Source organism: Zeugodacus cucurbitae, chromosome 3 (genome assembly GCF_028554725.1).
Source record: "Zeugodacus cucurbitae isolate PBARC_wt_2022May chromosome 3, idZeuCucr1.2, whole genome shotgun sequence".
In the NCBI taxonomy this organism is placed as follows: Eukaryota; Metazoa; Arthropoda; class Insecta; order Diptera; family Tephritidae; genus Zeugodacus; species Zeugodacus cucurbitae.
In genome coordinates, this window is record NC_071668.1 from 38431831 (window position 1) to 38720188 (window position 288358).

Genomic DNA, 288358 nt, shown 5'->3' on the forward strand with positions numbered 1-288358 from the left:
CTGCAGTTTGGTTACTTGCTCCTTCACTTACCATTGTTTTGTGCAGCTGCTCTTCTTGATTGATTTAAAGTTGATTGACTGTCCGCTACGTGTATTTCGTATTTCGTGGTTAAAATGCGATAATTTCGTAAGTTCATCTACCACTGGTGAATTTACACAAATGTATTGCTTTGTATTTGTTTATTTTTTTAACAGCTGTTGGAAAGAAAAATGCTTTCCTCCTCACGTGACTTTTTTCAGATTTTTTCTTATGAGGTTCGAGCCTGAATAGCTTCACAAAATATGCCTCACAAGAAATTTCTCAAAAATTTTCTCTCACCTGAGTTATGAGTTTTTTTCAGAATAGGGCTGTAAGTCTTCCATACAAAATAAGCTAATGGGCCTCATGCATAAAAAGTGAGCTTGAGCTAGGACTCGATTTTTTGAGTAAAAGGTGCTTGTCGTATGCATAATAAAATTTAATATGTTTGATTTTACTCGCTGCTTCCGTTTGATCTCAACTTGCTCTGTTTGAACGAAATTAGATGAGCTAGTGCTCATTTTCATTGCATTATTTTGTGAGCTCTTGCTTAAATTTTGTTGAACCTGCCTTATAGTTGACTCGCGTACACTAAAAAGTAATCAGGGCTGAATATTTTGTACCACAAAGAAATACAAAATGTTATCAACAGTGAAAAATAATTTTAACAAGTGAGGATTAAATTAGGTTTGTGTTCTTAATTATTAATTTTTTATATGTAATTAATAATAAAATGATAAATATATAGGTATGATGATCATGATGAGTCAGAAGAAACACGTGGTGGTGCCTACAGCTAAATTCATAAAATTCGACTGTATTTAATTTGCAAAACTTGTATCTACCAAAGCAAGCGAGTGGATAAAATTCCCGAAAAATGCAGATGAAATAAAAGATGCTCAAATGAAATTGTAATGAAATTATAACTTTCGATTTGCAATGAGTCAGAAGAAAAACGTGGAAGTGCCACCAGCAACATTCATAAAATTCGACTGTATTTAATTTGCAAAACTTGTATCTACCAAAGCAAGCGAGTGGATAAAATTCCCGAAAAATGCAGATGAAATAAAAGATGCTCAAATTAAATGGAATCAAATTATAACTTTCGATTTGCATTTTGCGATAATATATATATATATATTAATATATAACACGGTAATTTATTTTATGTTTAATTTTTTCACAAAGTCCAAAGACGAAAACCGAGAACCGAAAATCGAAAGTAATTAAACACAGGTAATTGGTTACGAAATGGTGAGTTAATGCACTATTAATTTTTTTCACTAAATCTTAAAGTAATGGTATATTACAAAAAAAAGGTAAGTTAGCGCTAAATGAAGTAATAGATTAAGGTAATATACATGTATTTTAGAATAAGTATATGCATGTATGTAATGTTTTATAATTCAATATTCATAAACTCCTTTTCTAATATTTCTTATCCAATTCATTTTGTTATTTATTTAGTTTTAGGTTTAAAAATATACATGAAATACATGCAACAACTTCAACTAAGAATTAGTTGTTTGATCTCCTTTTGCTCAAGTAATTGCAATTGGTTTGAACTCATTTTATGCATACCAAATTGAGCAAAAACTGTTGCTGTTTGAGCGAACTCGACTTACGAGCAATTGCTCACATGCCTTAACTAAGCGCTTTTACTCGTATTTATGCATGAGGCCCAATAGCTTAATTTGCTGTTCAAATAAAACACGCCTATTATTGTATATCTACCAATAATATGGTCGTCTGTAGTAACAGATTCCAGCAAAAGAAAATTCACTAAGCAACATGGCTGTCTCCTGATCGAAACACGCGTAAACAAATCGATGGTGTGATAGACGGAAGACATGTCTCCTATGTTTTAGACGTGCGTACATTCCGAGGACCAAATATAGACTCGGACCATTATCTGGTTGCAGCGAAGATACGCACCCGCCTCTGTGCAGCAAGGAACGCCCGTCAACAAACACAAGGAAGGTTCGACGTCGAAAAGCTGCAATCGCAACAGACAGCCAGGAAATACTCTACTCGACTTGCACTCTTGCTCTCTGAAAGCACTCAGCAGCATCTCGGTAAAAGGGAACTGTGGAACGGGATTACAAACTCACTGCGTACCGCTGCAGACGAAACAATTGAATTTCGGCAACGACAAAAAACGAACTGGTACGATGAGGATTGCCGTCTCGCAGCGGAGACGAAAACAGGCTGCCTACCTCGCAACGTTGCAAACGGCCGAGAGCTGAAGAGGGAAGCGAGACGCATTTGCAGACAAAAAAGAAAGAGGCCGAAATGCGTGAGTATGAAGAGCTTGAGAAACTGGCAGACAGAGGAAGGTTAGGTTAGGTTATGTGGTTGTCAAAACGACGACCATTGTGACACCACTGGGACACAGTCCCTCACACTATATAGTCATCTTTGAACCACCCTGTGGTCTTAATAAAGTGAGAAAGTTCACACAATTTGATATGAGCAACTTCACCCACATCCTTGAGAAAACCGCGTCCAATAGTTGCAATTCTTTTCCTATACAGAGCCTTACATCCACATAGAAGGTGTGTAATCGTTTCTTCCTCTTCTTCTTCCTGGCAGCTTCTGCAGTAATCGTTAGAAGGTAACCCCAGTCTGCTGGCGTGTCTACCAATCAGACAGTGTCCCGTTAACACCCCTACAAGGGTTCTTTCACTATCTTCGATGATATTCTATGCGACTTTTGTGATTTTAAAGCCGCTTGACTATCCGAGAATATGAATATGTGCTTAGTCATTAGCACTTTTTTTGACAAAACGAGAAGGCTTTCTTTAATTGCAGTGATCTCTGCTTGGAAAACACTGCAGTGATCCGGTAACCGGAAAGATAGTTCAGTTTTGAACCGTCTGTATAGATACTTATCTCTGAATCTTTGTCCACTTCTCCCATTTCCCACTCCTCTCTAGAGGGGAAGGATATGTGTAGGTCCGAGTTTAGATTCATTTCTATAGGATTGCGAAAGTCCGTAATATTCGGTAGAAATGGGAACTTGCCGAATATACTGGAATGTCCCCTATTGTAGTTTTGCATTTCGATTTCGCCGCCTGTTGTTTGCAGAATAGATCTATAGGCAGTAAATACAGAATCGCATCTAATGCCTGGCTCGGCGTTGTTCTGAAAGCTCCCCTGATACATATACATGTCGCTCTTTGTAAACTTACCATACGCTTTACTGCGTACTTTTTGTCAATTATTGGCCACCAGAGCAATATCCCATATGTCATAATCGGTCTTATCACAGCTGTGTAGAGCCAATGTGATACGCGGGGAGTTAGTCCCCATTTTGGTCCAACCATTCTTTTGCAAGTGTATAGTGCCAAAGCTGCCTTCTTTACCCTGGATTCCAAGTTTGGTTTCCATAACAGCTTCCTGTCTAAAATAAGTCCGAGGTAGCTTGATTTTTCACTTATTTGTTGCGAGGTGCCGTTGATTGAAGGTGGTGTGAACTCTGGAATCTTGTGTTTCCTTGTACACATCACTAACTCAGTTTTGCTTGCATTTAGGCTTAACCCACATGATTTATCTCATTTATCCTTGTTTGCATAAGGTCCGAGAGTATATGTGGGAACTTTCCCCTAATTGATACCGCCACATCATCAGCGTAGGCCACAACATGTACTCCCCCTTTCTCTAGATCTAACAACATACTATTAATTGTTAGGATCCACAGAAGTGAGGATAGCACGCCTCCTTGAGGTGTACCCCTATGGACAGCTCTGCACATCGTCGAAACCCCCAGCGTTGAAGTTATGAACCTGCCTAGAAGCATCTGTTCTATAAGTTTCATGAGTGATTCCGAGACATTCAGATCTTTAAGCGCGTTGATAATGGCCTTCGGCTGGATGTTGTTAAACGCGCCTTCTATGTCTAAGAAGGCTATGAAAGCGTATTCCTTTACTACCAGAGCCCTTTCAATCTCTGTCACCACCGAGTTTAAGGCTGTTTCCGTGAATTTTCCTTTGGAGTACGTGTGCTGTGAAACTGCTAACTTTTCCGGAGCTATCTTGCTTCTTATATTAATTTCTATTAATCTTTCCAGTGTTTTTAGCAGAAATTAGGAAAGACTGATTGGTCTAAAATCTTATGGACTGGTTTGAGAGCTTTTGCCCGTTTTTGGTATGTATATTACTTTCACTTTTCTCCATAATGAAGGAAAGTAATTTAACCGAAGGGTCCCTTCGAGATTGGTTATTAACCAGCCCGTTACGTAACTGAACGATTTCTGCAATTGAGCCGGGAATATACCGTCAGGTCCCGGAGATTTAAAAGGCTTGAAGCTGTTAATTGCCCACCTTATTTTGTCTATTGATAATAAGTCTCCAATATTAGGATATGTGTCCACTACACTGTCTAGAGTATACTCAGCGGTGAATCTCTCTGAGTTGCCCGGGAAGTGAGTATCCATCAGCAATTTTAAGGTTTCTTCACAGGATTCCGTCCAACTCTGATCTGGCTTCTGTAGGTACCCAACGTACAGTCCCAACTTGTAGCCTTTGCTATTACCTTTCTTAACCGAGACGCTTCTGTCGTCGTCTTGATTTCTTCACAGAAGGATTTCCACGATTTACGTTTTGATTTCCTGATTTCCTTTTTGTATGACTTTAGAAGGCTATAGTATCGTAAGCAGTCCCGCTCTACTTGGGATTGTTTCGCTACATTTCTTAAGCTCGGGGGACCACCATTGGGGTCTAATTCTTCCCTTACTGCGAGTAAGTGGGCATGCCACTTGTAATGCCTGTTGATAAGATTCTGTGAACCTTTCAACTAAGGAATCGATGTCCTCCCTGTTCTTAGGTTGGAATGGAGGAGTCATAGGGATATTCCTCTTTAGCTCTTGCATATGCACTATCCAGTTTGTTTTCCTATAGTTTCTATATTTGTTATCTCGACCTACTTTTTCACTCAGTACACATTAAATATACCGATGATCGGAAAGGGAGTGTTCTTCTAAAACCCTCCATCGTATTACTCTGTCTACCAGTTCTTCCGACACAAGTGTTATATCTAATACTTCTTGTCGATTTCTGGTAATAAAAGTTGGCGTCCTCTATTACACAGCAATAGATTAGTATGTGTTATTGGCGTTCAACCGTTATAACACATTGGCCGGTTATAGCCGAATCGATGAGAGCGTGCCTCTCTTCTCTTTCCTTCGCAGTTCGGCGCCAGTTGGAGATTCCAACTGTAACCAGGTCGCTCTCCACTTGGTCCCTCCAACGGAGTGGAGGCCTTCCCCTTCCTAGGCTTCCTCCGGCGGGTACTGCATCGAACACTTTCAGGGCTGGCGTGTTTTCATCCATTCGGACAACATGACCTAGCCAGCGTAGCCGCTGTTTTTTTATTCGTTGAACTATGTCAATGTCGTCGTATAACTCGTACAGCTCATTGTTCCATCGTCTGCGGTATTCGCCCTTGCCAATGTTCTGAGGACCATAAATCTTGCGCAAAATTTTCCTCTCGAAAACTCCTAGTGTCGTCTCATCTGATGTTGACATCGTTCAAGCTTCTGCACCATAACGCAGGACGGGAATGCTAAGCGACTTGTAGAGTTTGATTTTGGTTCGTCGAGAGAGGACTTTGCTGTTCAATTGCCTACTCAGTCCAAAGTAGCACCTGTTGGCAAGAGTGATTCTGCGTTGGATTTCGAGGCTGACATTGTTGGTGTTGTTGATACTGGTTCCCAGGTATACGAAATTATCTACAACTTCAAAGTTATGACGGTCAACAGTGACGTGGGAGCCAAGACGCGAGTGTGCTGACTGTTCGCTTGATGACAGAAGATATTTCGTCTTGTCTTTCCATGCGGGAAAACGCAGAACAAACGGCGCGGTTGTTGCTTCCGATGATATCAATATCATCGGCATACGCCAGGAGCTGTACACTCTTGTAGAAGATTGTACCTTCTCTATTTAGCTCTGCAGCTCGTATTATTTTTTCCAACATCAAATTAAAGAAGTCGCACGATAGTGAATCACCTTGTCTGAAACCTCGTTTGGTATCGAACGGCTCGGAGAGGTCCTTCCCAAATATGGCGGAGCTTTTGGTGTTGCTCAACGTCAACTTACACAGCCGTATTAGTTTTGCGGGGATACCAAATTCAGACATCGCGGCGTAAAGGCAGCTCCTTTTCGTGCTGTCGAAAGCAGCTTTAAAATCGAAAAAAGGTGGTGTGTGTCGATACTCTTTTCACGGGTCTTCTCCAAGATTTGGCGCATGGTGAATATCTGGTCCATGGTGGACTTTCCAGGTCTAAAGCCACACTGATAAGGTCCAATCAGCTTGTTGACGGTGGGCTTAAGTCTTTCACATAGTACGCTCGATAGAACCTCATATGCGATATTTAGGAGGCTTATCCCACGGTAATTGGCACAGTTTCAACTCCTGGTGTTGTACTTTCACTGTCATTCAGCAGGTCGGAGAAGTGTTCCCTCCATAATCCCAGTATGCCCTGGACATCGGTTACCAGATTACCATCTTGGTCTCTACATGAGGATGCTCCGGTCTCGAAACCTTCGTTAAGTCGCTTAATTCCCTTTGTCTCGAGCATTACCTCTGTCTGCCAGCTTCTCAAGCTCTTCGTACTCACGCATTTCGGCCTCTTTCTTTTTTTGTCTGCGCATGCGTTTCGCTTCCCTCTTCAGCTCTCGATATCTATCCAATCCCGAACGTGTTGTGATCATTTGTGACGTTGCGAGGTAGGCAGTCTGTTTTCTCTCCGCTGCGAGGCGGCATACCTCATCGTACCAGCTGTTTTTTTTACTTTTCCGAAAGCCAATGGTTTCGGTTGCAGCGGGACGCAGTGAGTTTGAGATGCCGTCCCACAGTTCCCTTGTACCGAGATGCTGATTAGTGCTCTCAGAGAGCAGTAGTGCAAGTCGAGTACAGTTTTTCGTGACTGTCTGTTGCGTTTGCAGCTTTTCGACGGCGAACCTTCCTTGTGTTTGTTGACGGGCGTTCTTTGCTGCACAGAGGCGGGTGCGTATCTTCGCTGCAACCAGATAATGGTCCGAGTCTATATTTGGTCCTCGGAGCGTACGTACGTCTAAAACACTGGAGACATGGAAGCGCTCATAGGTGTGTTCTAGGCTCTCATAGAAAGCGTCTTTGTTCACATCGTCCTTCTCTTCCGTAGGGGCGTGGGCGCAAATAAGCGATATGTTGAAGAACCTCGCTTTTATGCGGATTGTGGCTAGACGTTCATCCACCGGGGTGAATGCCAAGACTCGGTGACGGAGTCTCTCTCCCACCACAAATCCAACACCAAATTTGCGCTATATGGCCGCTATAGTAGATGTTCTTGGATGGCGGTGATGTCAGCCTTTAGTCGTATGAGGACATCAACCAGCTGGGCAGAGGCACCTTCTCAATTAAGGGTCCGGACATTCCAAGTGCATGCCCTTAAATCATTATCCTTAAAACGTTTGCATGGGTCGTCATCAAAAAGGGGTGTCTCATCCGAGGCTTTCTTTTTCGATTTTTCATTGGTACTTCGTTTTTATGTGGTGGGTCCCAAGCCCTACGCACAACCGCCTTAGCTCGCCTTCAAACGGATGTTTGTTAGCTACCCAGAGGATACTTGGTCTAAAACCGGAAGTCGTGAGCTGTTTGAATCATGTGGAGAAGAATCGTTTCTGGCCACTCTCAAGTGAATGACAATCAAAAACTTTCCTCACTTACGTGAACTTCTACACATGATCCCATCCTCCATATACAATAAAGATACTATATAATTACAGTGCTGTGAAAAAAAAAAAAATAATAATAAAAATAAAGCAAATAAAATAAAGTAAAATAAAATAATAATAATCTACATCTTGTACACAAAAAAAAAATTGAAACCCGCGCGAAATTAAAATTAAAAACACAAATCGGGTGCGAACTAATTATAAAAATAGAAATTAAGGCGTACCGGAACAACCTCCAAAGGAGGAAACGGGATATAAGGTCCTCGTGTTCGATATATTTGGCCTTAAAAACCTATGGTCCGATTTTGGCGATTTTTAGAATGGGGCTGCCATACTATTAACATAGTATTTGTGCAAAGTTCTGCACCGATATCTTCACTAGTGCTTACTTTATATATTGTAAAGTAAACAATTCAGATCGTCTTCAAAGTTCTGGTATATAGGAAGTAGGCGTGGTTGTAAAGCGATTTGGCCAATTTTCACAACATATTATTGGAAGATAAGAAAACTATTACAAACCAAGTTTCATTGAAATCGGTCGAGTAGTTACTGAGATATGGTTTTTGACCCATAAGAGGGCGACGCCACGCCCATTTTCCATTTTGTAAAAAAATCTGAGTGCAGCTTCCGTCTGCCATTTCTTATGTGAAATTTAGTGTTTCTGACGTTTTTCGCTAGTGAGTTAACCCACTTTTAGTAATTCTCGACCTAACTTTTATATGGGAGGTGGGCGTGGTTATGATCCGATTTCTTTCATTTTTGGACTGTATTAGGAAGTGGCTAAAAAAAACGACTGCATAAAGTTTGGTTTATATAGCTCTATTGGTTTGTGAGATATGTACAAAAAACTTCCCCAAAAAAATTACATCCAAATATGCCCCTTCAGAGTGCGATCCTTCATACCAAATTTTATTTCCATAGCTTTATTTATGGCCTAGTTATGGCACTTTATGTGTTTTCGGTTTTCGCCATTTTGTGGGCGTGGCAGTGGTCCGATTTTGCCCATTTTCGAAAGCAACCTTCCTATGGTGCCAATAAATAAGTATGCCAAGTTTCATCAAGATATCTTAATTTTTACTCAAGTTACAGCTTGCACAGACGGACGGACGGACAGACAGACATTCGGATTTGAACTCCACTCTTCACCCTGATCACTTTGGTATATATAACCCAATATCTAACTCGTTTAGTTTTGGGTGTTACAAACAACCGTTATGTGAACAAAACTATAATACTCTCTTTAGCAACATTTGTTAAGAGAGTATAAAAACACATTCTTTCTCCCAAAATCCCCTTGAGGCGAGACAAAGTAAGTCGTTTGCATTTTTTATTCATATATGTAAATATGTATGATATCATACGGTTGTAACAAATATAAAACCTATACAATCCGTTTGAATAATACCTAAACGGGAACTGAAAACAGTTTAAACAAGTAAGGAAGGACTAAGTTCGGGTGTAACCGAACCTTTTATACTCTCGCAATTTATTTATTTAACTTTATTAATATTATATAATACACAATTTGACCCACATATTCGTCATATATATTGTATAAAGTCCATTGAAAGTAGGAAACCTTAATATTAGGTTAGAAGCACCGAGGTCCTTATGTTCGATATATGGGGCCTTGAAAACCTATGGTCAGATTTCATCGATTTTTAGAATGGGGCTGCCACACTATAAACATAGTATTTGTGCAAAGTCCTGCACCGATATCTTCACTAGTGCTTACTTTATATATTGTAAAGTAAACGTTTCAGATCGTCTTCAAAATTCTGGAATATAGGAAGTAGGCGTGGTTGTAAGTGATTTGGCCTATTTTCACAACATATCATTGGGATGTAAGGAAACTATTACAAACCAAGATTAATTGAAATCGGTCGAGTAGTTCCTGAGATATGGTTTTTACCCATAAGTTGGCGACGCCACGCCCATTTTCCATTTTGTAAAAAATCTGAGTGCAGCTTCCATCTAACACTTCTTTTGTGAAATTTAGTGTTTCTGACGTTTTTCTTTAGTGAGTTAACCCACTTTTAGTAATTTTCAACCTAACCTTTGTATGGGAGGTGGGTGTGGTTATCATCTGATTTCTTTCATTTTTGGACTGTAATAAGAAGTAGCTAAAAAAAACGACTGAAGAATGTTTGGTTTATATAGCTCCATTGGTTTGCGAGATATGTACAAAAAACCTATTTGGGGGCTGGGCCACGCCCACTTAACCAAAAAAATTACATCAAATATGCCCCTTCATAGTGCGATCCTTAGTATCAAATTTTATTTTAATTTAGTCACATTTAAAAAAAAAAACAGAAATTTGGTTTAAATACAAAATACACGTATAAATTGGTAATAGTATTATAATATATTGGTACATGTATAAACAATTTAAGCCCGTATAGGCAAATATTATTACAGCAGGATTATATACCAACCAATTAAGTACATCATATGCACATAAATAGGCACATAGCGTGCACATATATGTACAAAGGTTACTGACCTCCTTTACCTCTTTTACGAGCGCTCGTATACAAGGACATACGGATAACTCCGTAAATATATAAATATAAAATCGCAAGTAAATACAAACGTGTAGTCAACACAATCGATTAACGCGTATTTTAGTAAATTTACGGGAATAATAACTCTTATTTACTTAAAAGAGTTTCGGTTTTTGACATTTATCAGTTAACACTGAAAAAATTTATCTTATAAAATTTTCACTTCTAAATGAGCACAGACTCAAAAGAATCTAAATCAAGTAAATTTTTACAAATTCTGAAAATGGCTGATGAAGATAAACCACAAAGCACACCTGCAGAAGCTACACGCTCAAAGCATGGTACAAAGCAAAGAAGATCAAAAGACATTTCAATATTAAGATTCATCACTGAAAGTGATACTTTTATAAACTATTGCACAAAATTTAATGCTTTCCCTATTGCTGACTTCACGAAATCGGTTTTAAAGGTAAAACTCGAAAGTGTTCACGAATTATGGGCACGCCTTCTGGTAGCGTACGATACAGTAATTGATGCTGACGACGCTGAACTCCCAGAAAACATAAATGCTTCGGTGACAGCCAAATTAAATAGTTAACGTGATCAGAACGAACTAATAAAAGGAATGATAATCGAACAATTAAATGTATTAAGGCCAAATAGCGCCACTACTCCTGTTTAGTCCAAAAAATACTCCTCTGCATTACTCTCCAAAAAGTAATAGATAGGTAATGCAAAGGATATAAACCGCCCCCACTTCGCTTATCACACATTACGAGAACCACAACATATAGAGAAAAAGAAGAAGGTGAACAACACAACAAAGACAGCATACGAAACCCAAAACCGCTTTATAATTTAAAGTCTAATAACACATACAAAACCCGCGCTTTAAGTGAAGTGAAATAAGAACACAAAAACACATAACATAAAGTGAAACAATAAACCCACAAAACACAAACCCGCACAAAGTATAAATAAAGAAGGAAGAGGAATCCACACAACACGAAGGAACAATACATCACACACCACATAAAAAGGAATAAAAACACCACAGGTCAATATAATAAATACACACTAACACTGAATTAAAACTAATTACACATAGAACAATTAACAATATTGTAAACATACACACCCATATAAATAAACCCAATTTATTACGTTCACTCTAAAACACTAATCTTTTCTTCAACGGAATCGGCCTCATCGTCGATCTAACTCGACATATTTTGGACCTATCGAGCCGCGATAGTTTGGAGGAGAGGAGAGGAGAAAAGTTACCCAACAACTATTACATCTAGCAGTAACAACATCGTTGGAATAAACCAACACTCAACAACAACAATATCATCGTTGGATTTATACCCAAATATAATGCACCAACAAGAACAGTAAAAATTATTAAAATACCCCACAATTATCGAACAGTGTGCGACTGTTTGTGAGACCCATTATTTATGTGGGTTCTTATGAATGAATAAATTCACTTTATTGCAACTTTAAACGGAAACTTTCAACTTTATTAAATTAAAATTATTAAATTACATTCAACTTAAACTTTATTAAATTAAAAGGAAGAGGACCTGGCTCGGTGACGACTCGTATTGTAATGCCTCGCTGCAGTTCAGTTAAGTTTTACGAAAAGCTATTCGATCAAGTGGTCGTTCGTTAAAACGGTTGGTAGTATTGTTTATGGTGTGTAGAGATATTTTGTAATAGATTATGAAATAGATTTCGGTATTTAGTGCTGCTACTGTAGCCCAATCCCACATTAGGTCTTCCTGATGTATCGTTCGTCTCGAACGATGGCTCCCATCTTTTCATGTTCTCTGCGATAGTGGTAGTGCGCCCCGGACCTTCGTGATCACCCACTTTATCCACCACATATCGACCGTGTCTCTTAATTTGAATTATTTTGTATGGACCGACAAATTTTCCTTTCAACTTGAGCCCTGTACCATACTGAGTTCGTTTACCCGCTACCAGTTCATCTAACTATCCTCTTTCTTCCTAGTCTTGTTAAATGATTTCCTATTTTCTTCGCGAATCTTTAAAATGTTTTGTTACGCTTCTTTGCGCAATGCTTCTCGTTCTACGTCTAGCTCTTCAATGTGCATATCGTTTAGTAGTTCTTTTAATTCCATTACAGTGTTGACCCTCATTTCGACGCCCGTAAGCAAACGGAATGGTGATAATTTCGTGCTTCTCGGTGGGGTGTTGTTTATTGCTTGCTGTACACATTCTGTGTACTTATACCAAGATGTCGGACTATTAGCGCACAGTTTTGCCAGCATTGGCACGATAATTTTGTGCATCCTTTCTACCTGCCCGTTACCCCTTGGAACCCCAGTGGCGATCATAAGGTATTGAATTCCTTGTTTCTCGCAATATTCTTTGAAAGTTTGCGATGTGAACGCAGTCCCCCTATCGGTTATAAATAATTCGCTTTGGGTTCCCGAAAATAGCTGATTGTTTTTTTAGACTAGTAATTACGCTTTCGGCACATGTAACTAGTTCGAGTGGGATACAACCACACGAATTTCGTAAAAGCATCTACCACCACCAAAATATGATTATAAGCTTTGTTAGTTGTTTGCATCGGAAGTACGTGGTCTATATGATATGTGCTGAGAGTTTCGTTGTCTTTTGGTATTGGGGTTAGCAACCCTTCCTTCCAGCCTGCTTTTCTGTCTGTAATTATACATTCTGCACAGCTCCTAACCACTTTCTCTACTTTGGGTGTGAGCCTAGGAATATAAAATGTTTTTTCGATTGTGTCCTGAGTCTTCTTGGTTAAAAAATTACCTGTCTATGAGCTATTCGAATAGTTTCATCCTCCATCTGTGCTGGAGTTTCATCCTCCATCTGTTGTTTGTCGTGAGTAAAAGATATTATATTTATTTTCTTGTTGCCTGTTTTATTCATAATTTCTGACTGACTACATTTTATAATCTTAGTGCTATTTATACTAATGGAATGCGGCTGCTGTTATCTGCATGCAACTTCTTTGTTGTAATTCGAGATCCGTTATCTTGCTAGAACAAATATAGTTTTGTTATGCTTATCAGTTTTTCGTTATGGAATTCTGTCTGTTGTGTTTATAATGCAGGAATTTTTATTGTTTGTTTAGGTTAAGTGTGAAATTTACTTAAAACGGAGCGTCCTCACTATGCTGCTACAAATTGTTGTTGTTGATGATTGTAATATGTCATGTTATCGATGTTCGTGGATTCATTGAAGTGTATCAATTTAGGGCCTGATATATACATGTTGTTCCAAGTATGCTGGTAATCTGTCAAAATGTATCCATTCTCTAGGATGATAATTGGAGCATTATTTTCATGGTTTGTTTCGCATTGGGCTGGTTTGTCTTCTAATATTTTTATAGTACAATTGTCAACGGGTTCTGTTTTACAAATAAAGTTACCCATATAATTTCTACATTATGATATTCTTTGATAATCGTTACACTTTGCGATCTTAGGGTCTAAATTAATTTTACCATGCTTATATGCCAAAGGATACACATTAAATAAGCGACATTTAGTTTCAAGGATAGTATGTTTGTTTATTGTTATAATTGTTTGTTGTAGGTAACATATGTATATGAATCTCGGCATATTCTAATATATTAATTATTGGAAGATCTAAGTTTTCATGGTTTATTAAATCATGCACATCATTCAAAATATAACAATGTTTTCGGTTATTGCTTTGGGGTCAAGGCTTTCGAGTATTCTTTCGAACTGTGAATAAATTATTTTTTGCTTATTATTATTTCCTGTTAGAAAATTAAGTGAAATTTGGATTTCCACAAGGTCATCGTGGTCTGGTGGGCCAGTGATGAATTTTAACATGGAACCAAGAAAGTTAATTGATCTTTTGGGTCTATAAATATTGGGATCTCTGAGTTGAGTTTTCAGAGTTTCGATTTTGTTCACTAAATTTGAGTTTGGGGTTGGTCTTTTAGATTGAATGATGATTTCATTATACTTTCGTATGGCGACAATATTTGTCTTGTACTTCTTTTTTACAAGCGTTACGTAATACGTAATACGGCCAGTAATATTTTAGGGAAATTTCCTGTGCATTATTTTTGTAGTTTCTGTGTGCACGTTTATGTGTGTCATTTATGATTTGTTTTTGTTGTTCGGTTTCGGTAATATCGTCCACCAACTTTTGCGCTAGTACAATCGATACAGTTGGGAATACGTCGATAATGTCATTTTCGACGAAAAATAACATTTCCTCGTCTATTTGCAGAGCATTAGTTATCTTTGGTCTAATTACATTTTTTAGTCTATCTAGTAATTCAGTTTTCGTATTAAAAAAGACCGGGTGTCGGCTGTTAGAAAATATGTTTTGTGAGAATATTTCGACGGGGTTCTGATCTGACCGTCTTACAATAATTTGGTTTCTAGAGGAGTTTACAGGTTTTTTTTTACTCGTTTGAGTCTTTGTGTTGGTGAGCTTTGTGCTGAATGTTCTCTCCTCTGAGGAATGTAGTGAGTGATTTGACGATGGCTGCAAAATTCTTTATAAATTTTCTATAGTAACTTGCGTGACCTAGGAAGAATCTGAGTTCCTTCAGTGTTGTTGGAATAGGGAAATGTTTAATAGTCTGTATTTTTGTTGGGTCAACTGTAATCTTGTTGTATTTAATTATATGCCCTAAGTATTCCACAGAGTCTTTGAAAAGGTGAGATTTCTCGTTAGAGATTTTCATATTGGCCTAAATTCTGTATCGTCATAGCCACATCAGGTATGGGATATCTATCTGTAACAGTTTATGTGTTTAGTTTCTGAAAGTCTACGACCATTCAGCGCTTAGGTTTCCCTTGTTCATCGTTACCTTTATTTGCGACTGTCCAAATGGGAGAGTTATACGGACTTTTGCTGGGTTGATTTATTTCATTTTCGGAAAGTTTGTTAATTTCTTTGTTAATGAAATCGCTATCCGACATAGGGTCCAAATAGGATCTTCGGATTTCGTTCTAATGGTAGCTTGTGCCGTGGTAGAATATGGTAGCACTACATTTGTGTCTTCATTTCTTTGCATTATTTCTTCGATTTCTGCTCTATATTTTTCACTATTAACCGTATAATATATTTTTTGCACAGATTCACTTTCTTTCTTGGCCCTATATTTATAATTGAGCGTGTACTCGAAAATGTTGGTCTCTGCTTTAATTTTCCTAAGACCCTGTTCACCCAGAAGCATATCAAATTATTCTAATGCATCTGTTTCAAAAAATGTGAGATTATGTTCTAACAATGTAATTATTTCTTTCTGATTTGGGTATTGAGTAACCATAAAGAGTATTCACTTTTACAGGTTTAATTTGAATATACTAATTAATTAATTTGAAATTACTTACTAAGTTACATTTTGTACTTATATAATTGTTTGTTGCTCCAGTGTTAATCAGGATGTTAATAAGTTTGCCTGTATCCCTGCAGTGGCGTTGCAGACACGGCAAATCGTTCATGCGCCTAAAAAAGCGCTGCCTGTTTCGTAATCATCGTTGTCGTATTCTGGTGTAAGCGATTGTAGTTCTTCGTCGCGTGTCTGGTTTACACGTTGAAATTTCTGCTGTACTTTGGAATTATGAGATGAATGATTTCGTTCTCTTTTTTGAAGGTTTCCGCGAAATTGATTATTTGGAGGTAGTCCTTGTAATTGACGGTTGTAGCTGTTTTGTTGTGGTTTGGAATGATTCCTATTGGGATTTGCGAATCTCGTGTATTGATGTTGTGATGAATCTACGTCCATTGGTTGGTGCTGTTGCCTGGGTGCAGTCTGTATTATACCTGTACGTTAGGTCTATACAATTGTGGTTTCTCGTAATGTCTTCTGCTTGAGTTTTGGTACTGTGATGTAATGTATTGTCTCTGCTGATTGTATTGCGGAACGTCGAATTGCAATTTCTCGTTGTCATGGTATATCGTACTTGCGATGGCGTAGGCGGTTTCTAAGTCCTTTGGATTGTGGCTGTAGAGGGTGCCGCTAGTATATTTGCTGTTCAGACCGAGAATGAATGTCCTTATAGCTTCCCGGTTCGCATATTCTATCATAGCTGATGGATTTCCTGATCCATGATTATCCATCTCAACTTTAGTGAGTGCAAGATTTAGTGACTTGCTCACTTCGGAATGGAACTCTGCCAGAGTCCTTTTTCCTTGCTTTATTCTTTTTATTCCTTCGAGCAAAACATACAGAGGTCTCTGGTCCGCATAAGTATAATCGAGACGATTTATCATTGAGTAGAAGTTAAACTTGGTGTTGTGGTTGATTAAATATCGGCTGCCTCTCCTTGAATTTTGGAATGTACAATCGAGAGTGCCGTGTAGTACATGGGAGTAGAAGTTAAACTTAGTGTTGTGGTTGATTAAAATATCGGCTGCCTCTCCTTGAATTTTGGAATGTACAATCGAGAGTGCCGTGTAGTACATGTGTGTAGTTGAGTAATTTTTGATGTTCTCCATGTGCGTCCAGGCACGTTTTCTCCATGACATGTAAGGTTTTGAAGATTTCTAAGTTAATTTGTGATTCATCTGTGATGTTTGGTGTACAATCCTGACATTGATTTGTGACTGTGACGTTAGGTGTTGCGTAGATTTCGAACGAATTCAATCTTTGCGATTTGTGCTCTCAAGCTTACGATTTCTTGTGTTGTCATCTTGACGTCGGTGTTCAATAAGGTACGACGCAATTTGAACGGCTGTTGATGTCCGTTGGTATAACGTTGCTTGACTGCTTTATCTATATATTAAGACTTATCCGTTATTCTTTTCCAGATTTTGCAGGAATATTAATTTTATCTTTGTTAAATTTTAAGCATCTTTTTCAAGGATCTAGTGCTGGAAGTCCTACTTCCCGTGGAATTTCTTCTATCCTTTTCCTCAATGGATAGAGATGGCTTAAAGACCGGTTTGAGCCCCCAGTTAACAAACTGTTGTTTGTCGTGAGTAAAAGAGATTATATTTATTTGGGCAGTACACTTATTTTCGTGTTCCCTTTTTTATTCATAATTTCTTACTGACTACATTCTATAACCTTAGTGCTATTTATACTAATGAAATGCGGCTGCTGTTATCTGCATGCAACTTCTTTGTTGTAATTCGATATCCGATATCTTGCTAGAACAAATATAGTTTTGTTATGCTTATCAGTTTTTCGTTATGGAATTCTGTCTGTTGTACTTATAATGTAGGCATTTTTATACTCTCGCAACATGTTGCACAGAGTATCATAGTTTTGTTCACATAACGGTTGTTTGTGTCACCAAGAAATAAAAGAGTTAGATATGGGGTTATATATGTATAAAAGATCAGGATGACGAGTGGATTTGAAATCCGGATGTCTGTCCGTCCGTCTGTCCGTGCAAGCGATAACTTGAATAAAAATTAAGATATCTTAATGAAACTTGGAACACATATTCCTTGGCACCCTGAGGAGGTTGCTTTCGAAAATGAGCAAAATCGGTCCACTGCCACGCCCACAAAACGGCGGAAACTGAAAACCTATACAGTGTCATAACTAAGCCATAAATAAAGTTATTAAAATAAAATTTGGAACACAGGATTGCATTAGGGAGGGGCACATTTGGATGTAATTTTTTTGAAGAAGTGGGCGTGGCCCCGCTCTCAAATAGGTTTTTTGTATTTATCTCGCAAATCAATAAAGCTATATAAACAAAACTTTCTGCAGTCGTTTTTTTAGCCACTTCCTAATGCAGTCCAAAAATGAAATAAATTTCACATAAGCAATGGCAGATAGAAGCTGCACTCAGATTTTTTTACAAAATGGAAAATGGGCGTGGCATCGCCCACTTATGGGTCAAAAACCATATCTCAGAAAATACTTGATCGATTTCAATAAAACTTGGTTTGTAATAGTTTCCTTACATCCCAATGATATGTTGTGAAAATAGGCCAAAGCGGTTCACAACCACGCCTATTTCCTATATACCAGAACTTTGAAGACGATCTGAATCGTTTACTTTACAATATATAAAGTAAGGACTAGTGAAGATATCGGTGCAGAACTTTGCACAAATACTACGTTTATAGTGTGGCAGCCCCATTCTAAAAATCGCCTAAATCGGACCATAGGTTTTCAAGGCCCCATATATCGAACATGAGGACCTCGGTGCTTCTAACTTAATATTAGGGTTTCCAACTTATAATGGACTTTATACAATATATATGACGAATATGTGGGTCAAATTGTGTATTATATAATATTAATAAAGTTAAATAAATTTCGAGAGTATAAAATGTTCGGTTAAACCCGAACTTAGCCCTTCCTTACTTGTTATTGTTTGTTTAGGTTAAGTGTGAAATTTACTTAGGCTATCTTCCGCGTCCCTAACTCGGGCACCCAATCGTCTCCTAGTTGAGCTTGCTGAAGGCGATAAAACAATGTATCTTCCAAAAGAAGGCAAGATATCCTACTGAGCGCATCGACGTGTTTTTATTTACTACCACTTCTATGTTCGATTTGATAATCGAAATCCTGTAGGAAAAGTGCCCAACGCGAAACCCTAAGTGGAACGACCGTTTTCCTCATTGTCATTGTAATTGCGTTGCAGTCGGTAATGATTTTAAATTGAATGCCTAACAGGTATACGCGCCATTTTTTCAGAGTCTCTACACGAAAACTTTGATTACGAAAAGTTAAGGGGGTGCGCGATTAATATAAAAAAAATTAATATTTAATTTATTCAATTTATTATTTTTCATTTTAGGTTTTAAAAATATATACATATGTATATGTCGCTTGACGCAACACCGGCTACCTTGACAGGATCAGGTTCCTTCAACATTCATTGGAAGCAAGGCCAATTTGTGGATGGGGCGCTTAATTGTGCCCGTCTTGGTTGCACTCGCACTTTGCCGTCTTGCCCTTCGACGGTTGCGACGACGCGTCCTATTACCCACTGCTGCGGTGGCATGTTGTCCTCGTGGACGAGAACGAGGTCGCTGGCCTGCAAATTCCGTGCGGGGTGCAGCCACTTGTTGCGCTCCTGAAGGCCCGTCAGGTATGTTTTGGACCACTGACGCCAAAACTGCTGCTTGAGAGAGCAAACAAGTTGCCATCTCTCGGAGCAACGAATTGGGCCTACTGGTACCTGTTCTGGGGGTAGTGCTCGCAGGGAGCACCCTATCAGAAGATGCGCTGGTGTTAACGCCTCGCCGTCGTTGGGATCTTGGCTCAGAGGTACTAAAGGGCGAGAGTTGAGGATGGCCTCCACTTCGGCCAGTAGTGTTGACAGCTCCTCTGTTGTAAGTAGCGCGTTGCCGATTACGCGCATGATGTGGTGTTTCGCGGACTTCACCGCGGCTTCCCATAATCCTCAGAAGTGCGGCGCCCTCGGTGGTATAAAGGTGAAGCTGAATCCTTCTTCTGCGGCGAATCCCTTCACTTCTGCTGACTGGGCTAGGAATGCCTCTTTCAGCTCGCGCAGCTTGCGGTCGGCGCTGACGAAGTTGGTGGCGTTTTCGCTGAATATTTTCTGCGGCAGTCCTCGGCGTCCAATGAACCTTTTTAGGGCGAAATAAATGAATTAGAAGAAAGGTCCGAAATTAATTCTAAATGTACTGCTTTTGAAGTGAAGCAAACGAAAACTGCAATATATGTTTTGAAAGGTGGTCGACCGCGTATTTTCATATAAGAAAGGGTCGTAGTGCGCGAAGTCTTTCGGCTGACAAATTTCTCATAATTTGGTTTTGCAACTTCGGCTTGTAATGAAAACAATGTATACAGTTTCTTACGGTTCTACTGCAAGCTTCTCGGGCATTAATTAGCCATATGCGTTCTCGAAGAAGCGCAACCAACGCTTTAGCCCGCGGCGTGGTGATTTCGAATGTGCAGGTACCGTAAATATGTTATAACGAAGTGCGAATTTTTATTTAGTAAAGTGCCCTGGAGACGATAATTGCGTCAAACAGTGCATATGTGTTAGTGATGTTCAATCGTGTGTTGCCCGCAAACGTTCAAATTAACACGTCAAACATCAGTTTTGTTTTGAGCTCGTAACGAACGGTCATCATGTCATCGTCGGATGATGATGATGATCTATTATTGGCATGTGCTGCAATTCTTATGAAAAAAAAATTCTTCATTTTTGTATTATTTTTTATTATTTAGTTTATTTTATTATATTTGATTTTACTTTATTTTATTTTATTATTTTAATTTATTTTATTATTTTATTTCATTTCATTTTATTTATTTTATTTTTTTATTATTTTTATTTAATTTACTTTAATTTAATTTATTTTATTTTATTTTATTTTATTTTATTTTAATTTATTTTATTTAATTTAATTTAATTTAATTTAATATAATTTAATTTAATTTAATTTAATTTAATTTAATTTAACTTATTTTATTTTATTTTTTTATTTTATTTTATTTTATTTTTTTAATTTAATTTAATTTAATTTATTTATTTTATTTTATTTTATTTATTTATTTTATTTTATTTGATTTTATTTTAATTTAATTTATTTATTTTATATTATTTTTTCCGCTTCGCTTTACTTCACTTTTCTATGTCCTCTCAGCTTGAAATCTTCCATGCAAATGAGCTCATGCTTGTCAAACATGAGTGGAGACGATCAAATTATCGTCCGTCAAATAAAAATATCAAAAATTTTTGATTTTCATCAAACAGAGCCGACAACAGGTCGGTGTAGCGTACGTGTAGCCGACGAGAGCCGACGACACCAACACACTTAAAGGGTTTGACGCAATTATTTGATCGTCTTCAAGGCACTTAATAGCGGAAATTTGGCATCGTATGGGAGAGGTACATTTAATAGGCGACCTCCTACTCGGATTAATTTAAATGAAAGCGATATATTCGAGTATTCATGCAAAAACGGATTGAGTTTTTGCAAGTTTGCGGGTAGGGTGGTACCTTTATGCAATTTTTGAATAACATCCGAAAACTCTGAATGTTGGACCACCTGTGCAATTTTTAAAAACTCAAGTTTAACTCATCTGAAGTCAGATCCTGACCCATGGAGGGTTTTGATGGTCGTCTGATCCATCGTAATATATATGCGACCACACGAAGCAATTTTTTATGAGAAGAGACTTTTTCAATAAGATCCAATATTGAATTTTTCTCAGTGGTCGAAATTAGTGCGAGTGTATTTTTCTTCTTCTCTAATGCTTCGTCTTCTGTTCGTCTTCGTCCAAAATGTAATATTTTCGAAATGTCGACTCAACATAGGCGCTACTCTTGACCATAATTTCGAAAGAAGATGTGCTGCCGAGAGCTCGAGACGCGGAAGAGACTAGGTCTTCAGCGGACCCACTCTAGACTTTGCAGTAAGCAGCATACATTTAATACCACTCGCAGATTGGCTTCGTATATATATGCAGCATCCATACGCCCTTATTGAAGCATCGGCGAAGCCATGTACAGGGATAAAGGGATGTCCAACTTATTCCAGTGTGAGAGCGCCTCAAAATAAGCGTTTTTTATAACAATTTGCATTATTGCCAGACCAGACAAAATACAAATTTTTGGGCATTTAAATTAAAATACCCAACATTTATTACGGTTAAAAAAAATTTTATACTGAATTTTTAATATAAAAATTACATATTTAAATTTCTTTTAGCGATATTAAGGTACGTTAAAATTGCTTGTTTTCGAACTTTCAGTAATAAATAAGGAAAATTATCACTTGTCAACTGACAATTGATAATTTTTTTACAATTTTCCATGAAAAATTAATTTCCCTATGCTGCATATCATAAAAAATTTCTTTACCCTCTTTTAAATTTCGCGTTTATATTTATATTTATTGTTTTAAGCTCTTATAAGTAATCTTGCACGGCGTTCAAAAATGTCTCTGTCGTATAATTTTTTTAGCAACATTTCAATATGGCCGTTCCAGTTTCCCAATTGCGAAACGTCAAAACCTACTGATTCCAGTCAACTGTCAAAGATTGGTAGGTTTTGACGTTTGTCCGTGCGCCCTCACTTCCAATGAAAATAGAGTTGGACGTCTCTTTATCTCTGCCATGTATTTGGCATATGGCACTCGACTCTACGTTTACATAACGAGGAATGCTGATTTATGAGAGCTGCAGTAGGTTGGCTTTGAAGTTCTGCCAGCTAGTGTCAAGGCGCAATGGACTCGACTCATCCCAATCTAGTTTTTGGATCCAATGCTCTTGCAATAAGATTTTTGCTTTGGTAACTAGAGGGGCTAGTAATCCAAGAGGATCAAAAAGGCGAGCAGAAACTGATAATATGTTTCGTTTAGTGGCTCGCAGATCATAAAAATTGTCATCTAAGACAAATCGAAACTGGCCTTCTTTCGGCAACCAATGGATTCCTAACGTTTTAGTGGAATTGTTGTCATTGAAGCTTAATGACTTTTCAGTGTAGTCACTGTCGAAAAATTTAGGGTGGTTCGAAAACCATTTCGCTAGGGTGAATCCAGCCCAGTGTAATATTTTAATTACCTCACTTCTTAAAAGATCTAGAGACTCAAAGGCCTGAATCCGCCGAACTGCGGTTTCATATGAGTGACCGAGTAACTTAGGGTCAGCTTTAAAGAGCATTCTGACTTGAAGCCGTCCCGAAGGTAATACATGAGTTGTATTAACGAAATAATTTTCACACTCTTGTTGCTCTAGTGTGAATCTGTTGTCATTTGATTCTGAAGGTAATTCTTCGAAAGCCCAAAATTTTTGAACTACTGAATCTATTGACGTTAAGTCTTCTTCAGCTTGGCATAATGTGATATGTATTTTGGGAGGAGAACTTAAATTGCTGGCGTATTTGCCAGATGCAATCCACCCTAATAGAGTCTTTTGTAATATTGGTTGATTAGGACCATTTTTAATTTGGACAACAGCTAAAAGCTCGAAAAACGTTTCTGCACCCAATAGGATGTCAACTTTTTATACTCTCGCAATATGTTGCACAGAGTATCATAGTTTTGTTCACATAACGGTTGTTTGTGTCACCAAGAAATAAAAGAGTTAGATATGGGGTTATATATATATAAATGATCAGGATGACGAGTGGATTTGAAATCCTGATGTCTGTCCGTCCGTCTGTCCGTGCAAGCGATAACTTGAGTAAAAATAAAGATATCTTAATGAAATTTGGAACACATATTCCTTGGCACCCTGAGTTAATTTTAAAAATTATATGAAATAAACAAAATAATATTGTTTTTTATTTAACAATACTTAATTTTAATTATTTTACTTCCGATTGAACTTAGTCTAGGTTTAGCACCATAAAAAATATACGTACAGTATAAACTCGGTAACCGCAACCCTCGATACACGCAACTCCTCGATTCATGAAACACTATAAAACATAGCATTGTAACCTTTATAAGTGCAACTACTCAAAAATATTGTCCTCAATAACTGCAACTTTACATCTAAATATGTTTTGCTTCAGTTCTTTTTTTGTCGGTTTCTTCTTATGGCATTTTTTTGTTATGTATTCACAAACTGATCGTTATTTTACCGTTGCTCTGTCGACTTTACTGTTTTTGTGTGTGTGTTAAGAGCAATTGTCAACAAATGATTTTCATTATCAGTTTATTTTGCAACGCGCCAGTATTGTTTTATGTGTAAAAGTCATGGTGGTCACAAAAAAATTAATAAAACTAACAATTAAAGAAAAAACTGAAATTTTGGATAAACTAGAAAGTGGTGTATCGACAAAAGCTCTTTGTATTGATTATAAAGTTCACAAGTCGACAATAACGAGAATAAAGAAGAAAAAAGCTTGTATACTTAAATATGCCACAAATATGGAAGCTGGGCCAGGAAAACGGCAAACCTTAAAATCTTGTGAATACCCAAGAATGGAAAAGGCTCTCTACAAGTGGTTTTTGAAACAAAGGAGTGAAAATGTGCCTATATCCGTCGGTATCGTCAAAGCAAAAGCTCGCAACCTTCATCAGAAAATAAAAGAAAAGACAGGATGTTTTCATGCAAGTAATGGTTGGGTATCTAATTTCAAAAAGCGATATGGCCTCCGCCACATAAAAAAGAAGCTTTCCGCTTTTCAATAAGACAGCGTTCGTCGACCCATTTGTAATACGTTTTAGAATTAAAATCAAGAAGCTTGATCTTTCTGCAGAACAAATTTATAATGCCGACGAGTCCGGATTGTTTTTCAGGCAGATACCAGATAAAACGTTGGTGAGCTTCAAGGAATCTGCTCCTGGTCGGAAAGTTAGTAAGGAAAGAATAACATTTCTCACAAGTTAAGCTCTTTATAGTTATTCGGGAAATTTCACTAATTTTCGTTTCTGCTTCACTAAAAACGTTGTTATAGTAAAGCAGAAGAGACAATTGTTTGTCTCAACTCTTACCTTATATATAAGACCTCTCAACTCTTACCTTATATATAAGAGTTGAGACAAACAATTGGCTTTTCTGCTTTAATATAACAACGTTTTTATAATCTAAACTAATTGTTAAAGTCCTCTCTCGACGAACCAAAATCAAGCTCTACAACCCTCAAGTTGCGTGTATCGAGGGTTGCGGTTACCGAGTTTATACTGTACGTATATTTTTTATGGTGCTAAACCTAGACTAAGTTCAATCGGAAGTAAAATAATTAAAATTAAGTATTGTTAAATAAAAAACAATATTATTTTGTTTATTTCATATAATTTTTAAAATTAACTCAGGGTGCCAAGGAATATGTGTTCCAAATTTCATTAAGATATCTTTATTTTTACTCAAGTTATCGCTTGCACGGACAGACGGACGGACAGACATCAGGATTTCAAATCCACTCGTCATCCTGATCATTTATATATATATAACCCCATATCTAACTCTTTTATTTCTTGGTGACACAAACAACCGTTATGTGAACAAAACTATGATACTCTGTGCAACATATTGCGAGAGTATAAAAAGTTGACATCCTATTGGGTGCAGAAACGTTTTTCGAGCTTTTAGCTGTTGTCCAAATTAAAAATGGTCCTAATCAACCAATATTACAAAAGACTCTATTAGGGTGGATTGCATCTGGCAAATACGCCAGCAATTTAAGTTCTCCTCCCAAAATACATATCACATTATGCCAAGCTGAAGAAGACTTAACGTCAATAGATTCAGTAGTTCAAAAATTTTGGGCTTTCGAAGAATTACCTTCAGAATCAAATGACAACAGATTCACACTAGAGCAACAAGAGTGTGAAAATTATTTCGTTAATACAACTCATGTATTACCTTCGGGACGGCTTCAAGTCAGAATGCTCTTTAAAGCTGACCCTAAGTTACTCGGTCACTCATATGAAACCGCAGTTCGGCGGATTCAGGCCTTTGAGTCTCTAGATCTTTTAAGAAGTGAGGTAATTAAAATATTACACTGGGCTGGATTCACCCTAGCGAAATGGTTTTCGAACCACCCTAAATTTTTCGACAGTGACTACACTGAAAAGTCATTAAGCTTCAATGACAACAATTCCACTAAAACGTTAGGAATCCATTGGTTGCCGAAAGAAGACCAGTTTCGATTTGTCTTAGATGACAATTTTTATGATCTGCGAGCCACTAAACGAAACATATTATCAGTTTCTGCTCGCCTTTTTGATCCTCTTGGATTACTAGCCCCTCTAGTTACCAAAGCAAAAATCTTATTGCAAGAGCATTGGATCCAAAAACTAGATTGGGATGAGTCGAGTCCATTGCGCCTTGACACTAGCTGGCAGAACTTCAAAGCCAACCTACTGCAGCTCTCATAAATCAGCATTCCTCGTTATGTAAACGTAGAGTCGAGTGCCATATGCCAAATACATGGCAGAGATAAAGAGACGTCCAACTCTATTTTCATTGGAAGTGAGAGCGCACGGACAAACGTCAAAACCTACCAATCTTTGACAGTTGACTGGAATCAGTAGGTTTTGACGTTTCGCAATTGGGAAACTGGAACGGCCATATTGAAATGTTGCTAAAAAAATTATACGACAGAGACATTTTTGAACGCCGTGCAAGATTACTTATAAGAGCTTAAAACAATAAATATAAATATAAACGCGAAATTTAAAAGAGGGTAAAGAAATTTTTTATGATATGCAGCATAGGGAAATTAATTTTTCATGGAAAATTGTAAAAAAATTATCAATTGTCAGTTGACAAGTGATAATTTTCCTTATTTATTACTGAAAGTTCGAAAACAAGCAATTTTAACGTACCTTAATATCGCTAAAAGAAATTTAAATATGTAATTTTTATATTAAAAATTCAGTATACAATTTTTTTTAACCGTAATAAATGCTTATTTTGAGGCGCTCTCACACTGGAATAAGTTGGACATCCCTTTATCCCTGTACATGGCTTCGCCGATGCTTCAATAAGGGCGTATGGATGCTGCATATATATACGAAGCCAATCTGCGAGTGGTATTAAATGTATGCTGCTTACTGCAAAGTCTAGAGTGGGTCCGCTGAAGACCTAGTCTCTTCCGCGTCTCGAGCTCTCGGCAGCACATCTTCTTTCGAAATTATGGTCAAGAGTAGCGCCTATGTTGAGTCGACATTTCGAAAATATTACATTTTGGACAAAGACGAACAGAAGACGAAGCATTAGAGAAGAAGAAAAATACACTCGCACTAATTTCGACCACTGAAAAAAATTCAATATTGGATCTTATTGAAAAAGTCTCTTCTCATAAAAAATTGCTTCGTGTGGTCGCATATATATTACGATGGATCAGACGACCATCAAAACCCTCCATGGGTCAGGATCTGACTTCAGATGAGTTAAACTTGAGTTTTTTAAAAATTGCACAGGTGGTCCAACATTCAGAGTTTTCGGATGTTATTCAAAAATTGCATAAAGGTACCACCCTACCCGCAAACTTGCAAAAACTCAATCCGTTTTTGCATGAATACTCGAATATATCGCTTTCATTTAAATTAATCCGAGTAGGAGGTCGCCTATTAAATGTACCTCTCCCATACGATGCCAAATTTCCGCTATTAAGTGCCTTGAAGACGATCAAATAATTGCGTCAAACCCTTTAAGTGTGTTGGTGTCGTCGGCTCTCGTCGGCTACACGTACGCTACACCGACCTGTTGTCGGCTCTGTTTGATGAAAATCAAAAATTTTTGATATTTTTATTTGACGGACGATAATTTGATCGTCTCCACTCATGTTTGACAAGCATGAGCTCATTTGCATGGAAGATTTCAAGCTGAGAGGACATAGAAAAGTGAAGTAAAGCGAAGCGGAAAAAATAATATAAAATAAATAAATTAAATTAAAATAAAATCAAATAAAATAAAATAAATAAATAAAATAAAATAAAATAAATAAATTAAATTAAATTAAATTAAAAAAATAAAATAAAATAAAATAAAAAAAATAAAATAAAATAAGTTAAATTAAATTAAATTAAATTAAATTAAATTAAATTAAATTATATTAAATTAAATTAAATTAAATTAAATAAAATAAATTAAAATAAAATAAAATAAAATAAAATAAAATAAATTAAATTAAAGTAAATTAAATAAAAATAATAAAAAAATAAAATAAATAAAATGAAATGAAATAAAATAATAAAATAAATTAAAATAATAAAATAAAATAAAGTAAAATCAAATATAATAAAATAAACTAAATAATAAAAAATAATACAAAAATGAAGAATTTTTTTTCATAAGAATTGCAGCACATGCCAATAATAGATCATCATCATCATCCGACGATGACATGATGACCGTTCGTTACGAGCTCAAAACAAAACTGATGTTTGACGTGTTAATTTGAACGTTTGCGGGCAACACACGATTGAACATCACTAACACATATGCACTGTTTGACGCAATTATCGTCTCCAGGGCACTTTACTAAATAAAAATTCGCACTTCGTTATAACATATTTACGGTACCTGCACATTCGAAATCACCACGCCGCGGGCTAAAGCGTTGGTTGCGCTTCTTCGAGAACGCATATGGCTAATTAATGCCCGAGAAGCTTGCAGTAGAACCGTAAGAAACTGTATACATTGTTTTCATTACAAGCCGAAGTTGCAAAACCAAATTATGAGAAATTTGTCAGCCGAAAGACTTCGCGCACTACGACCCTTTCTTATATGAAAATACGCGGTCGACCACCTTTCAAAACATATATTGCAGTTTTCGTTTGCTTCACTTCAAAAGCAGTACATTTAGAATTAATTTCGGACCTTTCTTCTAATTCATTTATTTCGCCCTAAAAAGGTTCATTGGACGCCGAGGACTGCCGCAGAAAATATTCAGCGAAAACGCCACCAACTTCGTCAGCGCCGACCGCAAGCTGCGCGAGCTGAAAGAGGCATTCCTAGCCCAGTCAGCAGAAGTGAAGGGATTCGCCGCAGAAGAAGGATTCAGCTTCACCTTTATACCACCGAGGGCGCCGCACTTCTGAGGATTATGGGAAGCCGCGGTGAAGTCCGCGAAACACCACATCATGCGCGTAATCGGCAACGCGCTACTTACAACAGAGGAGCTGTCAACACTACTGGCCGAAGTGGAGGCCATCCTCAACTCTCGCCCTTTAGTACCTCTGAGCCAAGATCCCAACGACGGCGAGGCGTTAACACCAGCGCATCTTCTGATAGGGTGCTCCCTGCGAGCACTACCCCCAGAACAGGTACCAGTAGGCCCAATTCGTTGCTCCGAGAGATGGCAACTTGTTTGCTCTCTCAAGCAGCAGTTTTGGCGTCAGTGGTCCAAAACATACCTGACGGGCCTTCAGGAGCGCAACAAGTGGCTGCACCCCGCACGGAATTTGCAGGCCAGCGACCTCGTTCTCGTCCACGAGGACAACATGCCACCGCAGCAGTGGGTAATAGGACGCGTCGTCGCAACCGTCGAAGGGCAAGACGGCAAAGTGCGAGTGCAACCAAGACGGGCACAATTAAGCGCCCCATCCACAAATTGGCCTTGCTTCCAATGAATGTTGAAGGAACCTGATCCTGTCAAGGTAGCCGGTGTTGCGTCAAGCGACATATACATATGTATATATTTTTAAAACCTAAAATGAAAAATAATAAATTGAATAAATTAAATATTAATTTTTTTTATATTAATCGCGCACCCCCTTAACTTTTCGTAATCAAAGTTTTCGTGTAGAGACTCTGAAAAAATGGCGCGTATACCTGTTAGGCATTCAATTTAAAATCATTACCGACTGCAACGCAATTACAATGACAATGAGGAAAACGGTCGTTCCACTTAGGGTTTCGCGTTGGGCACTTTTCCTACAGGATTTCGATTATCAAATCGAACATAGAAGTGGTAGTAAATAAAAACACGTCGATGCGCTCAGTAGGATATCTTGCCTTCTTTTGGAAGATACATTGTTTTATCGCCTTCAGCAAGCTCAACTAGGAGACGATTGGGTGCCCGAGTTAGGGACGCGGAAGATAGCCTAAGTAAATTTCACACTTAACCTAAACAAACAATAACAAGTAAGGAAGGGCTAAGTTCGGGTTTAACCGAACATTTTATACTCTCGAAATTTATTTAACTTTATTAATATTATATAATACACAATTTGACCCACATATTCGTCATATATATTGTATAAAGTCCATTATAAGTTGGAAACCCTAATATTAAGTTAGAAGCACCGAGGTCCTCATGTTCGATATATGGGGCCTTGAAAACCTATGGTCCGATTTAGGCGATTTTTAGAATGGGGCTGCCACACTATAAACGTAGTATTTGTGCAAAGTTCTGCACCGATATCTTCACTAGTCCTTACTTTATATATTGTAAAGTAAACGATTCAGATCGTCTTCAAAGTTCTGGTATATAGGAAATAGGCGTGGTTGTGAACCGCTTTGGCCTATTTTCACAACATATCATTGGGATGTAAGGAAACTATTACAAACCAAGTTTTATTGAAATCGATCAAGTATTTCCTGAGATATGGTTTTTGACCCATAAGTGGGCGATGCCACGCCCATTTTCCATTTTGTAAAAAAATCTGAGTGCAGCTTCTATCTGCCATTGCTTATGTGAAATTTAGTGTTTCTGACGTTTTCCCTTAGCGAATTAACCCATTTTTAGTAATTTTCAACCTAATCTTTGGATGGGAGGTGGGCGTGGTTATTATCCAATTTCTTTCATTTTTGGACTGCATTAGGAAGTGGCTAAAAAAACGACTGCAGAAAGTTTTGTTTATATAGCTTTATTGATTTGCGAGGGGCCACGCCCACTTCTTCAAAAAAATTACATCCAAATGTGCCCCTCCCTAATGCAATCCTGTGTTCCAAATTTTATTTTAATAACTTTATTTATGGCTTAGTTATGACACTGTATAGGTTTTCAGTTTCCGCCGTTTTGTGGGCGTGGCAGTGGACCGATTTTGCTCATTTTCGAAAGCAACCTCCTCAGGGTGCCAAGGAATATGTGTTCCAAGTTTCATTAAGATATCTTAATTTTTATTCAAGTTATCGCTTGCACGGACAGACGGACGGACAGACATCCGGATTTCAAATCCACTCGTCATCCTGATCTTTTATACATATATAACCCCATATCTAACTCTTTTATTTCTTGGTGACACAAACAACCGTTATGTGAACAAAACTATGATACTCTGTGCAACATGTTGCGAGAGTATAAAAATGCCTACATTATAAGTACAACAGACAGAATTCCATAACGAAAAACTGATAAGCATAACAAAACTATATTTGTTCTAGCAAGATATCGGATATCGAATTACAACAAAGAAGTTGCATGCAGATAACAGCAGCCGCATTTCATTAGTATAAATAGCACTAAGGTTATAGAATGTAGTCAGTAAGAAATTATGAATAAAAAAGGGAACACGAAAATAAGTGTACTGCCCAAATAAATATAATCTCTTTTACTCACGACAAACAACAGTTTGTTAACTGGGGGCTCAAACCGGTCTTTAAGCCATCTCTATCCATTGAGGAAAAGGATAGAAGAAATTCCACGGGAAGTAGGACTTCCAGCACTAGATCCTTGAAAAAGATGCTTAAAATTTAACAAAGATAAAATTAATATTCCTGCAAAATCTGGAAAAGAATAACGGATAAGTCTTAATATATAGATAAAGCAGTCAAGCAACGTTATACCAACGGACATCAACAGCCGTTCAAATTGCGTCGTACCTTATTGAACACCGACGTCAAGATGACAACACAAGAAATCGTAAGCTTGAGAGCACAAATCGCAAAGATTGAATTCGTTCGAAATCTACGCAACACCTAACGTCACAGTCACAAATCAATGTCAGGATTGTACACCAAACATCACAGATGAATCACAAATTAACTTAGAAATCTTCAAAACCTTACATGTCATGGAGAAAACGTGCCTGGACGCACATGGAGAACATCAAAAATTACTCAACTACACACATGTACTACACGGCACTCTCGATTGTACATTCCAAAATTCAAGGAGAGGCAGCCGATATTTTAATCAACCACAACACTAAGTTTAACTTCTACTCCCATGTACTACACGGCACTCTCGATTGTACATTCCAAAATTCAAGGAGAGGCAGCCGATATTTAATCAACCACAACACCAAGTTTAACTTCTACTCAATGATAAATCGTCTCGATTATACTTATGCGGACCAGAGACCTCTGTATGTTTTGCTCGAAGGAATAAAAAGAATAAAGCAAGGAAAAAGGACTCTGGCAGAGTTCCATTCCGAAGTGAGCAAGTCACTAAATCTTGCACTCACTAAAGTTGAGATGGATAATCATGGATCAGGAAATCCATCAGCTATGATAGAATATGCGAACCGGGAAGCTATAAGGACATTCATTCTCGGTCTGAACAGCAAATATACTAGCGGCACCCTCTACAGCCACAATCCAAAGGACTTAGAAACCGCCTACGCCATCGCAAGTACGATATACCATGACAACGAGAAATTGCAATTCGACGTTCCGCAATACAATCAGCAGAGACAATACATTACATCACAGTACCAAAACTCAAGCAGAAGACATTACGAGAAACCACAATTGTATAGACCTAACGTACAGGTATAATACAGACTGCACCCAGGCAACAGCACCAACCAATGGACGTAGATTCATCACAACATCAATACACGAGATTCGCAAATCCCAAAAACAGCTACAACCGTCAATTACAAGGACTACCTCCAAATAATCAATTTCGCGGAAACCCTCAAAAAAGAGAACGAAATCATTCATCTCATAATTCCAAAGTACAGCAGAAATTTCAACGTGTAAACCAGACACGCGACGAAGAACTACAATCGCTTACACCAGAATACGACAACGATGATTACGAAACAGGCAGCGCTTTTTTAGGCGCATGAACGATTTGCCGTGTCTGCAACGCCACTGCAGGGATACAGGCAAACTTATTAACATCCTGATTAACACTGGAGCAACAAACAATTATATAAGTACAAAATGTAACTTAGTAAGTAATTTCAAATTAATTAATTAGTATATTCAAATTAAACCTGTAAAAGTGAAAACTCTTTATGGTTACTCAATACCCAAATCAAAAAGAAATAATTACATTGTTAGAACATAATCTCACATTTTTTGAAACAGATGCATTAGAAGAATTTGATATGCTTCTGGGTGAACAGGGTCTTAGGAAAATTAAAGCAGAGACCAACATTTTCGAGTACACGCTCAATTATAAATATAGGGCCAAGAAAGAAAGTGAATCTGTGCAAAAAATATATTATACGGTTAATAGTGAAAAATATAGAACAGAAATCGAAGAAATAATGCAAAGAAATGAAGACACAAATGTAGTGCTACCATATTCTACCACGGCACAAGCTACCATTAGAACGAAATCCGTAGATCCTATTTGAACCCTATGTCGGATAGCGATTTCATTAACAAAGAAATTAACAAAATTTCCGAAAATGAAATAAATCAACCCAGCAAAAGTCCGTATAACTCTCCCATTTGGACAGTCGCAAATAAAGGTAACGATGAACAAGGGAAACCTAAGCGCTGAATGGTCGTAGACTTTCAGAAACTAAACACATAAACTGTTACAGATAGATATCCCATACCTGATGTGGCTATGACGATACAGAATTTAGGCCAATATGAAAATCTCTAACGAGAAATCTCACCTTTTCAAAGACTCTGTGGAATACTTAGGGCATATAATTAAATACAACAAGATTACAGTTGACCCAACAAAAATACAGACTATTAAACATTTCCCTATTCCAACAACACTGAAGGAACTCAGATTCTTCCTAGGTCACGCAAGTTACTATAGAAAATTTATAAAGAATTTTGCAGCCATCGTCAAATCACTCACTACATTCCTCAGAGGAGAGAACATTCAGCACAAAGCTCACCAACACAAAGACTCAAACGAGTAAAAAAACCAGTAAACTCCTCTAGAAACCAAATTATTGTAAGACGGTCAGATCAGAACCCCGTCGAAATATTCTCACAAAACATATTTTCTAACAGCCGACACCCGGTCTTTTTTAATACGAAAACTGAATTACTAGATAGACTAAAAAATGTAATTAGACCAAAGATAACTAATGCTCTGCAAATAGACGAGGAAATGTTATTTTTCGTCGAAAATGACATTATCGACGCATTCCCAACTGTATCGATTGTACTAGCGCAAAAGTTGGTGGACGATATTACCGAAACCGAACAACAAAAACAAATCATAAATGACACACATAAACGTGCACACAGAAACTACAAAAATAATGCACAGGAAATTTCCCTAAAATATTACTGGCCGTATTACGTATTACGTAACGCTTGTAAAAAAGAAGTACAAGACAAATATTGTCGCCATACGAAAGTATAATGAAATCATCATTCAATCTAAAAGACCAACCCCAAACTCAAATTTAGTGAACAAAATCGAAACACTGAAAACTCAACTCAGAGATCCCAATATTTATAGACCCAAAAGATCAATTAACTTTCTTGGTTCCATGTTAAAATTCATCACTGGCCCACCAGACCACGATGACCTTGTGGAAATCCAAATTTCACTTAATTTTCTAACAGGAAATAATAATAAGCAAAAAATAATTTATTCACAGTTCGAAAGAATACTCGAAAGCCTTGACCCCAAAGCAATAACCGAAAACATTGTTATATTTTGAATGATGTGCATGATTTAATAAACCATGAAAACTTAGATCTTCCAATAATTAATATATTAGAATATGCCGAGATTCATATACATATGTTACCTACAACAAACAATTATAACAATAAACAAACATACTATCCTTGAAACTAAATGTCGCTTATTTAATGTGTATCCTTTGGCATATAAGCATGGTAAAATTAATTTAGACCCTAAGATCGCAAAGTGTAACGATTATCAAAGAATATCATAATGTAGAAATTATATGGGTAACTTTATTTGTAAAACAGAACCCGTTGACAATTGTACTATAAAAATATTAGAAGACAAACCAGCCCAATGCGAAACAAACCATGAAAATAATGCTCCAATTATCATCCTAGAGAATGGATACATTTTGACAGATTACCAGCATACTTGGAACAACATGTATATATCAGGCCCTAAATTGATACACTTCAATGAATCCACGAACATCGATAACATGACATATTACAATCATCAACAACAACAATTTGTAGCAGCATAGTGAGGACGCTCCGTTTTAAGTAAATTTCACACTTAACCTAAACAAACAATAAAAATTCCTGCATTATAAACACAACAGACAGAATTCCATAACGAAAAACTGATAAGCATAACAAAACTATATTTGTTCTAGCAAGATAACGGATCTCGAATTACAACAAAGAAGTTGCATGCAGATAACAGCAGCCGCATTCCATTAGTATAAATAGCACTAAGATTATAAAATGTAGTCAGTCAGAAATTATGAATAAAACAGGCAACAAGAAAATAAATATAATATCTTTTACTCACGACAAACAACAGATGGAGGATGAAACTCCAGCACAGATGGAGGATGAAACTATTCGAATAGCTCATAGACAGGTAATTTTTTAACCAAGAAGACTCAGGACACAATCGAAAAAACATTTTATATTCCTAGGCTCACACCCAAAGTAGAGAAAGTGGTTAGGAGCTGTGCAGAATGTATAATTACAGACAGAAAAGCAGGCTGGAAGGAAGGGTTGCTAACCCCAATACCAAAAGACAACGAAACTCTCAGCACATATCATATAGACCACGTACTTCCGATGCAAACAACTAACAAAGCTTATAATCATATTTTGGTGGTGGTAGATGCTTTTACGAAATTCGTGTGGTTGTATCCCACTCGAACTACATGTGCCGAAAGCGTAATTACTAGTCTAAAAAAACAATCAGCTATTTTCGGGAACCCAAAGCGAATTATAACCGATAGGGGGACTGCGTTCACATCGCAAACTTTCAAAGAATATTGCGAGAAACAAGGAATTCAATACCTTATGATCGCCACTGGGGTTCCAAGGGGTAACGGGCAGGTAGAAAGGATGCACAAAATTATCGTGCCAATGCTGGCAAAACTGTGCGCTAATAGTCCGACATCTTGGTATAAGTACACAGAATGTGTACAGCAAGCAATAAACAACACCCCACCGAGAAGCACGAAATTATCACCATTCCGTTTGCTTACGGGCGTCGAAATGAGGGTCAACACTGTAATGGAATTAAAAGAACTACTAAACGATATGCACATTGAAGAGCTAGACGTAGAACGAGAAGCATTGCGCAAAGAAGCGTAACAAAACATTTTAAAGATTCGCGAAGAAAATAGGAAATCATTTAACAAGACTAGGAAGAAAGAGGATAGTTAGATGAACTGGTAGCGGGTAAACGAACTCAGTATGGTACAGGGCTCAAGTTGAAAGGAAAATTTGTCGGTCCATACAAAATAATTCAAATTAAGAGACACGGTCGATATGTGGTGGATAAAGTGGGTGATCACGAAGGTCCGGGGCGCACTACCACTATCGCAGAGAACATGAAAAGATGGGAGCCATCGTTCGAGACGAACGATACATCAGGAAGACCTAATGTGGGATTGGGCTACAGTAGCAGCACTAAATACCGAAATCTATTTCATAATCTATTACAAAATATCTCTACACACCATAAACAATACTACCAACCGTTTTAACGAACGACCACTTGATCGAATAGCTTTTCGTAAAACTTAACTGAACTGCAGCGAGGCATTACAATACGAGTCGTCACCGAGCCAGGTCCTCTTCCTTTTAATTTAATAAAGTTTAAGTTGAATTTAATTTAATAATTTTAATTTAATAAAGTTGAAAGTTTCCGTTTAAAGTTGCAATAAAGTGAATTTATTCATTCATAAGAACCCACATAAATAATGGGACTCACAAACAGTCGCACACTGTTCGATAATTGTGGGGTATTTTAATAATTTTTACTGTTCTTGTTGGTGCATTATATTTGGGTATAAATCCAACGATAATATTGTTGTTGTTGAGTGTTGGTTTATTCCAACGATGTTGTTACTGCTAGATGTAATAGTTGTTGGGTAACTTTTCTCCTCTCCTCTCCTCCAAACTATCGCGGCTCGATAGGACCAAAATATGTCGAGTTAGATCGACGATGAGGCCGATTCCGTTGAAGAAAAGATTAGTGTTTTAGAGTGAACGTAATAAATTGGGTTTATTTATATGGGTGTGTATGTTTACAATATTGTTAATTGTTCTATGTGTAATTAGTTTTAATTCAGTGTTAGTGTGTATTTATTATATTGACCTGTGGTGTTTTTATTCCTTTTTATGTGGTGTGTGATGTATTGTTCCTTCGTGTTGTGTGGATTCCTCTTCCTTCTTTATTTATACTTTGTGCGGGTTTGTGTTTTGTGGGTTTATTGTTTCACTTTATGTTATGTGTTTTTGTGTTCTTATTTCACTTCACTTAAAGCGCGGGTTTTGTATGTGTTATTAGACTTTAAATTATAAAGCGGTTTTGGGTTTCGTATGCTGTCTTTGTTGTGTTGTTCACCTTCTTCTTTTTCTCTATATGTTGTGGTTCTCGTAATGTGTGATAAGCGAAGTGGGGGCGGTTTATATCCTTTGCATTACCTATCTATTACTTTTTGGAGAGTAATGCAGAGGAGTATTTTTTGGACTAAACAGGAGTAGTGGCGCTATTTGGCCTTAATACATTTAATTGTTCGATTATCATTCCTTTTATTAGTTCGTTCTGATCACGTTAACTATTTAATTTGGCTGTCACCGAAGCATTTATGTTTTCTGGGAGTTCAGCGTCGTCAGCATCAATTACTGTATCGTACGCTACCAGAAGGCGTGCCCATAATTCGTGAACACTTTCGAGTTTTACCTTTAAAACCGATTTCGTGAAGTCAGCAATAGGGAAAGCATTAAATTTTGTGCAATAGTTTATAAAAGTATCACTTTCAGTGATGAATCTTAATATTGAAATGTCTTTTGATCTTCTTTGCTTTGTACCATGCTTTGAGCGTGTAGCTTCTGCAGGTGTGCTTTGTGGTTTATCTTCATCAGCCATTTTCAGAATTTGTAAAAATTTACTTGATTTAGATTCTTTTGAGTCTGTGCTCATTTAGAAGTGAAAATTTTATAAGATAAATTTTTTCAGTGTTAACTGATAAATGTCAAAAACCGAAACTCTTTTAAGTAAATAAGAGTTATTATTCCCGTAAATTTACTAAAATACGCGTTAATCGATTGTGTTGACTACACGTTTGTATTTACTTGCGATTTTATATTTATATATTTACGGAGTTATCCGTATGTCCTTGTATACGAGCGCTCGTAAAAGAGGTAAAGGAGGTCAGTAACCTTTGTACATATATGTGCACGCTATGTGCCTATTTATGTGCATATGATGTACTTAATTGGTTGGTATATAATCCTGCTGTAATAATATTTGCCTATACGGGCTTAAATTGTTTATACATGTACCAATATATTATAATACTATTACCAATTTATACGTGTATTTTGTATTTAAACCAAATTTCTGTTTTTTTTTTTAAATGTGACTAAATTAAAATAAAATTTGATACTAAGGATCGCACTATGAAGGGGCATATTTGATGTAATTTTTTTGGTTAAGTGGGCGTGGCCCAGCCCCCAAATAGGTTTTTTGTACATATCTCGCAAACCAATGGAGCTATATAAACCAAACATTCTTCAGTCGTTTTTTTTAGCTACTTCTTATTACAGTCCAAAAATGAAAGAAATCAGATGATAACCACACCCACCTCCCATACAAAGGTTAGGTTGAAAATTACTAAAAGTGGGTTAACTCACTAAAGAAAAACGTCAGAAACACTAAATTTCACAAAAGAAGTGTTAGATGGAAGCTGCACTCAGATTTTTTACAAAATGGAAAATGGGCGTGGCGTCGCCAACTTATGGGTAAAAACCATATCTCAGGAACTACTCGACCGATTTCAATTAATCTTGGTTTGTAATAGTTTCCTTACATCCCAATGATATGTTGTGAAAATAGGCCAAATCACTTACAACCACGCCTACTTCCTATATTCCAGAATTTTGAAGACGATCTGAAACGTTTACTTTACAATATATAAAGTAAGCACTAGTGAAGATATCGGTGCAGGACTTTGCACAAATACTATGTTTATAGTGTGGCAGCCCCATTCTAAAAATCGATGAAATCTGACCATAGGTTTTCAAGGCCCCATATATCGAACATAAGGACCTCGGTGCTTCTAACCTAATATTAAGGTTTCCTACTTTCAATGGACTTTATACAATATATATGACGAATATGTGGGTCAAATTGTGTATTATATAATATTAATAAAGTTAAATAAATAAATTGCGAGAGTATAAAAGGTTCGGTTACACCCGAACTTAGTCCTTCCTTACTTGTTTAAACTGTTTTCAGTTCCCGTTTAGGTATTATTCAAACGGATTGTATAGGTTTTATATTTGTTACAACCGTATGATATTGTAACGGATTTCCAAAATCTGCCGTTTACTCTAAAACTCTACCCTGAGTTCGATCACTGGATTGTCAAATAAAAGTCACACTTTAATGGCTATACACTAATCTTTATTTCTAATTCCTTATAACTTAACACTTTAGTACTCCATACTCTACTTTACAACTCTAACTTATAACTTGTTTACACTTTGCTCGACAACTCTCTCCTTAGAATTGTCCTCACTCGACAACTCTCTTATCAGAACTGTGTCTTGCTGCCAGCCCGGCAGCCCTTATATAGTCGATTGCTAACATGTTATCGTCACTCGAACATTCTGGCAACTACGAATATCGATGTCTAGATACATCTGGCAAGTTATCGCCTTCGATTGTCTATTCTAGTTTGTTCTGGTGCCATTTTCGTTACACTGCCCTCCACTTAAGTCTGATCGTCCCGATTAGACATACTTCCAGAACTAAACCCTTAGCATTTCTTCCTTTCATCTCGTCTTCTAGGACACTGTTGTCCTCCTTAGCGTTTCTTTCTCCATTGGCATTAATCCTAAACTTTAAATCAATCAGTAACCAAAAATTATCCTCGCAGTGGTCTACGCCGTTGATTCCAGGAACATGGATATATGGACGTCCTCTGTATCTGTGACGATACCTGTCCACCAGCTTTCTAAAATGCTCTTCCAAATTTCGGATGAATCTTTCCACCATGATATCGAATCGTGGATGTGATGCAGCTTCACATATTTTCCGGACACATAGCTTCTGGCACATCTCCCAACTTTTGATATCCACGTCCGTCATCTCGTCAGTCTCTTTACTACGAATTGGGGTTTTCTCCGTCCTAGCCATCAAACCACTCCTGTTTCCCGATGTGCTGGTAGGTAATGGACCAGCTACAACCATGGCAAATTGCTCAAATGGCGTTCCCGAACTGTACTGCTTCATCTGACCATGACTCTTGGAACTCGTCACCTCATTTGCAATGCAATCTCCCATTATTTTACGACAACCAACCAAAAAAAACTGATTCTTCAACCTTCCCAAGGTTTCCGTGATTCTTATGTCCACTTCACTTGGACCTTTGTGCATCTCGTAGTGAACTTTTGGTAATCTCTCATTCCGACCAACCATGAAAGATCGGGAGATTTGTCCTTCTTTACTTTTCCATACCCGATATAAGCAACCAGCCACTAACTTGAAGCTTTTGCACTGTGCCTTTGCGACTAGAGATTCTGCAGCCTTTTCTTCTTTCTCTGGACTTTCTTTGGACGTTTGAGAGTCTTCTTCCTTCAGATCATAATCTTTTATCCATGACACGTCTGTCTTCTCTGGGATCACCTGCGTCGATATATGTACCTTCTGTTCCTTCAACTGTGTCGACACCTGTGCCGAAACCTGCGATGGTATACCCTCTCCATGCACTTCCAGCTGTGCTGACACCTCTTCTCTTTTTAAGGTCACCTCCATCGACTCCTCCTCTTTCAACTGTGAGGATATCCCATTCACTTCCAATTGTGTTAACAAAATCTCTCCATGCGATTCTAAAGGTCTGATTCGCTTCCAACAGTGTGGACATATTCTCCCCATGCACTACGAGTTGTGTTGACACCTCTGTTCTATTTGAGGCCACATCCATTGACTCATCCTCCTCCTCTTTTTCCAACTGTGAGGACACCCTATTCGCTTCCGACTGTGTTGACAAAATCTGCCCATGCGCTTCCAAAGTCCTTGACATACATGCATCATTCGCTTCGGTCTGTGTTAACAAATTCTCGTCTTGCGTTTCCAGCTGTATTGACACATCCGCTGTATTTGAAGTCTCATCCATTGATTCTTCCTTCTGCTTCCCTAACTCTGAAGATATCCCATTCGCTTCCAACTTCCGCTCTTTTAACTGTACCGATATTTGAGCTGATATCTGCGTTGATAGCTCTGTTATTTGCTCTTTTATCTGTTGGGACAACTTTGTTGTTAAACGTGTGTCCTGCGCCTGGAACTGTGACGATATTGCAGACAAAAGTTTGTTCATGTCCAGTACCCCTGATGAACATGGAATCTCTTCCTTTTCCTCAATTTTCGTTGTTGATTCCTCTAACAGCGATTCAAAAACAAATTCGTCCACGTTGATGTTTTCTTCTTCCATCGCCTCTCGCAAACGAGCATGTAACTCAGCTTTCAACCCATTCGTAGCTAGGCCTCGTTGTTCCAACTCCTTTTTGAGTTGTGGTATCTTTAAATCGTTGAACTTAACCATTATCTGCTATGGAATTTTATTTGTCAATCCCACTTCTGACACCAGTTGTAACGGATTTCCAAAATCTGCCGTTTACTCTAAAACTCTACCCTGAGTTCGATCACTGGATTGTCAAATAAAAGTCACACTTTAATGGCTATACACTAATCTTTATTTCTAATTCCTTATAACTTAACACTTTAGTACTCAATACTCTACTTTACAACTCTAACTTATAACTTGTTTACACTTTGCTCGACAACTCTCTCCTTAGAATTGTCCTCACTCGACAACTCTCTTATCAGAACTGTGTCTTGCTGCCAGCCCGGCAGCCCTTATATAGTCGATTGCTAACATGTTATCGTCACTCGAACATTCTGGCAACTACGAATATCGATGTCTAGATACATCTGGCAAGTTATCGCCTTCGATTGTCTATTCTAGTTTGTTCTGGTGCCATTTTCGTTACAATATCATACATATTTACATATATGAATAAAAAATGCAAACGACTTACTTTGTCTCGCCTCAAGGGGATTTTGGGAGAAAGAATGTGTTTTTATACTCTCGTAACAAATATTGCTAAAGAGAGTATTATAGTTTTGTTCACATAACGGTTGTTTGTAACACCCAAAACTAAACGAGTTAGATATAGGGTTATATATACCAAAGTGATCAGGGTGAAATCGGATCATAACCACGCCCACCTCCCATATAAAAGTTAGGTCGAAAATTACTAAAAGTGGGTTAACTCACTAGCGAAAAACGTCAGAAACACTAAATTTCACATAAGAAATGGCAGACGGAAGCTGCACTCAGATTTTTTTACAAAATGGAAAATGGGCGTGGCGTCGCCCACTTATGGGTCAAAAACCATATCTCAGGAACTACTCGACCGATTTCAATGAAACTTGGTTTGTAATAGTTTCCTTACCTCCCAATAATATGTTGTGAAAATTGGCCAAATCGCTTCACAACCACGCCTACTTCCTATATACCAGAACTTTGAAGACGATCTGAATTGTTTACTTTACAATATATAAAGTAAGCACTAGTGAAGATATCGGTGCAGAACTTTGCACAAATACTATGTTAATAGTATGGCAGCCCCATTCTAAAAATCGCCAAAATCGGACCATAGGTTTTTAAGGCCCCATATATCGAACACGAGGACCTTATATCCCGTTTCCTCCTTTGTAGGTTGTTCCGGTACGCCTTAATATCTATTTTTATAATTAGTTCGCACCCGATTTGTGTTTTTAATTTTAATTTCGCGCGGGTTTCAATTTTTTTTTTTGTGTACAAGATGTAGATTATTATTATTTTATTTTACTTTATTTTATTTGCTTTATTTTTATTATTATTTATTTTTTTTTTCACAGCACTGTAATTATATAGTATCTTTATTGTATATGGAGGTTGGGATCATGTGTAGAAGTTCACGTAAGTGAGGAAAGTTTTTTATTGTCATTCACTTGAGAGTGGCCAAATGTAGCGAAACAATCCCAAGTAGAGCGGGACTGGGTACGATACTATAGCCTTCTAAAGTCATACAAAAAGGAAAATCAGGAAATCAAAACGTAAATCGTGGAAATCCTTCTGTGAAGAAATCAAGACGACGACAGAAGCGTCTCGGTTAAGAAAGGTAATAGCAAAGGCTACAAGTTGGGACTGTACGTTGGGTACCTACAGAAGCCAGATCAGAGTTGGACGGAATCCTGTGAAGAAACCTTAAAATTGCTGATGGATACTCACTTCCCGGGCAACTCAGAGAGATTCACCGCTGAGTATACTCTAGACAGTGTAGTGTATCAATAGACAAAATAAGGTGGGCAATTAACAGCTTCAAGCCTTTTAAATCTCCGGGACCTGACGGTATATTCCCGGCTCAATTGCAGAAATCGTTCAGTTACGTAACGGGCTGGTTAATAACCAATCTCGAAGGGACCCTTCGGTTAAATTACTTTCCTTCATTATGGAGAAAAGTGAAAGTAATATACATACCAAAAACGGGCAAAAGCTCTCAAACCAGTCCATAAGATTTTAGACCAATCAGTCTTTCCTAATTTCTGCTAAAAACACTGGAAAGATTAATAGAAATTAACATAAGAAGCAAGATAGCTCCGGAAAAGTTAGCAGTTTCACAGCACACGTACTCTCACATATACTCTCGGACCTTATGCAAACAAGGATAAATGAGATAAATCATGTGGGTTAAGCCTAAATGCAAGCAAAACTGAGTTAGTGATGTTTACAAGGAAACACAAGATTCCAGAGTTCACACCACCTTCAATCAACGGCACCTCGCAACAAATAAGTGAAAAAGCAAGCTACCTGGGACTTATTTTAGACAGGAAGCTGTTATGGAAACCAAACTTGGAATCCAGGGTAAAGAAGGCAGCTTTGGCACTATACACTTGCAAAAGAATGGTTGGACCAAAATGGGGACTAACTCCCCGCGTATCACATTGGCTCTACACAGCTGTGATAAGACCGATTATGACATATGGGATATTGCTCTGGTGGCCAATAATTGACAAAAAGTACGCAGTAAAGCGTATGGTAAGTTTACAAAGAGCGACATGTATATGTATCAGGGGAGCTTTCAGAACAACGCCGAGCCAGGCATTAGATGCGATTCTGTATTTACTGCCTATAGATCTATTCTGCAAACAACAGGCGGCGAAATCGAAATGCAAAACTACAATAGGAGACATTCCAGTATATTCGGCAAGTTCCCATTTCTACCGAATATTACGGACTTTCGCAATCCTATAGAAATGAATCTAAACTCGGACCTACACATATCCTTCCCCTCTAGAGAGGAGTGGAAAATGGGAGAAGTGGACAAAGATTCAGATATAAGTATCTATACAGACGGTTCAAAACTGAACTATCTTTCCGGTTACCGGATCACTGCAGTGTTTTCCAAGCAGAGATCACTGCAATTAAAGAAAGCCTTCTCGTTTTGTCAAAAAGAGTGCTAATGACTAAGCACATATTCATATTCTCCGATAGTCAAGCGGCTTTAAAATCACAAAAGTCGCATAGAATATCATCGAAGATAGTGAAAGAACCCTTGTAGGGGTGTTAACGGGACACTGTCTGATTGGTAGACACGCCAGCAGACTGGGATTACCTTCTAACGATTACTGCAGAAGCTGCCAGGAAGAAGAAGAGGAAGAAACGATTACACACCTTCTATGTGGATGTAAGGCTCTGTATAGGAAAAGAATTGCAACTATTGGACGCGGTTTTCTCGAGGATGTGGGTGAAGTTGCTCATATCAAATTGTGTGAACTTTCTCACTTTAATAAGACCACAGGGTGGTTCAAAGATGACTATATAGTATGAGGGACTGTGTCCCAGTGGTGTCACAATGGTCGTCGTTTTGACAACCACATAACCTAACCTAACCTTCCTCTGTCTGCCAGTTTCTCAAGCTCTTCATACTCACGCATTTCGGCCTCTTTCTTTTTTGTCTGCAAATGCGTCTCGCTTCCCTCTTCAGCTCTCGGCCGTTTGCAACGTTGCGAGGTAGGCAGCCTGTTTTCGTCTCCGCTGCGAGACGGCAATCCTCATCGTACCAGTTCGTTTTTTGTCGTTGCCGAAATTCAATTGTTTCGTCTGCAGCGGTACGCAGTGAGTTTGTAATCCCGTTCCACAGTTCCCTTTTACCGAGATGCTGCTGAGTGCTTTCAGAGAGCAAGAGTGCAAGTCGAGTAGAGTATTTCCTGGCTGTCTGTTGCGATTGCAGCTTTTCGACGTCGAACCTTCCTTGTGTTTGTTGACGGGCGTTCCTTGCTGCACAGAGGCAGGTGCGTATCTTCGCTGCAACCAGATAATGCTCCGAGTCTATATTTGGTCCTCGGAATGTACGCACGTCTAAAACACAGGAGACATGTCTTCCGTCTATCACACCATCGATTTGTTTACGCGTGTTTCGATCAGGAGACAGCCATGTTGCTTAGTGAATTTTCTTTTGCTGGAATCTGTTACTACAGACGACCATATTATTGGTAGATATACAATAATAGGCGTGTTTTATTTGAACAGCAAATTAAGCTATTGGGCCTCATGCAAAAATACGAGTAAAAGCGCTTAGTTAAGGCATGTGAGCAATTGCTCGTAAGTCGAGTTCGCTCAAACAGCAACAGTTTTTGCTCAATTTGGTATGCATAAAAATGAGTTCAAACCAATTGCAATTACTTGAGCAAAAGGAGATCAAACAACTAATTCTTAGTTGAAGTTGTTGCATGTATTTCATGTATATTTTTAAACCTAAAACTAAATAAATAACAAAATGAATTGGATAAGAAATATTAGAAAAGGAGTTTATGAACATTGAATTATAAAACATTACATACATGCATATACTTATTCTAAAATACATGTATATTACCTTAATATATTACTTCATTTAGCGCTAACTTACCTTTTTTTTTTTGTAATATACCATTACTTTAAGATTTAGTGAAAAAAATTAATAGTGCATTAACTCACCATTTCGTAACCAATTACCTGTGTTTAATTACTTTCGATTTTCGGTTCTCGGTTTTCGGCTTTGGACTTTGTGAAAAAATTAAACATAAAATAAATTACCGTGTTATATATTAATATATATATATATTTTATCGCAAATTGCAAATCGAAAGTTATAATTTGATTCCATTTAATTTGAGCATCTTTTATTTCATCTGCATTTTTCGGGAATTTTATCCACTCGCTTGCTTTGGTAGATACAAGTTTTGCAAATTAAATACAGTCGAATTTTATGAATGTTGCTGGTGGCACTTCCACGTTTTTCTTCTGACTCATTGCAAATCGAAAGTTATAATTTCATTACAATTTCATTTGAGCATCTTTTATTTCATCTGCATTTTTCGGGAATTTTATCCACTCGCTTGCTTTGGTAGATACAAGTTTTGCAAATTAAATACAGTCGAGTTTTATGAATTTAGCTGTAGGCACCACCACGTGTTTCTTCTGACTCATCATGATCATCATACCTATATATTTATCATTTTATTATTAATTACATATAAAAAATTAATAATTAAGAACACAAACCTAATTTAATCCTCACTTGTTAAAATTATTTTTCACTGTTGATAACATTTTGTATTTCTTTGTGGTACAAAATATTCAGCCCTGATTACTTTTTAGTGTACGCGAGTCAACTATAAGGCAGGTTCAACAAAATTTAAGCAAGAGCTCACAAAATAATGCAATGAAAATGAGCACTAGCTCATCTAATTTCGTTCAAACAGAGCAAGTTGAGATCAAACGGAAGCAGCGAGTAAAATCAAACATATTAAATTTTATTATGCATACGACAAGCACCTTTTACTCAAAAAATCGAGTCCTAGCTCAAGCTCACTTTTTATGCATGAGGCCCATTAGCTTATTTTGTATGGAAGACTTACAGCCCTATTCTGAAAAAAACTCATAACTCAGGTGAGAGAAAATTTTTGAGAAATTTCTTGTGAGGCATATTTTGTGAAGCTATTCAGGCTCGAACCTTATAAGAAAAAATCTGAAAAAAGTCACGTGAGGAGGAAAGCATTTTTCTTTCCAACAGCTGTTAAAAAAATAAACAAATACAAAGCAATACATTTGTGTAAATTCACCAGTGGTAGATGAACTTACGAAATTATCGCATTTTAACCACGAAATACGAAATACACGTAGCGGACAGTCAATCAACTTTAAATTAATTAAGAAGAGCAGCTGCACAAAACAATGACAAGTGAAGGAGCAAGTAACCAAACTGCAGTTTGCACAGTGTGTGACAAGATCTGACTTAATCCATTGACCAAGCAAAACGTATTTTACTATTACATTCCATTGCATGGCGTTGTAGCATAATCAGATTTAGCCATAAAAGTAATGAATCCGGGAATAATTTCAAAGGATTTGACTAATGTGCCATTGCTGAGCTCTTTAGCCGGCGCTGCCTTTTACATATACGGACGACCACATCTACGTACTTAACCGCATCTACGTACCAAATAACCGGCGCGGTCTATATGCTCTGTTAGTTGGTTCACTCTTTAGCATGGTTTCGGTGCTAGGTTGGGCTTTAATGAGTTAGGTCGAAAATTACTAAAAGTGGGTTAACTAATTAACGAAAAACGTCAGAAACACTAAATTTCACATAAGAAATGGCAGATGGAAGCTGCACTCAGATTTTTTTACAAAATGGAAAATGGGCGTGGCGTCGCCCACTTATGGGTCAAAAACCATATCTCAGGAACTACTCAACCGATTTCAATGAATCTTGGTTTGTAATAGTTTTCTTACATCCCAATGATATGTTGTGAAAATAGGCCAAATCGCTTCACAACCACGCCAACTTCCTATATACCAGAACTTTGAAGTCGATCCGAATCGTTTACTTTACAATATATAAAGTAAGCACTAGTGAAGATATCGGTGCAGAACTTTGAACAAATACTATGTTAATAGTGTGGAAACCCCATTCTAAAAACCGCCGAAATCGGACCATAGGTTTTTAAGGCCCCATATATCGAACACGAGGACCTCGGTGCTTCTAACCTAATATTAGGGTTTCCAACTTTCAATGAACTTTACACAATATATATGATGAATATGTGGGTCAAATTGTGTATTATATAATATAAATAAAGTTAAATATATAAATTGCGAGAGTATAAAATGTTCGTTTACACCCGAACTTAGCCCTTCCTTACTTGTTTTTATGTAGTAATTAAAAGTTCAATACACCGACCGGAATTTTCGATTGCAGTGGAATATGTAAAATGCAGTGCCGCGCCCCTATGGCTCGTTTTTATATTTGGACAAGCCTTTGGTCGTGGATATTGTTAATGTAGTATATTAAATATATTTGTATTTCGAACAAGGTAAAACAAAGTTTAATAAATGAAGCATCTATTTCTAGGCGTACCAGAATAGAAAGGACAACTCAGAAGCAGATGCAACATTATATAATGTTTTGCAAGCAGCATCCTGAGTTGCAACGGGGTAAGCTAACTACGACCACCTTTAAGGCTGTTATGGTCGGAGTTAGCAGACACTTTCAATACCTTAACGCCACGTCCAGAGTAGACACGGGTGAGGTTTGTGCGGACCCGCAAAATCATGCGTGGAATACGAGATTGAATTAGATTTGTGATCTGCTTGCATTTAACGCATCGCACGTGGCGTAAGAATGCTGGACGTGGCGTCAACGCGTACAGCAGCCATGTGGAAGAATGTTGATTAATTAATAAGTATTTTAGTTAAATAATTAATAAGTATATTATGAGTTATTCGGCCCTATTCCCGTTGTCGTTGTCGTTTTAATAGTCGTTTCTAAGTCGTTGTCGTTTTTATCGTCGCTTCGTTCCTAAATTGGTATTCTTGAAGTATATCGTAACGCCTAAGAAAAGTTATCGAAATTTGTCTACATATTTTATATAGTATACTTTAAGGAGCTCTTTTCCCATATAAAAATTTCTTTCTTATGCAACGAGACACATTTTTAAAGCAGTCCTTAATGGATTTTATGCTATTCTGTATTGACTCTAAACAACGTTATCACTGTAATTATTGTACTTACGTACAACAATGTTCGTCTTCCATCTTTATTTGATTTTTTAAAAGAAGTAGTGGTGACATCTGCGTCCTCCAAACTTTTTTCTAAAATATGTTATACTTCCAGCGTCTCATGCTCCTTGTTTCTGGCTAATCCGACTACTCTAACTAGTGGTCCAGCCAAAGGAGACATGGGTATCTGTTTATTAACTCCTCCTCTTGTTGGAGTACTATTTTTTTCTTCGTTTTGAATTTTAAGATCTTTCATATCTTAAATATATTCTTAGATATAAAAATGCAATTTTCTTAATGCCAACAATTTCCGACGAGAGATGGCGGTGGAATGGATTTATTTTTTTTTTTAGAAAAAAATATCCCTCCCAAAAAATCGAAATTTAAAGGATTTATACCTTTTCTAAAGTCTTTGACATATGCAGGATAATTTTCCATTTCAGAAATTAAAATTTCAAACTGTTTCCGATTTGGAATTTTCATCTTCACTTCAAATATTCCTTCAAACAACCGCGTCGTTTCTATGACGCTCACAATTATAGCAACGACAAAAAACGACTGTTTCTATGTCGTTTCTATAGTCGTTTCAAATTGGGGAATCTCAATTTATTTTCGATAAATGTCGTTAACGCCAACAGGAATACCAAATATGCGTTCTTAAGTCGTTTTAAAACGATAACTACAACGGGAATAGGGGCGATTGTTATAAAAGTTATTAATAATAAAACACTCAATTATTTAAAAACAAATGTTTTTATTCATACTTAGAAGGAAGTAAAATCTACAAGTAAAAGTATAAGCACGCCAGGAATTGCAGAGTAAAAGGAATATTCGACATCTGAACATCATGCGACACTAATTCATCTATAAGAACTTTACATAGCGATTTGGGAAATCGAAATGTATTTGTAAATTCAGTGTCTTGCATGGTAAAATGATCGCTTTTGTCTCGCAAACCCTTCAGAAGTCTCCTCCTACTCCCCGATTCCTCCTGCTCCTTAACAATAGCCGCACACACAAAGAACAGTTCCTCCATGTTAGTCATAACACTAAAATACTTACATATTTGTTTTCAAATATTGATGTAAAACAAAACAAACACAGATTTTTTTGTATTGTTATTGCTGCTTTCATATGTCACAGCTGTTTGAGAAAATTGTGAGCAAGTAAAATTTAATTTTTTACAAACGTTTTTGCGGCAATCATTTATACATTGACAAAATTTACATATTTTACATATAAAGTTAGTATTAATTATTAAATTTATATAATTTACAATTTCTCAAAAGTTGTAAGCATTGATTTTTTTGTGTTGTTATACAATACAAATTAAATTTCACTATTATAACGATTGTTACAAATATTCGTACACTCATTTGTATATAGATGCTAATTTAACAATATTTTAAATTTAAAGTAATAAATATAGTGATATTGCGAACGTTCCAAATTTATAAATTAACAATCATAATATTGCAAAAGATAAATTGTACGTTCAGCTTAATAATTCCTGCATAGTCAAATCAGAAGCAAAATGAACAACTTCTGCGCCTCAATACTGTTTTTTCGAGCTCTGTTACTATATTAACTATCCATTGTGTAGATCCAAGGGCAGCATAGGAGACACTGTTTAGCACGTCGAAAATAAGTAGTGAAACTGCTACTCCAAAGTCCGATGTAATTTGTTGTACATCATGCGATGCCTGAAAAATATTTATAATTGGTTAGAAACAATTAAAATGTCTATATTCTGAGAACAAACCAAATTTTAACAATAGACGCCGTGCAATACATAAAATTACTTTATACTTTGCTATCAAAAAGTGTTGCAAGTTTCCCAATTTATTTTGGGTTTATATTAAAAAGAACAAGTAAGGAAGTGCTAAGTTCGGGTGTAACCGAACATTTTATACTCTCGCAATTTATTGATGTAATTTTATAAAGATAACACAATTCGACCCATATATTCGGTATAAAGTTCAATAGAATAACGAAAATCATCATAAATAGTATATGGAGACTGAGGTAATTCCTAAACCGATTTCACTCGTTTTCACCACCAAGATACAATGTATCGAAGACTATACGCTCCCTTAATTTAATATTACTTATAATTAGATAAAAAAAGTATGATTAGATTATAGTTCATAAATATTGAAGTTTATTTATGTATTAAAGTTAATAATATTATTAAAATTCATATTAATGATATATGGCTTATGCCGGTATTCTGCGAGCAGTCTCAAGTCTCTAATAGAGACGAATCTGTGGTGTAATCTCTATAGTGACTTTTTGGTATTCTGACGCGTTTGTCTGATCTCTAGTTGAGAAATATCAGTCTCTAATTTATTATCTGCTTTAAACCAGGTCACAGAAAAACAAGAGCGCAATAATGGATGTTGAAATTGGCATAATTTATGTTATAATGAAAAAACGACATGCATTAAAACATTAAATAATTAAAATTCTGCCAATATTTACTTCAATTCAATTAAACTTCATTTATTTCATTTATAAACTAAAAATAAACATTACATTTTAAAAAGAAAACAAATAAATATTTCGTCTAATTATTAAAAAAAAACATAACATTTTAAAAAGAAAACAAACATCTAATTATTAAAAAACATAACATTTAAAAAAGTAAAAGTAAGAAATATTTACAAAGACACATTTTTAATTTTCAGTTTTTTGTATTTATAATATTTTGGGTAAGCTAAATTATTTAGCGATTCGGAGTATTTATTTTTGGCCTCTAAAGTTTCAGTCCGGAAAGCTATCTCCTCCTCACCCTTTTATTTTCAAACATATCGTCCGTCGTTATTCGTTTTATTCGGAACGAGGATGGAGTGCGGTCAATTGTGCGCCTTTGCCTTGCTGGCCCGTGACCGAATCTGGTTCCTCCAATGGCTCAGATTCTATAAAACATAGTACATAAATACATACATATCTTAATATCTATGATTAAAAATACCTCCCTCCATTTGGTGGGGGTCCGAGTTGGGCCTTTAAGGGCATTTAGGAGGACAGAAAGCTCCGACCAAAGCTCTTCATTCCTTTTCGGCCGCGATGGGTCGTCCTTGTTCACTTTTATTTCGGGGTGAACCCGCACATAATTTAAGTAACAATCAATTTGCTCCCTCGACGTGCGCAACGTTTTATTCTGATCTGTAAAAACACACACATTGTACATATAAAACAATACAATTTATATTGCATAATAGAGTTTCCTTCTCCATTATGCTCAAATTTAAGGATGAGCACATGTATTTAGAGACATGAGACAATTGTGACAAGCAGAATACCGGCATTAATCTCTACTTGCTCATTGGTATATATATATTTATTTGTAAATACATACAAATGTGTAATTGTTTTAAACCTCTAATATAATAAAAATAACGCTATTTACAGTAAGTACATAAAAAGGACTATTAGACTTGAATGCCACTGAAATAAACTCGTTATTATTACACCATATAAAAGGATAATTAAAATGTAATACTTCTATTGGTCACACCGTGCAATATATAGGGTGGAGTAGGCAAATATGGACCACGTGGTAATATGGGCCACCCAGTTATCTTGAATTCCAGTTCTTAAATCCACCGTTATTGTCGTTTGATTTCTTCGTCTATTCGCACAAACTTCCTCGGTATGAATTTAGCGTTCAGCAAGTGCGGATACTCAAGCAATAGTAATTTTTATACTCTCGCAACAAATGTTGCTAAAGAGAGTATTATAGTTTTGTTCACATAACGGTTGTTTGTAACACCCAAAACTAAACGAGTTAGATATAGGGTTATATATACCAAAGTGATCAGGGTGAAGAGTGGAGTTCAAATCCGAATGTCTGTCTGTCCGTCCGTCCGTCCGTCCGCCCGTCTGTGCAAGCTGTAACTTGAGTAAAAATTAAGATATCTTGATGAAACTTGGCACACTTATTTCTTGGCACCATAGGAAGGTTGCTTTCGAAAATGAGCAAAATCGGACCACTGCCACGCCCACAAAATGGCGAAAACTGAAAACACATAAAGTGCCATAACTAAGCCATAAATAAAGCTATGGAAATAAAATTTGGTATGAATGATCGCACTATGAAGGGGCATATTTGGATGTAATTTTTTTGGGGAAGTAGGCGTGGCCCCGCGCCCTACTAAGTTTTTTGTACATATCTCGCAAATCAATAGAGCTATATAAACCAAACTTTCTGCAGTCGTTTTTTTTAGCCACTTCCTAATACAGTCCAAAAATTAAAGAAATCGGATAATAACCACGCCCACCTCCCATACAAAAGTTAGGTTGAAAATTACTAAAAGTGGGTTAACTCACTAACGAAAAACGTCAAAAAAATTAAATTTCACATAAGAAATGGCAGATGAAAGCTGCACTCAGATTTTTTTACAAAATGGAAAACGGGCGTGGCGTCGCCCACTTATGGGTCAAAAACCATATCTCAGGAACTACTCGACCGATTTCCATGAAACTTGGTTTGTAATAATTTCCTTACATCCCAATGATATGTTGTGAAAATAGGCCAAATCGCTTCACAACCACGCCTACTTCCTATATACCAGAACTTTGAAGTGGATCTGAATCGTTTACATTACAATATATAAAGTAAGCACTAGTGAAGATATCGGTGCAGAACTTTGCACAAATATTACGTTTATAGTGTGCCAGCCCCATTCTAAAAATCGCCGAAATCGGACCATAGGTTTTCAAGGGCCCATATATCGAACACGAGGACTTCGGTGCTTCTAACCTAATATTATGGTTTCCAACTTTCAACGGACTTTATACAATATATATGACGAATAAGTGGGTCAAATTGTGTATTATATAATATAAATAAAGTTAAAAAAATAAATTGCGAGAGTATAAAATGTTTGGTTACACCCGAACTTAGCCCTTCCTTACTTGTTTATTCAATCATTTGTGCGTAAGTGAATTTTGCGTTTTTATTTTAAATTTAGTATACAATGAATAAATTGACAAATAACGTGTGTTTAATAAATACTTTTATGGACTAAGTACTTAGCCTATCAAGTGGCTGAAAAAAATTTCAGTTTTTTTACTTTCCTATAACTTCATAACATTTGCTTTTTAGCTCCAATGGTCAATTTTTATTTTCTTTTTTGCACCTTATATTTCTTATTTTTGGAATGTTCCCTATTAAAGACATTATTATAGTAAATAAAACTACAAATATACTTTATTAACTTACATTATATGTTCATTGCGTTTGCCAGTTTGTTATCGAATGAAAAACTCGCAATCGCAATACAGAGTAATAGAAAAGACCCGTGATTTCTTTTTTTTCATTTCTTTGTCGATTTTTGCTGCATTCGACAGCCTCTATGCCGCGACGTCTGAATTTGGTATCCCTACAAAATTCAAAAATTCAAATGATCACAATTACCTCAAATGTCTGTGACGTGTGAAAGCGAGCCTCATAATGCTAAAACTGTTGTGTTTGTTTTGCTTTTTATCACTATTTGAAAACATATTTGTAAATATTTTATTGGCGTATGAAAGCGAGCATCATAATTCAAAAACAGTTGTGTTTGTTTTGCTTTATATGTATCAATATTTGAAAACAAATGTGTAAATATTTTGTTTGTGCGGCTATTGTTGAGTAGCAGGAGGAATCGGGGATTAGGAGGAAAATTCTGAAGGGTCTGCGACCAAGGAAACCAAGGATATCCATTGGAGCCATGGCTGTTAACGTCAGTCGCAGAACCTTCAAAGGGAAGGGAACTACGTTACAATAAGTTGCACGTCAAAGCACGCAATACCATTGAGAGAGCCTTTGGTGATTTGAAGTCACAATTCCGGTGCCTCTCAAAACACCGCATTATTCATTACATCTCTGAAGAATCGGCTATTATTATTTACGAGTGTACAATTCTTCACAACATTTTATTGAAGCATAGTGTGGCTGCAGATCTTGGCTTCGAAGAAGTTTTAGAAGAATCACAAGACACCGAAATTGTTATCGACAACCCTAATTTAAGGGAGCGTGTAAGAGTTAGAAAATGCAACATCAAGTCTATGTAATATACATATTTCCAGTGGCGTTATGTATTATAAATATACGTTTTTTTATTACAATAAACATGTTACTTACGGTCTTTGTACATTTGACTGTCTTATAAGTAGAAATAAAAAATAATTCAGTGTTTTATTATTAATAAATTTTTTGTCTTTTGAATTTCGCGGCTATGTATAAAGCGATACAGAGCTCGTATCTGGCAATACTATGCATCTTTGAAAGGTCTTGACATAATCTACAAAACGACGCTATACATGATTAGTTTAGACTTGTAAACATGGAGTTCACTAACGCCGAAATTCGCGCTATTTTAAAGTATTCCTTTGTTAAAAGCAAGTCGGCTGGAGAAACATTCCGTGAGATTAATGATGTTTTGGGGAATGGTACTCTATCACTTCAAACTGCGTAGGAATGGTTTCGACGATTCAGAGCAGGTAAATACGACATCATGGATAAGACAGCCGGCGGAAGAGCTCTGACGACGAATACCGATCAAATCATGGAAAACATCGAGTTAGACCGGCATGTGGCATCGCCCAGGAGATGGGAGTTAGTCACCAAACCCTTTTAAACCATCTGTTTGGGTGCTGCATGATTTGACGCAAAAAAAACTTCTGGACCGAATCAACGTATGGTGAAGAACTGGAGAGCTTTAAGCAAGCGATCGACCAGAAGCGTTTATAATTGGCCGACAGGAAGGGTGTAGTGTTCCATCAAGACAACGCCAGACCACACACTTCGTTGATGACTCGACAGAAGCTACGGGAGCTCGGATGGGAGGTTATATCGCATCCACCATATAGCCCGGACATAGCGCCAAGTGATTATCTGTCCATGGCGAACGCACTTGGTGGTGTGAAGTTGAACTCAAAAGAGGCTTGTGAAAAGTGGCTGTCCGAGTTGTTCGCAAATAAGGAGGGGGCTTCTACGAGGAGGGTATTATGAATGAGATATTTCCCAACGTAATATATTTACTCTCAAAAATGCCACTTACAGACTGCTCATTGTGTGGCCATTTCAATAGCATTTCATATGTTTTAATCTGCCGCTCACCGCTTAACCGCTCATTGCGTTGTCGAGGCATTAAGGCATTTTACTTGCCGGCTAACTCCGGCATAACATTTGCAACCCTTGAGGGTTGAGGCTGCTTGTAAAACATTATATAATGCTGCAATTTGGTACGACTAGAAATAGATGAAATTATTTATATACATAAAAACTACTAAATTTGCAAATTACTTACTTCTCTTAGCTATACATTTCTAATTTTTATTTATTTTTACAGCTGTTTGAGCAAGAATAACCCCAAAAAATATGCCTCACAATAAATCTCTCAAATTGTTCCTCTCATATCAGTTGAGAGGTTTTTTCAGAATAGATCTCTCCCATCGCTACGCATGAGCGACCATCAAAACTGGAACCAAAACAGACCTTACCAGCTTAACGTATAAATAAAACTTCTAAAATATTTCCTATTTTATATAAGTTTTGGTCGATTTATTGATCGCGGAAAAACAATCTACCTATGGAGTAAAGAAACGTGTACAATAATATAATAAGCATTTTTTTTATTTCTAACTTTAATTTATTTGACATTAAAAGATAGCTAGACATAATGTAGATATATGTATCTTTAGTTATTATTAGTGGTACTCATTTAACGTCGTAAACGTATAGCAACATCGCAAAATTGCAATATTGTAAAACAGCTGCATGTATTTTATTTTACGACCATCTTGCAAATATGCGAGACCATTTTCAGTGGCATTCATGGCATGCTTACAATTAATTCACAATCAGCTAATATTGCCACAATATTTCCAAAGAGCGCTCATTTAACTTGTGTTGCCAAATTGCAAATTTACCATTTTTATATAATTCCAACGTTAAATGAGTACCACTAATTTAAATCAATACACTCAAAACAGAATATAATAAACGATATACATGTTTAAGGCTATATCGCACCTTTTGTACGAGTTAGTAATAAATGTACATGCATGTGATTGTGATTATTTTTCATTCAAATTTTTTCTTCGTGTTCAATATTATTCGCATCTTTAAATTTTTTCTCATCTAAACTATGCGCGCTTTCCGTTGGTTGATTTTCATTTACACTTGGAGCGCCAGAAAGAGGTTCATTTGTTATTAACTTTGAAAAAGTTTTGACATTTTCGTTAAGGGAAGTATCACTTGACAGATGTTGTCTTAAAATAGGTTCAGTAGGAAACCTTGGTGTTGTACATATTTTGCTGCTAAAGGGTTCATTTTTAATAGACTCTTTCGTCAAATCGCAATGAGATTGTGTCAGAGGTGATAAGCTGTCGAAATTATGTCCAAGAGCATTTAATTGTACAATTTTTGCTGCATGTAATGTAGCTGCTGTTGTCTGTTCATGTGAAATTCCCATACCTGCAAATAAAAGTACATATATATATATATGAATATAGAATTAATAGAAAACATACATTGCTGGTTTTGCCTAACTTTTTATACTCTCGCAACAGAAGTTGCTAAGAGAGTATTATAGTTTTGTTAACATAAGGGTTGTTTGTAAGTCGTAAAACTAAACGAGTTAGATATAGGGTTATATATGTATATCAAAATGATCAGGGTGACGAGACGAGTCAAAATCGAGTCAAAATCCAAATGTCTGTCTGTCCGTCGGTCCGTCCGTCCATGCAACGGATAACTTGAGCAAAAAATTGAGATATCTTGACGAAATGGGCAAAATCAGGCCAATGCCACGCCCACAAAATGGCGAGAACCGAAAACACATAAAGTGTCATAACTAAGCCATAAATAAAGTTATAAAAGTAAAATTCGGTACAAAGGATCGTCCTAGTAAGGGCCATATTTGGAGTTAATTTTTTTTAGAAGTGGCCGTGGCCCCGCCCCCAAATAGCTTTTTGTATATATCTCGCAAACCAAAAAAGCTATATAAACCAACTTTCTGCAGTCGGTTCCTTTATGTACCCCACCATACACCATGAAAATAGTTGGAATTGGATAATAACCACGCCCACCTCCCATACAAATGTTAGGTTGAGAATTACTAAAAGTGCGTTAACTCACGAAAAACTTCACGTTTACATAAGAAATGGCAGATGGAACCTGCACTCAGATTTTTTTTTACAAAATGGGAAATTGGGGTGGCGTCGCCCACTTATGGGTCAAAAACCATATCTCAGGAACTGAAATTCGGTATGTAACACTTCCTTGACACCCTGATGACACATGTGGAATATGGATGAAATCTGTTCACAACCACGACAACTTCCCATATGACTCAATTTTGAATTCCATCTTATTCCTTCACTTTATAATATATACATAAGGAACCAATGAAGATATCGAAATAAAATTTTATACAAATACTGTATATGATCTGTGGCATCAATTGTGAAAAAATGTTCGAAATCGAACTATAACTTTTCAATGCCCCGGATATCGAATATGGTAATTATGGTAATGTTTCACCGAAAATCGGTAAATCTCTCAGACATCTCAATTTAATTCAGACGAAATCGTTTTCTTCTAATAGTATGTCTCTGTACCAGAAATGGTTAAAATCGGGTCATAACTTCACCTAGCTCTCATATAGCTAATTATAGGATTTTCAAAAATATGGTAGGCTTAATAGCTTAATATGTGAAATATCTTAGCCAAATTAAGTGAGCATATAATCTTATACCTGAGACAGACATGTAGTACATATTGTAGTATGCTTCAGAAACCATATGTGTATCACCGGTTTTCCGAATTTTGTTTGAAAGCAAATGTTGTTCCGTACTACAATAGAGTTCTAGAAACCATTGAAATTTTGTGGTGTTGTGAAATGTACTACAATGGATTGCATTGAACACACCGAAAGCTTTAAGCTCTTCTGCCACAATCATATGTTTTCTGACATTTTGACATACAGAAAATAAATTAAATTAAAAATAAATTGAAATCAAAAAACAAAATTTGAAAAAAAAATGATGTGAAAAATATGTAATACGAGGATGTATGCAATAATAAGTAATATGTAATAATTATAATGGACAATGATTTTTTAAGATTGCTTGGGGATGTAACTAAGTCAGGATCAATTTCCTGCCTGTTATTCATAATAATACTTTGCTTGAATTTATTTGCAGCAGCTGATAGATGTAAACATAGTACAATACTACATGTGTGTCACTATGCTGGTATATGGTTTCTTGAGCTTTTATTGTAGTACATATCGTAGTACAGAAACCATATGTCTGTCTTAGGCATTAGATATTGTGGAGGTCTGTACCTGTAAGAGAGAGTGACAATACACTCTCATAATTCAGCAATAATGAATATTTTATGTAACGTGCCTGAATTCAGATGAGATGTGTAGTTGACGCCGACCGTGGCTAACGGGGAATTGAATAATTATTAATATTTAATAAACAATTATATTAGTTTAACATTTGTATGGATATATCTGTGAATTATACGAACTATAATAAATTTGGAAATTGAAGGATATTACATTGGCGACGAGGATAATCGGGAAGTATTTTAAAAATTATAAAAACTAATATCGGCATCATCATAAAATTTTTGAATTCAAACGGCACACACACTTGCACAAATTCATACAGGTATTTTGGTTGAGTATGTGTGTAGGGAATCGTAAGCAAAATAAAAATTTATTCAGCGTTGACTGAATGACGGAATTCATTCCAAATGGAATGAGATTGAAATAAATTGAAATTTCAATGGAAAATTTGAAAATGAATTGAGAAATGAGAAAAATGGAAAATTTGAAAAGCGAATTGAGAATCAGTTTAAAAATTGAAAATTTGAAGGTTTGAAAATGAATCAAAAATTTCAAAAAAAAAAAAAAAAAAAAAAATGATAAGAAATAAATTGGATTGGGATATTAAAAAAAACGGAAAATTTGAAACGTTGAAAATGTATCGAGAAATATAAAAATTGGAAAACGAAGAGTCTATTCCAAATGGAATGGAAAAATTGAAAAACAAAGAGTCTATTCCAAATGGAATGAGATAAATGTGAGAGCGAAACGCCTGGTTGCGATTTCTTATATACAGAATATGCGTAAATATGTATGTATATATATTTCAAATGAAATAAAGAAGGCGACGAAATGTAATTAGGTATCGTATTGAGAGACTATATTCCAAATGGAATAACGTTGGAAACTAGGGTAAAGTGATTCATTTGTTTCCATTTATGTATCAGAATAAGGTTATTAGAATCATTCAAGCAGTTGGGTTTTTCTCGCTGCATGAAAGATAGGGGAACGTATGTATAATTTTTCAAATGTACTCGAAAATAAATTATATGATTTTTGAAATATGAAATATGAAAAATGTTGTTTTATGGTACTCATTTCAGCGAGAAATAAATATGACGGAACTAAAACCATTTCTATGTCAGGGAATGGACAAAGCGTTATGGCGTACGGAGTGGGAGGCGTGGTTGCGTTCGTTTTATATATATATTGATGCCGAGGAAATAACGTCTATATATAAGAAAAGAAATAAACTCCTTCATCTGGGAGGAACTCAGCTTCAGGCAGTGGTATATAGCATTCCTGGTGCTTTGGTGCCATACGACGAACAAGTGAAGAACGACGTGTTTACACCTTTGATAACCAAACTCAATGAGTATTTTTCGCCACAACGGAATTCTGCTTTTGAAAGGCACTTGTTTCGTTCTATAACACCGCTGGAAGGAGAATGTTTTACGGAGTTTTGATGAGATTACGTCGTCAGATAGCTAGATGTTCATTTGGCGAGACCAAAGAACAGATTGAAGAAATCTGTTTAAAAGATAAAATCATCGATGTCTGGGCTCCGTTAGGTTTAAAAAAAAGGTTACTTGAAAACGAACTAACTTTGGATGAGGTCATAAAAACTTGTAGTATTGATGAACAAGTCAACAAACAAACACAGTCTATGACCGCCCAAGGTAATCCAAGCGGCATCAACAAAATTGTACAACAAAGTATAGATAGCGAGTGTGGAAGATGTGGTAAAAGGGGACATCGTGAAAATAGTATGGAGTGTCCCGCCAAAAATATGAGATGCAGGAAATGCGATAGAGTTGGCCATTTTTATCGGAAATGTCGCACAAGGATGCGGAAGTCCAACTTCAAGCTAGATGGACCGGATAAGACACGCTGGCGGCGAAGTGATACAGTAGTACAGTCCATAAGTAGCGAAATTAAAAATGTACTCGACAGTACGAAGGAAACTGCGTTATTCAGAGTGGAAGATAAGTCGTCACAAGAGGGAGAGGTTCCGTGTAAAATAGGAGGTTATAGAATTTCTATGATCATCGATTCGGGCTCTAAATTAAACCTAATCAGTCAAGCAGATTGGCAACAACTATGTGAGAGAAAGGCTGTTATGTTTAACTCACGTACTGAATCAGAGAACCAATTTCGGGCATATGCTCCAGATCGTCTCCTCAAGGTATTGCAAGTTTTTGAAGCTCCAATTTCAATACAAAACGGTCCAGAACAGATTACTACATTTTATGTAATCGGAAATGGTAAACAATCTCTGTTAGGACGTGACACCGCTATCGAACTCAACGTTCTAAGAGTAGGTTTAAACGTGCATTGAGTTGAAAAGGCAGAACCATTTGCCAAATGGCGGGATGTTTCTGTTAAGCTGTCTATTGACGAATCTGTAGTTCCAGTGCAGCAACCCATGAGACATGTGCCGACGGCGTTGGAGGGCAAAATAACTGAGAAACTGGAGGAGGCTTTAAAGTTGGATATTATCGAACCAGTAACTGGCCCGAGTGCCTGGATATCACCGGTGGTGATTGCCTTTAAAGATGATGGTGATATTCGGGTATGTATAGATATGCGCCGTGCAAATAAAGCAATACGGAGAGAAAACTATCCGTTACCAATTTTTGACAACTTTATGACCAAACTAAAGGGAGCCAAGTATTTATCTCGTCTTGATTTAAAAAACGCCTACCATCAGTTAGAGTTGGCTGAGTCCAGTAGAGAAATTACCACATTTATTACGCACCAGGGTTTATTTCGTTATAAACGTTTAATGTTTGGGGTTAATTCGGCCCCAGAGATATTTCAGAGGTTAATGGAAGAACTAATATCTCCTTGCCAAAATGCATTGAACTATATTGATGACGTAATAATTTTTGGGAGATACCTTGAAGAACATGACAAAGCACTGGAAATGGTTAAGACAATTTTTAAGACGAATAATGTTTTGCTGAACGAAAAGAAATGCATAATAAGAACTCAAAGGCTGAAATTTTTGGGGCACATTCTATCGGATGAAGGGATTGAAGTTGATCCCGAAAAAGTAAAAGTAATCGCAGCATTCAGAGCGCCAAAGAATAAGGAAGAAGTACGTAGTTTTCTTGGTTTAGCTACTTATGTGGGTAAGTTTGTAGTTGACTTGGCAGACAGCACCGAACCCTTAAGGAAACTAATGAAGAGCAATGAGAAATTTGTTTGGGGCAAAGAGCAGGACGAAGCATTCCAAAGATTAAAGGCGAAAATTTCCGTTGTACCGAAACTCTCATACTTTAACCCACAGGATAAAACGTGTTTAATTGCAGATGCTAGTCCGGTGGCCCTGGGTGCCGTATTAGTGCAATTTGATAAGGCAAATATTTCTCGAATCATTTCATTTGCCAGTAAGAGTCTCTCACCGGTGGAAAAGAGATATTCACAAACTGAAAAGGAAAGTCTGGCCTTGGTGTGGGCTGTGGAAAAATTTTATTATTATTTGGCTGGACTACACTTTGATTTGATAACCGATCACAAGCCACTAGAAACCATGTTTAAACCAACCTCACGACCCCCGGCGAGGATCGAAAGATGGTTGTTAAGGTTACAATCATATCGTTTCCGAGTGATATATAAAGCAGGAAAAGAAAATATTGCAGATTCACTATCAAGACTTTCCCAAGAAAACAACGCAGATCCATATGACTGGGCCGGGGAGGAACATATTTTCCGAGTTGTGTCTACTTTGATACCGAAATCGCTCTCCATATTACAGATTAGCGAGATGTCTATTTTAGACGAAGAGATACAAGACGCAATGACGTGTTTGAGTCAGGACACGTGGAAAGTGAACATGGCAAGTCCATATTATCCATTTCGTTTGGAGCTCTCTATAGTTGGTGATATTCTATTACGGGGCACTAAACTAGTAATCCCACGAAAGTTACGAGAAATAATTCTAGGTCTCGCACATTAGGGTCATCCAGGAATAGGTGCAATGAAACGGAGGTTACGCTCCAAAGTTTGGTGGCCTTGTGTTGATAAAGATGCTGAAAATTACGTCAAGACTTGTCAAGATTGCCTTATAGTGTCAATGCCTCCAAAACCAGCCCCGATGGAGAGGCACCCTTTCCCGAATGGACCCTGGAAATGCTTAGCAACAGATATTTTGGGTCCTTTACCTAATGGGGATAATATATTGGTACTAATTGATTACTACTCCAGATATATGGAGTTCAAAGTGATCAAATCAATAACATCCAAAACCATTATAGATGAAATGGAAGAGATATTTTCCAGATTGGGATTTCCAGAGACACTAACGTCTGATAATGGAAGGCAATTCATAAGCGTTGAGTTTAAAAGTTTTTGCAATACCAATGGTATACGTCTAATGACTACGCCCCCATACTGGCCCCAGGCTAACGGTGAAGTAGAAAACATGAACAAGTCCCTAGTGAAACGCTTAAAGATAGCTCACGCAAACAACGAAAGCTACAAGAAAGAAATTAAGAAGTTCGTTTTAATGTACAATGTTACTCCACATGGTACCACCGGCGCTCCACCGACAGAACTAATGTTTAACAGAGTAATAAGAGACAAAATTCCCTGCATTCAGGACCTTGTAGGGGAAATGGCAGACTCAGAAGAGAAAGATAAGGACATGCGGGAAAAAGAAAAAGGGAAACAGTTGACTGACAAGGCCAGGAGTGCGGGAGATAATAGCATCCAAGTTGGAGATACAGTACTCGTAAAGAACGTGATATTTCCGCATAAATTGACACCCACATTTGATACTACAACATATAATGTAGTAAAGCGAGAAGGAAACGTTGTGCAGATTTCAGCTGGCGGTAAAACATACACTAGGAATGTTGGTCATTTAAAAAAAAATTGTGACCACAAACCCATTGAGTCCTGCAGCTCCAGTTTGTCTCGACGCCGATTCTTTTTCTCGACCTACGTCTTTGCAAACTCTGATACCACAGGAAACTTCAACATCTGGGGAACAGCAAAACCCAAGCGAGAACCTTAAACTACGTCTGGAGAAAAAGGAAGGAGTGTGGAGGTCTGTACCTGTAAGAGAGAGTGACAATACACTCTCATAATTCAGCAATAATGAATATTGTATGTAACGTGCATGAATTCAGATGAGATGTGTAGTTGACGCCGACCGTGGCGAACGGGGAATTGAATAATTATTAATATTTAATAAACAATTATATTAGTTTAACATTTGTATGGATATATCTGTGAATTATACGACCTATAATAAATTTAGAAATTGAAGGATATTACAGATATAATATATGTTGGTGGTGAAAATCAGTGAAATCGGTTCAGGAATTACCTCAGCCTATATTATATATATGATGATTTTCGTTTTTCTATTGGACTTTATGCCGAATATATGGGTCAAATTGTGTGTTATCTTAATAAAAATATAGTACATAACACAGTTATTGTAATTAGGGATTTCACAAGCTGTACTATTGGTTTATTTATATAGTGTCTCAAAAATTTAATTAACTAGTTATAAGACGAAACGTACTATTATCCTTTCTATTACATGTACTATTTCTGCAATTAGTCCACTAGTGCGACACAGAAAGAAATATTTAGGGAGTTTACAAGTCGTTCTATTGGATTATATAAATAGTGCTCTATTTAATTAGCATAGTTATATGCAGGTATGGGCACCACTACAATCAAACGAAATGAGATTTTGTTAGTGCGCTTATTGTGGGACCAAGCGAATCAGCGATCAAAAATATTTAGTCTGCTTGCAGAAGTTGGGTGAGTAGGTCTAGTCCGCACAATTGCACAATACAAATATGTGCACGTGCTAATAAATGTAAAAATTGATAATCTTTTATATTTAATATAATTTATAGTAAATATGGGTAATATAAAATTTAAGTAATTTTTTGCTATTTTACAGTGAAATATTTGTCTTCATTTCATATGTAAAATATATAACTCCATCAGCATAAACTTGCTCAGCCAACTGCTGATTGCAGACTGATTTTATCGTCGTTTATTTATCTTATTGTTCCATGTTTTACGGTTTTCGCTTGTGCGTGCTAGTGACAATCGGTGTGTGTACGTAGACGATCACTTACGTTTTTTTAGCACATGCTAAGGCTTTGCCCACGCCTGCTCATGGCTTTCAACTTATGTCACTTTTGACAATTAATTCGTGTGATCAACTTCAAAGCAAGTTCTTTCCCGTGTAACGGCGGCGTAATATGTATAATGTTGGTGAAGGAACTCTGTTCTTCGAAGGGGAAACCCTCATTACATTTGGCCGGCAAAGGATTCTTTTTTTAATTTTTTGAAATAAAATGTAAAAAAAGTGAACGTACCCGTATCACAACTCGAAAAGTCGATTTTCAGGAGAGCGATTTAAAAGTTTCTTTAAAAAAACATGACTAATTCTGGCACAACTGAGCTGCGTCGTTATTGTGGTTAAAAATAATGCGGCATAACAAGTGGAATAACGACACATTCTTATCTCGACTGTTTCTTTTTCTACGCATCAGAATGCTTTTTTTACACAATATGGAGAATGATATTACGCACATTTCTGCATACTCAACTTAAAAATCGGGTTTTTGAGTTATGACACTATTCATGTAAATGAGCGATATTTATTTCATTTTATTTTTTTTTTTCTTACACCCTCCCCCGCACTGTTCGGTTTCGAATTAGGTTTGGTCAATTTTCAAAATAATGAAGAATATACAATATAAAATGTGAACAAAAACAAATGGATTGACACGACTTGTGAACTCCCTAAATATTATTAATTGCTTATTGTTACACAATTTTCATTAATTTAATTTAAGTTAATGATATCAGATTTTTACATATAAAGCATTAAGGACCCGTATTTTTATACTCTCGCAACATGTTGCAGAGAGTATTATAGTTTTTGGATCTTGTTTAACTCTTTATTATTCAACATTAAGCCATAATACCACTACGATACACGTGAGATATTTAAATAGAACTCATATCTATTCCTTGACGGTTTGGGGAAATCAGTACTACACTTGGGCAAAATTAGAAATTGCCTCTTCGATAAATTTAATTCAGGGCTGGGGTAATTTATTTCGCTGTTACACTTGTATATATTATTGGAAATCTAACAAAAAAATATATGTGGAAAAAAAAATAAAGAAAATAAGCTTTGTACCGCCTTATTTTGTTACACGATTCGGAGATATAATTTAAATACTTCTGTGTTTTGTGGAGAAAATACGTGTTTTTGTCTTATTTTGCAATATTAAATCTTACCAAATAAGATTAAATGGAGACAATTTCATAAAAGTAAATATTTATTGATTATAATTTTTTGAAATATCGAATGTCTATGAAACAAATACTAGTATTTGGGTTTACTACAAACCGATCAGGATGACGAGTGGAGTTGAAATCCGGATGTCTGTCCATGCGAACGTCTGTCCGTGCAAGCGATAACTTGAGTGAAAATTGAATTAATATGTGAAACATCTGAGCCAAATTAAGTGAGCATTAATCTTGGATGTAATGTATGTTGGTGGTGAAATCGGTGCGGCAATTACCTCAGCCCTCATAAACCATGTATGATGATTTTCGTTATTATATTGGAATTTATGCCGAATATATGGGCCAGACTGCCTACCTCGCAACGTTGCAAACGACCACAACATGTGCGGGATGGGATAGATACCGAGAGCTGAAGAGGGAAGCGAGACGCATCTGCAGACAAAAAAAGAAAGAGGCCGAAATGCGTGAGTACGAAGAGCTTGATAAGCTGGCAGACAGAGGTAATGCTCGAAAATTTTATGAAAAAATGAAGCGACTTAACGAAGGTTTCAAGACCGGAGCATCCTCATGTAGAGACCAAGGTGGTAATCTGGTAACCGATGTCCAGGGCATACTGGGATTATGGAGGGAACACTTCTCCGACCTGCTGAATGGCAGTGAGAGTACAACACCAGAAGATGGCGAACACGATCCCCCAATCGATGACGATGGAACAGATGTTCCATTACCCGACCATGAAGAAATTCGAATAGCAATTACCCGCTTGAAGAACAACAAAGCAGCGGGGGCCGATAGATTACCGGCAGAACTATTCAAATACGGCGGCGAAGAACTGATAAGGTGCATGCATCAGCTTCTTTGCAGAATATGGTCGGAAGAAAGCATGCCTGACGATTGGAATCTCAGTGTGCTCTGCCCAATCCATAAAAAAGGAGATCCCACAATCTGCTACAATTACCGTGGGATCAGCCTCCTAAATATCGCATACAAGGTTCTATCGAGCGTACTGTGTGAAAGACTAAAGCCCACCGTCAACAAACTGATTGGACCTTATCAGTGTGGCTTTAGACCTGGAAAATCGACAACTGACCAGATATTCACCATGCGCCAAATTTTGGAGAAGACCCGTGAAAAGAGGATCGACACACACCACCTTTTTTCGATTTTAAAGCTGCTTTCGACAGCACGAAAAGGAGCTGCCTTTACGCCGCGATGTCTGAATTTGGTATCCCCGCAAAACTAATACGGCTGTGTAAATTGACGCTGAGCAACACCAAAAGCTCCGTCATGATTGGGAAGGACCTCTCCGAGCCGTTCGATACCAAACGAGGTTTCAGACAAGGTGACTCACTATCGTGCGACTTCTTTAACCTGGTGCTGGAAAAAATTATAAGAGCTGCAGAGCTAAACCGAGAAGGTACAATCTTCTACAAGCATGTACAGCTCCTGGCGTACGCCGATGATATTGATATCATCGGAAGCAACAACCGCGCCGTTTGTTCTGCTTTTTCCCGCATGGATAAGGAGGCGAAGCGAATGGGTCTGGAGGTGAATGAGGACAAGACGAAATATCTCCTGTCATCAAGCACCCAGTCGGCGCATTCGCGTCTTGGCTCCCACGTCACTGTTGACAGTCATAACTTCGAGGTCGTAGATAATTTCGTATACCTGGGAACCAGCATCAACAACACGAACAATGTCAGCCTCGAAATCCAGCGCAGAATAACTCTTGCCAACAGGTGCTACTTTGGACTGAGTAGGCAATTGAACAGTAAAGTCCTCTCTCGACGAACCAAAATCAAGCTCTACAAGTCGCTTATCATTCCCGTCCTGCTTTACGGTGCAGAAGCTTGGACGAAGTCAACATCAGATGAGACGACACTAAGAGTTTTCGAGAGGAAAATTTTGCGCAAGATTTATGGTCCTCAGAACATTGGCAACGGCGAATACCGCAGACGATGGAACGATGAGCTGTACGAGTTATACGACGACATTGACATAGTTCAGCGAATAAAAAGACAGCGGCTACGCTGACTAGGTCATGTTGTCCGAATGGACGAAAACACTCCAGCTCTGAAAGTGTTCGATGCAGTACCCGCCGGAGGAAGCCGAGGAAGGGGAAGGCCTCCACTCCGTTGGAGGGACCAGGTGGAGAGCGACCTGGTTAAACTTGGGATCTCCAACTGGCGCCGAACTGCGAAGGAGAGAGAGAGGTGGCGCACTATCGTCGATTCGGCTATAACCGGCTAAACGGTTGCAACGCCAATCACATACATACATACATATGGGCCAAATTGTGTAATATCTTAATGAATCTATAGCAATAAATTGTGAGAGTATAAAATGTTCGGTTGCACCCGAACTTAGCCTTTCCTTATTTGTTTAGAAATTGATTATGCTTGTATTAAAACTGTATGACGAATATGTCTACACGATTTCTACTAATTTGACCATATATACATTAATGAACGATTACGTTTATCTCTCATTGAATCGTTTAAATAAATCTTTAGTATTATTACCTTATACGTGTACTTAACCAAAAAAAAACTGTTACAGGAAAATGTTTTGACTTTGAAGTTACTTATGTATCTCTTAAACTAATTAAGATATTATTATAACACAAATCCAAAAATGATTTGGTAACCGATGTCCAGGGCATACTGGGATTATGGAGGGAATACTTCTCCGAGCTGCTGAATGGCAGTGAAAGTACAATACCAGGTGATGGCGAACCCGATTCCCCAATCGATGTCGATGGAACAGATGTTCCATTACCCGACCATGAAAAAATTCTAATAGCAATCACCCGCCTGAAGAACAACAAAGCGGCGGGAGCCAATAGATTACCGGCCGAGCTACTCAAATACGGCGGCGAAGAACTGATAAGGTGCATGCATCAGCTTCTTTGCAAAATATGGTCGGAAGAAAGCATGCCCGACGATTGGAATCTCAGTGTGCTCTGCCCAATCCATAAAAAGGGAGATCCCACAAATTATGCCAATTACCGTGGGATAAGCCTCCTAAATATCGCCTATAAGGTTCTATCCAGCGTACTGTGTTAAAGACTAAAGCCCACCGTCAACAAACTGATTGGACCTTATCAGAGTGGCTTTAGACCTGGAAAATCCACAACTGACCAGATATTCACCTTGTGCCAAATCTTGGAGAAAACCCGTGAAAAGAGGATCGACACTTACCACCTTTTTGTCAATTTTAAAGCTAAGCGCGATGTCTGAGTTTGGTATCCCCGCAAAACTAATACGGCTGTGTAAGTTGACGTTGAGCAACACCAAAAGCTCCGTCATGTTTGGGAAGGACCTCTCCGAGTCGTTCGATACCAATCGAGGTTTCAGACAAGGTGACTCACTATCGTGCGACTTCTTTAACTTAATGTTGGAAAACATAATACGAGCTGCAGAGCTAAATAGAGAAGGTACATTCTTCTACAAGAGTGTACAGCTCCAGGCGTACGCCGATGATATTGATATAGTATAGTCCTCTCTCGACGAACCGAAATCAAACTCTACAAGTCGCTTATCATTCCCGTCCTGCTTTATGGTGCAGAAGCTTGGACGATGTCAACATCAGATGAGACGACAATATGAGTTTTCGAGAAGAAAATTTTGCGCAAAATTTATGGTCCTCAGAACATTGGCAACGGCGAATAGCGCAGACGATGGAACGATGAGCTGTACGAGTTATACGACGACATTGACATAGTTCAACGAATAAAAAGACAGCGGCTACGCTGACTAGGTCATGTTGTCCGAATGGACGAAAACACTCCAGCTCTGAAAGTGTTCGATGCAGTACTCGCCGGAGGAAGCTGAGGAAGGGGAAGGCCTCCACTCCGTTGGAGGGACTAGGTGGAGAGCGACCGGATTACACTTGGAATCTCCAACTGGCGCCGAACAGCGAAGGAAAGAGAGGAGTGGCGCGCTCTCATCGATTCGGCTATAACCGGCTAAACGGTTCAACGCCAATTACATACATACATAATTAGGTGTATGGGGGCTAGGGGAAGTTATTACCTGATTTTAACCGTTTCTGGTACAGAGACATACTTTCAGAAGAAAAAGGTTTCCTCTGAATTAAATTAAGATATACAGTATTTGTGTAACTTTTTATTCTGCTATCTTCATTGGTTCCTTATGTATATATTATAAAGTGAAGGAATAAGATGAAATTCAAAATTGAGTTATATCGGAAATTGTCGTGGTTGTGAACCGATTTCATTCATTTTCCACACGTGTCATCACGGTGTCAAGAAAATATTATATACCAAATTTCATTGAAATCAGTCGATATACCCGCAGATATTTGGCTATATTTTGTGGTTTTGAGGGCTAAACTCTGTTGTTCTTTTTTAATGTTGAACAATAGCCATTCCATAACCATTAAAGCGGAATGCCTCGGGTCGTTATCCTAAACGAGCCGGTAACCACTATTTCAGGTGAGTCTATATGCTTACATATATTTTTTTTTTAATATCGTAAAGTTGGCCATTTTTTCACTATTCCTTCGATGAAGAGAAGATAGCCGACGCTATTTGCGTACATTACATTTCAACCATAAGGTAATTTCCTCCATGCTTAACAGTATTATTTAAAGTTTTATTTTACAGCGCTTCTCTCTTCTTTTACACATACAAATCGACGATTATGAGATCAAATTAAATTAAATATGTACTCATCTGAAAAATTTACTGAATTCTAAAGTTTGCTATCACGTTGGATATACACTTTGGTGTAGTATACGTTTCGCAGTATTTCGCTTCGATAAGTGCGGCTTATTTCGTGATGTCTACAGTCTAAAACCAAGTGAGTGCAAGAAGTTCCGCACAGTTTCACGGTGAACTTATTCTATATCAGCTTCCTCCATCTGCTTAGAGGCAGCCACAGCGGATATTTTGAGACCTCTCTTGATCCTTCGTGCAACATTCCTTTCAGCTTGAGGCTTGAGTGTTCTTACGAAAGAGTTCTAGGAATAGTGCGACATTCAGATTTCTCATGAAACTGCGCGCAAAAACAAATTAAACCCTTTGCACGGCATATTAAAAAGACAATATTGGGTATTTTAGATATGAAAAAAGGAAAAAATCAATCACCAACTAAAATACAAATTCATTGTAAATGTCTTTACGAAAAATAGGTAACGGTAAAGTACGGTTAACTGTGTAACACGTGTTAAACAAGTAAAAAAAAAACGAAGTGTGTAAAGTGTTTCTTGACACTAACAAAATTTAATGATTTTTGTTTTTTCTAGTTCTTGGTTTGTTTTTGCATCAATTCTCTTTAAATACTATATGTAACCATCCCTGAATAAAAAAAATGTTGAACTGATTTAAAAAGTAATAAATTTGCTGCGGAAAGCGAAAAAGTGTATTAATTTTCAACGTGTAAACTGTTTCTTGACAAACTGTATGTACATAAGTAACTTCAAAGTCAAAACATTTCTCTGTACAAGTTTTTTTTGGTTCACTGTATATAAAAATTTGCATTTTAAAATGCATTTTCTGTATTGTTAAACAACATAATTGTTAAATACGATGTAGTATTACGTTCAAAGCAGATATATTTTGCAAAAAATATGATTCGTACATACATATCTCTCATACAGATATCATGGTTTGAAACCAAGTCATAAATAAGTAAAGTATGCTCACCAAAAGTATTTTCGGTTAAAAACTGCAAGAGATGAAGGTCAAGAAGAGGTTGGTTCGTTGTTGACTGTCCGCTGGGCAATTCCTTTTGCGCGCTTAATGCGGCAGCTGCTGCAGCGATGGCAGCTTCATTTCTAATATGTGAGAGAGATCTATTCGTATGTGCAATGTCCAAAGCATTTTCTTGTTTATCTCCTTCAGAAGTACTATTTAAATTCATTCTAGACGCAGTTAAATCTTCCGGATCATCATCAGACTCGATGTTCGTTTCATAAGTTTCTGTATTATGTTGAGTATTAAAGCTGTAATCTATACCGGTAATACTAATTGTATTGGCAGGAGATGCATGGTCACGCAAGTCATCTGGTGATATTTTTACCCCAGCTTTAGCTAATAAACGCGAAGCCAAAATAGGGTCAAACGCACAAGGCATTGGTAGCACCGGAAGATCCTTCGTAGATATGCCACGATGTTGACGAGACATATGTGAATGCAATGAATTACGAGATTTCGCAACAGTACCACATAAAACGCACCTATATCCAGGACAAACGGTATGTTTATCCTCAAGATGAGTACGAAGCGTGTGTGCCGACCTGTAAATTTTCCCACATTTTGGACATGGACGTGGATCTGTGGCTCTTACTCTCATTTCCACTGATCGCTGAGCTCCTGTACATGAAAAACAAATAAAGTTATTTTATTGCTCTTGCAATGAATTAAGTTACATATATGCGTAATTATTTTAATAATTATTTTCACTAAGTGACGAGTGACGAGACGAATTAAGTTACATATATGCGTAATTATTTTATTAATTATTTTCACTAATCAAAATGAACAAGAAATGACTCCCCTAAACGTTTAGATTGTAAGTGGTTCCGAACATAACACAATATATTTTCCTTAAAGTTGGATTATTAGATTGTAAATCATGCTAGTGAAAATCTAAAATACATACATATATATTACACATGTGTGTTCCAACTGTACAAAGGGTGTGTTCGTATTAACTGCAGCAGTACCGCAACTCTGTTGCATATTTGCCACTACTTTGCCGATACTCTGCTTTTGCCAAACAATTTTGATTGTATGGATCAAAATGGAAATTGTTTTTTACTGAATAATAAAAAAAACAAGCAAACCCCGAACTTTTAATTAGAAGCAATTTTGAAAAAATGCGAGTATTAACTAAAACAATTATTTTGATTTGCCGATTACACTGATCGACAAAAAGTAACTTTTTCTCTGCATCAAAGATCAGACAATGATATTCTTATGAGATTTTCATCGCTGAACACGAATATGACCTCCAAAAGTGCCCATCACGTCGAGGTTTTGAGCAAAATGGACTCAAAGTCTCAAAAACACCTGTTTTTGGCCTTTTTTGATCACGTGTAGGGAATTATGCTGACGTGCTAGACAACTTTTCATTAATATGTAAGAGTGCCCTAGTGTACCGCTCTATCAGTGCAAGTAGAGCGCGCGCGCACATGAAAAAGTTGTGCTATATAAAAATTTTGACTGATTCAGAACTTTTTCGACTTGATTCTTATAGTTGACAGTTAAAGCTTCAATTTAAGCCTAATTACAGACTTCTAGCACGTCAGCATAATTCTCTACACGTGATCAAAAAAGGCTAAAAACAGGGTTTTTTGAGACTTTGAGTCTATTTTGCTCAAAACCTCGACGTGATGGGCACTTTTGGAGGTAATATTCGTGTTCAGCGATGAAAATCCTATAAGAATATCATTGTCTGATCTTTAGGAAGGTTCGACGTGGAAACGTCGCATCGACAGCCAAGAAATTTTATACTCAACAATGTTAGTTAAACAACACCAACAATGTTAGTCTCGAAATCCAACGCAGGATCACTCTGGCCAACAGGTGCTTCTTTCGACTGAGTAGGCAATTGAAAAGTAAAGTCATCTTTCGACGAATCAAAATCAAACTCTACAAGTCGCTTATCATTCCCGTCCTGCTTTATGGTGCAATATCCGATGATGCGACACTAGGGTGTTTTCGAGTGAAAAATTTTGCGCATGATTTATGGCCTCTGAACATTGGTAACGGTGAATACCGCAGACGATGGAACGATGAACTGTACGACTAATTCCACGACATTGACATAGTTCAGCGAAAGAAAGACAACGGCTTCGCTGGGTAGGTAATATTGTCACAATGGACGAAAACACTCCAGCTGTGAAAGTGTTCTACGCAGTGCCCGCCGGAGGAAGTAGAGGAAGAGAAAGGCCTCCACTCCGTCGGCTGAATTATTTCTACGCCAATTACACACATTACAATTACCCGTTTGAAGAATAACAAAGCGGCGATTGGAACTTAAGTGTGCTCTGTTCAATTCAAAAGAGGAGTCCTTATATAAGCTTCTATCGAGGATATTGAAAATGAAATAAAATAAATAATCTTAAGCAAGTGAAAAAAGGATATATCCGGAAGTAACCCAACGTTTTCTACTCTTCCAATTCGAAAGGCCCAAAAAAATTAAAACACTTTTAGGAATTTTTGCAAATGTTATAATAGTTAAATGGGATATCACTATACTCGACATCCTGTTACCAGCAAATTCTATTAACAGAACTCACAATTTGACCGATATATTCAGTACGATGACGGAAGGCACATTATGGGTGGTGACTTTAATGCAAAACACACTCATTGGGGATCACGTTTAACTACAACCAAGGGTCGAGAACTTCTGAAAGCTATACAAGTTATTGGATGCAATGTTATTTCGACAGGGAGACCCACTTATTGGTCTGCAGATAGTAGGAAATTACCAGATATTCTTAACTTTTCTGACAAAGTATCGAAAATCAATTTACGTATTGAAGATAGCTCAGATTTATGCTCTGACCATTCACTAGTGTTACTAACTTTATGTGAAAAACCAGTAATTTCGTACGGCACGTGTTATTTATCTAATAAACATACTGATTGGTATAAATTTAAGACTATACTGAATAAAGTCGATTCAAAGCTAAAGCGCATATCGACAGATGTTGACTTAGACTGTGAAGTTGAATCTTTCACAAAAGTAATTAAAAATGCTGAAAGCTCCTGGGTTTGATTTAATAACCGGAGAAATATTACACAATCTACCAAAGAATTGTATAAAAAAAATTGTAAACATTGTAAACAGTGCATTATACTTAAGATACGTTCCATCGCTTTGGAAAGTATCTGAAGTTAGTATGATACCTGAGCCACTGAGGGTAAACCACTACATGATGTCGCTTTTTACAAGTGATAACCCCATTGACTCAAGTTATGTGACAGCGACATTTGTGGATGACACAGCCCTGTTAGCAGCAAGAGAGTCAACCTCAATATGTACCCTTCGAGTGCAAAGAGCAGTCAATGCAATTACTGAATAGACTTCCAAGTGGCGCATTAAATTAAACGATTCCAAATCAATGCACGTAGACTTTACTTAAAAAAAAAAAACATCATATCATCCCATTATGTGATATAGGAGTACCCATTAAATGGTACTCCTATAACACATCACAATATTGCTAAGTACCTAGGAATCACCCGAGATGCTAAGCTTCGCTGTTTAGTTTTACCATCTAGTCGGTAGGCGATCCACGCTTTCAATCGAAAACAAGCTGTTTCTATATAATAAAGTACTAAAGCCAATTTGGGCCTATGGAGCTCAACTATGGGGTTGCTCAAGTCAAAGCTGTATTGCCTGCATTCAGCGCTTCCAAAATAAGGTACTTAGAAGTATAGTTAATGCTCCTTGGTATGTTAGATCTGCAAACTTGCAAAGACTCACGAAAAGAGGCTTATACAGCATGTAAATGAAGAGGCATCCAAATTCATCGGTACTGCTGAACGAGAAAACCTACTGAAACGTAAGAGGCCTTCAGACTTGGCAAGGCAACTGTAGCAGCAAATGAATTTCTGTAATATTTAACTTTTAATTATTATTTTTAAGTTATTAGAATTGAATTGTTGTTAGTATTTAACCATCGATCCATTGTATATTAGGTACAATTCTAATATAAACAAAAAAATATTCAGCACGAAGGTAGAATAATTCTCAGACCGATTATCCGTTCACTTTATTTATCTCAAGATATCTCACATACAAACCAATGTCCCCCTGGAAAATTTGCAAATTTTAATACTAGGTATATTGGAACTAGGTGATTAATGACTCGACTTCAGCTATTTATTAAAATTTTTGACGGGTTTATTTTCCGATAACTAGGTTCTATTGTTCGGTATCTGGGCCTTGAAAAGTTATAGTCCGATTTCGAAAGAGCGATGCTACGTCTCCAGTGCGGTATTTATGCATTCAGATATACTTTGGAATTATGTATGTATGTCATATGAGAAGTTAGCGTGGTTGTTAACCGACTTGGCCCATTTCGAGCCGTAACGTCAGCTATTAAGGACATGATACGTACCAGATCTGGTATTGGTCGAGTGGATGGTACCAGGCCTTTTTTCAATTTCAATATCAATTAAACTACAGCCATCTTTACTGTAGAATTTGTGTACTTGTGTATGTGAATAAAGCATTCCCATGAATTTTTATTTCCACATGAAACAAAACTTCGTATTATAAATTTCCTGTGAATGAAAACTTATACTCGAATTTCGGCATTCTGTCGTAAATATTTTTGTTTTGGGGTTTTTGATGATTCGTATTGGGGCAAAACATTAAGATTCTGTTTATTAAGGCAATTACGCAACTGTTTTCTTTACATATGGAAGTGTCGAGATGTTTGCACCTCGTCTTCTTCCAGGCAACTTTTGCAGTTGGCACCCGGTTCCAATTTTTAATAGTACAATAACCCGTTCAAATCAGAAAATAAAAAATTACTGAAGGCAAAGAGTTCCCAAGATATCGGGAACTCGTAAAATGTCGAGTTTTTCCTTGGGTCAGAAGGACTACTGACTAGCGCAGTGCAGCTCAGCTGAAGCCTAACTGTGCAGTAGAAAATTCCAATGGGATAGGTAGTGCTCCTACTTGTTTCCATTCTCCTGTCGATAAGACTGACATGTGTATGAATTGTCATTAACTTGAAGGACTTCGCTTCGAAGCAATAGATCCGCTGCTAGCTTTAACGGAGCCACTTACACTTTAAAAACGCTAAAATAGTATTGAAGACTTTTGAAGCGCCCTCCACCACACAAGTATCATACCGAATATTAATATAACTATGGTTTCACATAGCCCAAGAACTAGCATACCATTGTTCACAAAAAAATTGTTGGGAAAAAGTATCAATATTAACATTTTAATTGATTTTAAAAACTTTTTTAATATGAACAATGGTCCACGCATATTAAGTAGTTCTTTGGCTATTTGAACCCAAAGTTAAATTAATATTCTGGTAAAAAATGTCTACCCTCACTTTCAGTCGATACCAGTTATATCGTCACGATTAGACTAGTTTGGATGCCTGGTCACGGAGGAATACACATAAGTCTTAACTACAGTAGAAAGCGAATAAGTACGAGCACCACCTACGCCCTTGTGATATACTGGACAGTTAGGCTTCAGATGAACTGGGTATAAGCTTGTCAGTCAGAAGATCCTTCAGACTCAAGGAAAATCGTAAGATTACGCTCTTCGCCCTCAGTAATACTTCCATAGTTATAGGGTTCATTGACCCATTAAAAATTTTTATTTTCAAAAAGTGACGTTTTGAGTTTTGAGAATAACTTGAGTATCTTAACGAAACTTGGTACAAATATTCCTTGGGACCGTGAAAGGGCGAAAACCAAAAACACATAAAGTGTCATAACTAAGCCATAAATGAAGTTATAAAAGTAAAATTTGGAATAAAGGATCGCACTAGGAAGGGGCATATTTGGGTGTAATTTTTTTTTGGGGAAGTGGGCGTAGCCCCGCCCACAAATCTGTTATTTGTATTTAACTCGCAAACCAATAAAGCTATATAAACCAAACTTTCTGCAGTCGGTTCTCTTACGTACATCCACACACACCATGAAAATAGTTGAAACCGGATAATAACCACGCCCACCTCCCATACAAATTTTATGTTGAAAATGACTAAAAGTGGGTTAACTCACTAACGAAAAACGTCAAAAACATTAAATTTTACAGAAGAAATAGCAGAAGGAAGCTGCACTCAGATTTTCTTACAAAATGGAAAATGGGCGATGCCACGCAAAATATGGGTCAAAAACCATATCTCAGGAACTACTTCAAAGATTTCAATAAAATTCGACACCCTGATAACACGGATAAAAAATGGGCGAAATCGGTTCACAACCACGACTACATTCCTTATAACTCAATTTTGAATTCCATCTTATTCCTTCACTTTATAGTATAAACATAAGGAACCAATGAAGATAGCGGAATAAAACCTTACACAAATAGTGCATATCAGCTCTGGCATCAATTGTCGAAAACGGACTATAACTTTTCAAACCCCCAGATATCGAACATGTTGAACTCAGCGCCTAAGGGTAAATTTTAACCGAAAATATGGGTAAATCTCTCAGATAATTTAATGTAATTCAGAGGAAATTGTTTTCTTCTAATAGTGTGTCTCTGTTTTAAAAATGATTAAAGTCGGGTCATAACTTATCCTAGCTCCCAAATACCTAATTATAGGTTTTTCAAAAATACGGTGGGCTTTATTCCGCATATATGTATTGGTTAACATGTGAGATATCTTAGCAAAATTAAGTGAGCGTATTGTATATATCCAATATAGTGTACATTGCTTTGAAAATGAATGAAATCGGTTCAGGAATTACCTCAGCCCTCATATCTATATATGACAATTTTCGTTATTCTATTAAATTTTATGCCGAATTTATGGGTAAATTTGTGTGTTATCTTAATAAAATTCAATAAATTGCGAGAGTATAACATGTTCGGTTGCACCCGAACTTAGCCTTTCCTTACTTGTTATTATTACCTAAAAGATGCATATGAAAATGTAGCATCGAACAAAACTTTACACAAATAATGAATTCAAGCTGCACCTAAAAATAGTGGTATCTTTTCAAAGCCCCATATCCCGAAAGATCAGTAAATACCTCAAATGCAGTAAAGAAATTCGGAGGATATCTCGCTCTTATAATAATATGTCTCTGTGCAAAAATGGGTAAAATCGGGACAGAACATCTACTAACCCCATATACCTAAAGATATTCTAATATCAGAAGGCTTTATAACGCATATATCAGTTTTTATTTGGGTTAAATTTCGTGCAGACAAGTTCTTGAATATAGGCCCTTATCAACCACAATTATTGTAACGATTTTCGCTAATGTGATTGACTTTTCCTTTACTTACCCCATATAATGTTTCGCTCCTTTGAATTTATACATATAGTATAGATGAGAATATTTTGACTAAGGTTTTATAATTTTTTAGAAACGATACACTATTCCGTATGTACAGTGGAACTTCTATAAGTCAAACTTCTATAACTCGAAGATCTTCATAACTCGAACACTTGAATTGGCAATAGCGTTTAGAAGCCAAATTTCATACAAATTTCCTTCCCTAACTCGAATTTCTATAACTCGAAGTTCTCCATAACTCGAACACTTGAAGTAGCAATAGAAGGCAACTTTCATAAGAATTTCCTTCCATAAATCGAACTTTTTGATCAGGGCATAATACAAAATTTAAAATTTTACTGCCGAGGCAGAATTTTAAAAGAGTCCTTCATAAAACTTTAAGCAAAGTAAATAAATAAAATTGGGTATAAATCTACAGCTTTTTGAAAAATTTGATGTTATAATGAAAATTCTATAACTCGAAGTCTCTCTAACTCGAAGATTTTGTGGCTTATGGTAATTCGAGTTAGAGAAGTTCCACTGTATTTTCTCACAGCAACATGACATAAAGCCAAATGTAGTAATGAAACAATGTAAGTGACTGAGTATGATCGCAATCAATTCATGAATTCATTTGTAATATACATACGTGTATGTATGCATGTATGTATATATTTGATATTTAGCGAGAGTATAAAATGTTCGGTTACATAAGAACTTAGCCCTACCTTATTTATTTTTTCGCAATTTACACTATTTTATGGTATACCGATACTGTTTGTTGCTGCAGATTAATCTTAATTAAATTACTGTTATTAAGAAAAACTTCTTTATTTAAATACTATAATTGTTTTCATGTATTTTGTTTCTAGATAAGTAAGTGTTTCAACTTGATGATGTGTGTAATGTTTTTACACGTATCCAAACTCTATTGCCTCATCATATCAAGCCAATCATATAAGTCTAAGTCTTATTCTACCATAGCCTATATCTATCATATTTAAGGCTTTTTTTGTATAAAAACGGTTACAAAAATATTATTCAAAATATTGGCCGTCGCTAGCTACTACTTTTGACTATCTTTCTGGGAGCATGCGTATTCCGTGCAAATGTCGAGAATTCGGCACCAAAAGTGACATTTTCAGTTGAGAATAAGTTTGGGATGCAAACAGATCTCTACAAATATTTCGTTGGGTTAATGTTGACACAAATGTCCAAGATTTAATCGATTTAATTGACAAGTGCTTGAGCCTAGAGACATCTATTGGAAAACGGCGGAAGCAAAGTTATAGATCGAATATTTCAAAATTATTTCAGAGATCACTTCATGGTTATTACGTACGGTACGGTAGGACCCGACATAACGCTGTTTCAGTTTAGCGCGGTAGAAAACATAAACTACTGGAAATGACATAACAGAAACATTTTTAAAAGTAGTATCGAAGAATATTGTACCATATTAAGATAGGGATTAAATAGTATAATTAGTTAAGCAAACCAATTTAAATGAGGTAAATGTGGAAGACTCAAACTATACAAGTCGCTTATCATTCCCGTCCTGCTTTATGGTGCAGAATCTTGGACGATGTCAACATCAGATGAGACGACACTAGGAGTTTTCGAGAGGAAAATTTTGCGCAAGATTTATGGTCCTCAGAACATTGGCAACGGCGAATACCGCAGACGATGGAACGATGAGCTGTACGAGTTATACGACGACATTGACATAGTTCAGCGAATAAAAAGACAGCGGCTACGCTGACTAGGTCATGTTGTCCGAATGGGCGAAAACACTCCAGCTCTGAAAGTGTTCGATGCAGTACCCGTCGGAGGAAGGGGAAGGCCTCCACTCCGTTGGAGGGACCAGGTTTCGAGCGACCTGATTACACTTGGAATCTCCAACTGGCGCCGAACAGCGAAGGAAATAGAGGGGTGGCGCGCTCTCATCGATTCGGCTATAACCGGCTAAACGGTTCAACGCCAATTACATACATACATACAAATGTGGAAGACGTCGAAGAAAGAATTCAAGAAATAGCAACTAGTATTTCTAAAGAAGAGCTCAAGTAATTAAAGGAAACAAAAATATTATTTTAGTATCAAAAAAAGATGGAGTTAGCAAAATGGAGTTTGACCACCCTAACTGAAATGTGGACCACTTTTTTTTTAATTTACTCAAATTTTGACAGGAGTACCAAAGCAACACGACGTGTTATAAATGCTTTATCAACTTATCAACAACATTGACAGAATGCAAATGGAAAACGCAAAGTACATTATAAAACTACTTCTTGACAAAACAAAAACAGAAAATTTAAATCGCAGAAGCTTCTTGTAAAACAAAACACTATTTAATTGTTTTTTTATGCTTTATATCATACTCACCTTCTATTCCCCCTTGATCGCTTTGATTTACATGCGAAAAAGTGTTCGGATAACTGATATTCAATAATCGAATAACATCTTATAGCGTTTTCACACAGCCGAATTAATTGATCAATCAAAATTTTTTCACTGTCGGCTACTCGATAACCGATCAGCTGTTACACATTTTTGTTTTTGCCTTTAATAAGAAATTGTAAGCTTCATCAGCTGATTGCTATTTTTTATTTATTTACAGCAGCGAAAATCGCAGACAAAGAACTTACAGTGCCCCCCGTTTAAGTGCATTTCCCGCTTAAGTGCCAATATTTTGCGGCATCGTTGTTTTTTCTCTAAATTTACATATAAGATTCCCCGTTTAAGAGCCTCCGCTTAAGTGATTTTCCCGCTTAAATGCCTGTAATATTTAAGACACAAATTTTAGGCCACAAAAACAAAATTGTTTGCAATTTTTCTCTTTTATGTGCCTTTTAATATTTTTGACATTGAATATGATAATTATTGTCAAAAGGAAATCATCTACATAGTTTTGTAAGTTTTTTTTTCATATTTAAGAATTTTTGTTATTAAAAGAAATAAATGTGAATTTCATTCGAAAAAAAAAATATTAGATCGAAGTATTTGAGAAAAAGCTTGGTAAGTACCACGAGGCACTTAAGCGTGATTCATTTAAGTGCCTTTCCCGCTTAAGTGTCTCAAAAGACTTGCATGTTAAGAAGGGGCACTTAAGCGTTTATTACTGTATATATAATTACTAATACGGTTTTTGTCGCAGAGCTGCATTTCATTTTCAAGTCGATTAATATTCAATAAAAAATTAATGTACATTTTGTATGGTAAATCGATTGAGCAGAGGACGATTTATTAATATATTTTCTGTTCCATGTTTTGCTAATACTATTAATTACATAATTTTCAATTACTATTATTAACCATCATCTCGTCATTTTTCTTGCAGTATTGTTAGGCGCTTCTTTTTTGTAAAAAATTACATGTTTCAGCATAAACAAAGTTAGTGAGTTGCATTCGATAAAAGATAGTAGTGAATGCCACGTTATTCAATACCATTAAGTTTCCTTCCAAAGATTTGGATTTATTTGCTTTCGATAAACAAAATGTCCTTAGTTATATAAAACTACATTTGTAATACTTTTTTTGCTTCAGTCATTTATGTATGCCAACTACAATTGATGATAATCGTTATAAAATTCTAATCAAATGAGTTGAAGAAAATTTAGAATTTGAGATATATTTTCAAAAAATTTAAATAATCAAAGTCTCTAATGCATATAGACGAGTCGATGATAGTTATCTGTTTATGTTAAAATCAACAAGCGTAACTGAATACAATAATTATGTTCAAAAAAAATCTACTACGCACCGATATGTTAGCTCTAAGAACATTCGTGCACACATGTTAACGTTGTTGATGGCATTTTAAAGATCAAAATCTTATCACAAACCACTTTTAAAAGATTTGGAGGTTGAAAGTGATGTTTTTATTAATACTTGGAAGATCATAATTATCACGACCATTATTAAAAGTGAAAATTAGAAAGGTAATTCGTATTTTATTTATCATATTAGCAATATTCGATTGGTCACCTCTCTGCTCGCTATCTTTGGACGCTGCCCGCTTGTCAAAAATTTAATATGCAAAATCGACAACGTAGTTGTCCAGTTGAATACGTACAAGATAGCATACCTCATTCAAATTTTAAGATTATCTGCACAACTCTTTTGCGCATGATTAAACGAGCATTTTAGCTCCGGGCTGCTCCATAAGTGCTGCCTGTTCATTTAAATTACTGCATAGTGTGTTCTATTAGCTTCTCTATATCGCTTAGCACATCGATGACTGCTATTATGTGGCTAGAACCAATACAAACCTTTCTTGTTCAATTTGCCTTATGTTCTTTCAACGATATTATCAGTATAAAGAAGAGTTGTGCCACACCTAAACGACACTAAGTTCACTTCCTATATCTGCATTAACGCTTAATTTATATACCATAAGGTGAATTAGTTTTCTATCTTAAGCTGTAATATAGGGTTATAACAGTGACAGATGAGCAAAATGAATGCGCCTTAAGAAATGCTAATGCGCATTGAAATTTTATGGTGACAGATGACAAATTTTGTGTATTTAGACAGCTGATTGAGAAATTTGCCATTCATTAAACAAATGTATCAGCACATTTTCGTTGATGGTTGTTGTTGTTGTTTTTGAAACTGCTCGCTGTTTGCTTTCAACAACCTTAAAAAAATTAAAATTAGTTTTTGTTAATATATTTGTCAATAATTTAATTGGCAAAATAGAAAAAAGCGCTACCGTCTGTCTAAGCTATTATGTACCAATTTATGATCCACGTTAACTAATTGTTGAGAAGGGAAATTTCGTTGAAAATTGGGAGATGTCATGCTTATTATCGTATTTAGTGCTTCAGTGTTTTTCGTTAAATATAACTTTTTCATAATTTTGATAAATATAAATATTAATATATAAAATTGTTAGGTGAACAAAATTATTTTAATCTGTTAAACATGCTACTGTAATGCAATTAGATTACTTAGCATGCCAAAATTATCCACTGAAAAAGAGCGAAAATTACACAAGAACATCGCCACATTAGTATTGAGAAGTAGCTAGTGAAATGAGTGAACCAACCACTGATTTTTACATTGTGGCATGAAATGGCAAAATTAAAAGTTCGCTATAAGTTTGATTATAGGAGTATGTATGTATAATAAACATTAAAGATTGATTGTCTTTGTATAATAAATTAGTGTAGACTTAAACATTGTTAATAGCCTTTTCGCACATCCAAATAAATGTAGTGTATTAAGATTATAATTGAGAAACCAGTTTTTGCCCTTCTACCATTGAGTAGTATTGCTGATATTTTACCAAATTCAACCAACTCGCAGACAAAAAAAGTCTACTTTTTTTATTCAATTAAAAAATAATGTAGAAAAATTAGATTTTTATTTCGTATGGTAAATCGATATAATTCAGCGCTTTAATCGAGCAAAGTCCGTTTAATTGATCAATTAGCTTCTGTGCGAAAACGCTATAATAATAATAATACAATCGACAGATGGTTTTAAAGCAAATGAAACCAGTTATCCTTAAAAAAGTATCAAGTTTAATTTTTGTTTTTAGTTTAAGAATTTTTATTATTCACAGTAGTTTATGTACGATCATTTACTGTCTTTTATACTGATTAAAATTTGATAGTATCACCGAAAATGTAGATATGAAGCAGCAGAACTCCAAAGAGAATAGTCATAGCATGTTTCGCACAATTAACCGACCTTTGCGCCTTTGATTAAAGCGCTGATTTCGATCTATTTACGGCGGTACTGTATGCAAAATGCTCAATAAAAGCTGATAGCATACTCGAGTTGCTAGAAAGAAGACATACATATCACTTGGGAATAGGCAGAAGCGAATGGCCTGGCCAATGAATTAATTAATTTGTTGCACTAGTGTTTTGGGAAAATGTGATATTTTCTGATGAAAGTAAAGTTTGCTGTAATGAATGTTGATTGAGAAATGCAGATACAGGCTTAAATTAAATTAAGAAAACCTAGTTCCTACAGTGAAGCACGGCAGGAGTTTATGGCGGGTACAAGCGTAGTTAATCCCGAAATTATTGCTACTAATATGGATTATATCTTGATAATATCTTACATGAATGAATTAAAAAATGCCTGAAATTAAGCGTAAATCATTTTTAATGAACGTGGTTTAAAATATTATATTTCTGGCCATTTCATCACTTCCGGTAACCAAAATTGATCACTTATAGCGTTTTTAAAAACCAAATTAATTGGCCAATCAAAATTTTTATTGAGAAACCCTTTTTTGCCTTTTACACTGCCGGCTACTCTAGTAATAACGGGTGATTTTTTTGAGGTTAGGATTTTCATGCATTAGTATTTGACAGATCACGTGGGATTTCAGACATGGTGTCAAAGAGAAAGATGCTCAGTATGCTTTGACATTTCATCATGAATAGACTTACTAACGAGCAACGCTTGCAAATCATTGAATTTTATTACCAAAATCAGTGTTCGGTTCGAAATGTGTTTATCGACAAATTTTGTTCAGCGATGAGGCTCATTTCTGGTTGAATGGCTACGTAAATAAGCAAAATTGCCGCATTTGGGGTGAAGAGCAACCAGAAGCCGTTCAAGAACTGCCCATGCATCCCGAAAAATGCACTGTTTGGTGTGGTTTGTACGCTGGTGGAATCATTGGACCGTATTTTTTCAAAGATGCTGTTGGACGCAACGTTACGGTGAATGGCGATCGCTATCGTTCGATGCTAACAAACTTTTTGTTGCCAAAAATGGAAGAACTGAACTTGGTTGACATGTGGTTTCAACAAGATGGCGCTACATGCCACACAGCTCGCGATTCTATGGCCATTTTGAGGGAAAACTTCGGAGAACAATTCATCTCAAGAAATGGACCCGTAAGTTGGCCACCAAGATCATGCGATTTAACGCCTTTAGACTATTTTTTGTGGGGCTACGTCAAGTCTAAAGTCTACAGAAATAAGCCAGCAACTATTCCAGCTTTGGAAGACAACATTTCCGAAGAAATTCGGGCTATTCCGGCCGAAATGCTCGAAAAAGTTGCCCAAAATTGGACTTTCCGAATGGACCACCTAAGACGCAGCCGCGGTCAACATTTAAATGAAATTATCTTCAAAAAGTAAATGTCATGAACCAATCTAACGTTTCAAATAAAGAACCGATGATTTTGCAAATTTTATGCGTTTTTTTTTTTAAAAAAGTTATCAAGCTCTTAAAAAATCACCCTTTATTAATGTTACTTTATCAAAAAAATCAGCCAATCGCAGACAAAGAACATATATCGTACGTCTTTGTCGCAGAGTTGCATTTGACTTTCACGTCGATTTAAATTCAATTTAAAATAAATGGAGATTTTATTTTGTATGGTAAATCTGTATTAATAAGCGTTTAAATCGAGCAGAGGCCGGTAAATTGATCAATTTGCTTCTGTCTAAAAACGCTATAAGAAAGACTAAAAGTAAAACATTTTTAATATCGTTCTCAAGGACGAGCGGAGACTCAGCAGCTGCTAAAAGAGCGTAATAGCGTTTTTAGACAGAAGCAAATTGATCAGTTTAATAATAAAAACGCTATTAGACAGCCAAATAAATTGATCAATTTAAATTTAAATCGAGAAACCCATTTTTGCCGATTATACTGCCGGTTACTCGATTTACGATCAGCTGTTATACATTTTTATACTCTCGCAACAAAGTTGCTACGAGAGTATTATAGTTTTGTCCACATAACGGTTTGTTGTAAGTCCCAAAACCAAACGAGTTAGCTATAGGGTTATATATATCAAAATGATCAGGGTGACGAGAAAAGTTCAAATCCGGATGTCTGTCTGTCCGTCCGTCCGTCCGTCTGTGCAAGCTGTAACTTGAGTAAAAATTGAGATATCTTGATGAAACTTGGAAGACGTATTTCTTGGCACCATAAGAAGGTTAAGTTCGAAAATGGGCGTAATCGGACCACTGCCACGCCCACAAAATGGCGAAAACCGAAAACACTTAAAGTGCCATAACTAAGCTATAAATAAAGCTATGGAAGTAAAATTTGGTATGAAAGATCGCACTATGAAGGGGCATATCTGGCTGTAATTTTTTTGGGGAGGTGGGCGTGACCCCGCCCCCAAATAGATTTTTTGTACATATCTCGGAAACCAATAGAGCTATATAAACCAAACTTTCTGCAGTCGTGTTATTTAGTCACTTCTTAATACAGCCCAAAAATTAAAGAAATCGGGTAATAACTACGCCCACATCCCATACAAAGGTTAGGTTGAAAATTACTAAAAGTGGGTTAACTCACTAACAAAAAACGTCAGAAACACTAAATTTCGCATAAGGAATGGCAGATGGAAGCTGCATTCAGATTTTTTTACAAAATGGAAAATGGGCGTGGCATCGCCTACTTATGGGTCAAAAACCATATCACACGAACTACTCGACCGATTTCAATGAAACTTGGTTTGTAACAGTTTCCTTACATCCCAATGATATGTTGTGAAAATAGGTCAAATCGCTTCACAACCACGAATACTTCCTATATACCAGAACTTTGAAGACGATCTGAATCGTTTACTTTACAATAAATAAAGTAAGCACTAGTGAAGATATCGATACAGAACTTTGCACAAATACTATGTTTATAGTGTGGCAGCCCCATTATAAATATCGCCGAAATCGGACTATAGGTCCAAGGCCCCATATATCGAACATGAGGACCTCGGTGCTTCTAACCTAATATTATGGTTTCCAACTTTCAATGGACTTTATACAATATATATGACGAATATGTGGGTCAAATAGTGTATTTATAATATCAATAAAGATAAATAAATAAATTGCGAAAGTATAAAATGTTCGGTTACACCCGAACTTAGCCCTTCCTTACTTGTTGTTTTTGCTTTTCATAAGAAGTTGGTAATTTCATCAGTTGATTATTATATTTCAGCAGCGCCATCTACCGTCTAGTAGTATTAATGCTATTTTATCAAAAAATTCCGCCAATCACAGAGAAAGGACGTATATCGTACGTCTTTGTCGCAGAGTTGCATTTGATTTTCAATTCGATTTAAATTCAATTTAAAATAAATGGAGATTTTATTTTGTATGGTAAATCGATATCAATAAGCGTTTAAATCGAGCATAGGCCGGTAAATTGATCAATTTGCTTCTGTCTAAAAACGCTATAACAATAACAAGCATAATAAAATAATCGAAATCGTAATATATATGTATTCTATTCATCTATATTGTATACTTCTTATAGAAAATAATTAAGAATTTCGTAGCTTCTGACAGTTTCTTTATAAAATATGTTTTTAGTTTATACATTAAGCAATGTGTAACTGAATTATATACAAGAGTAGTAATTGGCAAGATATACGAACAGAAAATGTTTGTGGTAATTGTCGTTAAAGCCAAAATTGAATTTCAGTGGATTACATTAAATATAGTATTTTAATAAAAATATATAAATTCTTTAGGCAAAAATATATTTCTTTAACCATTTTATTTAAATGATGAGTTTTATTAATAGTGTACTTCTTTCTCAATTAAAAAAATATTGCTCCGTATTATAGTAAGATATTTTTGAAGTAAATAGTAATAATAATATGTATTTGCTAATTATTGTACCTGGACAAAACAGGTTCCTTTCATGGTCATATTTTTCTGTGAATCTTCGCATTATTATTCGTGTACGAATACTCACCCATACGTTTTAAACATAACTTCAATATGATTTAATTTTGGATTATTAACGAACTGAGATTTGTTTTTGACAACTACATATTAATATATCGAATTTCGAGTTATAGACTTATATGTTTATTCTAGTTTACTCATAAACGGTTGATTTGAAAAAAAATTTGGAAAGTGTCGACAAAATGCAGATTTTGGAGTAGTTTAAATTGCAGTTCAAACTATGTACATATTTGTAAAAGGCTTGTAAATAGTTTATACGTTCAATTTTAAACTCAAATTAAAAGCTCTTAAAGAGGATAAACTCTTATGGTAATTTATAAGTCTCACTTTTCTTATTTAAATCCAGTCCACTAGGCATATGTCCAGATGAAGAGCGCATTACTTTCATTTTAGCCCACTGATGGGTATGCTTAATACGCATGTGATTCCTAACGGAATTCGGATGGGCAAACCGGCGACCGCATTCAATTACCGGACAAATTGGACTATCTCGCGGATAGTGCCCGTCTAAATGTTGACGAAAAAATCTTTGCTCTAGTGGAGTTTCGCAGAGAGGGCAGGGCAGGACATGATCGCGCTTAGTATGTGCATATTCATAAACATCGGAGGTATTGAAAGAAGTCAGTGTTACCTCCGGTAAATTTGTGTCTTCACTAATATCAGAAGTTCCTGCCATGAAATTAGTATCAAATGTCTTTTGTTGATTAATCGTTGATTTCTGTAGTTCATATAGATAGGCTAAAGGCTGTTGTATTTCAAATTGTTGTAGAATTTTAAACTGCTGTTGTTTTTGCTGTTGAATTCGTGGGATATTCGACTGCATGTCTTCTTTAATAATCATCTCTTGAAAAGATTTTGGTTGTTTATTTATGCATGCAGTTTTTACCATAAGCGATAAAGCTGCCGATTTCGATACAAAACTATCTATAGGCAATTTGTTACTCGTATCAAATTTATTCTTAAATCCGATTTCCTTTTTATCCACATAATTTGTATTCCAAAAACGGTTGCGAAAAATTGTTGAGAAGGGTTGTGAAGAAATTTGAGGGTTATACCCATTTTCTCTTAAGATGCTGGATATTTCACCGGGATGCTCTGTTGTATGAGAGTTATTTACTCTTGCATTAATATTTTTTTATTTAAGAATTTATTTTTGTACATTTAAATATGTTTGGAAATAAAAAAGTATTTCAAAGTGTGAGATTTAGAACATCTTAATATGAATTGAAAGTGAATAGTAAAATGGGTAGTTTAAAAATAACATATATACTATAAATATTCAGCATACATTAATTTTTAGGCCCCATATAGACGGATATATTTGACAAATGAGGGAACTTTGGATGTCCACAGAGGAATAGAACAAATCGCATTACTAATAATTTCATTCATAAATCGTGTAGATGTTAAGAATTCACGAGTTTTGGTTTTTAAACTAATAGTTTTGATTTTTAACTCAAATGCATTTAACATGCCAAATCAAACTTAATCAAACTAAATAATTGTTTATAGTTTGCACATACACTGTATAAATAAGTAAGGAAAGTTTAAGTTCGGATGTAACCGAACATTTTATACTCTCGTAATTTATTCATTTAATTTTTTTAATATAGCAAACATTTTGAGTCACATATTCGGAATATATATGGTATAAAGTTCATTGAAAGTTTGAAAACCCTAATATTAAGCATATGGGAGATAGGGGAAGTTATCACCCGATTTATTAGAAGTAACATATTCTCCTCTGAATTTCTTCTAAATATCTGAGGGACTTACCCATATTTTCGGTAATATATTTGTTAGAAGCACTGAGGTCCTCATATTCGATATATAGGGTCTTGAAAACTTATGGACCGATTTCAACAATTTTAGAAGGGCGATCCCACTCTTTAAATGCAGTATGTTTGCAAAGTTCTATTCCGATATCTTCATTAGTGCTAATTTTATATATTGTAAAGTTTACGATTCGGATCGACTTCAAAGTTCTGGTATATGGGAAGTAGGCATGTTTGTGATACGATTTGGAACACAACATACCATTGGTATATAAGGTAGTACCTAAAAGAAACGACTCTAGAAGTTTCCTTGATATAGCTTCAATAGTTTACGAGATATGTACAAAAAACTTTGTAGCAGGCGGTACAACGTCCACTTCTCCAAAAAAATTACATTCACATATGCCCCTTCATAGTGCGATCCTTCATACCACTTCAATAGCTTAATTTATGGCTTAGTTATAGCTCTTTATATGTTTTCGGTTTTAGCCATTTTGTGTGTGTGGCAATGGTCCGATTTCGCCCATCTTCGAAAACAACCTTCCAATGGTGCCAAGTAACACGTGCACACAATTTATCAAGATATCTCAATTTTTACTCAAGTTGCAGCTTGCACAGATGGACAGACGGACATACATTCGGGTTTATAATAAGCACAATGCAGGTGTATCCAAACTTTTTCATAAAAAATGTTGCATAGTTTTCAACATTTCTTATTAAAATGGAGAATCGATAACAATCATTCTTGTACATTATTAACTTATTATAGTATATGCAGATCATAGTCTCACATCACTTTATTGATAAACTTTGCTTTATATCTGAGATGTTTATACTAAAACTAACTTAAATCAGATATTATGTATGTATGTACAAATTTTTGTTATGGGAATTTATGAATGGAATATACTGGTTATATAAGGATATCTTGCGGTAATAAAAATGTTGTCGCAATTCCAATAATTTTTCTTTAAGTTACAAAAAAGTTACTTTTTGAACATACTTCTTATATACATATGTATGTATTTATGTATGTAAGTACCTAAAATATTTTGTTATAACTCAAAATTTTCATGCCTAAAGACATTCTTATGAATTCGCTCATTTTTAGTTTACAAGCAGAAACCAGTCTTAAACTCAACATATTGTACAATTTATAAAATCAATTACAATTGCAGTTTATTTTATTTCATAGCCACGTCGCATATAACCAAGATATGCGATATATACTTAATCAAATAGAATATAAACCAGAATGATATAAAGTTGTATGGATTCATAAATTTTTATCAACAAACCACATTTTATGACATATCCACTTAATATAACAGTGTTTTTAGCGCTAAACCACATTATGGTCAAGAAATTTCATTGAAATATCTTACATATTGATTGATAAAGCATTATACAATGAGGAACAAAACTGAGTGTACCCCAGTCAAATAAATATATGTGCATTTCGGCTTTTGTTTATATTTCTTATTCATTGTTATTTTTTAGATTTCGGTAAATGTGGAATAAAAGGTCGATATGTTACCGTTACTATGCAACGAAAATTGTTTCATACTTTTCTCGTTCGTTGTACAGTTACATTAAGAATGTGCTTGTGAATTGGGTATTGCATATAAAATATTTATATGTATGTGCAAAATCAGTTTAGCGGATCTTTCTTACTGATAGTGTCGCATCAAAAACTTTTTTTGCTAAAATTTGTTTTCAAAATTATTGTAGGTGCATTAACTTAATGAATTATTAAAAATTTGATTACATTTATTTAACTTTAAGCCTAAAATGCCTCGTGGAATGCATGAAAGCGGTTCCAAAATGACTCTAGATCAAAGCGACATCGGAACTGTATCTCAAAATTTCTTAAAAGCCCCACTAATTATGGTATAGTGTGACGCAGCGGATGAAATGCAACATTGAAAGGATGATTCGACGGCTAGTAGTTGCGGACTTGATAAGAAGCGAACAAATATGGACCAAGTTAAGACAGAAAATCACAATAAATATAATTTTTCCAATTATACATAAAAATCAGTTTCTGAAACACATCTCCATGGCACCTAAACCAACGCTAAAGAAAGACACAATAAAGCACATTTGAGGTTTGCAAATAAATACCAATTCTGTGCCGATGAGTGATAGAATACAGTCTTTAGTGACGAAAAAAAATTAAATTTGGTCGGCCCAGGTCATTGCAAGAAATATTGGAGAGATTCGCACCAGGAACGACGGTCCTACTACAAGCGATGTTTTGGAAGCGGTACCTTAATTTCATGGGCTGTATTTTGCTGCTGTGGAAAGCTAACTACATGTTTTATATTCACTCAAATGAATGCTAATATCAATGCGAGTTAATAAATTTTGCAATATTTATGGTATATAACTGGACATATCGAAAGGATAACGCTTTAATCCACACGAAGAACATCTTTAACGACCGGAAAATTCCGGTATTACAATGTGCAGCATTGAGTTCGAGCCTAAATCCTATTGAGGATGTCTGGGGGAACCTCTCTGCTTCTGTTTTTCAAAACGGAAAGCAGTTTGAGACAGTACGTCACCTTAAATTAGCCATAAAGCAAGAATTTGCCAATATTTACATAACTATTCTACAGTCAGTAGTTAATTCTCTGATTAAGCGGCTTAATTTAGTTTTAAAATATAAGGACAATTCTACTGACTATTAAAATAAACATTTCTTTCAGTTAAACTCAAATGTATAGGCTTTACTGGTAAAAATAGTAAAATGCACATATAAATATTTACCATTAGCCTAATTTCAATTTTGTTTTATAGTTTAAAAAATATTTTGAAATTTGTTAATTTTTTGTTTTTTTATATCGTATACATACATTAATAATAACAAACCTGCATACTCAGAAATATTTTGCAATTTTGTAATCTTTAATTTTTTTCCAAAAAGTTCATGCACATATAATTATTTGACTGAGGTATGTTGGATACTATTACTTATTACATATCTAAGAAGGCGTAAAGGTAGAGAAAGAAATAGAAGGAAACTTAAAAATATATGGTGACTCACAACCAAACCCTGACAGTGTAAGATTTACCTTATTACCTTTTCGATTAATTTAAAAACAAAATATTGAAACAGTAGACCCACCTATTAAACGAGTATGTACAAATTATTTCTATTAAAAGTTTAAATTTTTTTGTATATACCGGTCACCAACTTAATGAACTTTTGTTCATTAGAGAAAAATTAACAATTTAGTAGCTTGTATTTTTTCCTTTTGCATCCCCAACTTAATGAACTTCTGTTCATTAGAGAAAAATTAACAATTTAGTAGCGTGTATTTTTTCCTTCCCTATTTTGATTAAAGGCGGTTTCTACAGTATTCTGGATCGGATTTTTCATTTTTTAATGTGCAAGCGATAACTTTAGTAAAAATTCAGATATGTTGATAAAACTTTGTACACATATTCCCTGGCACCATGGTTGCTATTGAAAATGGGCATAATCGGACCATTGCCACGCCCACAAAATGAGCAAAATCATGTAAAGTGTCCCTTGCGTACACACCATGAAAGTACTGGATAACAACCACGCGCGTTATTTTGAAAATTACTAAAATTCCGTTAACTCACTAACGAAAAACGTCAGAAGCATTTAATTTTGCAGAAGAAATTGTAGAAAGAAGCTGCAAATATAACGGTGGGCTTATAAATGGGTTAATATGTGAAATATCTTCGTCAAATTAACCCTCTAACAGGTAAGACCGCACTGAGGCGGCTTTTAATAAATTGTCCCAAATTCCTAAGAAATTTCTTTGTTTTCTACAACTGTTATAAGAACCGTTAGATAATAGATCAGTTCATATTTTCTTAGAATCAACAAATGTATTGTGACGTTTCGTTTTGTTGTTATCGTCAGTTGAATGCAGAAATTTAGTGTTACAGGTCAATTAAATGCAGCTCCGATTTTAAAATTTTCAAAATTAAAATAAAAAGTGTTTTATCAAAATATTCATACAAAAGATTTTTTTTGAGTAAGTCAGTTAATTCATTTTAAGTTAATATACTTTCTTATAAAAAATAAAAAGTAGTTCAAGTTTTAAGAACACAAACACGAAGACCGCCTCAGGGCAGCCTTGCCTGTTTACGCTTAGATATTTCTTTGATTGCTAGTATTTTTATTTTTTTAAGACATGGAGCACAGAAATGCAGGAAATTTAATTTAACACATTGAGTGCCATGGCTACACGTTTTTGTTCGACACCAAATACTTATTGGGGTGCTATGGCTACACGTTTTCGTGCGACAGGCATTGTCTGGCCTTAAGTATTGTCATGTGTTTTTGGTTGACGCGTTGACGGAACGTTCGTATATTAATGTTTCTAGTCGTAGCTGCTTTATACACAGTATAGTCATTTACCACGCAAAGTCCAAGTAAAAGTTCAATTCCCAGCTTTCGGTACCATTTTAACCCTTTGCGAAGGGTATTTGCGTATGAAGCCATTTGGTCGGAAAGATCAATGCCTGATTTCCCCTTATTATATTCTACCACAGCCAGTGGCTTTTCTGTTGCTCGACTTTTACGTCTCGCTCCTTGACCAGTTGAAGGCTCTGCAGGATTACGTGCTCCATCTGTTATGGATACCATTATCGGGGCATGTTTCGTGGATAGCATTCTGACGTCGCGTTTATCTTTCCACTTTAGAACAACTATACCATAGGGATCTTCTCTAGCCACTACTTTCTTTATAGGAGCAACTAGGATTGAACGAGCCAATTCATAGCTTGTGTAAAAGTTGTCTACATAGTCTACATACAGTTTTAGAAAGTTTTAGTTTAGAAAATGCGTAAAAAGAAAAAAATAAGAAATAGCAAAAAATCGCGTCGCCCATTTTCGTACGACATCGATTTTTACAATTGCAATTCCGTCGTGCAGTGCCATGTCGTAAGGAAACGTGCGACAAAAAAAACTGTTATAAAATCCAAAATAAACCACAAAATCATCCAGGATTGGCGCAGAACTGAATTTTCTATTTTCTACTTTTACATTAGTTTATAGCAAAAAATGTGCTTGGCACCCGGAGAATGTTTTCGTCAAAACCCCTTGGCACACCCTAGTGTCGTCTCATCTGATGTTGACATCGTCCAAGCTTCTGCACCGTAAAGCAGGACGGGTTTGATAAGCGACTTGTAGTGCTTGATTTTGGTTCGTCGAGAGAGGACTTTACTGTTCAATTGCCTACTCAGTCCAAAGTAGCACCTGTTGGCAAGAGTTATTCTGCGCTGGATTTCGAGGCTGACATTGTTCGTGTTGTTGATGCTGGTTCCCAGGTATACGAAATTATCTACGACCTCGAAGTTATGACGGTCAACAGTGAAATGGGAGCCAAGACGCGAGTGCGCTGACTGTTTGTTTGATGACAGGAGATATTTCGTCTTGTCCTCATTCACCACCAGACCCATACGCTTCGCTTCTTTATCTAGTCTGGAAAACGCAGAACAAACGGCGCGGTTGTTGCTTCCGATGATATCGATATCATCGGCGTACGCCAGTAGCTGTACACTCTTGTAGAAGATTGTACCTTATCTATTTAGCTCTGCAGCTCGTATAATTTTTTCAGCATCAAGTTAAAAAAGTCGCACGATAGTGAGTCACCTTGTCTGAAACCTCGTTTGGTATCGAACGGCTCGGAGAGGTCCTTCCCAATCATGACGGAGCTTTTGGTGTTGCTCAACGTCAACTTACACAGCCGTATTAGTTTTGCGGGGATACCAAATTCAGACATCGCGGCATAAAGGCAGCTCCTATTCGTGCTATCGAAAGCAGCTTTAAAATTATAAAGGTGGTGTGTGTCGATTCTCTTTACACGGGTCTTCTCCAAGATTTGGCGCATGGTGGACTTTCCAGGTCTAAAGCCGCACTGATAAGGTCCAATCAGTTGTTTGACGGTGGGCTTAAGTCTTTCACAAAGTACGCTCGATAGAACCTTATAGGCGATATTTAGGAGGCTTATCCCACGGTAATTGGCACAGTTTGTGGGATCTCCCTTTTTATGGATTGGGCAGAGCACAATGAGATTCAAATCGTCAGGCATGCTTTCTTCCGACCATATTCTGCAAAGAAGCTGATGCATGCACCTTATCAGTTATTCTCCGCCGTATTTGAATAGCTCTGCCGGTAATCTATCGACCCCCGCTGCTTTGTAGTTCTTCAGGCGGGTAATTGCTATTCGAATTTCTTCATGGTCGGGTAATGGAATATCTATTCCATCGTCATCGATTGGGGAATCGGGTTCGCTTTCACAGTTGTTGTACTTTCACAGCCATTCAGCAAGTCGGAGAAGTGTTCCCTCCATAATCCCAGTATGCCCTGACATCGGTTATCAGATTACCATCTTGGTCTCTACATGAGGGTGCTCCGGTCTTGAAACCTTCGTTAAGTTGCTTAATTTTTTCGTAAAATTTTCGAGCATTACCTCTGTCTGCCAGCTTCTCAAGCTCTTCGTACTCACGTATTTCGGCCTCTTTCTTTTTTTGTCTGCAGATGCGTCTCGCTTCCCTCTTCAGCTCTCGGTATCTATCCCATCCCGCACGTGTTGTGGTTGTTTGCAACGTTGCGAGGTAGGCGGTCTGTTTTCTCTCCGCTGCGAGACGGCATTCCTCATCGTACCAGCTTGTTTTTTGTCATTGCCAAAATCCAATTGTTTCGGCTGCAGCGGTACGCAGTGAGTTTGAGATGCCGTTCCACAGTTCCCAGCTTTTCGACGTCGAACCTTCCTTGTGTTTGTTGACGAGCGTTCTTTGCTGCACAGAGGCGGTGCGTATCTTCGTTGCAACCTGATAATGGTCCGAGTCTATATTTGGTCCTCGGAGCGTACGCACGTCTAAAACACTGGAGACATGTCTTCCGTGTATCACAACGTGATCGATTTGGTTACGCGTGTTTCGATCAGGAGACAGGGTGTATTTTCTTATGCTGGAATCTGGTACTACAGACGACCATATTTCGGGCCCCAGCCAAGTCGATCAGCCTCAGACCGTTTGGCGATGTTTCGTCATGGAGGCTGAATTTTCCGACTGTTGTGCCAAAGACACCTTCTTTACCCACCCTGGCGTTAAAATCGCTAAGCACGATTTTGACATCGTGGCGGGGCAGCGCTCGTAGGTACGTTCTAGGCGCTCATAGAAAGAATCTTTGGTCACATCGTCCTTCTCTTCCGTTGGGGCGTGGGCGCAAATAAGCGATATGTTGAAGAACCTCGCTTTTGTGCGGATTGTGGCTAGACGTTCATCCACCGGGGTGAATGCCAGGACTCGGTGACGGAGTCTCTCTCCCACCACAAATCCAACACCAAATTTGCGCTATATGGCCGCTATAGTAGATGTTCTTGGATGACGGTGATGTCAGCCTTTAGTCGTATGAGGACATCAACCAGCTGGGCAGAGGCACCTTCCCAATTAAGGGTCCGAACATTCCAGGTGCATGCCCTTAAATCATTATCCTTAAAACGTTTGTAGGGGTCGTCATCAAAAGGGGGTGTCTCATCCGATTATATGCCTAATGAAATCTCTCCGGAAGATGAACATGCTATTTCAGCGTGTATTCGGGAAATGAATGAAGCAACTGATTCATTTATACAAATCACCGATATGTCCTTGAATATAAGTTCAATTGATGATATACCTGTAAGATCATCAACCCTCACTGAAATACCTGAAGAATCTTCTTCTACTGCAGCAAGGTCATTGACAGCAATACATTTCCAAAAAACCCAAAAAAGTCTGTTCTGTTCCAAAGCCTGCTCGTCTTTGCGTCGATGAGCAAATGTGTAGCACAAAATTAAAATATCATCTTCCAATATATGCCAAATAAGCCACACAAGTGGGAAATAAAATTGTTCGTTTTGTGTTACTCCACTGGATTTGCGTATCGCTTCGAAGTCTATAACTTCGCTGGCGATAACAACATTTTACCAGGTCAGCCGGATCTTGGATGTACTGCAAATGTAGTTGTACGACTATCACAAACTCTACATTCTCTACATCGTTACCTTTGTTGGTATATGTACGCGCAAGGGGCATCTACAGTTTGGACACGATACGAGCAAACCGAACACCAAAATGCAAGCTTCCCTTGGATAAGGATGTAAAGAACGAAGAAAGAGGATATACAATTGAGTACGTATGTAAGTACAAATTATTTTTATTAAAAGTTTAAATTTTTTTATATACACCGATCACCAACTTAATAAACTTTTGTTCATTAGAGAAAAATTAACAATTTAGTAGCTTGTATTTTTTCCTTTCCTATTTTGATTAAAGGCGGTTTCTACAGTATTCTGGATCGGATTTTTCATTTTTTAATGTGCAAGCGATAACTTTAGTAAAAATTCAGATATGTTGATAAAACTTTGTACACATATTCCCTGGCACCATGGTTGCTTTTGAAAATGGGCATAATCGGACCATTGCCACGCCCACAAAATGAGCAAAAACATGTAAAGTGTCTCTTGCGTACACACCATGAAAGTATTGGATAACAACCACGCGCGTTATTTCGAAAATTACTAAAATTCCGTTAACTCACTAACGAAAAACGTCAGAAGCATTTAATTTTGCAGAAGAAATTGCAGAAAGAAGCTGCAAATATAACGGTGGGCTTATAAATGGGTTAATATGTGAAATATCTTCGTCAAATTAACCCTCTAACAGGTAAGACCGCCCTGAGGCGGCTTTTAATAAATTGTCCCAAATTCCTAAGAAATTTCTTTGTTTTCTACAACTGTTATAAGAACCGTTAGATAATAGATCAGTTCGTATTTTCTTAGAATCAACAAATGTATTGTGACGTTCCGTTTTGTTGTTATCGTCAGTTGAATGCAGAAATTTAGTGTTACAGGTCAATTAAATGCAGCTCCGATTTTAAAATTTTCAAAATTAAAATAAGAAGTGTTTTATCAAAATATTCATACAGAAGAATTTTTTTTGATTAAGTCAGTTAATTCATTTTAAGTTAATATAATTTCTTATAAAAAATAAAAAGTAGTCAAGAACACAAACACGAAGACCGCCTCAGGGCGGCCTTTCCTGTTTACGCTTAGATATTTCTTTGATTGCTAGTATTTTTATTTTTTTAAGACATGGAGCACAGAAATTGCAGGAAATTAAATTTAACACATTGAGTGCCATGGCTACACGTTTTCGTGCGACAGGCATTGTCTGGCCTTAGGTATTGTCATGTGTTTTTGGTTGACGCTACAGGGTAGTAGTAGCCTAATGTTTGCCCTAAATTTTGGTCCAAGTTCATCATTCATTTTTGCAGTTTTTATGTTAAAAACTCGGAGATTCTTTTTAATTTTGAAAATTTGTTGGAATTCATTCGATATTTCGGAAAAAAGTATAAAAAAATATATTGAAAAATTAAAATTAGGATAAGATAACTTCAATTACATTGATTTTTTACATTAATTTTTTAGATGTGTATATTTTGGAAAGCAATCAATGCACAATTAGGGAGTGTTGGGGCATTGCGGACAGTACGTAGTTGTTCTTTTGATATTCTTTCTTGCTTCCTTTAGACTAAATTTTCTTTTTGCTTCAGCGTAGCATAAAACACAAGCACGTCGGATGGTTTTATTATTCTCATCAACTCTTTTTGTGATAATATGTTTTGATTGCGATACAGGCTGCGGGGATGTGAGATCTAGTAGGCCCTTAGCAACGCGTTGACGGAATGTTCGTATATTAATGTTTCTAGTCGTAGCTGCTTTATACACAGTATAGGCATTTACCACGCAAAGTCCAAGTAAAAGTTCAATTCCCAGCTTTCGGTACCATTTTAACCCTTTGCAAAAGGTATTTGCGTATGAAGCCATTTGGTCGGAAAGATCAATGCCTGATTTCCCCTTATTATATTCTACCACAGCCAGTGGCTTTTCTGTTGCTCGACTTTTACGTCTCGCTCCTTGACCAGTTGAAGACTCTGCCGGATTACGTGCTCCATCTGTTATGGATACCATTATCGGCGCATGTTTCGTGGATAGCATTCTGACGTCGCGTTTATCTTTCCACTTTAGAACAACTATACCATAGGGATCTTCTCTAGCCACTACTTTCTTTATAGGAGCAACCATAACTTCTTTTGAGAAATGTTTCTTGTTGGCACGGAGTGTACCGACCACATGTGTTTTTTGATCTAGGATTGAACGAGCCAATTCATAGCTTGTGTAAAAGTTGTCTACATATGAAGTTCGACCCTGACCTTTCAAATCAATGATCAGATCTTCGCAAACAGTTTTAGAAGGTTTTAGAAAGTTTCACATTTTCGTACCACATCGATTTTTACGATTGCAATTCCGTCGTGCAGTGCCATGTCGTAAGGGAACATGCGACAAAAAGAAACCGTTATAAAATCCAAAATAAACCACAAAATCATCAGGGATTGGCGCAGAACAGAATATTTTCTACTTTTACACAAGTTTATAGCAAACAAGTAAGGAAGGGCTAAGTTCGGGTGTAACCGAACATTTTATACTCTCGCAATTTATTTATTTAACTTAATTAATATTATATAATACACAGTTTTACCCACATATTCGTCATATATATTGTATAAAGTCCATTGAAAGTTGGAAACCATAATATTAGGTTAGAAGCACCGAGGTCCTCGTGTTCGATTAATGGGGCCTTGAAAACCTATGGACCGATTTCGGCGATATTTAGATTGGGGCTGCCACACTATAAAGGTAGTATTTGTGCAAAGTTCTGCATCGATATCTTCACTAGTGCTTACTTTATATATACAAGTAAACGATTCAGATCGTCTTCAAAGTTCTGGTATATAGGAAGTAGGCGCGGTTGTGAAGCGATTTGGCCTATTTTCACAACATATCAGTGGGATGGAAGGAAACTATTACAAACCAAGTTTCATTGAAATCGGTCGAGTAGTTCCTGAGATATGGTTTTTTACCCATAAGTGGACGATGCCACGTCCATTTTCCAAAAAAGAAAAAGAAGAAAGAAAAGAAAAAGTCTGTTCTGTTCCAAAGCCTGCTCGTCTTTGCGTCGATGAGCAAATGTGTAGCACAAAAATAAAATATCATCTTCCAATATATGCCAAATAAGCCACACAAGTGGGAAATAAAATTGTTCGTTTTGTGTTACTCCACTGGATTTGCGTATCGCTTCGAAGTCTATAACTTCGCTGGCGATAACAACATTTTACCAGGTCAGCCGGATCTTGGATGTACTGCAAATGTAGTTGTACGACTATCACAAACTCTACATTCTCTACATCGTTACCTTTGTTGGTATATGTACGCGCAAGGGGCATCTACAGTTTGGACACGATACGAGCAAACCGAGCACCAAAATGCAAGCTTCCCTTGGATAAGGATGTAAAGAACGAAGAAAGAGGATACACAATTGAGTACGTTAGGGATGCATATGGTGTCGATATTAACACGGTTTTGTGGAAAGACAACAAGACAGTCCGATTGGCATCAACTTACGTTGACATCCAGCCATTGAAAAGAGTAAATGAAAACCATCAATCGGCCAAAGTTGCACGCTACGATCGAAAACAAAAGCAGCATATAGAAGTAGATTGCCCCCAAATTATACGGGAATATAATAGCCATATGGGAGGAATAGACTTAATGGATGGACTTATGGGTCGTTATCATATCCACGCAAAGACTCAAAATCCAATAACACGCCTTTTTTGCCATTTCGTAGATATGTATGGCTGCGACAAATTAATATATTTTGTATCGACTTCTGCATTTAGAAAATTGCAACAACAATCTATCTGCACAAGATGACAAGCTGTTAAAGTTACTTGAGTTCCGTGAAGAAATTGCTGCTGGTCTTGTCGCTGGTCGGTCAAATTTCACACCATCAACACCCGTAGGAAAGAAATTTAATGTAGGGAAATGAGCAGAACATCGTAGCCGCTGTCTTCTTATTCGCTGGACTATGTATATGTCCTCGTATAAATCGTAAAGCTCATCGTTCCATCTGCGGTCAATGTTTAAGGGACCATAAATCTTCCGCAAAACCTTTCTCTCGAAACTCCTGATGTCGCCTCGTCCACGCTTCTGCATCATAAAGTAGGACGGGAATGATGAGAGACTTGTGGAGTTTAGTTTTTGTTCGTCGAGAGAGGACTTTACTTTTCAATTTCCTACTCAGTCCAAAGTAGCACCTGTTGGTAAGAGTGATTCTGCGTTGGATTTCCAGGCTGACATTGTTATTGCTGTTAACTCTGGTTCCCAGATAAACGAAATTATCTACAACTTCAAAGTTATGACTGTCAACAGTGACGTGGGTGCCAAGACGCGAATGCGCCGATTGTTTGTTTGGTGACAGGAGATATTTCGTCTTGTGCTCGTTCACCACCAGACCCATTCGCTACGCTTCCTTATCCAGGCGGCAAAAAGCAGAACTAACGCGGGTATTCAACCGGGTAATTGCTACTCAAATGTCTTCACGGTCGGGCAATGGAACATCTGTTCCATCGTCGTCAATTGGCGAATCGGGTTCGCCACCTCCTGGTGTTGTACTTTCACTGCCACAAACTCAGTGTTCACTAGGTATCAACCACTAGATCTTGAAACCTTCTGTTAGTCGCCGGATTTTTTCGTAGAATTTTCGAGCATTGCCCCTATCGGCCAGCTTGTCAAGCTCTTCATACTCAAACATTTCGGCCTCTTTCTTTTTCTGTCTATAAATGCGTCTCGCTTCCCTCTTCAGCTCTCGATATCTTTCCCATCCCGCTCGTGTTACGGTCGAGCAAGTAGCTTGATGTATTTCTTATTCTGGAATCTAGTAGTCGATCAGCCTCAGGCTTTTTGGCGATGTTTCGTCATGGAGGCTGAATTTTCCGACTGTTGTTCCAAAGACACCTTCTTTAGCCACCCTAGCGTTAAAATCGCCAAGCACGATTGTTATTTTATATGTTATATTATATGTTTTTCGAAATATATCGGTTAATATGTGATATATCTTATCAAAATTAAGTGAAAATTAGTGAAATCGGTTTCGGAATAACCTCAGCACCCTATATTATTTATGATGATTTGTGTTATGTTCGTGGACGTTATGCGAATATATGGGTAAAATTGTGTTATCTTCATGAAATTTCATCAGTAAATTGCGAAAGAATTAAATGTTCGATTGCAGCTTTTCCTTACTTGTTTTAATTTAAGAAAAATATTAGTTAACATTATGGAATTTTTTCGAAAAAGTTTCAAGAACGACGGTTGAAGTTACGTCAATTAACAAAAACAGAGCTAACATAAAATTGCCGACACATCCATAAGTGAACTCTTATCGTCATGCTGTCCCTTCATACATACATACCTACATATATATGTACAGTTTGTCAATTAAATGTTTTATTTTTCTACATATTACAGTAAAGATTTCAAACCAATTAAAGAAAGTCTAAGTTCGTGTTTAACCGAACATTTATACTCTCGCAATTTGACTCATACATAAGTATATTCGAACTAAAATGCACCGGAATAAAAAAATCCTTATTTGTTTAGGATATTCACAAGTTGTCATTAAGTTATTAGACATAAATGTATGTATGTGATTGGCGTTGCAACCGTTTAGCCGGTTATAGCCGAATCGACGATAGTGCGCCACCTCTCTCTCTCCTTCGCAGTTCGGCGCCAGTTGGAGATCCCAAGTGTAACCAGGTCGCTCTCCACCTGGTCCCACCAACGGAGTGGAGGCCTTCCCCTTCCTCGGCTTCCTCCGGCGGGTACTGCATCGAACACTTTCAGGGCTGGAGTGTTTTCGTCCATTCGGACAACATGACCTAGCCAGCGTAGCCGCTGTCTTTTTATTCGTTGAACTATGTCAATGTCGTCGTATAACTCGTACAGCTCATCGTTCCATCGTCTGCGGTATTCGCCGTTGCCAATGTTCTGAGGACCATAAATCTTGCGCAAAATCTTCCTCTCGAAAACTCCTAGTGTCGTCTCATCTGATGTTGACATCGTCCAAGCTTCTGCACCGTAAAGCAGGACGGGAATGATAAGCGACTTGTAGAGCTTGATTTTGGTTCGTCGAGAGAGGACTTTACTGTTCAATTGCCTACTCAGTCCAAAGTAGCACCTGTTGGCAAGAGTTATTCTGCGCTGGATTTCGAGGCTGACATTGTTCGTGTTGTTGATGCTGGTTCCCAGATATACGAAATTATCTACGACCTCGAAGTTATGACGGTCAACAGTGACGTGGGAGCCAAGACGCGAATGCGCCGACTGTTTGTTTGATGACAGGAGATATTTCGTCTTGTCCTCATTCACCTCCAGACCCATTCGCTTCGCCTCCTTATCCATGCGGGAAAAAGCAGAACAAACGGCGCGGTTGTTGCTTCCGATGATATCAATATCATCGGCGTACGCCAGGAGCTGTACACTCTTGTAGATGAATGTACCTTCTCGGTTTAGCTCTGCAGCTCTTATAATTTTTTCCAGCATCAGGTTAAAGAAGTCGCACGATAGTGAGTCACCTTGTCTGAAACCTCGTTTGGTATCGAACGGCTCGGAGAGGTCCTTCCCAAATGTTAAAAAAATGGAATGGTTGTGAACACCTCGTTATAATTTTGTTGTTGATCAGCTAAAACTTGGGAATCGGTCGGACACTAATAATTTGTATCTTGGGTTGTATAAGTGCGATCGGTATTATTGATGAAGAAGCTTGTGTATGGCTGTCAATAAATAATGGCAACAAAATAGATACATTTCTTAAGTGGATGGTTACTGCTGATGAAAAGTTTTCAGTAATGCCTAAGACAGACATATGGCTCCTGATCTACGATGTGTACGACAATAATAGCTCAAGAAACTATGTACCAGCATAGTTAAAGTCATGTAGTATTGTAGTATGTTTACATCCATCAGCTGATATATACAAATAAATTGAAACAAAATATAATTATGAATAACAGGCAGGAAAATTGATCCTGACTTAGTTATAACTTCAAGCAATCTTAAAATATTATTGTCCATTATAATCATTACTTCTCAACATATTTTTCACATTATTTTTTAAAATTTTGTTTTTTGAGTTCAGTTTATTTTGAATTTAATTTATTTTCTGTATGCCAAAATGTCAGAAAACATATGATTGTGACAGAAGAGCTTAAAGCTTTCGGACACCACAACTTTCACAACACCACAAAATTTAAATGGTTTCTAGAACCGTATTGTAACATGGAACACCATTTGCTTTCAAACAAAATTCGGTACACCGGTGATGCACATATGGTGTCCGAAGCATACTACAATATGTACTACATGTCTGTCTCAGGTTTAACGAAAACGAAAGCGAAAGCGGTCATAGTGATTTTGACTAGTTATCGATCATGTTGTGATAGACGGTAGACATGTGCCCAGTGTTTCAGACGTGCGTACGCACCGAGGACGAAATATATACTCAGAACACTATCTGGTAGCAGCGAAGATACGTCTCTTTGTATCAAACAACGCTCTTCAACAAACACAAGAAAGGTTTGACGTCGAAAAGATGCAATCGCAACAGACAGCCAAGCATTTTCTACTCGACTTGCACTCCTACTCCCTGAAAGCACTCATCAGCATCTCAGTGTAAGGAAACATACGAAATAATGGGGCGGAAAGCAGACTGCCGAAATGCGTGAGTATGAAGTGCTTGTTAAGCTGGTCGACATGGGTAATGCTCTAATATTCTACGAAAATATTCGGCGACTAACAGAAGGTTTCAAGACCTGTCTTCTATGAACTCCAACCCCCTCCCCCTAGCTGTTTATGCCTAGAGTATACTGAATTTGTGGAGGGAACACTTCTCGAGCCTGCTGAACGGCAGTAAACGTGCCGAGCTATTCAAAAGCAGCGGCGAACAGCTGATAAGGTGTATGCATCAGCTTCTTTGCAGAATATGGTCGGACAAAAGCCTTCCCGACGATTGGAATCTCAGTGTGCTCTGCCCAATCCATAAAAAGGGAAACCCCACAATCTGCTCCAATTACCGTGAGATAAGTCTCCTCCGTATCGCATATAAGCCCATGTCGAGCAAAATGCCATGTACTATGCAAAAGCCCACCATCAACGAATTGATTGGAAATTATCAGTGTGGCTTTCGACTTTGAAAATATACAACAGACCAGATACTGACCAGGCGCCAAATTTTGGAGAAAACCCGTGAAAAGAGGATATACACATACCACCTTTTCGTCGATTTTAAGGCTGCTTTGGACAGCACGATAAGGGGAGCATTTATGCTGCCAAGTCTAAAAACACTCCACCTTTGAAAGTGTTCGATGCAGTACCCACCGGTGGAAGACCTTAGTCTATATTAAAAAAGTTGTCAAAATTAATTCATTTGTTAATTTTATGGTTTTTCAAGAACAAAATTAACATGAATTCGACATTGATTATTCGATCAAATTGTGAATAGATTGCAAGCACTCATGATCATGGAACATATGAACTAAGTTCATAAATTCTTAGTAAAAACACTTTAATTTTAATAAGAAAATTCATATAATTTCAGATGATTCGTCAACTTTATACTAGAATAACGAAAATAATTTTACTTCATCGATTGCAACCATTTTTGGTGCCGAACTATAGAAGGTCCAAGAAAATTCTCTAACTTTTGTTAATTATATTATATAGTAAATGTGGTTAAATTGGTTAAACACTTGTTGAGGTAACAGATTTCACATTGTCCATTTTAAGTTTTTTTAAACACAGATGTCACTCAATACTGTGGTCCACTGCACAAAGTTTTTTAGGTTATTTTGTATCATATTTAAGGCACTTTATATTAATTCTATTTCCGTATTGATAGCTAGTGATGTTTTCCTGTCTATTTTGGACTAATACAATTTCGTTTCGTTGTTGCCATACTAAAACCTTCATTTCAACGAAATTTAAATATTTTCTTCAAAGTGAATTTTTCAATTAGTAAATAGGTAAATTCATTTGTTTTCTATTATGAATTGTTATTACAAATTACATATATACATATATATTGGAACTCTTTTACACTTCTGCTGGTAAAATAACGTTAGACTTGTTAGAGCTTTGAATAATTTTACATTTCACGTATTAGTGGCAGCTCTATAGTTACCCATTATCGTCGGCAAATTTAGAAATATTTTTAATTTGGCGACAGCGACAATGCAAGCTACTGTTGCCGTGAAGTCGTGCTGATGTCTAAAGAACTATGTATGTCCATTAGAACGTGTGTATTTTAATATTTGACAGATGCTGGCTGTTGTGGTTACATCAAAAGTAGTTTTAGGTATCGAATAAACTTTATATTACACAATATAGTGTTTTATTTGACGACTGGCCCGCTCACATTCATTTCATTGGTATAAATCCCAAGAAAGTTTCAAAATCCTAATGTTAGGTATATGGGAGCTATAGAAAGTTATGACCCGATATTACCCATTTTTGTCGCAGAGACACATAATTAAAACACAAAAACGAAGCCGGATAATAGCTGGACGGTATCCATTGAAGAGTTACTGATGGATACGCACTTCCCAGATGTCGCAGATAATTATACTGCTGAGTATGCATAAGATACAGAAGTGGTGATAGATCCATTATTGCAATACAGTTTCAAGCCTTTTAAAACTCCGTGACCTGACGGTATATTACCGGCTCAATTGCAGAATTTCTTTAGCCACACAACGGGTTGATTAGAAATAATGATCAACAATACACTGCAACAATATCTACATATCTTCATAATGAAGGAAAGTGAAGATAATATAAATACATATCAAAAGCTGGCAAAAGCTCTCACATTAGTCGAAAGATTGTATATTAATTAGCCAATTCTAATAAAAACACTGGAAAGATTAATAGAAATTCACATAAGAAGCAAGTTAACTCCAGAAACATTGGCAGTTTCACAACATGTTTACTCCGAAGGAGTGAACAATACGCTCTTATAACATTTATTGATATAGAAGACACTTTCAATAACATTCAGCCTAAGGCCATACTCAGGGCGCTTAAAACTCTGAACGTCTCAGAATCAAACGTGAAATAGAAGAGATGCTTATCGGCAAGTTCATAATTTCAACGATGTTCAGACCTGTCCAAAGATGCACACCTAAAGGAGGCGCATTATAAAAAATTGTTAGGACTAGATACTGCCCATTTTGTGGCCTAGGCTGATGATGTGAAAGTTTCAGTGAGATGTAAATTTCCAAATTTATAATCAAGGTTAAATGAGATAAATCGGAGTCCATAGCACTTTCAATAATTAATAAGGGAGAAAGCAAGCTATCTAGGACTAATATAAGATAAGAAGCTATCATGCAAGCCATACTGGGATGCTAGAGTAAAGAAAACTGCTTTAGCACTGTATACCTACAAAATGATTACACCAAAATTGTAACTAACACCTCGTGTATCTGTTGGCTCTACATGGCTGTGGTAAGGCCGATTATGTCATATGGTAATTGGTCTCGTGGCCAGTAATGGAAAATAAATATGCAGTGAAGTACGGAAAGTTTACAAAAAGCAGCAATCATAGGGATTAGCAGCGGGAGCTGGGGTAATTCCTGGACATATTTCAGTCTATTTCACCACCAAGTTACACCATTTCCAACGTTATACACTCACTTAATTAAAGTAAAAAATTATATAAAGTCACTGAGGATCTCACCTTCGAATCTGGGGACTTTAAGAGTTATAGTAAATTTTTGAAATGGATTATGTCACATATACATGCTGCATTTGTGAAAATCTTTTTTCCAAAAACTTCAAAAAAGTTTTGATGTACCAATTTTCGTTAAAGTTACGGAGATATTTTTTTATTTACAAGTGGACGATACGCCTAATCCATGAGTGCAACTTTTTCCACCTTTTCCATGCAATTTCAACATAACTTTTTAATGGAGGTAGGCGATTTAGATGTTTTAATTCCTAAGGAGATATGTATATCCAAAAAACATATTAGTGGCGGGGCCACAACCACTTAAAAAATAAATGTCAGACAAATAAAAAATTCCACTTTCATAGCTTATAGTTGTAGCTCTTAATTGCCTTTCGGTTAACGCCATTTTGTGGGCAATAGTCCTATTTCACCCATCTGCAAGACCGACCTTTTTATGGTGCTAATATGCCAATTTTTACTCAAGTTACCACTCGTACAGACAGACAGCAAAAACTATTATACTATTTCCGAAAATGTTGTGAGAGTATAAAAACATATTGCTCATTTGACTGAAAATATGAATTAGCTTTAGTCAAATGGAATTCTACTGCCTTAGGTAGTTTTATTATGAATATTTAGATTGTTAAATTATGACATAAGTTAAACAATTAACTTCAGGTTTTGATTAATAACATAATTAGATAACATAATAACATAAAGAAAGCCACTCAGTTCAGATAAAGTCTGCTCTTTAATTAAAAATGGGTTTCCCTATTGATTCGAAAAAATGTGTAAGGAAAACATTGCGCTTTTGTTGGATTTTCTGTTGGCGTTATGTTATAGACAATGTCGACTGAGATATTTGACCATATTACAATGTGTAACATTTATACTATCGACAAAGTAATAATGTGAATAGATTTAAAACTTTATTTTATTTATCTATTTTGTCTATTTGAAATCTAGATAAATAAAAAAATAATAGAAGATTCATATTATTTGAATTTAGTTCTATAAAAAAAATTAAATTGCACCTGAAGATAACAGGCGTGTTTTATATGACCAGCATATTAAGCTATTAGCTTATTTTGTATGGAAGACTTAGCCAACATAATTATGTTGGCTTGTCATAAGCTATCATAACTTGTATATTGAACTAGAGGCATTGCCAGTTCAACGCTTTTTTTCATTCACAATAGTTATCCATATTTATTTTGACCATCCCGAATCTAATTGTGATTCCTTAAAAGGTCAGAATACGAGTATTATAGAAAAGCGGTAAACAAAAGGAAAGTCTGATTTATAAATTCAACCGTTATTTTTCAAATAAATTACATATCAGCTGAGAGATCTGGGCCGCATAGCCAACAAAATTCATTTTTAAGCGAATATATGTATGAAATAAGCTAAAGGCGTTTTATTTGTCCATGAATTAGGTATTAGCTTGTGGTGGTCAAATAAAACACGCCTAATATCGTTTGTAATATTTTGCCTAATAGGCAATACTGAATGCTATGTATATATTATAAGTTATAACAAGTAACATACCGAAATCATTCTTATTTAAAAGAGATTTTTGTTCCAAAGATTTTGGAATTCCTAAAAACATGTTTGGCATCGTAGGTCGTATATTATCTACTGAGTCATTAACTTCTTGGTGGGTAGCTAGGCGATCAAGAGGATATTCACTGCTACAGTTAGACTCTTCGTCTGCACTTTCATCATGTGTGGATTGTGTATCTGTGCGCTGAGAAAAATGTGTCAAAGATGATGATTAAAGTGAAAATATTACTTTTACCTGTAATTTTGAAGTTTTTTTTTCTTCTATAGATGATCCCGTATTTGTTTCACTGGCTTCTACGGCTCTATCGCAATCACTAAATAAATGTCTTCGTTCCCGAGATATTTGATGCTGTAAAATCGCTGGAAATTCTCCTTCTGAGAGAGCTCTTTCGGAATTAATGCCGTGTTGGGCACGGAATAAGTCCGCACTTTTAATACGTTTTTGAGGTGGTGGCGTTAGAATGTTTTTTCGATTACGATATGGATCGGCATTTTCCCTTTGGAGACAAGACTGATTTTCATAATTATATTAGATAATTTTCTAATGCTATATTTTTTTAATTTTGCATTTATATATGTTTTAATATATTTCAATGACAAAGTACACCAAATCTTGGATATCAAATTAAGAGACCTAATAATAATTATACATGGCAAATAAATACTAATGCATGTCAAATTTTGATAACGCTGGTAGGAAAATCATCATTGATAGAAATAATTACCCGATTAACGAAGAAATGTATTTCATCCAAATAGTCTTTTTTTCTTAGTGATCTCACAACATGTTGCGTAGTAGTAATCTGTAACTGTTGTTTGTGACACATAATACTAATCGAGATATGTACATAGCATAGAGTTATACATAACATAAGTTAACAATTTTAATTGTTTTGCATTTAAAAAAGTTGTTTCTAGCGTGTACAGGAAGTTAGCCCTTGGAATAAAGAACTGTCAATTGAAAATACGATCTGGCTTTTAACAAATGGACGGCGACAGGCGACATCTGTCAAATATTAAAATACATGCGTTTTTATGGGCATAGTTATTTAGATAACAGCACTTCACGGTAGCAGGCCACTAATATGTGAGATGTAAATTTATCCAAAGTTCTAACAAGTCAGTTATTTTACCACCGGAAGCGAAGCGTTTGCTACGACGCTGCCGTCTTTAAAATGTGTACGAAGCTCGCTTCAAGACTGCAAGGAAATTTCGCTGTCACTACGTCGTGAAGTTCAGTTGTACATGTGTTCAAAGCACTACATTATTCAAGACCTACATTTGTCTTTCTGAAGAGTGAATAGAATTTTCTGGCATTGCTTCTCACAAGTCAAATTGTTTACTTGATCGTGACTTATATCGTGTTCCAACCAAAATTTTAAGTGATTAGATTACTAGTTTTCAATGTTTCTGCTGTGATACTATAAAAATACAAATTATGAATGTTTGAACTAATTAGAATTTGATTTAAACGATAATATATAGCTGCCAGCAGCTACTATCTGTTAAAAAACACTCTTCGAGCTAGTTTTTCTATCCGGTTGAGGCTGTACATTTGTTTGACAGTTTTGGTGAATATCAGCTGTGATTAAAAAAACCAGAGTCGCACAGGGAGATTTCGTTTAAATCACCCCTGGATTAACGAGATTAACTAGTCTCATTTTTGTATGGCAAGAACTAAGCGGGAAAATCAATTAACAGGGTTCAATTATCCGAAGGAATTTAAACGTGCTTTTATATAATACGTATGCCAAGTCACAGCAAGATATTTCAATTTTAACTCAAGTTACAGCTTGCACGGACGGACGGACAGACGGACTCTACTTGTCACCTTGATTACTTTGGTATTATTAATTCTATATCCGACTCTTTTGGTTTTGGGTTTTACAAACAACCGATATGTGAACAAAACTATTATACTCTCTTAGCACCTTGTTGCGAGAGTGAATGAAATAAATAAATTGTGAGAGTATATTTGTAAGTCCTTACTTGTTTGATATAAAGATGTGACAACACTTTTCAGCTTTCAGCCTTATAAATAACGAAAGTATAAAAGTGTCGGTTACCTCCGAACTTATCTCTTCCTTAAATTATATATCGAGAAGAGTCCGGTTAATTGATCAATTAGCTTATATGTGAAAGGCTATTAAATACCTATAAAATCAATATGTACACATCTTTTTGAAAATTTTACGAATTTTTACAATTTGTAGTTTATAATACCATACTAATTTTTAGCGATCTATCATCCTTGGTCACAGCCGCCACTATGTATATACGGGATAATGTCAAAGGGCTGGATGCAGAAATTATAGAATACAAGAATACGACATTCGTTTACAGTTAGCCTTTTTGGAATTTAATTGCCTGTGACGTGACGTAATAACGACCCCACATGGTAGTACAAATCAATACAATAATATATATAATTTGAAATATGATCAATACAAATATACTAGATAACTTTGAAATAATGACTTACGCACAAAAGCTTCAGTTAGAAGCGAACATGCCTACTCTGATTAATTAATTTGTTTCGTAATTCGGAACGGATATATGCATAAATATGTTCGCAATATGTTTTAAATATTTTATCTTTTGTATTCAAAACGTTGTCAAGCATATTTGATCCGTTAGAGCATATTGATAACGAAAAAATTATAATTAAATTTAAGACAACCAAATCATTTATCATTACACTAACTTACTGCAGCAGATTTCGTTTCCTTATTAAAAGATGGGGTAAAAGAACTGATATTATAGCCGGCCACCAATGGGGATGTAATTGGTCGATCAGAAAATAGTTTGTATTTTGAAAAACCGGCAGCTTTTTCAGAAGTTTCTACGTCAGAGTCGTCTTTATCAAAATCCTTTCTATATGGCTTATTAATAATCATAGAATTATCCAAAGGTTTATTTTCCGAAAAATTAAATTCTGGAGAGCTGTAGTTATCGGAAACATCCGTCAATCCTCGTATCTGCAGCATATGTGCAGTTTTTAAGAAATCTTGTAACTGATCTTGTCTTACGTTTACTTCTCCATTGTACATGAAACTAGAACAACAAGAAAATAAGAAACAAAATATTAAATTATTAGATATTATAATATTTTTGGAACTGTAAATAATATATTGAAGAAATAGGAAATGTAGGGGATGTACGTAGGACAAATCTTAACATTTTCGTACATTTTATCTTGAGATATAATTAACTCACATATATTAAAATTAAATATATATGCTTAAATCATATATCTCATACATTTCGGAAGGTACAATATTTTTATTCTTATCTTATATATGGCCTTCGTACCTCACTTTATCGAACGCCTGGTCTATATCTAGAAATTTTGCTGAACAGTATTCTCTGTGCTCAATTGCTTTTCTTATTTCGTTATAGCGTTTTTAGACAGCCAAATAAATTGATTAATTTAAATTTTATTGAAAAACTCTTTTTGGCCTTTTATACTGCCGGTTACTCGATAAGCGATCAGCTGTTATACATTTTTTCTTGCTTTTAATAAGAAGTTAGTAAGTTTCATCAGCTAATTAATATTTTTCAGCATCGACATCTACCGTAGATATTTTTTATCAAAAAATTCAGCCAATCGCAGGCAAAGAACGTATAACGTAAGTCTTTAACGCAGAGTTGCATTTGATTTTTAAAATAAATGGTGATTTTATTTTGCATCGTATATCAATCTTAATAAGCGTTTAAATCGAGCAGAGGCGGGTAAATTGATCAATTAGCTCCTGTCTAAAAATGCTATTACTTTGCAAAGGAATTACTTTTCATTTCTAGTCAAGTTACCACTAAAGTACTTCAGTTGAAGTTGAGTAAGTGATTATAGCTTTAAATAATCCCATCTTTCAACAATCTCTCTTCCTAGATTTATTCTGCTATAAATATTAATGTGATTTTTATACTCTCGCAACAAAAGTTGCTAAAGAGAGGAGTATTATAGTTTTGTTCACATAACGGTTGTTTGTAACACCTACAACTAAACGAGTTAGATATAGGGTTATATATACCAAAGTGATCAGGGTGACGAGTAGATTTGAAATCCGGATGTCTGTCCGTCCGTCCGTCTGTGCAAGCTGTAACTTGAGTAAAAATTAAGATATCTTGACGAAACTTGGCACCATAAGAAGATCAAGTTCGAAAATGGGCGGAATCGGACCATTGCCACGCCCACAAAATGGCGAAAACCAAAAACACATAAAGTGTCATAACTAAGCCATAAATGAAGATATAAAAGTAAAATTTGGGATAAAGGATCACACTAGGAGGGGGCATATTTGGATGTAATTTTTTTGGGGAAGTGGGCGTGGCCCCACCCACAAATCGGATATTTGTATTTAACTCGCAAATCAATAAAGCTATATAAACCAAACTTTTTGCAGTCGGGTCTCTTACATACCCCACCACACACCATGAAAATAGTTGAAAGCGGATAATAACCACGCCCACCTCCCATACAAAGGTTAGGTTGAAAATTACTAAAAGTGGGTTAACTAACTAACGAAAAACGTCAGAAACACTAAATTTTGCAGAAGAAATAGCAGAAGGGAGCTGTACTCATATTTTTTTACAAAATGGAAAATGGGCGTGGCATCGCCCACTTATGGGTCAAAAACCATATCTCAGGAACTACTCGACCGATTCGAATGAAATTTGGTATATAATATTTTCTTGACACCCTGATAACACGGACAAAAAATGGACGAAATCGGTTTACAACCACTACTACTTTCCTTATAACTCAATTTTGAAATCCATCTTATTCCTTCACTTTATAATGTAAACATAAGGAACCAATGAAGATAACGGAATAAAACTTTACACAATTAGTGCATATCATCTCTGGCTTCACTTGTGAAAAAATTGTCGAAATCGTACCATAACTTTTCAGGGCCCCAGATATCGAACATGTTGAACTCAGCGCCTAAGGATAAATTTTAACCGAAAATATGGGTAAATCTCTCAGATATCTCAATTTAATTCAGAGGAAATTGTTTTCTTCTAATAGTGTGTCTCTGTTCCAAAAATTATTTAAATCGGGTCATAACATTTCCATATACCTCATTGTAGGTTTTTCAAAAATACGGTGAGCTTTATTCCGCATATATATATTGGTTAAATTTCTTCAATAAATTGCGAGAGTATAAAATGTTCGGTTGAACCCGAACTTAGCCTTTCCTTACTTGTTTATACCAATCTTAGCCTTCCTCGGTTCTTCGGGTCATATTGACCCGATTCTAAAGTTTAATCTATAATAAAAGTAGTAATATCTAATAGATTTCATAAGAGCTTCGTGACAATTATTAATTTTGCATTTATTGTAAATTAGTATTGTGAATTTATGGTGATGTCTGCTAAATTAAGGAAATACGCATTTTTTGCTCTTAGGATCCTGGGGTCATTTTGACCCGAGCATGAAAAAAATCCTCGGGTCAGAAATATCCGTCTTTGGTGAAGTACAATGCTTTGATTCAAACATACAGCTTCTAAGAACATATTTATTATTGTTGAATATCAATTATACCCAAGTCACTAAGCGATTCATTGTCGATGCTAATCTTAGAAATATTGTTTCTAAGTGGGTAGAATCATATTGCCATGTCGCCTTCTTACAAGCGTTGACAGTTTTTTGTTTCATTAGTTATTTGTACTCGTCGCGTTCGGTTGTTTTTTTTCAATGGCTCACAAATTGAGTGATTCCATGATTTCTCAATATAGTCTATAGTTGCAATCGTATGACAAGAAGGTGGCCTATAGCCATATTTCATAATATGATTGATATCTCATGTTTCAATGCTTACGTATTATTTTGTGATACCAATACTGATTGGAAACAGAAGAAGACAGTACAAAGACGTCTGTTTTTAGAAAACTGGGCCTGGAATTGGTCAATGACCACATTGAGCGTAGGAAAACTCTTCCTCGGACAAATGCATCGCTTGAATTAGTACAACGAGTGAAGACAGGTGTTACTGAGACAACAGCTACTTCCAGTGCACAGAGTTGTAATTCAAGAAAAAGGTGTAATGTATGTCCGTCATCAAAATATGTCGAAACATCGAAAATCTGTAAAAAATGTAAGAAACCCACATGTCCAAGACATTCGGAAATTATGTGCCTCTTATGTTGTCAAGAGTAACAAATGTCATAAATTGTGTATTTTTTATTTGAATAAATATATAACATAAATAATTCCAACTGTATTTAATTTATAAAAATAACACCGAGTTTTTTTAAATCGGGTCAATATGACCCGAAGACCTTAAGTATGCGTAGTATTTGAGGAACCGAGGAAGGTTAATGTAGCTATTTTTTACCATCTTTCCCATAAAATTTAGGGGTTCTGGTATTTTTCGTCAGTGGATTAACGCACGTTTTGTAGTTTTCAATATAAACCTTGTATGGAGGGTGGACGAAGTTATTATCCGATTTCACATACCATTTCCTTGTTATATGAGGTGCTCAAGTGAAATGTGTCTAGTAAGTTTGATTTATATAGCTTAAGTTATATGCGAGATATATACAAAAACCTATTTGGAGGCGGGCCATGCTTTCTTTAAAAAAAATTACATCCAAATACGTCCCCCTTTATTGTGATCCTCTGTACGGAAATTAATTGTTAAATAAAATTAATTAATTAATTTCTATAGCTTAGTTTTTACACTTTATAGTTTTTCGCTTATCGCCATTTTGTAGGCATGGTAATAGTTCAATTTCACCTATTTTGATAGGAAGGTTGCTCCTATAGTGGTGGTACAAATGTGTACCAAGTTTCATTGAGATATCTCAATTTTTACTCAAGTTCCGTTGCACGGGCAGACATCCGAATTTCAACTCGTCCCGTCATCCTAATCAATATGATATACAAAACCCTATATTTAACTCGTTTAGTTTTATGAGATACAAACAACCGTTATGTGAACAAAATTCTCTGTGTAATATGTTATGGGAGTATAACAAGTAAGGATGGATTAGTTCGAGTGGAAGTGAAGATTTGATACTTTAAAGAGTATGGGTGCTGGCAAGGTTGGTTGGTAATATTTTTATTAAAATCAATCTAACTGACACAGTCAATATTCTTAAATAATTACGAAATAAAGATTAAAATCAAAGATTGAAACAGGTACGTATGGATCCAACAATATTATGTACATTAGAAAAACCCATTTGCAGCGTAAGTTTTACTCCTTAAGTTGAGTACAAAATCTTAAAAGAAAATTGCATTCCATTTTATTATATAATTATAATAATTACAGCATGACACACTTGTGCAATTCGAGTTTGAAAATTGTATATGCTTAAAATTTACGTACATTATGGTTCTAGTATTAAACACTGATATAGGGAAAAAATATGTGAGATAGTGAGAAAACTTGTTCCCATCAAAAGAATTATAAATGTCAAGAGATACATTGATATATTAAGAAACAATTTAGTAAGCTTTAATTGTGGGGTCGATATCTGTTTCAACAAGATAATAAACGTATATTTTAAATATATACGTCACTACTAAAACTATATCACCAAAACTCTTAATATAACGAAGATAGATAAGATACAGTGCCTCAAATGTATAATTGACACTAAGTATTATATTTATAGGATTATTCAAATCCGATTTTTCGCTTCATTGGCAAAATTTCCAAACATTGTTGATGCAGAATTGTAGATTATTAAAAAAACCTTTAAAACTATTCATTGTTACTGACTATAAATTTGGTTACTTACTATTAATTTAACATTAAAAGAAAACGAAATCAACAAAATTCTAGTCAAACGCATAATTGGAACTAATGTAGATGACGAGTTATTGTTGTAAACGGCATTTGGTTACTAAGTGAATTCATGTTAATTCCAATGCAAAAGATCAAAATTGAAAGGGAGCAAAGAAAAAAAAAACAAGTAAGGTGTCACCGAACATTTTATACTCTCGCAATTTATTTAACTAACTTAGAATGACTTCTGAAACGCCATCATAATACTAAAACAGTAGTGGATTTGTTTTATATCAACATTTGTTAACATATTTGCAAATATTTGACTGTTACAAATACCATGGGAGAACTGATACATGCTTCAGGCTCAGATATTTATACCAAAGTGATCAGGGTGACGAGTAAAGTTCAAATCCGGTTGTCTGTCTGTCCGTCCGTCCATCTGTCCGACTGTTCGTCCGTGCAAGCTGTAACTTGAGTAAAAATTGAGATATCATAATGAAACTTGGACCACGCGAAATCGGACCACTGCCACGTCCACAAAATGGCGATAATCGAAAAGCTATAAAGAGCTATAACTAAGCCATAAATTAAGCTATTAAAGTGAATTTTTTTTTAGGAATTGGGCGTGGCACCGCCCCCTACTAAGTTTTTTATACATATCTCATAAACTACTAAAGCTATATCACGGAAACTTTCTAGAGTCTTTTCTTTTAGGTACTACCTTATATAGTCCAAAAATTGTTGAAATCGGATTATAACCACTCCCATCTCCCATACAAAGGTTATGTTGAAAACTACTAAAAATGCTTTAATACAGTAAGGAAAACCACAAGAAACCTTAAATTTCATTATAAAGATGGTACAGAAGAGCTGCACTCAAAATGGTATACAAAATTTTAAATTGAAATTAAACTACTTGACCAATTTCATTGGAATTCGGTTCATTATATCTTCTTGGCTTCCCAATTATATGTTATGAAAACAGTCCAAATCGGTTCAAAACCACGCCTACTTCCCATATACCAGACATTGAAGTCGATCTGAATCGTTTACTTTAATTATTTATAAAATAAGCACTAGTGCAGATATCGGAACAGAACTTTGCACAAATACTGCATTTATAGTATGGCATCGCCCTTCTAAAAATCGCTGTAAACTAACCATAAGTATTCAAGGCCCCATATATCGAATGTGGGAACCTCAGAGGTAAGTCTCTCAGATATTATATTTTTCTTCTAATAATATGTCTCCGTGTTAAAAATTAGTGAAATCGGGTCATAACTTCCCCTATCTCCCATGTACTTAATATTAGGGTTTTCAAACTTCCAATTGATTTTATACCACATATATATGCCGAATATGTGAGTCAAATGGAGAGAGGTACATTTGGCTTAAGCCTTATTTGTTTGTTTAATATCACTCGGGCTACAATCAGGCACGGTGGAGTGCAGCAGTAGGGAACATCCATTCTATAGGGTATAAAGGAATCGAATCCATTATTTGGACATTCTGAAACAAAATGTGAAGCAAAGTGCGGAGAAATTATAGATATCCGAAAATTTGATTTCTATCAGGACAACGATTCTAAGCATTATTTACACGTTGCGAAAATGTTTCTCATTCACAATTGTCCAACATACTACAAACACCGGCAGTGTCGCCAGATCTCAACATTATTGAGCTTACTTGCCCGTAAACTCTATAAATCCACTTTCATGTTCCACGATGTTTCCACGATGTTTAGAAGCACTAATTAAAGCAAAAGGTTTTGCTTCCAAGTATTAAAACTCTTATATTATACATATGTATATTAGGTCTACAACTTTGCTTCCGCCGTTTTCCAATAGATGTCTCTAGGGTCAAGCACTGGTCGATTAAATCGATTTTTTTCATATCGCTTTTGGACATTTATGACAACATTAACCCAACCAAATATTTGTAGAGTTTGCATCCCAAACTTATTATGTCACTTTTTGAGCCGAATTCTCGACATTTGCGGGAAATGTTGCTATTCTTTTTTAATTCCGGCTTAGGTTCATCGACATTTGTAACTTCGAAATTTATAACCGTTTTTATACAAAAAAAAACTTAAATTTTCAAAAAAAAAACGGCAGAGGCAAAGTTGTAGATCTAATATAAAGATAAATTATAAGTTTGAGAAGAATTTGGATGTTTTCTCTTTAATTTTACAAATATTTTTGAATAAAAGATCATAACATACATTGTTTCTACTGTTCTGCATGAAAACTATCCCATTGAAGAGAAAAATCTGCCTTTGAATAATCTTATACTTAGTTCACAATTATACCTTTGAGCCATTGTTTGTAATGATGTTCGCGGTTTCAGTTGGTTATATAAATCAATATATGAGCAATATTGATATTTCGAATTGATCTGATAAATTCGATAGAAATCAAAACCCTGCAACCCCAATATACACAGTCATTTGGACCTTTCTTTATGCCGTGGGTTTTAAGTCAATATGTCTGAAATTCGTCCAGACATTAGTTTACCCCTTTATACATATAACAACTATAATATTTAAATTTTCCGTCCTTTTGAAAATGAAGTAAAAATTAAGATATCTTGGCGAAACTTGGTACACATGTTTTTTGAGACCGTGAGAGCGTTTCTATTGAAAATGGTCGAATACAGACCACTGCCACGCCCCCCAAAATGGTGGAAAACGAAAACACATAAAGTGTCAGAACTAAGCCATAAAAAGTTAAAAAAAATTTGGTACAATTTGGTTCGCACTAGGAAGGGGCATATTTGGATGTAATTTTTTGGGGAAGTGGGCCCCAAATAGGTTTTTTGTGTATAAGTCGCAAATTAATAAAGCTATATAAATCAAATTTTCTGCAGTCGTTTCCCTTACGTACCCCATCACACACATAAAATAGTTGATATCGGATATTAACCACGCCAACCTCCCATACCTAGCTTAGGTTGAAAATTACTAAAATAACTCACTAACGAAAAACATCAGAAACACTAAAGGAAGCAGCACTCAGATTTTTTTTACAAAATTAAAAATGGGCGTGGCGTCGCCCACTTATGTTTCAAAAACTATATCTCAGAAAGTACTCGACCGATTCTAATGAACTTCCGTATATAATATTTTCCCGACACGTGTGGACAATGGGTGAAGAAGGTTCATAACCACGACTACTTTCCATATAACTCAATTTTGAATTCCATCTGATTAATTCACTTTATAATGTATACATAGGAGCCGATGAAGATAGCGGAATAAAATTTTACACAAATACTGTATGTGTGCTAAGGCATCACTTGTGAAAAAATTGTCGAAAACGGACTATAATTTTTCAAATTGCCGGATATCGTATATGAAGTACTCAGTGCCTTATGGTAATTTTACACCGAAAATATCGACAAATCTCTCAGAAATCTTAATTTATTTCAGAGGGAATCATTTTCTTCTAATAGTGTCTCTGTACCAAAAAAATGTTAAAATCGGGTCATAACTTCCCGTAGCTCCCATATACCTAATTATAGGTTTTTAAAATTCGAAATTAAATGAGCAGATAATCTTTGACATAATGTGTGTTGGTGGTGAAAATTAGTGAAATCATCATCAGCACTCATATACTATATATGATAATTTTCGTTATTCCAGTGGACTTCATGCCGAATATATGGATCAAGTTATGTGTTATCTCAATCAAATTACATCAATAAATTACGATGGTACAAAATATTGGGTTGCCCCCGAACTTAGCCTTTCCTTACTTGTTTTATTAGAAATCTTTGATAACACAGGGGAATATTTCCATGCCAAACCGTTGTTGAAAAGGAAAAAGTATGATGTTTATTTTTGGCAGTACCTATTAATAGTAGTAAGTTGAGATTAATGATTATTGATTATAATTTAAATACCTTAGTAGACATTCCATATTATCCGACTGAACATCTCGTAATATTACGATGGGGTGTTTGCAGGGGTTTGATTTTAATAATTTACGAAAATAGGGACTGCAGGCACTGAGTACAACTCGATGAGCAGAAAATGATCGCTGGTCACAAGATAGTGTTACATCCACAAAGTCTTCCTCATCTCGCAAGCGTTGAAAACAGTTAACTATAGATGATTGAAACTCGCTCCATTTCAAAGCATAGAGTTGATGATGTTGTTCATGAATAGTTAATTTTTGCGATAAAGAGATCTGCTCCTTTTTTTCAACTGGTATTATATTTTGCGTTATTGAGGACATTATTATATTTCGCTTTTTCACATTAAATTCTTTAAGTCCGAGTTTTGAAGTCCTGGTTGAATTCTAAAATTGAAAAATGTCAATATATGACATGCACTTTAGTGAGGTATATTGCATACCAAATGTATTTACATATGTAGCTTATGCTATGTAGTTATATAGTAATATATATAAATACGTATATATATATATATCTATATATACATTAAGGAAAGATGAGAAGAACAGTTCAAATTTATTTATTGTAATTAGTAGTTGTAATAATTTGATGTGATAAATTATAGTTTAGTTTTGGACTGACACCGAAGAAGCGTGTTTCATTCAAGAATATTATTGGCGACGAAAAAACCCTGTAAAGAATAATATTTTTGACCAGAGTAAAATTTAAAAATTCTTATTACATATATTAATAAATAAATAATAAAAAAATACCTAAATTTGTTTAATTTATAGATTTTTTACTTTCAAAAAAATTGAAATATATTTAGAGATTAAAAAATTGGAACAGTGATGAAAAACATTTTTACAAAAGTTTTAAAAAACTTAAAAAGAATATAAAAACTAAACATTTTCAAAGCAGTGAAATAAAATAAAACATGTAAGGAAGGGCTAAGTTCGGATGTAACTAATATTTTACTCTCGCAATTTATTTATTTAATTTTATTAATATAACACACAATTTGACTCACATATTCGGCATATATATGGTGTAAAGTTCATTGAAAACCCTAATATTAGGTATATGGGAGATAGGAGAAGTTATGACTGGATTTCACTAATTTTTAACACGGAGACATATTATTAAAAGAAAAATATTCCCCCCCGACTTTCTTCAAAATATATGGGAGACGTGCCTATATTGTCGGTAAAAAATTTATTCGAAGCTCTGAGGTCCTCATGTTCGATATATGGGGCTTTGAATACTTATGGTCCGATGTCAGCAATTTTAGAAGGTCGATGGCACACTATAAATACAGTATTTGTGCAAAGTTCTGTTCCAATATCTTCACTAGTGCTTATTTTATAAATAATTAAAGTAAACGACTCAGATCGACTTCAATGTCTGGTATATGGGAAGTAGGCGTGGTTGTGAACCGATTTGGACTGTTTTCATAACATATCATTGGGAAGCCAAGAAGATATAATGAACCGAATTCCATTTACATTGGTCTGGTAGTTTCGGAGATATGGTTTTTGACCCATAAGTGGGCGGAACCATGCCCATTTAAAATTGTGTATACCATTTTGAGTGCAGCTCTTCTGTACCATCTTTATAATGAAATTTAAGGTTTCTGGTGATTTTCCTTACTGTACTAAAGCATTTGTGGTAGTTTTCAACAAAACTTTTAAATGGGAAGAGGGCGTGGTTATAATCCGATTTCCTCAATTTTTGGACTGTATAAGGAAGTGCGTGAAGAAAACGACTCCTGAGACTTTTTTTGATATAGCTTTAGGATGTCTACAAAATACTTATGCACCTTCCTAGAGCAATCCTTTATACCAAATTATAACTTGAGTAAAAATTAAGATATCTTGATGAAACTTGGCACCATAGGAAGGTTACTTTCGAAGATGGGCAAAATCGGTCTACAGCCACGGCCACAAAATGGCGAAAACCGAAAACACATAAAGTATCATAACTAAGCCAATAAAGTGACAAGGGTCGCACTATGAAGCGGCATATTTGGATGTCATTTTTTTGGGGAAGTGGGCGTGGCCCCGCCCCCAAATAGATTTTTTGTACATATATCGCAAACCAATAAAGCTATATAAACCAAACTGCAGTCGTTTCTCTTAGCCACTTCTTAATACAGTCCAAAAATTAAAGAAACCGGTTAATAACCTCGCCCACCTCCCATACAAAGCTTAGGTTGAAAATTACTAAAAGTGCATTAACTTACCAACGAAACACGTCAGAAACACTAAATTTTACAAAATAAATACCAGAAAGAAGCTGCACTCAGATTTTTTTTTTATAAAATGGGTCAGAAACCATGTCTCAGGAACTACTCGACAGATTTCAATGGAATTCGGTATATAATAATTTCTTGACACCCTGATGACACGTGTGGAAAATGGATGAATTCGGTTCACAACTACGACAACTTCCCATATAACTTAATTTTGAATTCCATCTTATTCCTTCACTTTATAAGATATACAAAAGGAACCAATGAAGATAGCGAAATAAAAGTTTACAGAAATACTGTATATGATCAGTGGCATCACTTGAGAAAAAATTGTCAATGCCCCGGATATCGAATATGAAAAACTCAGTGCCTTATGGTATTTTTTCACCCAAAATATCGGTAAATTTCTCAGATATCTTAATTTAATTCAGAGAAAATCTTTTCTTCTAATAGTGTATCTCTGTATCAGAAATGGTTAAAATCAGGTCATAATTTCCCCTAGCTCTCATATAGCTAATTATAGGATTTTCAAAAATACGATGGGCTTAATAGCTTATAAATCGAGTAATATATGAAATATCTTAGCCAAATTAAATGAGCATATAATCTTAGATATAATGTTTGTTGGTGATGAAAATGAGTTTAATCGGGTCAGGAATAACCTCAGCCTATATACCATATATGATGATTTTCGTTTTTCTATTGGACTTTATACCGAATATATGAGTCAAATTGTGTGCTATCTTAATGAAAATATAGCATAAATTGCGAGAGTGTAAAATGTTCGGTTGCACCCGAACTTAGCCTTTCCTTACTTGTTTTAAATGAAAAACACTTATTGTGACATAACTATAATAGTTAGACATATGCTTTCGCGATATTTTTATAATCTCGCAACAATGTTGATAAAGAGGGTATTATAGATTTGTTCACATAACGGTTGGTTGTAGATCCAAAAACTAAACGAGTTAGATATAGGGTTAGGTATATCAAAATGATCAGGGTGAAGAGGAAAGTTCAAATCCGGCTGTCTCTCTGTCCGTCCGTCCGTGCAAGCTGTAACTTGAGTAAAAATTTAGATATCTTAATGAAACTTTGAACACGTATTTCTTGGCACCATAAGAAGGTTAAGTTCGTAAGGCGTAAGGCTAAGACGTAATCGGACCACTGCCACGCTCACAAAATGGCAATAACCAACCAACCAGATACCTTAAATTTCATTATAAAGATGGTACAGAAGATCTGCACTCAAAATAGTATACAAAATTTTAAATGGACGTGGTTCTGCCCACTTATGGGCCAAAAACATTTCTCCGAAACTACTTGACCAATTTCAATGAAATTTGGTTCGTAAAATCTTCCTGGCTTCCCAATGATATGTTATGAAAATTGTCCAAATCGGTAAACAAACACGCTTACTTCCCATATACAAGAGTTTTGAGGTCTATCTAAATTGTTTACTTTGCAATATATAAAGTAAGAACTATTGAAGATATTGGAACAGGTCTTTGCACAAATTTTGCAATTATAGTATAGCATCGCCCTTCCAAAAATCGCAGAAAACGGGCCATAAGTATTCCCATATATCGAACATGAGGACCTTAGATCTTCGAATCCGATAATTTAGGTAAGCCCTTCAGATATTTTGAAGAAATTCAGAGGGAATATTTTTCTTATAATAATATGCCTCCGTGCCAAAAATTTGTGAAATCGGGTCATAACTTCCCCTAGCTCCTATACCTAATATTAGAGTTTTCAAACTTTCAATGAACTTCATACCATTATGCCGAATATGTGTGTCAAATTATGTGTTATATAATATTAATAAAATTAAAAAAATAAATTGCGAGAGTATAAAATGCTCGGTGACACCCGAACTTAGCCCTTCCTTACTTGTTTTTTTTTTTTTTTTTGATATTGATATGTTATTTAATATTGTACTGTCATCAATAGTTTCCGCAGCGCATGCGACGAATGATGTTATGGGCACTTGTTTACACTTTGGATTATGTTAGCTAAGTTTTAATAAGGATCCATAATCCATTCGAGCAATAAATATAGCCTATGTTCCTCAGGGTGGATGTTGCTTTCCAATAGTGAGAGAATTTTCGGCACAGTAGTTTTTGAGTTTATTCATTACAAACATACATACTCATACAAATCTTTCATCTTTATAATAGCAGTATATCTATATCTATACTAATTATATAAAATCGCTTATATGATAAATGTTTGTAACGGCTAATCTCCTAAAGTTCTGAAGCGATTTTTATATTTTTTTTTTTAATAAAGCATTTGCTCTAGGCTCGCGCGTGGCATACTTATTTTTTTAATTTTCCGAAATCAAATCCTTTTTTTTCGGGTTGAAGTTTTTGAAAAACCAAAAATATTGCAAGGTTTTTTCGTTCACCGAACGCAGTCTACAGCGAAGCGCGCTTTGTGTGTGTGCGTGTGCCCTTTATCGTTTGCGGCACGCACTCTCTCTCTTCCATCTCTGCACATCTTTCCTGCATAACGTAATGAAGTAAAGTACATACATATGTATGCACTCTCTCTCTTCCATCTCTCGCATCTTTTACTACATAACTTATTGAAGTAAAGTACAAAGCAAAAAAGTTTGCATATATAAATGATCGCAGAACAAGTGAAATAACGCTAAACAGCACAATCAAATGCTCGCATAAATTGCCGTATGTATGCATGTATGTAGATATGTAAATACAGTGTCAACTATATTTACTCTGTTTAACAGTCACTTATTTTGCAGCAACACACCGTTTCTTGAATTGCTTTTCTTATTGTCTTTGTACTTTTTTGTAACAAAACACATTGAAAATAAAAACAGAACGCTCTCCGTAAGGAACATCCAAAAACCAATAAAATCAAATATTAAGATGTAATGTGGTTTTCATGTGTGTCTGCGAAATACTTGCTGGTTTCTTCTAACTTTATTGTATTTATGATCGTATTCTGCAAAGGGTAGAGTAAAATTGGAAATGTATTGTCTTTAATGGTTAATAATAAATAACTATATTTATAATAATATAATATAATATTAATAATAAATATATTTTATATATAATTTTTACAATAAAAGCTTTCAGAGATGCCAAAAGCAAAATCTCAATTATTTAGATCTTCATCAAATAGACGGCAAATTCAGCTAAGACGAAATGAGACGGTCGACGAGAGTGCAAATCACGTAGAGAATGTAAGGTTGCAAATGATGCAGAATAGACAAGGGGCGATTGCTTTCAAATCAGCGTTTAACTATAGACAGGATTGTAATTATTTGGACCATTCCCTTTTATTCATTGGTCGAATGAATGGCATTTGCAATTTTTGTAAGGCTAAAAAGTGGGTGAAAGAGGCACCAGGTATGTGTTGTAGCAAGAGCCATGTAAAACTAATAGATATAGGTGAGCCTCCGCAGACAATCAAAGCGCTGCTTACAGGCGAGCATCAGTCGTCCGTTCACTTTAAAAAAAAATATAAGAAAATACAATGGTTGTTTCGCTATGACTTCGTTTGGTGGTAATGAAGTTAGGGCGGGTAATTTCATGCTAACGTTTAAAATACATGGACAAGTTTACTACGTTATTGGGAGTTTATTGCCAGCGCCGAACACAACACCAAAATTTTAGGAAGGGTATACACAATTACTCAGAATGCTTCTACCTTAGACTATTGCTGCATCATGTTCGAGGACCGACATCTTTCACTGATTTACGGCGTGTAGATGGTCAACTATATTCAACATATCAGCATGCCAAGCACGACAATTGCTACAGGACGATAGCCACTGGAAGAATACATTGTTTGATGCCACCATTTCCGATAGCGCATGCAAAATGCGAGAGCTTTTTGCGATAATGCTTATTTATTGCGAAATTTCTGATCCGGAAGGATTATGGAATTTATTCTGCAAAGATTTATGTGCAGATATTTTACATAACATGCGCGAGAGTAGTAATGATCCTGAGATGGAGTTTACTGATGACATTTTTAATACTAATTTTACTTGAGAATTTAGTTTTTTCTTACGGAGAAAAACACCTAAATGATTTCGGTTTGCCTGAACCAAATCGAAGTAACTCAAACCACATTTGTTACACGCGGGAAACAACGTATAATACCCATGAGCTATAGCAATTTTTACTAGCAAATGAACCAAAGCTAACGTCAGAATACTTCAGAAAGCATCGCTAATAATATGGGACGAGTGCACAATGTCTCATAAGTGTCATATCGATGCGGTCGATATAACTCTTAAAGATTTAAAATCTGCGCATGCGGCAATGGGTGGAGTTATATTCGTATTCACAGGAGACTTTAGAATTGTGGTCTCATGTACTCAAATTAAAATTGACTGCCAATATTCGAATAAATCTTTGTGGAGCTGGACCATCCAATCGGTTTGCAGAGTTCCTACATAAAATAGGTAACGGTTGCAAATCTGTCACCAAAGATGGTTCTGTAATAATGCCAGATATTGCAGGAACCCGTGTTAGAGCAGTTGACTAACTTATTGATAACGTGTATCCAGATATTATTAATTTGCACCACAAGGACTCTAAGTGGTTATATGAGCGAGCTATAATTACTTCGACGAATTCCGCTGCAGACGAAATTAACAAAGCCGTTTGTCAAAGAATATTATCAGAATATAAAATTTACAATTCTTTTGACACAGTGACAGATGAAGGAGACGTTGTTCACAATCCAACGGAGTTTCTTAACTCTCCTAATCCCTCGGGACTACCTCCATTTCAACTAGAACTTAAAATTGGATACCAATGATACCTACAGATCTTCCATTTAGTTTCAAAAGAATACAGTTCCCCGTTAAGACGTGTTTTGCGATTACCATTAATAAGTCCCAAGGGCAAACATTTAATACTGTTGGCATAGATCTTCGAAACGAAGTATTTTCTCACGGTCAATTATATATGGTTCTGTCACGAATTGGTTCCCCGCAAAACCAAACTGTTCTCATTTCTGGCAATGGAAATAAAACAAAAAATGTTGTATTGACTGAAGTTTATAATAATTAAAATATATCCTTTTTGGTTATTGTTCCAAAATACATCAATTATAGTATACCTTATTTCATATCTTGAATTAATATTTACTCTATACAATCCTATTTCTTTTATGTAAGAGTTTTGAATTGTTACCTTTTTGTTATCTATTTTAAATTTTTCTGTAAAAAAGAATTTAATAAACAATTTATTTATAACGTTAATGAATTTAAAAGTGTTTGCAATTAATTCAAATATGGGTAGTAAATATTTGTAAGATACACATTATACTCATGTATGTGTGTTTACATGTACGAATAAAGGAATTCTTTTATTTGAATTTTAAACTACATTAAATGCTTTCCAATACCCTCATCGTTTCAGTTTTTGCGGCGTAACAAAGTACGCCGGGTATTTGCTAGTATTATATACATATATTCGTTTAGACATTACATATATAAGCATGAAGTTAATTACATTTTAAGAATTTTCAATTATATTAATACTTACTTATTAAAAGTCGATGCGAATACCTTGAAAATAAGCAGATTTAATCTGGTGTTAACTTGTATAAAACATAAAAATTTTTGATGGCAACGATCCAAATCAATTGCCAGATTTTATAGAATATATAAAGTAAGCACTATTGTTGGGAAGCTATACTACCTGTGATGAACATAGGCTATATTAAATTCAAAAAAAGTTAGGGATCCATACCAAAACTCCAATAATGTAACCCAAGGTGTGAAAATATTACCAAAAAAACCTTCTTAAATCTCGGGCGCTGCGAAATCTATTGGTTATAGAACAAAATAACGTACTACAAATTTGCAGATCATATAATTATCTACCAAAAATTTCGCGACAGCATACATATGTCTAACTATTATAGTTTTGTCACAATAAGTGTCTTTATCATTTTAAACAATATATATAAATGTCACCGGTATAACCGTTTTTTATTTATACTTTGGAAATAGTCAACAAATAAGAGTGCATCAATACCATCATTCAACTTTATGAATTATTCAATTTAGACATTCCATTCAAAAGATATCACAAGTTTAAAATTGTAACATATTTGCATGGCCGCCGCTCAAGCTGCTAGGTTAGGCGGCACCATAACGGGGCAACTCGATAGGCAAAAGTTTATAGCATATTAACTGTCAAATCGATAGCTTATTGTTATTTATTCGAACTACTGCATTTTAAATATAAAAATATTTTATCATTTTATATGATTACGGATTTCAATAATTTTTCCAGAATATTCATTCATCTATTTGAGGGTACTAACTTCAATAACAAATATCTACATGTACATTTGCCAACAATTATCTTTAGAATATTAACTAACATATTTACATACCTACCTACATGTCACTAGAGTTTTTGTTTTGAATCTCACAACGCTAAATTACAATTTAACTAAAAAACATGAACACATCACACGTTGTCACTCTGAATATTTTGGAAAAATGAAACATGATCAAAACGAAACATTTAGTCTTTTCAAAACTAAATCCATCTTATTTTAATTATTTCAGTAAATAATACTTTGTACAGTTTGACTATTCAAACAGTTTAATGACTCGAGTAGTTCTTATAATTTTTCAATTACATTTTTATAGGTATTAAGCAAAATAGTACTTTGTACAAAGAAAGTTAAATTTGTTTTCATTTTGAAAAGCTCAAATGATCTACATTGCACGACAATCGATTATCGAGCGATCGCAGCAGCTTGCTGAACAAAATTTCAGAACCTCCAAATACGCGCTCTAGAATCGAGTACGAAACGTGTGCAGCGGCATGAAGAGCAAAATATTAGCTCGCCTTATAATCGAGCTCTGATCGTTCACAACACCTTCATAATCGAAGAGAATGACAACAGACAGCTCAATACAAAAAAATAAAATTTCGTGTTCGAATTTTCTTCATTTCACTATTTTTTAATGACCCCACGCATAAAAGAGGAAGTTCATACATACATATGTATGGGAGAGTGTGTATGTTTTATTTTGGCGAGAAATGTTCTAGTAGGGTACAATCGAAAACTGTTATTATAAAATAAACAAAATTGCAAATAGGATCCATAACAGAAATTTAACATATGGCGATAACACGTATTCAACAGAAGAAATTAATAGAATTGTTCTTAAAACATTTAGAGACCATCTTTGGATCCAACCCGCACCATTATTATTTGGAAAAATCCTATCACTTTAGAAGATGCTTTCAAAATTATAGTAGACTATTTTAACACAATAGTTAAATTCAGCAACGACCATAAAAATGTAAACACTCCAATTAACCAATTCCCAAATTATTCGAACAGTATTATGTAGATACAAACCACAATTTTATATAATATAATATATATGTAATAGAGGAAACAATAATTCAATTAGACCTTATTCTACCACTGTTGAACATATTCATAACCCACCATATCAAAACCAACGATTTTTCAATAACCCTAAACATAATAACATAAGTAAAAAACAAACCAGGCGATCAAACAGTTCACAAAGAAATCGGCTACAATAGTACAAATTGCCAGCCAGTGTCATCAGCATTATTGAAAAATAACTCGCTTAATAATATAAACCAACAAATTGAACAAATGAAAATTGGGAACTACAGTGTAAATTTACCCATTTCCGCCGAACACAACTACCTTACATAATAATAAGTACCCCTTTGAAATATTTTAAATTTATAATTTATACAGGAGCACAGTTTAATTTAACAACCCCTGATATTTGTCACCCTAAGTGGAAGCAAGAGAAATAATTGTTAAAAAAGTTGTGAGGATGAAGCCATAAGTAGAAGTTCACGTAAGTGTGGAAAGTTTCCGACTGTCATTCACTTGGGAGTGGCCTGGAACAATTATTTTGCATGTGGCTCAAGCAGCTCACGAATTCCGGTCTTAGTTCAATTATCGTCTGGATAGCCAACAGACAACCGTTTTAAGGCGAGCTAAAGTGAGAAACGAATTACCAGGAACAGGGACGTATTAAGGACTACGATTTAAAGGCATGCACGTGGAATGTCCGCACCCTTAATTGGGAAGGTGACTGTGTCCAGCTGATTGATGTCCTCGTAAGAGTAAAGGTTAACATCATCCCCATCCACGAAATTCGATGGACGGAAGAAGGTGTGGTGTGGGATTCGTGGTGGGAGCGAGATCGAATCACGACCAGTTGGATCATATTGTGATAGATGGACGACATGTTACCAGTGTTTTTGTGCGTACGCTCCGTGGTCCTATCATCGACTCGGACCACTATCTTGCAGCAGCTAAGATACGCACCCGCCTCTGTGTAGCAAAGCGCACACGTCAACAAACATAAAAAAGGTTCGACATCGAGAAGCTGCAATCACAACCAACAGCCGAACGACTTACACACTTGCATCTTGGTATAAGGGAACTGTGGAACGGCATATCAACCTCCTTACGTACAGCTGCAACCGAAACTATTGACTTTCGGAAATGTCAAAAAAAAAACAGCTGGTATGATGTTGATTGTCGTCTCGCAGTGGAGAGATAAAAGACTGCCTAACTCGCGATCGACCGCAACAGGTGCGGGATGGGATAGATACCAGGGGGCTGAAGACAAAAAATTGCAAAATGAAAAATGGGCGTAGCATCGCCCACTTATGGTTCAAAAACCATATCTCAGGAACTACTCGACAGATTTCAATGAAATTCGGAATATAGCATTTTCTTGACCACCTGAGGACACGAGTGGAAAATGAATGAAATCGGTTCACATCCATGACAACTTCCCATATAACATATACATAAGGAACCAATGAAGACAGCGAAATAAAACTTTCACGCATTTTCATACCTTTTGAAAATAACAAATGAAATTTGATATATTATACATAGGTACATATATTATTAGTAACGTTTACAGCGCTTTTAATTAGTTTAGATTCGCACATAGATTAAATAGACCTTTAATTCTGTTTCGAATCGTTAACTATTTTATTTAATAACTAGCACCCGGCACGTAATTTTGTGGCAAAATTATATTCTAGTAAATTTTTCAATATAGTGAACATATTTTTACTTTTTCTTTATAGGCGGTAAATTTGTAAATGTTATATACATTATTGAAGATCTTTATTAAACGCAAATCAACATAATGTATTAAACTTTGCATTTTTTAATCTTATATTGAAATGAGTAAATTAAAAAAGTGGATAATTGATTAAATGTAACATTTAAATATCGTTCAATTAAAATTATTAACAATTTAAAATTAATATAATATTAATACAATATTGCCAACATTAAATACTCCAGAGTTATCATCGTCATTATCATATTGTTCAAAAGACGTCCACTGCTGTACAAAGTCGTCAATTATACAGTCAATTAACTTAAAGCTTTCTATACAATATAGAAACTCCAAGTTTATTCCGCAAACTTGCAACTTGACTGACTTGAGATTAATTCATTGTCATTTCAAAAACCAAATGTACAGGAAACGCTCAAAATTGAATGCCAAATCCGTTGGAAACATCGGTATAAGTGGGATCAAGACATCGTCTCCTTTGTACTTTATCATGATGATCTTGGCTTTGATATTTATTAGCTTCTTCACAGTCAGCCTCCTTCCATTGCAAAGTATAGGTTGATTTCTGTTACACATCGTGAAAACTGAGTCATCCTGGTTTGTAGGGGTGTCAACTGATTTGTGACCAAATATGTTTTGGTTGTCGCGTAATTCTTTTAAAGTTCTGTCCAGCGACTTCTTGTCTGCCGCTGTACATTTGTCCACATAATCAACTTGCATATCTAGAGAATCTTCGCCATAGCGCTATTTTTGGAGCTAGAGTTTCGTTGATTTGCAATTCGGGGACAATTTCAATGCCGAATGTGCAGGTTCTCTGCCTACTAACAATATTGCAACTATTCCAGATGAACTTTGCAATCGAATCTTTGCCAATAGCAATGAAAGTAGATCGATTTTTAGTACCCTCGGAGGCATCAAGAAAGTAAATAGCTTCAGATCCACTGTTCACAGTTTGTATTAAACTTTCGTATACAATTCTATTCGTTCTATTGTAGAAGAGTTGTGCGAATTGTTTCGGTCAATTTTTCAGTATCGTATTGTTCTTCCCTTTGTAACCCATGGTAGTTCTTGTTTATGTTTACAATGAAAACAATCTGAAATAGAACGTCACTGTTAAAAGAAAAACCCTCCAAAGTGAAAGATTTTTGTCACAAATTTACTTAGAAATTTTGTTTTGTTTCATATAATTTCATTTTACGTGTATATTAATAATATAAAAATTAATCGTTAAATATTGAGATCTGCTGGACCGATTCTGCTAATTCTTTTTTATAATATTGGAAGTACAAATATGTTTTTACGGAGAGAAAATGTTGAGGGGGGTTGTGGAGACATTTTCACAAAATCTCCTGAAGTGATCTCTTTTCGCAATCATGATTTCCTTACTGTACTCAGAAAGACTCGGTCTGTATTTGTTTTACTCCTCCTTTGTTGAACAGTCGCTGCACTGATTTCCTTAGTGATGATAGACCACCACGGTTTATTTTATTTAAGTTTTGGGGATGACAGATTGCCTCGAACCCTTATCAGATGTTTCCACCACCGTTATGAACAATTTTTGTTACGATAAACCGATAAAGTATTTCGTTATACTTGGGTCAGTTCGCATTTCTTTGGTTTCACACCGAATGTCGGTTCCTAACGACTACCTCCACCTCGAATTGGACGATTCTATGGTCAGGCAACGAGGGTTCAGAAGAGACTCTCCACAGAGAACTCAGTTCATGGCGCCGCGGACTATTCACCAGGAAAGTAGGCCGATGCAATGGGCCACGGGTCTTTTCCAAGATTTGGCGCATGGTGAATATCTGGTCAGTTGTGGATTTTCTAAGTCTAAAGCCACACTGATAAGGTCCAATCAGTTTGTTGACGGTGGGCTTTGGTCTTTCACACAGTACGCTCGATAGAACCTTCTAGGCGATATTTAGGAGGCTTAGCCCACGGTAATTGGCACAGATTGTGGGGTCTCCCTTTTTGTGGATTGGGCAAAGCAGACTGAGATTCCAATCGTCGTACATACTTTCTCCGACCATATTCTGCAAAAAAGCTGATGCATGAACCTTATCTTATCTTTGACGCTGTATTTGAAAAGCTCGGGCGACAATTCATCGGCCACTTTGTTGTCCTTCAAGCGGGTAATTGCTATTCTAATTTTTTCATGGTCGGACAATGGAACATATGTTCCATAGTCATCGATTAGGGAATCGGGTGCCTTCTCCCGGTATTGCACTTTCAGTACAGTTCAGCAGGTGTTCCCTCCATAATCCCAGAATGCCCTGGACATTAGTTACCAGCAGTTCCCGTTTTGGTCCATTTGGATCAAATTTGGTAAACCATCAAGAGTAAAGTCTGATACCTTCTTCTTCTTGACTGGCGTAGACACCGCTTACGCGGTTATAGCCAAGTCCACAACAGCGCGCCACGTATCCCTCCTTCTGGTAGTTTAGCGCCAATTGGTTATACCAAGCGAAGCCAGGTCCCTCTCCACCTGGTCCTTCTATCGGAGTGGAGGTCTCCCTCTTCCTCGGCTTCCACCAGCGGGTACTGCATCGAATACTTTCAGAGGTGGAGCACTTTCATCCATTCGAACAATATGACCGCGTAGCCGCTGTCTTTTTTATTCGCTGGACTATGTCTATGTCGTCGAATAACACATACAGCTCATCGTTCCATCGTCTGCGGTATTCGCCATTGCCAATGTTTAAAGGAGCATAAATCTTCCGCAAAACCTTTCTCTCGAAAACTCCAAGTGCCGTCTCATCGGATGTTGACATTGTCCACGCTTCTGCACCGTAAAGTAGGACGGAAATGATGAGAGACTTGTAGAGTTTGGTTTTTGTTCGTCGAGAGAGGACTTTACTTTTCAATTGCCTACTTAGTCCATAGTTGTTGTGTTGGCAAGAGTGATTCTGCGTTGGATTTCCAGGCTGACATTGCTATTGATGTCAATGCTGGTTCCCAGGAAATTATCAACAACTTCAAAGTTATGACTGTCAACAGTGACGTGGGAGCCTATACGCGAATGCGCTGACTGTTTGTTTAACGACAGGAGATATTTCGTCTTGTCCTCGTTAACCACCAGACCCATACGCTTCGCTCCCTTATCCAGTCTGGAAAAAGCAGAACAAACGCGGCGGCGCGGGTGTTGTTTCCAATGATATCGATATCATCGGCGTACGCCAGTAGCTGTACACTCTTATAGTGTCAATTTTATGTTGAACTTTTTTGATAAAGAGTAGGTTTCATAAAGAATGGATTACGAAAATCAGCTTTAATTCTTTGAATTAAGTCCAAATTAAGAAACCATTCAGAATTAAATACAATTAGAATTAAATACATAAAATAATGTAATATTCGCCAAGGAACTCTCTTCTTCGACTACATTACTACTCGCATTACATTTGGTCGCCAAAAGATTTGTATACCCTGAACAGGGTATATTAAGTTTGTCACGAAGTTTGTAACACCGAGAAGGAAGCGTCGGAGGCCGTATAAAGTATATATATAAATAATCAGTATGTTGAACTCAGCCGATTTAGCCATGTCCGTCTGTATATATACGAACTAGTCCTTCAGTTTTTAAGATATCGTTTTGAATTTTTGCAGATGTTTTTTTCTCTTCAAGAAGGTGCTCATTTGTCGGAACTGCCTATATCGGACCACTATATCATATAGCTGCCATACAAACTGAACGATCGGAATCAAGGGCTTGTATGGAAAGCTTCCGCATTTTACTAAATATCTTCACGAAATTTGGTGTGAGTTGTTGCTCATAGAAATTGAACGGTGTTATCGTGTAAAAAATTTAGCATATGAAAGCACATGTAAATTTTCTCGGACAGTTGGACTCGGTTAATTGATTTTCCCGCTTAGTTGATTCAAAATATATGTCATCAAAAATCATTTTCCTTTTAAATTTCCCCGGTTAATTCCACCAAATAATATTGTTGATAAAACTAATCTTCTAATCAACACTGTATAATTTTTTAATAATAAATTTAAATAACAAATATATATACATATGTATAAATTGTTATTGCATTTTTTCCTATAATGGTAAAAAATATTCAAATATTTGAAAAACTTTAAGTGCACATATGTATGTATGCAGTTTCCTTTAAGGGGTTAGGTGGGTTTAAGAGGTTGAAAACACGGGTATATTTAATTTTTTTTTTTAATTTATACAATCATATATTTCATTCAGCATATTAAAGATACATATTTAAACAGTACTTTGTGAAATTTATATTTACAAATTCCGAAAGCTTTACCGTTGATATCTCATCTTCCATAAAGTGTCCATAAAAAAGTTCTTGTCGTGGACATCATAACTCATTATTGGTTCATCCAAATCAACAAACCAAAAATATTTGTTGTTAATGAACGAAGGAAAAAAGAAAATATTAAAAACTGAATTATTGATAGATTTTGAACAAAATAACTAACGTTTGTGGTAAATTTTTTGCCATATACTGACTCGAAAAATAGTTGTAATAAAGCTGAGTGGAAATTTTTCAACAGAATCGTATCATAACTTTTTTTTTTTTTTTGTTTTGAGTTTGAGATAAATCCGTTTAAAGTTTTACATTCTTAAAATTTTAATCATATAGATTTCATTATTTAGGATAATAATTTAATATTGTTCTATTTAATAAGACAAACAACTTTCAAATTTTGATTCCCACGTAATCGCTTAATTCACCAAATGGTCCAAATAAGTGTGATTCTTGTAATTGAACAAACTTTTTATTTAAACGGGATTCTTTTAATTGAACAAATTGTTCAATTAAGCGAGTATCTGTTAATTGATTCCCCGGTTAATTGAACGAAAATTTGTGCAAATTTTGATGTGCAATTAAACGAAAAGTACTGTACATATGTTGAGATGGAGGAAAATGGGAAAAAATTTATTTTCTGTAGATGTATGTAGTCATATTTTTATTGAATATTTGGTATACGAAATGTTATGCCTGGCGAAAATCACCTGGCGACAGAATGATGACCAAATATGTTTTGGTTGTCACGGAAATCTTTTAAAGTTCTGTCCAGTGCGTCCAGCGACTTCTTGTCGACCGCTGTGTATTTGTCCAATTTATCAACTTGAATATCTAGAGAATCTTCGCCATAGCGCTATTTTTGGTGTTGGTGCAAACTGGAGTTTCGTTGATTTGCAATTCGAAATCTTTGCCGATAGCAATGAAAGTATAACGATTTTTCAGTACCCCCGGAGGCATCAAGAAAGTAAATAGCTCCAGATCCACTTTTCACAGTTTGTATTAAACTATCGTATGCAATTCTATTCGTTCTATTGTGGAAGATTTGTGCGAATTGTTTCGGTCAATGTTTCAGTATGGTATTGTTCTTCCCTTTGTAACCCATGCTAATTCTTGTTTATGTTTACAATGAAAACCCTCTTAAATTAAACGTCACGGTTAAAAGAAAAACCCTACAGAGTGAAAGAATTTTGGTTACAAATTTGCTGAGAATTTTTGTTTTGTTTCATATACAGGCATGTTCTGCAAATCGTTTTCGGGCAATATTTTCGCATTTTCCGTTTTCCAATCGTTTGAAATGTTCTGTAAATCGTTCCGTTTTTGTTTTTTCGAATATCACCAAATCGTTTTGTCGCCCTGTTCTGCAAATCGGAATCGTTACAATTTTCCTATTTCAGATTCGGCAAGATAAACGATAGCGATTTTGAATCCAAATCAATGATTTGTCTAAGAAACATTTATTAAAATGTACGTATTTATTAAAAAACCTAAAAATAATATTATTATATATTAATAAGGCTATATTAATTTGTTTTGCCTGGACTTGTGGAATTTTCGCGGCCGTTTAGGGCATTTAAGATCTTCGAAGTTTTGGGATAGAAAGTTAGTGTATCGGTGGAAGAACGTCCACAGACAAGCAGGGAAACCGTGGTTACCCCAAGAGCAGCCCACTACATGTTAAAAAAAAAGATGTTCGTTTTCATGAGTGCCATCAATACAGCCTATCATTCTTGGTATTCTAAATTGTTGCACAAAATTAAGTTTTGCTCTTCTGGAATCCACTTCAGACATTTGAAGCTAAATCCACTTCGGACACAAAGTATTTTCTAAAATATTAATCACTTCGGCTCAACTGAACGTTGATATGAACCTTCAACGAAAAACCTAAGACTTGCCGCCAAATTTATTAAATTAGGCGTGGACGTTTCTCTTCTTAAAGGTATGATTTCGTTAAGAATTTCTGAAAATGCATGCTTACTTAACCGACATCTGGAAACAAACCTGAAACAAAAAGAAATCATCTCAAGTCGACAAGTAGAAACGTTTTAGCAAAACTCACCGATGCAGACAGGGGATTCAAATGCCGCCTTACGATTTTACCTTAATAATATCGTTCACAACAAAAAAATTGCCATAAAAACATTGTTTCTTTAATAAAAACTGTTTAATTTCAAATTATTTAAAATTTTGGACCGGCAAATTCTCTTTTATTTGTTTTGTCAAACTGTCACAAAGAAATCAGCTGTTTCGAATTGAAATTCGAAATCAAATGAAATCGCACGAATTGCAGAACACCTAAAACAAAATCGTAAGAATTGTAATTTCGGATCCGAATTGAAATCTCGCCATTTCCAGAACATGCCTGATAATTTCATTTTACGTTCATATCAATAATATAAAAATTAATTACTCTTAAGGACTCTTTTTTTTAGGATTTATATTCATATGTTGAGGTGGGGAAAATGGGAAAAAAAATATTTTCTGTATATGTGCGCAGCCAAATTTTTATGGAATATTTGGTATACGTCTTGCATAGTACAAGGTCTAATCTGTAAAATCATCTCATGAACATAAAACATACTACTAATAAATACTTTAAATGTCAAAGTTATGAGATTTACGCAAAACGAGTTTTTTTCAAAGAGGATTGCCGTGACTACGATTTAAGTCCATAATAAAGCATAAAATCAATCAAATTTCGTTAGTATGGGACTTCTTCAATCATCGAAATGCGAAAAAAAATTCGGGGACGATTTTCTCAAAAAGGCTACTTTTTAATCATCCGATGTTTTGAAAATGAAAAATTCAGTGATATGAAAATTTAAACGAAAAAATGAAATCGTTCAAGGACACGACAAATAAATTACGAACAATTTGAAAAAAAAAATTAAATCGGTTGAAAACTCTTTCAATCCAAGTCAACGCAACGACGATTTCGGGAAAACATGATTTCGAGATAAACACGTTGAAAGTTTTAAGTACAATTTTGTCTAGGGAAAAACGCTATAACTTCACTTCTACTGCTTAAATATCGATCAAAATTTGAGATAACAATATTAAGAACGTATACTTTAAGATAAATTTTAGATAAAACAATAAGATTTTTTGATAACCCCTTATTCTATTATACTTTTAATATGTTTAGTGTGATATTAGCACATAAACTTGAATAATAACCAATATTTGTTAAATGTATAAATTGTTACTAAATTTAATGTCTAATATCTATACTAGTGTACCTGAAAGATCAAAGAAATAAAGCTACATGAGAAAGCTCCGGTCTTAAAACATTCTGCGAATCGCCTAATCTTTTCATAAAATTTTCGAGCATTACCCATATCGGCCAACTTCTCAAGCAAGATTTTGGTGCGTTTATAAGTGCGTTCTAGGCGCTAATAGAAAGTATCTTTGGTCACATCGTCCTTGTCTTCCGTTGGGGCGTGAGCGCATTTCATCCATGGAAATAATATTAACATAAAAATCCGGAATGTAATAACAATTGTACAAAAAAATCGTCTTGAAGAAGTTTTTTTTCACTTTTCCAACCAACAAAAAAGTTTGCTCTTAATTGAAGGGAGCATTGCTTATGACGATTATATGAATATTCATATTTCAATTTGATATTTTATCTATACATTATTCAATTTGTTTCACTATGTTTCGCATTTCGCATTTCTATTTTCCATTTGACAATTCTTCATGTTGCCTATTTTCATTATAACTAGAGAGACGTTTGGCGTAATCTTGTCTACTCATCATCTCTTGGGTACAATGCACCAACTGCCAAGAGTATGGACACACGAAATAATATTGCACCCTACGCAGTGTCTGGGTAGTGTGAGGCGATCGACACACAAATGTAAGCCGACATACTGGCATAGTGATCGTAACAAAATTCGAGATTTACTTTTATTGATTTTGCAAAATCACAAATAATGAAATATAAAAACTTGTAACTGAAAAAATGCTCCAGCTTCAACTGAAGTCTGCAGCACACAAACTAAGAAAAGTTCTTAAACATATGGAATAATGCAATAATGAAAATTACACAAAGTAAAAGTCCCTAAACAAATCAACTCTTTTGGAAAGCCCAAAAAAAGAATAAGGCACAAGTACTCTATAACATGCCGGGTAACCGGGCATGATTATAAAGCAAAAAGGTAATTGCTTTGCAAATTATCTAGAGGATGTATTTCAACCCAATTGTCAAAGAACAACTTTAAGCTCCCAATGTTCTCTAACACCGCTAACAAGTCCCTTTTGTCAATTAAGGCTTCAACTTCAGAAATTAATAAAATCATAAATGATTTAAATCCAACAAAGTCGTTAGGACATATTTACTCCAAAAATGCTAATTGAATTACCAAATATTGCTATAGTAGTACTATCCTTGTTCTTTAACGCTATTCTCATTTTTTGGATACTATCCAATTTCATTTTCATTTCAAAAATATTCGAAAAATGGTTTCTGTCAGAGATTTCTCATTTCCTCCATGAAAATAATATAATACCAGCGCACCAGTTCGAGTTTTGTGCAAAACATGACACTGTAGAGCAAGTAAATAGAATAACTAATGAAATTAGGAAGGCATTCGAACATAGAGAGTACCGTTCTGCTATATTCTGTGGCTCAGGCGTTTGATAAAGTGTGGCATGAAGGACTTTTGTATAAGATTAAAAAAAGTTTACCTTTCCAATTGCATAAAACCTTGGAGTCCTATTTAAAAAAAAAAAAATTTGCTGTAAAAGTAGGTGATTTTATATCTGATGAACGTTCAATAAGGGCTGGAGTACCACAGGGCAGTGTTTTAGGCCCAACTCTATACATCATATATACAGCTGATCTTCCAACTGCTAATAATGTTTTGACATCAACTTTTGCGGATGACACAGCTTTAGTGAGTCGTAACAAATGCCCCATTATAGTATCAAGAATATTAGCGAAGCACTTAAGTTCTGTCGAAGAATGGCTAGCAAACTGGCGTATAAATGTAAATGAACAAAAGTGCAAGCATGTTACATTCTCCCTAAGGCCAAAAATGTGCCCGGCAGTAAAAATGAATAATATTCTAGTGCCTCAAGCGCTTTGGCTTTTAAATAAAAAACTCTAAACTTAGCTTAGACAACAAAGTGCTTTTATACAATGCGGTCATAAAGCAGATTTGGATGTATGGCATTCAACTGTGGGGTACGACTTGTACTACTAATATTGATATAATAGTTACAAAGGTTCCAATCGAAAATGCTTAGATCAATCACGTGCTCACCATGGTACATACGCAATGAAAATATCCATAAAGATCTTGGTATCCCTATGGTAAAGAAAGAAGTAGAGGACAGAGAGGATTGAAATATTTATCTAATGCTTTAGTACAAAGAGCAACGTTTCACCAATACAGCTCAATCACTTGGTTGAGCTTGCCTAGTTTTTAAATAGATTTAAGATTTTATAACTTGTTGTTAGGCTTAAAAACAAGCAGATTCTATAAATAAGGAAATATTGAAAAAAAAACAGATTTATTTCTTGTTAATAACAAAAATACAAAAATGAAGAAATTCGAATAGCAATTACCCGCTTGAAGAACAATAAGGCGGCGGGGGCCGATGGATTACCGGCCGAGCTATTCAAATACGGCGGCGAAGAGCTGATAAGGTGCATGCATCAGCTTCTTTGCGTGCCTGACGATTGGAATCTCAGTGTACTCTGCCCAATACACAAAAAGGGAGACCCCACAATTTGCGCCAATTACCGTGGGATAAGCCTCCTCAACAACGCGTATAAGGTACTGTCGAGCGTATTGTGTGAAAAACTAAAGCTCACCGTCAACAAACTGATTGGACCTTATCAGTGTGGCTTTAGACCTGGAAAATCAACAAGAGACCAGATATTCACCATGCGCCAAATTTTGGAGAAGACCCGTGAAAATAGGATCAACACACACCATCTCTTTGTCGACTTTAAAGCTGCTTTCGACAGCACGAAAAGGAGCTGCCTTTATGCCGCGATTTTTGAATTTGGTATCCCCGCAAAACTAATACAGCTGTGTAAGCTGACGTTGAGCAACACCGAAAGCTCCGTCAGGATCGGGAAGGACCTCTCCGAGCCGTTCGATACCAGACGAGGTTTCAGACAAGGTGACTCACTATCGTGCGACTTCTTTAACTTGATGCTGGAAAAAATTATACGAGCTGCAGAGCTAAATAGATAAGGTACAATCTTCTACAAGAGTGTACAGCTACTGGCGTACGCCGATGATATCGATATCATTGGAAGCAACAACCGCGCCGTTAGTTCTGCTTTTTTCAGACTGGATAAGGAAGCGAAGCGTATGTGTCTGGTGGTGAACGAGGACAAGACGAAATATCTCCTGTCGTCAAACAAACAGTCAGCGCATTCGCGTATAGGCTCCCACGTCACTGTTGACAGCCATAACTTTGAAGTTGTAGATAATTTCATCTACCTGGGAACCAGGAATAATAGCAATAACAATGTCAGCCTGGAAATCCAACACAGAATCACTCTTGCCAACAGGTGCTACTATGGACGAAGTAGGCAATTGAAAAGTAAAGTCCTCTCTCGACGAACAAAAACCAAACTCTACAAGTCTCTCATCATTTCCGTCCTACTTTACGGTGCAGAAGCGTGGACGATGTCAACATCCGATGAGACGTCACTTGGAGTTTTCGAGAGAAAGGTTTTGCGGAAGATTTATGTTCCCTTAAACATTGGCAACGGCGAATACCGCAGACGATGGAACGATGAGCTGTATGTGTTATTCGACGACATAGACATAGTCCAGCGAATAAAAAAACAGCGGCTACGCTGGCTAGGTCATATTGTTCGAATGGATGAAAGTGCTCCAGCTCTGAAAGTATTCGATGCAGTACCCGCTGGTGGAAGCCGAGGAAGAGGGAGACCTCCACTTCGATGGAAGGAATTGGCGCCAAACTGCCAGAAGGAGGGATACGTGGCGCGCTGTTTTGGACTCGGCTATAACCGCGTAAGCGGTGTCTACGCCAGTCAAGAAGAAGAGAATAACAAAAATACTTAGTAATAAATATGAAAAAAAAACATTACAAAACTATGTATATTATTTCCTTTTGACAATTCTCAGCGCATTAAATGTCAAAATTGAAAAGGCACTTAAAAGAGGAAAATTGCAAACAATTTTGTATTTGTGAATATTTAAGCAGGCTTTTAAACGGGAAAGGCACTTAAGCGGACGCTCTGAAGCGGGGAATTTTATATGTAAATTTAGAGAAAAAACAACGATGTCGCAAAATATGGTCACTTAAGCGGGAAAGGCACTTAAACGGTGGGGCACTTAAGCGGGGATCACTGTATATATAGCAAATCTTCCAACAGCTAGTTGACCTCTTTTGCATAGAGGTAACGAATGCTCATCATATTTGGCGTATAAATGTGAATGAACAAAGTGCACGCATGATTCATTTTCGAAAAGACCAAACATTAAATTTCTTTTTATTAATTTGTACAACCCAATCCCAAGAATATTATCCTAAATTTTCAGGTCGATCTGAATAATAGTTTCGGAGATACAGCTTTTGGAAGGTGTGCGCTCCAAGTCAGGTATTATTGTTACTCAAAACTTTAAACGCGTTTTTCTCGGAACAGTGTTTTCAAAGTCGTTGTCAAATGTTCTCGAAAACCACTCAGCCGATCTTGTTGGTGTTCGAGCAATTTACTCGTGCTTGAAAGAAGGATTTTTTCTTTTTTCAATTACAACTATTTAAAAAAAAGTCCAACAAATTTGACCGAAATTTTTATTTTTTTGGAAAAATGTCTGCCAAAATTCCAATTTTTATTTTTTTTGTCTCTCCTTCGTTCAAGCAAGAGTTTATGGTCTTACCTATTACACTTATTTTTGTTTTTTTTTTTTATTTGGATTATCCTGTCAGGAGCTACGCGGACGCACCTTTTTCCGAGGTCGTTTTAATTTTTCTTTTAATTTCAGAAATAATTTTTTTAAATATGTATCAAGAAGACAGAAAAAAGTTTTAATTAACCTAGACAACCAAATGCTGTGATACAATGCGGTAACAAGTAAGGAAGGGCTAAGTTCGGGTGTAACTGAACATTTTATACTCTCGCAAGTTATTTATTTAACTTTATTAATATTATATAATACACAATTTGACCCACATATTCGTCATATATATTGTATAAAGTCCATTGAAAGTTGGAAACCCTAATATTAGGTTAGAAGTACCGAGGTCCTCATGTTCGATATATGGGGCCTTGACAACCTATGGTCCGATTTCGGTGATTTTTAGAATGGGGCTGCCACACTATAAACGTAGTATTTGTGCAAAGTTCTGCATCGATATCTTCACTAGTGCTTACTTTATATATTGTAAAGTTAACGATTCAGATCGTCTTCAAAGTTTTGGTATATAGGAAGTAGGCGTGGTTGTGAAGCGATTTGGCCTATTTTCACAACATATCATTGGGATGTAAGGAAACTATTACAAACCAAGTTTCCTTGAAATCGGTCGAGTAGTTCCTGAGATATGGTTTTTGACCCATAAGTGGCCGACGCCACGCCCATTTTCCATTTTGTAAAAAAATCTGAGTGTAGCTTCTATCTGCAATTTCCTATGTAAAATTTAGTGTTTCTGACGTTTTTGGTTAGTGAGCTAACCCACCTTTAGTAATTTTCAACCTAACCTTTGTATGGGAGGGGGGCGTGGTTATTACCCGATTTCTGTCATTTTTGGACTGTATAAGGAAATGGCTAAAAAAAGGTCTGCAGAAAGTTTGGTTTATATAGCTCTATTGGTTTGCGAGATATGTACAAAAAACCTATTTGGGGGCGGGGCCACGCCCACTTTCCCAAAAAAATTACATCCAAATATGCCTCTTCATAGTGCGATCCTTCATACCAAATTTTGTTTCCATAGCTTTATTTATGGCACTTTATGTGTTTTCGGTTTTCGCCATTTTGTGGGCGTGGTAGTGGTCCGATTTTGCTGATTTTCGAACTTAACCTTCTTATGGTGCCAAGGAACACGTGTTCCAAGATTCATTAAGATATCTCAATTTTTACTCAAATTACAGCTTGCACGGATGGACGGACAGACAGACATCCGGATTTGAACTTTTGTCGTCACCCTGATCATTTTGATATATATAACCCTATATCTAACTCGTTTAGTTTTAGGACTTACAACCAACCGTTATGTGGACAAAACTATAATACTCTCGTAGCAACTTTGTTGCGAGAGTATAAAAATCCGATTTGGATGTATGGTAATCCACTATGGGAAACAATCTGTATAATATCTTGACATCCCTATGGTGAAGGAGGAAGTAGAGGACAGCAGAAAGAAATATATGTAATCCGAGATCCAACGCCTTTGTCCATTCACCCAATCAAACACGCTTAAAAAGCAGAGATCTGCCTGCCTACTAAACAGCAACGTAATATCAAACAACTTAACCACTTCTGTGCATGTATAATTTAAAATAGATTTAAAAATTTTTTACTTATTGTTAGGCCCCAAACGAGCAGATTCAATAAATAATGATATATATTGACAAAAAATTATTTTTATTGCAATGTTTCTGCTCGCAAGTTTGATTTTATTTGTTTATCTCGGTCAGTAAATGATGAGTTATTAAAAATTTAAAATTAGTAGTAAATCATAATAACGTTTAGTATCCAAAATATATAAAGTTTAACGCATGTAATGAACCTGAAGATTTCCATCTTAATGCTTCAACACTACACTTATCGATTAATACTTAAGAACATATCGTTTAATATATTATGACGTGGTACCAGAATGTGAGCAATTAGTCTGAAATACCTTCTTACATCGAATACAATGATTTCCATTCCTAATAAATAAGAGATATTTCAATAAAATAGGGTTTTTAAGCATAATACCAATGCTTGAGAAAAACGTGCCAAATCACCCATCATCTTTGAATTAGAAATTTAAGATAGGAAGCGAGGCTTTTTAATTATCGACCTTTAATTGTAATATCAATAGTATTTTTCTATACTCATTTAATTTTCGTACGGCTTAATAGAAAAATAGCAATGTTATTACCGTAGTAACACGTTTCATGCGAATATTTTATGTATTCTTAGTTTTTAGTAATTATATCTGCATATTTTTAATTTTATATTCCTAAAACGTATGTAATTATGATGCTAATGTTTACAATTCGTTCGGCAACTCCTAATGTTACGCCTCTTACGTATCCATTGCGATTTATACTTTTGAATTTAGTCGTAATGAATATACAGCCATGTGTACACTTAAGGTAGTTAATAGAAATCTGTCTGATGTTTTGGAGCGAACATTTTATAACATCAAAGTCTTTAATAAATCCACTTTAAGGCATATTTATATTATTTCATTGTGTCTTATGTATCAGTTTAAATTGCTTTTAAAATGAAACTTTACTTACAGTTAATTAAAAAATTAAGATCGAAAACTAATCAATAAACTAACCATCAATCTAGATATCTTTTTTATTAATTTTATACTCACCTTCGATTTAACTACTACTTTATATAATTACTGTTTTTATATCAAAGATATATATTTTTCTGGTTCTATTTTATTTTATTTTTGTAAAAATCAATACGTATTGATTAAAGCACATAACTTAAAACCAGGTAATAAAATATTACTTCACAATCGTTATGTTCTTATGTAGAATTGCGTACTTATAAGAATCATTTTATGTCTGTATGTTACACGGTGACTTGTAGGTAATTTTATTTATATGTGTAACATTCATTCGAGGTAATAATGTAAGCTTAATTGTTTAGTTTTTAATGTGCACATATGTATACATTCATACAAAAATTCACATATTTGTTGGAAGCAATATTCATGTTGAAACACTTTATTGAAATGTACTTGTAACAAATAATGAATTAAACTTACAAATATATATTTTAAATAACGTTTTAGGCTATCATATTATGATACATTCAACCGTTGTGATACAACCAGGTTATAGAAACTTTACATACAATATTTTCGACTGCTTAAAAACGTGTTACCGGCCCGCTTTCATCCGACGTACTGTTGACAAATGTATACACATATATAAGAATACCATTTTAATATCCAAAATATTTAGGGTACGAGTGTGATGGCGCATATTCGTTGTTCTTTCCTTTTCTTAACAATTGTTCTGGTATATGCATTATGTGAATGTGTATTGTAGCCAACGAGAATGTAATATGTACACATATGTATACATACAAGCTGACATTAAAATAGCCCATGCTATAAGCATGCATTCATTGTCAGTGGCAACGGCCGCGAGAAAATATAAAAGATACCAATCGTATCAACTTATTTATTTTTATGTAAATACAGATATCCTGGCTAAATACTTGTTTTTGATGTCAATTACCTGAACTGATAGTTTGTTCGAGCATATGTTTACCCAGTTGATATAAACAACCTAATCGAAGCGCTATTTTCCACATTTTTTCTGCGCTGCCGTGGACGCACATTCATATTATATTATATTCTGATATCTCTGTCATTACTTAAAGAAAAATACGTTACCTTTTTCTGAGGTTTCTTTAAATTTTTATTGTTATTAAATAGAACTAGTTTAAAAAAAATTTATCCAACAACATCGAAAATTTGTATGGATTTCAATATACATATATTCCTATATTATTCTTAAATTTAGTCAAAAGACAATATTTCTTGAAAAACATGCTTATTTAAGCGAAACGCCATATGCGAGGTGTGAATTTTTTAAACATGGTATTCTTCGGAAAATAAAAATAGCATACATACTTAGTTTCATGGAAATAAAGTTTTTGCTTGTCGATATATTTATTTATTATAATCAGAGTGAAGAAAAATTGTATAAGTATATTCACGCACATTTTGAGCGATTTGTTTTACCATCAGTATTTCAAAGCAGCATCTATTCCTTATCAATTAATATCGAGTAATATGATAAGTTGAAAAGTCACTTCTTATACATAGGTCTATGTTTTGCGGAATGCTAAATATATCAAAAAATATATAAACAATTTTGCTTTAAAACCATTAAAATTTAAAATTAAGTTAATTTTTTTTGTTTGCACATGTTTACGAAATATTACTTATGCAAGTTCTGAAAGAATACTATTAAAAGCAACTTTGCTAAGTAAATTTGAAGTGAAAGAGTTTTTATTAAAGGATTTTGAAACTGGAGTGCGCAAATGTATAAGGATCTTTTGTCTAACATACCTAAACAATTTTTTTAATTTTTGATAAAACGGTTTCTAATTTTTGGAATCCTAATGCTGATTTTGCAACTAAATTTAAAACTTTGTCGTCCTACGGTACTCTCAAATACCATATTACTTTTGGGTCTTTTAAACGGAATGGTTGAATTTTTGATAACATGCTGGTACTGTAAAGTACAAAATAAAAAGCATCAGAAACGACACTATTTTTCAAATATTCTAAATTTTTGCCTTAGAGGGTCATAGAAATTAAACCCTTAAATACCCTGGAGAGAGTATATTAAGTTTGCCACGAAGTTTGTAACACCCAGAAGGAAGCGTCGGAGGCCCTATAAAGTATATATATAAATGATCAGTATGTTGAACTGAGTCGATTTAGCCATGTCCGTCTGTCTGTCTGTATATATACGAACTAGTCCTTCAAGAAGCTGCTTATTTGTTGGATCTGCCGATATCGGACCACTATATCATATAGCTGCCATACAAACTGAACGATCGGAATCAAGGGATTGTATGGAAAACTTCCGCATTTTACTACATATCTTCACGAAATTTGGTATGAGTTATTGCTCACAGAAATAATTTAATTTCCGAAATAATTGTTCAGATCGGTTTACTATAGCATATAGCTGCCATACAAACCGAACGATCGGAATCAATGGCTTGTATGGAAAATTTGACGCATTTGACGTGGTATCTTCACGAAATTTGATATGGATTACTGCTTAAGGTAATAATATAATCTCCGAAGAAATTGTTCAGATCGGTTAATGTTTCTAGCAAACAACCCGGTTAAAAAGAATTAGTAAAATGTTTTATTTTTTTACTTACTTTTTCTTACGTCTTTAGATTTGCTTAAACACATAGTTACTAAAAGAAATGCACCTGTGAAGGGTATATTAGCTTCGGTACAGCCGAAGTTAACGTTTTTATACTCTCGCAACAAAAGTTGCTAAGAGAGTATTACAGTTTTGTTCACCTAACGGTTGTTTGTAAGTCATAAAACTAAACGAGTTACATATAGGGTTATATATATCAAAATGATCAGGGTGACGAGACGAGTCAAAATCCGAATGTCTGTTTGTCCGTCCGTCCGTCTGTCCGTGCAACGGATAACTTGAGTAAAAATTGAGATATCTTAACGAAACTTGGAACACGTATTCCTTGGCAACCTGAGGAGGTTGCTTTCGAAAATTTGCAAAATCGGACCATTGCCACGCCCACAAAATGGCGATAGCCAAAAACTTATAAAGTGTCATAACTAAGCCATAAATAAAGTTATGAAAATAAAATTTGGAACATAGGATCGTATTAGGGAGGGGCACATTTGGATGTAATTTTTTTGGAAAAGTGGGAAAAGTGATCCCGCCCTCAAATAGGTTTTTTGTATATAACTCGCAAACCAATACAGCTATATAAACTAAACTTGCTGCAGTCGTTTCTTTTAGCCGTTTCCTTATACAGTCCAAAAATGAAAGAAATCGAATAATAACCACGCCCACCTCCCAAACAAAGGTTAGGTTGAAAATGACTAAAAGTGGGTTATAGCCTAGACAGACGAACAAAATTAATTGGCATTAAGAAATGATAATGCGCATTGAAATTTTATAGTGACAGACGACAAATTTTGTGCATTTATACAGCTGATTGAGAAATTTGTTTATTTATTACAAACGTGAAATAAAAATGGATAAAAAAGAGTTATTAATGGCAATTTTGGTATTTTTGGAAAACAAAAAGAAATTTAATGAAAGAATTAAATTGTTATTAAATACATTACAAGATAATGAAGTGCAATTAAAAGCAATAGTGGATTTTAACGAAATCATACATGTTGGACTTGTATTCGCTCAGGAGCACCATCGACATATTTGGAAATTCGTAAGTAAATAGTTATTTCAATTTGGGATTGAAATCAAAAATTGCATATTTTAAGGATCGAGGTGGTATATTTTGGGAGCACGATGTCCCAACCATGGATGACTCAAGGTTCAAAGAAAATTTTCGGCTAGATAGAAGGGCATTCAAAAAAGTGTGCGAAAAGGTAAAGAGTATTGGAAAAATGGATAGCAACATGAGGCGCTGTATCTCACTTGAAAAAAGAGTAGCTATAGCACTCTTTTCTTTGGGTTCGGCAGCGGAATATAGGACTGTTGCTAGTTTGTTTGGCGTTGGGCGCAGCACAGTTGGAGAAATTGTGATCGATTTTTGTCATGAAGTATGTGGTACTCTTTCGGATTGCATTAATGCATACCCCCCACATCCGCAAGAATTAAGAAGAATTGTAGAAGGTTTCAAACTGATGGGGTTCCCACAATGCTTTGGTGCTGTTGATGGCTGCCACATCGAAGTGCAACCCAAAAAAGTGGAAGCCATAGACTATTACAATTATAAAGGCTGGTATTCAGTCATTTTGTTGGCAAGCTGTGATCAGAGGTAAATTTATGACTGTATTGATTCTCATACACATGTGTTTACATTTCTTATAACTTGCAGATCAAAGTTCACGTACATAAACATAGGATCCACTGGGAGAAATAATGACTCGTACATATTTGAGAGGAGTTCACTTAAGAAATTTCATGAACACGCTCGTATTTTTAAGGAAAATAGCGAAATAATTGAAGGCATCAATGTACCTGTGCTTCTTATTGGCGACTCAGCTTTTCGTTTATCACATCATATGATGAAACCATATCCATATGGGGTTAATCAATCGCCTGTTGAAAAGCACTTTAATTATCGACTGTCCAAATGTCGCCGAGTGATCGAAAATGCCTTTGGTCAACTTAAAGCGCGCTTCCGTAAAGTTGGAAGAGGCTTGCAAGTTGCTCCTAAAAATGTTAATATTATAATTAGAGCATGTTGCATTTTGCATAATTTTCTAAAGATTGAGAACAATGAAGTTTTTCCCGCATGGATACAAGAAGCAGCAGAAGATGAAAGAAGACATCAACCCAATCACACAACAAGATTAGGAGAAAATGACCAAACTGCGACAGCGGTTAGGAATGCCATAGCAATGAGATTTCAAAACGGTACAAATTATGTTACATACCACGGTAGCTATTTTATTTTTCATTTCAAATTTCCTTTTTTTAAATTTATTTTTATTATTAATAAATTCAATTTATTACATTACATTTTAATTCATTTCATTTTATTTTAAATATTTAATATTTCCTTTTTAAATTAACATTTAATTCAGTTACATTTATATTAATAATAATAAAAATAAATAACTACTAATAGTATACAAAATAAATATAATATTTACATTTTTTCCAACAAATTTTTAAAAATACTTATAAATTCTTTTGTAGAACTATTTTGTTCTTCAATACAATTAATGATTCTTTCTTTTAAATCTCTTCCATCTTCCACCACTACCTTAAGCAATTCATGTTGTTGTTTTGCCACTTTCACCAATTCACCCATATAATTTCTCTTTTTAGAAGTGCTCATGGATGTGGACGAGGTATCCAGTGGCGACAACAATGGCGAGCTGGTCGATGGTATTACTGGCGACAACGGCTCCGGGGACATTGTTACTGGTGATGCTGCAGGTACAGATGGCGGTAACGGCAGCAATGTTGATGACGATATGTCCTAAAGAAAAAATTGTTTTAAGTTAATACGATAAAGAAATAAAAAGATGAAATTTAAGCTTACCACAGTTAATGATTCATAAATTTCTGCATTATTGGCTGCAGTCAGCCCTATGATTTGATGCACCGCATCAAAATATTTCCACGTCGATGGGCTGCCCCCCGATGGGCCAGTTTTCTTCTTTTCTTCTCTACAATTTCACAAAGGTTAATAATGTTAAAAATGTTTTATAATAGCATAGTATACCTGTATCTTTGTGATAAGTTTCTAATTTTAATATGGACTTCCTTCGGAGTAAATTTATGTGCCATTTGCACAGATATATCGGCATATATATGCAAATTGCGCTTGGCACGTCTTAAATCATCGGCCCGCTCACGCCACAAGTCAATTAACACACATTCATCAGTGCTAGTCCAAACCACTCGCTGCTTAATTTCTGCCATCTTCTAAAATATTAAAATTTGATTTTGTCAATAAACTTGCACATAATTGAAAAAGAAATTTAAAACTTCTTACCTCTAACGCTTTCCTTTCTATCATTTGTTGACGTTTTCTTCTTCTTCTTTCTATCAATTAACATTCACAATAGCAAAAATCGGGCATTTTTGGGCAGCATTGCCAGCACAAATGTGGTAAATTCAGCTAAATGCACGAAATTTTTGTGCATTACTAATTTGCTTTAAAATGAATTAATGCGCGAGTTAAAGCAAATCATCGCCGCTAATGCAAATTAGCGATGTCGTCTGTCTAGGCTATTAACTCACTAACGAGAAACGTCAGAAACACTAAATTTTACAGAAGAAATAGCAGAAGGAAGCTGCACTCAGATTTTTTTACAAAATGAAAAATGGGCGTGGCATCTCCCATTTATGGGTCAAAAACTATGTCTCAGGAACTACTCGACCGATTTCAATGAAATTCGGTATATAATACTTTTTTGACACCCTGATCACACATGTGAATGTGGATGGAATCGGTTCATAACCACGACAACTTCCCATATGACTCAAATTTGAATTCCATCTGATTCCTTCACTTTAACATGTATACATAAGGAACCAATGAAGATAGTGGAATGAAACTTTACACAAATTTTGGTAAATCTCTCAGAAAATTTATTGTAATTTTAAGTAATGTGAGGAAATTGTTTTCTTCTAATAGTGTTCTGTTATTTTAATTATTAAATTGGGGCATAACATCTCCTAGCTCCTAGTCATAACATCTCCTAGCTTCCATATACCTAATTATAGGCCTTTCAAAAATATGGTGGGCTTTAATCTGCATATTTGTATTGATTAATATGTGAGATATCTAGCGAAATTAAGTGAGTGTATTGTCTAGGATATAGTGTACCTTGCTGGTGAAAATGAATGAAATCGGTTCAGAAATTTCCTCAGCCCTCATACACTATATAGGACGATTTTCGTTATTCTATTAAACTTTGTGCCGAATTTATAGGTAAAATTGGGTGTTCTCTTAATAAAATTTCTTCAATAAATTGCGAGAGTATAAAATGTTCGGTTGCACAACTTAGCCTTTCCTTACTTGTTTCTTGTTTCTATTGTGAAGATATATTACAAAAACGATTTCTTCACAGAATGTGGCATCTGTTTTCAAGGTTACTGCTTTTATCATATTGGTAACATTATCAGTAACAAATGCTGATACTTTAGTTTCATTAATACCCCAATCTTCGCATGTGTTCAAAATTTTATCTCTTATACACTTCTCGTCAATAGGTTAGACGCATCCCGTATTTACAATAGTATTCAGCTTAGAACTTTTATTTTGAATTCAATTAAATAAAAGTTGATATGCGAAATGATTATGGATATAGTTATTCAATGATATTTCAGGGATAGAATTATTTAAAAAAAAAATTAATGAAATTGTGTTTTCGCTTCAAGCAAGTGTTATTGCTACAATTAATGGTTCTTTATCTTCGTATTGCTTTCCTTTTTCATAAACTTTCCATAAAGGCCAACTCCAAACGATTTCAATTACACTAAGATCCGGAGAATATGGTGACCAAGTCATGATATTAACGTTTAGACTCGAAATAAATGACTTAACTAATCGAGGGTTAAGAATCGGGGCATTATATTGTTGAAAAATCCATAGGATAGATCTGCAGAAATCTTTTAACAATAGAAAAACTGACAATAATGTTATTTTGAACCGCTCACCGATCATTTTCTTATCAATACACATAAAATTAAATGTTCTATAAAAATTTATAAGATCCCGTACCATTACCCACTTATGATGGCGAGTTAAACACACCTCTTGCCCTCTTTGCGTAAATCATGAAATTAGTATTGAAAGCCATCGGGCCCCTCTAAATTAATTAATTTTCATCATTATTTTTTTCCAAATATTGCTGAAAAACAATTGATTTCTTAACATTACGTAGTTTATTACTGAAAATAATTGCTCCCTTTTAAAAAATACAAAAAAAACGTTAAGTGCGTCTAATTCAATCACCAACTGAAAGAGCATGTGAATTTATCGAAGTTTCTAAAGTTGTCGAATGCTTACACCAGCCAAGCAACTATGAGCAGTTTTTTATCAAACATGGTTTGAACTTTCATAAGAAAAAGGTTTTGCAGTTCAGTTCTTCGCCGCCGTATTTGAATAGCTCGACCGGGAAATCGGCCCCGCAGCTTTGTTGTTCTTCAAACGGGTAATTGCTATTCGACTATCTTCATGGTCGGGCAATGGAACATCTGTTCCATTGTCGTCGATTGGGAAATCGGGTTCGCCATCTCCTAGTGTTGCACTTTCAATGCTGTAGAAGTGATCCCTCTACAAACTAAGTATACTCTGGTCTGGTCTTGAAACCCAGCGCCCAATACACCTGATAGTGCCAACTGTTTGATCGCGTATGTACTTGTGGTGGTGATTGCACAATCGGCTGGAGCAAAATCAAAACGATTTCGATATTTTTCTGATTGTACAAGGAAGCTGGCGTAGTGTATTGTGAATTTACCGTATTTAATTGAAATTTTCAAGGATATTTTGGGAAGAATTTATTGATTTATATGAATCATTGCCGTGCTTATGAAAAATTATGAGTGAGGGAAATAATTGTGTAGAAATAATATTCATAACGACATTTTCCATATAAATACAATTTGTAAAAAAATGTATATTGTACCAGTGTAGTAAATGCTGCAAGCTTGTTGGCGCCATCAGTTGATTGCGCCAATATGCTGGTGTAGTGTATTGGGCGCTTTAGTCGCCGGATTTTTTCGTAAAGTTTTCCAGCATTGCCCCTGTCGGCCAGCTTGTCAAGCTATGCATACTCACCCATTTCGGCCTCTTTCTTTTTTGTCTGCAAATGCATCTCGCTCATAGGTCCGTTCTAGGCGCTCCTAGAAGGTATCTTTGATCACATCGTCCTTCTCTTCCATCGGGGCATGGGCGCAAATAAGCGATATGTTGAACAACCTCGCTTTTATACGGGTTGTGGCTAGACATTCATCCACGGGACTGAATACCAAGACTCGACGGTGGAGTCTCTCTCCCATCACGAATTCCACTCCGAATTTGCGCTCCTTTGAATGGCAGTTAGAAACTTTCCTCACTTACGTGAACTTCTTCATATGACCCCATCCTCCATCACACTCGAGAGTAGCATATTTGGATGTATTTTTTTTTAACTAGGCGTAGTATGTATCTCGCAAACTACTTAAGCTGTATAAACTAAACATTCGAGTCACTTTTCCTTTTAGTACCCCATCACACACATTATAAAAATAGGTGAAATCTGATAATAACTACGCCCATCTCCTATATGAAGGAAAAATTACTAAAAGAGATTTAACTCATTAACGAGAAACATCAGAAAGACTAAATTTTACAGAAGCAACGTCAAAATACTGCATTCAGATTTTTTCAGAAATAGCAAATGGGCGGGCGTCGTCTTTAAACTTTCGATATATTCGAAAATCAATTTGTTTCTAAAATTTAAAATTTTTCTTATAGCTCCTTTGAATTTCTATTAATTTAGAATTTTTATGCTCTCGCAACAAAAGTTGCTAAATGATTATTATAGTTTTGTTCACACAACGATTGTTTGTAAGTTATAAAACTATAGATATAGAGTTATATATATCAAAATGATCACGAGTTGAAATGTCCGTCTATCCGTCTGTACGTGCAATGGATAAATTGAGTAAAAATTTAAGATATCTTGGCGAAACTTGGTACATATATTCCTTAGCACCCTGAGGAGGTTGGAATTTTTTATAAAATGGAAAATGGGCGTCGCCCACTAATGAGTCAAAAACTATATCTCAGATAATACTCGACCGATTTCAATGAAATTCGGTACATAATACTTTCTTGGCACCCTGATAACACCAACGGCAAGTTTACAACCACTACTACTTCCAATATTACTCAATTTTGAATTCCATCTGATTCCTTCACTTTATAATGTATGCATAAGGAACCGATGAAAATAGCGGAATAAAATTTTACACAAATACTGAACATATATCATCTGTGGCTTCACTTGTGGAAAAAATTGTCGAAATCGGACTATTTTACTTTCTGAGATATTTAAATGAGCGTATAGTCTTGGATATAGTGTACCTTGGTGGTGAAAATGAGTGAAATCGGTTTAGGAATTACCTCAGCCTTATATACTATATATGATGATTTCGTTTATACTAGTGGACCTTATGCCGAATATATGAGTCAAATTGTGTGTTATCTTAATAAAATTACTTCAATAAATTGCGAGAGTATAAAATATTCAGTTGCACCCGAACTTACCCTTTCCCTATTTTCATAAACATCGTTTCTTCTTCTTCTTCTTGACTGGCGTAGACACCGCTTACGCGGTTATAGCCGAGTCCAAAACAGCGCGCCACGTATCCCTCCTTCTGGCAGTTTGGCGCCAATTATCTATACCAAGCGAAGCCAGGTCCCTCTCCTTCCTCGGCTTCCACCAGCGGGTACTGCATCGAATACTTTCAGAGTTGGAGCACTTTCATCCATTCGAACAACATGACCTAGCCAGCGTAGCCGCTGTTTTTTTATTTGCTGGACTATGTCTATGTCGTCGAATAACACATACAGCTCATCGTTCCATCGTCTGCGGAATTCACCGTTGCCAATGTTTAAGGGAACATAAATCTTCCGCAAAACCTTTCTATTGAAAACTTCTAGTGCCGTCTCATCGGATGTTGACATCGTCCACGCTTCTGCACCGTAAATTAGGACGGGAATGATGAGGGACATGTAGAGTTTGGTTTTTGTTCGTCGAGAGAGGACTTTACTTTTCAATTGCTTACTTAGTCCATAGTAGCACCTGTTGGCAAGAGTGATTCTGCGTTGGATTTCCAGGCTGACATTGTTATTGCTGTTAATGCTGGTTCCCAGGTAGACGAAATTATCTACAACTTCAAAGTTATGACTGTCAACAGTGACGTGGGAGCCAAGACGCGAATGCGCTGACTGTTTGTTTGATGACACGAGATATTTCGTCTTGTACTCGTTCACCACCAGACCCATACGCTTCGCTTCCTTATCCAGTCTGGAAAAAGCAGAACTAACGGCGCGGGTGTTGTTTCCAATGATATCTATATTATCGGCGTACGCCAGTAGCTGTACACTCTTGTAGAAGATTGTACCTTATCTATTTAGCTCTTCAGCTCGTATAATTTTTTCCAGCATCAAGTTAAAGAAGTCGCACGATAGTGAGTCACCTTGTCTGAAACCTCGTCTGGTATCGAACGGCTCGGAGAGGTCCTTCCCGATCCTGACGGAGCTTTTTGTGTTGCTCAACGTCAGCTTACACAGCCGTATTAGTTTTGCGGGGATACCAAATTCAGACATCGCGGCATAAAGAAAGCTCCTTTTCGTGCTGTCGAAAGCAGCTTTAAAATCGACAAAGAGATGGTGTGTGTCGATCCTATTTTCACGGGTCTTCTCCAAAATTTGGCGCATGGTGAATATCTGGTCTGTTGTTGATTTTCCAGGTCTAAAGCCACACTGATAAGGTCCAATCAGTTTGTTGACGGTGGGCTTTAGTCTTTCACACAATACGCTCGACAGAACCTTATACGCGATGTTGAGGAGGCTTATCCCACGGTAATTGGCGCAAATTGTGGGGTCTCCCTTTTTGTGTATTGGGCAGAGTACACTGAGATTCCAATCGTCAGGCATGCTTTCATGGCATGCCGACCAAATTCTGCAAAGAAGCTGATGCATGCACCTTATCAGCTCTTCGTCGCCGTATTTGAATAGCTCGGCTGATAATCCATCGGCCCCCGCCGCCTTATTGTTCTTCAAGCGGGTAATTGCTATTCGAATATCTTCACAGTCTTGCAATGGAACATCTGCTCCATCGTCGTCGATTGGGGAATCGGGTTCGCCATCTCCTGGTGTTGTACTTTCACTGCCGTTCAGCAGGCTGGAGAAGTGTTCCCTCCACAAACTCAGTATACTCTGGTCATCAATAACTAGATCACCTCTGGGGGTCCTACAAAAGTGTGCTCCGGACTTGAAACCTTCAGTTAGTCGCCGGATCTTTTCGTAAAATTTTCGAGCAATACCCCTGTCGGCCAGCTTGTCAAGCTCTTCATACTCACGCATTTCGGCCTCTTTCTTTTTTTGTCTGCAAATGCGTCTCGCTTCCCTCTTCAGCTCTCGGTATCTTTCCCATCCCGCTCGTGTTGCGGTCGATCGCAACATTGCGAGGTAGGCAGTCTGTTTTCTCTCCACTGCGAGACGACAATCCTCATCATACCAGCTGTTTTTTTGGCTTTTCCGAAAACCAATGGTTTCGGTTGCAGCTCTACGTAAGGAGTTTGATATGCCGTCCCACAGCTCCCTTATACCGAGATGCTGATGAGTGCTCTCAGAGAGCAGGAGTGCAAGTCGAGTAGAAAATCGTACGGCTGTCGGTTGTGATTGCAGCTTCTCGATGTCGAACCTTCCTTGTGTTTGTTGACGTGTGCGCTTTTCTACACAGAGGCGGGTGCGTATCTTAGCTGCTACAAGATAGTGGTCCGAGTCGATGTTGGGACCACGATGCGTACGCACATCAAAAACACTGGAGACATGTCGTTCATCTATCACAATATGATCGATCTGGTTGCGAGTGATTCGATCCGGGAACAGCCAAGTAGCTTGATGGAATCTAGTACTACAGACGACCATATTTCGGGTCCCGGCGAAGTCGATCAGCCTCAGACCGTTTGGTGATGTTTCGTCATGGAGGCTGAATTTTCCGACTGTTGTGCCAAAAATACCTTTTTACCCACCCCAGCGTTGAAATCGCCAAGCACGATTTTGACATCGTGGAGGGGGCAGCGCTCATACGTACATTCTAGGCGCTCATAGAAAGTATCTTTGATCACTTCGTCCTTCTCTTCCGTTGGGGCGTGGGCGCAAATCAGCGATATGTTGAAGAACCTCGCTTTGATGCAGATTGTGGCTAGACGTTCATCCACCGGAGTGAATGCCAGGACTCGACGACGGAATCTCTCTCCCACCACGAATCCCACACCGAATTTGCGCTCCTTTATATGGCCGCTGAAGTAGATGTCACAAGGTCCCACCTTCTTGCGTCCTTGTCCCGTCCATCGCATTTCTTGGATTGCGGTGATGTCAGCCTTTACTCTTACGAGGACATCAACCAGCAGGGCAGAGGCACCTTCCCGATTAAGGGTCCGGACATTCCAGGTGCATGTTATTAATTCGTAGTCCTTTAAACGTTTGCAGTGGTCGTCATCAAAATTGGGGTCTCTCATCCTAGGCTGTTTTGTTTTTTTCATTGGGGGGTGTTTTTATGTGGTGGGTCCCAAACCCTACGCACAACCGCATAAGCGGGTTTCGCCATCTCACTTAAGCTTGCTTCCAAACGGATGTCTGTTGGCTACCCAGAGGATACTTGGTCTAAGACCGGAAGTCGTGAGCTGCTTGAGCCACATGTAAAAGAATCGTTCCTGGCCACTCTCAAGTGAATGAAAGTCAGAAACTTTCCTCACTTACGTGAACTTCTACATATGACTCCATCCATCGTTTACACTCAAATAATGTTTTAATTTTTAGCAGACACATGAATTAAATTATGAGGTGAGAATTCATACCTTCTTTCGGAAGTAGCAGCAGAATCTGCTTCATGAATTAAGTGTGTGAAATCTCCAACTGCATCATCCATTTCGATTGAAGTTTTTAAAAGATGTTAAGTACCAGAGTTTGAGTTATTCAATCTTCAAAAATATCATTTCATATCTGTTATTTAAATCAGAATAATTCTGTTGCTTCATGTAAATCAATGTGTAACTAACTATAAAAGGCGAGTGATTGGAACTAAGTTCTTCAGAACTAACAATATCTAATAACAAAGGAATTATCAATGGATCCCTCGGCCAGTAGGTAGGACCTCGGATTGATATTGTTTTTAAATAATTCTTTATAGTGTAGTTCTTTACCCTTTGAGTTTGGAGTACGAAAGGCCCACTGGTGAGACTTAATATTGTAATCACCTCCTACAAAAAATTTGGAGCCGAGGGAACTAAAGAAAATATCGTATTCAGAAGTAATGATACTCTGTTGTTGTTGTTCGATTACTTTTATTCTGACAGCTTGCATCGGGATTGGTTCAAAGAGAAACATTCCATATTGGCAACCTTAGATTAATGCCGGTATTCTGCAGGAAGTCACAAGTCTATAATAGAGTCTAATCTGTGATGAAATCTATTTGGTGACATTTTGGTATTCTGGTGAGTTTGTCTCATCACTAATTTTTTTATTTGCTTTAAGTGTTAGGTGGGTGTCAGAGGCTAAAAACATGGGTATTTTCACATTTTTTTTAATATGTACAATAAATTATTTCATTTAAACAATGCAGCGTATCAAAGATACATGCGCAATCTGGCTATTTGTGCAACAAGGAAGACCCCTTTTTATATGAGGAAACTACGTTAAGGAACTTTTTTCGATTTCCAAAATCATAGTACTGTGAACTCATCCAACAAGTGAAGCCGTATGACCAACACCAAACCTTGATTCCGTTTGAACTTCGGGTGATTTAAATTTTAACTTTAAAGGAATGTCTCCATGCAATCATATTTCTCTAGTTTATTTCAGTTATATATTTTTTAACCAATGGCTCATACCAGTGTTGCGTGCGTAATGGATATTTCTAGCAATGCAGTGTAAACACGCCGAAGTGCAGTTTACTAATTCTCTTGAATAATACTATAGAGTTAAGACTGTGTCAGTTGTCGTCCAATTTGAAATAATAAAATCGACAACAATTGTATTCCAGATTTTCGAAGTTTGGAGTAAAGGGCAAGAAAGTGATTGCACTCATGTTAGCATAATTGCACCTGCCTTATCAACAACAGTTGTGCCGTATGATTACATGAATAGAAAAGGGTAATATAGCATTAATGTTGGAGCGGTAAGAATTATATTTAATAATTAAATTTCATTCATTTTCCAATAGGTTTGTGATGATGAACTAATTTTTTGGCACGTGAATGCAAAATGCCATGACTCCGGTATATGGCCATTGTAGCCATGGCTTCTTGCACAGGTGATAAATCCTGGAAGACCAAATGAACAAAATTTCAATACTAAGCACATAAGAGAAAGAAACACGATTGAAAGAATATTTGGATCACACTTTCGTTGCATTTCAAAAGTTCGTACATTGCGGTACAAACATCCAAAAGCTGCATTATTTGTTTATACATGTACAATACAGTAGTTTTCTGAAACAACGAGTATTCGTTTTGATGAAAATCGCTTATAACGAACAAGCAAATTGTTAACATTGAGTACCTTAAAAAACGATATCAGATATTTGCAAATATTCAGTTTAACGAACAACATGAAAAAGAGGTGTGAAGGAAGAGTTAAAAATAAAACAAAATCATCGTAGAAAAATAGTATTCAAAAAATAACTTTAAAAAATGCATAATAAATTTGCAAATTGAAAAAATTAATACATGAAAAATATTGAATTTGATAGAAAAACCTAAAACTGTTGATCGGCACCAAATAGAAGTATATATAAGTTTCGGAGTTATGTAAAATATTTATTTAAAAGTATCCACATTTAACATTTAATAAAATATGGCAAAGAAGAACATTATCAATTTTGTAAAACTTATTCTATTCATTGAACTTCAGGGAGGAGCAATCAAATATAATATTCCAACGAAACGAACGATGATTAATCAAGTTTTTAGCTATAGAAATTTACGAGTACTACTAATGAAAATATATTTTTATCTCGTATAATGTGAGTTTGCTTTTAAGCTTACTTTACTTATTTTAAAGCAACATTTGAATTGAAACTTTTTTCACCTTTTTACCAATAACACTTTAAGTAATAAAAATTCTAGAATATTTAGTTTTGTTTAATTATATTAGGATGAGGGGTCATATGTAGAAGTTCACGGAAGTGAGGACTTCGGCAGGGCTCGAAATATGGTCGCTTGTAGTACCAGTTTCCATCATTAGAATATACATCAAGGTACTTGGCTGTCCCCATATCGAATCACTCACAACCAGATCGATCATGTTGTGATAGGGACCATAGTCTCCGTCTAACTGAAGGTTTCAAGACCGGAGCACACTCCTGTAGGACCCCCAGAAGTGATCTAGTAGTCGATGCCCAGAGTAGAGTTGTGGAGGGAACACTTCTCCAGCCTGCTGAATGGCAGTGAAAATGCAACACCAGGAGATGGCGAACCCGATTCCCCAATAGACGACGATGGAACAGATGTTCCATTGCCGGACAGTGAAGAAATTAGAATAGCAATTACCCGCTTGAAGAACAACAAGGCGGCGGGGGCCGATGGATTGCCGGCCGAGCTATTCAAATATGGCGGCGAAGAGCTGATAAGGTGCATGCATCAGCTTCTTTGCGGGATATGGTCGGAAGAAAGCATGCCCGACGATTGAACACTAAGTGTACTCTGCCCAATCCACAAAATGAGAGACCCCGCAATCTGCGCCAACTACCGTGGGTCAAGCCTCCTCAACATCACTTACAAGGTTCTTTCGAGCGTACTGTGTGAAAGACTAAAGCCCACCGTCAACAAACTGATTTGACCTTATCAACTGACTCTACAACTGACTAGGGGCTTACTCTGTAACTCGTTACGAAAGGGAATTGCGTTGCGAAGGGAAATCGGTAGTTGGTAAAACTTTTGAATTGTAGAAAATATTGCAATGTTTTTTTGTTCACATATTTCAAAAAAAATTTACATTATTGCGAGAAAAAAATGAGAATGTAAACAAATTCAAAAACAGAATAGTCAAACACGTAGGGAAAGTTCGGGTGTTCGTAGTTCGGATGTAACAGAACATTTTATACTATCATATTATTATATATTGTAAGACTCAGAGGCAATGAAAATTGTTTCAGGTGTTGGTAAAACTTTATATTAAACCATATTGAAGAATACGATAAGAGATTGTTTTGGATGCAGAATTTTAAATTATATTTCTTACATCAATATTTTTTTTTTCAATATACATTTATTTACTGAATCTGCTCTTTAAAGCCTAACAATAAGTTATAAAATCTTAAAACTAATTAAAACTAGACAAGCTCAACCAGGTGATTGAGTTGTTTTGGTGAAACGTTGCTCTTTAGTATGCAGGCATATCTCTTCTTTTTAGACGTGATTGATAACAGGATTGTACTAAAGCATTAGCCAATGGGTTTGGGTGATCACGGAGTTTAGATATATATTTCAATCTGCTGTCCTCTACTTCTTTCTTTACCATAGGGATACTAAGATCTTTATGGATATTATCATTGCGCATGTACCATGGTGAACACGTGATTGTTCTAAGCATTTTCGATTGGAACCTTTGTATTACATCGATATTAGTTGCACAGGTCGTACCCCACAGTTGAATGCCGTACATCCAAATCGGCTTTATGACCACATTGTATAAGAGCACTTTGTTGTCTAGGCTAAGTTTAGAGTTTTTATTTATAAGCCAATTTAAATTTGCAGCTCTTATCTTCATGCTAGTTATTTTACTAGATATATGTTTTCTCCACGTAAGCCTTCTATCTAGGTGAATATCAAGATAGGTAACTTCATTCGCTTGGGGTACCAAAATATTGTTCATTTTTACTGCCGAACACATTTTTGGCCTTAGAGAAAATGTAACGTGCTTACACTTTTGTTCATTCACATTTACACGCCAGTTGGCTAACCATTCTTCGACAGATCTTAAGTGCTCCGCTAATATTCTTGATGCTATAATGTGGCATTTGTTACGGCTCACTAAAGCTGTGTCATCCGCGAAAGTTGATGTCAAAACATTATTAGCTGTTGGAAGATCAGCAGTATATATGATGTACAGAGTTGGCCCTAAAACACTGCCTTGTGGTACACCAGCCCTTATTTGTCGTTCATCAGATATGAAGTCTCCTACTTTAACCATAAATTGTCTATTATTTAAATAAGACTCCAATATTTTATACAATTCTAAAGGTAGAATGTTTTTAATCTTATATAAAAGCCCTTCATGCCACACCTTATCAAATGCCTGAGCAACATCTAGAAATATAGCTGAACAGTGCTCAAATGCTTTTCTTATTTCGTTAGTTATTCTATTTACTTGCTCTATCGTGCTATGTTTTGCACGAAACCTGAATTGATGCGCTGGTATTATATTATTTTCGTGGAGGAAAGGAGACATCTTTGATAGTAACATCTTTTCAAATATTTTAGAAATACATGGTAGAAGACTGATTGGTCTGTATGAAGACGGCTGGGTCAGGTCTTTCCCAGGTTTATCTATCAGGATAATCTGCGACTTTTTCCATGAAATCGGATAGTAACCAAAACTAAAAATCGCATTAAAGAGCAAAGAGAGCACCTCTACAGCAATATTTGGTAACTCTATTAGCATTTTTGGGGTGATATTATCATGTCCTGGCGACTCTTTTTGATTTAGTTCTTTTATGATGCAATTAATTTCAAATTCTGTGGGACGGCATATCAACCGTACAGCTGCAACCGAAACCATTGGCTTTTGGAAAAGTCAAAAAACAGCTGGAATGATGAGGATTGTCGTCTCGCAGTGGAGAGAAAACAGACTGCCTACCTCGCAATGTTGCGATCGACCGCAACATGAGCGGGATGGGAAAGATACCGAGAGCTGAAGAGGGAAGCGAGACGCATGTACAGACAAAAAAATAAAGAGGCCGAAATGCGTGAGTATGAAGAGCTTGACAAGCTGGCCTACAGGGGTAATGCTCGAAAATTTTACGAAAAGATCCGGCGACTAACTGAAGGTTTCAAGACCGGAGCACACTCCTGTAGGACCCCCAAAGGTGATCTAGCTGTTGCTGATGACAAGAGTATACTGCGTTTGTGGAGGGAACACTTCTCCAGCCTGCTGAATGGCAATGAAAGTACAACACCAGGAGATGGCGAACCCGATTCCCCAATCGACGACGATGGAACAGATGTTCCATTGCCCGACCGTGAAGAAATTAGAATAGCAATTACCCGCTTGAAGAACAACAAGGCGGCGGGGGCCGATGGATTGCCGGCCGAGCTATTCAAATATGGCGGCGAAGATCTGATAAGGTGCATGCATCAGCATCAGCATGCCCGACGATTGGAATCTCAGTGTACTCTACCCAATCCACAAAAAGGGAGACTCCACAATCTGCGCCAACTATCGTGGGATAAGCCTCCTTAACATCGCTTATAAGGTTCTATCGAAGGTACTGTGTGAAAGACTAAAGCCCACCGTTAACAAACTGATTGGACCTTATCAGTGCGGCTTTAGTCCTGGAAAATCAACAACTGACCAGATATTCGCCATGCGCCAAATCTTGCAGAAGACCCGTGAAAAGAGGATCGACACACACCATCTCTTTGTCGACTTTAAAGCTGCTTTCGACAACACGAATAGGAGCTGCCTTTATGCCGCGATGTCTAAATTTGGTATCCCCGCAAAACTAATACGTCTGTGTAAGCTGTCGTTGAGCAACACCAAAAGCTCCGTCAGGATCGGGAAGGACCTCTCCGAGCCGTTCGATACCAAACGAGGTATGCCGATGATATCGATGTCATTGGAAACAACACCCGCGCCGTTAGTTCTGCTTTTTTCCGCCTGGATAGAGAAGCGAATGGGTCTGTTGGTGAACGAGGACAAGACGAAATATCTCCTGTCATCAAACAAACAGTCAGATATATAAAAGTTGTCCGAGGATACTACCTTGGGGCACTCCTGTTTTTATTGGTTGCAATGTGCTATACGATTGTCCCTGCTTGATTCTGAAGTAGTGGTTGCTCAAGTAAGATTCATGTAATTCAGTTAGATATTGTAGTAAGAAACGACTTAATTTATAAAGTAAACCATGGTGTGATACGCTATCACATGACTGAGATACGTCTAGAAGACAGCTGTGCAAATTAGTTTATTTTCCATCGCATCTTCTATTATATTTGTTATGCGATGGACTTGATCGATTGTGGAATGTTGAGTCCTAAAACCGAATTGTTGAATTGGTATGATACCTTTTATGTTCTCAAGTCTTTTGATAATGACAGCTTCGAGTAGCTTAGACAATATAGGCAAAAATGGGATTGGACGATATGCCGGGCTTCATGTGCACTTTTTGTACCATAATGATTTTGGACACCTTCCATGACATTGGGACCTATTTAAGATTTAAGCAGGCATTTATTATCGATGTAAGCTTTGTTAATATTTCAATACATCACTTGTAATCCAAAATATCTGCAGGGAATTTAGTATACAAGTTTTTTTGCTTTAGAACCGGAGTGCTTTTCCATACCGATTCTTGATGGTAATTTAGAATGAAATACACTTGTGAGTGATCCGAATTTAAGTCTAAGCCATTGTCTACGGTAATGAAGTCCTTCGATATTTGACGAATGATAAAAAAGTCGATCAAGTCAAGTAATTTTCTTGTATCGGTGGGTCGGTTTACCAGTAGACACGAAGTCACATCCAGTGGCCATAACGGCTTTAAAGAGCTCTCTGCCCTTTGATGTCGTAATTCTTGAACCCCATTGCGAGTGTTTTGCGATAAAGTCACCACCCATAATGAATTTTCCATGATGCTTTAAAATAAGCTCTATATATAAATCACATTCGCTGTTCGATATCTGGGGCCTTGAAAAGCTTTAGTGAAGCTAGTGTAAAGTTGTTGTGTAAAGTTTTATTCCGCTATCTTCATTGGTTCCAAGTTTCGTTAAGATATCTCAATTTTTACTCAAGTTATCCGTTGCACGGGCAGACGGACGGACGGACGGACAGACAGACATCCGGATCTTAACTCGTCTCGTCATCCTGATCATTTTGATATACATAACCCTATATCTAACTCGTTCAGTTTTCTGACTTACAATCAACCGTTATGTGAACAAAACTATAATACTCTCTTAGCAACTTTTGTTGCAAGATTGCCGTAAAATAAAATTCATGTAAAAATTAACAGCTGTTTTACGATATTGTAATTTTGCAATGTTGCCATACGTTTAACACGTTAAATGAGTACCACTAATATTAAAATATATAAATATAATACCTATTTATAAATATAATTATAATTTTCAAACCTGCGCTTTAATTTATTTTCCTTTTTTATTTGCGCGTCTTCTATAAACATTACATTACTCTGATGACAACTAGTCATTGCTACTAACATGCCAATTACGGAAATGCACGATATTGGCTGCACTGTTTTGACATTTGTTTTGTGCGAAACATAAAAATCAAAATTCAACAGAGTTTTATGTTTTATTTTGTTCTGTTAAGTTTGGGCTAATTGGATATACGCTAAACATATCTAACAGAGCTTTTCTGTGACAGTTTCATTGCTGATGATCAGAAAATCAAAAAATCCAAGGCCGTTTAAGAAAGTGCAGATACCGTTAGAATACGCGAAAACCAGAAATGCTTGGATGACAGAGCGTTTGTTTAAAAACTGTTTTGAAAAATCCTTTATCAAAGAAGTGAAGCGACATTTAAAAGAAAATAATTTGCCAGGCAATGCACTCCTATCGCTAGACAATGCGACCTGCCATCCACAGTTATTAGCCAATTTTGATGAGGACATATGTGTAATGTTTTTACCTCCAAACTGCACTGCTCTGATCCAGCCTATGAATCCGTATGATATTCGCATTTTAAAAATGAATTATCGTAAAAGCTTTTTATCTTATCTTTTGTTCAGTTCGGAAAATACCTTAACTGAATCATTAAAAAATGTTCACTGAAAGATTTGGCTTTTCTTGCCCCAAACGCTTGAGATAACGTAGACGGAGATGTCCTTAAAAAAATGGTTAAAAAATTCTTTATAATGAAGAATAGGATTCAGATGACGATATCCTTCTTGATATGTTGTCCCAATAACTCAACAGAAATAACTGATCTATTAATTCAAATATCCCCAGATGTTGAAATTGATGAGTGGCTAAATGACCATACCGACCACCACCATTGGAGAAGTCGATCTCGGCAGCAGCAGCCAAGATGAAAATGAACAACAAACCCAAGATCCAAAAACTCAGCTTTCTCAAGCTATACCTGCATTTAACAATTGTATTAAATACGCGAAAGAGCAGGAGTTTTCCCGCTGGAAATTATTTTGAAAACAAATTTAAAATGTTCATAATACATATATTTAAAATAAAATGTTTAAGTATAATATAATAATTTTTATTTAGTAGTTATTTTCCAACTTTTTTTCTATATTTCGGTAATCCGGACATTTCGATATATCAGACCCTGTTTGTTTTTTAATTGTCTGGATTATCGAGAATATACTGTATTTGTATTGACTTTTTTTGTCAAAATTTTGTTCTTTGAGCCATTTTTATACTCTCGCAACATGTTGCACAGAGTATCATAGTTTTGTTCACATAACGGTTGTTTGTGTCACCAATAAATAAAAGAGTTAGATATGGGGTTATATGTATATAAAAGGTCAGGATGACGAGTGGATTTGAAATCCGGATGTCTGTCCGTCTGTCTGTCTGTCCGTGCAAGCGATAATTTGAGTAAAAATTAAGATATCTTAATGAAACTTGGAACACATGTTCCTTGGCACCCTGAGGAGGTTGCTTCCGAAAATGGGCAATATCGGTCCACTGCCACGCCAACAAAATGGCGGAAACTGAAAACCTATACAGTGTCATAACTAAGCCATAAATAAAGTAATTATAATAAAATTTGGAACACAGGATCGCATTAGGGAGGGGCACATTTGGATGTAATTTTTTTGAAGAAGTGGGCGTGGCCCCGCCCTTAAATAGGTTTTTTGTATTTATCTCGCAAATCAACCAGACTTTCTGCAGTCGTTTCTTTTAGCCACTTCTTAATGCAGTCCAAAAATGAAAGAAATCGGATAATAATAACGCCCACCTCCCATACAAAGATTAGGTTGAAAATTACTAAAAGTGGGTTAACTCGCTAGGGAAAAACGTCAGAATTTTCAAATAAATTTCACATAAGCAATGGCAGATATAAGCTGCACTCAGATTTTTTACAAAATGGAAAATGGGCGTGGCATCGCCCACAATGAAACTTGGTTTGTAATAGTTTCCTTACATCCCAATGATATGTTGTGAAAATAGGTCAAATCGGTCCACTGCCACGGCAACAAAATGGCGGAAACTGAAAACCTATACAGTGTCATAACTAAGCCATAAATAAAGTAATTATAATAAAATTTGGAACACAGGATCGCATTAGGGAGGGGCACATTTGGATGTAATTTTTTTGAAGAAGTGGGCGTGGCCCCGCCCTTAAATAGGTTTTTTGTATTTATCTCGCAAATCAACCAGACTTTCTGCAGTCGTTTCTTTTAGCCACTTCTTAATGCAGTCCAAAAATGAAAGAAATCGGATAATAATAACGCCCACCTCCCATACAAAGATTAGGTTGAAAATTACTAAAAGTGGGTTAACTCGCTAGGGAAAAACGTCAGAATTTTCAAATAAATTTCACATAAGCAATGGCAGATATAAGCTGCACTCAGATTTTTTACAAAATGGAAAATGGGCGTGGCATCGCCTACTTATGGGTCAAAAACCATATCTCAGGAACTACTCGACCGATTTCAATTAAACTTGGTTTGTAATAGTTTCCTTACATCCCAATGATATGTTGTGAAAATAGGTCAAATCGGTTCACAACCACGCCTACTTCCTATATACCAGAACTTTGAAGACGATCTGAATCGTTTATTTTACAATATATAAAGTAAGCACTAGTGAAGATATCGGTGCAGAACTTTGCACAAATACTAAGTTTATAGTGTGGCAGCCCCATTCTAAAAATCGCCAAAATCGGACCATAGGTTTTCAAGGCCCCATATATCGAACATGAGGACCTCGGTGCTTCTAACCTAATATTAGGGTTTCCAACTTTCAATGGACTTTATACAATATGTATGACGAATATGTGGGTCAAATTGTGTATTATATAATATTAATAAAGTTAAATAAATTGCGAGTATAAAATGTTTGGTTACACCCGAACTTAGCCCTTCCTTACTTGTTACCATTATGGATTGTGTAAATATGTCAAACAAAATTTGGTAGCACTAAGCAAGCGGCGATAGAATTTTTAATGAGGTATCCGCATACTAACGGGTGATTTTTTTGAGGTTAGGATTTTCATGCATTAGTATTTGACAGATCACGTGGGATTTCAGACATGGTGTCAAAGAGAAAGATGCTCAGTATGCTTTGACATTTCATCATGAATAGACTTACTAACGAGCAACGCTTGCAAATCATTGAATTTTATTACCAAAATCAGTGTTCGGTTCGAAATGTGTTTCGCGCTTTACGTCCGATTTATGGTCTACATAATCGACCAAGTGAGCAAACAATTAATGCGATTGTGACCAAGTTTCGCACTCAGTTTACTTTATTGGACATTAAACCAACCACACGAATGCGTACAGTGCGTACAGAAGAGAATATTGCGTCTGTTTCTGAGAGTGTGGCTGAAGACCGTGAAATGTCGATTCGTCGCCGTTCGCAGCAATTGGGTTTGTGTTATTCGACCACATGGAAGATTTTACGCAAAGATCTTGGTGTAAAACCGTATAAAATACAGCTCGTGCAAGAACTGAAGCCGAACGATCTGCCACAACGTCGAATTTTCAGTGAATGGGCCCTAGAAAAGTTGGCAGAAAATCCGCTTTTTTATCGACAAATTTTGTTCAGCGATGAGGCTCATTTCTGGTTGAATGGCTACGTAAATAAGCAAAATTGCCGCATTTGGGGTGAAGAGCAACCAGAAGCCGTTCAAGAACTGCCCATGCATCCCGAAAAATGCACTGTTTGGTGTGGTTTGTACGCTGGTGGAATCATTGGACCGTATTTTTTCAAAGATGCTGTTGGACGCAACGTTACGGTGAATGGCGATCGCTATCGTTCGATGCTAACAAACTTTTTGTTGCCAAAAATGGAAGAACTGAACTTGGTTGACATGTGGTTTCAACAAGATGGCGCTACATGCCACACAGCTCGCGATTCTATGGCCATTTTGAGGGAAAACTTCGGAGAACAATTCATCTCAAGAAATGGACCCGTAAGTTGGCCACCAAGATCATGCGATTTAACGCCTTTAGACTATTTTTTGTGGGGCTACGTCAAGTCTAAAGTCTACAGAAATAAGCCAGCAACTATTCCAGCTTTGGAAGACAACATTTCCGAAGAAATTCGGGCTATTCCGGCCGAAATGCTCGAAAAAGTTGCCCAAAATTGGACTTTCCGAATGGACCACCTAAGACGCAGCCGCGGTCAACATTTAAATGAAATTATCTTCAAAAAGTAAATGTCATGAACCAATCAAATTTTATGCGTTTTTTTTTTAAAAAAAGTTATCAAGCTCTTAAAAAATCACCCTTTATTTGTACGAATTGAACTGAATAACTTTGTTGTTACTTTCACTTGTAAAATTTTTGATAGGCGAGCAGCGTCTAAAGATAGAGAGCAGAGAAGTCACAATCTGTTACAGCTATAGTAGTTCATTGTACTATTTCTCTTTAACGAAACATAACCTAACCTTTGACTCATTTTAATTTTTTTTTCAACTCATTGCAATATTTGTGCTTAGAATGTTTTTCAAAATATTCTCTTTATAAACGATATCTACTGGAATGGTATTAATCATTGTAAACCGATGATTTAACAAAATAATTTGTTGGAGGTACGAGATATCCATATATAAGTTTTAGTTTTGTGAGTTAACATTGAGATTCAGAAGGCATAAAGTCAACTAGAACAATAATAATAATGCCTATGTAACTAGTTTTAAGAACGAATAATCACTTTTATTAATATACACCATTTTTTATTTGTTTTACCACTATAGCTAGTTAATATACTACAAACTAACGAACAATTTGACTTGCTTACTGTGTCATACAAATAAATGAAGGGTGGTTTGTGCGTATATTGGGGAGAATCGTTATAAAAGAGTTTTTTCACTATTCAATCATATAAGCATGCATTTTTTTACAATAAAAGAAACTTTTGGTGGTAATTGAATAATTCATTGAATTTGCAACTAGATTGGCGAAAAGTCAAAAAACTTTTATATAATTATTATATTTCCGAAAGAGTTCTGCTCTTTTAAGTATATTATTGTTCACATAAATTCATCATTACTAGAAATTATTAAAATAAGAATAGTTATGTTTTAATAAAACACAGAAAAATCATCTCAATTGTGTTAGCAATTTGTAAATAAAGAGATAATAATATTTCCCCGATTCAATATTCTGTTTTTCCACCAACGCTTTTCAATTATAAACAATTTTTCTTAGAATTTACAAACAAATGTGACAGTTTTTTATGTTAAAATGTAGGAAGGAACATAAAACCTCCGCCAAATTTTCCTCTGAAAACTGGTAACACTCAACACAACACAGAGCACTTAACTTCCAATTAACGGGTTTGGGTTAGGTTGTAAGGCTTTAAAATACAGTCCTTTGTGAAGCTTGGACACACTCCCCCTAGATTAGCAATTGGAAGTTGACAAAGCGCCCTGAACCTACTACAAATATGCTGAGATTTTTAACTACTTTATTCGCTATTTGCGAGTCTGCTCGAAAAAGTGAGATTCAAGAAATCTCTTTATTGCTCTCGCAAAGGCAGGACATCCCAGAAGAAAGTGATGTGATGATTCCAGCTTCTACAGCTAGCGTACGGTAAGAATTTTAACTTACAGCGTGGATTGCGATGGGACAATGGCCAGTAAGAACTCCTACAACTAAGGAGAGCGAAGGTTTACTGAGGGCGAAAAGCTCGATAGACCTACCGCGGTTTACTTTAGGCCAGAAGGATCTTGGGACTGCGCATGTGTTAGTAACTGGCCAGCCCCTACCCGGCTCAGCCAAACCCTATCTGTCAATTAGCAAACCGCAATAGGACAACGGTGCTCGTACATGCTTCCCTGCTTTTAATAGCGAGTCGGATGTTCCTGACCTTGCAAGCTCATCAGCATTACAATTCTCCGCGATTCCGCAGTGGCCAGGAACCCAGACTAATCTAATTGAAATGTATGACGATGCCACCAACAGTGAGGATAGGCATTCCTTAAGGGGTTACACGGGGTTACGTGGGTTCAAAAAAATCGATTTTTGTTTTTTGGCTTATTAATTTTTACAACATCTCAAGAATATTATCTTAAAGTTTCAAGTTGATCCGAATAACAATTTCAGAGATATAGCCTTTGGAATGTGTGCGCTCCAAGTCAAGTGATATTGCTACTCAAAAATTTAATCGCGTTTTTCTCGGAACCGTATTTTCAACGTCGGTTGTCAAATTTTCTCGAAACCTACTCAACTGATCTTTATGAAATTTTGCACAGGTGTTCGAGATACAATTCACTCGTGCTTGAACGAAGGATTTTATTTATTTTTTCAGTTACAACTATTTAAAAAAAAAAAAACAAATTTCAAGCAAATTTTACCGAAATTATTATTATTTTTTTTTAATGTCTGCCAATATTCCGAATTTTATTTTTTGTCTTTCCTTCGTTCAAGCACGAGTTTATGGTCTAGCCTAAAACACTTATTTTATTTTATTATTTTTTTTTTCATTTTGGAAGAATCTGCCAGGAGTTATGCTGACGACGCGGAAGATGCCTTTTTTCCGAGGGGTCACCGGAAATGATCTCACAATGGAGTAGTTTTAATTTTTTTGAAAATTTCAGAAATTATTCTTTAAATATGTATCTATAAGGCAGAAAAAGAGAAGTTTGAATTAATTGAATAATTTTTTACATAGAAAAAAAGTATATTGAAAATAGTCCATTTTTTACGCGACGAAACCCATGTAACTTCTTGACCAACATTGAGCGCATAGTCAGTCAACTCAAGGCTAGTATCGCCGATCTACTAATAGAAGCCACTTCCGCTTGAAAAACTCTGCAATAATCGGGTAGCCTGAAACTAAGGTTGATACGGAGCTCCCGACTGTAAACTCCCCCATCGACTTCGACCCATCCGTGAAGAAGCTCACCTCGCCTCTCCTCCAAAGAATCCTTCCTGAACAAACGTCCATTGAAAGAATAGGAGCAGAGAAGTGGTTGCCAAAACTATGCTCGGCGGCATGGAGATGATCCAAAAACCTCGGGATGAAGTCGAAGTGTACAAGGAATCTTGAGTGCCAAAGAATGCACTCGTCTATGAATCCGGATTCCCTAAGTCTAAGCACCTTCCAGCTATGTGCACCGAATCTCTCGTTGAATATATATTAGCATTTTGGCTAGTGAGGCTTTTTCAAGCGACATCAACCACACGAGTAGTTTCATATAGCCGGTGAACCTCTTAAGGTGAGAGGCCGAATCTTTTTCCGATAGTTCTTCTGCAGCAATATAAAGCAACCGAGTCCTTCTTAGCTCTCTCCTCTATGGTGGGTTTCCATGAGAGCTTTCTATCCAAGATTAGCTCTAGGTACTTGACTCTATCCGCTGGAGGGAGACAAGTTCCGCTCATAAATTGCAAGGACGCCCCCGGTATTTTGTACCGTCTTTTGAACAGGACCATTTCAGTTTTGCTTGGATATAAGGAAAGACCATATTCCGCAGACCATTTCGTTACGACGCCGAGATAACTTTACATAAGTTCATACACAGTACCTAGGAATTTCCAGCCATCCATAAGATGTCATCAGCGTAGGCTACCAGTCTCTGCAAGCTTCTCTAGCAGGTCGTTAACGACCAAGATCCGGAGAAGAGGCGAGATATAGTTATCTGGAGGAGTAGTGCCTTGGGGGGTATCCCCTGATGCACCGATCAATCAACCTGTCCAAAGTTTTCAATAAGAAAGAGGAGAAACTGATGGGCCTGAAGTTCTTGGCCGCGACATGCGCGCTCATTCCGACCTTGTGTATGAACGTTATTCGTACCTGGCTCCAAGACCCCGGAATATGGCCCAAGCTAATACAGTTCGCATAGAGGTGGGCCAACCAGCTGCATGATGTTTTTATGGCTACGATAAGCCTTACACTCCTTATACTACGTTCGGACCGACATTGAAAACCTGTTTTCCTTGAAAAAATGGGTTTTCGTTCGAAAAATAGTGTTTTCATCCATGTAAAATCTGTCAAACGAAATCACAGTTTTCGCTGAAAACTTCTTGAAAACTTACATTCCACTCATTATAATCGATGTCTGCTCTAGTTTAGTCGATATAATTGGAAGACATAGTTTGCCATCCCCAAATTGTCAGTTAAAATTTGTTTACATTTTAAAAAAAAATGGAGAAAAAACAAGAGTACAAAAAAAGAAATTCCTGGTGAGAGGGAGGAAGCGCTCCTAATTGAATTGTCGCAAAATTCGCGCGGGCACAGAAAAAATAGCCACATTTTAGAAGAAATAGCAGTGGATTTGCAACAACAAGGTGTGCTATTCACAGCGCCTGAAATTAAAGCTAGGATGCATAATCTGTCGGAAAGATATAAACAAACAAACTTTTGTTCAACATTATTTAATGGATTAAACTTTATTATATCTAATAGGATTAAACGTTGTTTGTACAACTCTTCTATCTTTTTACAAAGCAAATGTGCTGATGATTATATAAAACACGATCGTTAATAATAATTATTAGCAAATATGAAAGATTCTAAAACTTACCATTTTCGTTGCTCAAAATGTAAACAAACAAATAAATTTGTGAATTGTCAATGAAAGCACATCGAAAACACAAAATGTCGGTCAGAACGACTTTGGTTCCACAATCCACAAATTGTGTTTTCAAGAGGTTTTCAATGTAGGTCCGAACGTATTATTAGTTGTAGAGGTTCTTACTGGTCATTGTCCCATCGGGATCCACGCTGTAAGGTTAAAAATCATACCGGACGCTAGCTGTAGAAGCTGCATGGAGGAGAATGAGGTGGAATCATCTCATCACTTTTTTCTGGAATGTCCCGCCTTTTCGAGATCAATAAATAGATTTCTTGGATTTAACTTTTTCGAGCAGGCTCGCGAAATAGCGAATATATAAGTTAAAAATCTCTACAGATTTGTTGTAAGTTCAGGTCAACTCGTAATTTGTCAACTCGTAATTCCTAATCTAGGGGGGATCCAGGCTTCACAAAGGACTGTCTTTTAAAGTCTACGTGTGTTTTCCTTTGGGAAACAGCCTAACAACCTAACCTAAGCCAAATACGAAAACTGCCTCGACCAAATAAATTTATTAAGACAACGTAGTGCCGCTCCTCCTCCTCCGAGACTGATTACAACTGCAATATATGTTTATAGATGTACCATTTTGTGATAAAAAAGTTCATGGAGGTTATGATCAATAGTGGTTCCTACATGTCCTAATGTTCCCAAAAGTTTATATAAACTATTCTAAAATTTCATAAGCACAAAAGCCGGTAGCAATCAAAAGGAGAAGAAGATAGATGTCAAGTGATCCGCTTTGATTGAAAATAGTTGCAATTTTTCCTATACAAAGCCTTGCATCCGCATAGAAGACTGTTGTACGTCTCCTCTATTTCTACTTATTGACAACGTATACAATAATACCCCTGCTTGCTTGAGTGTTTTCTCTTCAGAAATTGACCAGTTAGCACTCCTACTATAGAACAGGGATTGTTTCCAGCGAGACTCAGCCAACTCTGTGACGTATTTTTCGGTTAAGTGTTTACAAGTACCCAGAGACATGTATCTATCATCTTAATCGGGATCTAATTGTAAGAAATTGTCTAATTAGCTTAGCGTCTAAGTTTCGTTCCCATGGGAGCTTCCTGACTAGAGTTAGTCCCAGTTAGCATCACTGAAGCTCCCAAGCTCTGGATTTAGGCTGAATGGTGCTGAAAGCGCCTTCTATGTTAAGGAAGACTGTGAGCGCGTATTTCTTTTCATCCAGAGATTTTTCCATCCTGCTGCCACCTAGTTATGTGGTATTTCTGTGGATTTTCCTTTAGAGTACATGTGTTGCAAAACTGTCAGTAGGTATTTCTGGGGCTAACTCGTTTCTTATATACAATTAGTTTAATATTTCTAACATTTTTAGAATGAATATTTCGTCAATTGTTGCAAGATCAGACAAAATACTAATTTTTGGAGATTTAAATTAAAACACCAAACATTTATTACGGTTAAACATTATTATATACTAAATGTTTAATATAAAATGTATATATTTAAATTTAATTTAGCGATATTATGGTATATTAAAACAACCGGTATTAGAACTTTCAGTGGTGAATTAATACATATCCACCAGCAATTAAGACATTGTTGTTTTCCATGGAAAATTAAAATCCCGATGATGCATATCACAAAACATATCTTCAAATACTTTAAAATTTCGCGTTTCCATTTATATTTATTGTTTTAAGTTCTTATAAGTGATATTGCACGGCGGTTAAAAATTCGCAGTCTCCGTCGTATAAATTTTTTGGCAACATTTCAATCTGGCCGTTCCAAATTGCGAAACGTCAAAACCTAGTAATATATTCCAACTGTCAAAGGATTAGTAGGTTTTAACGTTTTATATTGTGCTCTTCCTTTCAATGATATGAGAGTTGTACATCTATTCATCTCTGGCTGTATATTAAGCCAGATCGTGAGATTTGTAACGCTTAAAATGATTTATTGCCTAGCATTCCTTACCTTCCGTGTTTTGTTCGTATTTAGTCGAATGGATTTATGAGTTCCCGGAAAGTTAATACCCATTAGTAGTCCCATAATTTTAAAATAATATAATATTGTAATGAATACAAGAAGAAACCAGAAACCACAGTCGAAATCGATAAATAGTGACTTCTTTCGAATCGAAAGTGATCGAACTCAGGGTAGAGTTTCAGCGTAAACGACAGATTTCGGGAATTCGTTACAATTGGTGTCAGAAGTGGGATTGACAAATAAAATTCCATAGGAGATAATGACCACATCTCAAAAAGGAGTTGGAACAACGAGGCATAGCAACGAATAGGTTGAAAGCTGAGTTACAAGCCCGGTTGCGAGAGGCCATGAAAGAAGAAAACATCAAAATTGACGAATATGTTTTCTAATCGATGTTGGAGGAATCCACAACGAAGATAGAAGAAACGGAACATACTCCATGTTCGTCAGGAGTAATGGACATGAACATGATTTGTGTGCAATGTCTCAAATGTCGAAGTTGTCTTCGCAGATGTCGTCACAATTTGAAGAGCAGGATGCACGTTGGTTAACACGCATGAAAGAACGTTAAGCATGTATGGCCACACAAGTGTCTTTACTAATAAAAGAGCTGTCATCATAAATGTCAGCTCCAATTACATCACAGTCGAAAGAGCAGAATAAAAGTCCGTCGATGGAGCTGAACTCCTACGTAGCAGAGGGGTCAACACAGCTGGAAGCGCACGAGGAGATTTTGTCAACATAGTTGGAATCGAATGGGGTGTTCCCACAGTTGAAGAAGGAGGAGTCGATGGAGGTGACCCTAAATAGTGCAGAGGCGTCGACACAGCTGGAAGTGCATGGAGAGTGTATACCATCGCAGGTTTCAGCACTGGTGTCTACACAGTTGAAGGAGCAGGAGGCACATATATCGACGCAGGTGATCCCAGAGATGGCAGAAGTGCCATGGATTGTGATCTGAAGGAACTACCAGAATCGCAACATGAAGCTCAAGTTTTGAACCATTTAGCAGATGGACTGGTACCACCACAGGTACAGAGGATACCCATATATCTGTGTTCCTGGCTTATCGGGTCCAATATACTCATATATCTGTGTTCCTGCTGTCCAAGAACCAACGGCGCAGATTACTGCGAGGATAATTTTTACTCATTGATTTAGTTAAGTTTAGAATTACTGACAATGAGAAAAGAGAAGCGAAAGAAACAGTATCATAAAAGATGAGATTCGAGAAAGAACTACTAAGCGTTTGGTTCTGGAATTAACGAGAATGGATACAAGAAGTAACCAGAAACGACAATCGAAATCGATAATTTGCTAGATTTATCCAGACATCGATATTCGTAGTTGCCAGAATGTTCGAGTACCGATGTATTGCCAACAATCGACTATATAAGGGCTGCCGGACTGGCAGCAAGGCACAGTTCTAATAAGGTCCTCCTTGTTCCTAGGTCGAAATGGAGGAATCATAGGTATTTCATTTACACTGGCCAGTTTGTTTTACTGTCCCTGCATGACGGGTCCAACGGCCAAAGGACTACGAGTAAGTTTTATTGGAACAAAAGATATATATGTTATAGAATATACATATATATGTAAGCTATCTCACGTGGCATAATCCTTTTTCTGCTGCTCTTTTTTGTTTTGCAAGTACGCACTATTTTATGAAATTATTATCATTTAAAATACCTTGTAGCACCGGTATCGATCTGTTAAAATAAAACAACGATACAATAAATATAATTACAATTAGCTTTGTGACATCACATTTCAAATTTTAGGGCAATATCGTTTCGCGCTCTGCTACGCTCCTGGGTGCTAGACGACTGGCTGCTCTGTACCAGAGAACGGCTTCCGTTGAGCGCAAAAATGTTCATGCACCAACAATACCCGAACTATCAGCCCATTCGGCTCAAGCGCTCAAACTGGCATTCGTGAATGTTTTCGCCACTGAGTTAAATTTAGCTTAATTGCACGATTTCGACATCGTGGCAGGGGTAGCGTTCGTTTTAGACACTCATAGAAGATATCTTTGATCATATCGTCGTTCTCTTCGGTCGGGGCGTGGGTGCAAATAAGTGATATGTTGAAGAACCTCGCTTTTATGCGAATTGGGCTAGACGTTTATTTACCTGGGTGACGGCCAGGCGACGGAGCCTCTCTCCCACCACAAATCCATTACCAAATTCGTGCTCCTTTATATGGCCGCTATGGTAAATGCCAAAAGGACCCACCTTCTTAAGCCCTTGTCCCGTCCATCGCACTTCTTGAATGGCGGTGATGTCAGTCTTTAGTCATATGAGCACATCAACCAGCTGGGCAGGGGCACCTTCCCAATTAACATTCCAGGTGCATGCCCACTAATCATAATCAATAAAACGTTTACAGGATTCGTCATCAAAAGGGCGGTTTCTCATCCTAGGCGTTCGTCGATTTTTCAATGGCATTTTGTTTTTATGTGGACCCACCACAACCCCAACCCTAAGCACAACTGCAGAAGCGGGTTCGCCTTCTCATTTTGTCAACTCAGAGGATACTTGGTCTAAAACCGGAGGTCGTGAGCCGCTTGAACCATGTGGAGAAGAATCGTTTCTGGCCACTCCCAGAATGACAATCAAGAACTTTCCTCACTTACGTGAGGAACAGCAGTTCAGGATCACATTAACAATTTTAGTAGCGATTTCGATCATTTTGGGTGCGGCGATTACAAAAGCAGTTAAATGTACCCAATATTAATTAATTAGTTAATTGTAATTAAAAAAGCATGTACATTTTCGATATTGTTAAAATTAATATATATGAAAATGTAAAAAATTAAAAAAAGCGTCACACATTCGAATTTTTTTTGTTGCGATCGCAATAGCTATATAAAACCACAGTGATTTAAAATATCAATCAATGAAATCACAGTGCTTTAAAACTAACAATTTCGCCATCTGGCGAAAGCATTGTATAAGCATACAAGTAGCCAAAGAATCAGCTGGTTAACGGGAAATTTTTCACAGCTGAGATCACCTGATCGATTTACTACGTATTTCGACACAGAGTTTTAAATAAACGCACTGCAAAATCGAAATATTCGTGTGGATTTGAAAGGAAAATATTAATCAAAAATATCACTCATCACAAATGATAATTGCGTATACATTGCTCTTCCTCACCATCTCTGTGGTTGCAATATAGACGCGTTACGAAAGATTTTACAAGTCATTACACAAATAATAGTTTAGTTTATCTAAATTTGTAAACAATATAAAGTATTCTTTACTATTTAGGTTAGGTTCGATTAGGTTGGTCTGGTAGGCCTGCAGGCCACGCATAGACCAGTTATGGTCCTTTGCGATACCAGAATGGAGTGCCTTTACGTGTTCCCTGAGTAGTAGTCATCGTTCAGGATGCCTGCGCCTGTCGTGAATTTTAATAGTTTATGAGGCTTCACTGACGATATCTCCTCTAACTTATCTTACTTTGGGGCCCCTAAGTACCTAAAACGCTGTCTCGCTAACGCAGGACAAACGCACAAGAGATGCTCCACTGTTTCCTTGGTGCCCCGCTCTTGACACTTTCTGCATTCCTCCCGATCTGACAGCCCCATTTTATAGGCATATGCCGCTACAAGGCTGTGACCGGTAAGAATGCCAACCATGGTACTACAGCCCTTTCTATCGAGCTCCAGTAGGAACCTTGTATATTTTTGATCTACCGCTTTGCACATGACCTTTGCAGTTTTACACCCCGGTAGATCTTTATTATTTAAAATAAAATAAAAATATTTGAAACAAGTAAGGAAAGGCTAAGTTCGGGTGCAACCGAACATTTTATACTCTCGCAATTTATTTAGAGATTTACCTATATTTTCGGTGAAAAATTACCCTTAGGCACTGAGTTCTTCATGTTTGATATCAGATCCTTGAAAAGTCATGGTCCGATTTTGACAATTTTTCCACAAGTGATGTCCCAGCTCAAATACAGTATTTGTGTAAAGTCTTATTTCGCTATCTTTATAGGTTTCTTTATGTATACATTATAAAGTGAAAGAATCAGTAGGATTCAAAATTGAGTTATATGGGAAGTAGGCGTAGTTTCATTGAAATCGGTAGAGTAGTTCTTGAGACATGGTTATGGAAAGTTTGGTTTATATAGCTTTATTGGTTTGCAAGATATATACAAAAAACCTATTTGGAGACGGGGTCACGGATGGAAATCTGATTGCTGTTTTTGGAAATTACGTCGTATTATATTTTAATAATTTATCAATATAATATTGAATAAATTACTTGTTAAGGTATTTTAAACTTAAGTCAATGAATGACAAAAAAATAATTAGTTTTTGTGATAAAAAATATTAAATTAATTTATATAAGCACCTTCTCTTCTTGACTGACGTAGACACCGCTTACGCGGTTATAGCCGAGTTTTTGTTCGTCGAGAGTGGACTTTACTTTTCAATTGCCTACTCAGTCTAAAGTAGCACCTGTTGGCAAGTGTGATTCTGCGTTGAATTTCCAGGCTGACATTGTTATTGCTGTTAATGCTGGTTCCCAGATAAACGAAATTATCTACAACTTCAAAATTATGACTGTCAACAGTGACGTGGGAGCCAAGACGCGAAAGCGCTGACTGTTTGTTGATGATAAGAGATATTTCGTCTTGTCCTCGTTCACCACCAAACCTATTCGCTGCGCTTCCTTATCTAGGCTCGAAAAAGCAGAGGAAAGTTTCTGATTGCCATTCACTTGGGAGTGGCCAGGAACGATTCTTTTGCATATGACTCAAGCAGCTCACGACTTCCGATTTTAGACCAAGTATTCCCTGGGTAGCTAACAGACATCCGTTTGGAGGCGAGCTAAAGTGAGAAGGCGAAGCCCGCTTCTGCGGTTGTGCGTAGGGCTTGGGACCCACCACATAAAAAAATCTCCCCAATGAAAACAAACACCGAGCCTCGGATGAGACAACGCCCTTTTGATGACGACCCCTGCAAACGTTTTAAGGATACTGATTTAAAGGCATGCACCTGGAATGTCCGGACCCTTAATTGGGAAGGTGCCTCTGCCCAGCTGGTTGATGTCCTCATACAACTAAAGGCTGACATCACCGCCGTCCAAGAAGTGCGATTTGTGGTGGGAGAGAGACTACGTCGCCGAGTCCTGGCATTCACCCCGGTGGATGAACGTCTTGCCACAATCCGCATCAGAGCGAGGTTCTCCAACATATCGCTGATTTACGCCCACGCCCCAACGGAAGAGAAAGACGATGTGACCAAAGATGCTTTCTATGAGCGCCTAGAATGCACCTATGAGCGCTGCCCCCGCCATGATGTCAAAATCGTACTTGGCGATTTTAACGCCAGGGTGGGTAAAGAACGTGTCTTTGGCACAACAGTCGGAAAATTCAGCCTCCATGACGAAACATCGCCAAACGGCCTGAGGCTGATCGACTTCGCTGGGGCCCGAAATATAGTTGTCTGTAGTACCAGATTCCAGCATAAAAAAAATTCATCAAGCAACGTGGCTGTACCCTGATCGAAACACGCGCAATCAAATCGATCACGTTGTGATAGACCGAAGACATGTCTCCAGTGTTTTAGACGTGCGTACGCTCCGAGGACCAAACATTGACACGGACCATTATCTAGTAGCAGCAAAGATACGCAATGCGTGAGTATGAAAAGCTTGAAAAGCTGGCCGACATGGGTAATGCTCGAAAATTTTATGAAAAGATGAGGCGATTTACAGAAGGTTTCAAGATCGGAGCATTATCATGTAGGGACCGAGGAGGTAAACTGGTAACGGATGTCCAGAGCATACTGGGATTATGGGGGGAACACTTCTCCGACCTTCTCAATGGCAGTGAAAGTACAACACATGGAGATGGCGAACCCGATTCCCCAATCGATGACGATGGAATAGATGTTCCATTACTCGACCATGAAGAAATTCGAATAGCAATTACCGGCTTGAAGAACAACAAAGCGGCGGGGACCGATGGATTACCGGCCGAGCTATTCAAATACGGAAAAAACTGATAAGGTGCATGCATCAGTTTGTTTGTACAATATGGTCGGAAGAAAGCATGCCTGACAATTGGAATCTTAGTGTGCTCTGCCCAATCCATAAGAAGGGAGACCCCACAATCTGCGAACTACCGTGGTATAAGTCTCCTCAGTATCGCATATAAGGTTTTGTCGAGCATATTGTGTGAAGGACTAAAGCCCACCGTCAACGAACTGATTGGACCTTATCAGTGTGGCTTTTGTAGCTGGAAAATGGACAATGGACCAGATATTCACCATGCGCTAAATCTTGGAAAAGACCTGAGAGAGAAGAATCGATACTCACCATCTTTTTATCGATTTTAAAGCTGCCTTCGATAGCACGAAAAGGAGCTGCCTTTATGCCGGGATGCCTGAATTTGGTATCCCTGCAAAACTAATACGGCTATGTAAGCTGACGTTGAGCAACACCAAAAGTTCCGTCAGGATCGGGAAGGACCTCTCCGAGCCATTTGATACCAAACGAGGCTTCAGACAGGGTGACTCACTATCGTGCGACTTCTTCAATCTATTGCTGGAAAAAATAATACGAGCTGCAGAGCTAAATAGAGAAGGTACAATTTTCTACAAGAGTGTACAGCACCTGGCGTATGCCGATGATATTGATATCATCGAAAGCAACAACCGCGCCGTTTGTTCTGCGTTTTCCAAACTAGATAAAGGAGCGTATGGGTCTGGTGGTGAGTGAGGACAAGACGAAATATCTCCTGTCATCAAACAAACAGTCAGCGCACTCGCGTCTTGGCTCCCACGTCACTGCTGAGAGTCATAACTTTGAAGTTGTAGATAATTTCGTTTATCTGGGAACTAGCATTAACAACACCAACAATGTCAGCCTTGAAATCCAACGCAGAATCACTCTTGCCAACAGGTGCTACTTTGGACTGAGTAGGCAATTGAAAAGTAAAGTCCTCTCTCGACGAACCAAAATCAAACTCTATAAGTCGCTCATTATTCCCGTCCTGATGTATGGCGCTGAAGCGTGGACGATGACAACATCCGATGAGACGACTCTTGGGATTTTCGAGAGAAAGGTTTTGCGCAAGATTTATGGTCCTCTAAACATTGGCAACGGCGAATACCGCAGACGATGGAACGATGAGCTGTACGATTTATACGACGACATTGACATAGTTCAGCGAATAAAAAGACAGCGGCTACGCTGGCTAGGTCATGTTGTACGGATGGAAGAAAACACTCCAGCTCTGAAAGTATTCGATGCAGTACCCGCTGGAGGAAGCCGCGGAAGAGGACGACCTCCACTCCGGTGGAAAGACCAAGTGCAAAGTGACCTGGCTTCACTTGGTGTTCCAAGTTGGCGCCAAAAAGCAAAAATAGGAATGAGTGGCGCGCTCTACTGGATTCGGCTATAATCGCTTAAAGCGGTTCCTACGCCAAATATATATATATATATATATATTGTTTCAGTTTTAGAATTTGATGAAAATCCTGATAATAAGGATGAAAATGCTGATAATGATAATGTAAGAGTTGTTGAAATTTTGGATGAGAATTGATAAATTTTGTATTTCCTATTTACTAATATTTACTTATTTAAAAAAAAAACAACTTCCTTCGAATATAACGGGTGATTTTTTTGAGGTTAGGATTTTCATGCATTAGTATTTGACAGATCACGTGGGATTTCAGACATGGTGTCAAAGAGAAAGATGCTCAGTATGCTTTGACATTTCATCATGAATAGACTTACTAACGAGCAACGCTTGCAAATCATTGAATTTTATTACCAAAATCAGTGTTCGGTTCGAAATGTGTTTCGCGCTTTACGTCCGATTTATGGTCTACATAATCGACCAAGTGAGCAAACAATTAATGCGATTGTGACCAAGTTTCGCACTCAGTTTACTTTATTGGACATTAAACCAACCACACGAATGCGTACAGTGCGTACAGAAGAGAATATTGCGTCTGTTTCTGAGAGTGTGGCTGAAGACCGTGAAATGTCGATTCGTCGCCGTTCGCAGCAATTGGGTTTGTGTTATTCGACCACATGGAAGATTTTACGCAAAGATCTTGGTGTAAAACCGTATAAAATACAGCTCGTGCAAGAACTGAAGCCGAACGATCTGCCACAACGTCGAATTTTCAGTGAATGGGCCCTAGAAAAGTTGGCAGAAAATCCGCTTTTTTATCGACAAATTTTGTTCAGCGATGAGGCTCATTTCTGGTTGAATGGCTACGTAAATAAGCAAAATTGCCGCATTTGGGGTGAAGAGCAACCAGAAGCCGTTCAAGAACTGCCCATGCATCCCGAAAAATGCACTGTTTGGTGTGGTTTGTACGCTGGTGGAATCATTGGACCGTATTTTTTCAAAGATGCTGTTGGACGCAACGTTACGGTGAATGGCGATCGCTATCGTTCGATGCTAACAAACTTTTTGTTGCCAAAAATGGAAGAACTGAACTTGGTTGACATGTGGTTTCAACAAGATGGCGCTACATGCCACACAGCTCGCGATTCTATGGCCATTTTGAGGGAAAACTTCGGAGAACAATTCATCTCAAGAAATGGACCCGTAAGTTGGCCACCAAGATCATGCGATTTAACGCCTTTAGACTATTTTTTGTGGGGCTACGTCAAGTCTAAAGTCTACAGAAATAAGCCAGCAACTATTCCAGCTTTGGAAGACAACATTTCCGAAGAAATTCGGGCTATTCCGGCCGAAATGCTCGAAAAAGTTGCCCAAAATTGGACTTTCCGAATGGACCACCTAAGACGCAGCCGCGGTCAACATTTAAATGAAATTATCTTCAAAAAGTAAATGTCATGAACCAATCTAACGTTTTATGCGTTTTTTTTTTTTAAAAAGTTATCAAGCTCTTAAAAAATCACCCTTTAGTTTATATATTATTATACTTCATGTCCTTTCAAAAAGTGCCCACATTCCTTTGATAAACTTGATTTTTTATGTACAATTTCTCATGTCGCGAGTGCATCTAAAAATGATCACCCAAAAAAGTGCCCAACGCGACATAAGTTCAAGTTTTCTCTTCTGCCTGCACTCCCGGAGTGCCACCCCACTAGGTTTTGTTATACTCTCGCAACAAAAGTTGCTAAGAGAGTATTATAGTTTTGTTCACATAACGGTTGTTTATAAGTCATAAAACTACATGAGTTTGATAAAGGGTTATATATATCAAAATGAACAGGTTGACGAGACAAGTCAAAATCCTAATGTCTGTCTGTCCGTCCGTCCGTGCCACGGATAACTTCAGTAAAAATTTAGATATCTTGATGAAAACACATGTTCCTTAGGACCGTGAGAGGGTTGCTTTCGAAAATGGCGAAAACCGAAAACACATAAAGTGTCATAACTAAGCCATAAAAAAAGTTATAAAAGTAAAATTTGGAACAAAGGATCGCACTAGAAATGGGCATTTTTGGATGTAATTTTTTTGGGAAAGTGCGCGTGGCCCCGCCCCCAAATTTGTTATTTGTATATATCTCGCAAATCAATAAAGCTATATAAACCAAACTTTCTGCAGTCCGTTCTCTTACGTACCCTACACACACCATGAAATTAGTTGAAATCGGATAATAACCACGCCCACCTCCCATACAGAGGTTAGGTTGAAAATTACTAAAAGTGAGTTAACTCAGTAACGAAAAACGCCAGAAACACTAAATTTCACATAAGAAATGGCAGATAGAAGCTGCACACAGATTTTTTTTACAAAATGGAAAATGAGCTTGGCGTCGCCCACTTATTGGTCAAAAACCATATCTCAGAAACTACTCGACCGATTTCAATGAAACTTGGATTGTAATAGTTTCCTTATATCCCAATGATATGTTGTGAAAATAGGTAAAATCTCTTCACAACCACGCCTACTTCCTATATACCAGAACTTTGAAGACGATCTGAATCGTTTACTTTACAATATATAAAGTAAGCACTAGTGAAAATATCAGTGCAGAACTTTGCACAAATACTACCTTTATAGTGTGGCAGCCCCATTCTAAAAATCGCCGAAATCGGACCATAGGTTTTCAAGGCATATATATCGAACATGAGGACCTCGGTGCTACTAACCTAATATTAGGGTTTCCAACTTTTAATGGACTTTATACTATATATATGACGCATTTGTGGGTCAAATTGTGTATTATATAATATAAATAAAGTTAAATAAATAAATTGCGAGAGTATTAAATCTTCGGTTACACCCGAACTTAGCCCTTCCTTACTTGGTTTGTCTACATTTAATTTTTTATTTTTTATTATAACAATTTTACCTAGTATACAATGATTAAATACTAACAACAATTCAATTCTAATAATTTAAAAATAATAATTAAAAGCTAAATGTTAGAGGAATTCATTTGCTGCTATAGTTGCCTTGCCAAGTATGAAGGCTTCTTACGTTTCAGTCGGTTTTCTCGTACAAGCCTCATTTCGTGAGTCTTCTCAAGTTTGGTTATTTCGTTTACTACTGAATTCACACCAAGATCACGGTGAAGGTCAGCAGATCTAACATACCAAGGAGCATTAAATATACTTCTTAGTACCTTATTTTGTAAGCGCGGAATGCAGGCAATACAGTTTTGACTTGAGCAACCCCATAGTTGCGCTCCATGACCCAAATTGGCTTTAGTACTTGAAAATATATAAACAGCTTGTTTTCGATTTTAAGAGTTGATCTCCTAACAACTAGATGGTACAACTTAGCAAATTTTAAATCAAGCTCACCCCTTTTTTTGCTTGACATGCTCTTTCCAGCGAAGCTTAGCATCTAGGGTGATTCCTAGGTACTTAGCATTATTGTGATGTGATATAGGGGTACAATTTATATAAATGGGATGGTTGTATAGAAATAGGATGATGTTTTTTTAAAGTAAAGTCTACGTGCATTGATTTGGAATCGTTTAATTTAATGCGCCACTTGGTAGCCCATTTAGTAATAGCATTGACTGCTGTTTGCACTCGAAGGGTAGATACTGAGGTTGACTCTCCTGCTTCTAACAGGGCTGTGTCATTCGCATAGCTCGCTGTCACATAACTTGATTCAGTGGGGATACCACCTGTGAAAAGCAAGTAAAGCATTGGCTCCAACACGCTTCCCTGAGGAACACCCGTTTTTATCGGTTGCAAGTTGGAGTACGCATCCTCTTGTTTTATGCGAAAGTATCTATCTTTTAGGTAGGAAGCAATTATTTCGCAATATTGTTTGGGTAACATGTATTTAAATTTTAGCAGCAGACCCGAATGCCAAACTCTAATAGAACGTCTAAGAAGACCCCGAGCAAACGTTCTTTTTATCCATAGCATTTTCAACGAAATTAACGATTCGGTGCACCTGGTCAATTGTTGAATGGTGATCACGAAATCCGAACTGATGTACCAGGTGTTTTCGATCTATTATTGATTTGAGCCTTTTTGTGAGAACATTCTCGAAGACTTTCGATAGAGCTGGCAGCAACGATATTGGCCTATCAGATGTGACATCATGTAGTGGTTTACCCGGCTTAGGTATCATAATAACTTCAGATACTTTCCAAAGCGATGGAACGTATCTTAAGTATAATGCACTGTTTAAAATTTTTTATAATATACAAGCTACACGAGCTTTTTTTTGTGCCTTGCGTTCCTGATACGACTTTTAATTTCTTTACTAGTAACTGGAGAAATTCTGACGAGTGGATCCAACCAACTATTTTCACAGTTTAGCTCATGTCCATCGTTAGGTGTAAATGTGTTTCTCAAATGATTTGAAAATACTGCAGCTTTTTGTGCTTTTTCCTTTTGGCCCACTCAGTTTCGTTTAATTTGATTGGTGCGACATGTTTTATTTGTTTATTAATATTCCTTGCAGCTTTCCAGAGCGAATAATCGGTGGATTTATAAACATAGAGTTTTGATAAATACGTTTTGAAAGAATAGTTTTTAAACTGTCTAATTGGTGTTCTTAGTTCCGCTGTACATCTATTAAGCTCTGTTTTGAGAGCAGCGAACCTAGTTTGCTGCCACCTTCGTCGAAGTTTGCGTTTTTTATGGATACCATCTAAGATGTATTTAAGGAATTTGTTTCCACTTAGATTCACGCGAATATTCGGTGCACTGTTCCACGCAGCATTTTGAATTACATTTGTGAAAATTCAACTTCACAATCTAAATATACATATACAATAAAAAATGCGCTTTAGCTTAAAATCGACTTTATTCAGTATAGTCTTAAATTTATACCAATCAGTATGTTTATTAGATAAAGAAGAAATGCCGGACGAAATTACTGGGTTTCCAAATAAAGTTAGTAATACTGGTGAATTATCAGAGCTTAAATCTGAGCTATCTTCAAAACGTAAATTGATTTTCGATACTTTGTTCATGACAAAAAGTCAAGAAGATCTGGTAATTTCCTACTATCTGCAGGCCTTTAAGAAAATTTCCCCACTTACATGAACTTCTACACATGACCCCATCCTCCAAATTATTAATTATATTATCGTATTTTCATATAAACCAAATTATAAATAGTTTAAATTCCTCCAATTTGTGTTCTTATAGTTTCACAGCATAAAATTTGCTAGCTAGTAGTACAGAAACACTCTTACGTATATGAGTCAAAAGCAGCTGATTTATAAATCTCCAACGGCAGTGAGAACGGGGGGGGGGGGGGGGGGGGGTAGATTTATGAGGCGTTTAAATGAAATCTAATCCCTTCAAATTTTAAGGTCGGAAATAATATAATGGTTTTGTTAGTGGCTTTACTTGATGCTCACCAGTTGCTTTTGTACGTGCAAGAAAATTGATTCTAGCCTTTTCTGTTTTTTCTTTCTTTCATTATGGCTTGCATAAGTTCCAAGAATGATAGAAGATAAGATTACGACATAGTGATGGGCTCAGGACCCACGAATGGGAGTAGGCAACAGAAGAATTGTCAAATGGAAAACGGAAATGTGAACGTGATTCTTAAAATAGTCATCTATAAACTGATCCAATATAGATAATGCGTACTTATAATTAAAATCATATGTTTTGTTACAAAAAGATCGCCAATTTGTCAACTTTTTCGTTGGTTGGAAAAGTGGAAAAAAAAATCTTTATATACGACTTTTTTGAACTATTGTAGTTTAATTCCGTCATTGCGGACTTCTTTTTCAAGTTAATATATTTTTCACTTCGAATTTAAAATAATAATTAAGCACTAGGCTTGACTTCAACTCTTTGTTTTGGTTTTATTGTTTTGTACAATTGTGCAATTTGTCAGTGTTTCTTTCGATTTTTGTTTTGCGTGTTTGGGGGTCTTTATTGCGTCACTCAACAGGAAATAAAGCCCAAAAAAGCTAACTGTAAACGAATGGCGTATTCTTGTATTCTATCATTCTTGATACGTTCTATGAGAAGATTTACCAAAACAAGCGGGTGTAATCCACATTATTAATTTGGCCTTTGCAAAGCTTAAACTCTAATACAGAACTTAAATACACAGATATTCATTCGAACTTTTATTCCTGAAATAGTTGATTTATCTAGTCTATGTACATGCTTTTGCCAAGGAGGAAACACTAACACTTTTCCGATTTTCAACAAATTTCACTTTTCGTTTAAAGAAAGAAAATTTCCCAAAGAGATGATTGCAGGATCAATGTATTAGCATTCAGCATTATATGAAGAGATTTCGCCCACAAACTGTTTGCACTCGACGAAAGACAAAACGTGTTTACGTAACAAAAATGGAAGAGTTAGAAAAAGCGAATTACCTAAATGTTTGACGTTTTTGTTGCCTAGATCTAAATTCTGCATATGTTTAGTGACGCTAATACGTAAGTACAGAAAACAAACACTGGATTGATTTTGCATTCAACATAAGCAGTAAAGTACAATTTATGAGAATACCCAATTTCAACTCTCACTGCGTTTTGTATTTCCCGTTGGTGTCTCCTCAAGGCAGCTTTTAAATTTTTGTTTACTATTGCGAGGTATTCTATCGTTCACAAAGTAAAAATATAGCTGTTCACTATATCGAGGCGTTCACAATTTAGAATGCGATTAGTTATAAAAGCATTACCTATAGTTTAAGCGAAGTGGCTGATAAACTACATTTTTGTATCCAAATGATAACGAACCAAATGTCTAACAAATTCGTTTTGTGATAGTACTGAAACAAACAATTTCCGACTCACAATTGCCACTGCAGATGGCTCTGGGGGAAACTTTAGAATACTATTCCAGGCTTTCGCGGATAAAGTAGGCATGGTTGGAAATAGGAGGTTCTCTAGATTAAGAATATATATACAAATAAAGTTGAAAAAGCTGAAAAAGTCGAATATTTTATTATTATTATGCTCTTATTTTACACTTACACTTCACCACATTGTTTCTGCATATTTAATTTATAAAAATTATCACGAAAATAGCTGTAAATGAAGGCAATCAATGCATCAACGCATAATCGCGTTGTAATTGGACGCTTTTTGTATTCCACGAACGATATTGTGGGCCCGCACACATCGGTAAATCGTGACCGTGTCTACGCTGGACGTGGCGTAAGTATATTTTATTGCATCAATCAGTTTTATAAAAGGATCTTCATGTTTATTAGCTACGGTTTTCCTCCACATATACTCTATTATAAAATTTGAAAAATTCTCAGGATTGTTATAATTGTCCTTGATAAAGCCTCTTTTGATGACTCGCCACTGGGATTCAATGCGCTGCGTACGGGTTCCATCATCAGCTAGAAATGAATTGTCCGGATCGCTGTGGTTTACATGACGGTGCTCATACCCGTGACTTGTTAAGCAGTTTTGAATTAAGGGTATGAGCACTTCGGAAGACCGTACGTTGTCCGGACATACTTCCAATCGTAAATCGTCGCTACCGTTTTCTACTATTCCTAATACCCTGTGGCCTTCAACTCTCCTTCCTAAAATATAAATAAAAAGCAAGTACTTATGTAACGTAATAAATAATACATTTATTATACCTTTGTTGTATTTTCGTTTACCGAAATTACTTTCATCCATTTGCACTCTTTTGCCAGGGCCGCCAGCTTTTCCCACCGCTACATGTTGTTTGATTTGGTACAATACCACCACTTCGCGGCAGTCGCATATGGAAAAGCTTGATAAAACTGACTCCCTGGTCATGCTATTTTTCGGAACTTCGGCTTGTGACCAATACGAGGCATAGGCGTAGATTAAGTAAAACACCTATCTATATCTATCCGATATTCCAACATCCCTTTGACCTCCGACGCAGTCAAAACGTTACTTTTCTTAACTACGTCACGACTGGTCGATGGCTCTTTACAATCTATTTACATCGACTCCTCCTCTTTCAACTTTGAGGACAACCCATTCTCTTCCAATCGTGTTAACAAAATCTCTTCATACGCCTCCAAATTGCTTGACATACACGTCTCATTCGCTTCCAAATATGTGGACTTATTCTCCCCTTTTAACAGTGAAGAAAATTGAGCTGATATTTCCGTTGACAGTTCTTTCATTTGTTTGGACAACTTTGTTGTTAAGCGTGTGTCCTGTTCTTCTAACTGGGGTTTCATCTCCTTTATTTCTAATGACTGCGCCTGCAACTGTGACGACATCTGCGATGACACCTGGGACATTGCAGACAAAATCATGTTCATGTCCATTATTCCTGACGAACATGGAGTCTCTTTCCTTTCTTCTATCTTCGTTGCTGATTCCTCCAACACCGATTCGAAAACATATTCGACAACATTGATGTTTTCTTCTTCCATAGCCTTTCTTAACCAGGCTTGCAATTCGGATTTCAAACCATTCGTTGCTAAACCTCGTTGTTCCAACTCCTTTTTGAGTTGTGGTATCCTTAATTCCTTATAACTTAACACTTTATTACTCAATACTCTACTTTACAACTCTAACTTATAATTTGTTTACACTTTGCTCGACAACTATCTCCTTAGAATTGTCCTCACTCGACAACTCTCTTATCAGAACTGTGTATTGCTGTTAGTCCGGCAGCCTTTATATAGTCGATTGTAAGCGATATATCGGCACTTGATCATTCTGGCAACTACGAATATCGATGTCTAGATGCATCTGGCAAGTTATCGATTTCGATTGTCAATTCTAGTTTGTTCTAGTGCCATTTTCGTTATAATAGCATATCTGCTGAACTTCCACTAATTTAAAAAAAGATAGCTTTAAGAAATTTAAAAACGAAAGCAACGCTTTTGGTGCGAACATATTTGTAAATATTTTACTGAATTCTCTCCTGTAGGGGTTTCATAAGCCTTTAAGGGTGGTTTTATTTAAATTTTTAAAACTTTAATCGTAACATTATTATGGTTTACGTATTTGGGGTATAATCCTTTATTTTCTATTTATTTTTATTCTTTTCATTTTTGCAAATTAAATGATATGGGAACTTTGCAAACTTTTTGTTATTATTGAAACGAAGATTTGTGTAAAATGTTAAATATTTATTTACAGCAATTTTCGTTATAGTTTTTATAAGATATTCAATATATATCGTGAAAATTCAAGATAAAAGATGCACTTTTTTCAACTTTAAGTGCGAATATCTCGAAAACTATAAGTCAGCTATATGTATATATATTCTTAATCTGAAGAAACTCCTCTTTCCAACGATACCCATTTTATTACCGAAAGCCTATGATAGAATACTAAAGCCGACAATGGCTCTGTAACGGAAAAATAACAAGCGACTTTCCAGTTCTATAGAAAAGTTAAAGCAGAAAATCATACGCACCATTTGCGCGAAAACAATGTGAGAGAAATATAATCTAATATTCATTTTTTTTCTGATGCTATTAAAGAAATTAATTACTGGTAATCGATATAACATAGCTTAATATTATGTTTCCAACAACACTAATCCCCGTGGTTTAGGCTGTTGTGTAGTTTAACTCACTAAACCACTGGATTTAACAGGATTTCGCCATACAAAAAAAGTCACTTAATAATTACTTCACCGAAATGAATTGAAGTTGAACTACTTAAATCCCCTGTGCGTCTCTGACAAACTGTCAAAAAATTGTCACAGCTTCGGTCAACAGCTGCGAAGAGTGTTTATTTATAGCTAGTAGGTGCTGGCTGCTGCTGGCTTTCAGAAGAAGAAGAGTAGCAACCGTATTATATTTTTTAAATTTAAAATCAAATTTACTTGGGAAGATATTTTAAACTAAAGCCGCAATAAAAAAATAAATAATTTTTATAATAACTAATCATTTGTGCTTTCATAGCTGCACAGCAGAAACTTTGCATTAAATGTAATGTAATCATGTCAAAGTGTTCGACGGAACATGATATAATAGTATGTTTACATATAACGATCTTATCTCCATTTACGAGTTTAACTTGATAAACTGTTATTAATAAACGAGATTTCTCATACAAAATTGTCCTCTTGATAATCCGAGATTATAAAATTATATCGTTTTCGACAACTAGATTTTCGTTGTTATTTTTAGTTTTATTGATAATTTTGCGAAGAAGAGGAGAAATGTCAAATGAAAATGTCAAAAAAATGGTATACAGCGAGAGAAAGATGTGTAATACAACAACAAATACAACAAATTTAACAATTGACCACGTTTCCATTACACTACACTAATACACTGACATTTTGACGTTCAACTTAACTCTATATACGTTTATGCACCCGAGTTAAGAAAATGTGTATATTCTATCCGAATAGGTCATATAACTCGTGGTGAAAAAGTGTTTATGCATGAGGGTTGAACTTACCCGTGTACAATATAATCGAGTAGAAGCATAAACGTAGTATCAGTTAACTCCGTTTGCTAACTCCCATTTAATCCTCAAAAGGTTAGAGAGTTAATGGGAGTTCGTGGCATTTTCGTTTACTTTATTGTTAAACACGGCCGCTTTTTACCTATTGTGAATGAAAATATGCAATAGTGACAGCTGTTTTTCAATTAAATGTAAACAAAAACATACGCATGCAATGAAAATGGAACACCTAATAATAACGTATTTATGTATATTTGTTTAGTAATTAGTGATTTTGTACTAACTGGGCGACTAACAACCGCAATATTTGCTTTTTATCCAATTTTTTTTTACGAAAATGGAAATATTATTGCCAATAAGCTGTTTATGGGAGTTTATAATTAGCTTTGCTGCCGTCTGTTACCTACATATTTGGAACTGATTTAAAAGCGCAGTTAATCTGAATTAACTCTGCCGTCTGTCTAGGCTACAAGAAAGAGATTTACCTTACAAAATTCCTCATTTGATAACCCGCGATTATAAATTATCTCGTTTTTTACTAAGAGATTTTCGGTGTTATTCTTAGTTTTATCGATAATTTTGCGAAGATATTTGACAATTGATAATCTCATTTGGCTTATGTACACGGTTAGATTATTGAACGAACATAGGCAATATTATTTTAAAATGTAAACCTACTATTAGTAACATTTTCCCGACTTGCACACAGTATTTGGCATCACAACGATAATTGATTGCAGTTTTAATATATGTTGTAACTAATGTTTTATCGTTCGATGTGTCGATTGCTGTATTGCTTCAGTTGTCTGGTAGAATAGTAATTTGTGTTACCCGATTGAGTTCTTTGTTTTGTGCACCGGCATAAAATAACGTAGTTCAGCAAGTAATCAATTCGAAATAAATATATTTAAAAATCATGTCGTATCAATACCACCAAATAGCCAGTCTACTAGAGAAAGTAAATATCCTGTAACATGTATTACGTTAGTACAGATGTAGAATGATGTTCCATTTCAGATGACTTCTAGTGATAAAGATTTCCGTTTTATGGCAACAAATGATTTAATGACTGAATTGCAAAAGGATAGCATTAAACTCGATGATGAATCTGAGAAGAAAGTTGTACGTATGATATTACGTCTATTGGAAGATAAAAACGGTGAGGTCCAAAATTTGGCGGTAAAGTGCTTGGGCCCTCTTGTAAACAAAGTAAAGGAAAGCCAAGTAGAAACTATTGTGGATTCCTTATGCTTAAATATGATCTCAAACATCGAACAACTACGGGACATATCTAGTATTGGTTTGAAAACAGTCATTTTGGAGCTTCCACAGTCATCAAATTCATTAGCGCCTAATGTATGTAGGAGAATAACTGGAAAGCTTAACAGTGCTATAGAAAAGGTATATATGATTTTTTAATATTATTGTGTTACCTTCTCCAACTGTTTTTCTTTTTGGCACGATTCCGATTACTTTGGCGGTCGGGGTTTGACAACTCCGATCGGGTATCGGGTGAAAGAGGAGGCTCTCCAGAGCAGGAATATATATAAATATTCTTGATTGGACTTACAGTTTTTAAAATATTCATGTTTAAAAGTCCAATTTTTTCTATAAGTAACACATGTAATTTCACACACTGTAACACTATTTTTTCACATTTTTCACTTCACATATTGAAAATTACACTATTAACATTCAATTTAATTCAAAATATAGTTTTATTTAAGATTTTTTAAGCAAAAATCACTTAGTACACTAATAGCTGAAAAGGTTTCTGTGTTTACAATTATGTGGAAAACGAGCGTTGCCACATGTTAGAAACCATAGATGATAGATTTTTTAATGACTGTATTTTATTTATTAGCATATCATAGTTTTTTGTCGTAGAACTCTCTTCTGCATCAAGGATGTATCTAAAAATCTTTCCAGGGATGTCCGAAGTTTTTTTCGTGTAGAACTCCTTTCTGCATTGGCGGCCTTCGGTCGCGCTTTAAAAAAATAACCCTGGTCGAGCCAAAACCGGGGGTGTTCGAAGTTTTTCGCGTATAACTTCTTTCTGCACTGGCGGCCTTCGGCCGCGCTTCAAAAAAATTACCCTGGTCGAGCCAAAACCGGGGGTGTTCGAAGTTTTTCGCGTATAACTGCTTTCTGCAAAGGCGGACTTCGGGCGCGCTTCAAAAAAATTACCCTGGTCGAGCCAAAACCAGGTGTGTTCGAAGTTTTTTTGCGTAGAACTCCTTTCTGGTCAAGCCAATACAAGTGTTAGCAAAATAAACTCCTTTCTGCACTGGCGGCCTTCGGCCGCACTTTAAGAAAATAACCCTGGCCAAAACAAAACCGGGGTGTCCAAATTTTTTTTCGCGTAGAACTCCTTTCTGCACTGGCGGCCTTCGGCCTCGATATGATTTTTAAAAATTTATTTTGTTAAATAAAAGAGAAATTTTGGCAAAAAAGAGGAATTTTCACAAAAAGAGGAATTTATGGATGAATTTATATATGGTATCTACAATGTGGCAGCGCTCGTTTTGCGCTTAATTGTAAACACATAAATTTGAGAGTGAAAAGTGATTTTTGAAACATATAATTCTAACTTTAAAATTATATAATAAAAGTAAAATGTACATTTAATGCAACGCATACAGTTTTATTTAACCCTTTCATGTCAGAATTAAAATGGGCGGAGCTAACATTTTTTTTAGGACAGATATATATTAGCCTTAACTCAAATATGAAGTGATAAAAATTTCAAAGTCCTATGTATCCTGGTTCATTAGTTACAGGATGTTGCTTATAGGCACAAATTAGATTATAAAAAAACTAAACACTTTTCTCGTGAAATTTTTTTTTTTAAATAATTCTCTTATCTTTACTTATTTATATAGTTCATTTTGTTTTAAAATAAAACAATTTTTTTTATGTTTTTGAGCACTTTTTGTATAAACACTTCAGTATAACTTTTTCGCGAAACCGATTTTGACAATTCCACTCTGCGGAGAAGGCCAACAGAATGAATACGTGCACAGCTCATTACAAAAAATGTAACTGTAAGCTTGCACTACACATAAGTCTACATAATTGAAAAAACCGCTGGTCAAAAATATTTAAATAACGAGAGTTAGAAGCCGGTAAGTACAATGTTGCCTATAGGCAACATTTGGCATGAAAGGGTTAATATATTTGAGGTGAAGAAAGTGCGTAAAATGTGTTAAAGTGTTGAAATAGCTAGTTGAAAATTTTGATTTTTTTTATCTTTAAAGCGGAATATCTCGAAAACTAGGCGTCTGCGGTACCTATCAGAGAACTGCAAAACTCACTTTTTCCTTGAATCAGGTCATACGCAAAGTTTGTATCCAATTCCAATCACTGAGCGAAGCACAGCGTTGAGTAAAAATCAGCTCATGTTGCCGAACCGCTCATTCGCGTACAATGTGAGCCTTCGGTCCGAAATGCTTTGCTCACGTTTGCTCACTTCACGAAATGTTTAGCTCACGTTCGCTCACTTCACGAAAATTTTAGCTCACTTTTGCTCAGTGATTGGAAGTGAATAGAAACTTTTGCGTATGAGCTGATTCAAGGAAAAATTGAGTTTTGCAGTTCTTTGGTATACATATACAATTATATATGTACATATATATATGTATATATGCATGTGTGTGTGCCAACGGATTTTACAAAACCAGTAGCGCTGCTGGTTGCGCATTTATTCAAGCACAGTGAGTTTATTCATATGTGCTGAGTTTGCTCATACCCGTTGCGTTTGCTCATAGACGTTGAGTTTGCTCTTTTGTGTGCTTGTTTTCATTCAACACATGAGCGAACGCCTGGGTAGAGCTGTTTCAACACGAGCGTGAATAAACTCAACAAGCAAACGAATTTACCGCAATTGAGCTGAATTTAGCTCAGTAGCGAATATATTCACGAATGCCATTTTGAGCGCTTGAGCCGAATGGGCTGATAGTTCGGGTATTGTTTGTGTATGAACATTTTTGCGCTCAACGGAAGCCGTTCTCTGGTACCTATTACCCTATATATTTTTGAATCGGGAGGACGTCCTCTTTCCAACGGTGTAATCAGATCGCGGCGCCATAGTAATCGGAATTGTGCATTCTTTTTGATAAGTGAAATTTATACAAGATAGTAACAGGACCAAAAATGTTGAATTTAACATATAAAAAGGATAACTTTCTAAAATAATTTACTGTTGCCAAATGTATGTTCGCCCCAATGAAAAAAACATTGTTTTTAATAAGAACAATTTTCTTGTTTAATAAAATGGAAATTATTTGGATTTATAAATATATATATCACTCCCATCCTTAATATAACAAAATTTTAATGAAATTGATTAAAATGCGTATATATGTTTTAAGTTTTTGTTGTAATAATTGTTGTGAAATTTCAGAAAAACGTACAAGTATATCTATCTCCATATGATAATTTATCCTTGGTTTTTATGTTTTATAGTGATTTTAAGCTGAACCCATACTGAATTACTGAATACGTTTCTTTTTTTCTGATACGACAACAGCTCATAGCTTTATATGTAACAACCCACACCAATCAAGACGAAACAAAAACTCCTTTCTTTGTCTTGACTTGCCTGAAGAGGTGTTGTTGAACTACCCATGTATTTTCGTACAGCGAACGCACACTAATTGCGACAAATTTGTTTCGAAACGTCTTTGTTGTAGAACAATACTTGCTGAGCTACAGCGCAGCCCATACCGAATGAAACAAGACAAGAAAAGACAGAAAAACAAGTTTCAAAAACAAAATTTGACATTTTATTTGTGCTTTCATTGCATATAGTTTAGTGTTTTCAATTAAAGCAATAATAATATATGGGGCTTATATAATTATAAAAATAATTGTCATTAAAAAAATAATTAATTATTTAAGTAGATAGTATTATAATTATTATGAAGTTAAGATTTAGAATATATAGCTATGCAAAGAGAAATAGCGCGCTTAAAAATATTTCTTCCAAACCATAGTATTGCATTTGGACGATTTTCATTTTAAGTGTTTCATATTTACTTTTAGAAACTGGGGCTTACTTCGAAAACGTACTACTGTAAAGTATCGAAATTTATTTATTTTACCAAAGTATTTACTTGTTTAAGCCAAATTCTTCATTAATTTCGGCCATGATGGTCCCCAAGGACTCAAATATTTCAACTTTACACTTTCTCTCAATTGTTCGATCATCATTAGAATTAGTTTTACGTGTAGGAGTTCTCCGGGATCTATTTTTTGTTTATGTCTCTGGACCATAATTGACTAAATTAATAACTTTATATACATTTTTGGAGAACATTTCACTATTTGTGCGATTTGAGGATTATTTCAGTTTTCAAATAATTAATTTATAACGCACCAATTGAAAACCAATGCATTCTACTACGCCTTTTTTATTATTTGTACAAAAATGAATTAGCACACTGAATTCAATAACCTTCTTGTACAAATTTCGATCTTAAACTGATAAAAATTGTCAAGGGTGCTATTTCTCTGAACAAAAAACTGTCAACAAAAACTAAGCATGATAAGGGACATAGAGAAATAAAGTTTTCACCTTTGGCTAAAAACAAGAAGTTTTGTTATTATTTTGTTTTGTTAGGCTTTTATTATAAGAATAGATCGACGAAGTGAACGGCTAAAATTACTTTACTAAAAGTCAACGTATGTATTTAAAAGTAAGATTAAAGTTGTATATATGTAAAAATAGTGTTAAATTTTTAAAGAGTCAAATTTGCTCCTCTATATTTATCTTGCTCTCTGAGAGCACTCATCAGCATCTCGGTATAAGGGAGCTGTGGGACGGCATATCAAACTCCTTACGTACAGCTGCAACCGAAACCATTGGTTTTCGGAAAAGCCAAAAAAACAGCTGGTATGATGAGGATTGTCGTCTCGCAGTGGAGAGAAAACAGACTGCCTACCTCACAATGTTGCGATCGACCGCAACACGAGCGGGATGGGAAAGATACCGAGAGCTGAAGAGGGAAGCGAGACGCATTTGCAGAAAAAGAAAGAAAGAGGCAGAAATGCGTGAGTATGACGAGCTTGACAAGCTGGCCGACAGGGGTAATGCTCGAAAATTTTACGAAAAGATCCGGCGACTAACTGAAGGTTTCAAGACCGGAGCACACTCCTGTAGGACCCCCAGCGGTGATCTAGTGGTTGATGACCAGAGTATACTGTGTTTGTGGAGGGAACACTTCTCCAGCCTGCTGAATGGCAGTGAAAGTACAACACCAGGAGATGGCGAACCCGATTCCCCAATCGACGACGATGGAACAGATGTTCCATTGCCCGACCGTGAAGAAATTAGAATAGCAATTACCCGCTTGAAGAACAACAAGGCGGCGGGGGCCGATGGATTGCCGGCCGAGCTATTCAAATACGGCGGCGAAGAGCTGATAAGGTGCATGCATCAGCTTCTTAGCGAAATATGGTCGGAAGAAAGCATGCCCGACGATTGGAATCTCAGTGTACTCTGCCCAATCCACAAAAAGGGAGACCCCACAATCTGCGCCAACTATCGTGGGATAAGCCTCCTTAACATCGCTTATAAGGTTCTATCGAGCGTACTGTGTGAAAGACTAAAGCCCACCGTCAACAAACTGATTGGACCTTATCAGTGTGGCTTTAGACCTGGAAAATCAACAACTGACCAGATATTCACCATGCGCCAAATCTTGGAGAAGACCCGTGAAAAAAGGATCGACACACACCATCTATTTGTCGACTTTAAAGCTGCTTTCGACAGCACGAAAAGGAGCTGCCTTTATGCCGCGATGTCTGAATTTGGTATCCCCGCAAAACTAATACGGCTGTGTAAGTTGACGTTGAGCAACACCAAAAGCTCCGTCAGGATCGGGAAGGACCTCTCCGAGCCGTTCGATACCAAACGAGGTTTCAGACAAGGTGACTCACTATCGTGCGACTTCTTCAATCTATTGCTGGAAAAAATAATACGAGCTGCAGAACTAAATAGAGAGGGTACAATCTTCTACAAGAGTGTACAGCTCCTGGCGTACGCCGATGATATTGATATCATCGGAAACAACACCCGCGCCGTTAGTTCTGCTTTTTCCCGCCTGGATAAGGAAGCGAAGCGAATGGGTCTGGTGGTGAACGAGGACAAGACGAAATATCTCCTGTCATCAAACAAACAGTCAGCGCATTCGCGTCTTGGCTCCCACGTCACTGTTGACAGTCATAACTTTGAAGTTGTAGATAATTTCGTATACCTAGGAACCAACATTAACACCGATAATAATGTCAGCCTTGAAATCCAACGCAGAATCACTCTTGCCAACAGGTGCTACTATGGACTGAGTAGGCAATTGAAAAGTAAAGTCCTCTCTCGACGAACAAAAACTAAACTCTACAAGTCCCTCATCATTCCCGTCCTACTTTATGGTGCAGAAGCGTGGACGGTGTCAACATCCGATGAGACGGCACTAGGAGTTTTCGAGAGAAAGGTTTTGCGGAAGATTTACGGTCCCTTAAACATTGGCAACGGCGAATACCGCAGAAGATGGAATGATGAGCTGTATGTGTTGTTCGACGACATAGACATAGTCCAGCGAATAAAAAGACAGCGGCTACGCTGGCTGGGTCATGTTGTTCGAATGGATGAAAGTGCCCCAGCTCTGAAAGTTTTCGATGCAGTACCCGCTGGTGGAAGCCGAGGAAGAGGGAGACCTCCACTCCGGTGGAAGGACCAGGTGGAGAAGGACCTGTCTTCACTTGGTATTACCAATTGGCGCCAAACCGCCAAAAGGAGAGATGCGTGGCGCACTGTTGTGGACTCGGCTATAACCGCGTAAGCGGTTTCTACGCCAGTTAAGAAGAATATTTATATATAATTTGGTACACTCTGGGTCACTGGTTTAAATTTAATTTTCATTATCACTGAATCGAACAGTATTCCACATGCTTTTAGTTTGACTACAGTATTTATACATCACGTCAAACAATATTGTAAAACGATGCGGTGTATAATTTGACTTTGTATAACACTTTTACTGCAAAGATTATTTTCAACAAAGCATAACCTATTTTTTTAAATTTCGTCGCTAATAGGTGCAGAAAGGTCATTCAATACATATTATATAACATAATAGTCAAATATATAGCGAAAGATGCAACGTAACTCGATTTTTTTTTGTCAACATTACTAAAAACAATTAAGGAAGGGCTAAGTTCGGCTATAACAGAACAGTTTATACTCTCACAATTTATTTATTTGCTAGAGTATAATAAACCATTTTAGTTTTGCAGTTGAATATAGCACATAAGTCGATTTCAGAAATTTAGGTGGTGAAAAATATTTCACAGAGTACTTTGCTTTTTGTGGCTATGTTTACCATTTCGCATTGTCTTATTGAGCAAAACGTTGGCGTGTAGTACAGATAGTCCAAATTCAAAAACTTTGGAACTTGTCTGTAATTTATGAATGAAATTATTAGAATCTTTAGATGTAGCTCCACAAATATAACACTTACTCGGAGATTTGGTATCAGTAGCAATTTAACTTTTGTACGTGTCAACTTCCTCATAGCACCTTCAACATAACTTATTTCCTTCTTTGTTACATCCACAAATTCTTTAACAAACCGAAAGCTTATTAGCCTCCTTTCTATAAATCTGGAAGGGACGACTCAATATTTTTAGTGAAATGATTGCTTTGCGCAGACGGGGCTTCAAGGTGTGAACCAGCCAATCTATTCTAATTGAAGTAAGTAAGCCATCAAAGAAAGATTCGTTTCGTTAATATGGTCACGATTGGTCGTTGATTCCAATAATACATCATCGTCCTCTTCAATGGAGGTAATATATATTTTTTGATTTTAATTTACATTTTGTAGAGTTAGGTACATCAAATGCAGCAATAAAGTCTTGGGAAATTTTCTGTTACGGTTTCACTGCTGTTTTAGAGTGGATTGTATTCTCCGGAATATTCAGCTATGGCATCTGTTTCCAGAAAAATAATTTTCCCGTCGTGTATCATATGTAGCAACTTAACATTATGAAAAAATTTTACAAATGTTGGGTATGCAATTACAAAGTCATCGTTTATTGGAATATACTAATATTCGAAAAGTGCAGCCAGAAAGCCATTGAGTCCAACTGCATCTAAAAGCATTTGGTTAATTATGCTTAACTTTCCGAGAATTATTGATGTTATCATTGTATCTAGCTAGAAGCTAACGAAAAAAATATGTACACATGAAGACAATTGATAATGTCGAAAAATGGTGAAATGGCCGAATTTTGGTTCAAATAAACAGTTGACTTGGCGCGCGGTTGGGTTGAATCAATTCAAACAAGATAGCAGGATGTTATTGATTCGAAAGGCGATGCAACAAATTATGAATTTACCACCTTAGAAACGTAACTTAAGCTAAGCATTAAAATTAAAAAATAATCATTAACCCTTAGCTGGTATCGATATTTCAAATTACATTGTGGGCATCGTGAATTCATTTTGACCTCAATTCAGAGTTCGCAAATACTCATCACTGAGGAGTAAAATTTTTATCTTCCTCCTCAGTACAACACAATTGAGGAGCAATAAATTTTGATTTCCTCAATTGTGAGTTCAAAGGAAAGAGTGTTCTTCTAGAATATTTCTCTTTAATACTTATCTTATCATTTCGCTCTAATATTTACCGCAAACTTACGTGCTCCTCAAAATAATACTCCTCACAAGAGCGCTAAGTTTCTTTTTCTCATCTCAGGTTTCAGCACTCAGTATTTTGTATCGCTGATAAAGTCAGTAATGCAGCAGAGAGTGCACTTGAGCAATTTCTTATTCTCTTAGAGAGTATGTATATTTATAAATTTATGTTAAAGTTTAATTGTTGTTGGTGTAAATATTAACAGTTTTGGGTACATGCATGATTAACCGTTAATTTAAGTTGTATTGTGAGTAGGTAAATAATTTTAATCAGGAAGACGATGCAAAAATACTGTTCTCTAAGAGAATTTCTCTATATAATGATTGCTTTTTTTTGTCATGGGTTTTTCCATACTCGGAGTTTTTTTTTTTTGTAAGCTTAAAATTTTATAAGTTAAAAATGGGCAGGTTTTCAAAAATTGACAAAACAAAGTACGTATCATATATACAATATATACATGTTTTGTTTGTTTTAATAAATAAGTTCTTACTTATGCACGTACATATGTATGTACAAATACGGAAAATAACTAAATAAAAATTTGAGTGTTTATTCTTTATTTGTAAATACATACATATGTCTATGCTTTTGCTTTTTTTTCGTTAAATAAGAGACAATACTAATGACAAGTAAAAAAGATGAGTTTTATTTTTCGCATCACTTGAACACTCAGAGCGATAAAAATAAAGATGATGCGTTAGGCAAATAGTTATCTTTTAAAAATGCTCGCTCATGCTAATTTGAGAAAATCACACTTAAATTGTTTTTTTTTGTATAAATTATTTTGAAAACCTACGCATTTTGAAATAATATCCCATTTTTTTTAAATAGAAATCAAATTTTTATTCACTTTATTATAAATACTTAATTTTATATTTACTTATTACTTCCAGTCTTCGGCTTTGTATAACCTTTTTTCAATCTGTACTTTAGATACAGTACACCAAAAATACACTTGTAAAGGGAAATGTTTTTTGTTTTACTATCCCTCGATTAAGAGAAGATTACCGACGCGATTTGCGCCCATTGCTCCCCACACCATAATGCCTTCACCTCCACATGATTAGCAGTATTATTTAGAGTTTTTACAGCGCTTTTCCCTTCTTTTTCTTGACTGGCGTAGACACCGCTTACGCGGTTATAGCCAAGTCCAAAACAGCGCGCCACGTATCCCTCCTTCTGGCAGTTTGGCGCCAATTGGTTATACCAAGCGAAGCCAGGTTCCTCTCCACCTGGTCCTTCCATCGGAGTGGAGGTCTCCCTCTTCCTCGGCTTCCACCAGCGGGTACTGCATCGAATACTTTCAGAGCTGGAGCACTTGCATCCATTCGAACAACATGACCTAGCTAGCGTAGCCGCTGTTTTTTTATTCGCTGGACTATGTCAATGTCGTCGTACAAATCGTACAGCTCATTGTTCCATCGTCTGCGGTATTCGCCGTTGCCAATGTTTATCCAGTCTGGAAAAAGAACTAACGGCGCGGGTGTTGTTTCCAATGATATCGATATCATCGGCGTACGCCAGTAGCTGTACACTCTTGTAGAAGATTGTACCTTCCCTACTTTCACCGTACAAATCGCCGATTATCTGCGCAAAACGCGAAACAACTGCGCGCCACTTGTTTTCACCAGTGGGGAGGTTCAGGATATCATGAGGAAGACTCAGTTCTCCAAAACCATCGACCCAGGCGGAATCAATTCTTTGATGTTCAAACACCTAGGTTCTTAAAAATCCCGATATGTGGAAAATCGGAAAAAAATGCGTTCCACTACTAAAACCTGGGAAACCCGCCAACCAAGTAGAGTATTATCGCCCGATAACTCTCATTTCCCCAGTCGTGAAGACACTTGAGGCTTTGCTACTAATCGCGTCGTAGCTCCCGACACTCACGTACCACCTGAACCTATCGGAACATCAACATGGTTTCCGTAAATTGCACAGCACCACCACTGCACTTAGAGTCATAAACATCCAGATAGTTCAAATCACCCCCGCACCCGCTAAATCCAAGACTAGTACAGACTAAATCGAAGAGCTCGAGTTGCCGAATGAAACCAGAGTGACCCTTGCGCAAACGATCTGGATCCTACCCTACCCTCCTACTTATCCGGACTGAACGCCGACATACAAAATATATGTCCTGCATGCAACGAGGCCATGAGCATGACACTAACCACCTTTTCGCATGCCCAACGAACCCTACTCATCTAACATCCCTTTTCTCTTTGGTACGACCCCGTCGAAACAGCATGTTTCCTGGGCCTCCCGTTAGATGACCTCAACGACAACTACAGTTATTCTTTCCGTTTCTGGCAGGGGTAGATAATCGATACAACAACCACAACAACAACGATTATCAGATCAAATTAAATTAGATTTGTACTCATCTGTAAAATTTACTGAATTCTAAAGTTTGTTATCACGTTAGAAATACTCTTTGGTATAGTAAACGTTTCGCAATATTTCTATTCGATAAGTGCGGCTTGATGTATACAGTCTAAAATCGAGTGAGTGCAAGAAGTTCCGCACAGTTTCAAGGTGGTTTTATGCAATATCAGCTTCCTCCAACTCCTTGTGGTTACTGCCTCGTTCAGGATAACGACCCGAGGCATTCCGCGTTATTGGTTACGTAATGGCTATTGTACAACATTAAAAAGTGCTGCCGCATCCTCCACAGAGTGTAGCCCTCGAACCTCATAACGAAAATCATCATATGTAGCTGAGGTAATTCCTGAACCGATTTCACTCATTTTCACCTCCAATGTATATTATATCCAAGCCTATACGGCTACTTAATTTTGCTAAAATAATTCACATATTAACCGATATATGCGGTATAAAGTCCACCGTATTTTTTAAAAACCTATAATTAGGTACAGTGAATCAATAAAGTTTACATACATTCTTTATTCATAACTAAAACATATTCGTACATATGTTTTCTAATCTTACACAACTGATTTTTCATGGTGAACGAAAAAAAAAATATTAAATGGTAAGTATAAAATGCGTTTTATTGTAATTTTCTGTTCAAAGTGCGATAAATTCGGTTGCAATGGGTCGTGGTAAAGAAATATGCTTAGAAGTGCGAAAATTAATAAAAAAATTATACTTAGAAAATAAATCTTTGCGTGAAATCGGTAAAACGGAAACGGATTGAAAAATCCCAAGCAAGAGTGCAAACGATTATATGTTCGTACGTTAACAACGGGAATTTGCATCCAAAGCAACGTTCGGGAAGACCAAAGATTTTAACGCCCCGTGAAGAACGCAATATCGCTGCAGCCGTTAATCAAAATCCAGAAATTTCCGCTGTGAATTTGACACAAAACGTATACGAATGTACACAAAAAAAATAAATCATCAAACTGTAAGGAATGTGTTGAATAGTGCTAATTGGATGAGTCGCACGTCGTAAGCCATACGTAAGTAAAGTTAACAGAAAGAAGAGGTTGACGTTTGCTAAACAACATTTAGCCAAGCTCTATTCGTTTTGGGAAAATATTGTGTTCGAATCCCAATTTAATATATTTGGTTCGGATGGGGCACGAAAAGTGTGGAGAAAGGAACATTTATTACCAACAGTAAAGCACGGTGTATGGCACTTGGACACTTGGATTTTATTAGTGACAAAATGGATGAGCATATCAGAGAACTGCAAAACTCACTTTTTCCTTGAATCAGCTCATACGCAAAAGTTTCTATTCAATTTCTTGTTCCCACTGCATCGCAAATATAAGCAGCAAGCTCGCCAAATTTTGGGTATAAACAGTGAATTTGTATACAATTAAAATAAAAACAAAACCTTGTTCAAAAATCAGAAGATTTGTGGTTTTGGTAACTACTTAAAAATGGTCACGTGCGACAGGTGTGGAATTTAAAAATTGAAAATTATTGACTCAAGTATGTAAACATACATTTACATTAATTTTTACATATGAGCAAAAGCCGGACTTTAAATTCCACTGAAATAGCTATTCAAATAGATTTTGGCGAAAATTATAGGCTTACAAATCAAAATAAGAGTGCTAATTTTAACAAGCTTGTCAGGTGAAAATAGTTTGCTTTTAAAAGTGACAAGTTAACGCATGACATATTATTTTCTCGATAAATCTCTTAACTAAAACTAAGAAATCCTTTAGTTGCTTTTCTAAATATTTTATTTTTTTATTTAAGGAAACTGCTCTCAGTTTAAAATCAAGTTTATATTATCAAGCCTGGTTGATTTTATAAAATAATTAAAATACTCTTCATTAGAATATAATTTTTTTGCAAGGAGCCGTCGATGCAGTGGGAGCAGTTATCAAAAGGAAAGTCTAGCAGATAACGAGATCCAAAAATTTGTATACCCGAGGACAACATTTTCTGAAAAAAACTGTATTTCACATTCATAATACTATTTTCATAAATAAATACATTTAGTACTTTTTTAAGCCATTTTATTGGACTTGTTGTTAAATAATTCCGTATTATAACAACAAAATCAACATAAATATGATGATGGAAAAAATGTCCCGTGCGAATGTGGTAAATATTTAATTAAAAATAAACTATAAACTATTTTTGGGTGAAAATCATACCAATTTTAAAGGCATCCATTCACAACGCTCTACAATCAAAAACATTTGAATATTGCCTCACAATTCGCTGAAATCGCCGTTTGAATCGTTGTCCCCAAAACCTTGGTTTTTTGCAATTATCTTAAAAATGAAAACCGTTCCAAAATCAACCTTAACACCAAATGTAGAGCTAATGAAGGGCTATTAAAAAAACCTATTGTCGAAATTAAAAAAAAAAAACATTTTAGTTTATGTTTTTTTTAGTTGAAAGGTGTACGATTGTCACGTTCGACATGGCGGAAATGCCCATATACTCTTTTATATCGATTATAGATCTTTGAGGGATACATCATATTTTTTTGTGTTAAAACACCCCCTAAACACAGAGAAAAATATATGTTTGTTGATATGGGTTTGGAATGAGGTTATTGATCAAAAAAATCACTTCAAATTGTAAGCAATTATAATAAGTTACAAGATTTTTGTTGTTATTCATATAATTCGAACTTTGTCTACATTTGTATAAGCAGTATCGCTGAAGCTCAGTGATTAATTGATATGTTGCACGGGATCTTACATTCCATGTTATATTTTCTTTGGTTTTTGAAAGAATTCTTCTAGTATTTCATTAACAGACAGATCAATATCCCTATGAATGTATTGATGCTAGACCATTAAGCCTATCGTGACCTGTCGTATTTCGTAAATAGGTTTTAATTCTCTTTAAACTTGAAAAACTTCTTTCCGGTGATGCTATTGAAACAGGCAATAACGCCAATATGCGTAAAAACTTGAAAACATTCCCAAAATACGTTTTGTTCACTGCTTCTAAAGCTTCGAGAGCATTCCGAAAATGCTTGCCTGAAGTTTGCTGTTTCCAAATTTCACCTCCGCAAGAAAGTTTTGTTCTGAACAGTTGATCACCCTTTCATAAAAAGAAAATATTTCTCGAGCTTTTTTAGCGTCAAATTCGTACGTTAGGGAAAAATATTCTATAATAACTGAATTTTCGCGAGGGAACTGCTATATTAAAAATACGTTGAGTAATAAAACTTGTCGCAAATTGTAGAAGTACACCATAGAAATTAATAAGAATCATTGTGAGAACGCCATTTTATGACGTAAAAACATGATATAACAATTAACAAAGTATTGTTATAGTTAAATATAGTATTACTTCTCAGTATAAAGCATAAAAAAAGTTATCATATTGATGTAAGAAATATATAATGTGCGACAAAAGGGTTGAAGTTTTCGCTGTCGCCAAATTAGAAATGTTTCTAATTTTGCCGTCGACAATGGCCGCTGTAGAGCTACCACTAATATTACGAGAAAACTGTATTTTCTCGATTTTTCCATGCCAATTTTATTAGTGGAGGCTTGACTTTAAATTCATTTAAAAATAGTAATAAAATTACAGTGGTATCTGAAATTGTGTATTTGTCGCTTATGGTTTCACTATTAAGTTTCTTAAAGTATCTTCCAAGACGTAATTTCTTCTTGTCCTATTCGTCATATCCTTTTTTGTCTACAACCCAAATCGAAATGTTGTAATATCGTCACATAACAAATAAGAGACGTAACAAATATTGATTTTAGAAAATACCATATTCACCGAAGCTATAATTTTATTTATAATTGTTCACACGGCTTGATAGTGCCGTGAGCTTCCCTCGTATCCGTCAAAGACTTTCTATGCAGGGTGAACTACAATTTTCTTTTAATTTTGGATTCAACCTGATTGACGCATATTCATAAAATTTTTTTTACGATATTCGTATTTCATCTGTACATATTAAAAAACAAAAGTACGCATATGCTTTCATAATAACAAATTGCTCGACAGATTCAGCGCTAATTCTTGAGATCAGCTTTGCGCTCGGCTCGGCTTTGAACGTCCACTCTGCATGCACCCTAATGCATGAGGATATGCGTTTTATTATTTTGATAATGGTATTGTCATGTGTTGATGACTTGTTGACGCATATACAGCAAGTTTCGAACATTCGCCAGATACGTGATTGCTGGAGTTAACTTATAAATTTTTGACAACATACATTGGGTTTACATCCATATTTTTAATTTATGGATTTTCGTAAAAAGTAATCTTTCTTATATTAAAGTATTTCTACAACGCAGTCTTTGGATGAAAACAAGAAGTTTTGTTATAGAAATCAAGGCTTATATTATAGAAGTTTAACTTAATACTAATATATAAAATAAAATCTGTTCTTATAAATCAAGCAAAATATTAGAGGAACTAATGGTTTGCGGATACGAAATACCGTTAATTGAAATAATCTAATGTGTGTATATTTTTGAACGAGGTACAGTTCTCTTTTGAATATTAAAAAAATCATTTGTTTCTAGATCAAGTATAGTAGTTGTAATCGACATTTTCATCCAAAAAATTAGTGCCTCTAATCAAGTGAACCGGACTGTATGTATCTATGCTCAACGTCTCAACGCTATTATTGAATCAATATGGTTTTCATTGTTAGTTCATTCTCTACTATATATAAAATACATAGCATACGCACATATCAATTTATTTGTGATATTTTTGTTAATAATAGTTTAGTGTAAGGTATACATTGGAGTAATGCAAACTTTTGTATCTACCTTAATACATATAGTCCCCAAGTTTTGTTTAGGGTATTCAACTCCAAAAAATGTTTTTTAATATATATTTTTTAACTGAATAGGAAGACGTTTCGGTAAAACTTGAAGCACTGGATATACTCACCGACTTGCTTTCACGTTTTGGAGCTTTTCTAATCCCATTTCATAATCAGATTTTAAAGGCGTTGATTCCGCAGTTGGAATCACCTCGCCAGGCCGTCAGAAAACGTTCCATTATTGCTCTTTCACATCTTCTTTCATTGGCGGATGATAGCATCTATGATGATGTCATTCTTCGTCTTCTAAAAGGTTTGGAAAAAAACTCAAACTCTGGTGCTGTACGAACTTACATTCAATGTTTGGCATCGATTTGGTACAGTATAATCTATCTATTGGAATGTATTTAACAACATTTTTTTTTGTAATATAGCCGACACTCTGGGCCTCGTTTATGCAGTCATGTGAACGCAGCTATAAAGCATTTAGAAAGATACAGTCAGTGTGATGACGACGAAGTTCACGAATTTTGTCTCCAGGCGTTTGAAGCTTTTGTTTACAGATGCCAAGACGCTGTTGCTCCTCACGTCACGATGGTATGTATTTTTAATAAATCATTTTTAATTTTGGAATATTTTTCTTTTAATATTTGTTTTACATAATTTATGGAAATATTCTTTCTTAAAACAGATTTGTAGAAGTTTAATATTGAACTATGATTGTTTTGTCTAATATTTTTTCTCCTTTACTTTTTATCAGGGACCGTAAATAATGATTTAAAAACGTCATTGTAATCCTTTTTGGACGATCTATCCATTTCCACAATGATTTTTTAAATACAGATTTTTATGATTTTCTTCACAGTTAATGATTAATTTTGAGTAATTTGTAAAAAATCATAAATAATCATCATTTTTGAGCAAAAAAATAAAAATCATAAATAATCATTATTTTTGAGCAAAAAAATAAAAATCATAAATAATCATTATATTTGATTTTTATATTTTTTGCTCGAAATAAAACTCACTTTTGGATTACATGTTTGTTATTAAGTTTTTTGGTACTATTTTTTCATGTCCTTTTAGAATGACATGGAAATATTGGAATGGCATCAAAATATCCTGGACCAAATTTCATTGAAATTGGTCCAGTAGTTCCTGAGATATGGTTTTTGACTCACTTAGGCTGTGACCAAAACAAATCTATTTTTGATCCTTCAGCTATGTTCTAAAAGGACATGAAAAAATAGTACCAAAAAACTTAATAACAAACGTGTAATCCAAAAGCGAGTTTTATTTCGAGCAAAAAATATAAAAATCAAATATAATGATTATTTATGGTTTTTATTTATTTGCTCAAAAATGATGATTATTTATGATTTTTTACAAATTACTCAAATTTAATCATTAACTGTGAAGAAAATCATAAAAATCAATATATAATCATTATTTTGTGATTTTTATAATAAAACTTATAATGATTACGGTCCCTGCTTTTTATACACTGCGCGTCATCAGGATAACGCCCCCCAAGCATGCTTGGTTGATACCAAATATTTTGCATAGTATTTGGGTTAGAGCTACAACATTTTTTTCTAACACATTTTAAACAATTTGCCTCAAAATAAGCTATAAAGGGCACAATACGATTCTTTAAAAATTTTTACTGAATTTATTTAAAAACATTTATATCGCGGCTTATATTAAATACATTCAAAAACTACTTCTACAAAAAACAATGAGTCGTCCATGTAGTACGTAATGGATAATTTTAAATCAAAACACTTTCAAAGCTTTATTGAATAATAAAATACATACTTAATATTTCAATGGGTAGCTTTAATTTTTTAACCGACATCGTTTAAATCATCGTTCTTTCAAAATTTATTTCACTACCAGCGACAAATCTCTAAAATTGGTTGGTTTCCGTTAAGGGGTTACTTGAGTTTTGTCGGGTAAAAAAGGCCTATTTTTGTTTTCTATGTAAAAAAATATTTATTTAATTCAAGCTTTTTTCTGTCTTATAGATACATATTTAAAGAATAATTTCTTAAATTTTCACAAAGTAGAAACTCAGTGACACCTCGGAAAAAGGTGCATCCGCGTTGTCAGCATAACTCCTGACAGGATCATCCAAAATAAAAAAAAAAACAAAAATAAGTGTTCTAGTTAAGACCATAAACTCGTGTTTGAACGAAGGAAAGATAATAAACTTAAAATTGAAATTTTGGCAGACATTTTTCCAAAAAAATAAAAATTTCGGTCAAATTTGCTTGACATTTTGTTTTTTTTTTAATGGTTGTAATTGAAAAAAAATCCTTTGTCCAAACACGAGTAAATTGTATCTCGACCACCTGTGCAAAAATTTCATCAAGATTGGTTGAGTAGTTTTCGAGAACACTTTTTTTTTAGTACTACAATTGTACCTAGTATACAACGATTCAATATTAACAACAATTTAATTCTAATAAGTTAAAAATAATAATTAAAAGCTAAATGTTAGAGAAATTCATTTTCTGCTACAGTTGCCTTGCTAAGTCTGAAGGCCTCTTACGTTTCAGTCGGTTTTCTCGTTCAGCAGTTCCGATGAGTCCGGATGCCTCTTCATTTACATGCTCTCTAAGTCTCATTTCGGGAGTAAAGACAAGTTTGGTTATTTCGTTTACAACTGAATTCACACCAAGATCACGGCGAAGGTCAGCAAATCTAATATACCAAGGAGCATTAACTATACTTCTTAGTACCTTTGAAAACACGGTTCCGAGAAAAACGCGTTTATAGTTTTGAGTAACAATAATACCTCACTTGGAGCTCACACCTTCCAAAGGCTATATCTCCGAAACTATTATTCGGATCGACGAAAATTTCGGATAATATTCTTGAGGAGTTGTAGAAATTAATAAGCAAGCAAAAAATTGAATCCACGAAACCCATGTAATCCCTTAAGCAACACTTTTTTTATATCGGTTCTCAAGTTTTCAATGAAGTTCAGGTCAGGAGACTGAATAGTCCAGCGAATAACCTCAACAGCGTTGACCCATAACCTCTTCTCTGCCCACTTGTTTAGGGTAATTATAATGTTGGTGTAGCCATGTCAATGATATATTCCGTGAGTCATGTGGTAGCATTACCTTTTCTAATATTCTAATATTTTGGCATATACCATTTGATCCCTGATGGCTTCCATCAAGAGATTTGGACAAACTCTACCAGATACCATGATTTTGGCGCCACCACGTTTGACATGTTTTGCTACAAAACTAGGATGTTATTTCGTATTACATTGACCTCGGACAATGTTTCTTGAACTGTAGTACAGGTTACAAAGCAAATAATTAAATTTTGAATTCATTTCAACACAATATGTGTCGACATTTAGCCTGGAGGTCATAATTCTATAATTCTTTTTTCAAATTTTATATATTTCTTTTTTTAGTAATGGTAATTTGTTTGCATTTTTTGTTCTGTGCCAAAAGCATACGAACAGTTTAAGTATTGATTAACAAATTATATCATCATGGATGCTTTTGGCTGATGCAAAGGGATGAATTTCGCAGTAAAGTACCATAGTGTGAATGCTTGTAAGGCATTTTTTTGCACTTTCGTCCACGTGTTTCATTTTCTTCATTATAAATTAAGGTATTTGGAACCGTTTGAACAGGTGATTATTTGATTAATTTGAGCTCCTTGTACATTTTTCCCAATTTTTCGATTACATTTCGATGATTTCCTGATTTTTCTCTGTGCATGTGATGAAATGTTATGCAGCCAAATACATTTTTCATATTGCGCTGCTATTATTTTGTCAACAACTGTATATATTTTTTAATTACAGAAATATTTACTCATTTATATTTATTTTCAAATACATATTGGGCCTAATCATTGAATCCGTTTCGATCGAAAAATGGTTTGATACGATCGAAAAATTTTACTTTGCAATAATTGAAACTGTATTGAAAATAAAATGTCTAAAATCGGAAATAAAATTTCAGGCAGGATTGCATTTTAATATGCTCAAGTAAAAATATACATATGTAGCAGAGACCTGCACAAGCGCACCGCCACTCAAAATACACCGCATGCTTACTCGCATATTTCTCATACTTGTGTATCAAAAACACTAGCCAAATATGTCGCGATGGTTTTAACACTCACAGAATTTTTCCACTTAGCTCAAAGTGGTTAAAAAAACACTTAACTCTCTTCTGATTATTCATGTTATTATTTAAGCTGAGCGACAACACAAAAAAAGCGGTTTGAGTAAATGACATTTGGTATGAAGGATCGCACTATGAAGGGACATATTTGGATGTAATTTTTTTGTACATATCTCGCAAACCAATAGAGCTATATAAACCAAACTTTCTGCAGTCATTTTTTTCAAATTGAATTTGTTTATTGTTGCTTATTTGATTTTTCACACTAAGGTGAGAAGATTTATCGGCTTAGGCGATTTAACTTAATAATTACATTTTATTTTTTTAAATTAGGCTTATTCTTGCAATCATTGTAACCGTATCGAAAATAAAATTTCAGGCAGGATTGAATTTTAATATGCACTAGTAAAAATATACATATGTACATACAGTGGCGAGCAATAATGGATGAATGTTTGTCACTTTTACACTTAACTGTTCATAAAATCCATTCTAATGAAGCAATTTGAACCAATTTTTTTTTTTTAATGCATTATTTATTCTACTAATCGAAAACAAAATAGTAATTAAAAATTGAACAATTCTATTGCTATAATATTGTACATAACTATATTCATCCAATTTTGTACGTGTGAAAAATGTATATTTATTAAGCAAAATTATTATTTTTTCATAGCCGTTTATTTTTTCGTACACTTTTAATACGTTTTGGCATAGTTTCTCCCAGCTTTTCGTATTGTACGTTTTGGTATTTCGGCCTACTCAGTCTGAACTCTAAGCCAAAGTTTTTCCACATTTTTATGGGCTCTTTCACAAACAAACAATTTTTTTTTTAAAAAGTCTGCAAATTTTCGATTGACTTCAGATCCGGGCTTTGTGCAGGCCACTTTAGAACTTTAAAATGTTTATTGGCTAATAATCTGTCACGCTTTTGGCTATGTGTTTCGGGTCTATATCTAGCTAGAACATGAACTCGTCTTCGGAATATGCGCTAATCTCAACGAATTTTTGCAAATTTGATTTGAAAATATCAAGATATTCTTCCTTTTACATAATCCATTAAATCCACTAGCTGAAACAACCTCAAACCATTGAACTAGCTCCCCCATGCTGCAGGGTTTGCTTCACCTGATGTTTTTCCAGTGTTTTCTGTGGTCGGTACCAGATGTATTGTTCTGCATCTAATTTTGGTGTTATGGAATAGTTACGCCTCATAATTCGTTCCATAACTCTAGCTTATACTGCCGTAAGTAACCTCCGGCGGCCTATACTATTAGAACCGGGCTCCACATAGGGTCTTTTTTGTGTGCATAAGACCGTACTGTGACCAATTTATAATTTTTTGGCAATTTTTCGGGATAATGCTTTTCTCTTGGCAACCTACAAATATTAAATATCAATTATTCCCATATTTTATGCAATTTTTAACGTTTTACGGAAATTGTGGACTGGGTACGTGTGAATCGCTTTAACTACAGTTTTACAACTGAAATTCAAAGTAGTACAAATAACAGAAACACTTAAAAAATAAAGTCAGTTATAGTGCCTACCGTTATCGGTTTGCATTTTTAAAGAATACTAAGCCAGATAAATCATGACGTGCAAAATTGGGTGAATGCTTTTATGTACAATATTATAGCAATAGAATTGTTCCATTTAATTTTTTATACCTGTCGGTTTTGTTTTCTATTAATTAAATAAATAATGCATTAAATAAAAAAATGGTTAAAATTGCTTAATTTGAACGGATGTTATGAGCAGTTAGGTGTAATAGTGACAAACATTCATCTATTATTGCTCGCCACCGTACATACATAAGTACAAACATAATTTTTTTCAAATTGAACTTGTTTATTGTTACTAATTTGATTTTTCACAGTAAGGTGAGAAGATTTATCGGCCTAGGCGATTTAACTTAATAATTACATTTTATATATCAAAATGGTCAGGGTGACGAGACGAGTTAAAAACCAAATGTCTGTCTGTCCGTCCGTCCGTGCAACGGATAACTTGAGTAAACATTGAGATATCTTAATGAAACTTGGAACACATGTTCCTTGTGACCGTGTCTGTCTGTCCGTCCGTCCGTGCAACGGATAACTTGAGTAAACATTGAGATATCTTAATGAAACTTGGAACACATGTTCCTTGTGACCGTGAGAGGGTTGCTTTCGAAAATGGGCAAAATCGGACCACTGCCACGCCCACAAAATTGCGAAAACCGAAAACACATAAAGTGTCAAAACTAAGCCATAAATAAAGTTCTAAAAGTAAAATTTGGAATAAAGGATCGCACTAGGAAGGAGCATATTTGGAAGTAATTTTTTTGGGGGTGGGCATGGCTCCGCCCCCAAATCGGTTATTTATATATATCTCGCAAACCAATGAAGCTATATAAACCAAACTTTCTGCAGTCGGTTCACTTACGTATAATTGAAATGGGATAATAACCACGCCCACCTCCCATACAGAGGTTAAGTTGAAAATTACTAAAAGAGGGTTAACTCACTAACGAAAATCGTCAGAAACACAGAAGAAATTGCAGAGGGAAGCTGCACTCAGATTTTTCTACAAAATAGAAAATGAGCGTGGCATCGCCCACTTATGGGTCAAAAACCATACCTCCGGGACTACTTTACCGATTCGAATGAAATGCGGTATATAATATATTCTTGACACCCTGATGACACGTGTGGAAAATGAATGAAATCGGTTCACAACCACGACAACTTCCCATGTAACTCAATTTTGAATTTCATTTTATTCCTTCACTTTATCATGTGTATATACATAAGGAACCAATGAAGATAGCGAAATAAAACTTTACACAATTACTGTATATGATCTGTGGTATCACTTGTTATAGGATTTTCAAATTGGGTCAATTTGTCAATAAATTACGAGAGTATAAAATGTTCGGTTGCACCTGAACTTAGCCTTTCTTTACTTGTTTTTTTTTTTTCAATTAGGCTTATTCATTATACATTACGCAAAATCCGTATTCGTACACCCTATTTTTTCAGCGAAAATAGACATTTTCAAACCAAAACAAAAACTAGATTTAGGATGAAAAATGACTGCATAATTCCAAATGTATTGATTTTTATATAAAAGTTAATAATATTTCCTCAAAAACTAAAAATGTAGCATAAACACGCGCAAAATCCGTATTCATACACCCCTAACTGATACCTGTAATCAATAGCATAAATTAATATTAGTACTTAGTGTGATATAATTTTTGTTTAATAACTTCGTACAATCTCTTTTGCATTGATTTCCACAACTTTTTCGTAAGTTTTAGGGATAACTTCTACCACTTCCTTTACAATGTTGTTCTCGTCCCTAATATTGTAAATTTCAACCCATTTTTAACGATAGGCCATAAATTTTCAATTGGGTTTATAACTGGCATTGCGGTGTTGTTTTTAGGTAAAATGGACAGTAGTATAAGATCCAATGGGTTTGGGGGTCAATATCTGTTTCACTAAGATAATGACTCCAAACTTATAGCTCTGGATACTCGTCTTTGGATCTTCTACTACTGTCCACTTTACCTAAAAACAGCACCGCAAAGCCAGATATAAACACAATTGAAAATTTATGGTCTATCGTTAAAAATGGGCAACTTCAAGTAGCATTACAAAATAAGTGTAAGAAGTTATCCCGAAAACTTACGAAAAAGTTGTGGAAATCAATGCAAAGGTGATTGTACGAAGTTATTAAACAAAAATTATATCTCACCAAGTACTAATTTTAGTTTATGCTATTGATTACAGGTATCAGTTAGGGGTGTACGAATACGGATTTTGCTTGTGTTTACGCTATATTTTTAGTCTTTGTGGAAATATTATTAACTTTTATATAAAAATCAATACATTTGGAATTCTGCTGTAATTTTTCATCCAAATATAGTTTTTGTTTTCAAAATTGGTTTGAAAAAGTATATTTTCGTATATTTTCGCCAAAAATAGGGAGTAGAATACGGATTTTGCATACTGTACATATTACTATATGTACATAAAGTGTACATACACATAATATATACATACATATTATTTAATTTGCTTTTTTTAAACGTGAAGTTTATTTAATTTAACTTGTAAACATCTAAATAATAGAATTGGCACTTGTCTCAAAAATTTAAAGAAAACCAATTTTTGATGTGTTTTACTTGAAAAAAGTTGGTGTACCTATTATTTGGAGCAGGTGTGTATATCATAAGCACATATCGGTTATATATCAATTAGTTTAGACATTTTATTAGCCCCAAAATACTTAATGTGGTTATGAAACCGGTCTAGACCTTGATGTTGTTGTTGTAACTTTTATCTAAGTCCCAATTGATGAGGGAATCGAAATTAGTTGCCATGGTACATTGAGTTTATCGCATTTTGCTAATTTTTTCTACAAAAGTTCTTGTATTATATTTTATATAATGTACAATTTGGTTAGCAATTGAACATGAATTGAAACACAAAAAGATTTTTGTTTCCATTAATTCCGTTTCCTTTATGAAGTAATAAGTACATGCCATACAAGCATGCACTCACTACTGCACCCTACTGTAAGTGCGGTAATGCTGTCGGGACCCTGGGTGTGACGAAGTGACGTACAGGCAGAGGTTGTTGCAGCTGCAGTATTATTCCCAATATTATCCAATTACGGTAACGTAGAACCCGCAACAAGCATTAATAAAATAGCACAGTTACGCCGTGTCCAGAGTAGGTACCGATTTTGCGGTGTGTGCGTAGAATACGAGAAGCGTCAAATTACAATTCGATTATACATCAATACTAGAGGCTACTATCAAATTATTATCCGGTGGGAATGTGTCTTGTTTTGCAGAATACAAGATAAATTTTAATTTTTTTTCTAAAATGTAATTTAAATTACTTCTAAATTCGTCTTATTTTAATGCTTAAAATAAAATTTTTTTTATATCTATTGTTTGGTTGTAAAATGTCGCAATATCTATGGTGTCTATTAACATTCAACCATTGTCAACTTGTTTTGCAAGTAAAATATAAATAACTTTAAACAATATGTTCGCTATATTATTGGTTCCTTCACTAAGTAATTTCGTTCGATGAGAGTTGATCTTATTCAATTTTTTCGCAGTCAACTTCACATTTAACCGCTTCGCCGTTATATATTTGAAAAGTTGAAAGTAAGTTTTATTTTGTAAAAAAAATTGTTAAATAGTACACATGAGGGAATTGTTACTGTTATTTTTTTAGCTTTTATCCGATATTATTTTGAAGTTTATTGTGACCGAAGGATTCTGAAATGTATTATGATCACCAAATTGGACAAATTGAGTGATGCACTTAAACAGAACAGGCCAGAATTTATCAATAGAAAAGGTATAGCGTTCCAACACGGCGAGACCTAATACAAGTTCGATGACTAGACAAAAGACATCTTGAATGGGTTGTGCTACCACATCCACCATATGGGAGAACCTTCACTTTCAAATAAGGACATCAAACCTCTTGGACCAGTTTTTTGCCTACAAGGATTAAAAATTGTATGTGCGTGGAATCAACCTCTTGCCCGAAAGATGGCAAAAAGTATTGGATTAATGGAGAATATATAATTCCATAAAATGTTTTACACAATAAAAAAATCGTGTTTAAATTGCACTAAATAAACGAAATTACAAATTGAACGACCCAATATTTATGACTGCCAATTTGTGAGTATGGAAAAGAAGTGGTGAATGACTGTATTAATTTCAATTTCTTTACATTAGTTTTGTTTTCGGAATTTTAATTTGAGTATTATTATTTTCAAAGTCGAACCAGGTAATTAATTGCATAAATAGTACATGTAATAAAGGGTAACCCATTTTGAGGTTCTCTACCTAAAAAAAAGGAAAAAATTCAAATGTAATGGGGAATGTTTATTATCATTCGAAAGAACATTCTTGGGCATTTATTTTTTAAAGATCTCTCTCAAATGTCTGCTCACCGAAGTTTTCTCTCAGCAAATACATTAATTGATGCGGGAAGTTGTGCCGTCTTGTTGAAACCAAATGTCTACCAGGTCACGAGCTTCAATTTTAAGCATCAAATGACGGCGTCGAATCGACACTCCACAGTCTTCGAGGAACACACTCAGCTGCGAATAGTACGCTCATTTCGCCGATTATGTTGACCATAAGTTGAGCGAAGCGAGCCAAACACATTTTTAACAAAACGTTAATTTTCGTAATAAATTTGAACAATTTGTAAACCTTGTTCAGGCGCAAGTCTTTCCATGATGAAATGCCAAACAATACTGAACAGAAAACATGACAACGACTGACGGGTGATCTGACAAAAAATGCTATTGAAAAAAGTACCTCTACTTTGATGACCCAATAGAATTAAAATTGTACATATTTCAGCTTATAACTAAGCGCATTACATAAATAAACAAATATAAATATTATATTCGCATTAAATATAGGATGAGTTCCGAGTTAACATATTGCTTTGTATTGATGCGAGACCGATGCCGAACATATATTAGGTTGGTAAATATCTCCCTTCGCTCTTTCGAATTTCGCGGCTATGTATAAAGCGCTACTATACTTTTTTGAAAGGTCTTGACATAACCTACAAAACGACGCTATGCATGATTAGTTTGGATATTGCGTTCAACAGTTATAGACGTGTAAACATGGAGTTTACTAACGCCGAAATTCGCGCTATTTTAAAGTTTCAATTCGTTAAAGGCAAATCCGCTAGAGAAAGTTCCGTGAGATTACTGGTGTTTTGGGGTATGGTACTCTATCCCTTCGAACTGCGGAGAAATGGTTTCGACAATTCAGTGCGGATGAAAACGACACCATGGATAAGCCAGCCGGCGAAAGACCTGTGATGACGAATACCGATCAAATCATGGGAAACATCGTGTTAGACCGGCATGTGGCATCTTGTGACATCGCCCAGTTAGTGAGTTAGTCACCAAACCATTTTAAACCATCTGTAGAAGGCTGGATACACAAAAAGCTTTGGTGGGATTGGAAGGGAATCATCCACTATGAGCTGCTCCCATATGGCCAGACGCCTAATTAAACCATCTACTGCGAACAACTGGATCGCTTGAAACAGGCGATCGAGCAGAAGCGTCCAGAATTGGTAAACAGGAAGGATGTAGTATTCCACCAGGACAACGCCAGACCACATACTTCGTTGATGACTCGTTAGAAGCTGCAGGAGCACGGATGGGAGGTTTTATCGCATCCACCATATAGCCCGGACGTAGTGCCATGTGATTACCACCTGTTCCTGTCCATGGCGAAAGGCCTTGGTGGTGTAAAGTTGATCTCAAAAGAGGCTTGTGAAAAGTAGCTGTCCGAGTTCTTCGCAAATAAGGAGGGGGTCTGCTACGAGGTATCCGTCTGGATGGAAACAGATTACCGAACGAAACGGCGCATATTTTACCTAAATCCGATCACTGCAACACTTTATAAAGCATTGAATAAAGAACAAAAAAGCGGAAGGGAGATTTTTGCCAACCTAATATAATATCAGCAATGCAAGCAAGAGGTTTGTTAAAATTTGCTTTAAATTTAGCAAAGAAAAAATCATTGAGCTAAATAATGTATACGCAAGTATTTGTACAGCCAGCGAAATAATTATAAAGGCAACCACATTTTCTTTAAAAAATAAATACAGTGGGATACTTGGATTACATTTTTTTTTTGTAATTTGTTATTTATGCTTATTCGATTTTGTCTTGGTACTTTTGTTGTTGTTTATCCAAAATAACGAATGAACTAAAACAATTTAAAAAGCTTGCTTTACCTTTCCTAAATTTTTTTTACATAAAACCTTAAAATTTTCAATTGATATTTCGCACTGTCGAAAAATAAAATAACGGTATTCATCCGTTATTCTGGATAAACACCAACAAAAGTCCCATGAAAAAAATCGAATAAACTTAAATAACAAATTACCAAAAAATTTTTTTTTTTTCAAATATGGCACTATATTTACTTATCGGCATTTCCGCCAGAAGGTCCACTACAGACAAATTATTAATCGTTATTAGATTTACAAAGTTTTTCAATATTTTCATAGGAAAATATTTAAATTTATTTAATTTAAAAAGAAAGACAATTAATAAAGAAACATATTATTAATTAATTTGTTCTCTGTGTAAAACCTTTAAAAGGGTACAAAGAGCATAATCAAATGCATAAGAAAGTAAGTGATTGCAAATAACTGTAAGTTTTTGCTCTCTTAATATCCTTTATTTTAGTGTCTCGTGCGACATCAAAAAGTAACACTTGTTACCATTGCATCGGAAATATAAGCAGAAAGCTCGCGAAATATTGAGTATAAACAGTTAATTTATATACAATTAAAATAAAAATTCGTTGTTCAAAAATCAGGAGATTTGGGATTTTGGTAACTACATAAAATTGGTCACGTGCGACATCTTGAGCATCAAATTTAAAAATTAAAATTTTTTTTGTCTTAATTTTAATTTAAATTTGAAAATTTATTTATAGCCTGTAAGTTTTTGCTTTCATATTATCCCATATTTTAATGTCCCGTGCGACATCAAAAAGTAAAAGTTGTTACCACTGCATCGGAAATATAAGAAGGAAGCTCACAAAATCATAAGTATAAACAGTTAATTTGTATACAATTAAAATAAAAAAAATTGTTTAAAAATCTGAAGATTTGTGATTTTGGTAGCTACTTAAAATTGGTCACGTGCGACATCGGGAGCATCAAATTTAAGTATGTAAATAGTCCCATTTAAATTATTTATTTACATATGAGCAAAAACCGCACTTTAAATTCCACTTAACTAGCTATTCAAATAGATTTTTGTCGAAAATTAAAGGCTTACAAATCAAAATAAGAGTGTTCATTTTAACAAGTTTGTCGATAGCTGTTAGAAATGATAAGCTAATGCATAACATTTAATTTTCTTCATAAAACTCTGAACTAAAATTAAGAAATCGATTAATTGCTTTTCTAAAATATATTTATTTCTGATGCTAACTGCTCACAGCTTTAAAATAAATTTATATTATCAAGCCTGGTTGATTTTCAAAGCAATTAACATAGTATTCATTAGAATGCAACTTTTTGAAAATTCTCATGGAAAAGAAGCTGTCGATGGAATCGTAGCAGTTTTCTAAAATAAAGTAAGGCAGATATCGAAATCCAAAAACAGTGTTATACTCGATGCATTTTCATTTACTCAATGTGCTCAAAATAGAATAACTGGGATAACTAGAATAACATTTCTTATTATATAATTTAGATGCATTTGCATTTTTTGTTGCGAGGAAATAAAAGCTACTTCATATTCATATTATTTTCATTCCATACTACAGAAAATTTTTGTTATGTTTCTCGTTGAATGTTTGTTGGAATAAATAAATAATATTTGAATATTGCCTAACAATTCGCTGAAATCGGCTTTTGAATTGTCCGCAAAAAATACTTCAATTTTTTTACCCGTGCTTTGTTTTTTTGCAATTGTCTTGAAAATGAAAATCGTTCCAAAATCAACCTTAACCCTTTCATGCCCAATAAGCAACATTGTACTTACCGACTTCTAATTCTCGTTATTGAAATATTTTGAACCAGCGGTTTTTTCAAGTTTTTTTGTATGAGCTATGCACATATTCATTCTGTAGGCGTTCTCGTTTCGAGAAAAAAGCTATACAAAAGTGGTTATACAAAAAATGTTCAAAAACAACGTGAACTATATAAATATATAAAGAAGAGAGATGTTTAAAAAAAATTTAATGAGAAAATTGTTCAGTTTTTTATAATAATTTAATTTGTGCCTATAAACAACATCCTGTAACTAATAAACCAGGATACATAGGACTTTGAAATTTTTATCACTTCATATTTGAGTTAAGACTAATATATACATATCTGTCCTAAAAAAATGTTAGCTCCGCCCATTTTAATTCGGGCATGAGAGGGTTAACACTAAATGTAGGGCTAATAAGGAACTATGAAAAAATCCTACTGTCAAAATTAAAAAAACATTTAAATCATAATTTTTTTAGCTAAAATGTGTGCGAATGTCACGTTCGGCATGACGGAAATGTCCATATGTTTATATAATAGGGGTATTCAGAATCTGATGCAAATGGTCCTGCATCCTTGCAAATGCAAATTAGCGAGCATATTTTTGCTTATTCACTAACAAAATGTACAGGGATGCAATTGCTACACCCTTGCAAATAAGCAACACTATAACAACAATAATGTGCAACACTGGATTGCAAATTGTTAGCTGTTGTCAAAAATGAAAAAATATAATAAACTTGTTAAAAGGGAAAAATAGAGAAGGGAATAATAAAAAATGGAACGAATATGAAATTAAAAGTGTACTGGATTAAATTAAATTACAAAAAGACGCTCAGAGTTGATGGGAAATATAAGCAATTGTACAATTTTGCAAAGGCAGATGCACAGGTGTTATTTTATTATCTTATTGATCCCTCCCATTCATTGAAGAACGCGCCTATAATGGATTTTATTTCGTGTATTGCGACATTTCGTGTATGACATTTTTAATAAAATTTTTACACACCTCACCATAACTGCCATGTTTGTTTGAATGTCAAAAGTTATTTCGAAAGGTAGTCATAGGACTTTCACTTTCGCTTTTTGCGTAGTTTGCTCAGCCGGGTGATGGTGTTGCATGACAGTGTCCATCATCATTGAAACTACCCACCAAAACTTTTGCATTTATGAACTTAAATATAAGTGAAAATAAAAATCGGTTATTTTATATAAAGAAATTATTACTTGAGTGACAAAGTAGCTACATCAATTGAATTTGGCCTTGTAAATTTGCGATTCGTTGCGCATCAGCTTTGCCATGTTTGCTTTTTCGAATATCAAATTTTGAGGCAGATGTCAGTTTTGCTTTTTCGAACAGATTGCATTAAGCATACTGTTCAGTTTGCATTACCGAAATTCGAAAAAATTTCGAGATAATTGTTTTTCGTCTCGTCAGCACACGCTCAACATACTAAACTCAATTTTTATCAACGATTATTAAGGTGCTATACCAGTGTAATCCATGAAAAATTAGGTCTTTTTCGTGAATGTTTTTAAAAGAAAGTACTCGATCGAATGTTTCGAAGTTTTTTGGACATAATAAAGTACATTTTCAGCTATATTTTAAGATTTTTTTTACAAAAATATTGAAATATAAAAGTGATGTGCTATCTTCGGAGATGCCAAAAAAAAAAAAAAAAACAGTTCCCCAACTGCTGACATGATTCCGGCCAAATGAGTAGCTGAAATGAAATATGGTCACTTAAGCGGGAAAGACACTTAAGCGGGGATCACTGTATTTGTATTATTGACAGAACATTCATGTTGTACTGTTGTGTACTTATTTTAAGCTGATAAACATATTTGGATAAGTTCTTGTCTGTTACTGATAATTAAGACAGTAAGATGAGGAATGTTATCTTCCTTAACTTGCGTGTGGTCGCTCTTTAGAACGCTGCCATTCAAAAACTATTCAAGATACAACTTTAACGCTTTCATAGGATATTTTAAAATGTATAAACTATCGAATAAAAAATAGATTTTTTTGAAAATATCACACTGGTATAACCCCTTAAAGGAGCAGTGAGGACTTTCGGCAAATAAGGGACTAAGAGAAAATTCTGAATTTATGTGAAGTACAAGAAGTCTCGTCATTTGGTGTTACAAACAACATTTATGTGAAAAAGCGTATTGTCTACCAAATAAACGGTTGTATGACATGACTTCGGAATGTAAGGTTTGCATTTGTTGTTTGAGATATGGCAATATATCTGTTGTGCTTCCCTTGAAGAATAGATTTCAGTTCACTGTCCGCATTCTGTTCTGCCGCAATCATAGGTTCGCGTTGCATTACTTTGATGCGTGAAAGGAAATCGGGTACTGTGCTGTCTTTACCCTTTACGTAACGTATATCAGTCGTAAATTGGCTGATGTAATGCAAGTATCGGAGGTGTCGTGGCTCTGCCTTTTCGGGTTTCTGTTTAAAAGCGAAAGTGATTGGTTTGTGGTCGGTGTAGATCGAGCAACATCTACCTTCGAGTTGGTCGGCGAAGTATTTAACGCTTTTATATACGGCGAAAAGCTCTCTTGAGTATGTACTCCAATTACGTTGAGATGTTGTTAACTTGCGTGAAAAAAATCCCAGGGGCTGCGCCTCGTCGTTTTTTATTTGGTGCAACACGCCTCCGATACAGTTGTCTGATGCATCGACTGATAGTGTGAGTTGTGCGTTTTCTTGTGGATGCGCGAGTATGGTTGCATTGGCTAATTTTAGTTTAAAATCGTTGAATGCTTTTCGCGACTCTTCGGTCCACTGTATTTTGCGTTCGTCGTTTTTGATGTTGCCCGGAATAAGCGCTTGGAGGATATCTTGAGTATGTGCAGCGCCGGGTATAAATCTTCGGTAGAAGTTGATAATTGCTATGAAACGTCGTAGGTCCTTTGCGATGGTTGGTTCCGTGTAAGCGTTTATTGCCTCTACTTTTTCTGGCAGTGACAAAATACCGTTGGGTGTGACTAAATGACAGAGATACCTCACGTTTGACTGACCAAAAACACATTTATTGCCGTTAACGGTTAAGCCGTTTTGCTTTAAACGCTCGAACACAATTCGAAGGTGTTGCTTATGTTGAGCTTCGGTGCTGATGCAGATGTCGTCTAGGTATGGTACGACAAAGTATAATCCTCGAAACACACTGTCGATGTGTCGTTGAAATGTTTGGCCCGCGTTGCATAACCCAAATGCCATGTATCGAAATTCGAATAAGCCGAACGGAGTTGTTATGGCCGTTTTTTCGATATCGTTGGGATGCATGGGTATCTGGTGGTACGCCCTTTCTAGGTCGATAGTTGAAAATATGCTTTTGCCCGCAAATACTTGATGAAATGTCTGGATATTTGGAATGGGGTACCTGTCCTTTTCGTTGACGGCGTTTAGTGTCCTATAATCCCCGCACGGTCTCCAGGTATTGTCCTTTTTAGGGGCCATATGAAGTGGCGAAGCCCATTGACTTTTGGACGGCTGGCAAATACCCTTCGCCATCAGGTATTCGAATTCCGCTTTGGCGGCTTTTAGTTTTTCGGGTGTGAGGCGACGTGGTTTTGCGTTCACTGGTGGACCGCTCGTGACGATGTGGTGGAACGTTGCAGTTTTGTCAATGCGTTTATTTTGTGACGGTGCGAATAGTTCTTTAAATTCTGAGAGTAATTCTGTGTATTTGTTTGTACCAGTAACAAGTTTAATGCCAGTGGTAGCTGTAGCTCGCGTTATACCGTATGTATGTAATCTCGTCGTTGTATCGATTAGTAATTTGTTTTTTAAGTCTACTAGCTAGCAGGTCGTAGTGCGCTAGGAATTGGCGATTTTACGTCGGCTATGCAAAATGTCCATTCAAATGGGCGACGGAGGCCGAAATTTAGTTTCAGAGTTTTGTGTCCGAATGTTTGTATTGGCGTTCCATTCGCCGCGTAAATTGACTGGGTAGTCGGTTTATGAGTGTTGTTTGTTGCGGTTGCTGGAATCCCCGGTATATCTGCTCCTGTGTCGATGAGGAAATGTTGATTGTCGTAAACGTTTTTTTATGAAAAGACGGAGGTTGTTGTTGCCGTCGCCATGCTGGCAAGCGCCTCCCATGGCTTGAGCTCGGGGTACTAGTTTTTTGGGTCCTCCTGTGTGCTGCCGTGTCAAACTTGCATGGTGGACTGCTCTTACGTGCGCTCGTCCCGTATTTGTAGTGATACCAGCATGTGTCGTGGTGTTCGCGACTTCGTGAACCCGATCGTGTAGGTGTTGGTCTTCGTTGGCTATCGCGGCGTGGCCATTTGATGTTTCGGAGATCCCGTGAAAGCGCATTGATCTGGCGTTGTATTTCTATTGATTGACTTGCAGGTTCATTGCCGGCGCTTTGCTGTGGGTTTGTGTTTACTGTCTGCTGAGTGTTTTGTTGAACGGCGTGTATGAAAGAGTTGCTGTCTTTAGTAGCCTCCATGATACGATCGGCCATCGTTGCTGCGATGACCAATGTTATGTGCTCGTCTGCGGATAGAATTGCGCGTATTTGTTCAGGCGGATTCCGGAGCCATAACTGCTTTAGGAGCTCGTCTGTAACCGGTGTAGCTGCGGCCCTTGTCCGCATTTCGGCTAACAACTGTGACGGTTTGCGGTCACCGAGTGATAAGTCGCTGAGGAGTTTTGTTAGTTTGGTTTGTGTGCTATCGGTAAATTCGTTAATGATTCGAGCCTTGAGGTGAGGAGGAAATCAGCTAGTTTATACATAACGCGCGTAGGCAATTGTCCAATTATGGTATAATATCGTTTTTTGTCGGACACGATACCTGCCGCTTCAAATGCCGCCTCGACTTGCCAGAACCATAGGTCGGTATGTTCCTCAACGAAATCTGGGAGCTTAACTTTCCCTTGGTCCAGCGTGCCCACCCGCATTGGTGCCTGTTGGTCTGGAGCCGGTGTCTCTTGCTCGTCGTTGAGCATATTTTTATTTTCGAAAGATTTCTCACTTGTGGGGGTAGCCAGTATGTTCTGCCGCTTCGTCGGGGTCACCAGTATGGGTTTTATGATCGTCAGCTTATGTTTGCTTCCGATTCTGATGGCTTTTCCTTGCCTTGATTAAAACACGTGCTTCGACTTTTGTCTACACTATTACTTTTATTCGGAAAGTGGCGTGATCTAGATGAATATGTGTAAAAGAATAAAAGTGGTGTGATCTCTGTAAGAATGCGCGGAAGAATGAGAATGAAAGTTCTGCTAACTGCGGTGCAGATAAATTAATGAGTGCTGCCAAACCATCGGATTGATAGTGCTGCCCTTGGGTGTTAGGTGTGTTCGCGTACTAAACTGCCTCAAATATTATATTTCGGCTTCAATTTGATGATTTTTTGTCGGTAGTGGTTTTACAAGTTCTTAATATACCACGCCCTTCTGAATTCACCATATACAGTTCTATTTATAAATTGCTATAACAATTCGCAATAAACTTATGAATTTACGATTTTTTAACAGTGTAAACGCAAGATTACTTGAGTTTGCAATATGCATTAGCTGAAAAGTGACAGCTTTCTGTAAGGTATTGAAAATGTGTACAAACGGTTTTTCGTCAGAGCGGTTTTAAATTTTGAATGTAACATTTTTATAAATTTTAATAATGGCGGAAAAAATGTTAAGGAAAAGTGAAGTGTGACAGATATTTGAAGTTGTAGATTAAATACAGTTCAACTTTCATGTCTCGAACGTTTGAATGGGCAATAGTGTTTTGAAGTAAAATTTTATAAAAATTTCCTTCCATAAATCGAATTTTTCAACCAGTGAATAACACAAAATTTAAAATTTGATTTAACAAAAAATATGATATTACACTTATGAATTTCAACAAACAAAACTACAATACATATTTTATCATATATACTAAAAATTTTATCCAAAATACATACATAAATATAACTTTGTATAAATTTACATTTTCCCGCTTTTTGAAAAAATATTGATGTTTTAATGAAAACTTCTATATTTCAAAGTCTTTCTAACTCGAAGTTTTTTTTTTTGATTGATAACTAAGTACGCAGTCATGTCCTTAGTGCTAATATATACAATTTCGTCACTTAGATTATGATCTGAAAGAGATAGTTTCCAAGTAATAGAGCTTTAAATGTGGGCATATTCCGCAAAAGGGAATATTTTTGCTTTGTTAATTTCAAAACATGAAGAGAAATTTACAAATTAATTATTTCTAGAGTATGTTAGATTTTTCAAAACGGCATATTTACTATTACAAAGTGTTTTATTTTTTTAGGATTTGTAGTTTGCTGCACCTGCAGCCACTCTAAAACATAAAAGGGTAAAATCTCAAATTAGATTTAGAGCTTTCACTCGAATTAATTGTAATTGTATAGTGTAATTTTGATTTTGACATTCATTCCAGTTTTTTGCACTAGCTAATTTCGAGAGGATTTTAACGAAACTTATTGATTTTACCACATCATCAATGAGAAAACCATAGAAGATCAAAATAGTGGCTGAAGAAATGATAATAATGTGAAAAAACTGCGAGAACGAATATCGTAATAGCGTTTTTAGACAACCAAATTAATTGGTTTATTAATATTTTTGTTGAGAAACCCTTTTTGCCTTTTACACTGACGGTTACTCGATAACCGATCAGCTGTTATACATTTTTGTTTTTATAGAGCAGAGGCCGGTTAATTGATCAATTAGCTCCTGTGTAAAAAGGCTATAAAGTAATAAATTTGATGTTTTCGTTTTAACTGGAATACCTCCGTTCCGAGATCATTTTGTACCACTATTCTATATTATTTTGCAGTTTTGCAGACAAGAATTCTCTGTGTGTGAGTTTTAAGATACTTTGCTCACATACAATTTGGATACAAGTGCAAATTCATTCCGTTAACTCTGGTTATATGCAATAGAAAACCCTTGTATATCCGAAAGACGAAGATTGAACAAGAAATATTTTTATCACGGTTGATAACTCCGCCGGAGCACGACGGAAAGGTAACCCTAGGCACTGAGTTTTTAATGTTCGATATACGGGGTCTTGAGAAGTTATGGTCCGTATGGTTGTATTCCGTTATCTTCATTGGTTACTAATGTACATACATGTTATAAAGTTAACAAATCCTATAGAATTCAAAATTGATTTATATGGGAAGTAGTCGAAGTTGCTAACCGATTTCACCTATTTTTAATCCGTGTCATCAGGGTGTTAGAAGAATATTATGTACCAAATTTCATTAAAATCGGTCAAGTAGTTTCTGAGGAATGGTTTTTTACCTATAAGTGGGCGACGGCCATTTTCAATTTTTTTTTTAAATCTGGGTCCAGCCTTTTTCTGCCATTTATTCTGTATATTTGTTATTACCAAAAACGGCATATTTACAACGCAGTACAAAACAAGGGAACATTTTTATTATATCAAAGTTTGATACAAAACTTCATACAATATCGAAAAATCGCAATATCGCTCATCACTAGTATGAAACTTCACATTGGCATGAATATAAACCAGTGGTCGACACGCGAGGAATTGTGACTGTGTAGGTGAGCACGAAAAAAAAGAATACCCAGTGAGAACTCTGTATCCTTCCATTTTGAGAATGTTTTCCATTTTTTTTCATAAAACATAAATTTTCGTACTCGCTTTTTCATTTTAGTTATTATATTATTAAAACAAATATATTAGATCATAAAAGACTTAACTTTACTGTCTTTAAGCAGCCTAAATAAATATAATACATAACATCAAACGACATTCATAACATTGAGGCATTTCGCACAAGTCACTTATGCAAAGTGTCACAGCCAAGCGTGATGTTCATTCGATGTCCGTTAGTTTTTTAATTTGTGAATTTTATATTGTATATATAAAATAATTTATATAATATTTTTAGTAATTGATGGTGAAATTTAGATATTGAATTTGAGGTAAGCACCACGACCAGTGGTCTATTGTGCCCTCTCCAAGTCTACAGCGACTCCATAAGACCCAGTACCCTGAAAAATTCCAGGATAGTATTAGAACTTAGCGCGACGATGCGCCCCTCTGTTGGGATGGTATATCCTTAAACTTTGCTCCTGCTTCTGTGAAGCGCTGCACATTCCAGCAATAAGTGCAGGGGAGTTTCGTCCTCCATGTCACAGCAGCGACAGGTCCGCGACGAGACCAATCCCAGATTATTAAGATGTGTCCTGAGCTTACAGTGGCCCGTGTATATACCAACCAATACCCTTAGTTTGCACCTTGGGAGGTTAATTAAGCACTTGAATCTTCTGGTGTTATAACCTCCCAATAGGGCTTTTGATTGACGCAAACCAGCTGAATGGCGCCAATGCTCCTCCCTAACTCTTTTTTCCTCTGCCCGGAACATATCCCGGATAGTGTAGGGGCCCACTGCCAGAAAGGGTTCTGGCCCAGTTGGTATAGTTGCAGCAGCTGTACGAGCAAGCTCGTCTGCAATTTCGTTACCTTCTATCCCCTTATGTCCCGGCACCCAGATGAGATAAACTTTGTTGCACGATGATAGATAATTTAGTCTATCCATGCACTCTCTAACCAGGCGTGACTTCGTTTCGTATGAGGAAAGAGCTTTTAGTGCCGCCTGGCTATCACTCATGATGGCAATTCTCTCGTTATGATACCTACGCTGAATGTTTATTTCAGCGCACCGGTATATCGCATAAACTTCTGCCTGGAAAATGCTAGGAAAAGTACCCTATGCCATCAGACGTCTTGGAACAGTCAGTATACCAATGCAGCGAGTTACTTTCCAATAAAGCCTCAAAGGCCTGACTATTCCAGTTGTCAATTTTGCCTAGGGTGATCTCGAATCTCCTAGTGAAGTTTGTTTCTCGGATGGTATCATCTCTAGGAAGGAGTGCTAGAGGAAGTCTCTCGTCAATCTCCATCATGTTCCTGGATGATATTACTTTACCTTTACCATAACCGTCCGCTGTCATTTGCAGAATGGTCTGGTCGGCGCAGTGTTTGATCACAAAGTGCAGTGGGGTGAGGTTTAGGATAGCCTCCATCGCTGCTGTGGGACATGTCCTCATCGCTCCGATAGGCTAGTCCTTGCAGTTTGGCCAGCTTTAGCTTCACTACAGCCAGACGTTAACACACCATGCTTTGGTTGCCTTGGTATCCTAGGTATTTCACTACGCTGGAGAATTCAATATCCCTGCCGCTAAGTTTAATGGTCCTTAGAGCCGGCAGTGTTCTCCGTCTAGTAAAAGGGACGATGGTTGTTTTGGCAGGGTTGATGCCCAGTCCAACCTTGTCGCGCCAACGTTTTGCTAGAGAGGTCTTATCTCTGAATAATATCACAGAGCGTGCTTTCGAATTTGCCTATTGCCAGTATCACTATGTCGTCAGCATATCTTTGACACCGGATTCCGTTTTCAGATAGTAGCACTAGGAGATCATCCACCAGGAGGCTCCAGAGCAGAGGGGACAGAACTCCCCCTTGAGGGCAGCCCCTAGTGGTGCCGATTCGAATTTTGCTTTCCCCTGAGATAGTCTCAGCGATCCTCGAGCTAAGCAGCGCTTCCGACCATCTGCAGATTGGATCGGCAATTTGCCTCTTTTTCATGGCATTGATAATGCTAGAGTGTGAGGCATTATCGAATGCTCCCTCGATGTCTAGGAAGGCACATAGTGCTACTTCTCCCTCCTCTAGAGATTTCCGGATATCAGTCGTTAGCTGGTACAGGGCGGTGTTGGTTGACCTACCAGGTCTGTACGCATGCTGATTTCCGTGCAAAGGTTGCACCTTGAGTGCCTTTGCTCTAATCTCATTATCTGCTATCTTTATAACTTTTCAGCATGAAGGACGTTAAACTAATTGGCCTGAAAGATTTGGCCAAGGAGTAATCCTTCCTACCTAGTTTGGGAATGAAGATAACCCTAGCTATCCTCTAGGAGAGCGGAGTGTAAGCTAAGGCTCGCTCTCATCAACCCCACCAGGTGAGTTAGTAAGGATTCTCCTCCATACTGTAGAAGGTCCGGGAAGATCCCGTCCACTCCTGGCGATTTGAGTTTCTTAAAAGATCCCAAAGACCATTTCACTGAGTCCACTGTGAATAGCGTTCCCGCGAGTGCCCAATCAGTGCGTTCAGGGTGGTAAGGGCCTTTCTCCACAACCTGATTTTCTGGGATCGACTCCGGGAAGTGCGTACTCAGCAGCACTTTTATCCTGTCTTCTGCGCTAGTTGTATAAGATCCGTTAGGGAGTTTGATAGCTAATGTAGTATCGCTTTTCCCCCTGACTAGGGCCTTATGTAATCTCGCAGCCTCTGGCGTCGAGGAGACGCTTTCACAAAAATTTCTGAAACTGTCTCTCTTTGCCTGTCTGATCTCCTTGTTATAGTTGGTCAGACTTGTACTATACTCCAACCAGCACCCCGTGCGTTTCGCTTTGTTGAAAAGTTTGCGCACAGAGGTTCTGAGTTTCGAGAGTTTGCTCTTCCACCATTTGCACGATTGTATGCCGGTGGACTTACTAATAGGGCAGTTGTTATGGTAAGCGTCAACGACGTACTGGGTAATTGCAGTGACCCTGCTTTCCAGTTACCCTACAGATCTGTCCCTAACATGCTGGTCAACCCTTCCTAGATTTAGATTAAGCGTTTTCCTGTAGGTATCCCAATTTGTTTTCCTTGGGTTACGTTTTGGTGGGATATTTCTGGTCTCAACTCCGAGTACAAACCTTATGATCCTATGATCTGACATGGATGGTTCCGAAGAGACCCTCCATTGAGAGATCAGATTGGTCGCAAGGTCGTTACTCAGAGTGACATCCAAGACTTCCTCCCTGGCCATGCTAATGAAGGTGAGCCCGCACCCTACATTTTCCACGTTCATTTTATTACAAATAATAGATTCTAAAAGAGACTCACCCCTTGGGTTGCAGTCCGAGCTACCCCATTCCACATGGTGTGCATTGGCGTCACATCCTAGGATAAGTGGAAGCTTGTGTAACCTACAGTAGTCCAGTAATTTCTCCACAGTTGAGGAGGGCACAACTGGTATCTTCTGGAAAATAGGCTGACACTAGGACAACTTCCTTTTCCTCCTTGTCCCTTATTTGTACAGCCACCAGGTCCTGTGTTAGAAACTCTGAAATACAGAAGAAATCAATGTCTTTCTTCAGAACATTACAGGCTCTAGGTCTGTCACTGGATAAGTCCCAGATTACCTTATTGTTGTCAGTGTTTAGTCCTCTGACCTCCCCTCTGAAAACCCAGGGTTCCTGGGCTAAGATGATGCTCAGTTTGTCTTTAAGGAACCTGCTGGCGATAACCGCTAATGCAGCCATTGCATGATGCAGGTTCACCTGAGCAACTTCTAAACTGGAGTCCATCATAGCATGGGCTCCAAGAGGGCGAGGTCCTCCGAGTCGCTTACCTTGCTATCTGCAGCGACTAGCTCCTCCATCCTCTCCAAAAGCTCCTGAGTAGAGGGTGCCACCTCTGTTGACTTTTTGGGAAGCGCTTCCGTGGTGTCCATGACACCGGGGGTAGAAACCTGCACGGCGGGATCCAAGGGCGCGGATTTGACATTTGTCTCCGCTCCCCCTTGCACTTTGCGCCTTCATTTCCCTTTTCTTCCGCGGGCTTGGGCCGCCAAGGGCGCATGTGGACGGCGCTAAACCTAAAGTTTAGGCGGAAGCCCGCCTTCCAGAGTATTTTATAAGATACGTCGTCTATCCCGACGTAGAGTCTTATTCCGGAGTCTTCTTTTTTACTGTCTATGATTCGCCAAGCTGAGGTGTTAATTCCCTCATTTTGTGCCGTTATCATCTCCATGGCGAATTCAAGAGGCTCATCAGCGCTTCTAGGAAGAAATACCGTCATACTGAGTATAGGCGGTATTTCCTCACCACGTTTGGCGCAAAGGACTGGACCGTCCCATCCCTCAAGCTTGGGAGCAATCTCCGTAAGCCAGGTAGCGGTCTCTTCGTCCCTACAGTCAACCAGTAGCATGCCTGATCTAAAATAGACGCCATTGAAGGATAGAGCGTGCCTCCATCCTTTGGCTACCCGTTTCATTATTCGGTTTTGGAGGACGGTGAGTTGGGCCGGGACCAGAGCCATCTGTGGGTAGTTAAGCGGCAGTACTGCAATGCGTACGCTCCTAAGAGTGTCCGCATACCTGCGCTGCTATCTACTACCCTGGACGCTTCTTCGGACCTAGCAGGCCCGCTCGACTCCGGACTCGTGGTGGCTTCTGTCACGTTTGCCAGCTCTTTCATCTCTAACTTGCCGCCTGGTGTCAGAGTTATCCTGTGAACCTTTTGTTACAGGCGCTTTTTTGGCATTGTTTCCTCCGTCGGCTCGTATTCTGCCAAGGGCAAGTTCCTTGGCTACTTCAGGCGATTTTCCCTCGTCCAAATGTCGAAGGTACCACTTTACAGTGGCCCCACTCATTCCTACTCTACGGGGATCGTCTGGACCACCTGGACAGCATGCCTCAGGTAGCGGAGGGTATTTACCCCTCCTGTGCCTCCGTCTCCTGTTGGGCTCGGTTTGTTTTGTTTGGGTTACATCCCGCCTGGGATGCCAGGAGTAGTGGCTTGCCTACTCTGCCGCTGCTCGTTGAGGGCACGTCGTCATCTCTCGCGTACTCCTCGAACAGCGAACGCTCCTCTGCCGTTAGAGCATCGAGGAAGCGTGGTTTTCTCCCTGAGCTGGGAGTACCCTTGTCGCTGCTTGGTTTTGTTTGTTGTTTTTGTTTGTTGTTGTTGTTTTGTTTTTTGTTTGTTTGTTTGCATATTGATTCTTACGACCATTTGGCTAATATAGAGTTAGCCTCCTGGTCTACGTTTACTGTGGGGAGGGGTATGTATGCCACGCCAGAGCCCCATGACGTGGTAAGGCCACATTTACTTCCCAATGCGGCCTGGTGTTGGGAAGGCGGATATGAATGAAATGATGAAATTTAACTAAACGGTCTTATGTTTCATTCTTGCTTTTCATAAATAAAAGTTCCAAATTATCATTAACATCGGTTGGGTATTGAATCAAACTTATTTTTTCGGGAGAATGAGTCAACTAAAATAGTGTACTTAAACGAATACTCGAATATTTCCCTTCGAAGTTCGATAAAAGGCTTATTGTTATTACTTTTTACTACCTTTTCCTATTATTTCAGTGGTTTATAACATTTTTCGATCAAGCTTAGATGACAGATACTATTAGGGTCAAAGTTGGATGCTCGAAATCCATAAAAAAATAAAAGCTTTATATTATGAAAAATACTCCTTTATACTAGAGGGACCATTATGCCCTGTATCTTTTAAAGTAATATTTCATATGAATATAAATCCATAATTTCAAATAGAACGAATTTAATAGAACATAATAAATAGAATCAAATAAAAACCAAGATTTATTTACATATATATTAAGTCAATAATATCAATTAACGTATTTTTCTTCAAATAGATTTTGGATATTTGTCTTCAATATTTAAGTTATGATCCCAACTATAACTATGAATCTGATGATGGTCATAGTTGCCTTGCGATGGACACTGAAGAAGGAGAATATGTTGACAGTGATGATTACAGTGACGATGATGATATAAGTTGGAAAGTTCGTCGTGCCGCCGCAAAATGTTTGGAAGCTTTAATAATAACGCGACAAGAATTTATTGAGAGTTTTTGCCAAGACTTGGGACCTATATTAATTTTGCGTTTTAAGGAAAGAGAAGAAAATGTGAAGTCCGACATATTTCACGTATACATAACTTTATTGAAAAGTGCTAAAACTTCAAGCTTTTCAGCACAAGATCCAGATTCAATGGAAGAAATTCCCCGGATCTTTTCTCTTCTTCAAGATCAACTAAAAGATGTGATTAAAATTATCCAACCTCTAATGCGTGAAAGGTCAATGAAAACTCGTCAGGACTGTTTTCTTTTACTGCGAGAATTATTAAATATATTACCTGGAAGTTTAGGACCATATTTAAATGATATTGTCCCTGGTATAAGTTACGCACTATGTGATAAAAATTCAACAAGTAACATTAAAATTAGCGCATTAGGATTTTTATGCTCTCTTCTAACATGTCATACGCCTTCCCATTTTTTCCAACCTCATATTCCCACATTGGTACCAATTATAATTTCGTCAGTATTTGATTCATTTTATAAAATATCTACAGAAGCACTCCAAGTGCTTCAACAGCTTGTTAAGGTTATAAGGCCTTTAGACGATCCCATATTACCCGGTACTTTTAAAATAAGTCCTTTTGTGGAAGATCTGTATTCTGCTACGCTGAAAAAATTAATGACTTCTGATGTTGACCAAGAAGTTAAAGATCGTGCTATAAGTTGTATGGGCCAAATATTGGCAAATATGGGCGACTTTTTGGTTCCGCAAGTTCAGACTTGCCTTCCAATATTGATGGAACGACTTAATAATGAAGTAACTCGTCTAAGTAGTGTTAAAGCAATTTATATGATAGCTTCATCTCCTTTACGAATTGATTTGACTTTAATAATAAAAGAACTTATTCCCATATTAGGCTCATTTTTACGAAAAAATAATAGAGCTCTCAAATTGAATTCTTTGGATTTACTAAACAAATTGGTTGAAAATTATTCCCCTTCTTTTAATTCACAAATTCTACAGTTAGTAATTGTTGAACTTAAGCCGCTAATATCAGATTCAGATCTCCATATTGCTCAATATTGTTTAATACTTTTAACAGCAACTGCCCTTAAACACCCAAAAGCTCTTGAAGATACTCATGGGCATTTTTTGCCTGCTGTGTTAATGCTGGTGCGTTCGCCACTATTACAAGTAAGTTATTTTTCATTTTATTTATCAATTACTTATACAGATTGTTTGTTTTTTAGGGCAGTGCACTGACATGTACGTTAAATCTTCTTCAAGTGTTAGTCCAAACAAATATTCAACATTTGGATTACAATTCCTTACTCAATAAACTTATGGATCCAGTAATCATTGATAATGAACAGCTCCATAAACAGGCACATCATTCTTTAGCTAAATGTATAGCATCACTCACTCTAAAATGCCCCTGGGAAGCAATACCTTTAGCGTCGCGTCTTCTTGATTATATTCAAAAAAGAACCGAATCTAATGATATAAAAATGAGTTTTTGTCTTTTAACCATTGGAGAGATTGGTCGAAATTTTGACTTAAGCTCAATTTTATCTTTGCCACAAACTTTAATTGATTGTTTTGGTGTTTGTTCTGAGGACGTCAAAAGTTCATCAAGTTTGGCCTTAGGTGCCGTTGCAGTTGGTAGTTTAAAAACTTACTTGCCTCTTATACTAAAAGAAATAGAAGGACAGCCGAAACGTCAGTACTTGTTATTGCATTCGTTGAAGGAAGTTATATCATCATTATCTGTTACCCAACATGGACTTTCTCAATTGCTACCTTCCGTTCCATCTATTTGGGTGCAGCTTATAAAACATTGTGAGAGTTCTGAAGAGGGATCTCGAAATGTTGTTGCAGAATGCCTCGGGAAGCTGATCTTGGTTAACCCAGATGAATTATTACCACAGCTTCGCGATGCTCTATATTCTAATAATGCAATTATGAGAGCCGTGGTAGTATCTTCTATAAAATTTACTATATCCGATCAACCGCAACCAATAGACCACTTATTGAAACAAAATCTAGGCGAGTTTCTTTCCTCCCTGCGGGATCCAGATCCGGGAGTAAGGAGAGTAGCACTGGTCACATTCAATGCGGCCATTCATAACAAACCAACATTAGTACGTGACTTACTGCCTACCTTATTGCCTTTTTTATATTCAGAAACGAAAGTAAAGGTTAGTTTTATTTATTAATCAATCAACTTAAATACATTGTAAAACACTTTCAATTGTTTATAGCGTGCACTAATTCGAGAAGTTGAAATGGGTCCATTTAAGCATACTGTTGACGACGGCCTAGACATTCGCAAAGCTGCATTTGAATGTATGTATACTTTGTTAGAGCAAGGACTTGATCGAGTTGATGTAAAACAATTTTTGGGACACGTGCAAGCGGGTTTATGTGATCATTATGATATAAAAATGCTAACATATTTAATGACAGCACGTTTAGCTGTTTTATGCCCTGATGCAGTTTTACAACGTATGTTTAGTGTTTAATGTATAGCTTTGCACAGTAAATTACATTTGTTTTTTTTGTTTAGAACTTGACCAGTTTGTGCTGCAATTGCGAGAAACGTGTACTTACAAAGTGAAAGCAAATTCTGTAAAACAAGAACATGAGAAACAGGATGAACTAAAACGGTCGGCTTTGAGAGCTGTATCTGCATTATCACAAATACCTAGTGCAGGTAAGAAAGAAGGAAGGGATTTTTATTTTTTTTGTCACGAAATTAAATTATATTGCAGACAAAAATCAGCACTTAACGGATTTCTTGAAAACGATCAAAGATACGCCAGAATTGGGCAAAATTTATGAATGCATTCAAAAAGATTCTAATTCAATCAACATTGAGAACGCATCGATGGATCAAAGTTAAATGTAAATTATTTTCTGGTTCGTAATATAGAGAACTTCAATTATTATTATGTTTTCTGTTTACATCAGATGTGGAAACCTCATACGTCATCGTAAAATATGGTAAAGCTTTTGCCTACGTATTATATGTAGATATCTTCTTAACTAAATAAACTAAATTTTCATATTAATTTCATTCGCATAAATTATTTGTTAATTATTATGTAAGAATCAGAATTCAGTTTCCATATGGCATAGGTTATCACTTCGGGAACTACGAAAATACATATTACCTAAACCGAATTTTAGATGTCTTGTCTGGTAAGTTAAATGAACTAAACGGAAAGGCATATCTTATGGAGTTAATTGATGCTTATGGAAATTTTACATTCACTATATTTAGTTGGCTAAAAAAATCCTTATGTAATAATTTTTAGATAATTTTATTTCGCTTTCCGGTAAGTAAGTAAAATGTATTTTAGAACTAGTAAAGTAGAAAGTAATATAACTCAGTCTATGCTTATATTAATATAAATATACTTAATATTATCTCACCTTGATTTGGTATTTTAACTTGTTTGAAATCATACATTTTCTTATTTTATTTTTATTTTAACAACTGTACCTAATATACACTGAATTAATACTAACAAACAATTTAATTCTAATAAATTAAAAAAATAATTAAAAGCTACATGTAAAAGAAATTCATTTGCTGCTCCAGTTGCCTTGCTAAGTTTGAAGGCATTTTACGATACAACCGGTTTCCTCGCTCAGCAGTTTCACATGAATTCACACCAAGATCACGTTGAAGGTCAGCAGATCTAACATACCAAAGAGCATTAACTATACTACTTAGTACTTTATTTCGGAGGCGCTGAATGCAGGACTACAGCAATCATAAATGAATATTTATTTTCCAGAACGGACGTTCGGCACATATTTTGCACAAAATGATATTTTCACGAATATGACGTATACGTACAAAAAGAAAAACAAAAAAAAAACATTCAATTTTTATTGCAGAATTTTAATACATTTATCGAGCTCTGAAATTCAAATTATATCTATCACCCCAATGTTATAGGGTGATATAGGGTATATGAAGGGTATATGATAGGGTATAATGAAGTATAAGTGCCTTGGCAACTATAACATAATTTTTTTATGATTGGCTATTAATCGATTGTACTAGAAAACGCAGATAGCAATCCTGAGTTTACCTTCTTGAGGAGCACTTTGAAGTACTAGCTAGATTTTGTGATATGAAAGAAACATTTAGGCTCCACACACACCGGATTAGCCAAGACGTCTTTCTGATACGACAACAACCCATATCTCCATATGTGACAACCCATACCCAACAAGACAAAACAAAAACAAGGGTCTTCACTAGTTTAGAATGGCGTTGTCCAACTACTTCTGTATTTTCATACAACCAACACACACTGTATGCGACAAATTTGTCTCAAACTACACTCCAACCCACACCGAATGAAACAAGGCAATCCAGACCAGACTAGTCAGAAAACTAACAACACTACTAACAATTCAATTCTAATAAGTTAAAAATAATAATTAAAAGCTAAATGTTAGAGAAATTCATTTGATGATACAGTTGCCTTGCTAAGTCTTACGTTTCAGTCTGTTTTCTCGTTCAGCAGTTCCGATGAGTGGATGTCTTTTCATTTACATGCTGTATAAGCCTCATTTCGTGAGTCTTTGCAAGTTTGGTTATTTCGTTTACTACTGAATTCACACCAAGATCACGGTGAAGGTCAACAGATCTAACATACCAAGGAGCATTAACTATACTTCTTAGTACCTTATTTTGGAAGCGTTGAATGCAGGCAATACAGTTTTGACTTGAGCTCCATAGGCCCAAATTGGCTTTAGTACTTGATTATATCTAAACAGCTTGTTTTCGATTGAAAGAGTAGATCTCCTACCGACTAGATGGTAAAACTTAGCACATTTTAAAACAAACTCACACCTTTTTTTCTCGTCATGCTCTTTCCAGCGAAGCTTAGCATCTAGGGTGATTCCTAGGTACTTAGCATTATTATAATGTGGTATAGAAGTACCATTTATATAAATCTACGTGCATTGATTTGGAATCGTTTAATTTAATGCGCCACTTGGAAGCCCATTTAGTAATTGCATTGACTGCTCTTTACACTCGAAGGGTAGATATTGAATTTGACTCTCCTGCTGCTAACAGGGATGTAATCACTTGTAAAAAGCAAGTAAAGCACCACTGTGCACAGTGGTTCGGCTTCATACAAGCGCGGTCATAAATACTTCCCGTTGAGATATCGCTATGAAATTTTCACCAAAAATCTAGAAAAATATTTTAAATATATGTATATTCAAAAATTGGCCCCATCGGACTACTAGGTCCTATAGCTCCCATAGAACAGTAATTGTCATTATATGGCAATGATGCGCAATAATACTTCTCAGGGTCATAGTTGGAGCGTCAAAACTTTCAGTAAGGCTTTGTAAAATTATTTAAAAAAGCGATACACAAGCTGTACATGATTTGATGTTATAGTTTCCCCCATCCAACCCCCACATTCAACCTATAAGAATAATATCATATAAAAAAGTATGTAGGAAAAAAGCAAATTATCAACCAATTTAAAACAGTTCACTTTTTGACTGCCATTCAGCAGCAACAGAAGTTTGAAAAAAAATCACTTTTTTATGAAAAAAAATTGACTTTAAGTTGCATAACAAGTAGTTTAAATAATACTTTTGTCCAACTTTGTTAGTTCAAATAGAAGATAATTTAATACTGCTAGATCACTTTGGTTTTTTTCGATCGGACATATATTATTTTTGCTATCGCCGGCACCGTTTTCTAACACTTGTGAAAATGAAAACTCGAGAAAACGCGCTTTAAAGTCTGCATTCGCAACTGTTCGACGCTCGGCCACTAAAACTGCTCTAGCTTTAATATGCCTCTGGAATTTTAAAGACATATTCTTGGATAGTTTTGGAAGAGATTTAAAACAAAAAAAAATCGATTTTTTTAAGCCTGTAAAGCAGACTACTCCCAAAAAAAAAAATACAGGTATTCATGCGTTTAACTCTATTTTTAGAAAGTACCGTTAGATTTTTAGGAAAACCCGGTTTGCAAATAGGAAGTTTGGACAATTTAGATGACATCTGTATACATTTTGACAAAAAATCGTGAGATGGATTTTTTGATTTTTGTCCATACATACGCATTTTCAATGAAATTAACGATTCGGCGTACCTGGTCAATTGTTGAATGGTGATCACGAAATCCGAACTGATGTACTGGTATAAGGTGTTTTCGATCTATTATTGATTTGAGCCTTTTTGTGAGAACATTCTCGAAGACTTTCGATAGAGCTGGCAGCAGCGATATTGGCCTATCAGATGTGGCATCATGTAGTGGTTTACCCGGCTTAGGTATCATAATAACTTCAGATACTTTCCAAAGCGATGGAACGTATCTTAAGTACAATTTTTTATAATATACAAGCTACACGAGCTTTTTTTGTGCCTTGCGTTCCTGATACGACTTTTAATTTCTTTACTAGTAACTGGAGAATTTCTGACGAGTGGATCCAACCAACTATTTTCACAGTTTAGCTCATGTCCATCGTTAGGTGTAAATGTGTTTCTCTAGTGATTTGCAAATACTGCAGCTTTTTGTGCATTAGTTTCGTTTCATTTTATTCATTCAGTTTCGTTTAATTTTATTAATGCGACATGTTTTTTTTTCTTTATTAATATTCCTTGAAGCTTTCCAGAGCGAATAATCGGTAGTTTTATCAACAGTGAGTTTGGACAAATACGTTTCGAAAAAATAGTTTTTAAAATGTCTAATTTTTGTTCTTAGTTCCGCTGTACATCTATTAAGCTCTGTTTTGAGAGCAGCCGACCTAGTTTGCTGCCATCTTCGTCGAACTTTGCGTTTTTTATGGATACCATCTAAGATGTATTTCGGGAATTTGTTTCCACTTAGATTTACGCGAATATTCGGTGTACTGTTCCACGCAGCATTTTGAATTACTTTTGTGAAAGATTCAACTTCACAATCTAAATATACATATACGATAAAAAAATGCGCTTTAGCTTAAAATCGACTTTATTCAGTATAGTCTTAAATTTATACCAATCAGTAAGTTTATTAGATAAAGAAGACGTGCCGGACGAAATTACTGGTTTTTCACATAGAGCTTCACTGGTAAATGATCAGAGCTTAAATCTGAGCTATTTTCAATACGTAAATTGATTTTCGATATTTTGTTGATGATAAAAAAGTCAAGAAGATCTGCTAATATCTGCAGACCAGTAAATGGGTCTCCTGTCGAAATAACATTGCATCCAATAACTTGTATAGCTTTCAGAAGTTCTCGACCTTTGGTTGTAGTTAAACGAGATCCCCAATGAGTATGTTTTGCATTAAAGTCACCATCCATGATGTACCTTCCGTCATATTTTTTTAATAAACATATAGAGCAATTAAGTATAATAACTGACTGTGCATTTTTACTGAAATTGCTATAGCTTGAATTTCTTCAGTCTTAATCTGAGCTTCTTCGAAATGTTGAATAATACTTTTGATTAAAACTGCGCTTCCTCCTCGTGCTGAGTTTGCTGGGTGCGTAGTGTGATATAATTCATAATTTTTGACTTTAAAAAATTAATGGTTCGTAAAATGTGTTTCGGACAGCAAACATACATCAATATTTCTGTCGTTTAGAATAACTTCCGATTCATTTTTATTTTTGGAAAAACCATTAGCGTTCCATAGGATTATTATCAAAGAGTTACTGTTCATCAATAAATTGTATATGATATTCAAGAGCGCTGAGCCGCTGATTGATGGACTTAAATAATTGTTCTTGTTCGTTCAGTTTCTCCAGAATTTGGGATAACGGACCACATTTTTGAACTTTATTTGTCTGACCTTTCTTAGCCATTTGCGCAAATGTAAGCTTTGAAGTTGAGAGAAGGATTCTTACTTCCTTCCTTTGTCCGCAACGGGGTTGTTCGCCTGAGCATTGACATTCTCCTCAACTGTATTACCATTATTTTGCCTTTAATTTTTTGAAGTTCTTTTGCAACGACACTACCACGGTAGCTTGGAATCGCCGCAGTTGCTACATTTGGCAGGATCTTTTTCGGCTTTGGTGCATTCAGTTGTAAGATGTTTGCCTCCACATTTCACACATCTCGATGACTTACCGCAGAAGCTTTTTGTATATCCAAAAGCTTGACAGTTTTTACACTGAGGGATTAATTTAGAGGCTTTGATAGGCTCAGTCTTGACAACAGTATTAAGAATGCTTTTGATCTGATAAACTTTCTTAATGTCCTCGGTAGCATCGAATACTACTAAAACATAACTGTTTAGTCTTCCACTTAAATTTGTTAATTGCATTTAAAACGTTAAAGCCTTGATCTTAAAGGTCGTTCAAGATGGATTGAGTATCACATGAGTGGTGTTATGTTTGTCCTCGTAGCTAAACCAAGGTATATTATAGTATATTTTTATATATATTAAGACAGTCAGTAGGATCAAATGTATTTAGTTTGTAGGCATCGTTACTCAAAAGTTTTATTAAAAAAATGTTTTTTGTTAGAGCGGTAACATCCGAATGTAATGTATTGAAATCTTTAGCATCGTTTATTATAATTGGTGGTGATCGGTGAGTTTTGGTATCATTAATGGCCGAATTTTCTTTATTTTCCCAAGGGCTATAATGTTTAGGGAACTATAAGCTTTACGTTTTTTTTTTTGAAGAGCGCTTCCTTTTCTCAGTTTCTTTAGCTAGTTCATCTTCATCCGTTTCGTTTGAGGTTCAACCATTTTTTGTTTTTAGCGATTACCCTACTGGATGTTAGCAACCTGCCGTTTGGTCTGTAATGCAGTTGGGAATAAAACTTTTTATTATGTATTTATTAAACCTGTATGACAGCTTTCATCACAGCTGGTAATTGTAAGAAGTGAACAGCTGATTGTATTAGGTCTACAACTTTGCTTCCGTTTTCCAATAGATGTCTCTAGGGTTAAGCACTGGTCGATTAAATCGAACTTATTCTCAACTGAAAATGTAACTTTTTGAGCCGAATTCTCGACATTTGCGGGAAATTTTGCTTTTCTATTTTAATTCCAAGAAAAGTGCTGCAGAGGCTCATCGTCATTACTTCCCCCAGCTCCCATATTTTCTTCTTCTTGACTGGCGTAGACACCGCTTAGGGGCCATCCACAACAGTGCGCCACGTATCCCTCCTTCTGGCAGTTTGGCGCTAATTTCCGAATTTGAGTTCTCTTATATGGCCGCTGTAGTAGATGTCACAAGGACCCACCTTCTTCCGTCCTTGTCCCGTCCATCGCATTTCTTGGATTGCGGTGATGTCAGCCTTTACTCTTACGAGGACATCAACCAGCTGGGCAGAGGCACCTTCCCAATTAAGGGTCCGGACATTCCAGGTGCATGCCCTTAATTCGTAGTCCTTTAAACGTTTGCAGTGGTCGTCATCAAAATTGGGGTCTCTCATCCGAGGCTGTTGCTTCCTTTTCATTGGGGGGTGTTTTTATGTGGTGGGTCCCAAACCCTACGCACGACCGCATAAGCGGGTTTCGCCTTCTCACTTTAGCTCGCCTCCAAACGGATGTCTGTTGGCTACCCAGAGGATACTTGGTCTAAGACCGGAAGTCGTGAGCTGCTTGAGCCACATGTAAAAGAATCGTTCCTGGTCACTCCCAAGTGAATGACAGTCAGAAACTTTTCTTCTTTACGTGAACTTCTACATATGACTCCATCCTCCCATATACCTTATAAATATTTGGATTATCAAACTTCCGGTTAGCTTTATACCGTATATGTCGGTTAATATGTGAAATATGTTAGCCAAATTAAGTGAGCATATAGTCTTGAATATAGTGTACCTTAATGGTGGAAATGAGTGAAATCGGTTCAGGAATTACCTCAGCTCTCTATACCATATATGATGATTTTCGTTATTCTAGTGGACTTTATGCCAAATGTATAGGTCAAATTGTGTGTTATCTTCATAAAACTATATCAATAAATTGCGAGTGTATAATATGTTCAGTTGCACCCGAACTTAGCATTTCCTTACTTGTTTGGAATACGGTTCCCTATCGGTCTTGCATAGATACGCAATATATTTATACACAAAATCTACCTTCTGGTTATTAAAAGGTTACGCCACCATAATATTTAAAAAAAAATTATATATTTTTTTGATAATTTCAAAGTCTATAATTCTAACGAATATTTTGGGATGTATCCGACTCAATGTTTCAATAATTACGAATGTTATGATCATTAGAAGTAAGCGCGCTAGAGTACATTTTTTTTATTTTTTTCCGCAGAGTGAAGTGGGATTTTTTCGATAGAATAATTTGACAAATTTTTATCCAATTTTTATTAGCGCAATATATAAAATAAAATTTTGATGCGCTTCCAATGGCGTAAAAATTTTATTAAAAAAAACGGCCACGTCAATCACTACAAAATTTATCTAACTTTAAGAAAAATATTACTTTACTTGTTTCAGACATAAATTAAAAAGTACACCATCAAGGAGTTCTCCGGAAAAATTGATCCACGCCAATGCTTATATCTCTGCCATTTTTAATTAAAAACTTTTTTTTAAATATTTATAAAGCTTAAGATATGTATTAAATTAGCAATAAATGTAAGTAAGTCACCTCAAATAGTTTTGTAAAAAAAATTCCTTAAAACAATCCGATTTTAATGCGTTGAGGGTGGCGTAACCTCTTAATATTAATAAAATCATAAAGAAGGCATTAAATATTTTATTTTTATTATTTTCATTCGGTTATTAGTTCAGTCTGGGCCAAGAAAACACAACTTTGCCAGTTGCCTCTGCCATACATCCTAAAATGCAGGTAGGTTTCTATGCACTTGGTCCTTCCATTGGATGCTTTGGGGCTGCCTGGTTCCGTTGTCCACCCATGTGTCTCGAATCGATGGATCTTTTCACTGGATCACCGGCCATATGTATGACCAGCGCATTCGTTTTTATGCGCTTAATTATATCCAGGTCGCCGTAGATCTCATAAAGTTCATGGTTCCATCTTCTGTACTCCTCGCTCAAAGGATCTTGGAGTTCTCTCGAACGCTCCAAGTACCTTCTCATCTCGCGGTTTCATCGTCCAAGTTTGTGTCCTATTATACGATGTTGGGAATCATGAGAGACTTAGTTTAATTTTTTTTCCTCGAGAAAGGGATCTGCTTCTCTATTGAAGATAAAAAATGCATATACAGTGTGTTAATGTATAGTTTGCACATTAAAAATAAATTCACTTTGCGCAGCAAAATATAGTATTTCTTTTTACTTCGGTTTAACATTTTTTTAAATCAACAATGATTACACAGTTAAGCATCATTACTAATTAATACTACTTCCCGTATGGGATAGCTGACTATGTCGCGATGTCCGAAAACACTCCAGCTTTCCAAAGCCAATTATATATATATATATATATTAATAATTATACCTTTATAGGCGGGCATCATTTTCCACCTGAAATCTACCAAAGGTGCGATTCAAATAGTGTTGCAGTCGCTGTTTAGCTATACAATTGTAATAGGAAAGAAGGGAAGAAAGCTTTGTCAAACTTAAAGACTATGGTCCTCACTCTCGGTAAATATTAAAATATTCAATATGTTTACTTATTTCATTTTCGATATTTTATACTACTAGCTAGCTAATATTAAGAAATATGTAGGCGTTTTTACATTTAATTTTAGGTTTTTTTATCTATGATGTTTCATATACATATGTATACGATTTTTACATATTACTTTCAAATAATGTTATCAAATAAATATTTACTTTCTATTAATTAATAATTTTTTAATTGAAATTTCTATATAATTCTATCAAAATATTAATAGCTGCATTTGAAAGTATGCCTATAGATAAGATTTTTGCTTAAGCATTACATTAGTTTAAGGAACTTTAGATAAAAGCAAATTATACGTAATATTAAGAAGTAGTAGTTTTTATATTTCATTTTAGAATTTTTATTTTTTTTCCTTTTGAAATTTTAAAAATATTTACACCCCTCTTGTGTATCTATAATAGCCTGAGTATAGTTGCCGTCAGGCTACCAAAAAATACATTAAGACAGGATACCGGCGAATATGGCAAGCTATCGATCATTCCGATAATTTTTTGCATATTATCTGTAACTTTCAATCCTTATTATAGTACCCAAATACGTCAAAACCAGGCTACTGGCCATTACTATAACAAGTCTGCTATTTCTAATCTCTCCTAGTCGTCGGGCTTCCGCGTTTACATGATTTTGCAACCTCGCTGAATGTTTCAATGCCGTCTCGAGAATAACTTCCCGGACCATTTTTATATGAAGATCACGGTGCAGGTCTGAATTACGTATATACCACGGGGCATTTACAAATTTGCGTAGGACTTTATTTTGGAACCGTTGTATCGCTTGAATGTATATCGGTGCAGCGCAACCCCACAGTTGAATTCCGTATGTCCAAATAGGTTTCAACGTTTGATTATATACGAGAATTTTATTTGATGTTGTTAGCTGCGATTTGTTACCGATTAACCAGCTTATTTTGCTATATCTTAGACTTAGTTCTGCAACTTTTTTTTGTACGTGCTCTTTCCATTTCAGCTTTGCATCTAGCGTTATGCCTCGATATTTCGCAGAGGTGGAGTATGGGACTACCACATTGCCAATATGTAAAGGAATATATCTAGCACTTTTGTTCGTGTAGTTTACGTGTATTGATTTCGTCTCGTTTAAAGTAATGCACCATCTCCGTGTCCATTCCACTATTTCGTTAATTGCGGATTGCATTCTGTTGGCCGATTCCACTTCGCTTTTGCCTGTCGTTATGATGCAGGTATCATCAGCAAATGTGGCAATTGTACAGTTTGTCGGCGTAGGCATGTCGGAAGTGAACAAGATATATAAAAGTGGTCCCAGGATACTACCTTGGGGTACTCCTGTTATTATTGGTTGCAATGTGGTATACGATTGTCCCTGCTTGATTCTGAAGTAGCGGTTGCTCAAGTAAGATTCAAGTAAGTCAGTTAGATATTGTGGTAAGAAACGTCTTAATTTATAAAGTAAACCATGGTGCCATACTCTATCGAATGCCTGAGATACGTCTAAAAACACAGCTGTGCAAATCAATTTATTTTCCATCGCATCTTTTATTATGTTTGTTATGCGATGTACTTGATCGATTGTGGAATGTTGAGTCCTAAAACCGAATTGATGAATTGGTATGATACCTTTTTCTTCAATTATGTTCTCAAGTCTTTTAATAATGACAGCTTCGAGTAGCTTAGACAAAATAGGCAACAATGAGATTGGACGATATGACGAGGCTTCATGTGGACTTTTCCCAGGTTTTTGTACCATAATGATTTCGGATACCTTCCATGACATTGGGACGTATTTAAGATTTAAGCAGGCGTTTATTATCAATGTAAGCTTTGTTAATGCTCTGGGTGTTAAATGTTTCAATACATCACTTGTAATTAAGTCGCAGCCGGGAGCCTTTTTATGCTTTAATCTAATTTTGATGATATTTTCCACTTCTTTTTTTGTAGTTGGTTGAATTTCGCTTACATATTGCGTTGCTTCTAGCTGCGGTAAGCTATCATGGAACGAAAATGGACTAAACGTTTTAGTTAGTTTCTCTGAAAAAACTTCCGCTTTTTCTTCGTCGCTTTTAGCCCAGAAACCGTTGGGCTTTCTGAGAGGAGTATGAGCCAATATCAGTTTCCTGGCATTTTTTACAGCTTTCCAAAGAGAATAGTCTGTATTTTTGTTTGGCGTTAGTTTCTTGATATAGTTCGAAATGTTTTGATTTTTAATTTGTTTTATTTTGATACTAAGAAGCTTGGTTAAATTGTTCAGCTCTTTTTTATATTGAGGAAATCGCGTGTTTTGCCATTTTTTACGCATTTTTCTCTTTTTACTTATGAGATCCAGAATATCTGCAGGGTATTTAGTATAAAAGTTTTTTTGCTTTAGAACAGGAGTACTTTTCCATGCCGATTCTTGTATTACTTTCGTAAATTCATAGACTTCATATTCCAGGATATCAGGTGTTGTTATATTTTCTGTAGGATCAATATGTTTGTCAAGCATATCTTTAAAATACTCCCAATCTGTATGTTTATTAGAGAGATATGGTGGTAGCTCGATTTCTTTTAGATGGTCATTTAGAATGAAATACACAGGGAGTGGTCCGAATTTAAGTCTAAGCCAGTGTCTACGGTAATGAAGTCCTTCGATATTTGACGAATGATAAAAAAATCGATCAAGTCAGGTAATTTTCTTGTATCGGTAGGCCAATAGGTCGGTTTACCAGTAGACACGAAGTCACATCCAGTGGCCATAGCGGCTTTAAATAGCTCTCTACCCTTTGATGTCGTAATTCTTGAACCCCATTGCGAGTGTTTTGCGTTAAAGTCACCACCCATAATGAATTTTCCATGGTGCTGTAAAATAAGCTCTCTATATAAATCATATTTAATATTATGCCTAGGTGGGCTATATATTGCAGTAATAGGTATTTTTCCAATCCCAGAGTCGACCGATATAGTCGTAGTTTGGAATTCGGGAATGCTTATATTAATTTCTTCGAAGTGGTGAATGTTGTCTCGAACAATTATTGCTCTCCCCCCTCTAGCCTTATTATTTGGGTGATTAGAGCAATACGTCCTGTAGTTTTTAAACTTAACAAAAGTCTGATTTGTGAAATGAGTTTCAGATATAAGACATATATCAATATTTTCAAGATGGAGCAATGTTTCTAATTCGTCCCTATGTTTGAGTAAGCCATTAGCATTCCAGGTCATAATTTTTAGGGCTTTCATTTTTGCTGCCTATTTCCATTTTGCAGTCGCTCTAGTTGCTTAAGACGTTCGTGAATAAGTTTATTTTGCTCTTCTAACTTATTTAGCTTGTTGAGAGTCAATGAAAGATTGTCGGTAACATCATCAACTACTTTCGGATTTATTTGATTTTCAGACATTTGTTGTATAAATTTGTTGCCATCTTTTACTATGCTGGCAAATGATGGTTCACCAGATTCCTGGATTGTATTCGTAACTTCCTTCTGTGGGGCAGTAGATACTCTTGTGTTTATGTTTTTTGGTTGTTGAGGCTCTTTATGTTTTTTGTTTTGTTTTTTGTTTTGCCACTTCACATCCCCTATAGTTCGCAGGGTAGTTTTTATTGCAGTTACAGCATTTCGGCGGTAGATCGGCAGGTTCTGTACAGCTTAGAGTCGTATGGTTTCCGGCACACTTCACACACCTTGGTGGTTTGCAGCAATAGTTTCTGGTGTGACCGAACGCCTGACAAGATTTGCACTGCGGCACAAGTTTCGATGCCTTGATGGGCTCAAGTTTGACGACAGAATTTAGAATATGTTTAATTTCATAAATTTTCTTAATGTTTTCTGTAGGTTCAAATGAATTAAATGAATTAAAATATGTATTATTTAATGTAACAAATAGCAAAGAGTTCGAGCGGTTGGAGACTAAAAACAAGGGTATTTCTCCAATTTTAAACATATTTGAACAAAACATGTACATCTCCCATGACTTGTCCAAAAACAGGCGTCCTCCGTAACATTATAATTCATGATTGGTGCATATAACATCAATAACCCAGAAATATTTCGATAGTACATGGATAAATCTAGTTAATGAACGAAGGAAAAAGAAAAATATTGAAATTTGAATTGTTGACAGAGTTTTAACTAAAAAATTCACTTTTTTGGTAAATTTTTCGGCATATATTGGCTGGAAAAAATAGTTATAATAACAATATAAAAAACTATTTGAGATATCGTGTCCACCGACTTGAAAAATTGAGTTTTGAAATAAAGGCGTTTAAAGTTTTACATTCGTAAATTCCTGATTCCTGATTCTGATGGACGGACATTCCTGACGGAATAGAATATTACTCGGATTAATTTGATATTTTTGGATAATATTTTATTATTTTATTTAATAAGACAATACATGTTTTTTTTTTAAATTTTGAAACCCACCTAACCCCTTAATGCAAAACTATCCGGAAATTACACAAGGATCACAGAACAGGTGGAGATACAATGAAACGACTTTGCAGCCGAAATAAATAGTATCGGACCACCACAGAGGACTGGAAAATAATGGCAGAGGGTAATAATTTAATGATACAATATTTTTAAGCAATTTTAAAGATTTGATTTAAGCGACCAGCATGCTGGCGGCAATCAACTGATGGTGCTAACAAGTTTGAAGCATACACCACACCAGCAAGTTGGTGCAATATTCATTTTTTTTACAAAACGTATATGGAAAAGGTCGTTATGGATAGAGACAAAAAAATTGGTGTAACACAAGATTTGCAAAATCGGGCCATTGTCACACCTACAAAATGGCTAGAACCGAAAAGCTTTAAACTGCTTTAAAAATTTGGTACGGAGGGAAGAGCATATTACTATGGAATTTGTTTGGAAGAGTAGACGCCCCCTACACGGTTTTTTGTACATATCTCGTAAACTACTAAAGCTATATCAACCAAACTCTCAAGAGCCGTTTCCTTTAAGAACTCGATTATGCAGCATAAAAATGGATGAAATCGAATTGTAACCACACCTACCTCCCATACAAAGGTTATGTTGGAAACTTCTAAAAGTGATTTAATTAAGTAAGAAAAAACTCCAGAACTTCTTGGACAATCCAATTAAATACTGTCAGCCAGCATGCCTGTGCAATCAGAAAAATATCAAAATCGTTTTGGTTTTGCACCAGCAGATGGTCCAATCACACGACAAGTACATACACGATCAATCAGCTGGCATCAAGTGGTTGAGGCAGCATGCTAGTTTAGTGTATTGGGCGCTTTACTTCTGTAAGCATGAATAATAATGTACAGATATTTCAGTTAATTTTTAGGTGCTGAAATGTGCACATGTGTCCCATCCGTACATCCGATTACACCTGGGAATTCTGTTTTTATTATTAATTCAAGTTTTGAGCATATCACTGACATTGTATTCAGGTTGTGAAATACCGAAGTCATTCCCTGGGCATTTCTGATAGCTACCTTCAGCAAATAATCGTATTCAGAATTGGTGGTTGATTGATTTAAAGCCAACAATGTACAGAGGTAGTCAAACTTATTTACACATCGAACGTTTTTTAACAAGTTTCACATAAAAAGCTTTTGCTTGTTGTTGTTGTCGCAGGGTAAATTATCTGTTGTTGTAAACCTTGATCTATTCCTGAGCGAATGAAGTCAGGATATAATATCTAGAAATATGGCGGAGAAATAAGCAAATGAACTGAAGACTCGCAGTAGTCAAAAGTATTTACACACGGCGATTTAGCCTTTATCGTTGGCTTTAGTTTGAGCAAGAGTAGTAATTGGATTCTTCTAAAAATTGTCGAAATCGGACCATAAGTTCTCAAGGCCCCATATAACCATAACATGAGGACCTCGGTGCTTCTAATCTTTTTTTACCAAAAATATATGTAAGTCTCGCAGATAATTCAGAGAGAATATGTTTCTTCTAATAATATGTCTCCGTGCCAAAAATTGGTGAAATCTGGTCATAACTTCACCTTGCTCCGAAATATCTAATATTATTGTTTCCAACTTTCAATGGACTTTATACGATATATGATGAATATGTGGGTCAAATTGTATTTGTATTTTTAAATGTACGGATTGTAACTAACGTTTGAACAATGCTGACGAATTCGTGCAAGATAATATGCGGTTACCTCTATCACCGCTTGGTGAGTGCTGCTGAATGTTGTTTTACATGTGTAGAATATTCACAATAGTAAAAACGACCCAAAGAACAAATTCGGTATATTACATATTAATTTGATGTTCCTATGCCCAATCTGGCAACACCATTATCATGGGATCTGATTACGCATTGGTATAAACACCATCCTACATTTTCAAGAAACCCTAATTAATTGTACTTGTTCTATTACACATTATTTTTCTATATAATACTCGAAGTCTACTAAGTCTGCGTACGCCTCAAAAAATCTTAAAATAAAATTTTTAACTCAAATTGCTAAGTCATTTATAAAGATATTCACACAATACATTTTTTAACCATAATTATAATAATGTTTTATTTAATAATGTATTTTTTGCAGAATTTTTTAACAAGGTCTTATATTTTAGTTTTAATTTCAAAATCTACGAAAAAATAAACACCCAAAAGTCTGCGTACAGGTTTTTGAATCTGTGTGGAATGCAAGATAATCCGATTAACGTTAAGTTGGTTCTGCATTGGTTTTGTCCACAATGTCCAATTGATATTGAAGACTTTTCTTTAATTTTTTAATCATATTTTGGAGAACAATAGCAAGGAGCAGAATTGTAAAGAGATTTCAGCGGAAAGAGCAGAACATAATCCTAATACATCTCACAGAGGGGAAACCTTATTAAGAAACTTATGCTCTAGTTGGAAGAGCCCACTCCACTATAAAAAAAAACTTAAAAGTACATTCAACGAGCAGTTTCTTGTCAAAGGCTCGATCCATTGCCACAGATCGCGTGCAGAAACCAATTATTAAGTCTATTCAACTTAATCCAAAAATTAAAATAAATTTGGTAAGGAGGAAAATCGGAGAAGAATTTAAGAAGGAAAATCTAATTGGTATATTAATATAAAGGAAGCAGCGTAATGCTGTGGGGGTGTAAGGCAGCAAGTGTCATAAGAAACGTATCTGCTAACTAAATTACTTACTTTTGTGGCTATCCATTTCTTATTGTCATTTGTAAAATTTTATTAAACCAGCTGTTCGATAGCAAAATCCTTTTACCTCACGTGATGACTTATTTAAGCTTTTTCCTTATAAGGTTTGAGCAAGAATAACCTCATAAAATAAATATCACATGAAACCACTCAAATTTTTCCTCTCCACTCAGTTGTTTATTTTTCAGAACAGTGTTGTTATATTCTTGTAACATGTACATAACAGAGTATAATAGTTTTGTTCATATTACGGTAGTTTATGTCACGTAGGGCTAAAAGATATAGGGTCTCATATACTAATGTGATCAGGATGATGAGTAGATTTGAAATCCGTGAATTCGTGCAAGCGATAACTTGAGAAACCTTAATTAAAATTGGTACACATTATCCTTGAGACGAGAGTGTTGGTACTGCAGGTGGGCTAAATCGGACTAAAAAGATATAAAGTGATATAATAAACCACAAATAAAATACATTTTTGTACACAAGATCTCAATAGAGAGGGGCATATTTGGATATAATTCTTTTCTAAACGTGGGCGTAGGCCCGACCTCTATTAAGTTTTTTGTATATAAATCGCAAACTATTAAAACTGTATATATCAAGCTTACTGGACACGTCTTCCATTAGACTCTATTAAATTTTACACAGAAGAGGAGCTCACTCAGAATTAAAAGAAAAACTAGAACATGGGCGTGGCGTCGCCCACTTATGGGACAAAAACCATATCTTAGGAACCACTCGAATAATTTCAACGAAATTCGGTTCATTACACATATTGACATCCAATAGTACAGTTTGAAAAAGGATAAAATCGGTACACAACCACAATTTTGAAGTATGTAAGTAAGTAAGTTGAAGTTTACTTTAAAATCGATTAATTAAGCACTAATGATAGAAGCTGCCTCTATGCCGCGATGTCCGAAATTGGTATCCCCTAAAAACTAATATGGCTATGTAAACTGACGTTGAACAACACCAAAAGCTCCGTCAGGATCGGGAACGACCTCTCCAAGCCGTTCAATTCCAAACGAGGTTTCGGACAAGGTGACTCATTATCGTGCGACTTTTTCAATTTATTGCTGGAAAAAATAATACGAGCTGCAGAGCTAAATAGAGAAGCTACAACCTTCTACAAGACTGTACAGCTGCTAGCGCACGCCGATGATATTGATATCATCGGAAGCAACAACCACGACGTTTGTTCTTCTTTTTCCAGACTTGATAAGGAAGCGAAGTGTATGGGTCTGGTGGTGAATGAGGACAAGACGAACTATCTCCTGTCATCTAACAAACAGTCAGCGCACTCACGTCTTGGCTCACACGTCACTGTTGACAGTCATAACTTTGAAGTAATATAGTTTCGTCTACTTGGGAACCAGCGTTAACAACACCAAGAAAGTCAGCCTCGAAATCCAACGCAGAATCACTCTTGCCAACAGGTGCTACTTTGGACTGAGTAGGCAATTGAAATGTAAAGTCCTCTCTCGACAAACCAAAATCAAACTCTACAAATCGCTCCCGTCCTGATGAATAGCGCTGAAAAGTGGACGATGGCGACTCTTGGGGCTTTCGAGAGAAATGTTTTGCGCAAGATGTACGATTTATACGACGACATTGACATTGTCCAGCGAATAAAAAGACAGCGACTACGCTGGCTAGGTCATGCTGTACAGATGGATGAAAACACTCCATCTCTGAAAGCGTTCGATGCAGTACCCGCTGGAGGAAGCCGCGGAAGAGAACAGCCTCCACTCCGATGGAAGGACCAAGTGGAAAGTGACCTGGCTTGACTTGATGTTTCTAGTTAGCGCCAAAAAGCAAAAAGGAGAAACGAGTGAAGTGCTCTGGTGGAGTCGGCTATAATCGCTTAAAGCGGTTCCTACGCCAAATATATATATATATATAATGATATGGGGACAAAACTGTGCACAGTTATTGTATTTTTAGGGTGGCAAATTTCTCTTCCATAGGCATTGGGCAGTTTTATTCATTCGTAAAAGTAATGTTAGGTTAGGTTTATAAAGATTTGAAATCGAAGTTGTCACAGGGAATTCAAGCACGACGTAACCAAATGTTACATACTCCCCGTACTGACATTATAGATATCACAGACCATATTCCATTCTAGTAATATTAAAAATAATACTGTACAAGGGAGCTATGCCAATGTTGTAAAAGGCAACAATGTACAAATGCAACCACCGCAAAATCCTCCAAATAGTGGTATTGAAACTATGATCATAAATCTTACGCAATGTATGACACAATTTATGTCTACAATGCAAAACATGATCCAAGATTTAATAAAATCACAAAACCAAATGCTGCAAACCTTATTCAGTAAAAAATGAGCATACTAAACATTTGTATATGGAACGCTAACGGTGTTAACCAATATAAACTAGAGATAATTAGATTTCTGTCTGAAAAAAATATAGATGTAATGTTAATATCAGAGACTCATCTGACAAACAAAAACAATTTTAAAATACCGGGATTTAGACTGTATGTTACAAATCACCCGGATGGAAAAGCACATGGCGGAACGGAAGTATTGGTTAGAAATCGGTTAAACCACTTTACTCTGGATTCTCATGCTACAGCACAGTTACAAGCTACAACAATATCGTTAAAAAATCGGGGTTGTGATTTAAATCTATCGGCTATATACTGCCCACCTCGTTTTAAAATTACAGATAGCGAATTTAAAGACTTCTTTGGAACGCTAGGTCATAGATTTCTAGCAGGTGGAGATTATAATGCAAAACACATGTACTGGGGGTCACGTCTTAATAATCCGAAAGGTCGCCAGTTGTACCAAACCATTATGAACCACAATAACCTTGATATAATATCTCCTGGTAAGCCTACATACTGGCCCAGTGATCGTAACAAAATACCAGATTTAATTGATTTCGCTGTAACCAAAAATATAAATAGATCACTTGTGACAGTTGATACATGTACAGACTTATCTTCAGATAATTCACCTGTACTAATAAAGTTGTGTGAAGAACCCATATTCGTTGAGCCAAAGGTGGGTCTAACATCTCACAAAACGAACTGGTTAAAATACAAAAAATATGTGAGTAGCCACATTAATATTGATGTAAAAATAGATACAGAAAGAGATATTGATGAAGGTATAAGAGAATTTAATGATGTAATATCAAATGCAGCTGTCATAGCAACACCAAACATAAGCAATAAACCGATTATCCGCAGAAAACTCACTAATAATGAAATAGAAAAGCTTGTAAATGAAAAAAGGCGAGCTAGACGTGAATGGCAGTTAAATCGCTCCCCTTCTACTCAGCTGCAACTAAAATATGCTGTACGAAAACTAAAAACAGCGCTTAAACGTGAGGAAGAATACCACACTCACAATTATATAAAGAGACTGTGTCCAAATTCAAACAAAGGAAATTCTCTTTGGAAAGCCCAAAAGTCAATGAAGCCTCCAGTCGACTCCAACTTGCCTATAAGAGGCTTGGGTGGAAACTGGGCAAGAAGTGACGAGGATAAGGCAAATTGTTTCGCAAATCACCTAGAAAAGGTATTTCAACCTAATTGCCCAAAGAACAGCTTTAAGCTGCCAATCATCTCCAATAACGCTAACGAGCCGCTTGGGTCTATTCAAACGTCATCTTCTGAAATTATTAAAATCATAAAAGAGCTGAATCCTAAAAAGTCGGCAGGACACGATAAAATTACTCCAAAAATGCTAACTGAGTTACCAAATATTGCTTTAACAGTACTCTCCTTGCTCTTTAAAGCTATTCTCAGTTTCGGGTACTATCCAAGTTCATGGAAAAAGTCGCAGATCATCATGATAGAGAAAACAGGTAAAGACTTGACACAGCCGTCTTCATACAGAAGAATCAGTCTTCTACCCTGTCTTTCTAAAATATTTGAAAAAGTTTTACTATCAAAGATGTCTCCTTTCCTCCTTGAAAATAATGTAATACCAACGCACCAATTCGGTTTTAGTGCAAAACATGGCACTGTAGAACAAGTAAATAGAATTACTAACGAAATCAGAAGGGCGTTCGAGTATAGAGAGTACTGTTCTGCTATATTCCTAGATGTGGCTCAGGCGTTCGATAAAGTGTGGCATGACGGGCTTTTATATAAGATTAAAAAAAGCTTACCTCTCGAAATGCATAAAACCTTGGAGTCTTATTTAAAAAATAGAAAGTTTACTGTCAAAGTAGGAGACTTCATATCTGAAGAACGACCAATAAGAGCTGGTGTACCTCAGGGCAGTGTTTTAGGGCCAACTCTATACATAATATATACAGCAGACCTTCCAACAGCTAGTAATATTTTGACATCAACTTTTGCGGATGACACAGCTTTAGTGAGCCGAAACAAATGCCCAATTATAGCATCAAAAGTATTAGGAGCGCATTTGATTTTTGTCGAAGAATGGCTAGCAAACTGGCGTATAAATGTAAACGAACAGAAGTGCAAGCATGTTACATTTTCTCTAAGACCAAAAACGTGTCCGGCAGTTAAAATGAACAATATTTTAGTACCCCAAGCGACTGAAGTAACATATCTTGGTATTCACTTGGATAGAAGGCTCACGTGGAGAAAACACATATCGAGCAAAATAACCTGCATGAAGATAAGAGCAGCACATTTAAATTGGCTTTTAAATAAAAATTCAAAACTTAGCCTAGACAACAAAGTTCTATTATACAACGCGGTCATAAAGCCGATTTGGATGTACGGCATCCAACTGTGGGGTACGACCTGTGCAACCAATATCGATATAATTCAGAGATTCCAATCAAAAATGCTTAGAACAATCACGTGCTCACCATGGTATATGCGTAATGAAAATATCCATAAAGATCTTGGTATTCTCATGGTAAAGAAAGAAGTAGAGAACAGCAGAAATAAATATTTGTCCAAACTCTGCGATCACCCAAACCCATTGGCTAATGCTTTATTACATTCTTGTAATCAATCACGTCTAAAAAGAAGAGATATGCCAGCACACTGAGGAGCAACGTTTCACCAAAACAACTCAATCAATTGGTTGAGCTTGTCTAGTTTTAATTAGAATTAAGATTTTATAACTTATTGTTAGGCTCCAAAGAGCAGATTCAATAAATAAAGAATTATATGAAAAAAAAAGGTTAGGTTAGGTTATGTGGTAGTCAAAACGACGAGCCTAGGCGTTTTGGAGGCCCATTGTGACACCACTGGGACTGTGATACCTCACACTATAGAGTCATCTTTGAACCACCCTGTGGTCTTAATAAAGTGAAAAAGTTCACATAATTTGATATGAGCAACTTCACCCACATCCTCGAGGAAACCGCGTCCAATAGTTGCAATTCTTTTCCTATACAGAGCCTTACATCCACATATAAGGTGTGTAACCGTTTCTTCCTCTTCTTCTTCCTGGCAGCTTCTGCAGTAATCGTTACTAGGAAACCCCAGCCTGCTGGCGTGTCTACCAATCAGGCAGTGTGTATTAAATTTCAATAAACGACAAGTGCGGCTCTTACTCCATTCAGGCCATGTTTGTCTACTTAAGGAACAAGTCGTTAATTGTTTCCATTGTGATTCAGCCATATCAACAGCATGTTTATCTATTAGGTATCTGCACGTTGCCAGAGGTATATAAATTCCCTCTTTATTAGCATCTAACTGCAATTTTGTGCCCAATCTGGCTAATTCATTTGCTACACAGTTTCCAGGAATGTCACTATGTCCCGGGACCTATTGCAGGTGTATCGTGAAATATGATGTCGTTGCTATTAGTAAATCCAAACCCTCTTTCACTATCTTCGATGATATTCTATGCGACTTTAGTGATTTTAAAGCCGCTTGACTATCCGAAAATATGAATAAGTGCTTAGTCGTTAGCACTCTTTTTGACAAAACGAGAAGGCTTTCTTTAATTGCAGAGATGTCTGCTTGGAAAACACTGCAGTGATCCCCTAATCGGAGAGCGATTCTGGTATCCAGTTTCTCTGAAAATATCCTGCCTCCTACTCGTTTGTCCAGTTTTGAACCGTCTGTATAGATACTTATCTCTGAATCTTTGTCCGCTTGTCCCGTTTCCCACTCCTCTCTAGAGGGGAAGGATATGTGTAGGTCCGAGTTTAGGTTCATTTCTATAGGATTTCGAAATTCCGTACTATTCGTTAGAAATGGGAACTTGCCGAGTATACTGGAATGTCCCCTATTGCAGTTTTGCAGTAGCGACGATTCCCTCAGCCTTAGTGCCGATTTCGCCGCCTGTCGTTTGCAGAATAGATCTATAGGCAGTAAATACAGAATCGCATCTAATGCCTGGCTCGGCGTTGTCCTGAGAGCTCCACTGATACATTTACATGCCGCTCTTTGTAAACTTACCATACGCTTTACTGCGTACTTTTTGTCAATTATTGGTCACCAGACCAGTATCCCATATGTCATAATGGGTCTTATTACAGCGGTGTAGAGCCAATGTGATACGCGGGGAGTTAGTCCCCATTTTGGTCCAACCATTCTTTTGCAAGTGTATAGTGCCAAAGCTGCCTTCTTTACCCTGGCATCCAAGTTTGGTTTCCATAACAGCTTCCTGTCTAAAATTAGTCCCAGGTAGCTTGCCTTTTCATTTATTGGTAGCGAGGTGCCGTTTATTGAAGGTGGTGTGAACTCTGGAATCTTGTTTTTCCTTGTAAACATCACTAATTCAGTTTTGGTTGCATTTAGCCTTGTTTGAATAAGGTCCGAGAGTATATGTGGGAATTTTCCCCTAATGGATACCGCCACATCATCAGCGTAGGCCACAACATGTACTCCCCCTTTCTCTAGATCTAACAACATACTAATAATTGTTAGGATCCGTAGAAGTGGGGATAGCACGCCACCTTGAGGTGTACCCCTATGGACAGATCTGCACATCGTCGAAACCCCCAGCGTTGAAGTTATGAACCTGCCTAGAAGCATCTGTTCTATGAGTTTAATGAGTGATTCCGAGACATTCAGATCTTTAAGCGCGTTGATAACGGCCTTCGGCTGGATGTTGTTAAACGCGCCTTCTATGTCTAAGAAGGCTATGAGAGCGTATTCCTTTACTCTGTCACCACCGAGTTTAAGGCTGTTTCCGTGGATTTTCCTTTGGGAGTACGCATGCTGTGAAACTGCTAACTTCTTCTTATGTTAATTTCTATTAATCTTTCCAGTATTTTTAGTAGAAATGAGGAAAGACAGATTGGTCTAAAATCTTATGGACTGGTTTGAGAGCTTTTACCCGTTTTTGGTATGTATATTACCTTCACTTTTCTCCATAATGAAGGAATGTAATTTAACCAAAAGGTCCCTTCGAGATTGGTTATTAACCAGCCCGTTACGTAACTGAACGATTTCTGCAATTGAGCCGGGAATATACCGTCAGGTCTCGGAGATTTAAAAGGCTTAAAGCTGTTAATTGCCCACCTTATTTTGTCTATTGATAATAAGTCTCCAATATTAGGATCTGTGTCCACTACACTGTCTAGAGTATACTCAGCGGTGAATCTCTCTGAGTTGTCCGGGAAGTGAGTATCCATCAGCAATTTTAAGGTTTCTACACTGGATTCGGTCCAACTCTGATCTGGCTTCTGTAGGTACCCAACGTACAGTCCCAACGTGTAGCCTTTGCTATTACCTTTCTTAATGAGGACAAGACGAATTATCTCCTGTCATCTAACAAACAGTCAGCGCACTCACGTCTTGGGTCACACGTCAGTGTTGACAGTCATAACTTTGAAGTAGTAGATAGTTTCGTCTACTTGGGAACCAGCGTTAACAACACCAAGAAAGTCAGCCTCGAAATCCAACGCAGAATCACTCTTGCCAACAGGTGCTACTTTGGACAGAGTAGGCAATTGAAATATAAAGTCCTCTCTCGACAAACCAAAATCAAACTCTACAAATCGCTCCCGATGGCGACTCTTGGGGCTTTCGAGAGAAATGTTTTGCGCAAGATGTACGATTTATACGACGATATTGACATTGTCCAGCGAATAAAAAGACAGCGACTACGCTGGCTAGGTCATGCTGTACAGATGGATGAAAACACTCCATCTCTGAAAGCGTTCGATGCAGTACCCGCTTGAGGAAGCCGCGGAAGAGAACAACCTCCACTCCGATGGAAGGACCAAGACCTTCGGTCCAACTCTGATCTGGCTTCTGTAGGTACCCAACGTACAGTCCCAACTTGTAGCCTTTGCTATTACCTTTCTTAACCGAGACGCTTCTGTCGTCGTCTTGATTTCTTCACAGAAGGATTTCCACGATTTACGTTTTGATTTCCTGATTTCCTTTTTGTATGACTTTAGAAGGCTATAGTATCGTTCCCGCTCTACTTGGAATTGTTTCGCTACATTAAATTGCCTCCTGCACTCTTTTTGAGATTTCTTAAGCTCGGGGGACCACCATTGGGGTCTAATTCTTCCCTTACTGCGAGTAAGTGGACATGCCACTTCTAATGCTTGTTGATAAGATTCTGTGAACCTTTCAACTAAGGAATCGATGTCCTCCCTGTTCTTAGGTTGGAATGGAGGAGTCATAGGGATATTCCTCTTTAGCTCTTGCATATGCACTAGCCAGTTTGTTTTCCTATAGTTTTTATATTTGTTATCTCGACCTACTTTTTTACTCAGTACACATTAAATATACCGATGATCGGAAAAGGAGTGTTCTTCTAAAACCCTCCATCGTATTACTCTGTCTACCAGTTCTTCCGACACAAGTGTTATATCTAATACTTCTTGTCGATTTCTGGTAATAAAAGTTGGCGTGTTCCCTCTATTACACAGCAATAGCTTAGTATGTGTTATTGGCGTTCAACCGTTTAGCCGGTTATAGCCGAATCGATGAGAGCGCGCCACTTGGTCCCTTCAACGGAGTGGAGGCCTTCCTCCGGCGGGTACTGCATCGAACACTTTCAGGGCTGTCGTGTTTCGTCCATTCGGACAACATGACTTAGCCAACGTAGCCGCTGTCTTTTTATTCGCTGAACTATGCCAATGTCGTCGTATAACTCGTATAGCTCATCGTTCCATCGTCTGCGGTATTCGCCCTTGCCAATGTTCTGAGGACCATAAATCTTACGCAAAATTTTTCTCTCGAAAACTCCTAGTGTCGTCTCGTCTGATGTTGACATCGTCCAAGCTTCTGCACCATAAAGCAGGACGAGAATGATAAGCGACTTGTAGAGTTTGATTTTGGTTCGTCGAGAGAGGACTTTACTGTTCAATTGCCTACTCAGTCCAAAGTAGCACCTGTTGGCAAGAGTGATTCTGCGTTGGATTTCGAGGCTGACATTGTTCGTGTTGTTGATACTGGTTCCCAGGTATACGAAATTATCTACGACTTCGAAGTTATGGCTGTCAACAGTGACGTGGGAGCCAAGACGCGAGTGCGCTGACTGTTTGCTTGATGACAGGAGATATTTCGTCTTGTCCTCATTCACCTCCAAACCCATTCGCTTCGCCTCCTTATCCATGCGGGAAAAAGCAGAACAAACGGCGCGGTTGTTGCTTCCGATGATATCAATATCATCGGCGTACGCCAGGAGCTGTACACTCTTGTAGAAGATTGTACCTTCTCTATTTAGCTCTGCAGCTCCTATTATTTTTTCCAACATCAAGTTAAAGAAGTCGCACGATAGTGAGTCACCTTGTCTGAAACCTCGTTTGGTATCGAACGGCTCGGAGAGGTTCTTCACAATCATGACGGAGCTTTTGGTGTTGCTCAACGTCAACTTACACAGCCGTATTAGTTTTGCGGGGATACCAAATTCAGACATCGCGGCATAAAGACAGCTCCTTTTCGTGCAGTCGAAAGCAGCTTTAAAATCGACAAAAAGGTGGTGTGTGTCGATCCTATTTTCACGGGTCTTCTCCAAGATTTGGAGCATGGTGAATATCTGGTCCATTGTTGATTTTCCAGGTCTAAAGCCACACTGATAAGGTCCAATCAGTTTGTTGACGGTGGGCTTAAGTCTTTCACACAGTACGCTCGATAGAACCTTATAGGCGATATTTAGAAGGCTTCTCCTACGGTAATTGGCACAGTTTGTGGGATCTCCCTTTTATGGATTGGGCAGAGCACACTGAGATTCCAATCGTCGGGCATGCTTTCTTCCGACCATATTTTGCAAAGAAGCTAAAGCATGCACCTTATCAGTTCTTCGCCGCCGTATTTGAATAGCTCAGCCGGTAATCTATCGGCCCCTGCCGCTTTGTTGTTCTTCAGGCGGGTAATTGCTATTCGAATTTCTTCATGGTCGGGTAATGGAACATCTATTCCATCGTCATCGATTGGGGAATCGGGTTCGCCATCTCCTGGTGTTGTACTTTCACTGCCATTCAGCAGGTCAGAAAAGTGTTCCCTCCATAATCCCAGTATACTCTGGACATCGGTTACCAGATTACCATCTTGGTCTCTACATGAGGATGCTCCGGTCTTGAAACCTTCGTTAAGTCGCTTCATTTTTTCGTATAATTTTCGAGCATTACCTCTGTCTGCCAGCTTCTCAAGCTCTTCGTACTCACGCATTTCGGCCTCTTTCTTTTTTTGTCTGCAGATGCGTTTCGCTTCCCTCTACAGCTCTCGGTATCTATCCCATCCCGCACGTGTTGTGGTTGTTTGCAACGTTGCGAGGTAGGCAGTCTGTTTTCTCTCCGCTGCGAGACGGCATTCCTCATCGTACCAGCTTGTTTTTTTGTCGTTGCCGAAATCCAATTGTTTCGGCTGCAGCGGTACGAAATGAGTTTGAGCTGCCGTTCCACAGTTCCCTTATACCGAGATGCTGATGAGTGCTCTCAGAGAGCAGGAGTGCAAGCCGAATAGAGTATTTAGTGTCTGTCTGTTGCGAAAGCAGCTTTTCGACGTCGAACCTTCCTTGTATTTGTTGACGAGCGTTCTTTGCTGCACAGAGGCGGGTGCGTATCTTCGCTGCAACCACATAATGGTCCGAGTCTATATTTGATCCTCGGAGCGTACGCACGTCCAAAACACTGGAGACATGTCTTCCATCTATTACAACGTGATCGATTTGGTTACGTGTGTTTCGATCAGGAGACAGCCAAGTAGCTTGGTGTATTTTCTTATACTGGAATCTGGTACTACAGACGACCATATTTCGGGCCCCAGCGAAGTCGGTCAGCCTCAGGCCGTTTGGCGATGTTTCGTCATGAAGGCTGTTCGCCAAGCACGATTTTGACATCGTGGCGGGGCAGCGCTCGTAGGTACGTTCTAGGCGCTCATAGAAAGCATCTGTGGTCACATCGTCTTACTCTTCCGTTGGGGCGTGAGCGCAAATAAGCGATATGTTGAAGAACCTCGCTTTTATGCAGATTGTGGCTAGACGTTCATCCACCGGGGTGAATGCCAGGACTCGGCGACGGAGTCTCTCTCCCACCACAAATCCAACACCAACTTTGCGCTCCTTTATATGACCGCTGTAGTAGATGTCACAAGGACCCACCTTCTTCCGTCCATGTCCCGTCCATCGCACTGCTTGGATGGCGGTGATGTCAGCCTTTAGTCGTATGAGGACATCAGCCAGCTGGACAGAGGCACCTTCCCAATTAAGAGTCCGGACATTCCAGGTGCATACCCTTAAATCATTATCCTTAAAACGTGTGCAGGGGTCGTCATCAAAAGGGGGGTATCTCATCCGAGGCTTTCGATTTTTCATTGGTACTTCGTTTTTATGTGGTGGGTCCCAAACCCTACGCACAACCGCAGGAGCGGGCTCGCCTTCTCACTTTATCTCGCCTTCAAACGGATGTATGTTAGCTACCCAGAGGATACTTGGTCTAAAACCGGAAGTCGTGAGCTGCTTGAATCATGTGCCATGTGTGCAATAGCTTAGTGCTTAATAATAATTACAAAAAGGAACTCACCTCTTGTGTTGGTATCTCGCTGCCCCATAGTGAGTGATGTGCATTGGAGTCGCATCCAATTAATATTAATAAGTATTAATAAACTCTTTGACGCCTCGCTTTCATGCACAAGCCTTTTTATTAGCATTGATGGGTAGTTAGCTCTGCCCGTCTCCCAGCTTACTGCCGTGGTGTCCTTGTCACTATATTTGTACAATATAAAAACATTAAGATCCTTTTTAGCCAATATACATGTCCCGTTCTTACCTTCTCAATGTGACATGTATAGTTTATAGTTCGGCGTCCTCAGGCCGCAAATCCGCCCTCCATTAACCCATGGCTCCTGAATGAGAACAAAGTCAGGCTGATCTATTGCCATGCGGTTAATTAGGGCTACTGACGCTAATTTGCTGTGGTGAAAATTAATTTGTAAGATATGCATTAGTTAAAGTTACATCTACATCATCTTGAGAATCGCTTAAAAGCTCTTTCTCAGTATATAAGTTAAAGAGCCTGTCCGCCAGTTCAGACCCTGAGGAATACTCACCTTGTTCGAGGACTCCATAGGATCTTCCTCCACTTCACCCATCTCGTTACCCGAGTTAAGATGGTCGATAGTGCCGGCATCTGCTTTATATGCCTTCACCTTGACCTTAGTGAAGCCATAATTGATTTCACCGCCACTTTTGTTCAGCGGTTCGATTGCGTCATTCGTTTTTTTTTTTTTTTTTTTTCAATATTTCTTTATTTATTGAATCTGCTTTGTTTAAAGCCTAACAATAAGTATTAAAATCTTAAATCTATTTACAACTAAGTAAGCTCAAGAATGTGTTTGAGCTTTTTGGCAGAACGCTGCTCTTTAGTAGGCAGGTAGATCTCTTCTTTTTAAACGAGTTTGATTGGAATGTACCAAGGCGTTTGCCAATGGGTTTGGATGTTCACGAAGTTTAGAAATATATTTCTTTCCGCTGTCCTCTATTTCCTTCTTTACCATAGGAATATCAAGATCCTTATGGATATTTTCATTACGCATGTACCATGGTGAACCCGTTATTGTTCTAAGCATTTTAGATTGGAATCTCTGAATTATATCAATGCTGGTTCGTCATTCGTTAGCAACAACAAAATATGCATCGTGGCCCTTTTGATCTCCACGCCCGATTCGGTTGTCGCTTCGTCGAATGCCTTAACAAACTTCCATGCCTTCGTTGGTAGGTTAGGGTTGCAACCCCTGATCAGCTGCATAATTTGTTCCGGGTGACGGTCTAGATGGTGTAATTGACCGGCTAATTTGTCTAGACGGTATATCTTTCCTGTCGGCCGCTATCAGTTTGGCCCCAGGTTATACCTCTCCCACTTTCGCTAAAGCGGCTTTATAGAGCTGGACCGATCGTTCGTCGTCACGTCTTAATCTGGCCCTGGTACCAACCGGCATCTGTGCATGACGGCGGTGGACCTGGATTGCTTAGTAGCACTTCCAGGGCCACGTTAGCCAGCGCAGCTTGCACACATTTCAATTGGGTTCTGGGAATTCAGGATCGCCCTCATCCAGAACACCAATGATAATGCGGTTCCGGGCCACATCCGCAAACGATCTATTGGGCGTCTCTTTTATCTTCGGTCGTTTAGCCGACGGCTTAGCCTCTTCAGCTGTCTTCGTTCCTGCTGGCGGTTCTATGCTGAAATTGGGAAGAACCGCTTTAGCACACTCTAAGGTTTCTTTGAGATCCTTAGTGAGCTCCTCCTTGTTTGGTGGATGCAGGTGAGCTCTTCTTAGAATGTATGCAGCGCGTTTCCTCTCTGCATACTTCGCCTTCGATGGCTCTTCCACCCTAAGGGTAGGCCATTCTTTCGGCACTGCACCAGCAACTACACTTTTGGCTTCTCCCTTTGTTTTCTGCCTCTGGTTGGTAGGCTTGGCTCCGGGTGCCGCTGTTGTTGTTGCCTTGCTGGAACCTGGCTTAGCTGTAGTTTCAGCACTGGTGCCAGCCTTAACATTCAGACCAGGCAAAGCCACTGTCTTCGTGCTGACGGTCTTAGAGCTCGTTGCAAACGCTGTTCTTTTCTCGGAACAGTCCCTTCCTTCCGGCTTTATTAAGGGAGGACCGGACTTCCCTGATTTTTCAATTTTGTAATTTGTTGTGCTAATTTTTTGGACCCACGAATGTAGGGGAATAAATGTCCACTTGCGCATAGTCCCCGATACGCAAGCTAAGCTATCTTATTACGGAGGGCCCCAGGTATCCGTAAGCTCCGTTCGAGACTGGGCTATTTAACCCAGCCAGGTTGATCCTCGGCACGGGTCGCATGACACCTTGATCCAGCCCTTTGTTGTACCCCCTACCATGATACGACTGCGTCACCGAATGCTGTGCTATTGAAGAGCAACAAACACTCAACAACGGAGTCGCACCTTAGCTAGATACCTCGCGACTGTGGTGGGGACAGGCCGTTACCGGACAGTTCCTTCCACAGTTGCGACACTGTGGTAACTATTACCAGTCGGCACCCTCGCGGAGGGTTCAGCGGGGGATTTTTGCCGACCGATAAAAGTAATGTTACATGGTAAAATAAATAGTGGAATTGCATTTAGTGAAATAAAATTAAATTAACAACATTTTTTCTATTCTCCTAGACAATTGTTCGCTTTAACTCATTTTATAAATCCAATTTCTTTTATTTTTCAGTCTGAAGCAAACATTCGAGAATGATTTAATCGTCTTTCAATTATTTCATTTCTAACGGATTTATTTGTGAATATTGCGGCATAGTCTGTTCTGTAATGTAAATATTTTTTCCTGCATGTTTCTGCATCAATTGAACGTTCTCAATATGTAAATATGTAGATTGTTTTCTTAGAGTGTGGATTCACTCACGTAAAAAATATGCATGTATATAGAGCATGCGCATGTTATATTTATTTATAACACAATTAGATGCTTTGGGTGGATTATTGCCCAATGACATGTAAACTTGTCCAAGCGTAAAATATTTACTCCCTTTTCAATGTATAACCTCAAGTAACTGGTGATGTTTTCTAAAATTAAGGTGTTATTTTCCAAGTAAGGAAGGGCTAAGTTCGGGGGTAACCGAACATTTTATATGTACTCTTGCAATTTATTTATTTAATGTTATCAAGATTACACACAATTCGTTCCGTACAATCCACTAGAATAATGAAAATCATTATATTTAGTATATGAAAGCTATTATTGGGGTTATTCTTGGGCCGATTTCCACGATTTTTACCACCAAGCTACGTCATATATAAGATCACCAACTGAGATTCAGTATTTTTGCAAAGTTTTGTTCCTATATCTTCACTGGTGCTCAATTCATATGGTGTAAAGTGAACGAATTAGATGGACTCAAAATTTCGTTATAGGGAAAGTAGTCGTGATTTTGCACCGATTGTACCCCTTTGCAAACTATAGCATTGGAATCGAAAAGAAATATTATAAACCGAGTTTCCGAACCGGTCGAGTAGTTTCTGAGGCATAGTTTTTGACGAATAAATGGCGCTACGCCCATTTAAAATTGTGTATATAAATTTGAGTGCAGCCCTATTGTCGCATCTTTATTTTCAAATTAAAGGTTTTTGGTGTTTTTCTCTGCTGAATTAAAGCATTTTTAGCATTTTTCGACATAACCTTAGTATGGAAGGTATGCGTGCTTATATCCCGATTTCTTTTATTTTTATCTATACTTCTATACTAATATTATAAAGAGGAAAGGTTTGATTTTTTGTTTGTTTGTCTCGAATAGGCTCCGAAACTACTGTACCGATTTGAAAATTTATTTCAACGTTGTAAAGCTATACTATCCCTGAGTGACATAGGCTATATTTAGTTTAAAAAAAAATAGGGTTCCTTACCAAAACTCCGATAATGTAAAAAAAAATACCAAAAAACTTTATTTAATCGCGAATGCTGCGAAAACGATTGAAGGTATAACAAAGTGATGTATTACAATGTCGTAGAACTTATTATTATCTACAAAAACGCGACATCATATCTCTAAATGTTATAGTTTTGTCACAATAAGCGATTTTACATAAAAAAATTAATTAAAATACCACTACTTGAAAAGGCTCCTTATTTGTACCTTAGTATTAATCCTTATCGAAATAAATGGTTTATTATTTAAGATCGCTTCAAAATCTTTATATAACGTTTTGAATTATTAGATTCTGACATTCCATTCAAAAGATATCACGAGCTAAAATTTTTGAAAAATATCCCCTCGGCGGCTAACTATGCGTTGTAGAGTTGTAGGCGTCACTCCCAAACTATTTAAAATTGCCTTACTATCACCACTCACTTTGCAATTAAAAGTAGTCTGAGTTGTCATCATGCTGCGTAACATAAATCAACCTCGAGTAATCAATATCGTTGCCGAAGCCAAGATTGGACCAACTTAATTTAATGTATACCTTAGCCACAAAAACGTGTGGCCGTGTCTGCTAGTACTGTATAAAGAAGGGCATAAAGGAAAAGCCCCTAGGGAGTTTGGTTGATATGGCTTTAGTAGTTTACGAGATAAGTTCAAACAGATTATTAAGACGGGCGGGGTCACGACCACTTTCTAAAAAAAAATTACACCCAAATATGCTCATTCCTAGTGCGATCTTTTGTTTAAATTTTTACTTTTATAACTTTATTTATGTTTTAGTAAAGGTACTTTATATGTTTTCGGTTTTCACCATTTTTTGGGTAACGTTTACGAAAGCTTATGGTGTCAAGAAACACGTGTAAAAAATTTCAATAAGATATGTCAATTTTTTCTCAAGTTATCGCTTGTAGGACAGACGGACGGACAGACTGACAAAGAGACCTTGTGTGTGTTGAGACTATACATTTGTATATTGAGTGAGTTAGATGTGTTTATTAAGTGCTCCTGGGATTGTGTTAATTAAACCTGGTTTATGTGTAATAACAACCACCATATTTACCTTGAAGTCTTCGGGACACTGGAAGTTTCAAGTGGAACCTATATATTATAGTCAGAGATAAGTACCAATTGTTATTTCATATAAATTCAATTGCACTTGCCTGCCCATTTTTTCGCGGCAAATTAGTGGATAAATAAATTAATATTATTTCCCCTATAAAAAACAGCTATCAAATAAAACGCGCACTCAAATTGTTCTGCCGTTTGTTTTGATCGAACAGCTGTTCCCCTTTTCATTTTCGTTTTCCTTTTGGTTTGGGCGTTGCCAACCATTGAAATTTCGTGTAGGTTTTTTCAGTGACAGCGACTGAACACACTTTCAGACAGGAATACCCAACTATTTTCCCGCCATAATATAGTCTCAGAAAATAGCATTGGGTGTACACCGGAGAATCCTTTCCGAAGGAACTCCAAAGTTTTGAGAACGCCTCCTATTGGCAAGAATGAGGGATTCACCGTTGCTGGATCAACAAAAATCGTGCAAACCTTGGGATTTCTGATGAAATTCAGAAGAGTGAAAATGTTAATGTTTTCAACAAACTGAGCGCAAAAATCAAGGAGCTGGAAAATATGATGTCTGGACAGAGACACATAAATCAAGCAATGCGCGATCTTGTAAGCTGCATAAATAGCTTGTACGACAAATCTGAAAATCCCGAGAATTCATCTGAAAGAGTGATGGTAGGGAAAGCATCGCAGGTTTCCCCTATTTATAAAGATGTGAGCACCCCAAAAGACTACGGGAGAAAACAGGAGTCCTACCGCCCACAAAAAAGCCAAAAAAGGCTAATGAAAATGTGCAGGCGACCTACAGTGAGGTCACAAAAGCAAGCCGCATAGATACTCCAGGAAGTAAACCCATATGCGATAAATGGGTGGAAGTGACAAAAAAGAAGAAACCAATCGAGAAGAAAATCAAATCTAAACCAGATGCCATCATATTAACAAAAAAGGATGGTGCGTCGTATGCTGAGATTCTCCGAAAGATAAAAGGGGACAGCGGCCTCGATGAATTAGGTTCTAACGTAACCTACATTCGTAAAACATTAAAAGGAGACCTACTAATTGAATTAAAAAATCAATCAGAAAAGAAAGCTGAGACTTTCCAAAGTGCCCTAGAGGGGGTGATTGGTGAAATGGCCGTAATACAGCCAAAAACCCATAATGTCACAATTATGTGCAAAGACCTCGATGAGATCACGACCCCGGAAGAAATTTGTGATGCACTAAATAAGGAATGCGGATTCAAGAACATTGATAAAACAAATGTTAAAAGTATGCGGAAAACCCGAAGCGGTACTCAAATTGCTATCATTTGCCTACGTGCTCAGGATGCCAAGACTGCCCTAAAGCTAGGCAAAGTAAAAATCGGATGGTCAATATGCCGTATCCGCGAAAATACACCTATTCCCCGCTGTTTTCGATGTTTTCAGCTGGGTCATATGGCACGCAACTGTAGTAACCCAGCCGACAGGCCCGGCCTTTGTACACGTTGCGGAACCGAAGAACATGTTGCAAAGGTATGCACTAACACCCCGAGCTGCATGCTTTGCAAGGGGGAACATTCAGCCTTGAGCACGACTTGTCCCAAGTATCAGGAGATGTTGAAGTCACTTAAGAAATGAGGATCTTACAGTTAAATTTAAATCACTGCGCTGCAGCACAAGAATTGCTGAAACAAACTGTAGTAGAAAAGAATATTGACGTCGCCATACTAAGTGAGCAATATTCTCAGCGTTCGGAAAGCACCTGAATAACAGACGCGTCTGGCAAGGCAGCAATATGGTCCTGCAAAGGACAACCTTTTATGTCCTGTGCCAGAGTATCCCCACATGGTTTCACATGGGCGAATTTATATGGTATATAAATCGTAAGCTGCTACACTCGTCCCAGTGCGTCGATCGCAGAATTCGAGAACTTCCTCCTGGAGTTGACTCTAGAAACCAGGGGCAAATCGCCTATACTAATAGCGGGCGACTTTAATGCATGGTCGACTGCTTGGGGAAGCAAAAGCACAAATCATCGTGGGCGTCTAGTACTAGAATTTCTAAGCCAAACAAACCTGAGTATCATGAATACCGGCACGCAAAATACCTTTCAGAAAGGGAAAAAAGGTTCCATAATTGGTCTTATGTTTGCGAATGACGCACTGTGCAGGCGCATTAAATGGAGAGTAGAAGACATATATACAAATAGGGATCTCATGGCTATTATGGCAGAAGTCTCGTTACCCCGAGAGACGGAGCACCTCAGTAGGAACAGGTGTAACAAAAGAGGCTGGAAGCAAAAAGAGTTTGATTCTGATCTTTTTGTGACTGCCTGGCGCGCAGCAAATGTTCCCTGCGAAGACGCAGCCCACCTTGTATCCGCAGTTAGAAAAGAACTGGTTGCTGCATGCGACGCTACTATGCGCCGGACAACACATCACACCAAACGAAGGCCAGTATATTGGTGGCATGAAGAAATAGCCACGATCAGAAAGCTTTGCCACTCATCTAGACGTCGCCTACAGCGCAACCAGGGTGGCGAAAACGAAAACAGTCTCAAAGAGGTATTTAAAAGACATAAGAAACTCCTGAAGACAGCCATTATCAGCAGCAAAAGAAAGTGTTTTGAAGAGCTCTGTGAAGAAGCGAACATAGACCCGTGGGGATCAGCGTACAAAATTTGTATGTCAAAATTTAAGAATAAGTAGCAGCCAACTAGAAGCGCATCGTTTATGAGGAAAATCGTCGATCTCCTATGCTGAACAACGAAAATGTGCTACTGGGTCACCCCTCTTTGTCTCAGAAAAAGAATTATTGGACATATCCAAAAAAATCAAAACCAACAAAGCGCCTGGAATAGATGGTATACCCAACATAGCTCTAAAGGTAGCAATAACTGCAAAACCCACCCTATTCGTTGAAATGTACAACGCATGCATAAAAGAAGGGGTATTCCCCGACCCCTGGAAAGTTCAGCGCTTGGTATTACTCCCAAAACCAAAGAAACCACCAGAAGAACCTTCATCGTATCGACCTCTGTGTATGCTCGACACACTGGGAAAAGTGTACGAAAGCATAATAAGAAACCGCTTGGAGATTGCAATCCAGGAAGCCGGCGGATTATCTAAAAGACAATACGGCTTCACAAAACGGAGATCCACTATTGACGCACTAAACGAAGTCGTTAACACTGCAAAGCATGCAGTTAGTGGTAAAAGATGGAAAGGTGGAACCAAAAAATATTGCGCTCTCATCACCCTGGATGTGAAGAATGCATTCAATTCAGCGAAATGGACAAACATAATCAAAGCTCTACATGAAATGCGCGTCCCTCAATACCTAATAAAAATAATAATGAGTTATTTCGAAAACAGAAGGCTGATATTCGACACAGACGAAGGCACAAAGAGCTACTCTATTTCGAGTGGAGTACCGCAAGGATCGGTCTTAGGCCCCCTCTTATGGAACCTTATGTATGACGGGGTGCTGCGAAGACACCAACCAAAAACTGTGAAATTAATAGCATATGCCGATGACCTCGTAGTGGTAGCAGTGGCAAAGCATCTTGATGACCTACGAAGCAAATGCAATGAATGCATTAATGGTCTACGGCAATGGTTTTCTTCCAAGAGTTTGGAACTAGCAGAGCATAAAACTGAAGTCTTGCTCATAAGCACACGGAAAATTGAAGAAAGAATGACTCTCACTATAGGGGATTGTGAGATTACTTCACAACCACAGTTAAAGTATTTGGGGTCATACTAGACTCCAGACTTAAATTCAAGGAGCACTTGGCGCATACGGCAAACAAAGCAAATAAAATATACAACGCTCTATCTAGAATGATGGCGAATAAAGGCTGCATCCGATCCAGTCGACGACTTTTAATTGCAAAGGCGATGATCTCCGTAATTTTGTATGCGCTCCGATATGGACTCAGGCATTAGACATTAAAGCGTACTTTAGACCAATTAACGCAGTACATAGACTGTCGGCAATCCGAGTAATTAGTGCTTTCCGAACCATATCCAGTGATGCTGCTGAAGTTTTAGCCAGCATGCCGCCTATTGACATCCAGGGTGATGAACTAGCTCGGCTGTATAAACTATCAGCACCCCCCTCTGAGACTAAAAAGATAGAAGAGAGAAAAATTAGCATCACAAAGTGGCAGCAACGGTGGGAAACCTCAGCCAAAGGACGGTGGACCCATAGACTAATACCGGACATCCATTCGTGGATGCATAGGGAACATGGGGACCTGGAGTTCCACCTGACCCAAATATTAAGTGGTCACGGGTGCTTCAGAAGCTACCTGTACAAATTCCGTTGCGACGTTAGTCCGTATTGTCCAATATGTGCAGAATCTGTAGAAGACTCTGAACATGTATTTTTTCATTGTCCACGCTTTTCTAACATAAGGGAAAAGGTGGAAACAACCTTAGGTGGTAGCTTAACGGTGGGAAATTTGACTGCACTTATGTGTCAGTCCTCCAAAAAATGGAAAGCTGTTAGCGAAGCGGCAGCTTTAATCATGACAGAACTGAGACATATTCAACAGATTAGGCGTCAGTCAGTCCGCGCTATAGAGGAGACTTAAAAGTCTTGTCACTCCCACGAAGTAATACCTTATCCGGTGGTCCCGTGGGAGGGTCCTGTGTTGGGAGTAGGTTAGGTTTAGCGGATTAAAGTTCCGCACTCCGGCTTTCGATGCTTCCCCCTACTATAAAAAAAAAAACTTGTGTGATCACTTTGGTATATACAACCCTGTATATATTCATATATACAATCCTCTAACTTGTTTAGTTTTGTTATGTGAACAAAACTATATCAATCTCTTTGCAATATGTTGTATGTATTGCGCAGGAGCCGTTTAGCCGGTTGTAGCCGAATCGCCAGTTGGTATAAGCAGGTCGCTCTCCACCTGGTCCCTCCAACGGAGTGGAGTCCTTTCCCTTCCTCGGACGACGGGTACTGCATCGAACACTTTCAAAGCTGGAGTGTTTTCGTCCATTCGCTCAACATGACCTAGCCAGCATAGCCGCTGTCTTTTTATTCGCTGAACTATGTCAATGTCGTCGTTTAACTCGTACACCTTATCGTTCCATCGTATGCGGACCAATGTTTTGAGGACCATAAATCTTGCGCAAAATTTTCTCTCTTTGACATCGTCCACGCTTTGCAATATGCTCTTCTTCTTCTTGACTGGCGTAGACACCGCTTACGCGGTTATAGCCGAGTCCAAAACAGCGCGCCACGTATCCCGCCTTCTGGCAGTTTGGCGCCAATTGGTTATTCCAAGCGAAGCCAGGTCCCTCTCCACCTGGTCCTTCTATCGGAGTGGAGGTCTCCCTCTTCCTCGGCTTCCACCAGCGGGTACTGCATCGAATACTTTCAGAGGTGGAGCACTTTCATCCATTCGAACAATATGACCGCGTAGCCGCTGTCTTTTTTATTCGCTGGACTATGTCTATGTCGTCGAATAACACATACAGCTCATCGTTCCATCGTCTGCGGTATTCGCCGTTGCCAATTCTTAAGGGACCATAAATCTTCCGCAAAACCTTTCTCTCGAAAACTCCTAGTGCCGTCTCATCGGATGTTGACATCGTCCACGCTTCTGCACCGTAAAGTAGGACGGGAATGATGAGAGACTTGTAGAGTTTGGTTTTTGTTCGTCGAGAGAGGACTTTACTTTTCAATTGCCTACTTAGTCCATAGTAGCACCTGTTGGCAAGAGTGATTCTGCGTTGGATTTCCAGGCTGACATTGTTATTGCTGTTAATGCTGGTTCCCAGGTAGACGAAATTATCTACAACTTCAAAGTTATGACTGTCAACAGTGACGAGGGAGCCAAGACGCGAATGTGTTGACTGTTTGTTTGATGACAGGAGACATTTCGTCTTGTCCTCATTCACCTACCCATTCGCTTCGCTTCCTTATCCAGACGGGAAAAAGCAGAACAAACGGCGCGGTTGTTGATTCCGATGATATCAATATCATCGGCGTACGCCAAAAGCTGTACCTACACTCTTATAAAAAGTTGTACCTTCTCTATTTAGCTCTGCAGCTCGTATTTTTTCCAGCATCAAGATAAAGAAATCACACGAGAGTGAGTCACCTTGTCTGAAACCTCGTCTGGTATCGAACGGCTCGGAGAGGTCCTTCCCGATCCTGACGGGGCTTTTGGTGTTGCTCAACGTCAACTTACACAGCCGTATTAGTTTCGCGGGGATACCAAATTCATACATCGCGGCATAAAGGCAGCTCCTTTTCGTGCTGTCGAAAGCAGCTTTAAAGTCGAAAAAGAGATGGTGTGTGTCGATCCTATTTTCACGGGTCTTCTCCAAAATTTTGGCGCATGGTGAATATCTGGTCTGTTGTTGATTTTCCAGGTCTAAAGCCACACTGATAAGGTCCAATCAGTTTGTTGACGGTGGGCTTTAGTCTTTCACACAATACGCTCGACAGAACCTTATACGCGATGTTGAGGAGGCTTATCCCACGGTAATTAGCGCAAATTGTGGGGTCTCCCTTTTTGTGTATTGGGCAGAGTACACTGAGATTCCAATCGTCAGCCATGCTTTCTTCCGACCATATTCTGCAAAGAAGCTGATGCAAGCACCTTATCAGCTCTTCGCCGCCGTATTTGAATAGCTCGGCCGGTAATCCATCGGCCCCCGCCGCCTTATTGTTCTTCAAGCGGGTAATTGCTATTCGAATTTCTTCACGGTCGGGCAATGGAACATCTGCTCCATCGTCGTCGATTGGGGAATCGGGTTCGCCATCTCCTGGTGTTGTACTTTCACTGCCATTCAGCAGGCTGGAGAAGTGTTCCCTCCACAAACTCAGTATACTCTGGTCATCAATAACTAGATCACCACTGGGGGTCCAACAGGAGTGTGCTCCGGTCTTGAAACCTTCAGTTAGTCGCCGGATCTTTTCGTAAAATTTTCGAGCATTACCCCTGTCGGCCAGCTTGTCAAGCTCTTCACACTCACGCATTTCGGCCTCTTTCTTTTTTTGTCTGCAAATGCGTCTCGCTTCCCTCTTCAGCTCTCGGTATCTTTCCCATCCCGCTCGTGTTGCGGTCGAACGCAACATTGCGAGGTAGGCAGTCTGTTTTCTCTCCACTGCGAGACAATCCTCATCATACCAGCTGTTTTTTTGACTTTTCCGAAAACCAATGGTTTCGGTTGCAGCTGTACGTAAGGAGTTTGATATGCCGTCCCACAGCTCCCTTATACCGAGATGCTGATGAGTGCTCTCAGAGAGCAGGAGTGCAAGTCGAGTAGAAAATCGTTCGGCTGTCGGTTGTGATTGCAGCTTCTCGATGTCAAACCTTCCTTGTGTTTGTTGACGTGTGCGCTTTTCTACACAGAGGCGGGTGCGTATCTTAGCTGCTACAAGATAGTGGTCCGAGTCGATGTTGGGACCACGAAGCGTACGCACATCAAACACACTGGAGACATCACAACATGATCGATCTGGTTGCGAGTGATTCGATCCGGGGACAACCAAGTAGCTTGATGGATTTCCTTATGCTGGAATCTAGTACTACTGACGACCATATTTCGGGCCCCGGCGAAGTCGATCAGCCTCAGACCGTTTGGTGATGTTTCGTCATGGAGGCTGAATTTTCCGACTGTTGCGCCAAAGACACCTTCTTTACCCACCCTGGCGTTAAAATCGCCAAGCACGATTTTGACATCGTGGCGGGGGCAGCGCTCATAGGTACGTTCTAGGCGCTCATAGAAGGTATCTTTGATCACTTCGTCCTTCTCTTCCGTCGGGGCGTGGGCGCAAATCAGCGATATGTTGAAGAACCTCGCTTTGATGCGGATTGTGGCTAGACGTTCATCCACCGGAGTGAATGCCAGGACTCGACGACGGAGTCTCTCTCCCACCACGAATCCCACACCGAATTTGCGCTCCTTTATATGGCCGCTGTAGTAGATGTCACAAGGACCCACCTTCTTCCGTCCATCGCATTTCTTGGATTGCGGTGATGTCAGCCTTTACTCTTACGAGGACATCAACCAGCTGGGCAGAGGCACCTTCCCAATTAAGGGTCCGGACATTCCAGGTGCATGCCCTTAATTCGTAGTCCTTTAAACGTTTGCAGTGGTCGTCATCAAAATTGGGGTCTCTCTCTGTTTTTTCTTTTTCATTGGGGGGTGTTTTTATGTGGTGGGTCCCAAACCCTACGCACAACCGCATAGGCGGGTTTCGCCTTCTCACTTTAGCTCGCCTCCAAACGGATGTCTGTTGGCTACCCAGAGGATACTTGGTCTAAGACCGGAAGTCGTGAGCTGCTTGAGCCACATGTAAAAGAATCGTTCCTGGCCACTCCCAAGTGAATGACAGTCAGAAACTTTCCTCACTTACGTGAACTTCTACATATGACTCCATCCTCCGCAATATGTTGCGAGAGTATAAAAACGAAAAGTCTAAATTATGTATTATATATGTACATACACATGTTTTGAAATAAAGCTTGCCGTCAACGAACTGTTTAGACCTTATCAGTGTGGCTTTATACATACCTGGAGTCAAATTTTGCAACAAAGAAAAGAATTGATACACACAACCTATTCATAAATTTTAAAGCCTGGTTACTATAATAACTTATATACCATTTTAAAAGAGGGGTAAATAGGATTCAATAGTATAATTCCGTATACAATATTTCGTAACCTCTCAAATAAATTCTGACACACTGAAAGATATTCTGAAACATTAGTGTTTAAATTATATTTGGTTTATTCCTTTCATTGTATTTATAATATAACTTTTAATTTCATATACATTTTGATTAATTGAATTCATATACATACCCAAAACAATTTGTAACAAGTAGGAAAGGCAACCGAACATTTTATACTCTCGCTATTTATTGATGTATGTAATTTTATTACACACAATTTGAAATAAAGTCCAATAGAATAACGAAAACCAGCATATATTGTACATGAGGGTTGACGTAATTTCTGAACCGATTTCACTCATTTTCAACGCCCAGTTATAATGGGAATAAGGGCAACTTGGTACCTGTTAGTAGGCAGACAAACGGTAATTCGGCCTTGAAATTACCTCTAAATTGCAAATCAACGAAACACCAGTCTGCAAAATCGCCAAAAAAAAAAAGAGCTATAAAGAAGATTTTCCAGATATTCAAGTCGCTGGAGGTACTCCACAGAACTTTAAAAGATTTACGCGACAACGAAAATATTTTTGGTGAAGCCATGATTCTGTTGGCAGATGATTTTCGCCAGACTATTCCTGGATCAACTGTTCCTGATGAACTAATCACATTCCTAAAATCATCTAATTTGTGGCGACACATAAAGAATCGCTAATTAACAAATAACATTCGAGTGTTTTTCCAACAATATCATACAGCGATTGTAGAAATAGTTGAAAATGGTAGCGACACCTCGATGGATTAATAACATTTTTAACGGGTTTCTGTCACTGCATGGCCTCGAAAGAGGAGCTTATTCATCGTGTTTTTCCTGACATGAAACCATAATATAATAAACATAAATGGCTGATTGAACGACCTATATTGGTGGTAAAAAAACAAGGATCTCTTTGATCTTAATGCGACAATTTAGAATGTCGTTAAAGGAGAGTTGACACAGCTACAAACCAGGATGGCGTATTCAATTATCTCACAGACTATTTTAAATTGCTGGACTATCCTCACTCACGTAGTGTGAGTTGTCATCATGCTGCGTAACATAAATCAACATCAAATTTTGCAAAAGAACAAGACTGGCTGTGAAGAAGGTAATCAATATCGTCACCAAAGCCAAGATAAAGCCAACTATGAAATTTGCTCATTTGTTACTTTTTCCAATACACGATTCAAAAATCAAAGTTTTACAAATTATGATGATTTACGCTTAACACAGATCTACAATAATGTCTATCAATCATTTTAAAATTTATCGGCTATAACGTTTTCGTCTTTATGCGCAAGAATTTTTTCTCTGCATTGAAAGATTTACTAATTTAATGTATACCTTAGCCATAAAGATGTGTCTGCTAGTTGTTGAATACAATTTCTGTTTCTGCCAAATCAGTACATATGAGCGGACTGCCACTAACACACCAATTTTATCTACGCATGTACATGTATCCTCTTGGAAGTTAACAGAGTGACTATCTTGGCAACATTTTGGGAAATCGGATGACTGACACGCCCACAAAATGGCGTCAACCGAAAACATTTAAAGTGCTAGACAAAAATTAAATTATAATAATTAAATTTAATACAGATGATCACACAAGGAAGGGCATATTCGGATGA

The 288358-nt window shown here is 36.7% G+C and overlaps 6 protein-coding genes and 2 long non-coding RNA genes across 16 annotated transcripts; 4 read left to right on the forward strand and 4 right to left on the reverse strand.

Moving 5' to 3' along the window:
- Window positions 1-56533: 56533 nt before the first annotated feature.
- Window positions 56534-149727, reverse strand: LOC105219656 (protein abrupt). Of its 9 annotated transcripts, none has more exons than XM_054226848.1 (8): window positions 149473-149720; window positions 122919-123316; window positions 113988-114333; window positions 111515-111790; window positions 111265-111463; window positions 89612-90379; window positions 72306-72974; window positions 56534-57477 (listed from the first exon to the last, which is right to left on the reverse strand). In XM_054226848.1, the coding sequence occupies exons 2-8, from the start codon at window positions 123251-123253 to the stop codon at window positions 57089-57091; spliced, it is 2982 nt and encodes a 993-aa protein (XP_054082823.1). In that variant the 5' UTR covers window positions 123254-123316; window positions 149473-149720; the 3' UTR covers window positions 56534-57088. The 9 variants fall into 9 exon arrangements, with proteins under 9 accessions (XP_054082823.1, XP_054082824.1, XP_054082825.1 ...); XM_054226849.1 differs by having other exon boundaries at window positions 149071-149720; XM_054226850.1 differs by having other exon boundaries at window positions 149562-149641.
- Window positions 138958-141166, forward strand: LOC128920190 (uncharacterized). Its single transcript, XR_008470308.1, has 2 exons — window positions 138958-140013; window positions 140115-141166. It is a non-coding gene; the product is annotated as an uncharacterized LOC128920190 (long non-coding RNA).
- A 1798-nt stretch (window positions 149728-151525) lies between the features above and the next one.
- Window positions 151526-153808, forward strand: LOC128920142 (putative nuclease HARBI1). Its single transcript, XM_054226678.1, has 4 exons — window positions 151526-152669; window positions 152725-153224; window positions 153285-153720; window positions 153767-153808. The coding sequence occupies exons 1-4, from the start codon at window positions 152475-152477 to the stop codon at window positions 153806-153808; spliced, it is 1173 nt and encodes a 390-aa protein (XP_054082653.1). The 5' UTR covers window positions 151526-152474.
- On the reverse strand, window positions 153696-155175 carry LOC128920189 (uncharacterized). Its single transcript, XM_054226858.1, has 4 exons — window positions 154917-155175; window positions 154644-154846; window positions 154461-154587; window positions 153696-154397 (listed from the first exon to the last, which is right to left on the reverse strand). The coding sequence occupies exons 1-4, from the start codon at window positions 154938-154940 to the stop codon at window positions 154062-154064; spliced, it is 690 nt and encodes a 229-aa protein (XP_054082833.1). The 5' UTR covers window positions 154941-155175; the 3' UTR covers window positions 153696-154061.
- A 7943-nt stretch (window positions 155176-163118) lies between these two features.
- On the forward strand, window positions 163119-164578 carry LOC114804973 (uncharacterized). Its single transcript, XR_008470309.1, has 3 exons — window positions 163119-163444; window positions 163499-163799; window positions 163870-164578. It is a non-coding gene; the product is annotated as an uncharacterized LOC114804973 (long non-coding RNA).
- Window positions 164579-193798: 29220 nt separating this feature from the next.
- On the reverse strand, window positions 193799-196981 carry LOC114805078 (uncharacterized). Its single transcript, XM_054226859.1, has 2 exons — window positions 195547-196981; window positions 193799-195486 (listed from the first exon to the last, which is right to left on the reverse strand). Exons 1-2 carry the CDS (start codon window positions 195707-195709, stop codon window positions 195002-195004), a joined length of 648 nt encoding a protein of 215 aa, XP_054082834.1. The 5' UTR covers window positions 195710-196981; the 3' UTR covers window positions 193799-195001.
- A 2073-nt stretch (window positions 196982-199054) lies between these two features.
- Window positions 199055-245597, forward strand: LOC105220013 (cullin-associated NEDD8-dissociated protein 1). Its single transcript, XM_011196384.3, has 10 exons — window positions 199055-199280; window positions 199340-199723; window positions 215279-215568; window positions 215626-215788; window positions 242359-243720; window positions 243777-244724; window positions 244788-245031; window positions 245093-245239; window positions 245298-245430; window positions 245497-245597. Exons 1-9 carry the CDS (start codon window positions 199239-199241, stop codon window positions 245426-245428), a joined length of 3711 nt encoding a protein of 1236 aa, XP_011194686.1. The 5' UTR covers window positions 199055-199238; the 3' UTR covers window positions 245429-245430; window positions 245497-245597.
- A 29025-nt stretch (window positions 245598-274622) lies between these two features.
- LOC128920143 (uncharacterized) lies at window positions 274623-275303 on the reverse strand. Its single transcript, XM_054226679.1, has one exon. The coding sequence runs from the start codon at window positions 275301-275303 to the stop codon at window positions 274623-274625; it is 681 nt and encodes a 226-aa protein (XP_054082654.1).
- Between the last annotated feature and the right edge of the window lie 13055 nt (window positions 275304-288358).

Coding starts and splice junctions, on each gene's coding strand:
- LOC105219656 (XM_054226848.1), bottom strand. CDS start 123,253: ATGTCCTCAATAACGCAAAATATAATACCAGTTGAAAAAAAGGAGCAG. Junction 114,334..122,918: donor AATATGGAATGTCTACTAAG/GTATTTAAATTA, acceptor TTGTTGTTCTAG/TTTCATGTACAATGGAGAAG. Junction 57,478..72,305: donor TTTAACCGAAAATACTTTTG/GTGAGCATACTT, acceptor TTTTATTTGCAG/GTATGGGAATTTCACATGAA.
- LOC128920142 (XM_054226678.1), top strand. CDS start 152,475: ATGGATAAAAAAGAGTTATTAATGGCAATTTTGGTATTTTTGGAAAAC. Junction 152,670..152,724: donor ATCGACATATTTGGAAATTC/GTAAGTAAATAG, acceptor GCATATTTTAAG/GATCGAGGTGGTATATTTTG. Junction 153,225..153,284: donor TTGGCAAGCTGTGATCAGAG/GTAAATTTATGA, acceptor TATAACTTGCAG/ATCAAAGTTCACGTACATAA.
- LOC128920189 (XM_054226858.1), bottom strand. CDS start 154,940: ATGATAGAAAGGAAAGCGTTAGAG. Junction 154,847..154,916: donor TAGAAAGGAAAGCGTTAGAG/GTAAGAAGTTTT, acceptor TTAATATTTTAG/AAGATGGCAGAAATTAAGCA. Junction 154,398..154,460: donor TTTATGAATCATTAACTGTG/GTAAGCTTAAAT, acceptor TTTTTTCTTTAG/GACATATCGTCATCAACATT.
- LOC114805078 (XM_054226859.1), bottom strand. CDS start 195,709: ATGACCAGGGAGTCAGTTTTATCAAGCTTTTCCATATGCGACTGCCGC. Junction 195,487..195,546: donor TAAACGAAAATACAACAAAG/GTATAATAAATG, acceptor TTTATATTTTAG/GAAGGAGAGTTGAAGGCCAC.
- LOC105220013 (XM_011196384.3), top strand. CDS start 199,239: ATGTCGTATCAATACCACCAAATAGCCAGTCTACTAGAGAAA. Junction 244,725..244,787: donor ATTCAGAAACGAAAGTAAAG/GTTAGTTTTATT, acceptor AATTGTTTATAG/CGTGCACTAATTCGAGAAGT. Junction 245,240..245,297: donor ATCACAAATACCTAGTGCAG/GTAAGAAAGAAG, acceptor ATTATATTGCAG/ACAAAAATCAGCACTTAACG.
- LOC128920143 (XM_054226679.1), bottom strand. CDS start 275,303: ATGCGCAAGTGGACATTTATTCCCCTACATTCGTGGGTCCAAAAAATT.